Consider the following 273,210-nt stretch of genomic DNA (forward strand, 5'->3'; position numbering starts at 1 on the left):
CACTTTCCCACCTCCGGGTCCAATTCTGTGTGCCAAGTCCATGATAGTCTTCGGGGGGTGGGGGTTGAAGGGGGACATTGCGATTTCATGCTTCCCTCTATAAACGGGATGACTCATCGCCAGAATGCATTTATCAATCGCTTGTGTAAAGCACTAATTATGTGGGAAAGGAAGTAATAAATGTCATAGTCTGTTTAAGGCTTTACAACCTTTTTCCCCCTTTTTTTTTATTCTCAAGCATTAGGTATTCCTAAATAACATTAGCATTTTACATTCTCGTTGATTTGTTCTGTAGATCATTTGGAAAGATACTCACGGTTGTGAAGGAGTTGTACAAATAGTAAAGAGCCCAGGAAATGATGACAATATAATATATGTTAAGCCAGAAGGAGAGAACAGCAGCGGCCACACCGACACCTGAAACAACACACAAAGCTTTGAATGAAACATTTATATGAGACATTTTTGGATGACCACTCTATTATTTGTTTTCATTATTTGGAGTCTTTATTTTTTTTGTAGAGTAATAATACATTTTTATTACCGTTCTGGACACTCAGCATGAATAAGAAATCAACCTCATTTTTTGTTATTGGTAATTGGGTTGTACGCTTGCTCTTCAAACACATTTGGTTAAAAAAACACACAAGTATCAAATCACTATCAAGTATCACTTAATTTGTGAATAAATAGCTTTTTATTAAATTTAATGTTTACCTTTGAACATGGGAGCCAGCTTCCACACTCCGAGCCCCCCAATAGACGTGTACTGACCCAGAGCCGTCTCCAGAAAGAAGAGGGGCATGCCAGCAAATATCAAGGTCAAAAAGTAGGGAATCAAGAAGGCTCCTGAATGAGAGGTAAAATAAAAAAAGCGGGGGGAGGGTTCAGTGACGGGAACTATAAATTATCAACATTCAACAGCATATATTCCAGATGTAAAAAAAAAAGAAAAAAGAAAAGGGGGTGAATTCAGCACAGGACGCCTGTGCGTAATTACGCACGGCTACACAATTGGATTTAAGAGAAATGGAATCCTGGTTCCTTTGGAAGGAAAACAACTCCTGATTACCTCCGCCATTCTTTCCACACAAATAAGGAAATCTCCACACATTCCCGAGTCCGATTGCGTATCCCACACACGAGAGCAAGAAGTCAAATTTCCCGCCCCACGTCTCTCGCTCGGGTATGTCCTTTTTGCTCTTCTGCACCTTTACCACCAACGTTTTGGGTTTGTCGTTGGCCGTGCTCGTCGGAGCCTCGCTCACGGTCTCCGTGAGGACGTGGCCGTCCGACGCTTTGGTCCCGTTCGTGGCCATGCTCGCGTCGAGGACGAAGGAAGGAGGAGGAGGAAGGGCACCACTTCAGCAGCACCGGTTCGGGTCACGCAGCGTCTCCGTCCCCCCCCGGTTCACTGCCGGAGGAATGCGCAAAATGTGCATTAAACTCACAATAATTATGTTCCACTTCCACGTGGATTCAAATGCGTTACTTTGCGTAAATGGAGGAAAAGAAGGGAAAAAAAGCGTCCAATTAATCCAATAAACTTCTCACGGTGTAACAGTTATCGCTTGCGTGCAGAGAAATGTGCAAGCTGCTCTCTAAAAAGCAATTAAGAAGCCTGACGCCACTTAGGTGGCAAAAAGACAACACAAACATAAAAAAGAAAATCAATGAATGAAAAAAATGATTAGAGAATACACAGTTATACCGTGATTTGGGAGTATTTTATTGAAATGCAGCTTTTATTTACATTTTTTACCCTTCGCCGCAAAATAAACGCACGAGCGAGTGAGTGCGCGCAATTACGCACGAGAGTCTTTGAAGCACACGCATTTACATCTAATGTGTTTTGAAATATCCATGTTCGACAATTATTTCCTTCAAAATATGGGGTAAAATGAATACAAGCAAATTTAGGTATGTTGACTATTTAAAATAAATCTAGCACAGAAAATCGTGAAGAAGTAGAAGAAGAAGAAAAAAAACCGTCAGATACTTACAGTTTCCTATTTAATCTTTATGGTGAAAAATAAATCCCAAAAAGTAATTCCTTGCACTTTTTTCCTGCGTCTTGACGGAAAATGTTCGCATCCGATCCGCTCGCTGGCGAGTAAATGATCCCGAGGGTGCAGGATGGACGGATGGCTGGAAGAAGAAGAATGAGGGATAGATGGAGGGATGGAAGGACGGCGAAAGGGGGTGTGCGCTGCTGTCCTTAAAGGAGTGGTGCTGAACGAGAGGCAGCCAGCAGACGAGAAGACGCGAGGAGAAGGAGCCGTCTGACTGGGAGCGAGCAGGGGCGTAGCGATGCGCAGCGCGGCCTCATCCACATATTGGTCGAGGGGCCCCCTCCTCCTCCACTCACATTCACACGCGCGCACACACAGCGACTAGTCCAACATGGCCAGTTTGAATGGATGGCAGCGGCTTCGGGAGAGGAGCATCTTCCTGTCCCAACGTTTTATATCCTTTCTCACCTCCTCTTTTTCCCCCAACTTCTCTCTCTCGCTCTCTCTCTCTTTCTCACTCCCAGACTCATCCAAAGGACAATTAATGCCTTTTATTCCATCCAACCTGATTATTCCTGTGTTTGTTTCAACAGTTGAATGTACAAAGTGTTGAAAGTGTACCCTGAACACCTCATAGTAAACCTCTATTTTTACCAGTTAAAAAAAAAAAAAGCTAATGAATCTTTGATAGTTATATGACTCTGCTCTGACATAACTGTAATAAAATGAAAAAAACAACAACATTTTTATGGATTAGTTATGGTAGCAGAACATTTCCAGATTCAGAAAGATGACTAAGACAACAGGACTTGGCCATTATTTTAAATAAACCTTTTTGTTTTTCATTTACGGTGCGTATCGGTAGAGAACAAGCTTAAGATCCTAAGCGTGAATGGCTTGATTAATGAACCATTTTCACCCTTTATCCCTTATCGGCATACATACATATACCGTATGTACAAATGTGGAGAAAAGTGATGGTACCCCTCTGTTAATGAATGAAAACCCCACAGTGGTCCCAGAAATAATTTGAATTTGAAAAAAGTAGCCTAATAATAAATAAGCTTTTAATGACAATCAACCAATAAAAGTCAGACATTGGTTTTGAATTGTGGGTTCAACTGAATTATTTTTAAAAACAAACTCTTGAAACACGCAGGCCTGGACAAAAATGATGATAAAAGAGAAAAGATTGAAAACAATTTGACCATAGGAACATGTTCAACCCAGGTGTGTCCTCTAATTAGCTAATTACAGGTGCCTTCAGTCAGATGGCCTATGTAAAGAGTGACATGGTGTATACGTCACGAAACATGGATCAGAAAAAGCAAAAGAGCGAGTTGTTTCAGTGGAGTAGAAAGAAAATTAGTTTTTTTCTGACCACTGTGGGCTTTTCCTTAATTAACTGGGAGGTGACAATAATTTTGTCCATGTGTGTCCGTGAATATACGTTCATACCGACACATAGAGTGAATAAACAAGTTATAAAATAAACTAAGCAAACACCTGAGTAGAAAAAAATATATATGGCGTTGTACTTGCCATGGCTTTAATCATGAAATGAGAAAACAAATTCCTCGTAATTACTTCTGTTGTTGTGGTACCCATTGTTCTATGCCGAAAAAATGTCTCTTCAAGTGTAAATATCGAATTATTACAAAGGTTATCATTTATATATGTAGAATTTCAATCGATGTTTTAAACTCACTGTTAACCCGTTTACCTACGTATTTTGTCCTAGTCTAGCTGCCGTACTTTATGTGCCGCATATCATGCAGGTGCCACAAATTGTCCAAAGAATGGAGCCATAGGAACCATTGACTGGAAGACCGAACCTGAGTTTTACTTTACTACTACTTCACTGAAGTTTTAATATAATTTTAAACAGCAAAATTGCCAAAACAACAACCCATGCCGCCATCCTCGCTGACGCAGGGGCATAAGTCGATGTTGTACACTTGTAGCCTGCACTTGTAGAAAAATACATAATCATCAGCATTTTGTATTTTGGCACAAGGCGAATACGCTTTATGACTCTGATGTCAAAAACAGAAAAACAATTATCTGAAAAGCCAAAAGTCACAACAACAAAAACTGCAGTGCTGTATGTGTGCATTTAATGGGTGTGGCCTATTCATTGGCATCAGTAGCTGGAGTCGAATTACCCATTATAGCTGGTTAGACTGTTTGTGGTCTGATGGAGCACCTTGCACGTTTGTGTTCATTTGTGTATTTGATTGCTTGCCCCATTCAAATGGCTTGAAGTGCATCAAAAACTGTGGCACTCCTTTTTTAATTTTCAATTTGCCCGAGACACGGCGTATATACAACCACCATAATAAACATATGACAGTTGTCCACATTTACATGCATGGACACACATTTCTCACATTTTTTCCGAGGATCATATCACTTGTGGCCCTTGTTTGACGGGTGAAAGTGACACGGGGGTCCCAGCTGTCAGCCTGTGTGTTTGCCTTTTACCAGACACTATTACCACCACCTCCTTCTGTAATTACAAGCTCTAGTGCACACAGGCTCACCGTCAGGTGGGGGCTACCAGCAGCACCCGCGCTGTACCCCAGTCGTGCAGCTCATTTTATTCAGAGACGCTGTATAAAACCCCCCGATAACCCCTGTGATCCAGAAAAAGCGTTAACTTCAGCTTCAACCATGTTTTTGTAGTTTATTAAGATGGATGAAATAAGTCAAACCAAAATAAATTTTTAAAAATCGTTAACGACATAAACTGAAATGAGTGCTTTAAAAAAAATAAAACTACATTTTATGTTTATAAAAATAACAAAACTAGCTATGTGTGCTTTGCTTTCATTTTGTCAATTCATTTTATACATGAGCTTTCGGGGTTAATTTTAAACAGTAAAATTACAGTATTTTAGTCTTAATGTACAGCCGTATAAGGAAGAAGGACTCTCAAACAGTTGTTTGGGGATTGTAGTTTACGTTACTTTATTACACAATACTTATGGTGACTCTTTTTTTTAAATCTTGCACTCGACAGATACTCCATACACTTGTAGGAAAAAACTAAAGCTAATACTAAAACTAATAAAATCGAAATTAAAATATGCATTTTCGAAAACAATAAAACCTTATCAAAAACAACAAACACACTCTAAAACTAATTAAAACCCAACTGAATTTCCAAAAACAAAAATCAAAATGAAACAAACACTTACGACAGAACAATGAAAAATAATATTATAACCTTGTTTTCAACCTTGCCGTCACATTATTTTACAGGGCTACAGCATTCAAGTCAAAATCAGTGCAATTTCTCTTATAGAGAAAGTTTTTTTTTTAGATAAATTGACAACTTGGCTTCCCTGATTATAAAATGTAAGATCTAATGCTTACATTTGTCTTTCATCTTGTATTTTCCCCCACACATAAACAGAGTGACAAACAAAAAGGTTACAAACATTTATAAAGAAATCTTTTTTGTCTTCTACATGCAGCAACAATAGGAGAAACATGTTCATGCAAATGACAGAAAGGACACTCGATAAAAATAGCAGGATAAAAATGAATTGGTTGCAATAGCACAGCAAAATCTTCCATTGTAGAAGAAGAAAAAGCAAGGGGATTTAGCCACACTTGCAAAAAATAGGCTAAATGTTCACGCTGGGACAGTGACATGAAAAAAACAAAATCATCACGTCTCATTGGTGCTTCAATCCCCTTGTCACTGTCCACAGTCGGCGTGGAAACTCCTCATTCAGGATGTTTCATGAGGGGGCTTTCATTTTGGAAGATGTGGTACGACATCAAAACGCAACATTTATCTCGCACACTCCGACTCCCTTTTTGGGGTCTGGGCACTTCTTATCATGGTGTTCCAGAAGCTAAAAAAAAAAAAAAAAAAAAAAAAATCTGGCATTTTGTGAGTTTAGGATGAACGCAGTTCTAAGCTCCCCCATTCCACCCCACCAAAAACAGAGGAGGGCATTTAATCCACTTTCGACCCTTAACAATTAACGATGTGCAATACTTAGATGTATAGTGCTGTACCGTCTAATTAGGTTAAATTTGATTACGCTGATTTTATATTGGGGATCAATGCACCTTTGCAATTCATACTTTTCAGATTATTATTTGTAAAAAAAAGAAAAGAAAAAGAAGGATAATCAAGCACTATAATAATCACTTTCTTTCCACCTTACAATTATGTGCCACTTTGTGTTGGTCCCCCCATTTTAGAACTAAAAATTTGTTTAAGTTAAAATATGTATGTTAAATATGTAAAATAGTTCATTTTAATAGGAAAATAATAGTCTTTATAAAGTGCTTTAAGTGGAACAAATAAGTACCTACCAGTAAATTTGGTGATGGGTAATAACCAGGCCCGGAGGTTGGGTTCAAAGGTGATCTCGAAAGCGTAACATGGGTCTGTCCCCATTCCCATGGGGGGCCGGAGGGGTCAGGTGCAGGGGTCAGGAGCTGGGTGGCGGCCGAAGGCTGTGACCTTGGCTACCGAAGCCAAGGAATGTCACCTCTTTGGTAGGGAAGGAGCCCGAGCTCATGTGCAAGGTCGAGAATTTGCGACTAGACATAGTTGGGCTCGCCTGGACACACAGCTTGGTCTCTGGTATCACATGAGATGTGCCGAGCAGGTGTGGGCATACTGCTTGTGTATTTGTAACACAACGAATACAAGCTCAGGACAACGCTGGACAGCTTCGTCAGTTTTGCAGATGGCGGCAGGGAGGAAGAATATTTTTTAAACGGTTTAAGGGATTTAGAATGGGAACGGGACTGTGTCAGTAATTTGTTTTATTTACACACTAATGAGAGAGCTTATTGAATGGATAAACGAGGCATTAAAATGCTAATTAATTTAGATTAACGTATTTTTGTATTCATCACCTCATCCTAAGCTTGAAAACATTGATTTCCACTCCGAAAAAAATTGGAGCAATCTTGGATTGGAACATTAAATGAATGTGCATGCTTCCTGCATGTTACATTGTGTGGAGGAGGCACAATTTTGTCATTTACTATTACGGACTATTTATTTTTTTAAGACACTACTGTCCTAGGTTTTCAATTCTCAGTACCAAATATGATTCTTGGCCCGATGAAGAAACATCAATGACTAGTGGAGCTGAATAGAAAATCAACTATGATACAGTAGTACATAATAATAATATAAATAAATAAATCATATCAAATGAAATGAAGTCATATTTATGTAAAATAAAATCAATGAAAATGATTCGCTTTCAAATTGAATGCCCAGATGATGCTTCCAAACTCAAACAGGTATGCAGGATTTGAAAACAAAAAAGTTGATGCCAAGCTAATAAAAGCTGACATCAAACCCTCCACAAACACAAAAGAATAATTAACCTCCATATGACTGTTGTAAAAGTTTACAGCTATCTTTTTTTCTTTTTATCGATGCAATGTTGTGTAACTTTCAGTGCTGCCATGAACAAGGAAATAACAACAGACTAACTCAGAATCTAACCCTGAACCCTAACACTAAACCATAACCCTAATTTGTAACCCTAATTATAACCCATGACCCTACTCTAAACATTGACCTTAACCTCTAAACATGAACCTCAACCTCTACACAGTAACCCTAACACAAACCCTAACTTTGAACTCTTAACCCTCAACTTAAACCCAAATTTGACCCACATCTCCCTTCCCTTCCCTAAAAACATCCCTCTCCTACTTTATTAAGCTATACTTACTTACCTTGATAGGAATCCGGCACTTATACTTACCCGTTGAAGACATGATAACTGCTTATACCTATTAAATTACCTTGCTCATGTAGCTATAAAAAGTATTACCCCCTTGCCCGCCCTAACACTAACCCCAACCAATCCCTTTCCTTATGCTTCCGTTTTCCTATTTGATTGTCCTGAAAAGAAAACAACATTTGTTTTTTGAAACATTTCTTAGGGAGGCTCTGGAGGAAGAGAAAGAGCACGAGAACGTGTGCCCAACTCATACCAGAACCTAACCTTAACCTTAGCCCTTACCCCAACCCCGAAACTTAAACCGTAATTCAAACGCAACCCACACCTAACTAAAACCTCCTAAAATAACCTTGCGTAATTAGTTTATTATAATAATAAAAACTGAAAACTGATTGCGTAATAATGTAAATGTTTGGCAATAAAACGCAATAGTATCACGTTATAAAGAAATCTTAAATATGATCGTAATGTCCCCTGGCGGGCTGCGGTCTAGTGACCGACATGTTGGAGGTGGCAGCTGAATGCTATCTTGGTTAAACAGTTGTTAACAATTCGAACGACCCATGATACTCCCAGCCAGTGAGTTGGTGTACAGAGGAAATTAAACAGCTAATGAGCTTTCAATAATGTTTTGGAGTGCATGGACGCTTTTGTTGGGGGGGGGTGGCTGATGGGATGTAAGGATGGAAGCTCTTACAAAGCACGAGGACGGACGGGGTCAGAGGATGATTTTTTGTTTTTAGAATAAGGATGGAGGGATAAGGTCGGAAGGGTACCCGGACAGAGGACGGACCGGCAAAAAAGGGTAAAGTGCCCAACCTTGCTAATTACATCAGCAAAACCACCTGGCATGCAGCTAACTGTAACTGAACATTTCATTGAATGAATGTAGAACCTTTAACCTTCCTATTTCTTTCCTATCACTCAATACTTTGAAACCCTTTTATGAACCCTGTAAGTAATTAACTGGATGGCAATGTAAAACACTGACAAATTTGACTCTATGGAAGTTGAGTGCAATAAACTCGCAGACAGATAAACAGAAGAATAAGGAAAACTCTCAACTCCAAATTCTAACTAACATTTCGTCACCCTATGCCTCAGCCAATGCATCAATTTTATTAAATTAATAATAATAAAGACAAAAAGAGAACCCTGCATTCTGAATGACTATTGATTGTCTACTATTAATTCTGGCAAAAAGTCTCACAGGGAGATTGACGCCTTCTGTCGTCCACTGATATGTTATGGGAAAATCAATAGGCGATGGCCTCTGGCTCATGCCACAATTTATGGCTGGAGGTATTTTTTCATGCCTCTACACTTCTTTTTTTTGTTATTAATGTTGCCCATTAATCTGTTATTTTGTGTGTCAGAGCAAGAAGCTCAAAGCATAGTGCCGGGCGGTTGGAATTCAAAGTGACCGATTGGCCTTTTTTGGGCTAGTTTTGTCTGACTCTTGCATTCACCCAATCTAAGGAGTCTATCGATGATGTGGAGATTTAGATTTAGGCATTCTTTCCACGCTACTGTGTTTCGCAACCACCAGTCAAACTAAGTGATGCGGACAGGCTGGGATCCCTCAAGTCAAGACTGATATTTGGACTTAATGGATTCCGGAGAACCACCTGAACCCTCGTCACAGAGGAGGGATGGCGACAAAAAGAGAGAGAAGGAGAGACTAAGTATTACGCTGTCTTTTGCCACATTCTTACTCATGTGCAGCTGTAGAAAACATACTATTTGTTGTCCACTCAAAAGGTCACCGGTAAAAATAGGTTTAGCAGCCATCTCATACACTTTAAAAAAATGCGACATTTTGAACAGTAAACTGAGCAGCAAACTGAATCACTTCCACTCACCATTTAAATGCAAATCCCATGCTGTGATAAATGAAATATGCCCTGATGTGTTGCTAGGCAACAGAGTGGCGGGCTACTTGGTCGGTTTGAAGTCCTTTGACCATGTTAAAAGGAGCACATGAGGCCCAAAATTGCAGGACTGGCGATGAAGTCTTCAAGTGAGGAGAGGACGTTTTGCATCTGGGGTCCCGGACTGAAGATCGTAATGAAGGGGCAGCATGCTCACCAAGGGCAAATCTCCATTAAGGAGACTGGCATCAGATGGATGCAATCGGACACCGTGTTTGGACCCAGGGGTCAAGGAATGAGACTGAGAGGAGACTTAAGGCAGGTCCACTAAGAACAAAGAACTTGTGAAAGTGTGTACTTTTTGTAGTCTGGGAAAGTTTCATAAACATTTACAACAGTGTTGTGCAATACTGCAAAATGTAGGAATAATCCGATATCGACAAAATACGTGGCCAGCATTGCAGTACCGATATTAATAAATTTCACCAATTAGGGAGGAATTTGGCATTTATTAATATAGTGGTGCCTTGAGATACGAGTGAGTATTTTGGAGTTTATTTTTGGTGGGGTCATTTATTATCACTCCGACACCAAGGAAATCCAAGGCCAGTATCATTGACATGGATTTTGGGGAATAATGGAGGAGAATCATTGGTATTTGATATCGATCCAATATGAAGTAAGTACAGGGCTATTATCGGGCTATAATGATATCAAGACCAATATTGTTTTACAATTAAGGAGGAATAGGACATTTTTGATAGTAAAGCAATTTCTGAATTCACTTTTTGAATTTTCTTTGTTTTTGTGATTTCTCCCCCCCTTTTAATTATTAATTATTTAAGACCCAGGGCAGAAATCAAGCTAAGGTTTTAGAGGTAACTTGAACAAGTCGAACAAAAAACGAATACTAAACATTTTTTTGTTCAGAAACAAATGACCAGTAAGAAAACAATTGGTCAACAATCAAATATAATTTTTTTCCACGTGTTAAAATGTTTCCTAAGTTTTAGATCCACAAGTTTTTTGTGAGATGTCACCATGTAGAACCAATGCTAACAAAGAACATTACAATGTTATTAAAAAAACAAAAAAAACTATTTGCAGGTAATATATTGCATCTAGTTAGAGGATCATGTTGTGTAAATGACTATATATTCCTCCCTAGTGGAGTTTCATTTTAAAATCTGTATTAGAAATAGACAAATTGTCGAAAGCGAAGCGCTCTTACAAGCATACAGTAAATACAAGCGCCCACGCGCCTAATTAAGCGAATCACGAAGTCTGAAGAGTCAATCAGGTTAACACATAAATAGTGTCATTTGTTTACCTGGTTTATAGTGTGCGATGTACATGAGATCTAAAATGATTGTTCTAACTAATATGACCTCTGTGGTGATATGATAACATTCATCTTTATCTTTGTGATGTATCCGCCTTTTGCTGTTTTTATGGTGTATAATCGGTTGGGATAGGCTTTGTTTTGAAAATTTTTGAATCCAGTTATGATTCTTCAGGTTCCCAGTCTTTATTACCCAAACATAAAATACACTAATAATACAAATAATGAAGAATGAGAAAATAAAATTAGAATGTAAAATGCAGACAGCTTTAATACTTATTTTATTTCTGCTGGCTTAATCTATGATTCTATTCATCTTTGCTCCCGTTTTGACCTCTCTGGCTCACAAAGCCTTAATGAGCGAAGATGCAAAGAACTCTTCAGGTTTTCACAAGATTTATCCATTTAAAAAAAAGACAAAAGTTGCTGCGTGTTTGATTGCAGAACCCATAACTTCTATTTTGAATCTCAGTATTTGTTCTAGTGAAATAGCTAACCAATGGAGGTATGCCATGGGTAGGGTTGCCAACTCCCTGAAAAATAAATAAGGGACACCGCATCAGCAGAGACAGCCCACCTGACTGCCTTCAACCTTCCCTGAGTTATAAACGAGCATCTGAAAAAGTTTCTCTTTCTGACCACAATATTTTTGTTGAGTGTCAGTCAGGCTTCAGGTGGGGCTATAATAATACTAGCGGTACACTAGCTATGCTATTCACAGATGACATCATCCAGCTCCCAATGACCCTTGACAGGATAAGTGCTGTAGAAAATGGATGGACGGATGATAAAATTAAAACCGATAAAAAATACATGAAGAAAAGCCTTTTTTGACTTCAGGATCTCACTTTTTTTTTCTCTTTCTGGTCTCGCGTTGCAACTTCAAGTCTGGTGCAGGTTAGTTCGGCATAATTGGCTGTGTAATGAGGTAATCACACAGCTCCTGCACATCGCTAAGCCCCACTAGCACTTCATTTCCTGTAGGACCGCTCTAATAAGAAACCTAATGGATGATGTGTTGCTGAGGTCACTTTGAGTTTAAACAGGCGGATCCTGTTTGCCTGTCATGGATGGTGGGCACCTGCCACTTTGCATGTTTTTCTACGTCCTGAATTGCGGCTTCTTATGAGCCACCGGTGTATCCCCCAGGGGAAGAGACACAAACTCATCTTTTATGACACCCTTCTGACCTGTGCACCTCCTCCATCTTAGTACGGAGAATGGATGAGCCATTTTCGAAGGGTAGATAAAAGAGGTAGGAGATAAGAGAGGCACATTACAAAACAATATAACTTTATTTATACAGCATATTTCTCAACAGCTACCGCTGTAACAAAGCACTTTACATTACAATAACAAAATAGCAATAATATAACAAGTGAAAGCAATCAATTAAAACACAAATTACTACATACAGTAGACACCGGAAAACAGCAGAAAACTGTCAGTCTCATGTCGGATCAAAAGTCAAAGAATAGAAATGTGTCTTCAAACGGGTTTCAAAAGTGGACAGACAGGGGGCTTGCCTAACATGGAAGGTCATTCCAAAGAGGGGGACCGGCAACAGAGAAGGCTCGTAGAGGTAGAGGTAACCCGTACGTGTTCGTAATATATGGGCGTGAACTCCACTCACGGCTCAAGTAATTGCATCGGTCCTCAAAAGGCTGCACTATTAATGATATTTTAATTAGTGGGTGCATGTGTGCCAGCAATGGACAATGACAAAATACTGTAAAGCCTATCACGCTAGTCAGTTTACAGGCTGTAAGGTGAGGAGAGATATTATGATATTACGTATCAAGTATTCATTTACTTATTTATTATATTGCAAAGGATTAAATATTAAGCATATTTTAAGTATTCCTATTATATTGGCATTTATTCTACTGGTTGTAACAACATAAATGTCCAAAAAATTGCAGTGCATTTGTATATTTCTGCAAGTTGATTACATCGAACTGTAATTAAGTCTCTTTGGGGTAAAATGGTAAGCAGGGATGGGGGGGGACAAAAACTAAAAAGTCTGGGCTAACGTAGTTGTTGCAACTTGTGTTTGTGTGTGTGTGTGGGGGGGGGGGTGGTATGTGTGTGTGTGTGCAATCAGTTACATAACGCATAACACGTGTTTATGAGGAATGTTATTGAATATGTGCGCGCGGAGAAAGGAAGGAGAGCAGGTGTCAGCAATCTCCACACGTTCCCCTACTTATCTGCTTTTCACCCGGGCCGTTTCCATGGTAACTGATGAATTGATTGCCACATGGATGATTGGCGCCATACACCAGTCACTGGTCTCATAATGGACAACCACTCAAGAGAAATAATAGTACATTAAAAATGGAGCCAAGTCTTGTATGTAATAAATCACTTTGCATTCAAACTTCTTTTTGGACAGTTTCCTGCCGGCTACATGCTCAATTGTACCCAAAAAGTACAATGCTTTTCTATACAAAACCTATTCATATCTATGAACGTATTATGGCTATAAAGTACAAAAACAATAGAAAATATTGAATATTCTACTGTTGTTTTTGATCAATCAGTGAGACACATGCTGAGCAACACTTTTTGAAGGCAAAGAAATTGACTATCCTTAAATGACCGAGTCAGTGACTTGATCAAACCTCATAGGAGTTTATTGAAGACACAAGTGAAGGCAGAAATAAGCACAACCAAGCAGAAAGTGAATATTATTCATTCAAATCCAATAAATTGAATATGCAACGATAGCCACATCAGTCATGTTCTCAACCCAATAGCGCATGCTTTTCACTCACTCAAGACACAAGTGAAGGCATTTTATTCTCTATTCTTGGATTATTTCCCTCATGTCTGACTTTATTTTAAACGTTTGTATATAATATACTCCGATGACAGGTTGCGATAATAAGACCAAGGTTCGCCCTCAGTCCCGCATGACATCCATCTCCGTTGCAGCATTTTTTGGCTAATCTAACCACAAAAAAAAAAAAAAAACACATTTTCCTCATATCCGTGATGGTAAACACAAGACATTTGCTCGTTCCGAGGAGCAGATGTGTTGTGACATGGCTCTCAGGATTGTTTTCTTGTGATGCAGAGCGGCAATGACAAGTGAAAAAGGTTCTGGGCAGCTTCGAAAAAACACGTAGAGTAACACAAGGACCAATTTAACCTTGCTGTAGGTGAGATGATAAAGCTAGTTTGAAGCTTCACCGCCTAACACACAACATTGTGCAGCCACCATGTCAGAGTCTATTGTAACACATATCTTTTACATGCATTCATTTACATTACATTACATACACCTTCGAAAATAGACGATTACATGGACGGAAAAAAATGGGCTTCCAACTATGCATAGAATTCATTTTTCTTTTAGTTTCCCGTCTATCGTTTATCACCTACAAAATGGCCGTCCGTACCGGCCCATCACATAGGCAGAATGTACTTATATACAATATATATATATATGGCGTATTTTATCTCAAGTCTTCATTATTGAATTAGTTTATGATATAAAATGTAGATGTACAAACCCATTTGCAAATCATTGCATTCTCATTACACAGTGTTCCAACTTCATTGGAATGGAAGAGAAAAGACATGAAGGGCACACATACACTCACCATTTGTCCAACTTCAATAGTGACGCCCTCATTATCATTTCAGCTGTGAGGTCACAGCCTTGAATTCAGAAAAAGTTGCCTAATCTGGTGGACAAATTTATAAATTATAGATTCAAAGCCTGTAGTCACATTGAAATCTTAATACAAAGGAGTGGCTCACCTTATGTAATGGGTTTCGATTGGATCTTTTGTCACCAGGAACGAATTAGGTTTTTTTCTTGTCCAGTTTTGCCATTTTAGGCTTATTTAAAGGGAAGTCAACCCAGACATTTTTTTCAAGAATGTTTTGTTGAAACATGACATCACAGTTGCCCAGGTCTCAGGTAACGATTAATCACAGCTCACCTGTTTTCTGAGGCTGAGCCATGATTGGTTGTTACCTGAGCAACTTTGATGTCACTTTCAGTCGACAGCAAGTGACAAAATGGCCACGCTCTGAGATGGCTAAAAAGGGGTGGATTTTGCTGCTTAACTCATATTCCACAAACGCAATATTAATCAGAATGCCCTGTTTCAACTTGTGTGGGCCTACATAGAAAAAGTGAAAGAATTGAAAAATCTTGAAAAAAAATGTTTGGGTTGACTTCCGCTTCAAGCAGTGCAAACGATTGATCAGACTGGTCAGCACATTTTACTAACTTTTTTAATCATAGATGCAAGTAAATTTTTACTTGTAAGTTTTTTTTTTTTTTTTTGCACTAATTCCAAATACGCCCTCGTGTTTTCAGGTTCTCTGGGATTTTTTTTTTCTGAAACGCCAAAGCTCTTAATTACAAGACAAAATCTGCATTACGCAAGCCTTTATAGGTCAAACTTAAAAACAACAAATGAACATATCACAAAAATCTGATGTGCTAGAAAAAAAAGTAAAGACAGTTTTTAATTCAGCATCAAAAATCCGTTTAGGCACACAAACAGCCAGCTCTGATTAAAATTTGCTGTTGACCAGTGCGATCCTTTCACAAATTTGACCCACGATCATTCAAGACATCCAAATTGGTTGGAACTGAACGACACAAAAGGTCTGTAGGATCTCTTCAGGGTTAAGGACAAAGGGGAGAAATAATAGTTGGTAGATAAAAGGGATTTTGAGGACATTTGTCAGCCTCGGGAAAAAAATGATGACGATGGGGGGGGGGGGGGGGAAGGGAATTAGAAAAAAAAAAGATTTAGAGGAAGAGCTGAGTTGGCGTTGTCCAGTGACGACAAGACGCCTCATGGAGAGAGTCAGGGTCAAAGATAGATAGAGAAAACGGGTGGAAGGGTTGGAGGGCGGTGAGGAGCCTGTGGAGGACTAACGAGAGTCAGGCGCCGCTGCTGGCTCAACTATTGCATGTCATCATCAACGAAAGGTTAACATAAACGCTAGTGACAGCTCGGCCACGGGCCTCTGAGCGCCTCGGCCTCGCTCGTGACATAGGGACGAGATGGAGATGGAGACGGAGGCGGGGAGAAAGATGGAGTGACGGGGACAGAAGAAGAAGAAGAAAAAGAGAGGACGACCAAGTAAAAAGCATAACGTGACTGTCTGACTTTGGACATGGAGCTCTGAAGCGATGACGTGCTGCTGACTCACGAGTCCTGCAGACACGGCGCTTGTCACACGACCCATTTCAAAGGTTGACAAGAGGACACGCGTGTGCAAATGCGTGTAAGAGGACGACAACATGGACTAACCCCGCATGAGCGGGTGTCTCTGCAGCAACGTTAGGTACACCTGTAACAAGTCAACTTTATCTATACAGCCCTTCTCAAAGGGGAAAAACAAAAGAAACCTTGAGAAGGAATCACAGATGGAAGGGTCCGCTTTCCAAGATGACCAGGCTACATGGATGCTGAGTGCGCAACATGAATCACATTATATGATGAAGTAGTTTAAACAGCATTAGAGTCCATTTGATGAAATAAAACACAGCAGGTAGATGCCTCCGGGGAAGTGGTCCTTCCCAGGTCCTGTCGCAGCCGGTCGATGCAGAATCCTCACAGCAGCAGCCTCACTTAGCTCATCGCCGGCTAGCTCCCTTTTCAGGCACGAGATGGGGGGCGGACAGAAGAGAAGTGGCAGTGAAACAGACCAAAATTGAGATGCCTTGGGGCACAGAGTCTAAAAATATGTTAGGTTAGGACTTGAACATTTCTATAGACGTAGCCACTCTAATTTGCATGAGGAGCTTATTCTCGAGCAGTGTCCGTGGACGCCTAGTGGTCGGTGGTGTAATTGCATGGGGTCCGTATGAATAAAATCTTTTTGAAAAATCGTATGACATTCACAGAAATAGGATTATTTTACCTAAATGTCACTGAGACCTTTACCTATCTAAACAAAAGAGGGTAACAGGACTTTTTATCTCTCTTCATTTCACAAGTGCAATTCATCCTATTTTAATAAGAGTCCTCTCTCTCATTTGCATTGTTAAAAGTGACCGCATGACGCTGTTAACACAAACTGAATATGATCTGCATTCTTTTCAAATTGTAAGACCCCAAGCATTTCAGTGGGCATGCACCATTCATCAAATCAAATGATCAGCCCATCAGCAAGTTTTGCAGAAGCCTGTTAAACGATCCCGATCATTTGAATTTGGTGTGTTGGAGGAAGGAGACATGTAAAACACGCTGGACAGGGGTTCTCAATGACTGGACTTGGTTTAGTTTATAAACTTAGTTTACTTTAGTTTGTTGTTGTTGTTTTTTTCAAACCACAACATGAAATTGGTACATTTGCAGTGCCATCCAAGCACTGGTCATCAATCAACAGTTGGCAATTCATGAAAATGTTTGTTTGCAAGAGTAAGGCATTAAACATCTCAGATAACGTTGACGATAACGACAAGAAGTACTGTATATTTATGACTGCATAGCTTAACATATTAGCGATTTAGCCTCTGGTAATATCAACGATTCCATGAAAAGGCCACGATCAATACTGTCGACGCGTGGCGTTTGACGGCAGATCAACTTCACAAGGTGATTGGCGGTGGCTTGCTGCTGCTGTCATCTAAAATCATTTGTTCTGTTTCACTCTGTGCATTCATCTGAAAGTCATTTACAGAAAGATCACAAATCAATTTACACCTCCTATAGGGGCTTGTTATTGAGTGAAAGGAAAAGTGCGACTATCATTTTTTAAGCTGGGGCGGGAGGCTAAACCTGTTCTGTCGAAACCTGGGTGACGTGTGGTGTCTAGAAATGTACATATTAGAGATGTACTTATTATTTGAGAATGTATTAGCAAACCTCTAAAGTCAAAAGTCAGGCTGATAACATTGCTTGGGTAGTTGAGGAGCTTTTCAGCAGATGGTCCGGAAGTAGACCTCTCAAAGTCTGCTGGTGTCAGACATACGGTACCAGGATTGTTTATGTTCCATCGTAAAATAGTCACAGACAATCGTAAACAGTCAGGCAGAAGGTGTAAGATAATCAGAGTATTGGAATGTGCCCGTGTTTGGAATGTGTTTTTAATTTCCCATTTTCATTTATCACCTGCAAAAAACGGGCATCCGTCATAGGCGGCTAGACGGACCAGTCGGTCGGCTAGGCGGAATGGCCAGCTGTGACAGCAGTGTACCATTTTTAACAATGGGGCAAGAGTTTAGGGTTCGGTTTAATTCTTTAGAAAATAAATCTCTCTTGCAAAAGTGAAGAAAAAAATCACGCAGCTGCCTATTAGAATAGACTGAATTCCTGGTCCACTGAAAATCACCTAAGATGGATAGGACTTTACCAGTTGCATACTGGGGCTCCTTCTAAGGCACCATGTCAGCAGACGAATAGCTTGCGTTGGTCACCTGCTGATAGCAGCCTGATGGAAGATTCCAGGCAGGTGAAGCTCCTTGTCTAGTTGTCACCAGAGAAAACTTCTCAAGGTGATATAAAGAAAGATCCAAATCAGGATTGGCAGCAGAGGAAGTTTAAAGAAATCAGCTAGTAATCGCTAGCAACTAAGTCTAACCCTAACATGAGTTACAGCAGAAGTTCATCTCCACCTGTGCTCGTCAGCTGTGTTCTCAGTGTCTACCAGTCTGCTTTTTTCCAGCCGCTCATTTCTTGTCCAGGTGTACCTCGGTGTCTTGTCAGTTTGCATGGACTTAGTTCCCTGGCTTCTTTCTTTGTTGGTTTAATGTCATATAACCCTACCCTAGTCATGTTATGTTTCCTTTTGTGAGCTCATTTTATTCCGAGTTTCTTTGCTGCTTTGAACTTTTTTTTTTTACTTTAGGTTATTCAAGTGTTTTGATGTTTCTATGCACCTTGTTTACCTTTAACGTTCTTTTGAAATGCATTCTTTTTTTAAATTACTCCTGCTCTTGCCACTCTGCTTCCACGCACTTTGGTCCACCTTATGTGTCCAACACTCCACCACCCAAATCTGGTGTTTTGTGGCACAATTGTAAACATGTTTGGGGGCGGTGTCTATTAGTTGCAAATTTTCACTATTCGCATCGGCGCTTGACCCGCGAACAACAAGGTTTCTCTGTAATCTTGCAATGGTTCAATACCTTTAACCTTCATGTTTTTGCACTTGGCAGAGGTAAAAATGATCATTTTTATAATGTAGCTCACGAGACCAAATGCCTCGCCTGCAGCCTTATCTTTCAATCTGCTGGTTGCAATGGTCACAGCGCATCTGGCAGCTTCTAAAATAGCCTTGGACCATATTGCACTTGCAGGAGTGGAGAGCCACTTGATACTGTACGTACAAGAACAAAACAGATAAGAAGGCCTCGGGCTTTGAATTAGGACTGAATTAGCCTCCTCTCTTTTTTTCTCTCCTCCGCGTTATTTCCGCGCAGCCGCTCGTGGCATTGTAAGCCAAGTAAATCCACTCGTTATCGCAAAGCACATCATTTTATGTTAATAGCCTATCCGTGTTCACACGCCATTAGGCATCGGGAATCTGGCTTTAATGTGCTACATCGTCCACGGAAGCCAGCGATACATAAAACGTCTGAAAGAATGACATTTAAAATGACTAATAACCTTCATTATTCTGATTTTACTGTGATAGGTGAGTTGCGGTTACAATGGGATGGGACCAACGGCGCAGTCACGTGATTTGCCGTCGGATTAGGGTCGAGGAAATAGAAGAAGAGGAATTGGACAAAAAAGAGCGGTAGCAGACTGAATTAAGTGGGAGAGGGGGACAAGAAATAGAAACCGAAGTGGCGGTGCAGGAAATTGAAATGGAGAGCAGAAAATTAAAGTCGCGGATCTTCTGACGTTCTGCAGACCTGAGGCACCTTTGGCTTGATTCTTTTCAAACTTGTCCTAAGTCGCTCCCTTTGATGACGAACCGCGACCTTTATTTGACACATGCGTTTTGAAGCACATAAAATGAGTTTTGCTCTCAATTAAACCTGCTTTAAAATGGAAAATAAAAGTCTACACACCCATTTCCAAATACCGAGGTTTTGTGATTTTTAAAAATGAGACCAAGATAAATTGTTTCAACATTGTGACTTGCAAGACTTAATTTATTTAAAAAAAAAATGTTTTCAAGAGGAGAAGTAAAAAATAAAGTACGCTGGATCTCTGCAATGTGTGGGGGATAGTGACCATGAATTGTGAAAATCAGAGTATAATTGACAGCCATTATGCATCAGAAAGAAAAAGGTGGAAAAAAATAACCCAAAACATTTGTCAAAAAATGGGGATAAACCAGAAAAAAAACGGTGCTTGCGCCAACCCCACAAAAAAAAATTAAATACAGGAAGTCCTCCATTTATGTTACATTCCTACACTGGCAATGTCACCCAAATGTCCGCGTATGTCGGATTTCACCATTAAAGTTGAAATTTATGTCAAAATGCTTTGGATAAAAAACTAAAATACATTAAAATGTAAAAATAAGATGCTGTATTTACTGCTGAGAGGTGGATGGAGAAGAAGGAGGGCTGGGTGAAAAAGGCAAAGATACTGCTGGTGCACACAGACAGGATCGGAATACCCGGTTTCACGGGACACTCTGCGCACGTTTGACCGCAAGGAATCTTGGTCAGGCGTCGTGAAGTCGAAAAATCGTTGGTTGGGTATGTCATAAATCGAGGCCTTCCTGTATATTATTGAAAAATATTTTTTAAAAAAACATGAATGGGTGAATCCTCTGTTGCTAGACTGCAAGTATGCGGGGTCCACTGTGATGTGGTTGCAAAAGTTTTCACACCCTTCTTATTACAGGTGGGTGACTGTGTTCAGAATCAACCAATCACATTCAATCTCATGCTCCTGACAACTGGAGTACTTGTGGCCTCGCTCTAGTGGTGATGAAAGAATCAGTGATTTAAATGTAAATTATATTTACAATATTTAAATCATGCGATACAAATTAGAATGAAACTTGTAACTATGCATCCAAACTTTTTGCAGATACAGCTCATTTTTCATTTGTATTTAACTTTAAAGTACATACAAACATTCCAGTTTGTTTTAGAACATTTATTAAGCATAATTTTTATTTGAATGATGAAGTACGCTTATTTCTTTCCCTACATTTAAGCACAGTGTCCAAATTGCGCATAGTAGTTCACAGTAATAACACTTTAAAAACAAAACCCCTGCATCATTTTGATTAGGTTTGCGAACAACTGGTGTAAAGTATACTCCCAGTGAGATGCGTGTGCAGTCCATAGTGATTTCCTCATACGAATACAAAGATGCAACTTCAGCGCTTGCGCTGCATGCGTAATGACTTAATGGATGGTGAGCACATGATTGTGGGTGGCTCTCCACTGTCAGGATATTTGTTCTTTCTCCCTCTCGTGGAGACACCGTGGGTGGACACAACGCTTCTATCTGAAACCGGGCCTGCGTGCTTTTATTTATTTATTTTTTAATGTAGCAAATTTAAATAGCCTCATGGCAAATCTTCTTAGTGCCATCTTCTCTCAAGGAGGATCGTTGAATTTGCAAAAGAGCAGAGCGTCTTATCTGACATCCACGTGCAAGATAGTATTAGAGAGTAATTACAACTACTTTGCACATAGATTAGAGATTATTTCACTGGTTTGCTTGCCATCCATCCTTCCTCAATAGCGCTTGTCCACATTAGGCTCACGGGTAAGCCAGGGCCTATCCCAGGCAACTTTGGGCAAGGGGTACGCCAAAGACTTGTCGCCAGATAAATAAACATAAGCCGCCTTGTGTCACTTGCTGCTTCACCAAATCTCAATAGATGGACGATCTAATTAGCATGCTGCTAGGATCATTTCCCAGCAATATTGGTAGCTACGACATTCTTGAAATCACATTATTGGATTGATTTCCCTTCATTTCTACATAACCACCTCCATGTTGGGCGCATTAGAGTACATGCAACACACTACCTCAGGCAGGTTACCAAGAGAAACAACTCCATTTAATCTTTTTTTTTTTTTTTTTTTCTTCCTCCCCATGATTTGCCACTGGCTTATACATGGTGACCTTTCTAAGCGCTAGGTGAAATGTTGTGGGATGGAGTGGCAGCAGTAGCAGTGGCAGCGGTACCTCACACGGAGGCGCCCCCCGCCCCCCCACACACACATCATGAGACCCCGTCCCAACCCGCCCGCAGCCAAACTCATCAACATGCATGTTTCCAGGTCCCTATGGACACGTTGAAGGTCTAGATACACTTGTACGTTTGACACAGAGAGTGTGTTGCTTGGAAGTGGGGCGTCTGAAAGATGGATGTTTTAAGTGGTGTCCTATTTGTATGGTGAGTTTGCAGTGTTAAGTTTGCAGCAAGATTTAAATGTAGACTGACTTCACTGTGTATTAGTAAATGCCATAAAAGCTGCTGTGAGTTTGCCCGTGAGTGAAAGAGAATGACTTGTTAGTCATGCCTTCTGTCTCTGATTAGTTGCTTTTCCTCAGGCGCTGTGGTTTTATAAAAATCTGAATAAATGTACTGTATAAGATGGGGCTTTTCAGTGATTATTTTCCTCATTTCCTATTTCTAATTTAAATGACACAGTGTTTTTTTTTGAGGGGGGTGTCATGACAGCAGTGGTTTTCTGGGTGTGAGATAGCATCAGAAATTTAAAGCAAATAATACGCTGTATGGATGCCATATAATAATGGATTTTTTGGAAGACGACAGACTCTATGTGATGTGTTAAAAAAAAAATCTGACTTTCTTAGCTATTAAATATTGAGAAAAGACCAGAAATTGTCAGTTGAGTGTAATATTCTATAATTTAATGATTTTTTTAAATTAATGTCAATCAATGTTCTAATAAAATATCGCTGGGATAAATTTTTTTGCACTTTTTGTGCCGATACAAGTATCAATCGGTTGATGAAATATCACAATACTTTCAATACATTATGTTATGTTGTGTTTTGCACATTCTAAAACATACTTTTGGAACACTTACGGTCCTCAAAGTTGAGATGTGTTAATTTATTCCGCTCCTGTGTATCAGGAACAGTTAATGGAACAGTTTATGCCCTTTTCAATCGTGACACTTGATTAAATTTTTTAAGTTAAGTTTCCCGTCTATCGTTCATTGCCTACAAAATGGGCGTCCATAGGCGGACCGGTCCATCACATAGGCGGTATACCCAGCTCCGTATATACTGTATATGTTTTTTTAATGTCAAATTGTCAAACTATGCGGATAAGGAAGTGATTAATTAAATAATTACCTCTGAACATGAATCGGTTTCAATGTTTATATTAACCGCTATCAAATCTTACTTGATCATTTTGAAATATCCACATGAAATTCCAGCTCAGGATGAAAAAAGATAATCGTAGCTAGCAACAACTCATGATTTCACTCTATGAAGACGATGCAGCAGTTTGGCCAGTGTGTTGTAGCGCTCACTGGCTGTATCTCGGATTTAATACACTGCATCCCATTTATGATCCCTTTGGAGCGGCAGATAAGAATATTCAAAAGATGTCTGGCTCATCCATTTCCACACTTTAGAGGGAAACATTTCAACAGAAGTACCGGTAACAGTCACACACACACACATGCAAGCCTTCAGAGGTCATATTATATTGTTAACCTCAATTACCCCATGCTTTACAACAGGGGGTAGAGGTCAGTTTCATATTAGAATCGCTAGAGGTGTTTTGGACAGATAGCGTATCTAGCAGTCTGACTTCTAATTGCGCCTCCTCTTTTTTTTGTCGTGACACTTGTCATCACCTCCTGATCCAATGAGGCTGACAGGCCTGCTAACAATAGAATAAATGTCATGATTGTTTTGAGACAAGTGCTGACATGCATCTCAAAACGGATATCAACTTTTGTTTTGGTTAGTTGACTTTGAAGGGATCAGCTACATTGGTAAAAAAAACACCACCTCCAATCACAGAGACGACTCTGCAACTTCAACAGTGGTGTACCTCAAGCCTTAGTGCTGGGGCCCTTGTAAGTTTTAATTCTATTTGAGCTAGTGATGCTAACCAACCATGGAGTATGCTCAAATCCTCTCCCATCAGACACTCACCATACCACCAGACCCCTCCATTGGTTAAAAAAGAGTCAGTAATCTATGCCATCTTGGTTGATCTGCCAGGAGGGAGTCTCAGGGCTCTATTTTCATGCCGAGCGCATGGGTGGAGTTTCCTTTCATTTTGCATTTTTGTAGACGGGCCCAGTTAGTTTAGCTAGCGATATGAACACTGGTTTGGGACCAGTGAAAAAAAAAAGATTTTGGTGTCGGTACAGCAAAGTAACATAACTAGGGGTGGCATGGTTTTTGAAAACGGTTATTATTATTATCATTATTATTATCTTTTATGATTAATGTACAGCGTTTTGTTACAGCTGCAATTGTCGAGGTACACGGGAGTGTCACACTGTTGATTGACTGTTGATTGATTGATGATTGAGGATCTACCTCATTATATACGGCACACATGTTGTGCAAGGTGCAAAAAGGTTGCATTACTTGGAAAATTTATCAAGGGGCAGTAATTTAGTGGTAATCTTTGATCATTGACTTATATCCAATTTAAAAGAAAATGAGGAGGGGTGAACGGTGAACCTTGCTGCACTGCCATTGAGCCGCTCTCTCACACACATACACACACATACTATTCGAGCAGCGAGAAGTGTGATAATGGTGGTTGTGAGAGCGGAGGGGGAAAAAGACATTGACTTCTATTATCGTAGTAATCGATGAAAGAAGTGTGAGGAGAGGAGAGAAAGGAAGGTAATGGGGAAAAAGTCTATGGGAAGCAATACAATAAATAAGCCCTGGTGGAGGTAATGTCACATTTTTAAATGAGTCTTAATGGCTTAATGTGTACTATTATGGTGGCTTTTGTTTCTTATTGGACCTAAATCTGCAGACAGGACACTTTCACACATTTCGTTACAGCTTCAAATGGTGCTCTCTGACAGCGTCTAAAAAAATGCCTCCTTGTTTCCCCTCACGGGAAAGTAGGACAGAACGCAACATTGTGGTCTTAAAAAGGTGACATCATCACCACCACCGAAAAAGTCCCCACTACATGGCACTATATTGCTAATTTAAAACACTGAAGTAGAAGTAGTTTATGTGCGATACGAAATTTGAATTGCAGGTGAATTGCTTTGCAAGGTTGAAGATCGATTGGCCAATCAGAATTGTGTTTTACAAGAATACGTAACTATACAAGTATGTATAATTTCATATCTACCTGTGGCTAAATAGCAAAGTGTGGAGAGTCTCTGTTCCCCATAATTAATACATTATTGTTTTATTTATTTATTTATCATTACAAAATCACTTTGTGAGTCCAATAGTGTAGTTGTACATTCGACTTTGCATTCAGGTGCCATTCCCACTCAGTGTATGCGTGTGCGAATTACACTACGACAAGCGTTTGCACAAATAAAGGCTTCCTCTTAAATAAAAACATGTTTTACTCTATAGAGTTCAGTGCAACCCCATCGCTGCAACTATTTGATCAAATAGCGCCATACTGAAAGTGAAAAGAACAGGATCAAATGTGAGCCCTATAATACGTTTATACATTGTCTGCGTAATTAGTGATTATTAGTTATTACACCAAAGGTCTTTCGACCTCATTAGACTCTTTATCTATGGTTTAAATAAAGCGGCAGCGTAATAATTAACTGTATTCTCGGGTCTTTTTTGTTCGATGGCCCACCTAACCAGTGACCCATTCAAGCCAGCCAACAGCACTTGACAGGGAAATTAGTGACATTGTTGTTCGCTGGTCCCTCGATGGTTACTTGACCCACTAACACCAAGTGTGTGTGTGTGTGTGTGTCGGTGTGTATATGTGTGTGTGTGTGTGTGCTTATAGCTGGAGGGTGGTTGGGGGTGCATAATATGTGAATGTTCTGACTGGGGAGTGGAAGTAGGACTGTATGAAAATGAAACCAAACAAGGCCGAGATATAATGTTGTATACTGGGCACCATAATTAAGCAGCTGACATGATTTAAAAGCTGATCTATTCATGAAAGAATCACAACGATGCACCAATGTCGCCTTTGACCTTATAATGTGAGAATTCCAAAATACGTTTTTCATGGTTCAGTTCAAGTCAATTGTTGAATGAATACTAACTTGAAGTTCATGGACGCGTGCGAAAGTTGGAGATGTGCGTCTACAGAGCGACAGCACGGGTATTATGGCAATAATACATTTCTGTCAGTCCCCTACTGACAGAAATATAAATCTCTTCAGCAGAGCTGGGCAGTTCGTCCCTGGACTGGACCAGTCGGACCTTCTGGCCCGGCCGGATGCCCATTTTTGGGGTGGAGGGGTGGGGGGTGCCAAATTTTAAAAATGGCTGAACTAAGTATGGCCAGAAGTGGATTTTAGCCCGGCCCACTAATCGGCCGTCATGCATGTGATGTGCTCGCGAGGCGGCCAAATTTCATCTCAGCCTACTCGGTGAAAGGCTTCTTTTTAGGCTTCTTTCAAAACAACTTGTGTCCGGGAGTATATTCAAGATGCGCGCAGCACTCAAGTATGGCACATCATGCACTTTCCTATTCCGGAAATACGCCGTAGCAAAACTGCTGTGTAGTGGTTTTCTGGCATGCTTTTATTTTGAAGGCCGGAAAGTGTGAAGGAGGAGAAGTGTGGAAATAACTTATTAAATAATAATATACAATACGACAAAACCAACCCCAGGGCGCGCAATGGAAGTTACAATGGAAGGTACACGCAGCTGGGTAAGTACGTGAGTAAGTGGCGCGTTTGAAGCGTGTCCACAGCGGGTTTGAATAGTAAGTTAGCCAGCTAATTGTCTTTAAATAAACCTCTTCCGTTAGCATCCCTCCCGCGTAATGCAGGTTTTATTTTTTTTTGGGGGGGGGGGGGGGGTCGGAACGGGGCGGGGGCCGACAATGTTTATGTATATATCCGGGGGTTCGCGGCTGGAAGGGTACCCGGGTCAAGGGTGGAGGGTCGCGGCCGGACGGGCAAAAAAGGGTCAAGTGCCCAGCTCTGCTCTTCAGGGTGGGACTTTGCCACCCACAAGATGATTTGGTCCGACAGTTCCGACAAGCCCACACCAAGAATTTGCCACTCTTCTTTTCGTAGGTAGCAACGGCCAATTGTAGGATGTCTCTAAAACAGGGGTGTCAAACTCATTTTTGTCGCGGGCCTTATGATTCATAGTTATGGTGTCCCTCGGAGGGCGTTACGACTGTGAACCCATAGAAATGTATGATTGCCTTATATTATCACATATACACAACAAATTGATGGATAACTAGTTTTACAATCAGAAACCAGTAAATCGTTTGTTCAACTCATCAATTTTTTTTAAAGGAGGGATTGGTAACAAATGTTTGCAATATCTCATGTAGTGTTAAAAGTGAAGACAATTTGAAAGGAACATGTCAAGTCAACATGTGATTTGCCTTCACGGGCCACATAAAATGATGCCGTGGGTTGGATCTGGCCCCCAGGCCTTGAGTTTGACACCTTTCTTTTGATTCTTTTGAGATATTATCCTTAAGATTTTTTGTTTAATTTTTGTGTTTTTTTTTTATTTTTTATTTTTTTTATGATGAAAGTCAAGTCGAAATTGATTAATTGATAATGTTCTTAATATTTTTCAGCAGTGATCCAACCATTTTTTATTGAAGACATATTTCTACAGATTGGAACAGAAACAAATAAAAGCAAATGGAAAAAAAGAAAAAAAATTCAATTCAAATTTCAATTTCTATTTTTTTTGTGCACGTGTCCCTTTTCGTTAATGTATGTGTGCACTGCAAATGACACTCCACAAGTATCTTTTTTTTTCTTTTTCTTTCAAGGTCAGGATAAATCAACAGAAATTACACAGCTGCCAAAACCCATTACTGCACAATCATGCAAAACACGGCCCGCCCAACAGGCAAAGTAAACACACACACACACGCATTACACTCCCATCAAACAAAGTCAGTGGCATACACACTCAGTGGCTCACCATCCCACACAATATTTCTATGGTTATCATTTAACCTTGAATGTGTACAAACACAGTGAATAGGAGTTAACACAAATAATGCTACGTTTTCTAATATGTTCTAAAGAGTCCCCATATAGTTACGTATTCACACACACACAATGGTGACTTTGAACTCCCACAGCGGTCACTGTGCTATTTCACGCTGGTTGGCCCACGCAGGCTGCACACAGGTACACGCATAGAGCATGTCGCACAAATCAACAGCCATGTATCGTGGCGAGCGGCCATGTAATGGTGATAAGTCTTCCTGCATGAGTATTAATAGTTTTTCAGCAATAATAGTGTCCTGGAATCAACTCATTGTATCTGCCAATGACAATGATAACCTTAATTATTAATCCTCATTTGAAAGCCTAACCCTATCTTGAAATCTTAATTGTATATTATAAACCTGTCTTAAAATCTCATTTGAAACCTACTTCCAATTTTAAAACCATAATTTGAAACCGTACTTAGAAACTATAACTCGGGCTTGAAACCCTAATTTGAAACCTTAAAACCTTTCTTGAAGCTATAACTTGAGACCCTAAACTGGTATACTAATTTGAAACCATAAAATCGTTTCTTGAAGCTGTAATTTGAAAGCCTGAGCCTGCTTGAAATCATACTTTGAACCCAAATTTGACAACCTGATTTCAAACCATACTGTACACAGATCAACCACTTTACACAGACCTGAGATTGGATCGTCAAGTAGTTTGCATTTGATGCAAAATCTGTGATCCATTGTAATGTCCTAATTTTCCCAATGATCAAGTCATTGATCGGTTCCAGCAAACACAATGTCCTTCACTCCGTGTACGTTCTGTGCTGCCATTGTGATCAATCCAAAGTTTCTCACCATAAACATTCAGGCTTTTTTTAATTCCAATATTTTTGTTTGGGGGTGGTGTCATGTCCCCCTATTTTCCTTGTATAGAATGTTTATCAGTTTTTTGGAGAGAGACTTCAGGGTTTAAGTATTTTTTTTCCCCAATGCATTTCAAAGGATATCAATTATACACATTCTTAGCTATTCGTGGGCTGAACCGGTATAGCATGGTTAGACTGTACAGAAAATCAACAAGTTGTTTAAATAGATTGGGTAGATTAACCTTGTCCATCTTCTGACCGGATCGGTGATTGGTTGTCGTTTCATTTTTTTTTTCTTTTAACATGCTGATCGTTGATCAGTGATTGGCTCCGAGTCCTGATTGTGTAAAGCTGACTTGAAACCCTTGAAGCTGTAATGATTCTTTCAAGGTGAAAAGCATCATATGAGGTACACTATTTTTTGAAATACTTTCTCATTAGATCTTCTAAAACACACTTTCATATTTTCATCCAAATTGTCAACTATCCTGCTGCCAGTTGAGTCCTTTCGTGTCACTGGCTTCCTTTCCTTGCAGTCTGTGAACCCTCGCTTTTCACTCTTTTCTTTTTCAAATTTTTACCTGCAACCCAATCAATTTTAAAGCATGCTGAGGGTCAGGACAAAAGGAGAAAAAAAAAAGCTAATACGCCTCAAAATTTGAATTTAGAAAGAAAAAAAGCAATAATGAATGAATTTGAGCACACAGTCGATAGCGTAGCATATATTAAGACAACTACATAAACACACACATGCAAAGAGCAACCAAAATTCCATGCACTGAAAAGCGTTTGCAGAAACTTTGCAATTTGCTGCCCCCTGCTGAGAGACAAAGGAACATGCTGGCCTCGCACTGGCAGATGATCAAAGGAGAACAAAAAAAAATCGAATTCCTTCTGCTTCCATTCCCTATCTCCTCTTCCATAATAACCAATTGTGCGTGTGTAGTGTTAAGCGTGGAATGGTGATTGGATTCGGTGAGCTCGTGCCATTTGCTGTCCACACACGAGCCTACGAATTTTTGCCGTCATCTCTGCTTCCACTTTTTGGCTGTGCCGCATCGTGTGCTGCCTCTAGCTTGGATCCGTACCCGCAAGCTCCACAACTCAAAAGCGTGAGTCAACTAATCTGCCTCTTTCTGTCTTTTTTCTTCTCTTGTTTTTGCAGATTTGCTCGCTCATGTCTTTCCTCATCTGTCTCACTGCACCTGCATCCGGCCTGCAAATCCGCCATGATTGTGTGTGCCATACAAGTTCTATTATCCTCATTTGGAAACTAGAAATTTCACAGACCGGCGGTTCTCAAATATCTCTGGAAAAGAGCCTTCACACTTCATGTATGACCATCGTGTAGCATAGTAGGCCTAACTGTTCATCAATAGGTTTTATTTGTAAAAAGCACACTCTGAAAACAGTTGGGTTAAAGACAAAAATTTGGGGTCAAAAATGGGCTGATACAAAAATTGGACCCACTTTCTTGCATTGTTTTGTACAAAACATCCCATTTTTGGGGGTTGTTTTGAACAAAATTATGCATTTTTTTGGTTGTTTTTGCAGAAAGTAGTCAAATTGACCCAAGTTGTGGATGAGTCCATTTTTGACCCAAAATTGTGTTATTTTTAACCCAACTGTTTTTAGAGTGCAGAGATGGGCACTTTACCCTATTTTGCCGGTCCGTCCTCTGTCTGCGACCTGGACACCCTTACGCCATCGTCCTGTAGCAGCACTAAAACTGTCCCTCCACACACGAATTAATGTTTTTACAGTCAGCACGCCGCAAACCAGCAAACCAATCAGCAACCCGTAAGGCTGACCAATACGAGCGCGCCGAGAGCCTGGCTTCTCTCACATCCGCTTTGAGACCTTTGCCTCATTTACGTCAGCCTCACCGATATATAAGCAGAGCTTGGTATTCCGTCTATCCGTCACTGACAGACGCCCGTTTTGCCGACGGTCGACGAATGACGGGAAACCTTTTAAAATAGACGGATTAAGCATAGACGGAGACAATTTCATTTCGTCCGCTATGTGATATTGGCTTTGAGGGCTTAATTTTCTTATGTGAAATAAAATTAAAAGACCAATAATGCACTTCCTTCAGAATATTTATTCTTGAAAATGAGTAAGCAGACAGTTCATGTGTCCTGTGAACACCAAAATGTGTGTAGAACAGTCCAGAACACTTTTGTTTCATTATAGTTCTATGATGACAAAGAGCTTTTTGAGCTGCATATCAAAAGTACCTTTTAATTGACAGCGTGTTCATCCGGAGATGAAGAGCACAGGTTTCCTACAAAGTGAACAATCGTACACGGACCTGATCAGTGTTAAATGACGTGGCTAATACATGTGAGTGAGGAAGGAGGGGCGAGTGAAATAATGTGTGCTAAAGAGGAACGTCACAGCTTGGGCAGGAGGGGCCTCAACTGCGTTAAAAACAAACAACAACAACACTTCTATTCATTCCCCCTCATCACTTACTTTATTCCACACTAACCCTCACACGTTTCTGTTGCTTTCTTTGCCTCCTCCTGTAAAAACTGCAGCTGTTCATCCCTTTCCACAATTGCATTTTCATCAAGCAGTGAGGACGGGAAGGATTGGGGAATGAGCACGTGTGGGGCAGAAAGTAAGTGAGGATGAATGGCATTTAATGAGTGCTGATTGGGTGAAGCTGATATTGAGCAACAATGAGGCCAGCTCATTTGCCTGAATTAAATGGACGACATGGACAGAATAGGATTTCACCTGCGATAATGATGCATTCATTATTTAGACCAGAGATTCTCAACCCTTGGGCCAGAGATTTTCAAGTGTGCTGTGGCAAATTATCCAGTTTGACTCGCAAATTATTATATGTATTACAAATAATGTGTCTTTGTTCATCTATCTATGCCAGTGGCATATAGTGACAGGCAGAACAATTGAATTGCTCGGTGCGATTTTCTCACGTGAAGTATGTGCCTTGGCTCAAAAAAAGTTGTAAAAATAATGATTGAGACTAGGGACGGGCATTCGAATTAGTCTACTGCTTAAGAATAGTGTGGAATTACACGTTTATGCTACTTGGCAGCCACTGGCAGTGTACGCTCTCAATTCAAGCTCAAACTGTTTGCTGACTAAAAAGGGGGAGACATTTCCGCTCGACAAGGAGATCCGCTCGACGTGACAATGTGCATTGAAACATAGTTCAGATCTTTCAATGAGACGCTGGCCTGCTTCAGTTGTAACCTAGCTACACTAGCAAAATTAGCTTGGTATTGTCTTGTAACATTCCTCAAGAGCTGCAGGTATTTTATTTTATGTCAGGTTTACCTTGTACTGTATCTACTATTATGTTTTGTCTTTTTCAATTGGTTTGTGAAAATATAGTTTAAAAAAAAAAGAAGACATTTCTAGTTTACCACTTTAACAGGCCTTGATTTCCCTCTTTTTTCCATGCCACTATTTTGTATAAACATCACAAATGTGGAATGGGCCAGGTGGAACTAAGTCCAAAATCCGCCATTCGTCAGTAGTCCGTCATTAGTCTATCGTCCGCGGCGAGGCTTCAATGGCTGCGGCGTGCGCGTGGAGGAAAATAGTGAGTTGTTGTTGCTTGGGGGACAGATTTGAGTGAGGGACCAGGCTGTGAATAGGCTTCCAAAGCGCTGTGAGTCACTATTTCTGTTCAAATATCGTCCAGTAGGCTAGTGAAAGTTTAGTCGAAATCGTCGTCGGGCGCCCGTTTAAAATTAGAGGCGGATCGGCCTTTAGTGTATACTATTTTTTTACCCTCAGAAAAAAAGGCGAATGACAAAAGACGGAAAGGTACCCACACTGCAGATAGAGACAAATAACGGACGCTCAATTTGTAGTAAAATGCCCAGCTCTGGTTTCCACCTGTACAAATTACACCAAAATCGTACAACTTGACGGTATGCAAAGCAACTCGCCCTGTACTTTCCCCAACTAATAAACGCAAGCGAGACACACGTGGCGATGCAATATTTTGTGTTCGGTCTGAACTTAAAGAGAACAACCCAAACATATTTTTTTCAAGAATATGTTCTATGCAAGCCCACTAGTTGAAACGAGGCATTCTGATAAATATTGCGTTTCTGGAATAAGCGTTAATCCACCCGTTTTTAGCCATCTCTGGGGGGAGTCGACAGAAATGAAAAAATGGCTGCCCCCTGAGATGGCTAAAAACGGGTGGATTAACTCTTATTCCACAAACGCAATACTAATCAGAATGCCTTGTTTCAACTAGCGGGCCTGCTGGGAACATATTCTTGAAAAAAATATGTTTGGGTAAATTTCCCCCCTTTAAGCATTACACGTCACCCAGACACTGCCGTCGCCATAAATTTAATGATCCATGGGACAACTCGTTGCTGTGTAAAAGCTCCAGAAACATCGCTTCATTCCAACATGGCTATTTTTGTAAGGGGTCTGTGGTGAAAGAGGCTAAAGATGAGAAGTGTGTCGTTAAGAGCACAGACAGGCATGTTGATGTGATGTGTGACATGTCCTCCGCCTAAGGCGGCACAAGGAATGAGAGTGCAGGGGCGGAAGCCTATCTGTCCGTCAGTCACTCTGTGTGAAAGGCTCAGCATAATTACGGTGAAATGACACACATGCAGACGTAGAAGAGGGCAGAGAGCGAGCGAGAGAGAGAGAGAGAGCGAGAGAGAGAGAGAGAGAGAGAGAGAGAGAGAGAGAGAGAGAGAGAGAGAGAGAGAGAGAGAGAGAGAGGTGTTTTGTTCTTTTTTTTCTCCTTCTTAAGACTCGGCCTGCGGTCGCTCACAGCTATGTGAAGATTTTCAGAGGCTTAGACCTATTTTGATTTACCCATCAGTGTCACTGTGAAGCTGCCCCAGCAGAGACAGGGAAAATCACATAAGCCCCCGAGGACCCGATATAGCCCAACGCCACGATCAATATGCTCATCACTTCTTTCTGTTAAATCCAATAATGTGTTTTTTTTTTTTTTTGTCTTTCGCTATAGTTGCTATAGCAACAACGACACATTTAGTGTGGTCCATCAACCGTAAAAGTCTGTTAGTCTAATATCCAGTCAAAACATGAATATCTTATGTACATTATTAGCATATTTAAACTCAACTGTTTCTCGTAAAATAAATCTTTTCGCCACGTATTTATTTTATTGTGTCATATTTTATCAAGGTTAGCCACCAGAAGATGCAACTGATCCTGCTGAATCAAATGCAGTATGTGAGTGAGATGAAGTGGCACTTTACATCACATCTCATGAATAATCCATGCATTAATTTGCATATGTAAAACCATTTTACATATGTAATCATGTATGTTTTGTATATAAGTACAAGTTGTACAATGCCAACACAATAATGCATTTGTCTTTTTGAACATTGTTTTTTTTTTTTTTGGTTATTGTGCCTTATTTGAAATGTTTTGACTCGAAATTAGACAACATTAAAACAGGATGTTAGCATTTTACAGCGGAATGTCTTCATATGTCATGTTTTACTGCTTTCAGTCCCCTACAGTCTCTGCGTACTAAGACACGTGGGAGTATCCTCTATCGCACAACACAAGGACCCAAAGCTGCTATATTTGAGACATTTGGGCACCTCGTATCAAATACGAGGCACGAGATGTGTACAATGTAAGCCTTTTACAACACAACAGTATTGTTCTCAAGGCACAGACACTAATGTGGACAGCTATTGGCAATATATGTCATCAAAATAAACTTTTCACTATTAAATGGTTAGCAAAGAAAGCGTCTGCTTTAGTGACAAGGTTAAAAGAACCCCAAAAATATGTTATGAAAGTTTGTGCAAATCAAAAGCAGACTAAGTATCTGGTGATCCATTTCCTCATTTTTTCTTTTCTTCTTTTTTAGAAAATCAAAATGAACCTTTGAATTGTTTCATATTTCTGTAATGGCAGCTGATGTTTGCTGTCATTTTTTTTTAAGGGTTGGACTTAAATGAGGCCAGCAAGTCAGTTAGAAATGTGTTTCCTTTTCTGAGACGGTGGATATTTTCCCATCAGCCTTAAGCATGGCGTCGTTGGCGGCGTACGGACTGAGAGCGGCGAGCTTGCCTCGCATTTTCAGGTCCGGGCTGGGCGTCGTCAACTTCTTCATTCTCTGTAGAGAAAAAGAGAGGAGAAGCATTAAGAGGTGAGCTTCTGGTTCTAGTTGGCAATCTCTTGTCCAAGGTCATTCAGCGGTTGCGTGAGATTCAGGACCATATTTTGGTAGACTGGTGGAAAAATGGCCATAAAATCTAGTCTAGCGTTTGTTGTGCCTGTAGGGGAGTGCCGGCGCATGAAGCAGCCTCGCCACCGACGCATCTGCTAATGTAATGACAGAAAGTAGTCTGTGCTCAGCGTAAAAATGGGCGCGTCTCCATTTTCGCGCCGGGGAAATGGTCTACTTCAGCGTGTTTGTGAAATTGTACATTCGTAATTTAGGACAACGTGTTTTGTACATGTCGGAGCGTTCCCTCACATTGCCCGCCACGGCAAAGGGCCCCACACTGCGTGATCTGCGTCTAGGGAAGGGCGGCTGGCCTGGCACGACGATGCCTTCTCCGTGCGACTGTTGTATGAGGCTTTCACAGACAAACGGCAATTTTACACCAGCTTTCTATCGGTGTTATTTGCTTCACTCAAACCGCGTGTGGCTATTAACGCTGGTGTTATTGAATTACACGTAGTTTATCAATGAGGCTCATTTGGTTGGTTGGTTAGTTAATGTATTCAATCAGCTTCAATATAAGAAAAGAGAACAGTCAATACAGAGGTTTTTAAGAAAACAAGCCAATCGAAAAGGCGTAGAATAAATTGAAAGCTTATTTTCATTTTCATTTGCATAGAGGGAGGCAATTTATCTGCCAAATATATTCATATTTCCTCATTTGAGTACGAGCAAATAACACCTGCGCACCAACACGCGCTGGCATCGCAGTTAGTGAAGTATTTCACCATCTGCGCGTGCTTTGTGGATTAGATGTTATCCATTTGCTCCAATTTTAATGGTTAGCGCCGCGCAAAAGCCACGCAATCCTTTCGTGAATTTGGCCCTCAGTGTGCAGTAGCTAATATGTCAGTGCAGGTATGCGTTTTTTTTTTTTTTTTTACCTCTGAGAAGGTCCCGGGAGTCTTCCAGATCATCCAGATGATCCCCAGAGGGATGCACACCATGGAGGACATGGCCATGAACCAGCCGATGCCGTAGCCCCAGTCGGGATAGGTGTACACGTTGTTGTACTTGAGCGGTTTGTATTTGATCAAGAAGAACAGGAAAATACCCTGCAGTGCAAACAATAAGATACACTCTTTGTGGTGTCAAACGAATCTATTACTAATTAGCAGTGAGCAAAAGCATTTTAAAATTATCAGAAGTCGTTATGTAATAGCAAGATGAACTTTGGCCTAGTTTCCACTTTCAATTTGGGGTGATAGTAGCTTGACTGTCAGGCTGCTGTGCTGGTTGGTTCCTGAGTGGATGGTGCCCTTGAGCAAGGCACCGACCCAAATAGAACAACCCCCAATACATGGTGTCCTCAGTTAACGACTGAGTTCTGTTCCTAATATGGACGACGTAACTTGATTTTGTGCTTAAGTCGAAACCTCACCAATGTTAATATACCGCAGTAGTTAAGTCATAATTACTGTACAGTGATTTCTTGTATGAAAAACACCTCATGCCGAAAATATTAAATAAATGAATAACAGTAAGTACTAATTGTGCCTTCTTGTGCCATGTGACGACATATTCTTACGTATGAAAATTGCAACCGGGGATTGAGGTGTCAAACATGCCATACTCTGTCCTACAAACTCCTATCTTTTCCATTTCAGTAAAAAAAAAAAAAATAATAATAATAATAATAAGGCTCCCCTAACAATTTGGATTGATAGGTGAAGCAAAGGCTAAACTTGAAAAAGAAACATCTGCATCTGTCTTTCATTCTACATTGGCTTGCTCATCTGAATAAAAGTGTGTGTGTGCGTGTACGTGTGTGTTTGTATGGCGGACTCACAGCACAGATGCCGGGGGTCAAGATCATCCAGCACCATTTGATGAAGAAGACGGGCTTGTAGCCAATCATGTCTTCGATGTTTCGGTAGAATCTGTCGCTGCCTGAAAAAAGATCAATATTGGCCACTCTTCGGCTTCAAATGAACGACATGACTGATCTGTGATGGTACTGCGCGGTCCGCTGAGCAAGTGCTCAGACGCTTGTCAGCGTTATCCTCATCTCCAGCAGATGGCGGAATTGCCACTGGCCTGTTTTTCCTCACCTTTGCCTCAATTTGTGAATATTGAGCCGACAGGACTGGACACTGTTATTGGGATTACGTAACAAGTCTTGAGTCATCTCTTACCATACACCCATCCGATACAAATGGACTCAAAGATGGCCACAAAGAGCAAGCACATGCCGCTGGCGGCATATGAGTCAAACAGCTGGAAGACGTACATCCCGCCCTGGAAGGAGACAAGGCGGGTATCACATGGTGGCATGCAAATTTGAGGTATTTATGGGGTAATCTACTTTGGAAGGGGTCAGCAGGACTGAACATATTTGATTAGAACCTTTTAGATCCAGGAAGTATAAGAAGCAAAAGTTCCTGGAACTTTAAGGGGAACTGATCTTACATTAATCCCCAGATACGAGGCAAATACTGTATGTCCCTCAGGGGCTGTTTGCAGCAATCTGATTGGATGTTTTGTGCAACTGTGTATAATCTCGCCTTTCATCTTGCAGGAAAAATCCAATGTATCAGTACTGATAAGGAGGAGAAAAATAATAGCTCCGCCATATCAAAGGAGGTGGACTTTTGATGAATCTGAATCAGTTGAGAAATGGAGATTATTGTGGGAATGGTTTCTACATGGTCGTAAAGGAGACAAATAGTGGTGTATTTGGTTTCATTCCTGATGCCCTGAGGTTGCACAGAGCAAAGGCACAACATGTAGTAGAGCAGGCCTTCTAACTAACACGCCAGCTACTGTTATGTGAACCACCTTGTGATGAAGGCTGAAATATTTTCCTCAATATTGCGATTTTGATTTAATATACGATTATTTTTTCAAGGTCCCCTTCCAAATTTTTTTTTTTTTTTTTTTTTTTTTTTTTACAAACACAAGAAATAAATTAATCTAGGCCAGTGCCCTTAGTGTAAAAACGGGCGCATCTTCATTTTGGTGACGGGAAAGTCGAATCTATTACATGTTTGGGACCACAATGCGCCTCGCTTGGTGTTCCGGCGCATTAAGCTGCCGTGCCCCTGATGCACCTGATAATTTGGTCACAGAAAGTAGAAAACGGGCACATCTCAATCATTTGTGCTGGGGCAAGTCTAGTTTAGCGATACCGGTATCGCTAGTTGCCCATTCCTAATAAAAAAAATAAATCTTGCCATCCAACTGAAATGAAGCAGAGATGGGTTTTTTTTTGTTTTGTTTTTTAAATCGCAGCCTTGGCGAGATGAAAATTGCATTCTACTACATTGCAATGTTAATTTGAATTCAATTAAAATCGTGATCATGACAACTGTTGCCAGTTACTTGGAAGAAAGACTACATGAATAACTTTTGGCAATGAGCTTTATGGTGCTTCATCAAGGGAAGATATTAGCTGACAGCATCAACCTGCTCTGGTAACGTTCCATTACAAAAATGCTACATCATAAACATTTTATCGGAATTATTTTTGTGTGTCCCTCAGAGCTCCAGTCATACGCTGATTGATATTCTTCTCCGCCTCATACTAGAAGGTCTTATTTACAGTACCAGTGGAGAGTCACTTAGAAAAACTCCTCTGTACTTTTCCTCTAAAAAGACACTCGTGAATAAAATCTCTCATGAATCCCAGAGCAGGGTTACATCAGAGGTCTGACCTGTGTTCTCATAAACTGAAAATTTCAGCACTATGTCCGGTGTTTCTGTTCAATACTCAATAGCCTCGCGAGGGACCTTTCAAACGTACCACTCTGCAATTTGTATGGTATTTAATCAATGAGGGCTATTTTGTTAAAATTGGCAGATGTGTAAAAGTAGCTGTAAATATGGGGGGTTTTAACATCCTGGTGTCACTAGGGATGAGAAAGCTCCATGGCCAACTAAGAAAATGGTTGAAAATTGCAGCTGTAGAGGAGGAATAAAACGTTTGTCACAAGTATATAATTTCAGCATGGTGCATTTTGTTTTATGTTGTAACATTTAATGGCACTTATGGACCCTGCAGAGTACAGAACGGTTCAAGAGTGGGCGGATGGACTACAGCGCTTATAGAAGCACGGGAAGCTTTTAGTGGGTGATATAAGGAACGATTGTTGTTAAAAAGTACAGTACAGGAAAGACGATCTTAAAAGCATGGGTGAGGCAACGGATACTCCAGATATACAGTATACATTTACTTCATGTTACAGTGTAAATAACAAATAAAAATCTATTAGAACGCATTCAAATTGACCGTGAGGAACAGAAGATCATACTGTATGATATAATCACACAGTATGACAAAAATATTCTACCTGCGGACTTTCGTCTGGTGGTGATGATGATGGCAGTGATGATGGCAATGATGATGATGGATCGTGGAAGTGAAAACAATTGAATTCTATTGAGCAGTAGAAACGGGTTAACAGAAATAGAATATACTACATTGCTTTTCAATACAATGGTGCCTTAATATACACGTAAGCTGACTTTTGGGTTTTTCAAGATATGAGCCGTCATGCCAAGGATTTTTTTGCTTGCTTGCTTGCGGGCAAATATTTGAGATGTGAATATATCTTCAAACAATAATCGATGTCACTCCCTGTTTACAGTTAAACTAAATATAAATGCAAAGAGAATTACACATGTGTTTGTAATGACCAAACAACTTTCTTTTTATTCATTGCCAAAGACAGGCTAACGAATAGCATCTGTGACATTGTTATAAAACTTCAAGAAAAGGATATTTGAACACAAACTTTGCAGCAACACATGTAGTCAGACAATAGAACAATACTCACATAGATTATTTATCCTCTGCAAAAACGATGTATATCATTGCAGATTACTGAGTCACTTATAGAAGTTAGTGAAACTCTTCGTTTGTCTGTATAACTGCATTTTACTGCTACCCGGTGACCAAGTCACAATGCCCAAACTGTTTAATTCTTAACATTCTATTTGTTTGTGTTATTACAACATATTTTTTAAAGTACAATATTATAGAGTGTGACTTTCGGTATTATTAAACAATTTGGAAACATTTTGTTGTTTTTTGGGGGGAAGCTGGAACGTATTAATGGCCTATCTATTCATCTGAATGGGGAAACACGATTTGAGATGTGTGTGGTCATAGGACAACTTAAATTGTTATCGCAAGGCACCACTGTATCCATATTTGAGTGTAAAAGTCAAGTCTCACCTCTGTACACATGATGAGTCCTATGAGGAAAGAAGCTATAGACATGCCGAGAATCAGCAGTTCCCTGCGGTAACCTCTCCTGAACGTCTCTGGGTACATATCCACCACAGCCGTCACCAGACTTTCCACGCACACAAACTGGGAAATAACACACAAGTCTGTAAATGTCATCTATAAATCTATAAATGTCTTTACTACATTTCAGATGATCATGACTGCATTATTACAGAGTATTCAGTAGTTAAACATGGGAGGGGGACAAAAAGTCAATATTGAAATGTAGTGTATCGTTATCTTTCATGGTACAGATACGGCGACATCAAATTTGGGTTTTGTCGCTGATATGCACGCAGGTAAAAATGCTATATGTTACCAACTGTTGCTGTATTAGCATCATTTGAAACAGTACCAGAGTACAGGGCATGATGGAAAATCAATACGCATGTGTTCTTTCTTCACTCAGGTTGATGCGGAAATTGAAATAGCTCTCGCTGCAGAAATGTTTCAACCTCGACTTGATCTATTTTAACTCTTGCATTTGGTTAAAGCACACTTAGTACGCAACTAATCTTTAGCCCTGCATCACCCCCTAACATCTGGATTTTAGCCTGTTTTACTGCTGCTTCTCTTTTCTCCTACTCCCTCCTCTCCTCCCCTGAGAGAGGGCTCGTGGTGATGAGCAAAGTGAGGCTGTTGTTGAAATTGCACAGCAACATATCATGTTGACCAATTGGCATCCATTACAGCCTGTTCCTTTCATCAGTGACCTCTTCTCAAGTTTTCTTCCTTTTCACGCCCCAAATGGATTTTCTCTGAGTTTTTCCTTGCCCGATTAGGGGGTCTAGATCAGGGCATGTGTTTTTGTACAATCTTAGGCCCTTTGAAGCTCTTTGATGCCCTTTCATTGGATGATTAAGGGCTCGCTATACTGTGAATAAATGTCATTTCATTCATTTTCCAAACCGCTTATCCTATACAGGGTCGCGGGGAGTTGCTGGAGCCTATCCCAGCCGTCAACGGGCGAAGGCAGACTACACCCCGGACTGGTCGCCAGCCAGTCGCAGGGCACAACTGTGAATAAATAAGCTTAAATAAACTTACTTGTGCGATAGCAGTCACTCATGTTAGCATTCTATCTATTGCATTGGCATTACATAATCGCACCTTATCCATTGAGGCATGGATTAAATATTGTATGGCTACCCAAGTTGTTAGCATGCTCGCTATTAGCAGAGGTGGGCATCGTCTAACCGTCACTAAATTGCCGTCTGTGTTTCCGACAGACCCACGTGGTCCCAGTCCGCCCCTCATCGGTGACAGCCAATCGGTGTCGAGAACATCATTTTCACGTCACACGAAGGCGCCGCACAAGCAGGCGTGCCGCCAAATAAAGTAAAAATAGCAACTTCCTTTGTTGTTTTAATAATTACATATGCCCATATTATCCCATCCTGAATAAGGGATGACAAAAGAAGTGAAGTTCATCTCATCATGGCTAGGTGTGTATTGTGTTTGGTCGTGTTCACCTGACTGTCCAGTCCGAGAAAGATGAGCATCATGAAGAAGAGACAGGCCCACAGTGGAGACAGAGGCATCATGGTCACAGCTTTGGGGTACGCGATGAAGGCAAGACCAGGACCTGAAAACAGATTTTGATGTTACAATATTGGTTGACTCTTGCCGAGTCTAGTACTGTATTTTTATCTGGCCCACTTGATTATTTATGCTTAAAGAATAATAGCATTTTTCTGCCGTCACATCACGTTTCTATATTCTCCATCTACAGTACATGTGCATGCTGCATGCACATAGATGATTCCATGTTCACAGTTTAATGACTGTTGAGCTCACTTTTTTACTTTGTATCCATAAATGCAAAACAGTCACATTCATCACTCAGCTGGAGAAACTGTGATGCATTGCACTGCTGAGTTTGTTGCACCACAGCGGAGATAAATGGCCCAAAACATAAATGATGCTTCTCCATACGCTGTTTTCAAAGCAACACAAACTGGTTCAAAATAAGATGCAGCAGGAAGTCATGTTATCTTGAGGCGACCTACTCTCGGAAAAGCATTAAAAGTTGTCTCCTCGCTGTCCTCTGAGACAAGCATTTTAAATCTCTCACGCTGTCATTCTCACTAAATCATTCATAGCAACTTGAATAAATCATCAAGTTGTGGTCTGAGAGGCTGTGAGAGTGTGAAGTTTCATAATGTGCATTCGCATTATGATGGACGAGGCAACAAAAGATTCGTAGACTCAGCCTATGGGATTTTGATACGCTCACATCAGAAACAGGTTGCTGCCACTTGTGTTGCGCACTCACCAGATTCTGCCACGGCCTCGATGGGAACATTCTGTTCGTAGGCCATGAATCCCAGCACGGAGAAAATAGCAAAACCTGCTACAAAACTGGTGCCGCTGTTCAGACAGCACAGCATGATGCAGTCCCTGAGGAGCAAGTCCGGAAGAGATTACTCTCCCAAATGTCATGAAATCCAAATTAGGACAAAACGGAACTATTTTTTTTACCTGTAGCAGTTATTGTTGTAGGCGTTATAACTTCCAAGGGCAGTAAGGCAGCCTAAGCAGATGGCGTAGGAGAAGAAGATCTGCGTTCCTGCATCCACCCATACCTGTAAGTGATGCAGCTGAGATTACTTATAAGGAAAACTAGAATGGAAACTGATAGCCTATAGAGCTCACCACACTGCTAATTGTTTATTTAATTCTAATATGCTTATTTTCTGACAATGGAATTATTACATGTATAGTTTGCTTGCTACATACGATGGATGTACAAATTCGACACACCCTTTATAAAGCATTTGAAAAAAAAATCACCATTGTGACTCTTAACCTGCGCAACACAAACTACTTAAAGAAAATCTGTTTGAGAGGGAAAGTGAAAATAAACAAATGAGATAATGTGGTTGCACACGTGTGAACACCCTCTTGGCTGTATTTAAAATTAACCAATCACATTCAAACTCATGTTAAATGTGTGTCATCTCACACGTGTCCCCGTGTTAAGTGCCTCTGATTAACAACAAATCTATTTCAGATGTTCTAGTAGGCTTTTCTTGACATTTTTTTCTTGCTAGTTGAAGGTTTTGTGCTAACATTGACTGCTATTTCAAACGGTTTCCTTTCCACCGAGGGATGAACTGGCCATCTGGCATACGGGGCAGATGCCCGGTGGGCCGGCGTCATTTGGGGCCAATGAGGTGCTATTGAATTATTATTTTCCTCCATTTTACCCCTAGAGACCGTCCCAAAATTTAGAGGGCGCATCCCATTAATTACAATATAGGCAGCAAACTGAACCAATCAACATAATCATCCCAAACATATATTTTTTTTCTGTTTTCTTGCACCCTTAGTTTGTAGAATCACTTTCTCGCAATGGATCTCAGTTATGTAAAAAGAAACAGTGTGGAAACATAACATCACCTTCTTAAAAATAATGTCTTGAGTCATATTTTGATTAAAAAAAAAGGTAGGGTTTTTTTTTCCTTAAACATCTCCTCATGATGCTGGCACCCCTGCCTAAATCAAGTACATCCTTAGGTAAACAGGTCATTCAATTATACTCCTGAAATGAAATGATTAATATACTGTAATATGATTGTTTCAGTTTTTCAAGTTTTCAGAAAAAATTTAAAAAATGACTTCGGCCAATATTTTAGGAAGGGGTTGTCCCACTTAACGAGATGAGTTAGGAGCAAAATGGATATTAAGTACTGATAAGGTGCATTATGAAACCAGTCTAAAGTTGCAGCACAGAACCTCTGAACCCGCAGGCCTAGCATGGGGTGCTAGCAAATTCAAACCGAATGCAGCACGGCTCTTTGAAAACTCCCTCACATCACCATTCAACCACTAATCTCATTTCACCGACACAAAACAATTCACAAACGCACAATCTTCACTCCCTCCTGCGAGTAACCACGGTAACTTCCGTGACCCCACAAACACAGGCCTGTTCCTGTGGAAGAACAGCCTTTTCTTTCCTAATGTTCATTAATGTTCCCTTTAGTTCGCCCTGGGCCGATGACCGCACAGCATAGGGAAACCTTAACGGCCCGGTCCCCAAGAGAATCTCTTGTTGATGTTGTGCCTAATTTGGTCGGCTTGTGTTTGCTAGTGTTGAGTCTTGAAAACATTTCCACCATGTGAAAACTGAAGGACGGGTAGGCCAACTCTTACTATTACAAGTTACTATTATGCTATGCTCTTGTTATGAGAGAGTGTCTTCCTGGTGTCATGGGCTCTTATACACACCCTGAGTCATCCAGGGGTCACTATTGACATTTGCTGGTACGCATTCTGGACCTGCGTGTACGCAAATGGACTTAAATGAAGCACTGCCTCAGGCGGTCTGGATGGACGTCATTGAACCAAAGTGTTCCATTGCAGGACTTATTCTACAATTACATTCATTTCGCCGGTGGACACGTGGGTTAAGTGCCTGAATTTATTTATTTATTTTTTTAGATCTGGATAAAAGTGATTTTTTAAAATAATCTATGAAGTGTTAGGATTCAATGTTTAGTGCATTACACAATCCATGCAGAATAATACAATTGAGACAGCTCTATAATAAGTCACTCTCATTCAATGTAGCTAGAAACAATTGCTCCATGAAATGATATTTTTGAAGAAGTGACGGTTCATTTTCAAAAGTTCAAACCAGGGCAATTTGCAATTTTTATTGAAATGTAACAAAATGACGTCTGCTGTTCAAATTTCTTACTGTTAGATGTGTTCACGTTTTGACTGTATGACAGAGGGAACTATCTACTGTATGTACATACACTCAAATGAGTTTCAACAGATTTACCAAAAGTCAAGTGAAGTCCTAAATGTCTAATCTTGAAATACTAAATCTCCAAAATTTAAAGCATTTGATTCCATTCTCACAACAATGCGCAAAATCCTGTACAGTATCTGATATCTAATACTTTTGGTATAGTAAAATACAAATGGTGGAGTCTTGATATTCGCAACCATGTTGTGGCAACAATGACCTACATTATGTTTCAACATTTGATCGTTTCAACTCTTGCTGCTCTATTCATTTTGCTTTAAGATACAGGTCATCGCCAGATAATGGAAGCCATTGGCCTTTTTTGGAGTGGTAAAGTGTTTTTGTACTCACTTATTTTAAAACTTTAACTATGTGTGCTTAGAGCACAAGAAGACAATGTTTTCCCTACTTTAGTCATGCCAGTATTGTGACATAGAGTATGTTATATATCAGTGTTTTGAACACCCACTTATTTAACAACTATGCGTGACAAGTATTTAGTAAAGAAATCTCATTAAGTTCTTCCTAACGCAGGTAAACAAAAGCAAACAATTATCGATGCAGTTTTAGGGAGGTACACAACAGTAAGCTAGCTCAAGAAGTATGAGAGATGCTTGAGCGGGGTGAGGAAACATATTTCAGGTAGCAATGGGCGAAAGTGTGAGAAGTCAGGAGAAGGAGGAGTGATGCACAGCACTTGGAAGGTAAGGATATTGGAGCTGAGCTAACACAACCACAACCACAACACACACACATACACGCCTACGCACGCGTTACACACAGCCTGGAAGTGAACAGAGCCCTGATTGTCCTCCAAGGAAGCCAATTTAACATCAGAGTCAGAAGTAATGTCTTCCTCTCCTGAACAGCATTGCTGCTATATCACCCTCCTTAACTGTCTAAGTCCACCCCCCCCCCCGCCCACTACAAACACACACACACACACACACAATCTTCCTCAACTCTTACGTTTTACAACAGACAATGTTTCCACACTGCAGTTGAAAAGAATTTTAAAATGAGCGCTTACTTTTATCAAGTCACTTTATCAACATGGACTGACTGCAAAAAATGACAACAGAAAAGGATGTGTGTGCTTGTGTTGTAAATCGTCTTACACAAGGAAGACAGAGTAAAAATACGCAAATTCTACAGCAAACAATTGTGTTGTGCTGTCAAAATGTTTGGAATTAGCTCACAAGATTATTTCGTTTATCGACTCTGTCAGGCGGAATCCTTGCATTTCCAAAAACACTTATTTTCCAGGAATAAAAAAAATATATATCATGCATAGTTTACCAAACACTGCATCGTTTCAGTTGTTATTATATCTTGTGTTCCTATCATATACTGTTGCGAATTAACATCAAAGACACCGCAAAAAAATGCTGTCATTGATTCAAATGGTACGGACACATCACCGCCGCCAGCCGTGCATGTCAAAGGCTGCACTCACGCCGAACCTCCAACTAGACAAAACGCCTGTAATACTTTCCAAAAGCAAAAGGACTGTCGTTGCATCATCTTCCTCAACCTTTTTTTTTTTTCAAATCAAAGAACTTTAAGTGATGCAATAAATAAAAGGATCAGCTAACTAAGCAGCGTAATAGGTGGAAATGAATCTGCACGCACTTACCTTTGTTGCTGACCAGCTCCTTCTGCACCCAAGCATAACAGCTATCCATTTGAAACAAAACAGGTTTACTCAAATGTATCTAATCAAACTATTTTCACTGGTTATTTTCCACTAAACCAGACTTTCAATGTTCGGACGACATAATGCAGCACAGTTTTCTGGCACTTCTGAGACAGTTCAAGCGTATTTTCAATACTTTAAATTGCTTCATGATATGTAAAAACAGCAGACAATGTGACGACAGTCTAATAGTATCAATTTGTGAAAAAATATTAAATTGATCATATTTGAACATTCAGGTTGTTACACGACAGCGATCTTATGCTAGTTAGCATTATCCAAGCCTAGCAGAAAGATGAAATGTAGGTGACAAATGCTATTGGAAATAGAAGCTGTGTTATATAATTTTAGGACTTTTTTCTTGTATGTAGGTCAAAGGTATAAGTCAAACGTATAGGTCAAAGGTCAACATTATATCATATGCCCAAATCTTAGCTAGGCGGGGAAACGGGGACAAGATCATTTTTTGAGCAAATTTGTTAGTACAGAAACGCATGTCAAACTGGTAACTTTTGCATTAATTAGCAGCCAACAAGTAGCTTTCACTTTCAAAAAGGTTGAGGGCCCCTTGATCTATGGTATCTCGTATCTGTGATGTATTTGTAGTATCTATTTTTCAATCTATGGTATCCATAAATCTATGGTATCAATTGTATCCATGCTCTCCATCTAGCTTCCTCCCACACAAACTACATTTAATCATTTGCCTCCATTCATGTTATCATGACAGCCTATCTACTGTGGCTAATCCTGCATTACAGCTGGTTAGCTGCCTATTCCAGACAAGCTCAAAAAGATGACTGTGCGTGCCGGTTTTTAAAGTGTTATACGTAAATCTCAACCTTTTTTGATTCTGGACCATGTAAAACATTCAAATATTTGTCAGAGCAAGTTCCAAATCAAATTAGAAAAGGGTGAGGAAGATATCTCCAAGCCTACCTGGGGATCGGAGAGACGAGAGATGTCTGGGTAGAGGTAAAACTTGATGCCGTCATACGCTCCTGGCAGCGTTACTCCTCTGATCAGAAGAATCAGCAACATGAAGTAAGGAAATGTGGCTGTCACATACACAACCTGCAGGTACAAACACATGTGCAATATTGAATTTTTGCTTAGATTACAGAGCAAACACAACTAACAAGGAATCATCTGATGCAAACCAGTTGACTGTAACTGGTATTTACCCACCAAGACACATTTAGCACATCATTCTTTTAAGTAATAATAATAATGATCATAATAATACATTTTGCCTTAAATTCCTTAGACTTGTTTAAAAAAATTGCAAAATTTAATTGCGAAGGCCACAAAGTAGTTGATAATGTTGTAATCAACACCGCCTTTGCTGGTTGCAGGCAAATAATGCATTCCATTTTGCCTTAACTACTTCGACAAGATTAATCAATGGTCGATTTCTATAATGCATTTATAATGCAATTTCTATAGAGCGTGTTTGTGAGTTCAGCCCAACATCTCAAGAAAAAAGACTGCGGTGGGCAACATATATCGCCTGGCTTTCTGGAACCCAGTCAACGGTCACCAATTGAGGGCAGAACGGAACAGAACAGAGCCGGCCGGGCCAGGAGAGTGAAAAGAAAGCGAGGGCTCCCTTGGCTTAGTCTCTTAAACAGGAGGAGCCCGGACGAGTGATGCTGGCAGTGTGGGAAAATGTGCTTCAAAGAGACGCACAACAAGTGGACAAATACACAACTTCATTCACTACGTAGAAGTACACACACACGCACTCACTCGCACAAAGCTTAACATACGCTGTACACACATGGAATTGGTCCTTATGCCGCATTGGTTCTAAATATAGCAATCCACTAAATTCTAGGCTGAGCGTGTTATGCAAACATGATTTAAAAAGCAAGAAAAGTCATGTTTTATTATGCTAAAGATTTACGAAGGCTGTGCACTTTAAGCTGTGCTAATCCCAACATGTCCGACAGGAAAAGTGTGGGAAAACCTGTCTCCTGCCATGCGGCTGGCTTCTTTCAGATTGACAAATACGACGATTACACATCCTAAACCTCTCGTCCACTTTTCCTCCACTTTTGAGGCGACGAAAAGGGCAATATTGGCTCCCTGCGTGAACTTTTAAAGCACCGCACGCTGCATCCACCTCACCGCGGGTAAACATCGAAGCCAGCGCAAATTTACGGGTCAAACTTGCCCCTGCCTTGCCGTAAATCTTAACGGGAGGGCTGAAATGTGAGAATGGCTTGCAAACACAGTCACAAAGCAAACAGCTTAGCGGTGTCGCAGCTGAATGGGCCCGTTGGGTCTGTGGAGAAGAAAGTGAGGGAGCGAGAGACTGAGGATATACTCTGCATGCTCCTCATGAACGCTCCCCTTTCCTCCAGTGAATACAGGAATCAATCTTGGACCGGCTGCTAAAGCCCAGCCATGAAGGAGCATTCTCTCCTCTTCACTTCACAGACACACAAAAGACACTTTAGGGGGAAATCAGCATTGCCGCCTAGTTGTTTTGTTTCCCCTCTATCATGTAGGATGTGAACCCATTCATGTTCCCCTCCTCACACACCTCTTTTTTATTCTCTGTTTTGCCATTCTTGCAAGCCTTTTCCACATTGTACCTCCATCTCCCAACTTATTCTGGACCACTGGGCTTCTGGGAATTTTCCTAAAGGCTGCCGGGTGTGCTTACTACCCTGCTCAAGGCAGCTGTAGGGTCTCTTGGCCCGCATTGGAAATTAAATGTGGATCCAGCAGTGGTGCAGAGTAGTCAGTAAACAGTTGTTAAGAAGAAGAAATCAGTGTTGTCTCACCTTGCCAGTGGACTTGGGTCCCTTCCAGATGCAGAAGTAGCAGATAAACCAGGCCAGTGCCAGGCACATGGCCAGCTCCCAGCGCATCCCTCCCATGTGCTCGATACCATCAGATATCTTCAGGACTCTCCGTCTGTATGGGCCCAGACAAAGACTGATAACTGGCGGCTCATGAAAAAGTGGAATCCAATGAAGACAGTGTCCGCATGAGCGGTACTAGAAACATTACCGCAAGCTTTCTTAGTTCTATCTTTTTGCAGCAATTTACATATTTATTTTTGATTATTAGAGGCAGGACACAATAAGAATATTGTTTTGTAATATATCACATCATTTTTACCTATGATACGGTACACACGGATACAACTGCAGCAATGTCCGACGATTATTGCACAATTGCTATACAGTATAGCAAAGTTGACAGTCTTGGAAAAATACTGTGATACTACAGTGCGTTAAATTGAGATTCCCACCTATAGTGCTTATTAATTGCAAGATTCATGACGCAAGCTCTGCGGGTTCATAATACACTGAAACAGAAACTATTGGAACTATTATTGCACGCCATTGGTAAGGTGGGTGCATTCTGCCGCGATAGGCTCCATCTTAGACCCTGAAAAAAAAATCCATCATCCGTCACAATTATGTGCAATGACATTCTGTCGAGATTCAATTCACATTTTTTACTCAAAAAAGGAGTGATTATTTTGAAAGTGCCAAAGGTATTTTATGTGATACTTTGCAATGGATTCAGTTTTAGTTCATTGGGCAAAAAGGGGTGAGGGCTCTCATGTGTTACCAGTAATCGACTTTCTGCCAGAAACTCAAATTGGGACTGAGAACCATGGCATTGGAAAAAAAAACGTTCTACTGCAACAGGTGAGTTATTCTCCTGATACCCATTTTTCTGTATTAGCAGACTGAGTCAGTCTTTGGCCAATTTGAGTAAAGATAATCACATTTCACGTAGGGTTACACCATCATAAGAAAGTAAACTAGGCTAATGTCCAGTAAAGACTCTAGACAATTTCAAATCCTGAGCTGGCTGTACAGGGTGAAGTTGTATGGGTAGTCTGCAGAGCTGTGCATTCCGCCCATCCGACGGACCGGTCCGTCCATCCGCCTATGACGGACGCCCATTTTGTAGGCGATAAACAATAACCGGGATATTAAAAAAAAAATAGTGCATTTTTTCTGTCTATGTTATTGTCTATATCCGCGGGGAGGCTTCCATGGCGGCGTTGAGTTTTCGTTTCAAACCGGCAATGATTAATTGTATAACAACACAAGGAGAACTGCACAGATCCCTTGAGAAACATCACCAATAATGACATCGGAAGTGGTAATTTGGGTCAAATAACATCCAAAGGCGGAGCTTAAGAAAGATAAGCAGCCGACAACCAATACGAAAAACTAAACACCCATTACTTTAGTCGTCCTAGGAGATGACATCACCTCTGCCAACAAGAGCAGGCGTCACCAATATGAGGAAGCCTGCAAGGACCACATGAGTAGGCCGCACACCTGCTCTCAAGATGTACCAATGATGGAGCATTATGATTTCCTAGGCATGTTGTAGAAGTAATCATTTGAAAATGTAAACACTTGCGGAGGGTTACAGAAAGAAAGTGCTGCATATCGTTTCCTATCGTTTGTTACCTCGTTGTTGATAATTATGAAAAATCATTTTCGTGATCACCGTCTTTACACAAATGAATATCACAAATTCATTATTCATACTATTATGATTTCTATTATCTAAAAAGAAAGAAAGAAAATAAATAGCCTCTCAACATAGCCGCATTGACCTGACAACATGTTAATGTTGACTGAAGGCTTAATTCAATCAACACAGAAATGTCAGCGCTAGATCAAATGTTTGCGCTCCCAGCTAACCCAAACATTGTAGTAGAAAAAATTAAACCATCAGATTTACTTGGCACTTTGCAAGCCTACAAAATGGGAAGAAGTTTGTATTCCACAGCTACAGTGCATCTTCGAGGGCCTGCAGGTGTCACGGTCAAGGTGACCCAGTCGGCGAGTGTGCGGCGTTTGCGGCGGTGAACCGTCACGGTGCTTCCTGTTTGTCAAAGCATTTCCAGGCAACGGCATTGATGCAGGATGCGAGGCGGCAGAGCTAAACGCTCTTTGCCAAATCCTCGCCACCGAGTTCACCCCCGGAGATCCTGAAGCAGCCATTGATCATGGTGACATGTTCTTGGTGGCAGGCCACAGGCTAAGTCCAACACAGTTACCCTGTCCCCCTGGTCAGCCACAAGGGCTACCTTGGAACACTACGATCTATTTGGATTGCTTTTGAGTGCTCTAAGAAGTGGTTTTAGACATGTTTATTGTGCAGCACTTATCTTCAGATAGACTTGTATGCATTGTGCTAGCTAGCGATACCAAACGGCGGTTCTGAAGTATTTTGAAAGGTCTACATCCAGGCCATGTAATGAGAAACAGATTGTGTTCTACCTGTATGACATTATTGTTTAATTGGTCCGTATGTTTGGGTCCTTGCAGTAAAATCATTTAAAACAGTGTCAATGTATTCTTTTGGGGCGTTTAGTTAAGACATTTGTCAAAATAGTGCCACCCATAACCCTTTATAGGGCACTCATTGAAATACTATGAAATTTAAAAAAATGAATTTTAGAGTGTTATTGCTGGCCATAACCAGAGTTAGAATGAATCTAATAATAATGATAATAATTAATAATTCATATGAATAATTATTTCATTCATTCATAATTCAGACCACAGCCACGTGATCCGTGATGTGGTGTGATCTCTTCTGAATGGTTGAGTGAGGACCACATGGTTCTTGACTTCACTGAGGTACAAGAGGGTGACCATTTGAAAAGATGCGGAAATGACCAAAAATAGTCACTTGCCCTATAAAAGGTTATTGATGCCGTTCTCATGTCCCAATTTTCTCCAAGCACACTTTTTCCTTTTTATGTTTAATCTACACTAACTGTGCTTTAATGCATGCTTGCTTTACAGTGGAATGCGTAGGCAAAGACTAAACACTTTGGTGCTGTTTTTTCTAACAACAGTGCTTGTTTTCCCCCTTAGCGACTGCTTCTCATACCTTGCATTTGGTACAAAATAGAACATACATCATCATTACTTGAAAGTGAAATAATACATAATCGTCTTCAAAGGCTTTTTCTTTCAGGCTGTACCCTTATGAGTTATATGGTGTAAAAATTGGACCGTTATGGTGGAACCACAGGGACTGGCAAGGAAACTGGAAGTGCGGTCAGCATTGCCCACTGACAAAAGGCTGATCTGCTGCCACACTTGTGACTCCAGCTGAGAGACAGCTGGCCTAGTGGACCCTGCTGACAAATATGAAAAGAGCTGACTAATTATTTTGGGGAGGGAAGTCGAGGAGATCAGTGAAACCATCTTAGGCTGCTTGAGATTTTCAATCGATATGAAACATGAAGCTTTCTGGATTGAGATGTTCGCTAACAAAGAAATGGCTGCGGTGCGATCGGGTGGAAATGGATTCATTCATATTTGATACCCGGAGAGATGAGCGACAATGTGTAGAGAATAGTGAAAGCGACAGGAGATGGGTGGGGGGTGGGGTGAATCGGGGGGGGGGGGGGGGGGGTGAATGTGCTGTACTCACTCCCAGAACTCAATAACAGGAGAGGTTGCGTTGGGGTTAGTAATGTTGGTGGCATTTTCTCCATAGTAGTCGACACAGTTCTCTGTGGAGACACATTGACTTCATTGGCGTGTTGATGAGGTAAAACATAAACATGACCAAAGATGCTCCTCTCTCCCACCAGTATTCCAGTAGTGTCCACAGCCAGCCCACGGAAGCTCAGTGGTGAAGCAGTTAAAGAGGTAGAAGATGGCCCAGGCCAGTATGACTACATAGTAGACGTTTAGATGAGCTTCAATCACCTGGGTTGCATAGCCAATGCCTGAAAATGAAAAAATAAACTTGGTGAAATTACACCCGAGTGGCTACAAAAACCTTTGAAAGAACACGAGGGATTTCTTACCCTCAAACAGGGGGCAGACTTTTCTCCAGCATGTGATTCCTCCCTCACTGGTGAACTGACCAAGGGCGGTCTCCAGGAAAAACACGGGGATACCGCAGCATATGAAGAAGATGACGTACGGAACAAAGAAGGCACCTTGATGCACGCGAGGGAAAATTAAAAAGACAAACACCTTTTTAGGTTTCGCCATTTGACTGAGGAAGAAATAAATCGAGGGCTCACATATGATGATGCCACTTTGAGATTGCATCTGTGAGAAGTTCTTGTTTACGCTGGTCTTAGTAATACAGCCCATTGGGGAAATTATTGAATTCCAAGGTGATTGTTTGTTTTATTCCAGGATTTAAAAAAAAAAAATGCAGTTATGATCCCAAGATCCAAACGGAATGGGTCAATGGTATAAAATGGCCCCAGTGACAAACCACCGAATCCCTAAAGACTCGTTTTCCGTTGCGGATGAGTCACAAGTACAAATCCAATCATGACAAGCCATTGTAAAGACCCTGTAAAGACGCATACCAATATACCACTATCGCAACTATTCGCACAGATGTTACGATGTGCATTGTTGTCATGTACCACAACAACTGAGCCTTCAAAGTTGCTCCAACCTGTCACACTTTTCTCCATTCCTGCATTGAAACTGTTTGTATTCATCATGGGTTGGCAAAGTTGTTTACGTCCTCAATTCACCTACTGATGAGAATGAGAAGCATTCAGTGTCTTTCCGGGGGACTCTCAACATGGTCACAGGGTAAACCCAGAACCTTCGGGTTGGGGAGCTACCACTTTTCCAACCTAAGACACCCCATTGAATCCAAATGGAGTGGAAAATTCTCAGCCCAACTCACTCGGTCCAAAGAAGAACATATATTTGGCTGCTCACTATAATATACCTCCATGCAAACCTCTATTATGGCACCTCCTCCAGGCAAGGGTATGGAAGCAGGAGTTCAGAACAATCAAATAAGGTATTTTTAGATCCCATTGAATAAAGTATTTCAAAACATCCTTACCTCCTCCATTCTTGTAGCACAGGTAAGGAAACCTCCAGACGTTGCCAAGCCCGATGATTTCTCCGGCCACAGATAGGACAAACTCGATCTTGTTGTTCCACTGGCCTCTCTCGTAGTACTCCCTGTTGTCCAGGCTGGAGCTGGAGTCATCCGTGTCCCTGCCGTCCTCCGGTTTACCGTTAATAACCGGCCCGCTCTTCTCTGCTGTCATGTCGCTGCCGCTTTGCGCAGAATCTCCAGTGGGCAAAATGGGGGAAATTTCACTTCAAACGCAGCAGCACGGCCCTCCGCCCTGAATAAAACAGGAAGAGTGAGGAAGTGGAGCGTGATATTTCATTAACAATTCATTTCCATTTTGCTTATGAAGGAATAGAATAAAAAGGAGATTGCAAAACTGAAATGATCATTCTGAGTTGTAGACAGGTGTGGGGAAAAAAAGTTTACATTTACAAAGTTGAATTCAAAGTACTTACCAAGTAGACTCCCAATTGCAATGGTGGCAACGCTCCCTTGGGCTCTCAGTGATGACGCCTTGGCAAAACGTAGAGGAAAGAGGAGCGAAGAGCGATTTAGGTGGGGTGGCAAATTTCTCGTCTACAAAAGAGTGCCAGACGCGGTTTGTATGTGTTGCGCACCGGGCGGTGGACGGTGTGCGACTGCGCTCCTGCTATCCAAGCGCGCCTCTCTCAAGCGCCTCCACTTGGACCGGAGCCACATGGTGGGAGGGAGGTGAAGGCAAGGCACATGGTGAAACATGGAGGAACGCTGGCATGATGCAGGTGAAAGGATACTGAAGATCTGATTTGTTTTTTCTTTTTTTTTTTTTTTTTTTTAGTGTAACAGCAACTTGTGGAGCATCCAACCCAAACATTCTAACCTCCCTGAAGGTTTGGCACACGGAAATTTGGGGGGAAATATGCCTCAAAATGGCACAAAAAAATTCTTTGTTCGAAAACTCCGTTTCTGAAGCTTTTTACAGCATTTACAAAAAGTACTTGGCTCTCTAAGTACCACCATAACTATCAATCTTAAAATACCCTTGCGTAGTAGGCCCAAAAGTGCGTCGCAAAAATGAGGCAGATGATTTATTCCGAAAAAAGAGACGATGTTAGCCACTGTAACGTTATGCACAGTATGAACATGAACACTGCTCTTAAATGTAGGACAATTTAAGAAAACTGTACAGTACAAAAAATGATTTAATTATTAAATAAAAATTGTGCCTGAAAAAATGTTTGAAAACAAACATTTTGAGATGATTAAAAGCAAATGCATCGTACATACTGGAAAAGTTAAATACAACTGAATTGTACATTAAACAGATTTGATATGGTAGATTAAAAAAAAAATGATGAAGCCACCGTTACATTATGCTCTGTTCGATCACTTCACTTAATTCAGTGATATATATTTTTTTAAACACAGCACTAGAGGGAGCCAGAATATCACTAAAGGTGGCTCGTTTACACTTTGAGAATCATGAACTAAAGTGCTTTCTTTTACTTTTGTTTTTAATTGATGCCATCCTAGAAAAGTCCTTTTTATGGCAAAAGGAGTATGATCATGACAATAGAATAATGCCTCTCTGTATTGGCTGCTCAGTATAATTTGGCTATCACATCCGTTTTTGTTTTTTCGTAGCGGGAAAAAAACCTCACAAAATCCAATAGGATTAGAAATTGGAAACTGGGGAGGAATATGCCTCAGAGTTGCATAACTACAGTAATGGTGTTTGACTTTTTGTGGTTCCACAACAGGATGAAACCAGTGGTTGGAAAGGAGAAAAAAGTTAGTAAGATAACTGGAAAAATAACTTTTTTTGTGCAGCATAGCAATTTAAATGGCGCATGTGTTGCTGTCCTGGTTGCGCAGTACAAAACACGACAAAAATGAAATATAGAGTAAATCAAATAGTCAACTATTCCAGCCAAACAAACACAATGATACTAAAGATAAAAATACTTCCGAAATATTAACAGACTCTCAAAACAAATATGCGACCGATACCAGAGACTTTTTAAGAATTTTGGGTCCTGCGAAAGTGACATGAGCTTAGCATTAAGCTGCATTCATGAAAACCCCAGCAGCACAAAACAAGTTAAGACTTCTCTCTTTGTACCTGGCCTAGTTGGAGACAGTGACCTCCCGTTTGATTTTGTCAATTGATGTCAACAGTCTTGTTCGCTCCCTCTTTTTTCGGCTTTGCTCGCAGCATACAAAGTCGCAGCTCTTTGTCTCCCGCAGCAGTCACTGTGCGCTCCAGCATACCAATAGACTCCTTTGTTAAAAGAAAAGATATAAATAAAAAATTAAAACACAAGATTGTCTTTGACAGCAGCTCATGATAAATGATCATCAGCCTGTCATAAAGTCCCATCACACACGCAGCTCGAGGGACCACAATTTGCTCACCAGGGATTCAAACCATTCAAAAGCTTGTAGGTGTTTGTTCGTACACAAGTCGATTCGCTTGGTTTCCAGGCGTGAAGGAACTCCCCTAACTCTAAAAGCCTGACCCAGTCTCTAAGAATCCCTTCACGCAAGGGTCACTTGTCATTAGAAGCTGGGAGGAAGTGGCCTGCATAAAAAGTATGGCCACCCAAAGCGGATGGCAAACACCGTGTGTGCTTTTCAGCCAGAGTCAAGTCCTTTATTTATATTGTGAGATGTGCAACATTATCCAAGTGAGAATACTTCATTCAGGAGCTGGGGGAATTTGGACCACTGCGTTTGCAGATTGGAGGTGTACCTGGAAGGGAATATTAAACTGTCTGTACAGTGAGGGAAGCCCAGAAGGGACTGGCAAAAAAAAAAAAAATGTGAGTGACTGATACCCCCCCAAAAATGTTTAGGGGTCTTCAGTCTTCAGTCCTGTTCCTCAAGGTCCGCTGTCATGCCTGTTTTCCATCACTCCCTGCTGCAACACATCTGATCCAAATGATTAGGATCGTTACCCAGCTTCTGCAGACCTTGCTGATTATGCGATATTACATATATGTATGATTTTTTTTTTTTTTTTTTTGCTTGTTCTCCCCGTGCCTGCGAGAGTTTTCTCCGGGTACTCCGGTTTCCTCCCACATTCCAAAAACATGCATGGTAGCTTAATTGATCACTCTAAACTGCCCCTAGGTGTGATTGTGAGTGCGAAAGTTCGTTTGTCACCCTTTTGTTTTTTTTAATTAGTAAATTTCAGAGAAAGGACAGGGATAGCTGGCAGGAACACACTGAGATAATGACCCTGAAAATTTTCTTTTTTTTCTCTCATCATAGCACCATCTGCTGGATCTAGTGTGGAACCGCTTCACTTTGCTCCCTAACTAGTGCAAACATTTCTACTCCTTATCCAAGATGATTCTGTTTGTTAGCCCTTTTGAAAAATATGTACAGTTATGTATGTAGTTACTGATGCAATTTTCACATGGAGAAGTCACTGATATCTCATTTAGGGAAAGTGGTTCATTTGGAATCGAGCCAAAAATTCATTAATTCAACAAGTGTATATAAAATAAAAGCTCAATGAAGGACTGTAACTTTTTTACCCGACTTTAACTTTGGAGAATTGCAAACTTCCTGTTGAATTTAGTTGAGGTATTGTCAGTGTATGTAAGGTAGGGGCTGCACGGTGGGCGACTGGTTTGCACTTCCGCCTCACAGTGCAGAGGCTGTGGGTTTGAATCCGGCTCCGGCCTTCCTGTGTGGAGTTTGCATGTTCTCCCCGTCCCTGTGTGGGTTTTCTCCGGACAGTCCGGTTTCCTCCCACATTCCAAAAACATGCCCGGTAGGTTTATTGGACACTCTAAATTGCCCCTAACTGTGATTGCGAGTGCGGATGTTTGTTTCTGTGTGCCCTGCGATTGGCTGGCAACCAGTTCAAGGTGTCCCCCGCCTACTGCCCGAAGACAGCTGGGACAGGCTAAAGCACGCCCGCGACCCTTGTGAGGATAAGCGGACCAGGGGTCGGCAACCTTTAACACTCAAAGAGCCATATCGACCCGGTTTTCACAGAAAAAAAACACTTTTTGACATCTGAAATGAGGATGTTAGCAGCTAATGACTACATGACTTCCTGTTTGTGTGGAGGTATATTTACCATTTTACCTCATGTTTCTGCCTGAGAAATTGTATAAGTGCAGTTTAGCCTAATAACAAGTTTGATGTGTCAGCTGTTATAATTATTGTTGTCGTTATTATTAGGCCTATATGATTATTATTATTCTTGAATAAAGTAGCCTAATGATTTTAGAAGCACATGTTTTTTTTGTGGTATAAAATAGAGTATTGAGATTCATGGAAATTTACTAGTATTGACTACTGAAATGTTGGTATTGTGATAACCCTACTAAGACTGCATGTACTGTAGTGTTTGTTTTTTTTGTGGGTGTGTTCAAGGCACGGACGGAACATTAAAGATTACATGTTTACAAAGTTACATGCTTACAAATCATGAATTTTCTTGGTGAATTAAAAATCAAATCCATAGGCTTTATTATTATTATTAAGGATATATTGAGGAAGAGCATCATAATGATGAGGCGGCGCTGGATACTGACGAGAAGGCGGTCAGCAGTAGGTTTATTCTGATGACTTTGATACCACCAATGATGACTCTGAGGATGATGCCCAGTATGAGTTGCAGGATGAGTCTCTTTTGTTTGTTTGTTTTATTGTCTTGTTTTAAACTTTGCCGCTGGGTCGAAAACAAACAATTGAATAACTTTTGTTCTCGTATTTTTGCACTCACTTATTACCAGAGATGGGTATTCCGTCCCAGGGATGGAATGGTCCATCCCGGACGGACGCCCCTTTTTTGACGCTCACTTATAAGTTCTAAGCTATTGCTGTGGTCTGAAGTGCTCTCTGTCTTTATTACTGTCATCCAGTAATATCTATTTATCTATATCTTATCTATCTATCTATAGTTATCTATCTTTCAATTCATCCTCACACAGATATAAAATATTGATCTGTCTCAGCTGGTGAAATGACACATCATCATCTTCCACACCCACCATCAGTTCCCTGATTGTCGGCTGACGTCTGAGACTCCGAAGGCGGCAGTCAAAACTGAGCATTATTCTCTTTTGTATTAGATCTCATTAGATTGATTTGTTGTTGACAACGTACAATCATGATGAGAAACCTAAAGAGCTGTAGACTTTTTTCTTTTTTTTTTTGCAACACTGGGTGACAGATGACCCCTAGAGATGAGAGTATGTCACTGCAGCCCATCGCTGACTTGTTTTCGCCTTACATGACCCTTTGAAATAAAAACGTCATAAATTGGTGTATATACAGAGTCAATGCAATTTAAGTGACTCGAATGCATAACCAAGCTTTTGGCTTATGTGTAGTGTATTTACTTACACGCGAGAGGTGAGAGGCCTGCTTTAAGCTTGAATGCAGTATCTTGTTTGTTTTCCCACAGGAGCAAATGTATCTCCACTTATCCTGCATATACAGTAACGCAACACACAGGCACTAATACAGTATATCAAACGCACACATCCATACCTACCCCCAAAAAGAAGAACCCCCTCCTCTACAAAACACCACCAATGTTGGCCCATTGTAAAGGACTGTCAGTTACGGCCGCCTCTTTTTGGGCCAAAAGGAAAGCAGCAGGATTCAACTTGGGGGCCCAGCGGAGGGTTTTTCTTCCTGGAAAAGGGCCCTCGCTCATGGACTTGAATGCACTCAAGCGATAATCTTCCAAGCTGTGGGAGCCCACTCTTCATTCACACGCCGTACTGAGCCCCTCCCCAAGCAGGCGCAGCTATGCATGCTGATGCTAAACACGTGCTTAATGCCAACATGGCGAGTAGAATTTGTGGATTTGAGGCATTTTCACTACGTGTGTATGGTCTGGCAAATTTGTGCAAATTCAACGATGACATCATTATGATTAATGATTCTGGTAAGATGTGGATTTCACCCTCAAAATGTCTAAAATTAAAATATTTCGGTCACTTCAGCCTTCCTCGGAGCTGAATCTCCTTAAACCTACTCAAGTTTAGACTAGTGGGACTGAATAGACCATTTTCTTGTAAAGAACATTTTGGGGTTGACTTTTTCTTAATATGAAATCATTATGATAAACAATTGAGGAAAAACCTGTTTTTCACCCTGCCAAAAAAGTAAGAAATGTCCAATGTACAACAATATTGATAATTTAGGATAATACAATATGTATACTAAACTAGAAAACTATAACATGAAATTAAATAATCAGCATGTCAAAGCATGGCAAAAATGACTGATTTGAGATCGTCCGTGTTTGAAGATATGAAAAATAAACGCCTGTACATGATGATATAAACAAATCCAAAGCTATTTCAAGTATGTGAAGAAGCTGTCATTCCACACGGTTAAAATAAGAACAAATACTGTACACATAATCATCACAAACTATTTCTATACAGACTATAACAGGGTCTGTCGTGGTGGGCTACTGCCCTCCAGTGGAGTTGAAATGTAGGCTACATTGCCAGTTACGCAACCAACATAATGTCCTCAAGGCTCTGTCCTTTGTAGATGACCCTCCTACACCACTCTTTCAAGCCACTTTAGCACGCAGCGGCCATCAGAAACATTAAGTCCTCAGGAGGAATACTCTGTACCGTTTAGAATTTCTAAGTAATACTGTATTTAAAATGTTGTATCAGGCGGAGCATTACTCCACCAATACACTTGTTGACCCCCCCCCCCCCTCCTTTTACATATTGTTTCATTTTTCCTGGAAATGAACATTTTTCCTATTTTTCTAACCGACTAATGAACTCCGTTTGCCATTGCATCCATTTCAATAGAATAAAATAAAATGATAAACAAATAAAAAATAATAACAATAAAATAAGCATTTTGCAGGTCTGACCGCAAGGTTAAATTAAATTTTAAAAGGGAAAAATTCTTTATCTATATACAAGAAACAGGGTTTGAGGCTGCGGTACACTTAATTTGGCATGAACTTCACGGCCCCGACACTAGTGGACTGGTTTATGACCGCTGCAACCACAAATAAAATGAAAATATAAATTCAATTGAAATGAAAATTATAAAGGAAAAACGCAAATTCCAAAAGAAAAACTGATTTGCTGGTGTAGGTGGTAAGTCTGATGTTGCTTAACCATATATTTTTCAAATGATAAATTGAATTTAAAACAAAAATGAAAACTTAGGCTTTGGGACTGTAGCACCCCCTGTTGCCTTGGTATGAACCAGAGCTGGGCATTTAAAAAAATGGCGGTCTGTTTATCGCCATCCGACTGCAGCCTGGGTACCCTTCCGCCGTCCGTCTATCCGCCTTTTCGTCAAGCTGGACCAAAGAGTAATCGCCTATAAGTCGGTGGGTCTATCATTTTAAACAGGCTTCCGTTAGGGTTAGGCCAACTTCGGCCTTTTTGGATTACTGGACTGGTATAAGAATGGTAAATGGAGTGTACTAATATAGCACTTTTACCGACACTATACGGTGCCCAAAGTACTTTGACAAATCTTCACATTCACCCATTCACGCACACATTCATATGAGAGGCTGCTGCCATGCAAGGCACTGCCCGGACCACTGGGAGCAAATTAGGGTTCAGTATCTTGCTCAAGGACACTTCGACATGGTCAGACAAGGTTGAGTATCGATCTCAAGGGGCAACCACTCTATCAACTGAACCATGCTGCCCCACAAGAACACTGGAATCACAAATAAAATAGAGCGCCCCCTGTTGTCTTTGCATAAACTTTACAGCCTGGGAATTCATTTTTCATTACTAGACTGGTTTATTACCCCTGCAATCACAAATAAACATAAATATTTAAACTAATGCATAAAAGAAAAGTAATGAAAATAAAACAAAGAAAAACAATAATCAAAAACTACATCTGGATAAACCTTCTGGCTGCCATTTTTATCTCTTTTAATTGAAGGCATGTTAGATTTCAAATCCTCTTCAAGATAAAAACAACAACGCGCAGTCAAGGAGACTCCAAATATCAGTGGCATGAATTGCACATGTATGAAATTCTTTGACATGCTTCTCCTTTAAAATATTGGTAAATGTTACCTCCCATGGCCTTTAAAGGTAATTGTAATACTGGTTCATGGGTTGCTCACGTCCACATATGTAGAACAACATTAATACAAAAGCAATGAATCTTAGATACCGCAGAAGCGCATCGAATCAGACGAGGACATGTGACACGGGGCCAGGACACACCATGCTGGATCATGCTGCTCTGGGAGATTTATTTAGTGACTTTCCATTTTTTTTTTAATTAAATATTTTTTTCTTTTCCACTTGCGCTCTTGTCAAGGAGTGTGATGAGTGGGACAGTCAAGCAGCAAGAGTCACAGTTGATTATCATCATCATGAGCATCCTCCCCGTAGTATCAGAATCATTTGTCATCATCATCATAGAAGTTTTCCTCAAGCTAGAAAATTAGTTTACATCACATCGTTTAACTGATTTTGGAGAGCACAAACATTCCAGCAACACACTCTAGGATTAAGGGTGGGTAACAATCAGGGGGAAAAAAGCATGACTTTTTGCATAGTATTAAATGAACAAAGACATTGAGTTCTTTATTTACAATTATTGTATAGATTTAGAAAAAAAATAGTTTAAAAACAAGATGAACACTTAAATCACTTACCCAATAAATGGCTAAGCATGTATGCCAAAAGGTTAGTTAGCTTGTTGGCATGTCTCTTTTTCTTGGTTCTACAAACTGCATGCTGCTAAATACAGTACATCGAGGCAGGTGAGAGAGTATATTGCAAGAAGTTTCATTGATATCGTTATCATCAGCAGTGGTGTCAGGGTGGGTGAAAATAGCATGAAAATCGCACGTTTTGCGGTGCTTCTGATTGATTGAGTGTCATTACTTATGCACGATGGGAGACATATTCAATATATTGACAGTAGAACCTCCAAAGAATGTCTAAAATGTGACAATTTAAATTGGCGTGACTATCCACCTCTGGAAAAAAAAAATGGCCATCCCCAGACAGCCAACAACTAGTCCATGCACTTACTCCATAAGACTAAGAAATAGAAGTAAAGGGACCTTATGCACTTGAGAGGATTCAGAAGCGACGTGGATTTAGCAACATTTCTTCTTGACGGGAACGTTTATCACCTGGTTTGATTGTAAATTACCCAAAAATAAAATTACCGATCATGAACCAATGTAGCAGTTATGGCTAATGTCGGCTTGTTTACAGTGCTAATGCTATCTTAATATTGCCAGTGCTTCTATTTGGTTGAAGCTGGATGTGTTCTCGTGTTAAGAAAATTACGCTTGTGTGCACTAATAGGTGTCATGGAGACTCCTGGTGGGTATGGGGGCGTTTAGAGAAGTGAAGCTACATCCAAATCTTGCTAGAAGTTTAAGCACCACAACTCCCACTTTAAGATAATCCAAAGTTTAGTACTAAAATTCTAATATTAACTCCATTTAATAGAGTGCTTAGCATGTTTGGCTCACATTTTGAGGTTCTAGGTTTGAATATCGGATCAGGCAGACTTGCTCCCAAAAACACCTTTCCATTTCCACTCAGCCTTTACACGGGTGGGTAGTTTTACTGTATTTTTGTTTTATACTATAAATTTCCTTCTTTCATTGTTTCCCTTGAGTGGAAATGACTTTGGAGGTTCCACTGTTATTTGCATTGAGTGTTTATTTATTTTTTATTTTTTTACTGTGTCACTGTGTGTGCCTTGGTTGTTGTTATTTTGTTTTTGTTTTTTTTACCGACAAATAATAAATTAAATAAACAACAAGTATTTTGTGTCTTGGTCAACCTAATTATTTTCCAACAGGCCTGAGCTGACTGGTAAAGCTTGTGCACCCTCTCCACACGGGACCAGACAAGAGGACAGGCGAGAACGAGATGGGACAGCTTAGATCGAAGATTGTAATACTAGAGTGTATTTACTTAGTAGAAAAATGGTATTGGTTTGCATAATGAGCCTATAGAACACGCTGCGCTTGCCAGTGACTTGAGTTAGAAAGAGTACAGACGTGTTTAAAGTGGCCTTTTCCTTCAGAGTGCAATACGTTGTTTTTTTTTGTAATGTTCCCTCTGCTGATCGTGTGGATCGGTCAAAGCACAATAAATATTACAACTATAAGTGAGCACAGCTGAGATGCTAGCGTACTGTATATTCTGTGACGGCAGGAAGACAAACTTGGTTAAAACACACAAAAAGCACATCTAGATTTTACACCACATAAGTTGTCATTCATAACCAAATAGTGCAGAAAAAAAGTCTTTTTTTTTCTTTTTAAATTCCGGTATATATGTATATGTATATAGAAAAAGAGCCAAAGCAACATTCCATTTTTGTGTCATTGTTAGATGTTTAAAAATGGCCTTCAGTGCTGTGAGGCTTTTTGTGGAGGAAAATCAATTCAAATTAAACTGGATTAAAAAAAAAACCTCTATATCCCAGATTTTAAACATACAATAATTATAATATATATAAAAAAGATTTCTCGCTGTCCAAAAAAACCAAATGGTCTTGTAAGCAAGTTCCGCTTAGCATCATGAAACTTGGTGGCCATTACTAACATGAGTAGACCCACAAAAAAAGTCTCAAGAGCCCATGCCCGAATGAATACAGGAAGTCTGCCATCATCGTTTGAAGCAGACATTTGAAGGGCATTTTAGCCATGTCAGAGGATCTTTCAAAAGTCACCTACCTGGAAAAATTTGGTCCAACTGCTACTAAATTTGAACCAAGTCAAATAGAGAATTGGGTGATGCTAAATTTGGAGGCTTTTACGTATTCACCAAGGCGTGTGCGTGGAACACAGCACCGAAATTTGATGATGTAAAACGAAGCTCTTATCACTCAGCTCCACAAGATCAGTGTTGACAAAATCCAGCCCCAGAGCAAGCATAATTGTAGGCAAGTCAATCATGATTAGACCAACAAAAACGTTTCAAGAAGCCATGACCAATAAGACACAAGAAGTCTGTCGTTTTGGCTTGAAGTGACAATATTTAGGTCATGGGGTCCAGCAAGAAATTGTATCTGATCAAACCCAAATATGAACCAAAGAGGACTGAGTGATTTTGAGTTTTTAGCATGGTGCGTGGGTAGAACACAGTGCCAAAATCTGGTGATTCTCTATGAAATCTCAAGTTCTTCTAACTTAGGTTCAAAAGGGCAGGGTTGTCAATTTTTGTTAAAATCCCGAAAACCAGTTTAACTTTGCAGCGTGAAATTTGATAGACATGTATATCATGAGCACCTACAAAATAGTCTCAAGGCTGAAAAGGAAGAAAATCTGCCATTTTGGTTTGAAGCAACCATTTTATGGTCATTCCATTACGGCCATGATCATGGGTCCATCAAAATCAAACAGCTCCTAGAAATTTTGACTTACTGCTCCCAAATATACTTGAGAACTATCTGATACTAAATTTTGAGGTCCTTTAAGTTCTCATCGTAGCGTGTGGGTGGAACATGGCGCAGACATTTGATGACTCATCATAATATACAAAGTATTAATTGAGCTCCAAAAGCTCAATGTGATCAAAATTGAATACCGGTTTTACTGAGCAATGTGAAATTTGGTGGGTATATCCATCATGAGTAGACCCGCAAAAGAGTCTGAAGAGGCCTTGCTCGGAAAGAAGCAAAAGTCTGCCATTTTGGTTTGAAGGGGCCAGGGCTCTTTGGATATTCTTCAAAACAAACTACTTCTAAAGATTGTGTCCAATTGCTACCTACTTTAAACCTTGTATGCTAGACAAATGGGCAACAATAATGGTAAATAATTTTAGCTTTCGTTCACTGCGTGTGGGCAAGCGCGTTGAAAGTTGAAAATGCAAAACAGTAGTTTATTTAAAGACCAAACTGTTAGTTTAATGAGCCCGGGTTAAACCTTCTACTTTTTGACTAATAAATAAAATGAAAAGAACCAATCTTTTTTGTAGTTGGCCTACAGCGCTGTGTGGATGTTGGTCTCTCTGACAGTGGAAATGCATTGAAATTCACCTGGATTGGATGAATTTAACAAAAAAAAAAACAAAAAAAAAATCCAATATATCCCAACGACATTGTTTAAAATGATTCCCGTGAGATCAAGGTATTACTTCGCTAACGTGACCCAAACAGTTCATTTTTGATGGTCCTGTTATCAACCTTTAAACTGGAAAAAAACAAAACAAAACAAAAAATATATATATATTATATTTATATATTATATATATATATATATTATATATATAGTATATATATATATATATATATATATATATATATATATATATATATATATATATATATATATATATATATATATATATATATATATAAGAAGGAAGAAGCAGGAAGAAGCAGCAGTGAAAGAAAAGTTAGCGAATGATAGAATTGTTCCCCCTCTGTCCCCGTGGAGGCCTATCTTAAAAAAAACAAAGGCATCTCCATCCCAATAATCAAAGAATAATACTAAGATTCCACATTTACGACCATTATAGTTTGGTTTCTTTTTGTTTGTTAATCCTCTAAAAATATCTACAATATTTCACAAGATAGCAGGCAAATTCCAGTACATTTTTTTTCTATTTTTTTTCCCCCCTCTGTTTTTTTTTCCATTTAGTTTTAATCCTCAGCAATAATAATAACACACCATGTGAGCTCTGGCGTCCCTTCTAGAAACCAGGAAGTATATCTCTAAGTGGTCTGTAAACAAATTACATTCTCTTTTAAGACATAAATAAGTCAAAAGTACTTTCGAGCCATTCGAGAAAGGAACAAGGCAACATGCCGACAAACAAAGATAAAACTCTCTCTACTGTAAATATATTTATGTGTGTTCATATTTATAGAATATAATCCCGTAAATGCTCGTAAATCGCTGTTGTATTATTTTTGCGCTCCTCTTTTCTTTTTTGGGGCGGGCGGTTGGGAGGAGGTGCAAAGCTGCTGTGCAAGTTGAGCCCTGGCACCCGGTCACATGATCAAATGTCATGTGATCATGCCACGCAGAAGGAGAAGAGGAGCAAGCTGTCCTTACGTCCACCGCAAAAGAATCCAAACGGGAGGGCGGGAGTGAAACCCTTTTAAATAAAACTCGGGCAATGTACATTCATGCAGGAGCGACAATAATAATATAACAATAATATTAATCAGAATATAATTACGAGGAGAGGGGAGGTTCCAGTGTTTGTCTTCCTCCTTGTTGTCGTCAGTTTGCTCCTCCGTGCAAGCGAAACAACCACAAATGCAAGATGGCTGTGTCGCTTTTTCTTCATCTTTCTTTCTTTTTTTCCCCCGATTGTATGTCCGGTTACTTGAGGAGGTGAAGGTTCCGAAACCTGGAGGTTAGAGGCTGGTCTCCAAGCTGTGCAAAGGGCTGGCGGGGCTGGACGAAGCCGCCGATTTACTGGTGTCGATGGTGAGGTTGATGCCGCTGTCGATGGCGTTGTTGTTCTTGTTGGGCGACGACGGCTGGCTGGAGTACTTCCCCCTCCGGCGAGCCGAGTCGTCGTCCGTGTCGTCGATGAGCGGGATGTTGGGCGTGGAGTCCTCTATCCTAAACTCGGGCTGCGTCATGAAGTTGTGGATGGAGGTGCGGGAGTCGGGCTTCTCCAGGCCTTCGTAGAGAGAGCTGCGGAATGCGTTCACGACGCGGATCTGCCGGTGGGAGAAAAGCACACGTGGGGATTAGGAGGAGGAGGCACGTGGAAGGAGGGAGCCTCCCATGGATGAGGTTGGACATCCTGGCTCTTTAGGTTAACACGTAGCCGCCTTATTGGTGTTGGGTAAAACATCGTTAGTGATGTTAGGCTAAAGCCCCTTTGGCATTGAATCCACCAAAGCGGTACTTTCATGGATCGAACACATGTTGTGGATTCTGCTCTTATGCTCCATGTTAGAGAACAGCAAGTTATGCAAAAAGTTCAACAGTTGGACATTGGCAATGGCAAGTTGGCATGTGTGTACGTACATATATACAGAGCTGGGCATTCTGTCTATGTGATGGACCGGTCCGTCTCTGACGGACGCCCATTTTGCTGATGGTCAACGAATGACGGGACAGATTAAGCATTGACGGAAACCCATTTATTGAATTCGTCATCCGTCATCAAGCCATCATTAGTCTATTTTTCGCGGCGAGGCTTCAATGGCTGTGGCGAGCGTGGGGAGGAAAACAGTGACTTGTTTTTGCTTGGGGGACAGATTGGAGTGAGGGACCAGGTTGGGAAGTGGCTTCCAAAATGCAGTGAGTCACTCTTTCTCTTCAAACCTCGTACGGGGGGAGGGTGTTCCTCGTCACCCGTTGTAGTGTGTCTTCAATGACCTCTCCGCTTGTCCGATTGGGAACGCACACTGTTTATCGAGAGAGCTGCCCTGTGCCAGCGCTTCTTTCTGCTAGTGCCCGAGTTGTGCGCGTGCAGCGTGGGATCGATTCCCGCTCAGTGATGGTGTCTGTTTGTGTGCCCTGCTAATAGGGTTGCGTCAGGAAGGGCATCCGGCGTAAAATGCTTTGCCAAATCAATGATGCGAATCGAGCGTGCGCTTCGGGGAAAAGCCGAAAGGATAACAACAACAACATAGCTATATAGACATACATACACAATATATATATATATAGATATATATACTGTATATACATACTGTATATTAAAGAGAAACTTTCTGGCATCTTTAAAGCTACCTTTTTAAAAGTGGTAAAATCACCAAAACCCCTTTGTTTTCCCAAGACCAATATGGCGGCTCATACTTTATGACATCACGTCAACTTCCTCCATTGGAGCTTGTTAATAAGGAGGCTGGGTGAGAGGAGGAGGTCTTTTCTGTGTTTTCACAACATTACTATACAGTTCACTCAGGTTGGGGGCGTGCACTAAAGGAAAACTGTGAGGACCGTAACAATCACAAAAAAGGAAAGAAAAAAAAAAAACAAAGCGACACAAATGCCTGTTATAAGTATACGCTTTTAGTCCAATGTGCTGTATACCTAGAAACAAGCCACGTTAATCAACGCAATGCTTACAGAAAACATAACCAAACAAAAACACATGAAAATAAATCAAGAAATACATGGTCGTAGACCACCATGTTGTATCCCACCGGGCACCCTCCAGTTCTCAGCAAACAGGGATTTGGTTTCTTCTTATATCTACACAATCCAATCATGTATCGTAATACTGTTTTTACAAAGATAATGTTTATTTTTGATTGACACTGTATTCATTTATAATCTATCAGGCATTCTTACTATTGCATCAGACTGACAGGAGCTTCACATACAATTGACCCACAAAAAAGGTGAATAAAAAAAATTGTGCACACCCTCTTATAAGTGGGAATGTGGTTGTGTTCAATACTGACACACATTCAAACTCATGTTAAATGGAACGCACCTGCCACCATTTACAACGCCCCTGATTAACCCCAAATAAAGTTCAGCCATTCTTGTAGATTTTTCCTGACAAGTCATCATATTTTAGAACACAAGCCATAGTCCGCAGTCTTTTATAGCCACTGTGCATCTGATTCCACAGTCTGCGATCACAATATAGATATCATTTCCTCTTCCAACCAGTGAAGCTGCCCCACCAAAATACCGTTACATTAAATTATCTGACAGTGTCAATCAAAACTGAGCATTATTCCCTTACATGTACAGTAATATATCATGTAATTTGCCTTCAGTTATGCTTTCTAGCGCCGCCTGTATAGTACACAAATGTCCTCCGATGTTAAAATGAAACAGTCAAATCTCTGTGGCAGCAGCGGAGGGGTGATCATGAATCCATAGTCTGACACGGTGGGATACAATTCAGGAGAATATCACATGCAAGTTGGAGGAAATCTGGTGGACAAGGTCAGTAAGGAGGAAGGAGGTTAGATCTCAGCCATCCAATCAGGCGCTCTAAAATCAAACAAACAAAAAAAGGACCAGAGCCAACTCTTGTGGCTCAGCATCCACACACTCTGCGTGGGACACACACGTATAGAGCACAGGGTGGTCCCAAACAAGAGGAGGGCGGGGATGGTTTGCGCACATACACAAGCAGTGCAGGAGGAGACGACTCACAACAACACAAAACAGCACACGCGTGTGTTGTGAGACAATGAGCAAACATCGTCACGTACTGTATGACGACAACAGGAAGTCAACACAACCGACATGCAACAAGACAAGTATAAAAGTTGACGCAAAACACATGGATGGGAAGAATAGTTTATATATACATATGTATTTTTTATTATCAGGTCTGACGGCCTCAATGCCATGCATGGATTGGTAAACATTCAAGTAAGAGCATAAGATATTTAATCATTCTATTGCGGTAGTGGAGGTAGTATGACGGAAAGGTTTAATGTGCTATGATATAAAATGATTCAAATGATTTATTTTTGTTTTCCTCTTGAGACACCCCAACACATCCAATTACACAAGCAACAATTTATCACACGGCAACTAATACTCTGTTAGACCCAAGGATATTGAATAGTTTGCACAAAAACATGCAAGGAATTAATATTTGTTGTCACAAAATGTCCAACATGAAATATGTAAATTCAGATTAGCTTTGTAAGATTTTTCAGTTCAGTTTTGAAATACTGCATAGTAATAAAGACAGTACAGCAATACATTAATAACTCAACTCAATGGACAACCTTTTTTTTTTAAATGTCGGACGATTTCTTTGCATGTGAAAGTAAGCTTTTATTATTTTGCACATTTTAGAATGTGTTTTTCATTTAACATGTATGAAATGTGTGCACATGTAGGTCCTAAATTGTAGGACATATAGTAAAAGTAATATGAAAATATTTTTTTTTTTTCTTTTAAACTAGGAGTCAGTTTATACATTAAAAATGTGTATAGTGTGTATTTTATGATAATGCAAGTAGTAAATTATTATATTCAAAAGGATGGAATACAATGATCCAGAATATTGAAAAATGCACATCAGATTAACATTTTAAATAATTACACATTTAACAGTGATTTTAGATTTTAAAAATACCTGTCACAATTTACAACATTTTTACAATTTAAAAATATTTATTAAGGTAATGAATTGATTGAATAGTGAAAGCTATAACATATGATACACATAAAAAAGCAATTTAGAATAATGCCTATCAATCAAGTTTTGGATTTTACCTAATAAATAGCGCACACCTTATTAAGAATATGAGATCATGTGACAGGATGTCTGACACGTAACTGATGGAGTGTTCCAAAACAGTGTGAGCTTGTATTCGCCAATTGTCACTGTGGCTGCAGACGATGTACCTTATGTGTCCGTAACCATGCCGACATGACACTCAATTACACGACAACATGAAGCAACAGGACGGGGATGAATACATTTTATGGTCGCTTCACATTTACTGTAAAATTGAAAAATAAGAATAAGAGAAAATCAAAACAGTGTGTGCGTGTGTGTCTGTGTATGAGAAAGGAAGGCATTTTAGTTAGTAGAGTATCATCTTTATACACTGTATAATTGATTTGGACCCCAGTAAACCATCTCCAAGTGACGATCAATCAGAATAGCGCTAATGCTTTTAGCATGTAAGCGTTAGCATATTGATCAATATAGCTATTTACAAAAGTCAGGATTTTTGTCACCATATACAACGAAACAGAGCACTCGGTTGTTTTGAACGTACTGCTAGTAACATTGGAAGAATCATCACAACGCTAACATTTTTAGCATGTTAGCAACATGTTAGCAAGTTCTTTGCCACCTATTGAGACTGAATTAAGACCAAGATCCTTAAATGAAGCAAACCACTGCGGCTCATATTTGAATGTTTACCATCGGTGGAATTAGTTCGAGTTAGCATCTGTCAAGGCACAAACGGGTCAGATGCTGGTGGTGAGGGTTAGTGGTCGAGTGGTGGTGGGGGTTTGTCGGTTTTACGGGAATATGAGCAGAGGGAGACAAACTCACAACCTGAAATGTCACGCCGTGGGTATCACCCTTACTCCCGCGCTCCTAGCACTCTGAGGAAACAGACAACACATCGACCAATGAGAGGACAGTACACCCGAGCATGGGAGGAGATTTGACATCCAGCGTGAACAGCAACAAGACAGAAATTTGCAAACAAAAAAGTAGAAGAGAAGCAGGAAATTAAAAAGAATGATTCAGAGACTCCAACCCCACTAAAAAACTTTCTGATTGGTTTAATTAAAGGGTTAATACAGTGGAACCTCCAAAGTGGATGTCAGTTGACTGAAATTATTCATTGGAAACCATCTTATCTATTATACTAGTGTAAGGAGAACTGGATAATATGACTAAAAAAAAAAAAAAGTGAAAAACATTGAGTCATTGTTGGGCCTCATTCACCAACTGTGCGTGTGATTCATCAATATCTTCGTACTTGAATTTGTGCGTATTTTGCTAACAAATTTAGAACATCCTCGGACCACGAGAAAAGCTCTACAGTACAGAGACTACGCTGTTCAAATACAGGCAAGACATTTGACAGGCTCCGAGTTTCGAATGGACAATCACCTTCATCGGGCCGCGCTCTGCTTTCATCATCGAGAGACCGACATCCTGCCGAGCGGTCTCCAAAGCATTCCAAACGCCTCTTGTCAACAGCCATGGCCTCATCGGACTCTCCTTCTTCTCATTGGAACATCCCAAAAGCAAAATCTACCTTCCCTCGTCAGTGAGTGAGTCTGACTTGGGTTGATGCAGTAGCTCGCTATTTTGGGGTGTGTAAATTTAGCAGCGCGAATGACCTCATCAACCTCAGCTGCTCTCGTTTATTAGCTGAAAAGCAGAGTGATGGCATTCTGCTCTTCATCAGATAATTCATCGCACATTACCTGACATCAATTTAGGCTACGATATGTTCGCTGAGCTGAAGTCTCAGGCGATTTATAGACATCTAGCAACTATGTTTGTACGTGTTCAACTCTGGAGGCTCCACTGTGTTTTTCGCATAACGGGGCTGACGTCCCTGAACGCGAGCAGACAGACAAGCAGACTGACAGAGTTCTGACTCACGGCCAGTAGACGGAGCAGCAGCAGCAGCAGCGCTTGTAGGAGAGGAAAGGGCATTGGACAAGGACACGTGACTAGGACTAGAAATATTGGTTACATCCTGGTTCTGGCTGGTGGTGGAGGATTGGCGTCTTAGAGCTCCCGCCCCCTGAAAGGAGGTGCCGCTCTTGAAGGTGTTGACTACTTCGATCTGCGGGGAGGAGAAAGCGGGACAGGAGAGGACAAATGGCGGCTCGGAGTGAGCGCGGCGAGACCAGGAACAACAACAAAGCACAACATGTCCCGATTGTGGCGAGACCAGGCTGAAGGTCAGGGTGTTGCATCACTTCGGCAAAATGCTGTCTGGTTTTGAGATTATCTGCCTGATTTATTTATTCCTCTATTAGTATTGGTGGTTGTAATCCAAATATAACCATTTAAATTGTTACATTAATGCAATACAGTCATTAAAAAATATATATTGTTTTGATTTCTTTAAAGTATTTCATTTGATCAAAACCGCTCCAGTCACTCCAGTGTGTAGGAAGCGTGGGTTCAGTTCCCAAATAGTTGCGGTGTGTCACACCGTACTGTGATTTATTTTTTATTTTTATTTACTTTCATGTCAGTGTTAAAGTCTTCATACTGACCAAACTTCCTTCCTCACCAAACTATAATTATTTTTGCAAAAAGAAAAACAACAATTCACAATTAAATTAATCTGATATCTGTTTATGCATAAACATTTTGTAATTGTCTTCATGAAGCTCCTGTAGGACGTTGAGTTGCGTTACTATTGCGATGTGATAGCTTCACCCTGGACCATCAGTGACACACACAGTGAAATGAAACCCATGAGTACACAACAATCAGATTGTCTTGAATATCACAGTGATCGGGTCTGCAGAGCTCTGGGTCCAAGGACCATCTTCTTGGGGGTCCACCAGGCCCATCACTTCCATACCCCTGAGCCAGAGCCGCCTGTCTGTGAACTTAACTCATCTTGAGAGCAAACATTTTCCGTTACCGAGTAGGGTTACAAAGGTTTAGCGTAAAATACGTTTCATAGGGTGACGTCGTTAAAACTACGAGCGAGCGCCCCACCTGAGTCTGAATGCGGTTCAGTCCCCGGAACCAGAGGATCTGGCCTCTTCTCAGTTCCCTCTCCGCATGGTCAATCTCCTCATTCTCCTCGTTTACGTCCTCCTCCGGAAGTTCGTCCTTTTGGCTGAGCTGGCCGGCCCGCCGCAGGAAGCGCAGCTTGCTGTTGGGTATTGTGGCGATCACCTGAGACACGGAGAGAGGCCGATGTTTACATTGTGTGTATGTAAATAGATGTTAAATGCATAAACGTGTTGTGATTGATAAGCAAAAAGCCGTGTTAGCACCACACTAATAAAAAATATATATACCGGTATAATGGAGAAAAAAAAAAGTTAATTTTTGGTGGGAAAAAGTTCATATTATCAATCACTTTTTTGGATCATTTCAGGTCAGCTTTTTTAAATAACTTTTTTTGCAGGTGATGCTAATTTTTTAAGTATCCTTTCTGCCCAGAAAAGTTGTTATATAATGAGAATCAAGTCGTATTTTTTTTACGAGAATAAAATAGTAGTTTTTGCAGAACGAGCAATACTATAAATGATATGATATGATAAGTCGAAAGAATAAGTGGTTCGGATAATGGACAATTGTTTTACTGCAATTCTTTGTGATCAATACTGGTAGTTAATTTACGTGCCGTAATTAATTTATGTGTTAAAGAATAAAGTGTAATATAACAACAGAATAAGAAAAAAAAAGTCAAGATAAAAATGGTCATTTTTAGAGAAATAAGTACCAGTCGTCCTATCATGAGAATTCCATCAGAATCTTATAAATTGACTTTGTTAAGTCTAAACCCACATTAAAAGTAAAACAACATATATCAGTCTTATGAGAGTAGCTTTGCATTTTCCAAGAATTAAGTCACATTTTTGCATGACTAAACGTATTTTTCAGCTGATAGATCCAATGTGGGCTAAATACTGCTCTGATATGGATAGCGGCACTCAGAATTGATGCATAGAAATTGGGTGACGGATTTGTTCGTTACCTGCCCCCACACGAGCTCCCCCAAGCCGAGGAAAACGCACCACATCCACTTCTCCAGGTCAAGAGGTTGGCAGCTGAATGGCTTCCCTCCAAACTGTACAATTATTATCTAAACAGACACAAACAGATATAAAAATAAGGATACAAAAGAACACGTTTAGTATTAGTATACGCTAAATACAAATGAATTCATGTTGTCCAAAAACTTTACAGGCATAGTTTTAATTGACTATCAAACAAATGTGAAATGTGAAAATAACTCACCTGTACAGCAAATGTGCCAAAAACGATAGAGCAAAAGATGGGGTTCCTAAAGATGCCCTCAAAGACGTTCCGCTCGCCGTGTATCTTGCGGGCGTTGATCTCGTTAAAAAGCTGCATCATGACGAAGGTGTTGAAGATGATGGTGTAGTGCTCCGAGGGGGGCGCGTGGAGGGGGGCGTTGCGGCCGCTGTCAATGTCGAAGATCTGCTCACCTGTGGAGGAAAGTAAAGTGTGAAGTCATGTTACAATACGCAAACAAACGTGTTGGACCGCCTCATTTGATATACTATTGTCAGGATTGTTAAAACACTGTGGTATGTCAACTTTAGATGATGTATTTTTACTTTTATCTTTAAGGACTTGAAGGGTTTTGCTTTTACAATGAATCACTGAGCTGGTACAAGCACTGTTTCTGAAAACTACTTCACATCTGTGTTGCATAACATGACCCTCAAATTGCAATCATAGTATTGGACCAGCGGACTATTTTCTTTGCATCCTTTGCTTTTTGAACACACTAATATTGTTTTGAACTTAACACTAACGTTAAAATTAGTAACACCATCACTAACTTCGGGTGCATTTAACCCGATATAATATCCCGGATAAAATACAGTTTTCATTATTTTAAGTAAAAGTACAACACTGTATGCCAAATTGGAAATTGTCTTCTTTAATTTCCCTGTACAAAATATAACATGAAAAAATGTGTGGGTTAAAGTTGCCCGACGTTAGTGTTCTAGGGTTAATTGTACGCTGCAATGCAGCATTAAAGTGAAGTCAACACAAACATTTTCTTTACATGAATATGTTCTACGCAGGCGCACTAGTTGAAACATGGCATTCTGATAAATATTGTGTTTGCGGAATAAGAGTTAATCCACTCGTTTTTTGCCATCTCTTGGGGCGGTCATTTTGATCACCATCAATCACGGCTGACCTGTTTTCTGAAGCTGATTGGTCATTACCTGAGCCCTGAGTAGTTGTGATGTCATTTTCAGTCAACAGAGATGACAAAATGGCCGCCACCTGAGATGGCTAAAAAGGGGTGGATTTTGCTGCCTAACTCATTTCCACAAACACAATATTAATCAGAATGCTGTGTTTCAACTAGTCGGCATGCTGGGAACATATTCTTGAAAAAAATATATGTTTGGGTTGATTTCCTTCTCTAAGCAGTAGAATCCACCCATTTTTGTCCGTTGCACTCCACCAACTCCATTCTTCGGTCCCCACCCCTTACTACATACACAAAGACCGCAGTGTGAAAAGGGCTTTAGTCCATACCGATGAAGAGGAGTAGGAAGATGATGATGAGCTGATAGACGCCGTGTCCCAGAATGTTTTTGGTCATGGTGCTGGAGATGAGAGGCTTGTTGCGTCCGTACGGCTTCCTCCTGAGCAGGGCCTCCGTGGGGGGCTCGGTGGCCAGGGCCAGCGAGGCGAACGTGTCCATGATCAGGTTGACCCAAAGCATCTGCACGGCTTTCAGGGGGGAGTCCTGCGGAGCACAAGATGCACAAACAAACACCAAATGCCTTGTGATCATATCGTATAATTCTTTTATGGTTACTATTATGCTGCTTCAAAAAGTCTAGACTACTTGCTATCTGATCTTATGTAGAAGCCTGTGATGTGGATTGACATTATGGTAACAGATCATGACAAGTCATTCTCTTAAACATAAGTTTGAATGAAACTTGTGATAAACCATCCATTGTTTTCGGGCTTGTCTTAATTCGAGCAACGGGTGAACTGGAGCCTATCCTATCTGATTTAGAGCGAGAGGACCCCCAGATTGGTTGCCAGTCAATCACAGTCATATAGACTATAGTCCTATATTTTTCAGGATAAAAAGTATTTTTGGGGAAAAAACAACAACAAAAAAGTCATAGTATACATATTCAAACATAGTCCAATTTTTGTTGTAACCTTATGAAAATAATGTTAGACTTTTTGGAGGAAAACAAGTCAGAATCCTATGGCAAGTTTTATTTTGTGAGAATAAAACATTTTGCACATTTTTCAAGTCACAAAATGACAGGAATAAAGTTGAATTTTTTTAGGTAAAAAGTCACCTAATTTAAAAAAACACAAAAAAATCACGTTGTGGTAATTAGGCTAAATGTGACACATTTCGGTTACTGTTATGGTTAGAGAGGAGGAATGGAGTTCAACTTGTTTCCCTTGCATAGTTTATTTAGGATTAACACCCATAAATGGAGATGGGTTTGCGCTTCCCAAACATAAACTGGAAAACTGATCATTTTAAGAAAATCTTAATACGGCCTGTCACCTGCTTGGGTTTTCCCCAGATATTACAGCTTCCTCCCACACTCCAAAAACATGCATGTGAGATGTTCACAGAAGACTTTAAATTGTTAATCGGTGTGAATGTGAGTGTTTGTTTGCGCTGCTGGCGACCGGTACACATTGTACCCTGCTTCTCGCTCAAAGTCAAAGTAGATAGGCTCCAACTCACCTGTGATTCTAATAAGGACAAGTGCTCTGGAAAATAGATGCATAAATGAAGTGGTGGAAACCTGCACTGCAGCATACCGAGAAGTCTTACTCCGCTACATCATCATGCATGACACGTATCTCTTACATCATCTAGGTACCGTCCGTACCTGTGTGATACAGGCGCCCGTGAACGCCACGATGACGGCGACCACGTTGACTGTGAGCTGGAACTGGAGGAACTTGGAAATGCTGTCGTAGACGTTGCGGCCCCACATCACCGCCTTGACGATGCTGCTGAAGTTGTCGTCGGTCAGGATGATGTCGGACGCCTCCTTGGCCACGTCGGTGCCGGCGATGCCCTTGGGGAGGAGTGTGGAATAACGTTTTACCAAACATCTACGATAGCCGCCCCCCCCAAAAAAACAATAAAATATATAGTATTGTACTCTATAAAAACAGATAATGTTGTTATAACATAATTAAATAGAACGTAAATAATTACACAGTTTCTCCTTATTCTTCTGGTGTATTCAACTTGGCCACCAGGGGGCAGAAATATACAGTCATGCAGACACAAATGAAGACGAGTTTCACAACAACTGGAAGTGACTCAGTAAACTGCAGTAAGATTTTTATTTTTGCAGATGATAAAGAAAATATTCCTGAGAGTATTGTTATATTGTCTGTCTACATGCGTTACTGCACCATCTGTGTTCAAATATCCATTGCTCAAAGCCAACACCGCCACACAAATGCTATCTGTTAGCTGTTCTATGGTATTTCCTATTGTGTTAGTATTAAGCTAGCGGACTTTGAGGCAAAGCTATGTGTTTTTTTATGTAAAGCTTTTCTAGATATTCAAAGAGTGAAAGAAAATACTAACAACTAAAATATTAATATCATCTATACACAAAACAGTTTGATGCAGTTTTCAGTGTTCTCTCAAATAGAAATGGAAGAATGCAGTACTTGCATCCATTTTTCTGAATGCGGCCCTCTGAGGAAACCTTTGCACACCCTGATTTGTGGCGAATTCATATGTTCGGGAAAAAGTGGGTCACCCTTCTGGTATTGCTGGCTTAGTCTTTGCACAACTGAGTGATGCCTTATCATCCATAACGCTGTGCACAAGCTAAATAAGAGCAGAATCAGTACAAATCAGTACAGTGTCACTAAAACAAAACGGATTATGCCACCAACACAATAGTTGGGTAATCTGCTGCAGTGATAGTGTGTGTCCCCTTTCCTCCACTAGGGGGAGCTCATCATCTTTACAGCGGCAACCCAGCATACTGCAGAGGTGAAGAAGATACATCTGCAGATGTGAAGTGAGACCTCTCTCAAGGAGGTGAACAGTTTTGGTTACCATGGCGAAGCCGACATCAGCCTTCTTCAGGGCCGGCCCGTCATTGGTCCCGTCGCCTGTCACCGCCACCACCTGTCTCTGCTCCACCATGGTGCTGTCAATAATGCCTGTCACACACATAGCAACATGTTATTTGTGCATACACAGTAACCTACAAAAGGCAATTGGACAAAAAAAAAGTCTTCCCTCAAGATTTGAATGTGATTCACACTGGCGATTCATTTATTTGATCGCAGAACGTGTTTTACAGTCAATGCGGAGCAGCGAAAACTCATAAGAGTTAAGTGAAATTAATATTATAAATTGTGCTGTTTTTGGTAGTAATTTATGCGACAAGAAAATTGTACGATGGGCATAACTGCACAATGCTTATCTTTTTTGTGTGTTTTAAAATGAAAACAAAGCAGTGAAAATGCTCTTAATGTGAAATATTGCTGAGTAGAATTTCCTGCAAAAAGACTGCAAAATGCCAATATTGTGTTTTATAATCAATACCGACCAGTGAATTGGTTTGCAAACCAGATGTGAATATTTGTATTTTTCAAAAAGTAAATGTTGATTTAAAAAAAAAAAGTGTAATTCTTGGTGCCACTTTACTTGTATGTAGCAATTTATGTGCCAATGAAATGGCATGGCAGGCATGATCGCATCATTACAAATATTGAATTGGACTTTGTATTGATATGTATTCTACTTAATAGAATAAAAAAAGATCCACAAAATTGTAGCAATATAAATTAACTTGGAAACATTGTGTTTTTTAGTAGTTGTTTTTGTGCTGTAAAAAAAAAAAAAGCAATACAATTTGCCACTTTTGTGTTTTATAATAAAGAACAGCGGATTGATTTGGAAAATGAACGTGAATGGTTATATTTCTCAAGAGTAAAGTAAAAAATAAAGTTAAAAGGTCTACTTTGTTTATAGAAAAAAGTCCAAAACTAGTTATACAAAAGTTTTTTTCCAAGAAAAAAAATAGTTGCACTAAACCATACTGAAGTCAGATTTTTTTTTTTATGAGTAAAGTCACATATATATATTTTTTTTGATAGAAAGTTTTAGAATAAAGAATAAAGTTGCACGTTATAAATGAACTTGGCTCATAATCTGAAACAGTGCTGTTTTATGTGCCAATGAAACAGCATGGTGGGCATGACTGCACCATGCCAAATATTTTATCTGACGTTGTAGGTGTTTTATAATTAATGCAGAGCAATGAAAAGTTATGAGTATAAATGAACTTGGCTGTTTTTTGGTCATTATTTCTACGCCAATGATGAAAAGCAGGGTGGGAATAACTTTTTTTTTTAAAACTGTTTTAAAATCAATCTAGAGCAAAGTGAACAGGCTTTTTTTTTTGTGAGCATTTATAATTGTGCCAAGAAAACAGCATGGTGGACATGACGCTGCATCTGTCCCTTTTGCCTCATCCCCCCCGTGATTTCCGCCTAGCAACCAGTGATGCGACGAAGACAAATTCATATGTACCTTTAACCAGTGTGTGTTTGTCAGTTGGGGAGGACCTGGCCAGGACGCGCAGTTTAGGCCAAACCTTATCAATACGCTCCTGCTCCACCTGAACACAAACACATCGAGTGAGTGAGTGATGTCTTGTTTTCCCAGAGTCAACTCTTCTATTCTCTGACAGCAGCGTACCTCCCCTTTTTCATTGCGGATCCTCCTGTTGAACTCCTTCCCGTCGATGCAGAGGAAGTCCTCTCCGGGATGGATGATGCCGCACTTGATGGCAATGGCCCTTGCCGTGTTTATGTTGTCCCCGGTCACCATGCGCACGGTGATGCCCGCACGCTGGCACTTCTGAATGGCGTCCGGCACCTACAGAAGTGCACAAACAACTGAGATTTGCGCTTCTAAAGTGTGCGCAAGGTCACAATTTGTTTGGATTACGATCCCATTTATTGTGTTTTGAAAAGTAGTCATCATTGGCCAAAATCAACAGGGCCCTTGTCTTGATATTTGTCGTAGTAGGAGATAAAAACTTCGTATAAATCTTGGATAAAACTGTGACTTCCTGCATGCCAATTCAAGCAATTATACGGAGTTTAATCTGCCTCATTGTTTCATTCATACAACAGAATAATAGCTTTGTGTTGAGTTTAATTAATCGGCCCAAATTTCACACTAAACAAGCCAATTTATGAGTAAATTGCGACGAGATCATTACACTTGTGCTTTGCCACCATCTTGGGGGATCTTGGTGCCAAAGAACTATTTTGAAGTGAGGAGAGACGTTTAATTTAGACATGGCATCGTTACCTGAGCCCTGAGCACTTGTGATGTCATTTTCAGTCAACAGAAGTGACAAAATGGCCGCCCCCAGAGATGGCTAAAAACGGGTGGATTAACTCATATTCCACAAAGGCAATATTTATCAGAATGCCTTGAACAAATATGTTTGGGTTGACTTCCTCTTTAAATTGAAAAAATTAGCACCTTTTTCCAAATGTTTAGCAAACCAGTCCTTTGCCACCATCTTGTGACATCTCTAGGCAATTGTACCTTTTTGTGGGGTGTCAATTACAATACTCACAGATGTTCGCAGGTCTGATTCGAATGCTAGTGAGGGACTGCAACCCTACATTTCTTGTTTATTATACTTGGCCGATCCATGATTGGAACATTTTCTTGACATAACAAACCAGAACCATCCATCCATTATCCCAACCGCTGGTGCTCACGAGGGTCGCAAGAGTCCTAAATACAAGTACACTGTGCGCAGTGTGCAATGCTCGCAGTTCTTGCAATGAGCTCTCCGCTGCCCATGTGTGATCATGTGATGTCGAACAGCATGGTGGATCCGCTGGGAGATATTATGTATGGAGATTGATGCACGCGAGAAGCCAGCATGTCCTCTTCTCTGGCAAAGGTCAGTGTGGGCGAGCTGCGCTCTCCAAACCCACACATGCGCAAACACAGAGGCGGACCTATGCATACGTTTGACTCGCGAGTCACTTGGGTATGTTCCACATACTTTTTGAAAAAAAAAAAAAAAATTTAACATATGTGAGTCCGCACTGAAATCGCAGAAATCCACCAGCACAATTACATGGCTGAGCCAAAGCTTCTCGTAAACAAAAACACGAAGGGTTGAAGTCATTCAAAAGAAGAAAATTACACAAAGTGAACCAACAGCATAATATTATTTAGTTAGCATTTCATCCTACGGGGAAATTGTACATGCTCACATCCCTTTGCATCACTCGCATGACTTTAAAGCTTTAGACTTTGACTTCAAACTAGAAACTGCAATTCCAAATGGAGAGAAAAGCCACTACCAAATGAAATGAATTAACAATGACAGGCAATCTGATTTTAAAGCGTTTAACTGCAGCGTCATTATTTGAACTACAGCACACTCTTAATCACCATTATAAAAATGTAAACAGTGTAGCAATGAGTATTTTGCATTACTGATTTTCCCTTTCAAATACTGTAGACATAATTAATATAGCCATCGCAATCAAGTGCTGTAATGCACTTGTTGAATTAAAAGACTGTAGTTCCATGAATAGAAACCAGATGTCTTTACTTAATGGAGGAATATGAAACAATGCTATGTTACGGGTTCCGTCTCGTTTCATTTTAGTCCCCTGACACCATTTCGAGTTAAATATAAAAATCTATTTAATGAGCGAAACTGACATTGGGTAGACAGACAAACAGCTATTCGTACTCACATTCACACCTACGGACAATTTAGCCTCCATGAAGCTAAAATGTCTCTTTTTGGAACCCAAGTACAGGGGGACCATGCAAACTGCACACAAGAGGGCAGGAGCTGAAATTCAATCTTGACAGTGATGCAGACATACTAACTAGTAACCACTATTGCATCGTGCTGCCCTGCACACACCACCACAAAAAAGGAGCACTGTGCTCCATATTTTGACCAGAGAGTTCTTGCTGTTCCACATTTTCATCATCTGCCTAATTCACATCTCTGCTGTCTTTCTCATTGACTTGTCATCTTTATGTCCGCAGGTCACCAGAAAGAAGGAAAAAGCACAACATGGGTAGCAAACAGGGATTTCCTGAAAGAGCAATTACACTCTGCTCGGCCTCCATTGTCATAAACTCCTGAGGTTATTCTTCTTATATTTTCCGTTTAGTTTTGGTTCCAGCCCTACAGGCTAGCCGGTCATCAAAACGAGCTACCGACAATCGGTTTAATTGAAAAGGAAGACGAGCAGAGGTGGACGAAAGAGCCGAGGTTTGCGAGCGAGGCGGGGTGTTTGCCAACAGGATGAAAAGAAGAAGCTGAATAATGCAACATGGCTTTCCTGTAACTGCACGAGAGCCACCAAACGAGGTCAGATGCCCCACGCGCACGATCGCACGATCCCTTCAAGCGCAACTCTGCTCGGCATCTCTCTTAAGAGTCGTCCTCCATAAACACCACACTACCGCAGATTGATTTGACCTTGACACACGATCAAAATACACCCGTCTTCTGCACTGCTCGGCCTGTGCAGGGTCATGAAAGGGGCTGGAGCCTAACTCTGCTGACGCGGGCAAAAACAAACCTGGCCTGTTCGTCAGCCAATCACAACGCTTCGGTAGGATCAATGGCAGGGAATATTGACACAGTCACGACTTTGGCAACATTGTTTGTATTGTATACCGAGTGACAAGAAAAAGCCCTGCATGTTCTAAATGAAAAGGAGCCCTCTTATGTGCAAATACGATCAATTTTATATTTTTTCCACAAAGTGACACTATTGGTTTGTACTACACATTTTTAACCAATTTAAACTGTTGAGAATATCTTGAGAACAAAACTAAACTATCTTGCACTTGAGCTTTCTGAGAGTGCCTTTTCCCGCACTTGTTGTCTCAAGATTGAAAGTGTGGATGTTTGTTTTGAACAAAGTTAGTTATGTTCAATAATTTTGAGTTAGCCTGTTTTGTTAAATTGGATATCTGAAATGCTTTGTGCAAAAAGAAGCAATCTCTGCCTATTCCACTGCTTGGTCAGCTCATCGTTTCATCTGTTGCATCACACATGGCTTAGGACATTTGAAAAAGGGTTTGGCGAAGATGATGTAACCACATATTTCAAAGGCTTTTTGTTTGGTTGGTGGAGTCGATGTGAGCGCAGACTTTGATGTGATGTGTCCTATCAGTGTAATACATTTGCGATTTTTGTTTTTGTTTTTAGCAAAATAAGTTAGCGATCGAACATGATTATGGGGTGAGGTTATGTTCGTGTTAGAATCTTGAGATCTCGAAATAGTCATTCTTGGACATTTGTGGATCGGTGCCTGGTTGCGTCACACCACTCAGACATGCTGGAAAAATTAAAATCACCTTAGGAAGGTCCTTGGGAGACTCTCAATTGTCTAGTGCATCCATTTAAAAAAAGAGGCACAAGGGCAAGATTTCTCATCTTGATGTTTGTGGTGACCTCTTTCAGAGTGTTTTGTCACAGCTGACTTAAGAACATCCCATTCGTACACCCGGCTCATCTTTTTCTTCGGTATTCTGTATTCGGTTTAAGAAGCAAAACAACCCTTACGATAACAGCTTCAAAAGGTGATGCGAGTAAACGGTGTCAAAGGATGATGCGAGTGATAGGTAACCATAGTAACTGAAGTGCATGCGTACAGTAACTAGTATGAAAGATGGACAGAGAGACTTATTAAATGAGGAGAGGTACCAGATAAATTAATTACATTGATAGTACACATTTGGGATGATAGACAAAGACATCTTGAGTGGCTAGGACTTGACAGGCTGGCGCACGGTGTATATTCCAACCCATGAAAGTGTGGCATTCGCAACGCACTGATAAAACATGAAAATAAAACTTTTGTCTTTTTTTGTTGGTCGCTCAAAAAGCGCCAAGATTTATTGAGCTATTCCACCGTCTGTAAAGAAACCATGGATAAATCCAGGAAATGAAAAGTTTCTGAAGAAAAGAGAATGTTTACTGCTGTATGCTACGTGAACTGTATTAAAAATACGCCTCATGCCTCAGAGATGACAGGTTCCAATCATCTTCAGATCTGATGTGCTGATGCTGAAGTTTACGAGCAAAAGTCACACCAACAACATAAACTAACTATTCTAATTGACTATTGTTTTATAGATACATACACTAGATTTTACACTGTTAAGTGAAATAGCCCTTTTTAATTCAAGTTGACAGCGGAGCGCATACACTGCTCCGCACGTGATGAAATGATGTCAGAACACAAAGGGGAGACACTATTTTTGGTTGCTGTAGGTGGACAAATAACATGCAGAAATAAAAGTTTGTGTTCTCTGTAGCAGTTCATTGATTTCATAATTGCAACGCACTACAGTTGAATACATACATGTAAAAATACAACGACAACTAGAGGTGCAACAAGTAATCTATTCATTGACCACTAATCGATTATCAAATTAATCGATAATTCTTTATGAGAATCAATTAATGGTTTACCCTGTTTGGTTTACAATGGTGCAAACCCTTGGAAAATTCAGCCTCTCGACAGTGTATTCTAAAATATTTGTAGTCCTTCTTAAAAGCAGACTGATTATCTTGGCGTTCAATAAAAATAAATCAATTGCTCGCATCTACTTTTACTTCATCTTTTACTTTACTTTAAATCATTTTTTTAAGATGATTCATCCATTAATCGACAAAATAATTGACAGATTATTTTCATTATTAAAAGAATTGTTCGTTGAAGCCCTGAAATCAATATATACAGTGATTTCCTCACTTTAGATGTTAAAAGGTTTTTAGGACTTCCAGTGTTTTTTTTGTGGAAAATGGCCAAAACGGCTCTTGGAGTATTGAAGTTGCCAATCCCTGGCTATGTGTGAATATTAGCTTAGGGCACCCCAAACACAACATCCAGAACAGAACAACAACAAAATGATCCAGTATCTTGCCACATCCCAACCCTGTCCTACCTCTGGTCTGACGGGGTCTTCGATCCCGACGACGCAAATAGCCGTGAGGTCGTTGAGGATGTTGTTTTCGTCTTCCCAGTCGGGCTCGGGATCACTGGGGAAATCGCGGTACGCCACGCAGATGGTCCTCAGGCCGTCGCAGGCCATGGGCTCTATCACCTTCTTCACCATCTCGTCCTTGTCCCGTGGACGGAAAACCCTGGGCTCGCCCACCTCGCTCAGAATGTGATTGCATCTGTGGGATGGAATAAAAACCATCCATCAAAACCTATTAATGATGGTTAGACATGATACAATATACTGTACAGGTATAGGAAGTACAAGACATGAATTACAGTATTTTGGTAAACTAGTGGCTGTTCATGAACTCAGTTCATAGATGTCACTGTTCACAAATGGACGTTAAAGGGTTTTCAGCTGACCTCTGTTGCTAGCCATAACAGCAGCACCATATCACTAAACAGTCTCTCAAATGAATAAAAGTGTGGAGTCAATTGCATGACATGAACGAGTTGTCTGAACAGTGTTAAGACGATCCGACACGTTTATGAGCACTAAACTCTTGCCATGTTGTCGCCCATGTCACAAGTTGCATGTCTATGTTGATGTTTCTGGGAGCTACGCGTTTTCATAATACAGTAATGCCAATAGCCGTTTACAGTTTACAATCTTTATGTTGGCATGGTTACTAATTGACCGTTCTTATTTGAATTTAGCAGTGTTCTAATTGTTTCCCTTTTCTCATAATTTGGGTATTTGAATAATTTTTGTTCATGTGCAGTATATATAAAACTCATATTGGCCGGGCTCTACCAGAAAGAATCGTTTTAACAAAAAAAGGTGCAAAAATAAAGGCCTCGCCCTCTATTAGATGTCTTGGCCATCTGAATTTGCATGAATAAATGCCCCTGTGAAGTTTTCTAGATGACCTTACTTTAAGTGGAATATTAATTAATGAAAAGGGTGACTTTAACAGCAGTAAGCGTTCCAGTGGACTTGTGACCTCCCCACAAGTGCCCAAAAATGTGGAAAAATAAAGGCCTCCCCTCTAATAGATGTCTCGGCCATCTGAGTTTGCATAAATAGATGCCCTTGCAAAGTATTCAAGATGATCTTACTTTATGTGCATTATTAATTAATAGGGCTGGGAAAAAATATCATATCGCAAAATTCTCGTGATACTTTTCATGCCAATACCAGGTATCGATACGTTGATGAAGTATCAATACTTTTGATACCTTATTGTATGTTAAGTTTTGCACGTTCTTTAATATCCTTTTGGAACAGTTGAGGTCCTTAAAATTGAGCTTTGTGAATGGAATTTGATTTATTGCACTCCTGTGTATCAGGAACAGTTACTGGAACAGTTTTTATGCACTTTTCAATAGTGACGCTTGCTTTAATGTCAAATGGCACTTAAGTTAAAACTTTAAAACGTATCGTCCTAGCCCTATTTAATTTATGAAAATGCCGTCTTTAATGGCACTAAGCGTTCCTGTGGACTTGTGATCACCCCAAAAGTGTCCATTTGAAGCACGCCTCATCCCATCTGCAGTTGAGTAAATAATCTTACTTTTTGAGGACAATCTCAGACGCTCCCTTGCTGTACATGCGGAAGCTCCCGTCGGGCAGTTTGACGACGGTGCTCATGGACTTCCGCACCGAGTTGAAGGTGTACACTTTGTAGAGCTTCTCCTCTGGGATCTGGTTCCTGATTGGCTGGTAATCTCGCTTCAGGTCCAGCACCAATCCCAGCAGGCCGCACTCCGTCTTGTTGCCCACCTGTTTCGGCAGACCGCCTTCCTTATCCGGGGGCTGCGGAGATGCACAAGAGAGGTTTTGAGTGTTTGTGTTCTGAGATAAAATCAAATGCGGCCGCTCTTTTATTCCCCTAGCATCAAGATGCTCAAGAAGTAGAGCTTCTTTATTATCACACCAAAGCTACGCTGGTTTATGTGAAGATCATTTATTGTCACAAAGATCACATTAATCTCCTAGTGACTAAAAAGAATGGCTGACACCAAAAGAAATTCATAGGGAACACAGCCTGTCTTTTAATACATGTTTCCTTTCAGCCAACGCTGAAACACAAATCTCATTAATGTCAACATCGTATGCACTTTAGTGTCGTTTTAGAGCAAAGCCGCTTCACACATTTGCTCGTCTCAAGATCACATTAGGATAGCGAGCATTGCTGTCATTCGCACTTATTTATCATCAGCAAGGCCTGCTTTAACCCTCCTATTCTGTTTGTTTCATTGGCGCACCAAAAATGCTCAAGAGTCAGGGTGACCTGCTACATGTGCAACCATAAAAACAAAATAAATAAATTGTTTGTTTTTTTTAATACTGGAGAATGCCAAGAATAAAAATCAAGGCATTGCATTGTAATGAGGGTAATGAAAGTGTATAAATGAACATTTCTGACCCGCTTCTAGCCACATGTTTAGTAAACAGTATGGACACACAAAGTGAAAAGAAAACAGAAATGCCAGCCTACTTTTTTTTTTTTAGACCATTTTCAAAAAATCTATCGATCGTTTTAAACTTTAAAAAGAGCCAGTCTGCTCTACATCATAAAAGGAGAGTAAAAAAAAAACAAAAAACAGGCAGGCTACAGGCTGATATAAAAAACAAAAAAAAACAATCAGCAAGCTATGGTAGCTAGCTTGGCAAAACAAAGTGAAATTGAGGAAGTATCATTTCTAATTTGGTAAAAAGAAACAAACAGAGGAACACAAAAGACAGGAACCTAAGGCAGCTAAATCAGACAATGTGCTGCATATATTTGTAATTTCATTTGTAATTTATTTATTTAAAAGGGACAATGCATATTAATGAACATTTACATGTAAATATGCCAGAATTAGCCAATGGCAACTTGGCAGTCTCTGGCAGGTCAAAAGAAGTGGCATTACAATAACATCACCAATAAAGAGAAGGACAGAAAGAAATCAGCACATAGCACTGACGCATCAGTGACATACAAAACAATACCGAAAAATAAATTAATAATATTTATAACAAGAGGGCACATAGAAGCTTGAAGCTTAAAATTAGTGCTCACAAATTTGTTTACTTCTCAGACACTTTTTTAGATTGACTTTAAAAGTGCTTAAAGTGGTGCAGTCTCTTATTTGAATTGGAATCTCATTCCAGACCACAGTATCTTTAACTTATAAAACCTGATTATTAAATACAACTAGCATTGAATATAATATAACGACAAAATTCATGTGTTTTTAATCCATCTCAGGGGGCGGCCATTTTGTCACTTGCTGTTGACTGAAACTGACATCACAGTTGCTCAGGGTTCAGGTATCGACCAATCACGGCTCACCTGTTTTCTGAGTTTGGCCATGAGACATTCGCAAGCTGTTCACGGATGCTGGCCCAACTCGGCCACCAGTAATTTGTAGGGCACGAACGATTAACGGACCGGCCGTTTAAAGCAGATGCTCAATATTTATTACACAGAAATCTACACCAAAGGTTTATTTCCTTAAAAATGAATAAAGTAAGATGAATCAGTTGAAAAGTCACTCATGAACATGTCATTTAAATCCAAATAAAACTTAATTTCACAAGGTAGCTCACTGCATTGCCACTTGTGTGGAGGAAATGACCTGTATGTCCCGATTTTACATACAACCTAAAGTCACGGTTTGTTTACCCAAAAAAAAAAAAAAAAAAGTGGAACATAAATGTGACAGTTAAGTCAGTTAAGTATGATACACATCCAACAACTGGTAACACAAAAACACATCCTTAAAATTTCATTCATTCAATGCAATCTGGGAACCGTTATTGTAGGTATGTCATGGGGAGGCCTACTGCTGCGTTAACGCTCATATGGACAAAGTGCTGCCATGTTCCATGTTCGTTCCATGACATCACACAAAACATAAAAATCAAGTCAGCCTGTTCTATATTGGTAGCATACGTTTGGGTGTTGACAAAAAAATGAACTTCATGAAAATCGGTTGAGACATGAGCAAGTTATGACTCATTTTCAATGCACATGAATTGCCTTTTAGGGAACGTTGCCACTCCAGCGTTACTGACCTGGGCTGGGCTGCTACTCTGTATGCAAAGTATAATGCTAGTTGATGAGCATGTACTTTTGTAAGAAGCTAATAGCTCTCGGATCACTGATGTGATAGACTGTGGTTAACATTAACATTAGCTTTGTTCTAGCTTTGTTGCGCTATACACTTACATGGAATTAGGCGTGGGCGATATGACGATGTTAGATCGTGAAGCGGTTTAACGTGTTCACGATCTCATAAAGCCGAAAGATCGTTTGATCGTCTACATGGCACATTCTAAACAGTTTAGCTCTATGGCAGCGCAAAGCCGCTGGCGCTTATATCCGACCAACCAATCACAGCACGCACAGTGCACGGTACGTGACACTCCCTGTTTGTTTGTATAGCGGGAAGCTATGGCGGAAAGTCATCACGAGCGGAGTTGGTCCCGAAAAGAAACTCCACATCCACAGTGTCGATTTGGTTTGGCTTTTCCTCGGAGGAGAAAGCGCAAACCAGTTATTTGCAAAGTTTGCAGAGACTCGGTTCAGACGTCAGATGGCAACACAACAAACCTGTTTAATCACTTGCGGAGACAGAGACAGCACCCAAAAGACTACGCCGACAGCCAAAGCAAACGGAGATCAGACACATGGTAGCCAGAGGCAGCCGCTAGCTCCAAGCTAACACAACCCACGGTAACACTGTCATTTAACAAGGGCACTCCATATGTTAAAACAAGCAAGCAGTGTAAAGCAGTAACTGAAGCAGTGACTTATTACCTAGCTGAAGTCATGATTCCCATTAAAACAGTGGAAAACGAGGGCTTTAAAAGACTCTGCAAAGTACTAGATCTGCGTTACGAGCTGTGTTTTTATGTTTACATTATGTTCCCTTTTATGTTTGCATCCACTGCACATTTTGGTAAAAAATTGTCACTATTCAAATTATTATTATTGTTCACAAAGCTTAGCTGACTTAAAATGTCATTTTTTTCGAGTTTAATACACATTTTAAATATGTTTTATATGTTTAACACGAGGAAAATGGTCAGAAATGTGCAAATTAGTCTTAAAAAAACGATGTAAAAAAGAATCACCCACCCCTACATGGTATGAATTGAAGTGAGTTTGTAACCTGTTCCACAAAGCAGCCGCTGTGGATTGGGACAATTGTTCCATACATCCGTTCATTAGCCAAAGACAGACAGCGTCTCTCTGATGTCATTACTGACCATTTAGGAGAGAGCCTTCATTTGTTTTTGTTTTTTTAACCACACACTCGCTTATCCTGACACGCAGCTAAACATGAAACAGATTGGGACATAAGTGATTGGATAATTGAGAACATTTTATGTGATTTTTTTTCCCTCTCAGCTGGAGTTCTTTGGCTGGTGGCAGCTGCTGGGAGACAGCCATGTAAATATGGCCGCGGAGAAATAAATCAACATTTATTATTCTTCCTTCCCGGAAAGTCCAAATATTGTGTTGCTCTTTCTGGAGGCGGCTCGCTCTTTTCTCTATGCCGAGGTCCAGCTATCTTTGTGGATTTTATTCCAGCAGCTCACGTCATCTGAAGGCCAGTAATGAATTAGGGCTGAAATTAATTTTGATTAATTAGAGACAAATAATGCATAAAAAAAGCACTTAATGAACCCTGAATCTTTCGCGACGCTCAAATTCCAACGTTGTGCCGACTCTTTAAGGGGTGAGCGAGAGAGAGAGAGAGAGTCGCCTAATTCTGTGTAAAAGGCGGAAAAATGCTGAATTTTTGACTCAAATGCTGCAGGTCCCCATGAAAGAGGCTTTGTGAGATTGCGCTGAGGTTTAAACGCGACGGTACTTCCTCTCTGCCACCGAGAGTCCAACGTTGGCACGACCAGGCTGCCGTTGGCACATTTCGGGACCCGCACGGGCTGAGGACCAGCTGCCCTCTCCCTGGTCTTCGCGTGCCCCCGCGGGCAAGGACATATGCCAGAGGGAGAGCTGGCAACCTGACTTCCTGTTCCACACGGGCTCTTCTTTCTCCACGCCTCCTGTTCCCTTCACTTCTTTGCTTTCTCCGTTGTGATCTTCTAATTCACTCCCCCCGCCTCTCAATGACCTTCTTCTCTTCTTCGCTATCCTGTTCTCCTCCACCCCGTCCCTCTCTTGGATGATACGCTAGCGCTTCACATGAGTTGTGCAGGCCAACTGGGCTGAAGCCGGGAGGTGTGCTGGAGGGCACCGAGGCGCTCTCGCAGTCCATGATGAGGACACTTGTCACTTGAGTGCGTTCTGACAAACTACCTCCTCCGCTCCAACAGTATCATGTCACCATCTTGTCTGACTCTCCTTGCTCTAATTCCACATTCCCTATTTCATCATTTCGTTTTTCCACCATGTCCTTCCCATTTCGGGCACTACTTTATCAGGGAAAGGAACTGCAAATAGTAAATGGGTGCTATAAAAAAATGATATTGTGGCGGCGTGCTCTTGTATCAGGGTTATGACAGTTAACAAAAAAGATATATAAGAAATAATGAAAACTAAGTTGAAAAAAAACAACTCAAAAAAACTCAACTAAAATTCAAAAAGCGAGCATTTTAATGTGTGTGTGTATATATATATATATATACATATATATATATATATATATATATTGTTTTCAATACCGGATCGCAACCCGAGTATTGGTATCCGATCACACCGGGGCAAAAGTGTATCGTCTCAGCACCAATCGACCAATCACGGCTGACCTGTTTTCTGAAGCTGAATCGTGATTGGTCATTACCTGAGCCCTGAGCATTCGTGATGTCATTTTCAGTCGACAGAAGTGACAAAATGGCCGCCCCCTGAGATGGCTAAAAAGGAACTGGAACAGTTTTTTTCTGTGCAACGGGAGCTTTACATACTCCCTCGGTGGTTATTTACATTGCAATGATTTATTGGAAAATGAATTTGGACAGATAATAGACAGCAACGATACTCATTCAACATTGTATCCTTTAAGTGCCCTGTGTACGAACATGTCCCTCTACTGCAGTCAAAAATAACCTCCCGAGAGATACTTGTAAAAGATAAGTGGAATCAGATTGTGTGCGAAAAGAGCAAAAAGACAACTATATAAATATCACTTTCACTGTGAAGAGGCGGTTTGGTCCCTGCGGGCCAATCGTGAGAACATCTCTTGCCAGTCCACTAAAGAATATCTGGACCGGCCCAATTTCTGTTTACTTTTCCTTCAGGCTCGACTGATTATCGCCCTGGCGTGTGCATCTGCAGTATATCATAATCATGCACAATTAGAAATTCTATCACCAGTGACACTTCTTAGCATAGAACCGCGGTCAGTGGGAGCGTGGAATACACAGTGTCGTGCGTGATTGAGGGAAAGGCGGGGACGCCGTTAAACTCTCAAAAAAAGAGTCAATATGATGATGATGCACTGTCAACTGTGATGGCAAGGGCGGCTGCAATTCTCAAAAGGAGGGATGAGCAAACTAGGTTCATCACTAGATGAGGGTGTCTTTCATTTACAAGACACTCCAGATGACAAATGGAGCCCAAATGAACTTCCGCGCGCAGCCAAAATGAGCAATGCTTCATAATAGAAAGCACAGTGTGTTTTTTTTCCCCCCTGTTGTTCTGTAATGCCATTTATCAGCGTCAGTGGCATTTTTGCACAAAGCAGATGGTGCTTTGGTAGAGGAAAAAAAAAGCATGTTATATTTTATAATGAATACAGAGCAGTAACATAATTGTCCATCCATCCATTTTCTGTACCACTAATCCTTACTTTAGGGTTGCGGGTGAGCTGGAACCTTACCCAGCTGACTTGGTGTGAGACCACCCTGAACTCACCAGCTAATCACAGGTCACCGATTCAATAAAACATGCAACACTAATGTTGTTCTGCACTGCAAGCCAGCAAGAAAGATGTCAGATGTGTGATTTTGTATGTTGGATGAGAAATATGAAATTACTGCACGGCACGTTTGATTTTGTTGTTTTTGGTGTATCTAAGCCACCGTAGTTTCCGACTTTCCTCTGCATTTCCGCTTCCTCCCACGAGCGCGTAGTCCGATAACAACAACAACAACATCCATGGCTACCGGCGATTCTGCTATTTGCTCAGGCAAGTGAGCGTGTCGTTAATAAATCGGGCAAAAATAGATCTGTAGTGTAGTGTGTGCCTCGCATGTACAATACAACCCGTGAGCAAGTAACTCGACGTCTGAGGGTCGTCCCTTTTTTTTTCTCCTCTACAACGGATCTCCGGTCCAGCCGGACTGTGCATCCGTACTCAAGCTTGACAGTGCATTGTATTATTGAGTGAGAGTTTTGCACTAATCATTGATTTATGTTGGAGTAAGACCATGGAGAAAGATGATAGGCTAGTCACTATCTGGTTGGCAAAATCACTGGCTGACAGACTGTTTGGTTCACAGACTTGACTGTCCACCTCCTCTCATGTGGATGATTTCGTTTCAGATGGTATATGCACTTTCTTCTTTCATTATTGGTTTAACGGATCTGAAATCTACTGGTTAAGTAAAATGCTGTTAATCCCAATGGATTGTTCAAAGAAAGAAAAATAAAAGATATTCAAAATATTTCATCCATCCATCCATTATCTGTACCGCTTCTCCTCACAAGGGTCGCGGGGCGTGCTGGAGCCTATCCCAGCTGTCTTTGGGCAGTAGGCGGGGGACACCCTGAACTGGTTGCCAGCCAATCGCAGGGCACACAGAGACAAACATCCGCACTCACAATCACACCTAGGGGCAATTTAGAGTATCCAATCAACTTACCATGCATGTTTTTGGAATGTGGGAGGAAACCGGAGTGCCCGGAGAAAACCCACGCAGGCACGGGGAGAACATGCAAACTCCACACAGGGAGGCCGGAGCCGGGATCGAACCCGCGACCTCTGAACTGTGAGGCGGACGTGCTAACCAGTCGACCACCGTGCCGCCTCAAAATATTTCATTTTTCATTATTTTTTATTTTACAAAGAAATCGTAATCGTAAAATCGGGTTAGAGAGAAAATAATCGGGATTTTCTTATTAGGCAAAATCGAACAGCCCTAAGCCAAAGTAATAACACAGCCACTGGTCACAAGATTGACTAGTGGTATTCACTTTTTTTTTTTTTTTGTCGGTGGATCACCTCTTCCGCTTGAAGCAACCCCCGTGTAGTTGCACGGCGAACAAAACCAAGCAAGGCACGGTCCACTACCCGATGTTTCGTGTGCGGTCTGAACCTAGCATAATCGCACTAAAATAAAAATACAGTACGATTAGAATAAACTATTTGACATAACCCGGAGCACCTTATGTATGAGCATAGCTTAAAATAGACCTGATCATTGATATCGCACCTAATAATACGGAAAATACGGTAGCTACATTATACAGCGGGCATGTACACTTCCAGTCCTCGAATGTCTCTGTCCTGCGTGTTTTATATGCCTCCCTTCTCCAACAAACCTGATTCAAATGTGTTGACTATGTGCAAAAACCTCCCTACGGGCTAATGCATCTGCACTTGAGGCATAATAGTGGCTGGATTATGAAGACATAGAAGCGGTAAGGGGACTTGATACGAGTATTAAAGACTGCGTTCTTTGCTTTTGTGTGATGGCCATCAAAGACTTTCCACAGCCATCTTAGCGTCCCACAGGATTGGACTCTTATATAAGAACACAGCGGCTAACATACTGCAGGGCTGGCGGTGCGCTGAGGGACTGGTGGGGGCGTCAAGAGCTAAATATTCCTCTGAAATGTCCCTTTTTACAGCTCTCTGGATGAACTTCTTCCTTAATTGCATGCTTCGCTTTTCATTTTCGTTCGAGCGCTCCTAAAGAATAAATGCATCCGTATGTATGCCTGTGTGCATGTCAATGCATGCTTGCATGGATGGATGAGCCCGCCTTCGCTTGTGAATGGTCAAAGTGGTGGAGAAGGGACTTTTTTTTTTTTTTTTTAGCGCATGTGCTCAAAGCGCTTTACGGTGTTGTTTTGTTCACGCGCACGCAGTGAAGGCTGAGGCCGCTGTGAAAGGTGAACACACCAGCAGCACTTCATAGACACAACGCAAAACATCTAATAAGTGTGGTTACGTAACTAAAAGGTAAATGATGTCACATGTTTCTGTCCAGATAAGGGTGAATGTCAGAAGGGCAGAATCAAGTCTTTTGGGTGTTGGGATTAAATTCACTGAAAAGCGATGCATATGAAAGTGTCGCAGTCGACAGCATTCATCTCATGCACAAAGTGGAAAATGACTGAGACTCAATCAGAATACAATACAACCCTCTGCAAAACTATTCGAATGGTGAAGCCAATTCCATTTTTTTTTTTTTCTAACTTCTACTTCCAGTTATTCACACCTTAGAAGAGAGCACCTTTTTATTTTTCACATTGTCAAAACTCAGTTAAAGTCGCCGGCTAAAGAGTTTCAGTGCTAAACAAACAAGCAAATGTGAAGCCAATTGCAGGGCACAAATACATGACCATTCACACGTTTTTTTTTTTTTTTTTTTCATTTGAATTAAAAATGGGATTTTCTTTCCTGATTAAACCTTGACTTTAATATCATTATATTACAATTGTATTGTTAACATTCGAATATGTTTTTCATTAACCCATTTCACATGAACTGGCTATCCTAAAATCACTTTTTTTTTTTTTTTAAGATAGACAACTTTTCAATTACTATGGCATCTACGGGTACACACGGTATGTATGCTTAATTGGATGGTGTTAGGAATATGAGGGGGTCCTCCTGTCAGGGAGTAGAACAAGAAGAAGAATTTGGGCTTTTAACTCCCCTTACCCCCCCCCAAAAAAGTACACGTAAAAGAGGCTTAGGTGAAAAGCCTGTCAAAAAATCGCAAAAGAACAATGTGACAAAATCCAAGTCCAGCAAAAAATAATATAGTGCGGAACATTTTGTACGATTTCTGACTAAACGACCGTGACACCTTGATAGCATAGTTTTTCCATCGCTACCGGTTCTGTAGACTGCTTTGAACAAATGCTTTCCGGTGGGAATCTTTTTGAAGGGACAGCAGGAGATAGAGAATAAGTGGCTGGACTGAGGATTTTATTTTTTGTTTTTAATGCTAACTGGTATTCGATTTCGCGTACGACTCTATTTCTGAAGTCCTCCCCGGTACCCATCCGCCGAGCGCACCGTCTGCTGCACTTGGACAGATTGGTTCCAACTGAAGTCTGCTGCACTCTGAATATCAGATTAGACCAAAATTACACAAACACTCTCAAGGTGACAAGTTTGAGCGAATGCCTCCTGCATGCAAAAAAGCAACCAATGACACTGACTGCCTTCCTGTCTACAAGGTGGCGGCGCAGCATGGCAGTCTCTGTTGCATCAGGTGAGGAAGAGGAAAGAAATACTGTGTGCAGTTCAATGCAGACAATCATCCGCTCAGGGCTTCTTAACGAAAGAAGCTATGTGTTATTTAAATGAGCTTGTCATGCCACGTGGATTAACACAGTAACGAAACAAATGAATATAATTACCGGTGAATAAGGACAATATGAACATCAATAAATTAACAGTGAATAAAATGATTTACTTACCAGTATCTTGGTGGTGTAGGCGCTGTTGATGGAGATGGAGTTGACGAGCAGGTCCAGAGATTTCGGAGGCAGGACCCCCGGCTCGGGGATCTCCTTGTAGTGCACGTCGCCGACGTAGCACTGCACGGCCGTCATGCGGTTGGTGGTGAGCGTGCCCGTCTTGTCCGAGCAGATGGCGGTGGCGTTGCCCATCGTCTCGCACGCGTCCAGATGACGCACGAGGTTGTTGTCCTTCATCATTTTCTGTTGGGCCAAACCCCCAAAAATGTCTCACTGAGGCCATCTAAAAGATGCAAGGGCGCGGTAGTGCCGGTCGGTCACCTTGACGGAGTAGGCCAGAGAGATGGTGACGGCCAGCGGCAGACCCTCGGGCACGGCGACCACCAGCACGGTCACGCCGATGATGAAGAACTTGACGAAGTACTGGATGTAGATGGGCGTGCACTCAGGCAGCCAAGGACGCTTCTGGACAACGAAGGCGTCGATGGCGAAGTACAACACCAGGATGATGACTGTGATGGCCGACATGAGCAACCCTGGGTAAATATACCACACGGTGTTAGACCCACACACTGAAGCTGTGATGCTAGCTTGAAATCCCAACTTGAAAATCATTGTTATGGTTGTGCTTTAATTGCCTTGTGTTCTCTCACTGACCACATTCCCTCTCCATCTCTCAGCCAGGGCAATGCAGGAAGGTGGGGCAGAACTGCTGGAGAGGCAGGGCTTGTAAAGCCACACCTGCAGGCAATCAACTGGCTTCTTAAAATGGCTCCAAATTCTCCACCTTTGTTAGATGATTTTGCCTACTTGTTCGCTGCGCACTCGTTTCTTCTCTCCAGCTGTTCTATACCCTCCTTTTTCCAGTTGATACTGTTGAAAGTTTTTGTGTGTTTTTGCCTTTTTTTTTGCCTTTTTGAAAGACATATTAAATCGGCTATATTAAACCTTTGACAAATATTCTGCACCTGGGTCCTCGCTCCTTGAACAGAATGCAACAATCCTACTTAGAAGCCTCCAAACCAAGCCTGAAATCTTCATTTTAAAAATGAACTGGAAACTCAAGCACAGGCTCGGAATCCTACTTTAAAATGCCAAACCAGGTTCGAATTAGGCTTTGCACCATCAGGATTTATGAGCCGATCCAAAAGTAAAAAAAAACAAAACAATCACTAATCTGATCAGAAGATCTATATAATCGATCTATCCAATCCATCAAACTATCAGTACTTGTTTATTTTTTGTGCAGTCGACTCCCGCTATTCACGGGGAATTGGGACCGGCCTGGCCTATGAGTAGCCAAAATTAACGCTCATTGAAATACATTGGGAAAAAATTGAATTAAACCCTAAAAAAATCACCAAAACGACGATAAACATTCAATACATGAAAAATGTATGTGTCAGGGGGTTATGCCTAAAATGCAAAATATCATCTGTGTAAAGTCAAGATGAAATATCCAAATTTAAAACACTAACCCTGGCACAAAACATTCATTTGAAACCCTAACCATTTCCTTCAATCCTAACCCAGGATTGAAGGAAGTAGGTGTAGGAGTAGCATCATCTGTACACAGCAATTTCAATGGAAAACAGGTTGTACAGCAGTACCCCCGATATATCGAGATACATCAATGATCCTCCCAGCAGCAAGAACAAGTAAGTACACAAGGACAGAGTAAATATTAAGCGTAATCATTCAAACCTAATTTTGCTTTGTCGCCAATTCAAAAGGTCAAGCAGTACACGTGCTTTAATCAGTCTTTGTATTTGGATTAAACTCAGTCGACAAATGTGCGCAATTCCCTCCGCTGGAAATCAATAGTCAATCAGTTTTTTTTCATAGAGAAAGCGGCTTGTTTGGGGGGAAAGACAGATTTTTGACATTGCACATTGTACACCTGCACAGTGTAGTGCAATGCAAGCACTGCGTCACAAAGTCTACCTTTACCATGATAATAATGATCAGCTTTGAGAGGTTTTAATTTCGCAATATATTATTGTGGATGTTATTTGCATTTTGAATCATTGTAAACAACATATCGTCGCTGTCATGTGAAAAAACACTTATCTCCATTTTTTTTCATTTTCTTATTTTTACATGACTCATGTTTCCGCGTTACGGACATCGCATTAAAGTGAAAATTAAAAAAGTTTTTCCGAAATTGGAGATAAGTGTTTTTCATAGGACATCGACGACATTAGAATACCTTCTCAGTAACATGCAGTGCATTGTATGGAACCTATTTAATAGTCAAGTAAGTGTAGCCAACATAAAGTACAGTAAAAACATCTCTTGGGTCATTATCCAAAGTTATTTTTGTAGTATTTTAGTAATTAACAGTACACAATTTGTGGTCATGGGGTGGCTTGTAAGGAAGATCAGTCAGTTCCTAGGAACTGTCAGCAATTGTATAGCATGTTTGTGGTCACAACAGCTCATCCTGTTTATCCGAACACCTTATGGACTGCTTTTACGTCCATTCGCTTTATGCCATTTCTGCTTGTTTGGCAGGATGTGAACATTAGACAAGTGATGGTGTTTGGCAGAATCAATTACAACTATGCGATGCCATATGTCCTGCTGGAAAGTCTTTTTTTTGTACCCGACGTTGAACCCCAAGTCACCTCGCAAAGCTTCAAATGGTGCTTAGCGGCGCGCCACACTGGGTGTCAGACAGAGTGCACGGCGACGTGATAGCAACATAAAGTAGACACACGCGAGACAATCACAAGCTCCCGCAGTGAACAAAGTCCGCACAGTCTGCGCTGAGAGCACCTGACGATCCAAGTGTATGCTAATCCATCCGCAGCGTTGCATTGTTCTGACACCACGTCCTCATTCCGTCACTCACGCCGACCGGCTGATGTAACGGCGTCGCTATGACAACAAGGACTTCTTTGAGGAATTTTCAGAAGAGCAAAAAGCTTCTTCATAAAAATAGCCCCTCAAAAATACTTTATTACGCAACTTTTAAATACTGAGCTAAAGAAAAAAAAACTTTACATGCATGTTACATGCCATTGCTGCAAAGAGGACACCCACAATGTGGGCATGTTGGTTGGGCTAAAAATGCCTGCCAATACACCGCACACACATTGGCGCACACACACACACACACACTCCTTCATACCCTAAATTTATGTGTGTAGGTCTGTAAGTACAAGAGTATTTTTAAAAACTCCATGAGAAAACATGTTAGCAGGAAATAGCAGAATTTAGGTAGACGCCATAACATGGGTGCTTATTACAACCCCACAACAGCAATGCTCAACAATAAGAGACATAACATAGCATATCTGTTTCTACAGCATGTTTGACGAAATACAGCACCAGATTTAGGGTGTTAGATTACTAGACTGCAGAAACGCTCATGGGTGAATTTGCAATTACCCACGGTCCCTAAAGTGGGCTTTTACATACGCACGTAGATCTTTTAGTAGGCGGAAGTGTCAGCCGCTGGCGCCAAAGCCCATTTGAGAATTTGTCAGCAAAAGAAAAACATACCGGGTCTTAACGTCACTAATAATTTATTGTTCAAAAATGTTTTTTTTCTTTGCTGTCGAACTCTGAAATGGCCGCCAGTTCCCGGAGTCACGGACATATATAAGATGGACTCACAATGTCGCCTACTCGTCAAAGTTAAGGGTGACATCAACGGCCATCTTGCATTGCCGTTCGCTAAGAGTGCCTAACTCAAATAAACTTTTTTTTTTCATGGCGTTTTCAGTTTATTTTCTGTCTCCATGGCAAAAATGCTACAGTGTGTGGCCCCTGTCACTTAAAAAAATGTATACTGAAAGAAAAAGTCTGTTGGATTTACATTAAAAATATGAACATTCATGTCAAATGGTAATGCCACTAAGTGTTTTCTTATTTATTTATTTTTTTTATGGCCACTCATTACACTGTCTTTGGATTTTTGGGCAGCATTAAGGCAGGGCAAGGCAGCTTTATTTACTGCAGTTATTCCCAACCTTTTTGGGCTAAGTCAAACGTTTTTAGTTCGAAAAATTTCACAGAACACCACCAAACAAAAATGTCACAAAAAGTGGATATACATGTCAATTGGATACTTTCGGCTATCAAAAAGAATATCACTCGTTTATTATGTCTGTCACCATAAGGCTAAGGCAGTTCTAAGAGTGTACCTTAATTCTTCATTGTCAGACTTTACCTGCTTTGCCAATCTGGACTGCCAGCTTGGTGAGCTTCCCTTGAAGCACAGACTTCTCCTTCTTGGGAATGGACACCTTCTTGCGCTCCTTCTCCTCCTCGCCACCCTCGGCACTCTTAAGAGGCTGCATCTCCATGGCAGCCGCGCCGTCCTGCTTCTTCACTGCAAAGAGCACAAAGCCACAGCGAGCGGCAGTGTAAGGAATGGTGAGTTCAGGGCACGGAATAAGGATGAAAAAGGAAGCCAGGCTTATACAAGGAGAAATCAAAAGAGGAGGTAATCAGTAAGCAGCTTCATTTGGGAAGAACATGTTCAATGCCACCATGTAGGCCAAGTTGGACAACTTAGAATAATATAGTCATAAAAAGGTCCAGGATTGGATTTGAAATTCCATACACATGCATCCAGTAACAGACCATACACAAGGGTTTTCATAGCAGTTTCTACTAGTGGTGCTTTGTCAACCACAACAAAGAAAGCCTAGAGAGACAACTATGACATGAGAGCCTATAGGGTCAATTACAATATGAGAGCCTCAAGTGTCAACTATTCCATGAGTGCCTAGAGCAGGGGTCACCAACATTTTTCAAAGTGAGAGCTACTTCTTGGGTACTGATTAATGCGAAGGGCTCCCAGTTTCCCACACTTCTGAAATAACATATTTGCTCATAATAGTAATGAAATGTTATCAATTATAGTTAATGATCTTCATCTAGTGTATGTGAAGACAATGATCATACTTCCTCGCAGTAATCAACAATGATTTAGCAAGGTAAATATCAATATCAGTCAAGTCAAAAGGATCAAGAGAACAATGGGCACAACAGCCATATTGACAAAAGTAATTGTCCCATTTCTGCAAATGTTTACATTTTCAAAATATCACCGAAGAAAATTAACTGAACCCCACATGAGCAAGAATTTGGGGACAGAGGTAAATAATAACTCCCTCTCCAGAAGAACCCTCAAACAGAATCCAGGTTCTGTGGCTCGACCGCCTGAGACTGGGGCCTACCCACGTGGTACTTGGGCCACCAAGTGCCCATAGGTACCACGGTGGTGGCCCCTGGCAAAGAGAGTCAACCACAACATGAGAGCCTAAATAGTCAACTACACAAGGCTCAAAAGAACTTTTTTTTTCTGTGAGGAGCAGGTTTGCTAATCAGTGACTTCATTTGAGGAGCAACTTTCTCATTTTCAGGAGTACTTTTTTTGCAGGTTACTTCCAGGGACCCAAAGCAAGGGTTTTTATTAAACAATAGCAATTTAAAAGTACATCTTAGTTGCCGCCGTGGAAGGGATGATTGTTTACCCAGGAGTGAGTCCGCAACACATTTAGCCACACTAGTAGCCAGCCTAAAACCGTTGCTAGCTAGCGGGGTGTGGCATAAGTAGCATCAAGCTTGCCTCAACCACCTACATCCCTCACATAGGTGATATAAGCGTGTTGCGGCAACGCTAACGTTCGCACATCCAGCACAGTGAAGCTTTTTGGAACAGTCTCTGCAGCTCCGTAACACTTAAAAATGTGTGATCTTCAGTTATGCTATTCAATGTCTTTTAATGAGGCGCAAAATGCGAAGTTTGACTTGCAGACTGTGATGCCAAAACACATTTTTCAAGCCTTGCTATGACATGAGATCCTCAACTGTTAACTATCAGAGTCAACCATCACATGAGTCCCTCAAACATCTACAAAACTACAAATATGTCATAAAGAGCCTCTTTCCTGTATCTAATGTGAATTTTCTGAGCCCCTTTACTCTGTTATGCTAAAACCCTTTGAGATTAATGAAGAATGGAAAAAATGCGTACTGTGCATCTTGAATGCTCTCAGGTATTGTGAACATTTTCAGGTGCCTGGATGACCTGATCAAGTTATAGAGACTGCTGTCGTCAGTCGTCACGGCAACATGTCAACAACAAGAACAGGACAACACAGCAGTGGTAGACACAGCGGTGGGGAAGGGAGCGGAGAGGAGGGGGTTTGTAGGCTAACCTATGAGACGCCAGGTTAACAAAGGCCAAACATGAGCTCTGATACGGCCCAACTCTTTAATTGCCTGGGAGAGTTCATTCCCCAGAATCTTTTTCTGCATTAGAAGTGCGCATTCCTCGTGGGGGCGAATTGAATATAACCTGCATTTGACCCCTAGCTTGCACTGCACACCGGAGAGTGGGGGCGAGGAAGGGGACGAGGGTTAGGAGGAGGAAAGGACGGAGGGAGGGATGTGGTCTGGTTACCTTTAATCTGGTTGCTCTCCATATTGCCGTCTTGCATTTTACCTATGATGGAGACATACGAGACAGTAACAACAAAGATAACCAAGACAGACAGGTCAACAAAGCATCATCACGTGGACAAAAAAACACACAGTGAGGGAACCCCCTCCCAGCAAAAACAGATAACACAAATACAGGGAGACAGGAAAATGACTTTTAATACAACATTTTTGCAACACAGAAAGTGATACTGTATGTGAGTGGGCTGGGTTGCACAATCAAAAATCTTTCCATAAAGCGTGGAAAATTCATGTTTGGTTGATCATTTCTTTAATATAACGACACTTATTTTTTACACGTTATATATTTTACATGTTGGAGGAAGGCCTGTCCATTTCTCTCTTTGTCATCCCACAGCAGTCTGTAACCGTCTGTTCATCTTGTCTTATTTTTCAAAATACATTTTAAGTTTATTTTTCTTTTCAGACAAATGTTGTGCAAATGTGCAAAAAAAAAACAACAACATTTGTCTGAGAAAAAAAAAAAAAGAAACTTTTAACCGACATATGGTGACTACTGGTTTAAGAGTGGAATGCCATCCCACAACAGCGACCAGCAGAAAATGCCAGGCTGTTTTTTCTGCATCTAGTTTTCCTCACCAACTGAAGCTCTTGAACTAAACATTTATTGAATCTGCTTGTGTGTCTACAGTCACCAACACAAGCATATTGGCAGACTTGCAACAACTGGTTCAAGAGTTGAAGACTATCCCACAGCAGTGTGAAGTGCCAGGCTTGCCCTCAACCTGAATGTGCTGATCGTTCTACGGTGACCGATTGCACAATCGTTGGCTGTCTTTCAAGAACTCCTGGTGAAGGACTTGCGATGACTATTGGTTGAAGGGTGGGATGCCATCCCACAGCAGTGTGTCACCAGTATGAGGTAGCAGGCTGTTCTAGCTGCATACGGCCCTTACTCAATCTACTGAGGCTCTAAATACTTGTGTGATCTGGTTGTTTTTTCTAAAGTGACCAACAAAAATGTTGGCTGACTTGTGACAACACTGGGTTGAAGAGTGGGAAAGGCCACCCCACAGCATTGTGTGACCAACATAAAATGCCTGGCTCTTGTTGCTACACATGTATTTTCCTCAAGCTATTGAAGCTCTTGAACTGAACATTCATTGGAGCAGCTTGTTAGAATGACCAACACAAGCCCATTGGCGGACTTGCAATGACTGGTTCAACAATGGAAGACCATCCCACAGCACTGTGTGACCAGCATGAGGTGTCAGGCTGTGTATGGTACTTACTTGCACTACTGAAACTTTTGCATTGAAAAAAATGTTGGAACAACTGGGGTGCTGTTTAGAGTGAAAAGTAAGGAAGGTCATCCCACAACATTGTGTGACTAGAAAGAGTGCCAGGCTGTTGCGGCTGTGTGTGGATTGTCCTCAAACTACTGATGGTCTTGAATGCGAACAATTCCAGGATCAACTTGTTCATGATAATCTAGATTGACCAACAAAGCCACATTCGCAGACTTGCACTGACTGGTTCAAGAGTGGAAGGCCATCCCACAGCAATGTGTGACCATCTTAATTATTAAGATGTCAGGTTCCATATGGTTTTTACTAACACTTGTTGGATGAACTTGGGATCTGCCGTACGTTCCAGAATGAACAAAATAATCCACGCTGTCTGCTTTATGGTGATACCGGGTTGAAGCGTGGTGAAGACCACCCCATGGCAGTGTGTAACCAGCATAATTTGCCAGGATGTTGTGGCTACATATGCTTCTTGCTCACGCTCCCTCCACAAAAAAACACAAATAGTTTATAATGGTAGGCCATCCCACAGCAGTGTGTGACCAGGGTTTCTAACGCTATAAAATTAGCCATCAAGGAGCATCAAACATGAACTTCCCAACGTTTTGGTGTATGTTGACTTTGAGTGTGCTGCATACATAACACAAATGAGCTATTGATAGTTCCTTGGTATATTACATCCAACAAATTGAACAGGCTGCAACTGAACAGGGAACTCTGCTTCCTCGAGAGCCATATACTGCCTGTTTTGGATCCCTCCCTACTACAACACACCTGACTCCAATGATCAGGATCATTTCAGACTCCTACCGAGCATGTTGATGAGCTGATCATTTGAATCTGGTGTGTTGTGGTAGGGAGAGATCCAAAACAGGCAGGATATGGCTCTCCAGGAAGCGGACTTCCTTACCCCGGTGTAGCATTTAACATCGAACACAACGATGGCTTCAACTGCACACAAATGAGACAGCGTGCACAAAGTATGTGAGCATGCAGGATCACAGACTCAAAGTGAAAGAGAATGAATATGTGAAGAGGGAGGGAAGAAGAGAGAGCCTGAAAGAAAAAAAGCCTCCCACACCATGAAGTTACGTAAGGAAGAAAAAAAATCGAAACTTAAGTTTGGGGACCTAGAATTTAATTTGCCGGTGGATTCTTGCTTGCTCAAGGAGAGAAGTTTAATTTAAAAATATGTCTTTCTCATATGTCTGCTTGTTGTCTGTAATATTAGCAGCTCAGCTATAGCACTGCATTGTGGATGCCATTTATCTACCCTGGGCTGTGATTACAGTGATTGAGCACTAATTGTATAAAAATTAAGACATAAATCTTTCCGCCAGTGATTTAAATATCACCAGAAGAGGAATCTTGGACCCGACCACATGGCTGCAAAGTCTCCATACAGCAGACACCAGAGTTGCGACGAGGATGACAAATTGCTGCATCCCGGGACGCTGCAAGGTCACCGTCACAGTACAAATAACCGCCCAGCTGTGTCGAGCACAGACTGCACGTTGGCGCCGGTATCCTTGGAGACGCCGTGGTGCCTCGGTGAGTTAATCTTTTATTTCATCCTGAACCAGCGAAAATGCGGAAGAGAATGATTTGCATTCAAGGAAGTAAAGATGATAGCTCTTTTGTATGATTTTGTTAGCCAGATCCTCATTTGTTGTTAAACAGGCAGTATGCTCAGGCTAAAAATATACTATCTTTTCAGAATCCTTTGTTAAATATGAAGTAAGGAGAATACAATAAGGTAAGAATACAACATATTTTCTGTATTTTTGCACTCTCTTCAAATATAATAAATATTCACATGTACAAAGAGCAAATACACCATGGTTGGGAACTCCAGTATTTTAGGCTTTAGCTGACCGATAGGGATTTTTATTAGCATAGCTAATGTGAAAAGATGCTTCATTGTGTGATTATTTTTCTGTTTTTAGACTATGATCACAACGAGAACACAACTTTTATGCCAATAGTAAAAAAAAACAATTAAAATAAGGCGAAAGTGCGAGGATTTTTTTTTTTTTTTACGTAATTACTTGCATTGACTGCTGCATTTTATGTCTGGTGAACCCTAAAGGGGGAATGTGGGGGTGTTCACAGATGAATACTGGTGTGTTGATGCAAATAGATTTTTTAGGGGCTCTGTACGTTATATTCCTTGAACAATACATTACAATACAATGCAATTTTATTTATACAGCGCATTTCATAACAGCTAGAGCTGTAACAAAGCACTTTACGAAACAATAAATAATAATCATTAAAAGGCCATAATACACAAGTGTTAATCAATAAATTAACATAAAATCCTATGTACAATTGACACCAGAAAAGAGCCAAAAATTTCAGGTCTGATCAAAAGCCAGAGAATAGAACTGTGTCTTCAACTAGGTTTTAAAAGTGGACAGAGGGGGCTTGCCTAACATCCAATGGGAGGTCATTCCAAAGGGAAGGACCAGTGGTCGAAAAGGCTCGATCCTCTCAAGTCACTTGCATGATATGTTTGCCATAGTTTTTACATCAGATGCCCTTCCTGGTGCAACTCATCCATTTATAACATTTGATCCCTGCGTCCAAAATTAGCAGTGTTACCCACTGAGCAATCCAGCCACCTCCAACACGTTTGAAGAAAGTTACATTCAATTTACTTTGACTTCATTACGCAATAAAAATGTGTCCAAATTGGCAAACAGCTTCGACCCTTCAGCCCAAATCCAATCTTCAACCCAATCTGCTGGGTCAAAATAATTAACTCAGGGGGCAGGTGAATGAAATAAATCACAATCATCAATGTTGACAGTAAGAGACAGTACAAGTCCAGACAGTGGGAAAAAAATGGTAGAACTTAAAGGCCAAGCAGAGAGTACGAGGCGGTGGATGCATGACATGGTGAGGAGGCAAAGATGACGACAGAAAGAGAATCAGAGATTTTGTCAACCTACCATTAATAAGGTTGGCACTGCCTGGGGCATTGAAGCCTGCTGCCCCATCCGTGGCAATAGTGGCGATGGGGTGGATGGGGGGATGCGAGCAGTCTAGCCAGTAACAATGGAAGCCCAACATAAATGGACACACACACACACAAGAACAAACACAAGACAGTGAACAGAAATAACATGGTTATAAGACATGTAACATTTTCAGCATCTTTATTTAGGCAGGACTAATGGTGCCGATTAAAGGCGTGGAGTATTTATCATTCATGTAATATAGAAAGTGATTAAGAAAAAAACAAGTAAAACATTGGACGGACACAAAACACACAATCTAACCTACACGAGCTCAACCTACTGCTTAACGGAGAAATTCAGTTTTAAGCTTGCACGGTGTTGTAAAAAGTGCAACAGATCTCACGGGCTTTTTATTTGTTGGGCAGCTGCCACGCAAACTTTAGAAAGTGAAAGTTCAATTCATTGCAATTGAGTGAATAGCGATGCCTTGAGGAAATGTTTCCATGTGAGCGACTTTACTGTTCACCAAAACAAGTTTATTTAGTCATTAGTTGTTGTCACTTCATCTTTTCCTTTATGATCTAATTAGGAAGTAATTGCACTGCAGCTTTCAGTGATTTCTGCAGGAGTGCTTGAAAAGTCTTTAAAAAATGTACTCAAAGCTTGAACACATATGCTCAAGTCAAGACTATAGAAAAGTTAAAGTTGGTCAGAATAGAATGGATGAACAGTCTCAGGGCGTATATCTATAGTCTGACTGTACGCATGGGAGGGGGGCGGGGAGTTTCTTACTTTTGGTATTTGGGTAGATGGGTGCAGGCAAAAAAGGACATTTGCGCCGTTGTGGGTGGGATTATAGCCGTCTTGTTTGCCATCCAATTGAAGCATCTCCCCTCATTCCCTTTAAATTCAGCGCAGGCGAGGCGCGTGATCGACATGGCGGAAGGACTCGCCGGAGTATGTGCAGGAGATTGATGCGCGCAAAGTACTTTTATAAGGAACTGCGATATCTCCACTTGCGGATGAGGTAAAGTCGGTCGCTGTGGAGAGGCGATTTGGAGACCGCCTTTTAACCCCGATCGTGCGTCCGTGTCTGACACAAACATACACACGCATCAAGAGGGAGCTTATAAAAGTATACTTAAGATGATAATAATAATGATTTGTTCAATTAATTGACTTCAACACGGATTCAAAGGGATCGACGGAAGCTGTTGTCATATTGAGGAATGAAATACAACGACATTCACCACACACGACCGCGGAGCTCAAAATCTGTCTGCCTTGATCAAATTCACCAACATCGCGGTACAAACACCTGCGCCGCAACTTAGACCTTTTTTTAGCTGGTCTAAATTATAGTCTACTTTGTGTCACTAAATTGTCAGGTGCACTGGAGGCGTGTCATATAAAACGTCCACCAGAAAGCCCAGCGAGGTGCAACGCGGTCTGCCAAATTCCTTAACACCGTAAACTAGACTCTGGCACGAAAATGAAGATGCGCCAGATTTTATGCCGGGCGCACATTCGCCTGTCTACGAAAATAGGGCCTTGAATCTTTGAGTTGGAAAAAACATGTTGCTAATTGAACAGACAGATTGGATCATTTTTATTATTAGATGCATGCAACTCATATGGAGGGAAAATTGTGGATTTTACAAACTGGGTTCCTGAATCACATTACAAACACCCGCCAGACGTAACAGTTATGGTGTTATTTTCTAGGTAATACCTAGCTGACTCACCAAGTAACCAATGAAATGACCAACTGACTGCCCAAATAAGTAAAGAACCAGCTGACTAACCAACTCACTGATTGAGATAAGACAAGAAAACCTATGTTCGTCCCACAATGGGAAATGTACAATTTGCACTTATCTAAGTGACTGACCAACCAACTGTGCCAAAATAACCACTTAAGTTACTTAACTAAACACTGACTGAATTTCTACTAGCTAAGTAACTAGTTAATTGACTGACTAACTTTAAACACTGACTGAATTTCTACTAGCTAAGTAACTAGTTAATTGACTGACTAACTAAACTATTTAAGTTACTAACTGATTGACTAACAAACAAAAGTGACTGATTGACCAACTGACTACCCAAGTGGAGAAGTGCCTAAGTAACTAAATTGACTCACAACTTACTAAAAAACTAAGTAATTAACTTTCTGACTAACTCACACACTAACTGACACTGACTGACTGAGTAATTAATTGAATGGTTGACTGACTACGGTAACTAAATGGCCGACTAACTTACTAAGTAGCTAACAAACTGACTAATTAACTTGATAAATTGAGCAAGTGACCAACAAATTAACTAAATCATTGACTGACTGACTGACTGGTAAGTAACTATCTGGCTGACTATCTGACTAACCAACTAAGTAACTAACTGACTAACTGATTGGCTATCTTACTAACAAACTGAAAACGTCACATAGTCACAGATTGACTGACTAAATAACTGACCGACTAACCAACTCGGTAACTAACTGACTAACTATGGATTCTAGCTCTATAGTTTCAGTGAATTTAAACATACTTTGCAGACTACACATAAAAAAAGGTTTCTCTTTTGAAGTGAGGACAAGTGTTGAGGAGGAGGTGACTTGCGGCTGATTATCAGCGTAGGGGTTAAAGGTCAAAGGGATTGAGAGTACCACCCTCAGGGTTGAGACAAAGAGGATAACTCTACCTGTGTTCTGGTGTCCGTCTTCCAATGCGCCTCCTTCAAGGCGAATGTGGAACAATGAGACAAAGAAAAGCACAAGAAATCTCCTGAGGTCCACCGCGCCTCAACACCCAACCACCGATCACCAAATCACACAATATACAGCATTTCAAGCATGGCCGTTAGCGATGTGATCAAGCATATGATTTCAGGGCTTGTGGACACAAATATTGTTTTGTTTTTTTTGCGGGGGGATATGATCTGATAGAAAACACGCATAAGTCATGTTTATTCATTCTTGAAAAAATAACTAAAAATAGTATGGACAGCTTGCCTTTCTTTTCTTTCTTCTCTTCTTCCTCCACACCAGCTCCGAGCAGGGTGAAGATGATTCCAGTCTGAGAGTTGACGCCCACCGCGGTCACCACCATGCGCCCCGAGCCCTCCATCACATGGGTCCCTGGAGGTAAGATGTTTTTTGTTTTTTTCCATGGCGTGTTTGCAAAGTTTTGTTTTTTGTTGTACTATGCTATAATTTATGAAAAATCTTACAGTATATGGGGAACCATATTTATTCAGCTATCAATGAAAGACCCAAATGGATGCCACACTATAAGTAGTACATCGGTCACTGAACAGGCAATCAGCAAAGAAATGTAAAAAATAATAAAAAGAGAAAAGGTCAATTAAACATGATGAAAAGAAATGTCCATTCTCATGACACGTTTCCTTCTTTATCTTAACTGGTATCTGGTACCCTTCTGTGGTACAAATACAAAAACAAAACATACCATCAAAAAACAAACACAAACGAAAGACTGGTCCAATAGTAATATTCATGTTATTTAAACCCCTAATAGTAATACAATGAACAATAATAAATTTCAGGCGCTAGGCTTATTGTCTGATTACATTGTTCTTACATTTGTCTATAGAGCTATAGATGAAATATAATTGACAGTAACGGAAACCCCTCAAACATTGTCACAGCACTTGCACACGCATGCCACACATGCACGCTCAGACAGCGCAAGCCTGATTAACCTTTGGGAGAATGTGGGTGAATTTGAGGCTAATTAATGAAGGCGGCAAAACGGCACACAGCTAATTATCCAAGGATGAAAAAAAAATGCTTGAGAGAGATTAATACACTTTTTTTCCATTTAATCAGATATATTGTGCGACTCCTACAGCTACAGAGTGTGATTTATCCGACACAGCAAACCCTTAAAATGCCTGAAGATAAGTTTATCACACACAAAGGGGAAGTGGATCAGCCTTGAACAGAGCTGGGCATTTCGCCTATCTGACGGACCGGTCCGCCTATCCGCCTATGTCGGACGCCCATGTTGTAGGCAATAAACGATAGATGGGAAACTTAAAAAAATAGAACAGGGCTGTGTCGAGGCACTAGATCCACTGTATTTATGAGTTTATGGCATACCGGACAGCAACATGGGGTCTTTGTCTGCGGCCTTCTTCACGTGATCAGACTCTCCGGTCAGCGACGACTCGTCGATCTTCAGGTCGTTGCCTTGGATCAACACTCCGTCGGCAGGGAGCAAATCACCTGAGAACAAAAAGACAAGAGCTCGGCATAAAACTGACACGCTTGCATTGAAACGGTTGATCTCATGGCTTTCACAGGTAAAATAAATACAGTTATGGCTTTTTTTGCTACATGTATCTACATACTTATACCATATTTATCATTCACGTACATTGCTGTGCTGCTGTCTGACATTGTAAATCGATGTGCTTGCATCCTGAAAATGTCCATTTTGCTGCTGTAAATGCAGAATTCTCTAAAGACTAAAGGCTTATCTTTTCTATTCCGTTCTTGATAAAGTAATCAATTAATCAGGAACAGCTAGAAGCCATTTGGGGAGGACCCAAAAACTCATCAAATTAGAGTGCTGAGATTTTGTCAAAGCTCGAATTGAACATTTTTAATTTCAGGCGCTACCTTGTGGCAGCTTCCGCGGCAGCATGTAGCCTACTGTGCAAAGCGACAAAGCGAATGGGTTGATTGATGGTTCACTGCGTTGTACGTGTAAGTGTGAAAGGGCCTTAAGTGGTACAGTGAATCTGCAAAGTATCCCCAGCACTTCATCTTTTTCTAGATTTTGTTATGTGGCAACTATATTCTAGGAAGCACTTAGTGGGGGAAAAAAGCATGCAGTTAGCTACCTACCATATTTAATTTGTGCGATGTCGCCCACCAGTATGTCCGATACGGGCAGCTGGATGACTTGGCTTCCGCGGACCACCTGGAACTTCTGCTCCTGCTCGATGCGGCTCTGCAGCCCGCGAAACTGCTTCTCCTTGGACCAGTCGTTGAAGGCGGTCACCAGCACCACGCATACCACCGACAGGAGGATGGCGGCGCCCTCGATCCAGCCCGCCTCCGCCTCGCCCTCGTCCTCCACGCCGCCCTTCACCGAGCCGCAAGCTGTCCAAGTCAGACAGGTTTATATGAAAACTGTAAGATTTCATGTGTTGGATCAGGGGTGTCCAATACTTTTTGCAAAGAGAAAGTCCCCCGGGACGGACTTTGGACATGGCTGCGTTAGATAGACACCTTGCCTCTATTAACCATCCATTTAAACAAATAATCACCACACCTCAAATAGATGAACTACGATTAAAAGGGTTCATGTTTATTATGTGGCGTTGGCCTGTACTCTGCTGACTATTTGGGACTGAATTTAATGAAAATAGGGCCTAACCCAATCCCCCAAACCACTTTAACTGGATGTCAAGGATCATGATTTATTTGGTTTGGACTGTAACACACTTTTGGCTCACATTAGACACTGGACTCTGTGTAGTGGACATTGTACTGTATTTGTAAAGAGTTTAAATGCATGTAATATATATGCAAATATATATAATAACATATATTTTTTAGTATGAACTTTGTTGGTATAATTTAGCATGTATAAATAGCCATCAATGAATAAAGCAGTGCGTTGCTCCCCAGTAGCGCGATAACAGCAGCTTGAAGCGCTGTTGTAGCTGTCCATGGTGCTGAAGCCCCAACCGAGAAATCTGCACTCATCGTTCACTGGGATCTTTATGAGTTAATGAGTAAAATAGTGAAGTAGAAATAATGAAATATCAACTTAAAATATGAAATGAAATAAAACATTGCAAACAATAAACAAGATGTCAATTTAAAAATAAATAAAAAATAAAATATTTAATTAAAAATAATGTTATTTAAAATGTCAAAAATAAAATCAATTTAAACATATCAAAATATATAATTACAAAGCTAAATATTAACTATTAATATCAATTAAAATATAAATTCATAACTACACCTCCTGCCTTGTGTGCATCTTCCTCCGCATATTCAATCTCCAAATGACATGCATCGACAAGTTAAAGGGGAGCCTTTTTTTAATGACTAAGTTATGAGTGTAAGCACAAGTCGGTCTCTTTTGCCGAGTGTGCACTCCTCACTCTGCTGCCTTAAGAAGCAACCACAGAAATAAAAGAAGTTAGCACCTCAATATATTCACGCATTCTTGGGTGTGTGAAGTGTTTAATAACCGATGAATTTGTCTGGACAATACAACTGTCTGGCATGCTACACACAAAATATAAATAAGACCATTTCTGTTCCCTCTGGTCAGTCTCTAAAGTTTTTACAGACCTCAAAATGATGACTGGTCCCTTTTGGTGAGGCGGGCCAAGTGCCATTACTCTCACAACGCTACGGGCGGTGGTGACTTATGGCACTGACTCAGCTCCTCGTTATGGGTCTTCATTTCCTGTTTCACGGCTCGCGGGGCTAATGTATGGACACTGGGCGCTCAAGGTTATTTCACGGCGTAACACTTCATTAACCTCCCGCTAACACGCCTGTGCACATGCAAGTACTGTATGTGCGATGAGTCATATGGCATGCTGCCCCGCTTCCAGTGTGAAACCTGACCAGGCAATGAAGAAGAAAATATTTCGGTGTGAATTTGTGTCAGATGTGACATAAATTAGACTTGATTTGAGCAGAATGGTGTTATCAGTGCTCGTTTTGTGTGTTTAAATTGAAATAAAAGAGCACTCAGCAGAGCGCAGACCTCTGCCATTGCCAAACAATCTTAAACAAGTCCGTCTGACTCGATCATATTTTTACAATCCAGTACTGAGCCTAACATTAAGTGAATTTGACCCAACTTGGTTTTTAATTACATCATTATACAAGAGCCTATTGACAAAATAACTACAGATCCGGAAAGCTGTCATCGTGACCTTTAATTTGAGGTATGACTCAATGTGGTTTGTTGTGACTCGGACCAACCGGGCGGGTCTGAAAAAATTGACTGAAATAGACGACAACTCATAGATGGGCTAAAGCATATAGGCGAAATCCCCAGCCCCGGTACCTGTGTGAATCAAATGTTCAAACGTGCATCATGTTGCAGCGGCATACAATTACAAAAGTGTTTTTCTTTTTCAAGCATTTTATGTTGTAGTTACAATTTATGTTTAACCTGTGAAATCATTTTTAAAGTCGTTTTTTTTATTTTCCTATGTTTTACCACAGCTGTGTATATAATATTACTGCGACTTACATTACATTGAAAACTACAATTATCAAAAGAATTTTGATTTGAGGGCAGTTTTTTTGCGAACCTATAAAGTAAACCCCCCTTATCATGGGGCATACTTTCAAAACCCACCCTCAATGGAAAAATCAATGCTATGAAGAACCCATGTTCATTAAAAAAATAATAATCGTCTTTTTTACAGTTTACAGCTATCCTCCCACATGCTTTAAACACACTTTTTGCTGTCAATAAATGGCTGAAAAGTGCATCAGGGATTGTCACTCTCCTTACCCACATGCGAGGGCATTACAGAAGAGGCGGCTTGCACTTTTGTACTTGAACGGCGGGGATAAATAAGTGGACTCACACTCTCCGGTGCTCTCTCCGGGTGGGTGGTAGAAGGAAAGGCCAAGCGAGATGAGGGCGGCGACCTCCAGGATGATGAGAGTGACGTCCTGCAAGGCCTCCCATACCAGCTGCAGGAAAGTTTTTGGCTTCTTTGGAGGTATCAGGTTTTTCCCAAATTCTTCTTTCCTCTTGTCCAAGTCACCTTGGGCACCCGTGAGTCCTGAGACAGAGAAGAAATGCAAAGGCGATGGTAAGTAAGACGTCAGAATGATTGTGTGTGGGGAAAAAATTGTCATATTCATGGTATGAACACCTTAACGGGAAAAATAAAAAACAATCTACCTAAAAAGGACCCACTCCGGATCCAAAGCATACCACATTGTGCGCTATCTATTGGGCGATCTACTGCATCTATGGGAGGGAACCGCTCATGATTCAAAGCATTCTACATCATGTTTTATCCATCCAACTCAGCTCACGTTCAAAAGTGTACCACATCATGCCAAAACTACCAATAAAAATGATTGTACATGATGCACAAAAGCATACCATATCATGCGTTACCTATTTATCGGTCTTTCTATGCAAAGGATACACCCATGATCCAAAGCATACCGCATCGTGTGCTCTCTATTCATCTATAGATCAAAGAAAAGGAACACATTTCCAGCTGAAGCATGCCACATCATGTGTTGTCTATCATCAATCAATGTACTGCTTGCACAGGAACTGCACATGATCCAAAGCAGACCACATCATGTGCTTTCAATCTGCCTAGCAAAAAGAACTGCTCATGAACCAACACATACAACATCATACATCATCTATTTATATATCCATCCATGGAAAGGATGCACTCAGCTACCATCTATCAATTTACCACCAATTGAAAGGTAACAGAATTCAGAACTCCGAATACAAAGCGTACCACATTATCTACTGACCATGATCCAAAGCGTACCACATCGATTACGGTATCTGGAAATCTAACCATAGTTAAATTGATCGAAAGGAACTGTGGAAAAGAAGAGGTCAAGATCCAAAGCATACCACATCGCTGGCTAGCTACCTATGGAAGGAACATGCTTGTCATTGCAGCGCCATAGTGTGTTTGCACAGCAGCATTGTGCACCCTCACACAAGGGCAGACGTTAGCGCGTCATTATGTCACGCAGTTGTTGTGCGTCACCAGGGTCTCCCGGGAGAGCCCCTGGATGCTACCTGATAACGTGTCACGTGGGCACCGCATCTGCACAAAATAACCGGTGAACAAGAGGGGGTGGATGAACCATCAAATAAATACAGATATGCGGAGGAGGCAGGGAAGGCGTGCGGGCGCAAGGAAAGCAAAGCATTCTCGGCTCCTACGTAGGAGAATGCCCTTGTTACGAATAGATCAGTCTATAAATAGCTTCATTATCCATTCCCTTTTAATTGTCTCTGGGAGAGGACCTAGCATGCTCTATCGTTGAACTCACACAGCAGCAGCAGCAGCAGCCAGTCTTGCATCACACGTGTGTGCACGTGTGCAAGTTTTTCTGCATATCGGCGAGTCGTGACCACCAGCACGTGCTTGGCATGTGTGCGTGGGTGTGTGTGTGTGTTTGAGTGTGTGACCATTAATGACCTTTTGATGTCCTTTCAGCCGCGTCGTCAATACACACATTTCCCCACCGCATCAGAGGGTTTATTCTTCCACGGCAGAAAGATGTAAAATCAATAAATATGCAAATCTCTGTGTGGCCCACATTTCCACTGCATCAACCGCTGTTAGCCATCATTAGCATGGTTAGCGGTGATGCGGCATCAAAAAATAGAATGCGCAGCATGCATGTTAATGTTTGGGCTGTGGTCTAATGGGACCTCATGACTCTGCGCAACAACCGAGATTGAAATTTAACCTCAATGCTGATGGAGACACAATTTTTTTGTAATGTTATGTACTTGAAGGTAATGGGACCTTTTCAGGCGTGATTTCTTGTGCAACACTAGAAGAAATAAAATGAATCTAAAGGTTGATGGGTAGAAATTAGGATAAGATTTGACGACAATACTGTAGATCAAAATCTTGATGTCTGGTTTTTTTTTTAAATAGAATTTTGTACCAGATATCCATTAAAATTAGTACACAAGTAAGCATCTAGGTCTCTGACATAGGTTAGAAAAAAAAATATTAAAAAAATTACAGAACACCTAACGTTCATCTGTAATACTTTGGTAAAAATTACTTGCGCTATGCGTTATAATATCTTACACTATATTACACTATTATGTTACATTACACCATGTTTATCAACATTACACTTCGACCAACTGAAACATTCAAATTAAAACAATGCCCAGCCCTACCCGAGAGTAATCCACCTGCTTTTGCTTCAAACATACAATAAATACATCTCTGGGGATTAAAATGTCAATCGATTGATAGTTGGAGACCCAACCAGCCATATACGTACTATACATGTATACTGCACATACTACAGACATACATTGTGATTTCCAACTGTACTTAACAATATTTACAATTCCACATGTACCACTGGATATTTATTTATCGTGTTCAAACCATTCCTTACGCCTCCTGTGTGACTTTGAAGGCTGATACGCTGTGCACCAGGATTGTCCGACACAGAGTTGGAGCACATTGGAAATTATAGGATCACATTATTTTTGCCCCCTAAAATTCTTGATACGGTACTAGTAACGCAACTTGGTGCAATACTATTTGGTCGTTAGTCTTATTTATTTTTACTTTTGTCACTTACGGTCCGAGATAGTTGTTCCCTCCTGGAAAATCGTCTGTTACACGAGTATAGCGTTCCACGGAAGGTTTAGTTAGGTGGGATAAATACTGTCGGCCCATCTAATCGCTCATCGAGTGGACACCGAAGAGTGGACAGAAATAGTGGGTTTGTGCACGGGTGACTCAGAACTACCTATGATATGATTACGGGTGAGTTGTGTGTCATGTTGTGAAGCATGGGAACCAAAACAAACACGCGCACACATGCATTTTGTCATTAAAAACCACAAGAGTCCATGTTTGAAACATGACAAGAATGATCATAGCCGATCATTGACTGTAGCATTGCCAAAGTATGCATCTGATGTTTTAACCATCAAATCACTTTTCCACATTTACTTGCTGCACTCCACAGGATGCTAAGTAACAATGCACGCATTCTTAGCAGTACAGCCCATTTGAAGATAGATGATATGCATTAGAGTACAACCAATTTTTGTCAATTATGTAACAAGGCATGGAATGGAGCGTAAATGTTGAGTAAGCACTACGGTAGACATCAAAGCCAAGCAAAGACTTGCGTAGTTATGCAGTTAACAAAAATAGAAGAAAAAAAAAAAAAAGGTTTTAACCATTAAGACAGCCAAAGGAGGAAAAAAATGTCCCATTGAAAGCCAATGGAAATGGCATTTTGGATCCCACGTTTATCATAAGATCAACGAGTGCAATCATTCATGTTAAGAAAATATGTTTTCATATTTATCCAGCGGATGATTTTACTTATCCCCCCAAACAAAGCATGAAGCAAAATTTCACACCTCTTACTGTTTTCTGCCTCGCTACAGAAATGACACGGGCAAGTCTATCGATGTTGGACATTGCGCAACACTGTGACATAAGCAGTTAGCCAGCTGTTATTGAGTCATGAACATAGCCGTGCCACTTTCAGCCATTTACTGTCACACCTCGTAAGTAGCCGACAATTCAGGTGTAAATGTATTCATGCTTTATTTTTATGTTGTTAATAGTCAAGTTGAAGAAAGAAGAAAGAAACAAATATGACATTTAGAGTAGGTTTTTTTTGTAAAAGTCATGTTTTAGTCATATTAAAAATAAAAGTCAGAATAAAAGGTTACATTAGTTTTTTTTTAAATTAGATAATAAGAGATTTAAGGTTACACTTTCAATGAGAAAAAGTATAAATGTTAAAGTTAAGTTTATTGTTCCTTTTTTAATGAGATTAAAGTTATATCTAATTTTGAAAAGTTGTGATATCATGAGAAGATATGTTTCTATTTTTTTCAGCGAAACAATTTCTTAATATTATGAGATATTTTCATAGAGCTAGCGGTGGCACGCGCCATTCATTTACAATCTGGACATGGAGTGGGTGATCATCTGCTCTGCAGGAAGGTCTCAAAATCTGCAGAAGTCTCCAATAAAACCACAAAAATTTGCATGTTGCTTTTTTTTTTTTTTTAACATAGCCGCTCAAGGAGCCCAAAAAGTTGCTAAATGTAGCCACAAAGTTGCAAAGCTGGCATCACTGAGTAGCCCTCGCTAAGCTTAGCCCTTGGTTGTCATGGTAACAGAATGCATTTGCATGAGACAAAACCGTCCCCCCGAAAACTGAGTGATGTCAACCAGTGTGACAAGTGCTGTAATTTTCTATCATTTGTGTATTTTGACTGAAGGATGTCAGGCACCTTTTATTAAGACGTTTGGATTCAAATTGTGAAAAAAATGACATTGTCTCCTTTAGCCTATGTTTGTTTTTAGGAATAAAGAAATTTTTTTTTTTATGTACTGTATAATAAAGCATTATTAGAGCCGTTTAAAGGCAGATAGAGAGTAGAGCAGCTGTCTGTTCTCCCTCGAAACAGTTCATGGCTGCTAATTCGCTGATCTGTCAAACGTTGCCAGCTCTGATTCAAATCTACTGTGACAAACGGCGCCTACCTAACATCCTGTTTCCAAATACACTCGACGGGGACATGAAAACCAAGAAGAAGAAAAAAATAAACCTTGCCTCGTTCCCTCTCTCACTCTCGGCATGAGGATTTTTCTCTCACAGTCAGTAGGAACATGATGGCATATTTTAACAGGGGCTAAAAATAGATCTCTATGGAAACACTACGCGTCCCACACATGCGGAAATACCCGCAACTCTGAACCTTGAAGAACGTGTGACTTAAGTGCGTCTGTGGTCCATCTTTATCGGCATGTCCAGGAGCACGCATTCAGAAAGCAAGAAAAGACAATTTGGGGATATAAATATGCTGTGACCTTTAAATGTCCTTGAAGAGCAGCAAAGGGAATATAGTTTATATTCAAGTTAATTCTCATGATATGTATCGACTGCATTTGATTTTGCAAGTTCCCCCCATTCATCGCGTGTGAGTCGTCATGGCGACAGGCCACCGTGATGATCATCAACGTATTGATGGGAGAAAAGTGGAGTGAATCAATATGTCCGCGGCGCATTCTCCGTCGCTCTTTGAAAAGCGAGCTGGGAATAAAGAGTAGAAATGGCAGAGAGGCTTGAAGTGTGACTCAGAGGGAAAAAGTGTGAGAGAGCGCACCCGGCGACAGAGAGAGTAGGCTGACTCTATTGTGAATAAAAGCCATCAGCGAGCGAGCGAGCGGCTAAAAGGTGGCTAATTATCACACTGCAGTTACGAGATGGCGTGATGGAGAAATGTGTCACCGTGTCCTTGATAGTGACCTACATCAAAACGGCAAGTATGGTACTAGCCGAGATGTATTAGGAGCCGAGATGCATTAGGGAACAAAAATTGGATCAACAGCAGTGAAGCGCCATTCGGCTGTGTCTTGCCCAAGGACACTTCGACAGCAGACAGTCAGAGCCGAGAATCGAACTGCTGACCTTTCTTTCAGTCACTGGACGACCTGCTCCATCATCTGAGCCACAAAAATGAAATCATGAAATCAGATCAGTTTTTACTCATTATTTCCTGGAAATATGACAACGGTTGGTTCCTCTCCCAAGTATTTAGATATCTTTGCATTTGTTTGAGTGCATCTTTATCACAGCGTTCTAAATGTTCATCTATTATCATTTACACTTTAGTCAGCTATGAGACAGCAGCGGGATGAATGTGTCGGCTCCCCCTGTCAAAGAAGACACATGGGAAGCGCCACACTGTCCACTCCCAGCATGCAACATAAATAAATGAAAGAGATGACACAAGGAAGGAAGTGGAACACACCCAACAGAACAGCAGGTCCACCCATATGATTATGCACAAAGGAACGTCCCAATACACACACTCGCATGGATCGAAAGGATGGATGGGTGGATGGATGGCGGGTGTGTTGGTTGTGCGCAGCGTGGGGCCATGCAGCTCAAGTTGATGTGTCATGACTTGAGTAGCAGCACTTCACATGCAAGCTTACATGGAGCTGTGCACACACCATTGAGCAGTCAAATCTCACAAGACTACTCTAGCGCGCAGGCAAACAAATACCAAAAAAAATAAACAAACAGAAGAATGTCACTCCATAGAGCACACACCTCAGAACTGCACCATTTTTTATTCTGGCAATAAATATGACATTTTGTCAATTTGTTTTTCTTTTGTTTTAATTTTAGGGAAAAATAGCAAGAAAAGTTTTTTTCGCAAGACAAAAAGACTTGTTTTTTGTTTGTTTTTAAGAATAAAAGCTTCTAAATAGCTAAATAGCTTGCTAGCAAAACAGTTAGCTAACTGATTAGTTTTAATGGAACGGACGGACGGACAGACGGACCGGCAGACAGACAGACAGTAGATAGATAGATTAGATAGATGTTTTTTTGTTTGTTTGCCAATAGACTACTTCCTGGTTCCTGTTCAGAGACATGGTCACAGGTTGAGCTAATTGATGTACATGGCAGTGTTAATTTTGTTGGCTAAAATATGTAAATAATGTAGAGTTGCAGAATATCAGGCCAAGCGGTGAGCTACCAACAACTCTTTTAATGAATAACAGAAAGGTTACAGTTGGCTGTAACCACACCAAGACAGCAACAACAGTAACACGCTCACTAGTTTGCTCGCTAGCTCAACAGTTGGCTTTTCCCCCCTCCTTTCTCTCCCGGCCTCTCACGTCCACCTTCACGGTCACCCCAGACTACAGGAAACTACAGAATTCATGAACAATATGCAAGGTCACTACACTAATGTGAAACGGTCATGCGTGGGAAGAACGTGACGAAATTGAACTGAAGCAACATCAACAGAATGTATGTCCTGAGATGTTCTGTAAGGTAAATTTGCTGCCGTTGCTGACGTTGTTGTAGCATTAAACTGTGGAGAAAAATTACGTGCATACTACGCTGTGGTAAATTACAACAGTTTGACACCATTAACATTGGATCTGTTGACAATGCTAGCTTCCCAACCTCACTTTTTTTTTTTTTACATTTATTTAGTCAAAAACTTCTTTTTAAATTTGAAGACGAAGATATTGTCATTTCAACATTTTTCATTAAACAAAGTTTAATAATGACAGTTGTGTTAAATGTGTGTCTTGCTTGTTAAACTACAATTACAAATAGGTGTTGAAAAGTTGAAATGTATGCTGAAGGAAAACATTGGAAAACTAAAGTTGCCTTTATTTTCGTAGACTAAAATTGGACTAAAGCTAAAATACAATCAGATGACTAAAATTTTTAATTTAGTCAAAACACAATAACTAAAACTACATTCAAATATGTTGTCAAAATTAACACTGGTGCGTGCTAAGAAAACTCAGTCACTATTTGCCCTTCCATCGCATCAGATATGCTATACATGACTACAAGTTAGTACTGGCTAACTTAGACCTGGTTGGTCCAACCAATATTTTTGTAGCAGGCTTTTGCTGGTCGCCATGACAATGACCAATGTATGACCGTCTTGTTTACGAGCCAGTATCATCAACGTAATTTGGAAGTTGTAATCTTACAAAATAAAATCAGGCCACATTTTGTTTAATTAGCCCAAGAGAACGGTGCGGTGTTCAGAGCACTTTTAAGAAGCTTGGCAACAAGCAAGATCAAATGAAGAAAATAGAACGTGCGAGTGTGCGTGTGTGTGTCTGCGTGTCTTTGCGTGTGGGGGCAGCTGTACAAGTGGGTGAGTTTAGCTGTCAGGCACTGTGCTCTATGAGTCTGACTCATGCGAGTGATAACGGAGTGGAGTGAGAGAACACAGCTCACAGCTCCCTCTTTCACACTCACAAACCAACACACACACGCACGCAAACCCCCCCCCACACACACACACACATACTAATCCCACTTCGCAATGTATCTGGGCATCGCAGTTAGGAGCAATTTTGTAAAGCCGAAACAAAGTGTGTGAGCCACTGTGAGAAGAACAAATGAAGAAGTCATCTTACGTAAAATTAGACATCTTCTGACCCAAAGTACACACTCAAACACATGCATGCTCTTTTGTTTCCATGACAATGATTCTTGCAGTTTTTTTTTTCCCTTTTTGAAATGCGGCAAAATGTGATTGTGTAACATTGTGCATGGAAAACAATTATGAAACAACAACAAAAACACACTTGGAAGCCATACATACTGTAACGATTGACGGGGAGGTCGGAGGGGAGTAAATCAACAGGAAAACAATATACTGTACTCCTGTAAAAACAATGAAGGCGTAGGAATGTGGCTTTCATTTCAATTCATTGGACTTTTCATAAACGTTAAGTTCAAGTCTAAGTGTGGTATTGTGATGGATCTGCATGCACTGACTCATTGAACAAATAAGTCATGCTGTCCAAAGCATGGACCAAATGTTGTTTTTGACAGGCCTGAGCCAAATATGTGCTTTTTCTTAACATAATGTCTAGTGTGGTATTGCATTCAGCACAAAATTAATTGAGATAATTCGCTAGTCGGGTCTGTGTGCCGACTTCTCATGCCAGTGAACTGAAGTGTATTGATTTGTGTGTAATCCGACCATGATTGAGCCAAATGCAAATATTCATCACAACAAATTCAATTATCTACAATGGCACAATGTGTTGTGCCTATTGTGTGAAAAAACATGTATACAACACCACTTTTGGGCTTTTTTTGCAACGGTGAGCTATGCTTTGACTAATGTTAATTTCTAATTTATATATCGCTTCCATGTTGCTTGATAAAAGAATACGATCACCACTGACACAAACCAAAAGACAATTTATTTATTTATTTAAAAAATTTCCACAAATTGTGGCCTGGGCTCTAGAATAGCCAATGTTTTTAGTAGCCAATACTGCAGGGTATTTTGTTTACATGGATAAATATGCCACAAATATACACACCTTTAAGAAAAAAACAAATAAAAGATGACTGCAGTTAAATGTACGTGGTATTTTCTGACTTTGGGAGCGTAGTGGTATCTGTGAAGATGAAGTCTATATGGAGTATACGGCTCAAAAGCTGCTAAACATGACATAAAAAAGTTTAGGGATTTGAAAAAAAAGACATATTATTCATATATATCATATTACAATATTTGAAAATTAAGCATCTTTACATATTTTGGGGGAAACACCTTCATACAGTATACAGTATACAGCCATTCATGTAGTATTGGAATCAGTCAAAATCATAATAGACAACTTGCTGACTCAGACTCCCTGCAGTTGAGTAAATGAACAGCCAATGCATGCGCAAATACAATCAACCATTCATGTTCAATACTGCTTCCATCCCGTATGACTTAAGGTACGTCAAAGACTGGTCGTCAGCCATTCACAAGGTTGAGTAAAAGGTGGAGCCTTGGTTTCAGGAATTATCTCTTAAAGTTACACACAAAAAAAAAGAAAAAAAATGACTAAAACCAAACCATATGAAAACCAAAGCAACTTTTGTCTAAAGAAATAAAGTAAATCCAACTAATCTGTTCCAGACACCGGAAAATCTTAGGAAATCTACAAATAAAATCTAGAGGATGGCAGAATAGCTATATTTTAAAATACAGTTACTTTGTGCCAGTAAAAACGATACAGACTCCCTCGGGGCATGAAGTCCCATTCAACTACTGTACTTGTGAGTCAATGTTTCATCAAAAGAGTTGTGAAAAAATGTTATTAAGGTCGATTTCTTGCCCAGTGCTGCTTTAATTTTGGTGGACAAAATAATGACTTTAAAAGTAATACAGACAGAGGAAAAACCGAGGCAGGGCACGTCCAATTAGTGGACAAAATACCAGAACATGCCCAATATGTCCATAATACAATGAAGCTTGACGATATGTTGACAAGCCCCACCAAAATTGGCACCAAATATTGGTTAAAAAACATCGTTGAAGACCAAACCTTATGAAAACTGGGGCACACAAAAAAAAACAAAAACAAGGTCCTGATAGCTGGGGATAGGTTTAACAGAATGAAAAGGCAAATAGGTGATTTTGAGAATAGAGAACCACAAATATGCGTGGTATCACTATACTGTTGCTGCAGCAGTGTGGGCCTACAGTACATTTGATGTGTGACTTTTTGCATTGCCCTGTCAAACGCTCACACAACAAATAAGTAATAAAAGTGCAACAGCACGCAAATCAACAATCTTCGGAAGGAATGAAAAGTGAGAGTGCGCTTGACAAAGCAGGAGAAAGGGTGCGTGACCTTCTTGTATTTCCTATCTGGATGTCAGTCTCTGGTTTCAGCCCTAGGATCAGATACACTCGCAACACAATAGGGGGGACAGGCCTTCATGTCCAAAGTAGAAGAGAGAGTCATCTAATAGTCATGACAGGTAAGCGAAATGGACAACTCAATCGGCGATTAAAATTCGATCAACATGTTGTCATATTTAAAGAAGACATATTATGGAAATGTGACTTTTTGATTGATTGCATAGAAATAGTTTGGTCCCTGGAATGCCTGCCCACCCATCAAGTGTGAAATTAAACAACCAAGTAAATCTTTTACCTACCTATTTCTGAATGAGCCAATGAGTGAACCGTTTTGAATTCTACCTTATTGTGACATCACAATTCGGCTAATACACATTATAAACGCCCATGCTGATGACATGATCACCTAGGCTAGGCAAAGATCCAGAAACTATTTAAAAGGACTATACAGTACTGTCTGAAACACTATCATTTAGAGGCAGTATCATGCAGAACGACTCATATCACTTTGGGTAAGAAGCCCCATGTCATGTCAAAGCCAAAAGGTAAGCAGAGCTGCATTGAGTTGTGTTGGATGCAAAGATTCATATTAGCTAAAAGCATTAACTTCTGAAAACCAGCGGACGCTTGATTTTTCGGTGACGTTAACGCAGTGGTGGCAGTTGGAGTTGAGGGGCGGGGGGGAGGGGGGAGGGGGACGTGGTTGTGTTTGGCGATGTGTCCGTGTGCCACATACACTATACAAAGCCTAGTGTATGAAATTCTGCCTCTAATTGAAATGATTTTATTGTTTCTCCCCCTAGAAAGACACACACTGGGTGTCGTCATGGCAACCAAAATCAAACTAGTCATTGGTCCAGTAGAATATGGGGCAGTGTATACAGTTGCTAACTTGGATGAGACAACACCAATTTAGCAAAGAAATAGTGTGTGTCCACTGTGCAGTGCTCTACAATTCATGGTCTTCTTGTAGGACTTTTGATGAAAGCATGTCAGCCATTTTGCCAAAAACGAAAAAGAAAAAAGGGTTTTAAAATGGGGACTTTTTTTTTAAGTCATGTCTCATTTAAAGCATAGTAGAATGTTTTCTTTAACTTGGCTCACAAGCAGTTGAACCATAGGGACAACGGTAGTGTATTGAACTGTGTTTGAACTGTCACCTGACTGAGCCTGTGAAGTCCTTCCCAAAACAACAACAAATGATCCATCTGCTGCATGGATTCATCTCCATCAATACTCCTGAAATAAAACAGGTGCATTTACAAAGTATTCCACACAGTTTCCTATTTTTCTGGCAGAAGAGGAACCCTCTCTGGAGAGGTGTCAATTATTCATGGTTTTATGCTATTCGCGGCAGGGCTCGGTCCTTGTACCTCGCGATCAGCAGGGGTTCGATGCATTTGTGTTTTATGCTGAGTCAGCAAAGTTCGCTGCCATGCTCCGCCCACACAATTTGAGGAAAAGTCACAATTAGGCATTTTAGCGCATATGTCCATTGGAAGAAAGTGCTGACACTTTTGGTTGGACGTAATCCGTCTTTCCTTGACTTGTGCTTGTGACATGTCTAATGACAATAAAGTGGAATCTTATTTAAGAATCTATACATAGCTAAATGTGGTAGCAATCATGCAAAGTCTCTGGGTCAAGTTTGTTTGAAGAACCCCCACTAAAATCTAATTCAGAATGCCAACGTGCAATCAAAGGCTATTGGATTTTAGTAGAAAATATTGCAATTAAAGGTAAAGTCAACCCAAACATTTTTTTTTCAAGAATATCTTCCATGCAAGCCCACTAGTTGAAACAAGTCATTCTGATAAATATTGCGTTTGTGGAATAAGAGTTAATCCACCCGTTTTTAGCCATCTCTGGGGGCGGGCATTTTGTCACTTTTGCCAACTGAAAATGACATCACAACTGCTCAGGGCTCAGGTAACGTCCAATCACGGCTCAGCTTCAGAAAACAGGTGAGCCATTTATTTGAGCCATGAGCAATTGTGATGTCATTTTCAGTTGACAGAAGTGACAAAATGGCCGCCCTGTGAGATGGCTAAAAAGGGGAAGATTTTTCTCATATTCATATTGCACAAACGCAATATTAATCAGAATGCCGTGTTTCAACTCGTGGGCCTGCTGGGAGCATATTCTTGATAAAAATATGTTTGGGTTGATTTCCCGATTTAAGGATGGAAATTTGACTAAATTGCTTTTGGATGTCGCTAGCTGTTGTGTGCTTAAATGCTTTTAGGTGTTGTCTTTGCTTGTGTGAAGCACACCGACTCCCTTGTGTATGAAATGTGCTGTATAAATAAAGCTGCCTCGCCTTGCCCAAATTCTCAAAAGGGTGTAAAATGTGCAACAAATTATCTGAGTTTGTTTTTCATATTTGACTGTAATTGATTTGCAACCTGTCAAAAGTACTTCCCTACCTTGGGTAGGCTCAAGCTCACCCGCAAGGCTGATGAGAACAAACACAGAAATTCTGTTTGTCCAGGTTTGTACATCTTAAAAATATGTGTTGTGATGGAGGGTGTTAGACTCACACCGAGTGTTAGGCTAGGAGAGGGAGAGGCCAACCCTGGAAAAGTGCTGACAAGAACAGAAATGAGCCGGTTATAGCTGGGGAGGAACTGTGCGTTTGCAGCTAAAAGCATCACTACGCCTGTCAACTTGCTTGTCACACCACCGTCTTCCAAGTGGTGCTTCACACTCAGAACATTCTACAGGACATGAACTGAATTTAAATGTACAATGGAAGACCGGAGGAAGAAGCACTTGGATTGGAAGCTGAGGAGGATATCATATTTAATAATTCAAATCGATAGTTGCTTACGATTCAACTTAGACGATTCATCTTTTCATATGTCCAGCTCCATTATAGTGCCATCTGACGGCTTCGACATTGGCTAAGATACTAAAATAGGCGAAACTAAGAACGTTAAGATAAGCAGCATAAAATAAGGTCAAACAAGAAAGCTTGGATAAGTAAAATGAGCTAATTTTAGCTAATGTTTCTGTTCAGTCTGTATATCGTCGCTGTCCTTTGAAAAACACGTATCTCCAATTTTGGAAACTTTTTACATTTTCGCTTTAATGCGACATCTGTAACGCGGAAACATGATTCATGTCAAAATAAGAAAATGAAAAAAAAATGGAGATAAGTGTTTTTCACATGACAGTGACGACACTGTACCTTTGGACCAAATGCTTCAGAACACCTACCAACCTGCCTGTCTGCCTATCTATCTGGGCTATTGAGAGTTTGGTTGATGGTCAAAACGTCAGAACATTTTGTGGAAAAAATAGAAAAAAATATGCACATTTTAGACATGATTTTTGTGAATGTTGATTAAATTGTTCAATAATGTGTATATATGTAATTATTGAATTGCTTCTAATCATGTTTAAAACGTGTATCACAACTGCAACAATATATAGGCTACCATATGAACACGAGTAGCAGCTTATTAAAACATGACAATTTAAGGCTTTATTTTAATACATGAAGTTAATAAGGAACACATTTTAGGTATCATGACAACCCTAATCTGTACTACTGTTTAGGGTCTTGAAAGTTCACTACTAATTACCACAAAGTAAAGAAATATAACTGTAGACCTTCTTTACGAAAAGAAAGGTCAAATTCTGGGTGAAGTCATTACATGACAGACGATCATAATAAGAAGATTAAACCTTACAACACAATTATGATGAAATCCTATAACACAATAGACCGGTCAACATAATATGCAGAAGACATTAACGTGAATGTACAATGTTATATGTTGGCAATAAATGTAATAAAATTGCTCCAAGGGGAAGGCAGTGTTCCTCCAAAGGAACAAAAAAGTCTGTTTACTGGCATGCGTCCACTTAATTTAGTCAAGCATCTCTTCAGACAGCTAAACTACATTCTCCAGCCATGTCCACGATGTGTGTGTCACTTCCACTGACAAGCCACAATCTACTAAGAGAAATTCCACACCGAGTCATCGCCGACTTCAGAGAGTGACATCAAAGATTGCTTATGAGATTTTAAACATGTGAGAAGTGATCGCACTTCACGTTATGTCCCAGTGGAGAGGTTCACAAGCCATTAGCAGCTTTTGGAAGGTGGCGCGTTGGTAAGTAAACAGGTACAGTATCGCTGCTAGGCATGAGTGTGCAAGCGGGCACTCAACGCACACACACACCCACGCACGCAGCTTCCTACAACTGATTGTCAACAGTAATATAAATTATGATTAAAAAAATAAATTAAATACACCTATGATTGGGAAGAAAAAGCCTTTAACTGGTAATGGAATACCAGGGTAGGGGTGTGACATCGAAAGCAATAGTCGCTATCAGATGACTATTTCATGTCAAACCACCAACTTTTAACCCATTTCTGAGTAGCTCAACAAAGGGAAGAATTGTAAATGGAATGTACATTTTCACTGGGTTCTGTATAAAAAGCAGAGAGATAAATCGTCTATTACGGCAATTTTGCAGGATCTCAAGGGAATTTCCTCCATCTATTAATTTTTTTTATACCGTCTGTTTTAGTTAGCATCACAGGTGCGCTAGTGTCCCTGTAGACATTTGCCGAGAGAAGCAGCGTACACCCTAGATCAGTCAATAGCATGGAACAAAGCATTGAAGCACCGAACATACATGTTTTTGGAAATGTGGAAGGAATCCGAAGTACAAGTACAAGGAGAAAACTATAAAGTAGAATAGACTACAGAAAATATGATCCAAAAATCCCTTCAAATTAGAGTAAACAGTGTAACGTCATTATTTTTAAACATATCTCCTTGGCCCTTTTCGTTTCTTCTCCTGCTCTGGGAACGCCTTCTCTGATTGACTGATTAGCTTCAGTTAAAAAATATCCACCGATAAGCTCTTCCAAGGGCTTCTCCAAATTAGTTAAAAAGCAAATGGAACATTATTCGTGAGAAGAGCAGTGTGGGAAGTATAAAACTGTGGGTCATGTGCTTTATTAATATGTTTTTTTTTCCATGAGTATATTTGTATGTGTATATGTTAGTATATATATTTTTTTAGAAGGTTCCACAAAGATGGCGGCCATTTGTCACATTGCTACTAAATGTATTCAACCATGGCTCTCCTCTTTCATGGCTTTTTCTTTTTAAACACAGTCTTGATAACCTTGGTAAATTATTACCACACTGACTTACAACAATCAATTCTAACATTAACCAGCATGAAGTTATATTGTACCCATTTTTATAGCACAATGTAAAAAACAACCCTACTGAGGAAAAGGATGTATTTTTTTCTGTGTATGGCAGTACATCAACTGTGTGCCCTCTGATGAGTCACACCTGTGCTGGACTACCTTACGGTCTCGCTCCCTCATTCAGCAAAATGGCTGTGTATCATTTAAAATCGGTCCTCTGGGATCCATCGCTCTCCATTCTTGTCTGACTCCTATTTTATTACCACTCTTTCTACCCACACTGTAACCTTCTGCATGGTAACAGGAACAGGAGACACTGTCCTTGTTCCATTCAAGAGATCCCTTGTGGGACGGAGATTAAATAGACTTCATCAGACAGGAACAGATTTGTAGGGAGGGGGTGTGATTAGTATGATCATCAGGGAAGAAAGAAGGCGAGGTTTGGAAATTAATACCCACCACCCATCAGACGCTGGGGATTTGATTTGAAGAACTGGTGGGTGATCTGGCTCTCAAATAGCGGGCACACTAGTTGGTAAATAAAAGCAGCAATGTTTGTCTCTTTCTTGTCCCATGTGTGTATCTACAAGCAATTGCTTGCTGTATTCACAATCATATACTGTACGCCAATCACTTTCCAATAGTCCACCAATCGATGGCCACGCTCTGGCCCAGACATCCGTCCTACTACCAGATCATCTACTACATCGTGATCTATCCGAGATCTGAAAACATGCCAATCAAATTTCACTTCCCGCGCGTTAACGGTCTGGTACTCAATGCAAGACTCGACCTGAAATAAGAATGCTAGCTTGCATGGATATGCTACATTTGTCCAGTGTATGAATATGAAGCTACCCTTGTGGAAACATTTGTGAAATTTGGACCAGATCAAGACTGGTGATTAGTCCAAGATGTACCTCGTCTTTGTGCAAAAAAGTCAGCCGTGATAAGTCGCATCGTCCCTGTTCGATATTGGATATGCAGTAGGAAAATGGATGGAGAGAGCTGATCAATGCAATAATCCGTCACACTGACCTTCAAACCAACTGATCCAAATTTAGATCCTTCTGACTCTGAAGATGAAGATCTTGGGTCACATTTATACACTTTCAAAAACCATTTGGAAGCATTTTAGCCAGATTTGGTCACTAGCTTTGCCCTAACAGTTGACTTGGATTTTGCAAAAACATTTTAGCAATTGTAATAAAAACATGGTCGAGGAATGGAACATCAATCAGAGTTAGACCAAGAACTCAGAATCGTCCTTGTTTTCGTTTCATACCTTTCCGTGTCTTTGCTTTTTGTATTTAGTCTACATTTTCTGCCAGCTATGCTCAACTCCCCAAACATCATCATGGAATGAGAAATTGATGCAAATTGCCACATAACTGACTGGAAATCAATAGTGTCAGTGTGTGTGTAGGCGGAGGCATCATATGGCGATAAGCAACACGAGTGGGCTGTTTACACCACAGCCTTCTCCCAGGAGGAAAGGATGATGTAGCCGGCCACCAGTGACCACTGTCACTGCTGCCAGCGAAAGCAACGCAGGGCCATGTCCTTCTGGGGTTTGCTCTAAACACAATTGGCTCCTATCAAGCCTGTATCCCCCGCATTGCTGCACTGCATCATCACTGTATTCGTAGAAAAAAAAAAAATCAAGAAATTTGATTTAACCTTTAAAAAGGCGTGCTACTTTCCTAGCCTTGTTACCGAGCATGCAAAGGAAGGATGTGTAGAGGAGAGAAATGATAAAGGTTATAGATGTAGAGCAGGTATATTTAGGCTACGCTGTGCAGCGGCCCGCTGGGACAGGCGACCGACCAGCAAATGGAAATAGAAATGGGAGCAGAGGTGTGAAAAAGAGAGATAAAAATAAAAGGGAGCGGAGAAGTCAAGAAAAGGGGCAGGTGGAAGGTGTAATGAGGAGTTATCAAATTAAAGTGTGTAGATTAACATCCGAAACTGTATTACAAGGAGGGATGGGCATTTGGCTTCATGTTCCAGTTTGCATGGCCTAGCTTTGTTATTGGCAACTGAACTTTTTCAGATTGACCAAACATGCCAAATAAAACACCAGTCTTACTAATTCTTGTTAAGGAATGTGATTGAAGACAAGTAGTGTACTCCATTTTGTCGCCATTGGTTGAAGATGCACAGTAGATTATTATACAGGGCATTAGATCTGTTTGATTAAAGTTCCTTAATTGAGAGTAGAGAACAAGAACCATCAGTTCCAAAGGCTTACTAATTAATTTGGAGAAGCTTCAAGACGCACTTGACTATGCAATGCAGCCCTATTAGAAACAGCGAACAAATTCTTCACAAATAATCTTCAGATTTTTTGTTCATCACTGATTATCAGAAATTATTTAGAAACAGGAATGTCTTGTCATCCAGGGTGCCATCTAAAAGCATCTTTTGAACATTTTGTTGGTAGGTATATGATTTTGAATCCGGTTTGAAATGTTTTAAGCGCTGTTGCACCAGCTTTACACTTATTTTATGGCTATTTTGTGCTTGTGTTTTCGATCTCTACACAACTGTTATTTACTACTTCTACGATCAAAGCAACACATTGTAAATTGAAAACAATCAGAAGGATTCACATCGCACCTTCCGATAATATATTATTTGGACAATTAATAACAACAAAATCATGATACAGTGATTAGGCGATAATTGATATATTGGAAGAAAATCTGACAGGTTACATCACGGTGTATATAAAAGTAAAGGAGGAAAGAATTTAATGTTTTGATTGGTTATTTTGTCACGCTGTGTTAACAGAACACACAATACGCAAAAGTCGACTACACACAATGATATTTGGGACTAATTTAATCATGTTTTCCTTTTCTTCTGGTGAAAGTCATAAAAGGTCTGAATGTCCGGCGTTTTGAAAGATTATTTTGAGATATTATCCTATGGTGTGAACTGTCAATTTTTCCTTCGCATTCTGCTCAGAAAATGGTCAGGGCCAACAATCAATGCAAATCCTTATATGCGTGGTCAACATCGGGTTTGGCTTGGGCACGGACTCTGTTATTGAGACATGAAATGGGGCTAAAGCCAAATAGGAAGCTCGCTGAACCTCACGTCGTTGGCACACACAAACACTGTATAAGCGTTACTGCTTGTGTTGTGTGTTTGTTTCACGTGTCTCACATGTCATTCACCGCATTAGAAATGACAGTGCAATGCAGTTACCACATAAGCGAACAGTTAGCTTAGCTTCTTCTATTTCTACCACTCTTGAGACTGCCAGTGCAATGCAGTAACCAGATAAGCTAACAGTTAGCTTATCCCCTTCTATTTCTACCGCTCTCTTTTTATTTCTCATCTTTGAATTTTCTGGCAGTCGAGATGCAGTCTTGGCACTACAACAGAAACTGCTATGTATGTGGTATCCTGTGTTGGTCATCTCAAATACATCACACACTATAAGCGCAATTAGCACATAGGTGGGGTCTCTCATACTTTACAAATAGGTCGGCTGTTTGTGTAATTCACTTATCGGTTAGCGTACGAATTTCTACCTGACGATGTTTTACTATACCACGGCGTCATGTAAACTGCCCCAAATACTCAGCAGTATGACTCATTAGCTGATTTTTGTGGTCCAAGTTAAGACCATTTCCCCCTTCTAATATTTACATTTATCTTCAGTTACTGCCTGCTGTAGTCCTCACCTCCCGTCCTGTTCTTACTACATCAGAGATTTGTTCTGATAAACCAAGGTGTTGCAGCATTTCTAGAGCTGAATGTGTAATGTCAGCAACCGCAGTAAGCGTCCTCTCCCTTTCCAGGAGTAACGAAGAGTCGGCTCCGTAGCACGTGAAGCATCCTGTAGGAGCATCTGTGAAAGTGAGCTGTAAATTCACTGACATCCCATCTGGCCCCTGCATGACTTATTCACCTGCTGTCTGCCTGAGGGGAACACTAGCTTCTTCACCCCGCACTCACCTATACGGCAACGCATGCTGTGAGCAAAAACATCCTGCCTCCGCATCGGCACGTCAACTGCACACAATCAATACATTCTATGAATCTCAAATATAGAAAATTGGCCTCTTAGCTGAATCGGTTTTTTTTAAACATAATCTTATATAATTGATGAACAGATATTAAGTTTGAAAATGAGTGTCTTACAAAAGAGGAGGCTGTTCTATTACGGTTTTTGTCACTTGGGTCACTTGAAAAATACTTTTTTTAATTAAAGTAAATGTTATATACAAATATTAATATGCAAATAACAAACCCAAACCCTCAACTTGAAATTGTGTGAAAAACTACGACTACGATCATCAAACCTGCAAGACAACCACGCCTGCGGCGACAGGATTCTCGTTAAATGTGATTATCCTTAATTTGTATCACAATAGAGAGATTAATTTGATTGTAATTAAGATGTAAATTAACAATTAAGAGACTAACAATGAAATTATTTCCCCCCATGAGTGCTTGTTGTCGATTAAATATATAATTTCATCTGCTTGGTTGTACAGTGTTTGATCAAATACGAATGATTTCATACAACAGTAGGTTACAAAGAAAATTTTGCTGGAAACACAGTACAAATCATTATGTGTGTACAACAGTCTACAGAATAATACAAAGTAGTTTCTTCACTCATTGAGTTTGAACTCTTCACTTGTAGACTGTACAAGTGGCAACTGACTGGCACACCTCACTTCTCTCACCAAAGATTAGCCAGAATGAGCCCCTTGTTACCCGCGACACTTGAGGAGAAGCTGTATAGAAAATACTGTACATGGATGAAAACAAATATTCCTTACTATGCTTTAATCTGTAATCAGATTTATGAATAACAAGTTGCTCAAGAACTTACCGTAAGTGAAATTGGAATTTGTATTCGACGGGGCCTATACATAAACGCTGAATAATGGATTATACCGTAGCTATCCATGCACTGTGGATATCATGTGAACGGGCAAGTCCAGGCAGCAGGGGCGGTAATAGGTCGGCCGTACGCAAGGGCCTCTTCCCTACTGCCGGCCCTTGCACACACACGCACAGCTGCCTGCAAAGCAATACCCTCGCAGCTAATTAGCATGATCATATTTCTCACGTTACATGTTTTTCTCCGACGCAGCCACACAGAACGGACCGATACGGCGTAAACATGCATCACCTGGGATCACTAATGCAAATGACAGCGCTTTCCATGCGAAGCGACGGACTAATGCATTCCATCAATTAATGATTCTCACCAGGAGAACAGCGCAAGTATCCTGCTTGTTAGCATCTTCGCCACACACATGCATCCGATAAAGACGACTCTTAACACGGTATGGAAACAAGTCGTTATCTGAGTACAACGCGGCACAAAAGGAACAACGTGTTGCTGTAAATCCAATTACTCTCACAAGTCCACACTAAGGCATGTGGTTCATCCGAGAGGTTCTGAATAATTTAAAGCCTATTTACATATTGTATTGCTGTATTATTGATATTAATATACTGTACAGCATTTGGCATTGGGAGAATCCTAAATGAGGATTTTCTGTCAAAAGAGCCAGCAGAAAAATAGGGTACGTATACAGTAATCTTCCACTCTTCATAGGGGACTGAGAAAGAGCTCGGTCGAGAGAAATTGACTCACTCACCTAAAAATGTTTGGAATTGCCTATATTAATTGTTTTAAACTGTAAATATACAAGAAACTATGATCCCTAATTGGTTTCAATATGTTTGCAAACTCATCTTACAATATTTATTTGATAAATTATTGATTTCATTTTAAAAATGCAACGGAAGTCTGCATGTAGCCTACATGCATCGATAACTCTCCATCTTCCATGAACAACCCAGGCTAAATTTAGCTCCTCCCGGGCACATCAAACTTGTCTCTCAATCGAGCTGTATAACACATGCATACTTTGCAGCCATTTTGTGGCATCATTGGGCATTTCGGAAAGAGCACAAAAACACAAATGTGTGGCTTTTTGAGATGTTAACAGAAAAAAAAGGAATACACTACATGATTTTGTATGGTCAAAATAATTTTTACAGGGGGTTCTGGGTTCATAACTGTGTTCTGTTTTTGTGGCATCATCGTGACCCAAATGTGTAAGTCAGAGATCGATGTAGTCCATCACTGACCTATGCAAACCCAATTGGAAAATAATTACCGGTACACTAACAGAAACAAGTCAGTCCAGAAATATAGAAAAATCAAACGAAAAACAGTAACTACGGCGGTAACTGAGCATGGCTTCTTTCTTATGTCACAACGCAAATTAGTTCCTTACACGCACTTAAGAAAATTGCCTCTATTGTGGAATAGTGACAACACACACATATTAAAACTACCTTGCAAAAAGACACCTTGTTGTGGGTATGGAATCAAAAACGGACAATCATTTTGAGGATTCGCTATGAAAAATGGGGTGCCTGAATGAACTCAACTGCATCATCTTTCTATCTGTGCTTCAAGCAGTGGTACAAGACAACAACAGATCTGACAGATATGTAAAAAATATTAATAATTACAAAATTCCTCCTTTTATTTTAGGGTGTTTATGACTTGGGGCTTTGATTTGGTGTGGGTCCACAGGCAGTTAATTCTCCAGCAGTGTTTAGTACACTAATAAAATGGGCGCTCGTGAGAAATTATGTGTCACTTATGTTAATTTTATTGCACTTGGCAAATCAGTTTCATTTTCATATATCGCTCGCGACACTGCGGGCATCGCATTGCACCGCGACTCCTGTCTGAGTCATTCACCGCATTTGTTATGCAACTCCGTGTGTAATCTTGTTTATTAAGACGGGTCCTGCAACAACCAGGTGCCTTGAAGGCTGACTTTAGATGAAGGCAATGTTGAGAGGATTATTTTAAAAGTCTTTACATGTGCTTAAATTACCGCAGGAAAGCCAAGCCAGAGTGATAATTAATAGAGTAAATATTTGAAGAGGAAAGAGTCCTGAAAACATGAATTACTACAACACCACAGACACTGTGACATTCCACAAATGTGGCCGACACAAAAAGTTGTCATGACATTAAGGCAGGCATATTACCACCATGTCATTAATCAACTATTGGGACCAAGCCTAGCCGGAAATAGCAAGAACTCCCAAGTAATTGGTTTGCAGCAAAGCACTAAATACTGTATGTCTAGAAGAAAGTCCTCAACTCATTTTATGGCTTTGGCATGCGCACAAAAGCAGTCAGTAGGTGGATTTTTCACAGAATAGTTGCTGCGTCATTTTTGTACAAAATCCTACTAAATTAATTTTGGAAACAGTCTACTGATGTACAGTTTTGCCTTATATGAGTTTAATTGTTTCCGCGACCACAATCCTAAATTAAAACACTCGTATCTCAAATCTTCACTTTAGAAATGAATGGAAATGCAATTAATCCTTTCTCGCCTCGTACTTCATAAAAACATACAGTCATAACAATTAAACAAATGTAAAGGACTAAACCGATTTTGGCACATTTTTTTGCTACTATTCAATGGACATTGTGCTGCTCCTTCTGGTGTGTCCTGGGTGCCGCATCATACAGACATATGGACAGTTTCACAACGGACTCAGTAAACTGCAGTTCCTACAAGTTCCCAAGTTGTGAAAGTACCCTGAATACACCGTTGTGCTTGTGCCGAAAGTGTGTAACTAATGTTATTCTGCTCTCCCTGAGTGTGTTTTAAGCAGTTTGATGACACCTCAGTTAGAGTTTATTGTAAAACTAAACACACAAGAAAACGTATTACACACATTGCATATTTAAATACTGTACAAGACATATTTCATTTTCGAAACGTCGCTGCTTATGCTAATGCTAGCAGTGAATGTAAAATCCCTGTGACAGGCGCTAACAGAGCATTAGCATTGACTTCAGTGAGTGATATTCTTTAACATAACAAATATTGACACACAAACGCTGTAGGAACACATACAGACAAGTAATATAGCCGTATTAAAATGGAAATATTCTTCCTTAGTTGTGAAAAACAATTTATATTAGTAAAGCTCAATACCAACTTTCTTTTTTTACATTTTCTTTGTAATCCTATTAAACTTTAAGCGTGTACTCAATGCATGCACGACACAACAGTGCCCCTAATAGGCCAAGGTGTGCACAGCAGGAACAGCAGAAATTTACTTATTACTTATTTATTGTTTTATGTTGCTATTATTTTAGAGTATTATTTTACCTTGTTACTAATCTATTCTCCGGTTGTTCTTTCAAGTTATATTTAAAGTTGAGTGTTGGTAGTTCAATAAATAGTATGTTTTGAACTCAATGAATAATCGTGCTTACCAATTATGATTTCAATATCAATCAAAATAATTAGGATTATTATTTTTGCTATAATCGCCCAGCCCTAGCCTCTTGCATTAGTAAAAACTCCTATTATGTGATCGTGAATGATTATAGCATTCACTCCCATTGAGGGCTGTGCATATCCCACATGACACTGAAACAATCTTCTAAATAAGGATGCGTCCGACTGGCTGATGGGAGAATGACATGGAAGGCAGCGGGCGGGAGTGAGGGGTGAGCGTCCTATGCATACTAAACAGGTAACCTGGCTTAAGGGAGGCATTTCAAAAGGGACTCCCTCTGCTGTGAGGATGTTCCTACAACCACTTCCTCCAAGACTCCATCCCAGCAGGATGTGAGTCATGGATTCATCAGTAAAAGACATCCTGCAAGCACAAGCACAGGAGAGTGTGTGAGTGTGGTGGTGGGGGACTCACCTTCCGTGGGTGAGGTTTTCAGTCGTTTGCACAGTCCCTCAACGCCCCCGTAGTCCTCCTGGAGCTTGACCACCGCCTCGGTGCCGCGAAGCTCCATGAGCGAGCGCAGCTCCATGAGCGAGCAGCCGAAGCCCGCCGCGTGGTTGGCGCCCTCATTTCTTTGGTTCTTGGCGTAGAAATCGCTGTTCGACATGTCCCCCATGATGCCGGCCGGTCGGTTATTGCTAATAGGCTTGGGATCAGTCTCCAAAGTGGGATTCAAGTAGACAAAAAGATCAAATAAATGGGAATGCCACTTGTGGAGATTTTAAAAAGGGAGGGCAAAATCCAATTATTGGAGCATCTGTTTCAGCATCAGAGCAGAAAAAGAAGCGGGAAGAGGAGGATGGAGGGGGTGACGAAGAACAGACTTGGGGAGCATCCAGGTGAGCGTCGGACGGCCCCTGTGGTCAGGTCCTGAGAAGGTTGCGAAGCTTGGGGGATGCGGGGGCTCAGGCTCACCACGGCTGCAGTCCAGACCCGCTCCATGTGTGGCTTCCCATTGCTGCGAAACGGCTGCCGCCTCTACATGGTGGTCCTCCCCATCACTGCTGGAGAGAGAGATGGAGAGGAGGAGAAGGAGGCGGTTAGTTCCGAGAGGACAGAACGTCAAGGACAGCACGGGTGCGGGAGCGTCGCGCGGAGGTACAACCACAGCCCGCCACTGCGGTAACTCCGCCGCTTCTTTTTCGATCTAGCGGAGCTAACGGAGCTGCTAACCTCATTCTGAGGACAACCAGAGAGCGAGAGAGAGCAAGAGAGAGAGAGAGAGAGAGAGAGAGAGCGAGAGAGGGAGAGGGAGAGAGAGACCGGTGAAAGGACGAGGAGGAGAAAGGAGAGGATGCTCCTCTCAGATGCGGAGAAAGAGGAGGTGTGCGCGCGGGGGAGGGAGGCCGGTAGCCGCTCTGACGACAAAATGGAAGAGGCGGCATGCAGCATCGCACTGTCGCCGGGGAGGATGGGCTGATTTGAAAGTGGGGGGGGGGTGCTGTGGCGTCACCCCTCTCATTTCATCGGGCGGCATCTCTTCAAGACGACAAGAGAAGACACTTGGACCTCCTTTCTGACCATTGAGCAGTCAGTCACATATAGTTGTCAAAGCTGGTAGTAAATTTTGCTGCTGTTTATTTAATTGACAATTGCTTTTAACTATTGAGTCATTCTAGGTTTGGTGTTACGTGCAATTCTGCTGACTATTCTTGCTGCTGTTCATATTCAATGCTCTATCTAATACTATTATTTCTTTCTCAACTGCCTATATATGGACTAGTTATTGATACCTACCGGTATATAGTTTCTTTGCCACTTACAATGCTGCTGTTCGCATTCACGTATGCCTACACAATATGCTAGAGATGGGCGAGTACCGATACCGGTATCGGGTATTTTCAACGGCTGCCAATACTAGTCACCAATACAAGTCACTGAAGCCCTCTTGTGGCCGTTTTATCAGGGAGTAAATTGCATGCATGGCTGGCTGACAAGAAGGAAGTGAACGGCATCGATGTCATTTCGCAAATGCCCATTAAGGTGCAATTTCTGTAAGTATGTGCATGTTTATCAGGTTTATATGAATGCTTTGAGTGCATTATTAGTGCGTCGCTACCAAAATTAAATTTTTTTGCTAACTCAATTGCTGCATTGCTGATGGAGTGTTTTTCTCTTTTGAATTCTATCCATGTCCATCTTCTCATATGCCCATTAAGATGCAATTTATATAACTAAAGTGCGCTGCAAAAGCATTGGAACGGCAAGGTCAATTCCTGTGTTTCTGTACTGAAGACATTTTGTTTCAGATCAAAAGATGAATATGAGACAAAAGTTCAGAATACCTGGTTTTATTTCATGGAATTTACCTCTACATATATTAAACAACTCAGGACTGAGCACTTTTTTTTTCAAGCCAGAAGCCAAAGTATTGAAACACATGACTGATGGATGTTTATAGTTACTCAGGTGTTTTCCTTTTAGATTTATTGCCTAAATATTAGATACTGCTGTTTTTTGGCTTTGTGTTGCACCTGTGAAAAATGCATTTGCTGTCAAGAAAACTTGAAGCCCGAGAGCTGTCTATGGGATAAAAGCAAACCACTTTGAAGCTGAGAGAAGAGGGAAAATCAATCAGAGCTATTGAACAAACATTGGGCAAAGCCAATACAACAATTTGGAATGTCCTTAAAGCGGAAGTCAACCCAAACATGTTTTTTTCAAGAATATGTTCCAAGCAGGCCCACTAGTTGAAACATTCTGATTAATTTTGCGTTTGTGGAATACAAGTTAAGCAGCAAAATGCACTCGTTTTTAGCCATCTCTAGGGGTGGCCATTTTGCCTTCTGTCGACTGGAAATTACATTACAACTGCTCACAATGACCAATCACGGCTCAGATTCAGAGGACAGTTCAGCCGTGATTGGTCGTTGTGAGCAGTTGTGATGTCATTTTCAGTTTCTATAAGCAATATGTGTAGCATAGTATTGTTCTTTTTATACGTGTGTTATATGGGTAGACTATTTATTGATAAATGTTTTTTTGCAACATGCATTTCAACTGACTACTTTTGGTGCTGTGCATATCATGTTTCTGTCTATTTAGCGTCTGAATGTATTCATGTATCATTTGTCATTTACATCAGCATAATCTATTATTCATCAAAACATACTCTGCTCCTTCCATTCCGTTCGGCCTCATTGCCAGAAAAAGAATCCTCATAAGAAATGAACGATAATGCAAATAATCAGCTTGTACTAGCCTTGTTTGCTTGTAGTTTCTCCACTTAGTACTGCATCATCTTTTCCCCCCCACACTTTCCGACCGTACTCTCCAAGTAGACTGAATCCATGTCGGCTGTACTGTGTGCCTGCCAAGGCGGGCATCTGCGTCGGCCAGATCCTCAAATTGAAAGCAAACAAATGATCTCTCATGAAAGAGTGCGTGTGTATGCATATACGTGTATGGTTGTGTAGACACAATCAAGCGCCAAGCTGAGGAAACTACATTATACACCTACAAAGAAATGACATCATCGACGGTAGCAGATGGAGCACCTGCAAAAGAGCCACCATGTCCCTGCGTGGCCACCAACTCTACCTTGGGCATTGAACCCAGCTGCTCATCTTTGCAGATGACCAGGCAGGAAGGTTTAAAAAAACAAACAGAGAAAAGACCATGAAAGATTGAATTTCTCATTGGAATCGCAAAAGAAAACTGCTGATTTTGAAAAAGAATCCTTCCAATCTGAGCCAAGACGCCTATCATAATTAAGATCGAAGGTAGAAATCCATGTTTCTTCTCAGCGCTGTGTCAGAAGCAAGTTTCCCCTGCTGAAAAAAAAAAAAGTATAGACCAGCTTAGTTTTGTTGCGTTTCCGTGCTGACACAAGCTAAAGGAAAAGAGCAACAGCAAAAGCAAAGCAAAACAGCCAAGATTCGAACTGCCTGAACCCTCAATGAACTGAGTCACAGCTGCCGATACAGTAGCTAAGGTAAGACTCGGTACATGTTACTCTTCAACAGTCTGCCAGTCAACAAATTTGAATTAATCTTCATTACAAAAATGTACAAATAGCTCTTGATTTCCAAGCAAGAGCCCTACTGCTTTTGACTGAAACCAGACCCAAGAAGGCCAATGTGGCTGAAGTAGGGCGGAAATGATTAATCCAATAATTCCATTGCAAAAAATTCTCAACGCAAAATCATGCCTTGAAACCTTGCATGGATCATTTTTCCACACGGCCTAATGTTCATGCAGACTCACACACACCACTCTGTCGAACTATGCTGACGCAATAACAAGCCAGGAGGAAAGTCCGTTCAAGCCATACACATTCACAGTCACAGATACCACAGTGTAGAACGTGGGCATGGTGTTGCCAAGTGGACAAAATAATACCCGCACCACACATTTTTAAAATTAGTATTGATGTTTGATAATGCAAAAACTATTTTTATCTGATTACTCAATTAATTGATGGAATGTGGTAGAATATATGATTCTAAAAATCTTCGCGAGCTGCAGCCAGAGACGAAAGTCAAAAGCCCTAAAGTGCATGTTTGGCGATTCAGCCCTTCGCATTCGTTACTAAGCAGAATCCGTTGATTGTGGCCCACAAATTCAGCAGGCATTCTAGTCTACACTTAATGTTGTTTTATTGGCAAAACAATGGCAGACAACACCGGTGCCCCACTCATCAAAGAAAGGACAGGGAGAGTTGACAAGAACAGGATGTCAGTCAGATACTGACTGACAATGGAAAAGCTTTGGATGATAGGATAATGACACAAGATCTTGACACATTTCAGTGCATAACTACATAACAGTACATAACTTTAATATATTTTATCTAAAAACTACAGCGCCCTCTTGTGAGGCTCCTTTGTCCTTCCATAAATTTTTCCCCACTGTCTCCCACTGCGTCCGTGTCTCATCTAATCTCCTTTCACTCACTTTTGGCTCACATGACCTGACAGTGACTAATGACTAACACGAGCCCACGCTGCAGGACAAAATGCCGACTGTGCGAATACCGTAATTAAAAGCTTTTTTTTTTTTTTTTTTTTTTTTTTTTTTTTTTAACCAAAGTAAAAGTGCATCTAATTGGACTTTATGAACGTGGACGCCATATGGGATGACAGCTTTAATTTGAGCAGATGCCTTAACCACCTGATCATACAACTACAACATATGCGCATGACGGGTAGATGGCAATAGCATTCACTTCGAGTACAAGTGCTAAGCATGAAAACACACTCTTACATTGAACTGACGCTCTTTCTAAAGATGTCTTTGAGCACAGTGCTGAGATTTGAGCTGTGCCCACTGCAGAAGCAGCAGCAGCAGCAGCAGCAACAGCAGGAGCACTCGCACATAGCACCCCCTGCCTCTGAGGAAAAGTACTGCAAGAGAATCCCCTGGGGAAGAGTGACTCACAGGCCACCACTACATTAGGGAAGGTCACCAAATTTTATTATGGCCCTCTTAATAATTGTAACAAGGTCTACCACAAAACCATCAGGAACAATGAGGAAATATAAATAATATGTCATGATTGATTTCAAAGATTTGTTCAGGGACAGAATACGTATAAACAGTTTAAATGGTGATTAATTCAATTATTGGTTTACTCACTACTGAAATAAAAAAACGTATCTTGCAATTCATTGCAAAAACATTGACATTTTTACTCAATACTTAAAAAAAAACCTTCAATTAAAGCATTTAAATATATTGACTTAATTACTCCCCATATAAAAACAAAATAAAGATCCTTAGCTGTTGTGTACTTATATATATTTTTTATCTTTAATATTATGAGTACCATAGCATGCCTACTTGGCTCTGTGCTGTGTTGTTTTCATTGTGGAGACCTGTTGAACAGTGAATTTCCCTTGAGGATAGATAATGTATCTGTCTATCAATAAATCCTTTTCTAAGAGGGTTTAAATTAGAACTTAATTGAATACAAATATTGACTGGTTAACTCACTATTGAAATGAAATCATTAATACATTTTTGAATTCACTATATAAAAATATTGACTTGTTTTCTCACTTAAACAAATCGGTGTTATTTATTGAGCTTACTTAAGGCCTTGGTGTTACTTTAAATATGCGTGTCAGGTAAATGAGTTGAATCTACTGTATTACATCTTTTACTTTAGGTATTATACTAAAATGCGCGGTTGAGTTTGATGGTTTGGATTTTTTTTCGTGAGGAACTACTACACGGTAGTGGAAAGGGTCATTTTGTATGCTTATTATTCAGTGTGCGATTTTCTTATTCAGTTTAATCTGGTTCATATATGGATGTAGGTTCAGATTCAAACTGCATGTACAACTTACTGTAACTTTACAGGCGTCACCATCCGAGAGTGCAGACACGGAAGAGAAAAATACATAAAATAAAATTACCGTATATAGTATTTTTCACTCTGCCCCCCATTAATTTAAGTAGGAATAATCTCTGCAATTGTCTTGCTTATCTAATCATGGCCACATCTCTAATGTAGCAAATTGACATCTTAATGGTCTACACCAGGGGCCTACAGTCTTTTATCTTCTGTGTGCTACTTTTACACAGTAAAAGTGCTGGAGTAGCACTCATGTTTAGTAACGTTTTGCTAATTTCCATTGCACAAGTAAATATGCTTGTTTTGCACGTAATAAAAATCCAAACCTTTATTCTAGTTTACTATATAGTTGGGATGGGACGATCCACTTTTGTCCCGATCCGATACAGATCCCGATACTTGGGTGGCAATCTGATACGTATTGTGATACTTAAATATTATAAAATTATATATTTAAAAAAACTGAGGCATGTGTTTCGAAAGTTTTAATTTAAGTGCCATTTGACATTTATTCAAGTTTCACGATTGAAAAAGGCAAAAACTGTTCCAGTAACTGTTCCTGACACACAGGAGTGCAATAAATAAAACTCCATTCACATAGCACAACTTTCAGGACCGCAAATGTTTCAAAAGTATGTTATAGAATGCGCAAAACATAAGAAAACATAAGATATTGAAAGTACAGTATCGTGATACTTCATCAACGGATTGATACTTGTATTGACATAAAAAGGATCGCGACACTTCGCGATACGATATTTTTTCCCAGCCCTACTATATAGTAACCTATGGTTTTATATTATATAGGACTCATGCTGTGTAAAACAAAAACACCCATATAAACATGTTTTACTTCAAAAAAAGAGAAGATAAAAACTCAAATAATATTCACCAACAGGCATAAGCATGCTAGATTGGCCACATCAAACATAGAATGTCCCAAATCATGCAAACGTCAAACTGTCGCTTTTTCGCCGCATCAGCAAACAGCGCACACACTATGTGTGCCACAATGTTCGCACCAAGCTGGAGATGGGCAATAGCGGACACAATCTCTTTCTCATTTTTATGGTCCAGAAATGATGATTGATGATGGCAATACAGGACGAAAGAGCCCGTAAAAGACAAAGAATGTCCAAAGTTTGGGATCATTTCACACTTAACAATGAAAACCCAGTCAAACAAGAAGAAGAAGACCAAGGTGGGAAAAAAAGGCACTGATGACAAGGTTTGACTGAAAAATAGGACAACGGGCATCAGGCCTAGAAAGAAGGATTAGAAATAGAAAGGGTTGTTAGTCTATCTTTGAATTCAGCTGTCTACAGGGAGATAAGGTGGAATGGAAATGGTTGGCTAGTAGAGCAGGTCTATCGCACCGCTAATAGAACAATAGAAAAGGATCAGAAGAGTCACTGCTAGCCATTTAAAAAGCATTTATTGGGTTCTATTCAACATTTTGCAATGACAAACAAAAAGGGAAAGAAGCGCATTTCAAACATGTTCCCTTTTTGACAGACTCTTTAAGAGGCAAGTGGTGACTATCCAATGATACTGCCTAAAATAACTGTAACTTAAAAAGAGGACTGTAGGGGAAGCCATATTGTATAAAAGAGCAGAAAACGCCGTTAGATATCTGCGGTGTTGCTTTAAAAATTGCATTGTAGACCACCTAATAATTGCACAAGCAGTTTCTGAAATGCTGGCCAATCACAATATAGGCCAAACTTAAAGCAGACTGAAACTGAAGGAACGTCTGATAGCTGATCTAAAGTGGGCCAGTGGGTAGGAGTCACCAGAAGGAACAGAAAAAGACCTTCACACAACTTTTCCCATTAATATGGAACATTATGTCTTTTATGAGTAGGGGAAATGCACTTTAAGAGCTCTGTGGCGCTGCTATGATAATTGACATTGGATTGAAATGCTGGCCAATCACAGCACAGGCGTAATAGACGTAAGAGGGAAAGCGCAATGCTCCAAATACAAGAGACTGTGTACATTTAGGACACCTTGCATGTGTCAGATGAACGTTACAATCGTCCACTTCATCATGCTTGTCTTACCCAAGTCGTTACGCTAACATTTTTCATACTTTTCCAATTAGCCTCCGAGTAAACTGCCGCTAATGTGCTCCCACCCGGAGTCCAATCAATAACATGACATTTTAAGCCGCGAGACGAGCACCCGTGCAAACACTCAATGTGTAATGCAGGTTGTGGCTAATAGCTGTACGTAATGTCATAGCCACAAAAGTGCTCATTGACTTGGCGGAGGATTTTATAACTCTTACAATACAACATTATTCAAAACTAGGATATGCGTAAAAGGAAATAAAACGTGTAAAATGTACGCTTCAAGTGTCAAGTATGTGCCTACAATTGGAGTACACAAAATTGACAAAAATATCAGGACAACAGGCCAGGACACACACAGGAAGCATGGAAGAACATAAAGCAAATATGGAAGAACATATCCCTCCTGTTTGGTACAACACTCTTGTTCCAAAGGTTTTTTTTGGGGGGGGCATCCTTCTGTTGAGGTACCAACCACAGTGCTATGGTACAACTAAAGGAACATTAAGAGTCTTCGCCAAATTGTTCCTAACAAGTGAGATTTTTGCCATTATGTTTTAGGTAAGACAATAAACATAACTAAAGGCTTGTTTCCATCATACGGTTCGGTTCTGCTCACAATTTCCTTTAGTCAACAATTTGGTAAATGATACGGATCACAATTGAGATGGTACCTCAAGGAACAGGAAAAAAAATCAAAAATCAAATTCTGGAACAGTCCAGAAATAACTACTCAGTACCGTACCATTGGGCACCAACCACAGTGGGTATGGTACAAATAAAGGAACAGAAAATTGTAATTTATCTTGTGCTTCACAACACAACTAATATGAATGTATGCTCTACCATTTTTTTTTTGTATTTTCATGATCATCAGTTGTGAATGGGACCAAAATATCTGGTCTGATTGGTAAATAATTTTGGACAGACTTCTGCTTAGGTAACAACCATAGAGTGGTACCTAGAGGGACAGAAACAGGTCCTTTTCTTCGACGGTTTGGGGCATCATGTCTGGCAGACAATAAATGACTGATTTATACGATATCAATTTCGGCACCCTTCTGTTGGGATGCCAATCAACATGGCACATTACATAAAGAAAGAGCCCTATTTCCACCATGTAGTACATTCTGGCACTGTTGACTACGGTTGTGGAAGGTACTAAAATAACTGGTCTGCACTGAATGCATTTGGGACGCCTTTTACATGGATGACCAACCTCAGTGGGTATGGTACTTAAAGGGGCAGCCCGTGTTTCATCATGCGGTGCAGATTGGTACGTTGTCCAGTTTTATTTTGCATTTACATGTTCAAAAGGTTTGTGAATGCTAACAAAATAAGTGGTTCCAGGTAAGGTACCATTTTTGAACACCCTTCTTCTTATTTGACTTTTATTTAACCAAGAATGTCCTATTGAGATTAAAAACAAATTCGACAAAACAGTTGGTTTAAGGAGGCTGTCTCAAGTTATCTCAGTCTGCATTTAAAGTAATTCAAGGAGATAAGTTCCTTTAGTTGCCAGTCCTTTTGGAACAGGTTCCATGTAGAAAGAGCAAAGACAAGCCCCTTTTCCAAATTCGGATGGGAAAATGGAACAGTTAGCAACAAAATCTGATTTGAACACAACCTGTAAGAATCAACACTTTTCTGTGAAACTACCATCAAATTACAAATGTAAGAAGGCAGCAGTCCAAGAATGGCCTTATAAATAAAAGTGTACCACTGAGCCAATCTTCTGGTGAGCAAAGAAGGCTATCCCACTGGAGAACACAATTCACAATGATGTGTCAAGGCTCTACATTTAGTAATAAACCTCAGAGAAGCATGAAACACAGAGTCAATCTTTCTCAGACATTGAGCTGGACCGTTCATATATAACAGGTCCACATAATCTAAAATGGATAAAAAAGAAAAAAGTTGCAGTGACAAGGCATTTTTTAACCTCAAAAGAAAATTAAACCTTATTTTGGAAGTTTAAAAAAAGATACAGTGGAAACTGTGGGGAGTACTTGTAAACCTGTCCTGGAGTGTGAAAAAAATCAACAGTTTTGTCAGCATTAAGGACTAGTTTTAGCTGCAGAAGTGTGTAGTGCACCATATCAAAAGCTCTGCAGAGATTTAATAGCATTAGCAGGGAATGAGCCAAAGCGGTAAATGATTGTGTCATACTAGCATCGGGCACATTTTGTCCCAAATCATGAATGTACATAATGAAATAGGAGAGGCCCAAATACGGAACCTTGTGGCACCCCCTTGTGGATGACCATATTTTCAGAGCACAAATTATTGGGCCCTGACACCCAAATAATTTGTAAGTAAATGAGGAAACTACATAAAGGCCAAAACTGATAAGCCTACATCAAATGCCTTAGAGAGCAACAAGTATATCACTGATCACTTTTGTAGCAGCAATGATAGTGCTGTGCTTTTTCCTAAAGCATGATTGCAGTTTTGAAAGAAGCCCATTTCAGTACAGAGTTTTTTGAAATTGAGATTTGAGAGGTTTAGACAACACGCACAAATTGGATATTGGACTGGAGTTAGTTCAAACTGTTGTATCTACTTTTAAGAGAGGGACAACAAAACTGACTTCCAAACTCAAAGAGGAAGTCAACCCAAACATATTTTTTTCAATAATATGTTCTATGCAGGCCCACTAGTTGAAACAAGGCATTCTAATAAATATTGCGTTTTCGGAATAAGAGTTAATCCACCCATTTTTAGCCATCTCTGGCGGCGGTCATTTTCTCACTTCTGTCGACTGAAAAAGACATCACAACTGCTTAGGGCTCAGGAAATGACCAATCACGGCTCAGCTTCAGAAAACAGGTGAGCCGTGATTGCTCGTTACCCGAGCCCTGAGCATTTGTGATGTCATTTTCCGTTGACAGAAGCGACAAAATGGCCGCCTCAAGAGATGGCTAAAAAGGGGTGGATTTTGCTGCTTAACTCATATTCGACAAACGCACTATTAATCAGAATGCCGTGTTTCAACTAGTGGGCCTGCATAGAACATATTCTTGAAAAAAAAAATGTTTGGGTTGACTTCCGCTTTAAGGAATTTCTTTGTTTCCAATCAATAGGTTAAAAAGTATTGTAAGAGGCTACGCAATAAAATCAGAAGCCATTTTTAAAAATAAGGCTCTGTCAAATCAGCCCACGACGACTTTCTGTGATTCGGTTCGGAGAGCTTCTTTTAAAGTCCTTACCACAGTGGCACGCTACAGAGGACAACCGAATTTTAAACGATAGTGGTACATTTTGGAACTATTCAGTACAGTTGAGAAGGGTACCAAAATATCTGGTCCCTACTGTTCATATACGGTACCAACAACAGTGGTAAGATACTAAAAATAAACAGCCCCATTTCCACCATGTTTTATATTTTGGTTCTGTTCAATAGGTTGTGAAAGGTTCCTGGCTCTATACGGGACCACTTTTGGACATCTTTCTGCTGGTGTGCCAACCACCGTGGCACCTGTTTGGTGCATCATAGAATAGTCCATAAATAACTCATTCATATAGGACCATGTTGTGGCACCCTTCTGTTTGGGTACTAACCACTGCAGTAATGAGATGTTTGAAAAAATAATCCAACAATATGAAAGAGTATGAAAATGGACAACGAATGAAAATGGACCACGAAGGCAGCTTTTTGATCAAATCATGAGCAGGAAAGGGACTTGATAGTGGCGACGCAGTAGTATGGTTAAAGTCATGCAGCCATCCCAGCTTTCCAATCACATCAACTCCACGGGTAGCCTGCTTGTCTTAACAATGATCTTCGGGCGCATCGACCGATCTGCCAAAGGGGCCGCCGCGGGCAGTCGAATCCACGGCGAGCAAGCCATTTATTGGACACGCTCGCCGGTCGCGCACCACCGCCGATACAGCCGCCCCTACTAATTCCAACGGATGGCAAAAAGCGGGAGTCAGCTGTGAAGATGGGCAGTGTGTATCCATAACAGGGATGGTAAACACATCATTCCATTACTAATTCTCATGTTTTGCATCTCAATCCACACAACACAAAAAACAACACAAAAAGCACTTACATGACATCAAGGTTTCAATCACCCGCAGTCCTACAATCCACCTGCGAGCGCGCCAACACATGCGGCTGCGGCGGTGTCAGCGGACTAATCACCGCAGCAATGTGCTGTATGTGAGTGTGAGCGTGTGTATGTGAATGTAGGTGTGTGACTGCGTGTGTGTGTGTGTGGGTGTGTGTGAGAGTGTGAGGAGACTGAGGCTGTGAGTAGCTCTCTCTCTCTCGCTCTCTCACTGTGCTGCCACTTCAGCTGGGGCCGTCTCACTGCACAGCCTGTACCATGTCGGCAGGCAGCGGGGGGGTCTGTGTGAGTTGGTGTGCATGTGTGTGTGCGCCAAGGTCTTTTCTTTTCCCACTTGTGAAATGTTTTTGCAAAAGGGGCAAAGAGAAAGAAGTCAGGGTAATAGTGTTGGCTGTAATGGGGGTAGAGTCCATTTCGGTCCCAACAGGTTCAAGCCACACAAATGCACCACCTACTTATGGGACTCATTGCATTATTTCCAGTTAAGGTCAAGTGTCAAAAAGTGAAAATGTCCTTTCAGTAATGAAAAGTCATATTTACATGGAGACGTGTTGTTCAGAATTTCAATTAAATATCAGGAAATGTAAAGATAAAGCATGCTGCATTGGACCCATCATTGGAACGAGACACGAGCAACAGAGGAGAAGAAGGATGTCTTGTGTTTGCCCTTCTGTAAGGAGACACATTTTATCCGAAAGCAGACCAATATTTCCAGAATTCACTGATACAGTAACGTCTGTGCTCATATTTTGAAAATACTCCAATGCTACACCACCTAATACCACTTTGCCAGCCTGATCTAACTTCCCGGCGGGTTGGAGGAAGCCACATAGGCTGTGCAACGATAAACACAGATGACAGCGATTTGTTAAATGGAAAGTCAAGTCAAAAATTCTCTTTACAATAACAGAGCTGCTAAATGTTATGGAATGTCCTTATTATGGCGCAAGCTCCTTATGGCCAGAGACCCAGAAAGCTGATTGTTCTACTTCAAATAAAATGCAGCATCCATCATTAGCACCAGCATAAACAAATGTGATGAAATGAACACTACAATGCTTAAAAAAAAAAGTGTGTCCAATCTCCCTGCTTTCCGCTGTTCGTATCAGGGAATGCTACGTGATGGCTATTCTGTGCTGCCCCAGCTCCCTGCGAACGACGGCTAGCTAGTTAATGTGGCCGTTTCAAATAATCAGATAATCAGAAAGGTCTACAGAAGCTGGATCATGATCCTGGTCATTTGAATCAGGTGCGTTGCAGCAGGGAGAGATGGAGAACCGGCCGAGGAACAGGATTTTAAATGGTTTTTAAAAGCTGTTCCACCCCTAGTTTGTGTGTGTATGTGTGAGTGGCAACTCACCCAGCGGCGAGCGAGGCGACTGACCGGGGATGGAAGGAATCAGTGCGACTGACTGATGATGACGTATGTAAACAAACACGCACGTGTGACCATTTATCGAGTCAGCAAAAAATAAAAGGTGTCCGTTTTATTCATCAAACTATGTTGATATAGTATCGCGACTGGCCTAAGCGCAGCTACAGGGTATGCTAACGTTAGCATGTTTGGTGTACTTCTGTCATAGCTGTATGTCCTCTTCTACAGCAGATCATGGTCTAATCTATGGCAGCATAATGATATGGCGAAAAATGAAGACCTCTATGATGATCTGGTGCTAATCCAAGTTGAGGGCGATTTACTTGATGCGGGTCTAGTCCAGCAGTACCGTAAGGTACAGCATTAAATTATGCCTTACCTCCGTTTTAGTAAGTTTCGCGAAGGTGCAACTCAAGAGGGGTAATTGCTCACTCAATCGAAGAGTACTTCGAGGGAGATTCGAGTGGAGTGTTAGTTTTACAGAACAGCTGTTAAGACTATTTAACTTGGACATGGTAGAAAAAGTGAGGACGACCTACAGAGTGAGAAAGGGAAGGAGAGCAGTGATGGGGATCAGACACAGGCTCTGAATATCAATGCAGCGCAGTCTGAAAGATTCCAGAGCTGCAGTGCACCAAAAAGCTGCTAGGAAGAGCAGGAGAGGACACGCAGCCGAATGCTGCAGGTACCACCAGGTGCGGGTGGTCGGGGCATCTGCAGTATGTTCGACAAGACATAACCCTTGCTTGCCACTTAATTAGCTACACCCGCAGCAAATACATTGCAAGAGCTGCATGAAAAATTCTGCCAAAAGAAGATATAACTGCCTCGAAAAATAGCAGTTTTCACCCATGTGTCCTTTTATTCTTGACTCCTATCAATAATGCAGCTCAGTTGGAGGCGCTCTGGCCAAGTTAGATCTGCTCACGTTTGGACCTACTGCACAGCTATAAGACCATGTCGATGTGTCCTTTCTTTTATTGCCTAAGTTGTCTGTTTCTTTTCCGGTCAATTCTAAGAAATTACATCAACCATGCATTTAAGGCTGCACTTGCTATAAAGCTGTAAGATCATGCTGATACATGTTTTGTTTACATGTTTTATTGGCTAAGTCATTTGTTTTTAACACCGTTCTCAACCAATTAGGCCAATATCAAGAGATTGCATTTCAAAGTTGGCTGCAAAACCAACATGCTGATTTTTAATTTTTTTATTCACCTTTATTTTTTTTCATTGATGAAACAATTTGTTTCTTTACCCCAGTCCTCACAGATTAAAACCACAGCGCTCAAAACTGAGATCAATTTGGGCCGTGCGCCTGAAAAAATAAAAAATAAAAGATTGCACCGGTTTGACAAATTTTCGATTGGTAGGGGAGGAAGTCTCGGCGACTCTGAAAGCCCCCACTTGGTTCAACTACAACACACATAGTGCTCTGAACCAATCAGAGAAAGTGAAGGGCGTGAGCACCCTCTGATTCGCCATGGTCCAGATACACGCGTGCATGCTTTTGAAGATGCGTGCGCTGCAGTCAGATAAGGCTAACGCCAAAATTCCCTCGTTGAGTGAGGACACTGACAGAGGAGCGGGGCGGGAGAAGCTACAAATGTTTAGGGGAAATGAGGCCATCGCTTCTCGCGACGTCTATGAAAGTTGATATCACGTGATTGACGCGAATATCAACATTATTCCTCTTCACAACTTTGCATATGCAAAGACTATCGTGACCAGCCCATCCAAAGATTAAGATGCTCTATCCTAATATCAGCAGCAAAAAAAAAAAAAAAAACCATCAGCGATATATTGTTTATTTAATGGGAAAATACATCATTCTAAAAACACAATTATTGAGATAGGCCTAGGCCATCAGCTGTAGAGTGGAAAAGAGCTGCTGATATAAGACAACAATTGACAACTTATGCAATGTTGAGCCCGATATGCTTAAAAGCCATTAGCAATACAGAGCACTTAATTAACCAATTTGAATTTGAATCTATAAAATTGCAGTGTTGAAAGTGATGCAGTCAAAAATTTGAGTGCACCTAACTTTGGTGCTGGTACACCAAAAAAAGAAAATTTGGGAGCACCAGTACAAAAAGGTAGTCTGGAGCCCGGGATTTATTTTTTTTAAATAAAGGTCTTGTCTGTTCAAAATTGTACATGTCACACGATTAAGCCCATATTCCATTGAGCAGAGAAGGTTTACAAACGCAGTGAATGTTGATTTTTTTTTTTTGTCATGGTTCGTTAATACTGCCCCATGACAGCTGGGATAGGCTCCAGCGCGCCCCGCGACCCTTGTGAGGATAAGCGGTATGGACAATGGATGGATGGATGGGTTCGTTCAATGTCACAAACGGTCAGAGAGGTGTTCGCCAACAGCCGCTCAGTGGCATATGGGCTTCATAAGACCATACGTATTTTATTGTATGATTTTTGTTGAGTGGTTTCTTTTGTTCCAGTTCTCACAAGCAGTGGACAACGTGTCTTAACACTACATCGCAATATTTTAAGACATTGTGCGTGCAAATGTTTAATAGATTGTGTTAAAAAGGACCTAAAGCTACCTGATCAACACTGAAAAAAATTTTTAAAAAAATCAACCCATGACTTAAATTATACTAGTTCTAATAATAACGTGGCAGTATTTAAAGCGGAAGTCAACCCAAAAATTTATTTTTCAAGAATATGTTCTATGCAGGCCCACTAGTTGAAACAAGGCATTCTGATTAATATTGCGTTTGTGGAATGGAGTTAACAAAATCCAACAGATGCTCAGGGCTCAGATAACGACCAATCATGGCTGAGGTTCAGAAAACAGGTGAGCTGTGATTGGTTGTTACCTGAGCAACTGTGATGTCATTTTCAGTCGACAGAAGTGACAAAATGGCCGCCCCCAGCGATGGCTAAAAACGGATGGATTAACTCTTATTCCACAGAGCAATATTTATCAGAATGTCTTGTTTCAACTAGTGGGCCTGCATAGAAGATATTCTTGACCAAAATATGCTTGGGTTATCTTCCCCTTTAAGACAATTTAACAGCAGATTTATGAATGAAGCGTAACTTTTTAGGATGATTAAAGCTCTTGTGGAAAATCTAATTAAAGACTTTCCACTGTCCAACACATGATATTGTTTTGTTGGGTTTTAAGAAGCTAAGTTTAAGACCTCTTTGAACCGTTTGGAAAGCCACTGCTATCAAATTAAGACCTCTCCTTCACTGAAAGGGAGTATCAATTTCAATATCACAACATTGTAAAAATCAATTAGTTAATTGTGACTTTTTATTCTAATTATTACATTTTAAAGGTCTGATTGTGCAGTTTAGACATAAAGGTGTCATATTTTATATAATGAAGGCCTTCACTGTGGAAAACGGAATTTAAAACTTGAAATCCTGTGATCAAGTGCTGTGTTTACCTTGTGGATAAATCTCAAACACTGATCACTACTAGCTACTGACCAATAACCATTAGCCTTATTAATTGCACAAGCCTCAAACCATTTCCTAAGTGCTGTAGTAAAATAAAACCACTTGTGTGTGCATGTGTGCGCGCGCGCGCATGTGTGACGTTAATGAGATGGCTCCCAGAGGTAGAACTTTCCCCTCACTCTCAGTATTAATTGATTCATATGTTCTTCACACTACGGGGGGGGAGGCAGGTCATGAAGAACTTCCTGACACAAGGACAGCCCAGCGGCATCAGCTAAACCGAAACACAAACATCGTAGACCACCGAACGCACAGAAGACGTTTGCAGTTTGCGTCAGTCACAGGAAAGGCAGTAAAATGCTGTGTACATTGACGCTAAGCACATACAGTAGAAATGCCTGCAGGGGGTACAATCACCTGCATTCAAAAAACTGAAAAATATATCATACCAGATTTTGTTAGATTCTCTGGTATTGTAATTCTATTCAAATGGTTAATTAATCAAGTAATCTGTCACATTAACTCAAACCATTACATGTTTTTTTTGTGTGTGAGGTCATTTCTGCTTCTGGTCACAACTGACATTTCTTGAAATCCATTTGCCTTAATATTGTGTGTGTAGGTGTGCGTGTGTGTGCGTGCGTGTACGTGGGTGGTGTTCAAATAAAGTAAAATAGTATTTTTAAAAAATGAACTAATTGAAAAAATAAATACCCAAAAGAATAAAATATGATAATATAAAACATGGGATTCAAAACGTAATACAAAAATTCAGCAACGTAACTAAAAATAATTAAAGGAAATACAATTAGATAAATAAAATATGAATTGAAATGATCAAGAAACACAATAAAATAAAGGATTTAAAAAAAATGTTTTCAATACTGTAAGTACAAATTGGTCAAACAAAATGTTTTTCGAGACATTTACATTTTTTTTTTAGAAATCCAATTTAAAAATAAAATTCAAAAAATAATTTTAAAATAAAAAATTTTAACTAATAAAAATCAAATACATGAAAACATAAAAAAATACAAGTACTTATAATACAATAATACAATACAATACAATACAATTTTATTTATATAGCGCATTTCATAACAGCTAGAGCTGTAACATGTATTAATAAATATAGATATAAATAATATATAAAAATGTAATGTAATATAATGCGACTAAATATTTTATAAATATTTATTTGTAGTATAATTTCACATTACTAAAAAAACGCAATTTGTAATATAATCCCACAGTAATAAAAAAAATAAAAAATAAAAACAACAAAATATGAAAAAAAATATTGTGAAATGAAATCAAATCTGAGCCCGCTTGTTTCACCATACCAGCAAAAGAATGGATTACCCTTATTTTTTCTTATTATTGCAATAAATGAAGCCTGTCTTCCCCCAAAATTTGTTATGAAATTGCACTGGATCAAATTGATAGGATGTGAGGACCCACTGATATAAGCTATATCCTTTGTGATTCGTTTTTCTTTTATGTTCTTCTCATCTCTCGTCAAATACTTAAGATAGCCCAGCAATTCTCAGAGAATGTAATGCCAACTAAATATCAACCACTTGCGTTAAAAAAAGAAGTCCTGTCCTTCAACAATGATATTTGCTCCGTCAGAGTCCTCAATGACTCATCATTTGTAAAAGACTACAATGGAAAGGGAAACTTAAGAGTCACTTAAAAGGCAATATTGGCTGAAGGAATTGTCAGTTTTTCCAGAGGAAAGGATCTATATTAAGCAAATAGAAAGAATACATTCACAAAGACAGGGTGTAGTTACTTAATGAGAGATGTAAAGCAAGCAGTGGTGTGCTCAAACAGAAGTTATAACACTGCAGCATCCAAAGCGCACAAAAAAAGCCCACTGCTTTAAATCACAAATAATAAAGCGACAGAACGCCAGTAAATTCCAACAAAACCAAAACTCAACTTGCAAGATTAGTGCAGCAGAGGCAAATCATCTTTTGGACTGGTTGAGTGGTTGTATAGAAATATACTGTGAAATATATTGAGCAATTAGACAAACAGCGCCAGCCTCGACGCAATTCCACCCTCACAGCCCTGCACAGACCAATCAGTGTAAATTACTAAATGGCAGGAATGAATAATGATGTACATTATTCCCCGAGGCATCTTAAAATTTGATTACTGCTATGTCAGCCCCTGTGGAACATGGCTGGCTAGCAAATATCATCTATAACCTCTTCCTATGACTTACGCCTGAAACTAAAAGGTAGGCAAAAAACAACCACAAAGAAAACCCTGAAATAAAAAAAACAAGGCTTAAAAAGTAATCCAATAAAAATAAAATACAATAAAATCCATCAATCGGTCATCTTCAACTTATTACTTGTTGTGGGGGCCAGTGAATGGTGGACCAGAATTTCACCGAATCGCAGTCTGGAAGTCGTTCTCCATACACCGTAGCCTTACCGAACTTTTGCCATGACTACGTTTTTGCCTTAGCAACCGCCGAAGCTGCATTCCGCTTGGCTTGCCGGTAACCGTCAGCTGTTTCTGCAATTCCAGAGGCCAAATAGCCTATTAGACTCCTTGCTCACCGGGAGTGTCCGCCAACAGGTTCTGAGATTACCGCTACGACAGGCACTGGACGACTCCAACAATGGAGGCGCAGGACATGATCCACTGGGACTCAATGTCGCCCAGCTCCACCCGAAGGTGGTCCAAATTCAGCTGTTGATGAGAGTTGAAAGGTCTTCTGACAGAGCACTCTGCCAAACGTTCCCAGCAGAGCCTCGTGATATGTTTCGGTGTGCCAGATTGGACAGGCAACTTCGCTCACCATCGAAGCCAACACACCGTCAGGTGGTGATGGGTTGACAGTTGAATACCGAACCGTGGGCTAAGGTGTCCTGATGCCAAGTCCACATACGGATATTATTGCCTTTCAACATTGTGTTTGTGAAGGACATTATGTGACAAGCATCTGATAATAAAGCACCTCTCAGGTTGAGGTGGAGGAGGTGTTCCTCCCAATGACACCGGTGCTGGTCAGGCCCTGTCACTGTCCCCCCCACCTGAAGGCGAAGGCAGGCTACCGTCTTGTCCACTGGGGTGAGCCCCAATGTAAAGGCACCAAGCCGGGTCAAGAAGTATACCGGGTACTCACACTTGCCTGGGGTCTCTCATTGTGGGTAAGTCCAGAGTGGGATAGAGTCCAACCCCTCTCAACAGGATTGGTACCGGCGTCCAAGGTGTGGGTCAAGGCAAATCCATATCTAGTCGAAACCTCTTGCCCTACCACACCAGTTCAGGCCCTTTCTCTGCCAGAGAGGTGATATTCCACATACTTAGGGCCAATTTCTGTAGAGGGGAATCGGACTGCCCCTTCGGCCGCTGCCCAGCTCACAATGCATCCTTGGTCCCTCCCACAGGTGGTGAGCCAGCTACTTTTTGGGTTGTGCCCTATAGTACAGGTCCGGCCACCAGGCGCTCGTCATTGAGCCCCTTGGCCAGGTTTGGCTCCAGAGGGGAGCCCCGGTGAATCACATCCGGGAAATGTGTTCCAAAAACTGTCTTCATGACAGGGTTTTAAGTTTACGTTAAAAATACAAAAACTAGTTCAAACAACATTTACAGGTGTGAAGAAGTTTTTCCTGATGGGAAATTTCTGTGACCATTTCAGGGTGCATCACAATTGCTATTATAGTTAACGAAAACTAAGGAAACAACTAAAACAAAAATTGAAAAAAAACCATATTAATTAACCCAATAAGATAACACAAAAACGCTTTCAGAAAATATGTAAACTAACTGAAATTATAGCTTATGTTTATACTAAATGAATCATAATTATAGTGAAATAATAATCCTTCGCTTTCCTCTTTGTCGGTTAATATCATACATGAGCTTTCGGGGTTCATTTTAACTGTATCTATATCAGTATTGCTGTACATGTGTACAGAAGAAGGAAGGTCAAACAGTTGTTTGAAAAGTGTAATTTACTTTATTACACACTACTTTGTGACCTTTTTTTTTTTTTAATTTCTGCTCGACCAACACTCCATATTAAAAAAACCTAAAACTAATCAAAACTAACTTAAAATGAAGCATTTGTGAAAAAAATAAAAAGTAACAAACTTGCTCGGAAAACTGATTAAAACTAAAAGACTTTTAAAAACCAAATGTCAAAACGAAATACAAACAAACTAATGAAAAATCCCAAACCATTTGTTGCATACGACGGCAAAGCCAATAACATTTTACGGTACACTTCGTCGTAACAGCTTCTTTTACCTGGCAGCTCATGGCCGATTGACATTTCTACCAATTTTAATGAGCAGTTTAATGACTTGGCGTTAACATTTATTTGGTTCCCACACTTGCGTCTCCACTCTAGCTTCACAGTAAAGAGTGAAGCGTTTTGGAGTGAACGGCAGTCAAAGTAGCACACCATCAGGCAGCACAACTGCCCCCCGAAAAATCAGCCGTACGTTCGCCCATAAAATGTCATCTCCATTACCCGTGGCGCAAACAACGTGACATTTATACACCAAGTCGCTGCCATGTTTTTGGCACTACCGCCGCGGGGCGAGAGGTATCAACTCGGTTCAAAGTCAGAAGTGTTGTCACAATCATAAGTCATGTAATGGTACATGGTAAAAAGCTTCATGCTGACATTTCACCAATACAGAAACCTGCCACCAAACCACTGAGTCACAAATGTGACTGTTGTCTTGTGAATTTAGTAGAATTTTACAGAAAAATTAAGATGCTATAGAAGTTATAGAAATCGATACCTCATAGTACCGTAAGTGATTAAAGACGGTGTTACAAATGATACATGTATTGGAAATAATGAAAGAGTGGTTTGGTTTATAATTCTAATAAAAATTAAAGCAGCAAGCTACAATTTTCATCTCAAATTTCATTATGCTCAACTGATGAAAGATTTTCCTGCTCTTGAAAAAGTTCCTGTTGCTATGCAACTGATCTGCCTGGCACAGGAAATGTTAGCTCACACAGGCTACATGGAGGGCTTCACGCACTCACGGGCACTCTAAGAAGTACAGAATGTAGGCTAATGCTCTACATGTACTTGTTTTAAGTGATTAGACTATTCAAAGTTCAACAACAAACTGAATAACCTGAACTCATATCCTTACAGCACTTTTTACAGTGTTGCACAAAAGTGGGATTCAGTTCAATGTGTTGCTGCTCCATCAAGACTTGACAATTAAATCTACTCAATTTGCATCCATTTTGTTCAATGTCAAAAGCTGTGATGTCAAAACTAAGCAGGAGACGGAGTAACACGGGTCCTAATCCTGACTGACACTTTTAGGGAAATAAGTCAGGAAGCCAGGTCGACTTAAGTAATAACATTTATCGCACTGTCATCATCCATTTTTATTCAAATAAGCCCCATTCAGGAGGTTGCCGGATTAAAGACAGCAGCATTTAACGCTCCAATTGGAAGGCCGTTGGTGGGTTACAATCAATTCTAACCTGACATTGCTTCACGTTTAGTCCTTCTCTTGTACGTTGCCACAGTTGACTCTCTAGGCAGCAATTGCGACTGTAAAAACTGTACATAAAAACCGGTTCACTTTAATGGGGGATTCAGACCGGCCAAACGCAGAATGGTTTGACCATAACCCGAAAATACATTCAATTAAAATTCATGAAAGTAAGGATGGTTTAAAAACAAAAACAAAAAAAGGATATAGCCACTGTCCTGTGAAAAACACCTACGTATTTTTTTTTTTTTTTCATTTTTCTTATTTTTACATGAATGGTGTTTCCATGTTACAGACATCGCATTAAGGTGGAATTTTTTAAAAAGTCCCAAATTGGACATACGTTTTTTTAATCACAGGACATACATACATATACACATTACACATATACACCAAACAAGCTGTGACACTGAAGCTAATTTGGGCTTCTTTCATAGATATGTTTCCTTGCACTAATACAGTGCTTTAATTAGGGCCCGACCTTTTAATTGTCCTCAAAAAGTTTATATTGGTCAGTCTCTCACACTATATGTGTCAGGTTTTTGTGGAGGAGGACTCAAACGCATACCTAGCCAAATGGTGTGCAATATAGAGTATTTGATTTAAAACAAAAGGCAAACAAGGTACTGGGATAATACCAAACCAACATAAATGTTGAGGTCCAAAAAAAACAATAAGGACCAAAAACAAACACTAGGACTAGAACTATGACTATGACTATGACTATGACTATGACTATGACTATGACTATGACTATGACTATGACTATGACTAGACAAACCAAAACGAACCAACAAGGACTGAAAGAAAGCGGAGAACTAAATACAGACAAGTTGACGATACGAGGAAAACCTGGATAAGACACAGAGGGTCGGAGGGAGCTGATTGGTTAGCACACAGGTGGACACAATCATGACGAGACAGACACAGAGCAAAACATGAAACTAACAAAACCAAAAACCAAAACAGACCAAACATGACAATATGTCAATTTTTCCTTGATATTACTCATTTGATACATTAGCAGGATCATGAAGAAAAACAAAAGAAAAAAAATGGATAATCTATAATAAAATAGACTAGTGCTGCCCCATTTGCTTCTTGTTTGCTCTATTCCTTTTGATGTGAACATTTGCATATGCCAACAAGCGGCTGAGAGAAAAAAAATAACTTGCTTGCTCACTAGCTCGCTACTGCAGAGCTTAAGCGCACGCGTCTCTTTCTCTCTCTCGCTCTCTTATATTCTCCTCTCTCATTCACGGTCACACCAAGGGCATTGGCTCCCTCAGAACAGCACAGCTCATCACTGGAGAAGAAGAGGAGGAGTAGGAGACGGAGAAGGAGGAGGAGGAGGAGGAGGATGAAGTAACGATTTCGCACGGCGATGATCACACATGAAAGGTAGACAGGAGGCCAGTGTAAAAGAAAAAAAGGCTCAGCGGGAACAAACGGCACACACACGAAGGCAAATAAGAAAAGGAAGGACAATTAGATGGGAGAGAGGCTTTAAAGAGGAGTAACGGAGATGTTAATGCGCCTGCTGGTGATGATAATAATAATGATGATGATGATGATGATGATGATGATGAAGAGGAGGAGGAGGAGGAGGAGGACGCACTGCAGCAAAGTGAGGGAGGTGACAAGGTGGGGTGAATATGTGTGAGTGGGCGGATCCAAGGAGAAGATAGCGAGAGGATGCAGATGAAGCCAAGACGCGGTGAGAATAGGCACATGGTAACTTATTATCTACAATTGGAGAAAGCTCCCGTCGACCCGAACGAGGGTCCTAAGAAGTGTCGGTGGGCTTGGCGAGATTCAAAGCCCTCATTAGGATCGCCTCAAGCGCTAAACGTACGTGCCAACGAGCCCACTGATGTGAAAGCTCCAGTGGAGAGTGTGGACTCGCAAATGTAGCTCTAGTTCAAGGAGAACACAAATAGAGACAGAAAGTAATGACAACATTAGAGCAACACTTTGATGGAACCCATTAGAAGGCTATTCGTTTAACGATGGATGGCTTTATTAGAATTGTTGACTTACCTGCCTCGCCCACTATCAACAGATATACATACCTACCTACCTACAGTGTGCGTTAATGAGAACTAAACTAACTAATGAGAACTAAAATTAACTTTTTTTTCTTTTGGCAAATGGCTGCAATAACACAGAAAGTGAACATTTTCAACTAGTCTGAACACTTTCCGTACACGCGCCATATGGTTGACTTCTCTGTATTGTTGTTCAGTCTGCCACCTGGTGGCAGCTGTGTGGCATAAGATTGATAAGTGAAAGCTTTTGCACATCAAATCAATTTGCTGCAGACGTCAAATGACGATAGGCACGATAGTAGAAAAGTGACACGAGATCTTGACAAATGACGATAGGGGAAAAGCGACACGATCTCTATCAACCCTCGTGATATATATCGTCATAACGCCGGGGTCTACTTATTACTAATAACTAAATACTTACCAACCCACCGATTTAACAACCCATGCTCCTACCTATAGTATTTACTTGCAGTATCTGCCATCTTCTAACGTACCTACCTAGCCACATACCAATCATATATCTGCCAACCTACCAATCGAGATATCGTCTATCTACCTTCCCTACATACACCATCTAGCCTACTTATCGGCCCAGCTACTGACCAACTCCACACCTATCATCCATTTATCTACCAATCAATATATCTACCTACTTACTGTACCTTCCTACCTGTCAAACACATACGACAGTTAGCTAACAATCAATACATCAACCTACCTACAGTACCCACAAAACAATTGTATTAAATACCAGAAATGACTGCACCTTGTGATTTGATTGTAGATACAGAAAATATTGAAGATACAGAAAATCATAAAAGACAGACTTGAAATCACATATTTTGTGACATTAATGGCTCTCCTAGAAAGATAAAGTAAGTTGAAATACATCAGGAACAGCACACAAGAAGTTAGACAACACCCTAGTGGTGATTATAATATGGGTTGGTTTCTTCAGCAACTCAATCCTATTGTAACCAAGACAGTGCTGTTCATAAATTAATCACTCAGTGCCAGGGTCCAGTGGCGTGACACTTTGGAGGCCGACCTCTCGAAAACCGGAGTGTTGGTCGTTTCACACCCCAACGAGCTAATACCCGCCAGTTCTCAACAAACGCTAGATTTATTTTTAACACTTACGCCATATGATGTATATGGCCCAAAGGCGTTTGAGTTATTGTTAGGCGCACTGACCTTTGACACATGAATCATGAGGAACGCGCCTTTAAGCAATACACGGTGTTAATTCTTAACATTGAGGGTGACATGATGTAAGAGCAGGATCTTATCATGAGCTCATTGACACACTTTTTCTCCCAGTTTAAAATGACATATTTTAATAAATTAGCTTTAGTCCAACCAAAAGCTAACAGCTACATGACGTTTAGCCAGCCGAAACGGTCATTAAACGACAATACTGAGCGCGTCAAAAATAACCACACCAAATTAATTTGCCAAGTCAAAAGGGCAAAACTTACAGAATCCTGCTCCTCTTTTTGCTTCCTTTGTTTCACTTTGAACTGACCGAGCACGTTGACTCAATGATATAGATGTGATCTAAACGTGTACTCTTTTGCCTACTGCTTACGGAGAATTTCGCTCAAAGACTGTTTCCAAAGGCTTATAAATACCTCGCAGCAACAGCTCCGCACAAATATTGGCACGACCCAATGCGCGGGATAGTTTAACAGTTCACGTATATACGTATTCCTATAAACTGGCGATACGTTCGTTTGCTTGTCAGCTTCAACCAATAGACATCAGTGAATGTGGAGTTAAAGCGGAAGTCAACCCAAACATATTTCGTTTTAAGAATATGTTCTATGCAAGTTCACTAGTTGAAACAAGGCATTCTGATAAATATTACGTTTGTGGATTAAGAGTTAATCCACCGGTTTTTAGCCATCTCTGGGGGTGGCCATTTTGTCACTTCTGTCAACTGAAAATGACATCACAACTGCTCAGGTATCGACCAATCACGGCTAACCTGTTTTCTGAAGCTGAGCAGTGATTGGTCATTATCTGAGCCCCGAGGGGGTGTGATGTCAATTTCAGTCAACAGAAGTGACAAAATGGCCGCCCCCTGAGATGGCTAAAAAGGGGTGGATTTTGCTGCTCAACTCATATTCTATAAACACAATATTAATCAGAATGCCGTGTTTCACCTAGTGGGCCTGCTGGGAACATATTTTTGAAAAAAAATATATACTTAAAACTAGTCAAACTTCATAGTTTCGAAAAGGTTGGGAGTACAACACTACCTCTTATACAATATTGCTATTTAGGTTTGTTTCATTAAACAATGCCAAATAAAAAACAACAATCATTTAATAGACTCTAATAGGGGAAAAAAAAAACGATACTTTACCCAAAAAAAAACTTTCATGTCAAATACATTTCTATTTGAGTATTCGATTCATCGCCGGTATAAACGATAGAATAATTTAATTTAAAAATATTTAATAGTCAATGGGGTGAGGGGGTGTACAAGAGCCACTGGGGCCAAACACCAACAATTTGGTTTTCTCTTCATTAAAATTTCAGAAGTTCAAGGCCATCCAAGCTTTCAGGTCGTCAAGACATAATAAAATAGATTTTAGGGAGAATACATTTGGCCTCTTTCATGAGAGCAATCAAAGGAAATCCCATGCTTCTCAGGATCCAACCTCGGGGGAGCAAATCCAAGGAGAAAAGCAGGGGCCCTAAAACTGAACCCTGTGAAACCCCAAGACAGCATATCAGAGTGGCAAACAGAACTACCAAGGATTATAAACATACTTCTGTCTGCCAGACAGGATCTTAACCAATCCAGACAACTACCGCTGATGCCCACAAGGTGCTGTAAGCAAGGTAGTAGAATATAGTGGGATATATAGTATAAAATGCTGCTGCTAAGATCCATAGGAGTCAGAGAAGACACACGTAATCCCCAGAGTCATTTGCCAGGAGGATGTCATTGAAAACTTGAAATAAAATTGACTCTGGCTGTTCTCATTTCAGAACAACCTCCTTTATAAGCAATAATATAAAATGAATGAATGCCTTCTTGGGTCTAGGTATCGGTGTCATGAAACAATAATTCAACTCTTCAGACGATTTTTAACACTAACTGTTGTACATGTGTCAAAATAAGTTTATTAATGTATAATAAAACGATAATGAGGAAACAGGACACTGTGACCTACTGTATTGGCATCCCTCATCTTCCTTCTATTTTTCTGTATGTGAACCTCACTGGAAAAGTTGTGTACATCCGTGCACTTGATTCACCTGCACTTGTTCAAATAGGATACTTTGGTGACAGTTTGGCCCCTTGGGCTTGTAGTCAATGTCAAGAATTAAGTGGCGCTTTGAATGTATAAGTTACTACACACCTCAGGCTAAGCACTAGGAGTTCACATTGAAGAACACGTAATTGTGACATTGAAACAAACACTATGGGTGACAGCCATCAGCAAATTATGATTGCAGATATGGTTGATTTTAGTATCATCAGAGTATTATTGTTTTCCAATGTGGTGAAAATTCAAATCAATCCATGGAGTTTAATGCCAATTTAAAGCAGTCATTCATAATGGACTACAATTCAAGCTTTAAAAAAAAAATTACTGGATGTTAGACAGGCTTCTAACAGGAAAAAAAAAAGTTTAATTCTGTGGTCTGTAGTAGCTGTGGACTAGCCAGGATAATTCCTTTCAATGCTAGCATCTGAGCTACCTTTGCTGTGCTGAGTTATATGCAGTGACTTTAAAATGTTTGACAAGCACTCAAATGACCGTATTTGTTTATGTGCTTCATGTTAATTGACATTAAAATGTTTGATTAACTTTTTTAAGATTTAAGATTTTAAGTAAAACACGACAAATTCGACAAAAAAGACGACAACAGTCCATTTGTCTCGATTCAAATTTAGCGGATTACTATTTTCTAGATGATTACACAAAGAAAAGAAAAAAAACGAACATTTGCAATTTTTTTTATTGCTGTTGTGACAATACAATAAAATTAGGCTAACAATATGTAATTTGATTTTAAAAGGCAAGCCTCAAAATCATTCTAATGTCATGCAGGGTTGTTATAGCAATATTTGGTCTGTATTAGTGGTGGACCAGCCAGGAAACTTCCTCTCATGCTTCATTAGTAGACATTTTTAATGACATTTTAAATCTATTTTTGTCCAGGAATGGCGCTACAACTGGGGCTAGAGGTGGCTTCTAAAATATATTTATAAATTATTTTCTCAGCACCCCAATGAATCTGTCAACATACAATCTACTACTATAATGTATTTCTTATAGTGTGACACTATCTGTGCCGTGTACCTAATGATGTGGCCAGTGTCCACCAGCCTATTCATACTGTGCCATTCTTCCACATCTTTTGTCATTAGCTAATTAACAAAGAATGAACCTAGTCAACTTGCATGCAAAGCACTATTTTGGGATCATTCTGCAAGCCAGGCAGTATAGAGAAAGTCCACCTGGAGCAGACGCCTGTCAGGAGCAGCATTCGTTTGGGCTCTTGGCTGTGCTCAGGCTAACGGGCCCACGGCGCGGTGCAGCGAGTGCATGGGGGTCGTTGATTGTATCTTTACTGGCCGCTGTGTGGACGCAGCATTAGCATGGTCAAGTTATTTGCTCTCAGGGGCAATTTCCACTGACTGAACAGCATTTTTCCATTCACTCCTTCAAACGAAATGAACAAATGAATTTTTGCCAGGGTTTGTGGGTGGAACAGTGTGCCCAAGTTATACGATTCACCATGAAAAACTAAGCTCTGTTTACTCAGCTTGCAAGCTCGGGGTCATTTTGACACATTTGTTATTATTATTACATATATTTGCAGCATAAAAAATAAACCTCAACAAAGCAGACTCAAATAGTGAGAGACCCTCTCCAATATTGGTTTGAAGCGGCCATTTAAAGTGGAAGTCAAGTCAAAAATGTTCTTCACAATATTATCTTATATGCACCCACGCTAGTCTAAACTCGCTATTCAGATTATCATTGGGTTTGTGGAATATGAACAAAGAAGAAAATTCCACCCATTTTTATCCATCTCACGGTATGTGTCGGTGGAATATGGCAGAAAAGTTTCATGATCCACCAAAATTATTATTGCGCAACAATATAGTATAAAATATTTGACCTAAAAATTCTGATTTGGAGAACAATTCCTACTACTACTTAATGCCGACTGTACTTTCCATTTCTATGGTGACGATTAATGTTCACGCACCTCGTAAACAGTGTATCAAGGAACTACAGAAAACGACATATTGCAACCAAGAATCGCTTTCTGAGTACCAAGCAAGTCAAAGAAAACACAATCTATCCAGCTTTTGTATCGTTATCTGACTGGTGAGATGGATGGCCCACCTAGAGCATGATGCAAAAAGAAATCCCACCAGTAGATGAAAAGTAGGGGTGAGCCAAATTAAGTAAGAGATGGATCAAGCTGATATTATGCCGAAGTAAAGGATGACTTACTGCACACGCCTACCACTGCGTTTATGAAAAGCCCACCACAACTCCACTCACCCACGTCTCTCTACAACAACTACCAACTATCTCAATAATTGGAATGAAGTTCCAAAAATATATTCAAAAACAATTAAAAAGGTGCTCACAACATGAACTAAAACGATTAAATTAAACCCTCCACAAGGTTTCCTGGAAATAGGTTAAGTAGGATTTGCTTATGCTGCATTCAAGACAGCTGAGAAAGTTGGAAATGTCAGATGAACATGTACAAACTAGACGGCATCGTGACTTCACTGCAGTTATTTCCTCAATTGGTGTGTGCGTAGTGTTTATTAACGTAGACATTTGACTTAATTTCCTTGATTGACAACAGGGGGGAATTTATATTTGAATTAATTTCTCTCTGAATAGTGAGACAAAGCAGTATAGAGGATGGATCGATTGATGGAGGTTCTAAACTTTCCATGCCAGTGTTGAGCTCATAGTGGAGATCTGCCTGGATGTAGTCAGTCTAATATTTTTACTCCAAGAATGAAATATTGTGACAATACTGAAAGACACAACTCCCTGAGGAACTCAAGTAGCGTTCAATTGAACAGAGGCCTCCCCCAAGGCCAAACAATACTAATTGAGTTCAGCACCAAAGTGAACTCCTCCAGAGACACCAACCTCCCCCAGATGCTTGGATTCTACATGCCTTATTCACTAACAAATGATCGAAAACCCTCACTCTTCACTGACGGATAATAACTCCTGAAGAACCCAACTTGAATTTCCGGTACAAAACTATGGAATGCGATGAGATTACAAATCTTTTAAAATAGAACAGGACCACATGGCGCCCAGTGAATGGAACTCTGCAGGTGCAGGCACAAGCTAGAGAGGTTATTAGACACCATATTTGACACTTTTCCAAGAGCCCAAATTAACCAAAAGATGAATAAGCTAAAACTAAGCAGCCACTACCGTGATATAATATATGATGGTAAGAGCTGGATATTACCTAACCGTCACAAAGTTCCCATCTGCATATTTAGCCAACCCACGTGGTCCCAGTCGGTCGATCCCACAGACGCAATGAGATGTGCCCCATATTGTTTTTATTTCCCCTATCACCACGTTGTGCATGTGTGTGTGTCTGTTATTTTTGTTTGATATTTTGTCTTTGTTTGGCAGCATGTCTGCTCGCACAGCGCCTGCGTGTGACGTGAAGATTGCGTTCTCGACACTGATTGGCTGTGGCCGAGGAGGGATGGACTGGGACCATGTGGGTCGTTTAAATATGCAGACGGGAATTCAATGGCGGTTAGGCGATGCCCAGCTCTGCTAATTAATGTTTGTCAGCCACGATTGACACTTTTCCAAAAGTTATATTACTAGCGACTGTAAATTAGCCAAAAGAAACAGTTAAGAAAAACTTAATGTAAATAGTCACAACCATGAGCTAAATTAATGGCTAAGTAGATATCATACTAGCCATGTTAGCATTAGCCTACACCTGAAAAAAATTGCAATCTATTGTTTGTCAGCCATGTTTGACACTTTTCCAAAAGCCCTTCTGTTAGTTATAGCTCAAAGATGAAATAAAGAAGAATCTCAAGCTACGTAGCCACCACCATTAGCAAATGTATTAGTTTGGCAGGTGTAGGCAGTCATGTTTGTGTTAGCCCGCAGCTACCATAGACAACATGCAGTCTTTTGACACTTTTCAAAAATCCCTTTTGCAAGCTAAATTAGCCTCAAGAAAAAGCTAAAGCAAAATAAGACCTCAACAAAACAACTTGGCATTAGCCATTTTAGCATTAGCCTGCAAATGGCACAACATCCAGAGGTTTTTAACACATTCAAAAAGCCTTTTTGCTGGCTAAATCAGACAAAGGTCACAGAAAAGAAGACACAGCTATCGCTATGAGCTAATGCCAACCCTGGAGAGGCATTTGAATGGAACACGAGTGACTTTTGTGTGTTTTCAACTTCTCTCTCGGGAGACTGAGAATTGCCACAGGGTCTTGTCTTTCCCACATGTTCCCACCGGCCACTCACTCTGTCGCTTCAAAAAATAAATATCCATCCATTTTCTATAGCGCATATCCCCTTCATGATTCTGAATGAACTGGAAACGATCCCAGCTGACTTTGGGGCTAAAGGTAGAAATTGGTCACCAGCCAAAGGCAGTGAAAACAAACAGATAAAAAAAATAAAACATCTGGCTTCCTTTTGACAAACTGGGATGAAAGAAGCAAATATGTACTCAAGTAAATTGTGTTTCTCTACCCAAATAGTTACAAGTTACAACTCATCGGTGTTAAATACTGCAGTGCTGATCCTAAAAAAAATCTTCCGTAAGATTAAAGTTTATACACTTATTGCAGTTTGAGAACGTTAACAGGGTCAAACTGCAGACGTTTCACTTGAATAAACACCATAAAAAGAAGAAACCACCCATGACAAAAGTGCCTACTTCATGCCATCACTGCACAATTACGCGGTACTCACAAGGGGAAACAGCGGGTCCTGCTCCAGGTGCCCTGTGGTATCCTTCAGGCTAGTGCCAGTCGGCTCACCTGCGTGACTCCGAAGGCAATGTGGAGCTTAAAGCTTGGGCTTTTCCCTCTTGTATGCACCACAGCGGCGGCATTATGAGAGGCTGAAAGAGAAGCAATACTTGGAGGAGGAGGAAGAGGTGGAGGAGGGAGGGAGAGAAACAATTATAGTGGACATTTACATATACTGCAAAAATCTAATCAATCCAAGCTAGACTTAGAATCTTATATCAAGCCAAAAAGTCTTTTTTGTTCTTGTTTTGAGAATAATATACTACGCAAGAGCAGAATTTGTAAGATTATTAGTCTTTTATTTCTTACTTAGCATTTAGATCCTAAAATTAGTTCATTTACATGCAAAATCAGAGAAATTACTGTCAAAGTCTCGGTTTGATGCTATATATAAGCGATTATAAGCCGCACCTATGTTGAAAAATGTGATAGTTACTGCATTTACAGAATGATTTTGACATGTACATGTATGTACCTGAACAGTCCTCTTTCCTAACAGTGCCTTTTAACATGGCAGCAACTTTGCTGATTAAAACAGAACAGAACCAAGAAAAATTAACAACTGACCAGTATTTATCTTCATTTCTCATGTTTGAAATTACGTCACTTTAATCATTTTCGCTAAAACCCATGAAGTTGTCTTCTTCTATGTTGAAAAATTTGATATTTATACATACATTATACACATGGCAAAAGCATCATAACATATGAATCATTATATACATTATTATTCTTAAGCATTTACAGAACGATTTTGAACTGTAAATGTACATGTATGTACCTGAACAGATTCTTTCCTAACTGTGCCTTTTAATATGGCAGCAATTGTGCTGATTAAAACGGAACAGAACCAAGAGAAAATAACTAGTACTTGTCTTTATTTCACTTCCCGCTGCCACCTCCAGCGTTTTACCATAGATTAATTGATGACAAGCTAGCGTGGAGCAGCACAGTCTCCTTCCTGACAGATGGCCTTCAACTTAAAACTTGCATCAAACGAACTTCTTCGTGTGGGTTCCACGATGACGGGGCGAGGATTTGAAAATAAAGAAAAATGCTAAAGAAAAAGCATATTCTTCTTAGTATTTCCTTTTTTTCTTAGTTTTGATTCTAATTCCGGTTAGAGCGCCCCTAGTGGTGGAAGAAAAATCAACATAATGGGTACTTTATAAGCCGCATGGTTCAAAACCTAGGGAAAAAGTAGCGGCTTATCGTCCAGAAAATACAGTAATGAATTAAGTCAATATAGTAATTATTGTGACAGCCCTACAAATAATCATATTGATGGCTAATAGCGAGTCTTCACAGAATCTGATATGAATGTTTGTGGAATGTGGGAGGAAGCCAGAGTAACCCCATCCAAAGACCAGGAGAATATGTAAATCAGGACCGCTCGACTGTGAGGCAAATGTACTAACCACTAGAATCGTCAACACACTGTGACATCAGAATGTATGGAATATGTAATTCTATTGCTCATCCTGTACAGAGGAGCAGCACTTTGATTTCCATCTCTACATTTATATTCAAACCTCCTTAACACCAACTGCCCTCATTCTCTTCCCTCACTACATCTATTAACCTCCTCTTAGGTCGTCCTCTCGCCTTCAGTGCCACTGTCTCTAAGCCATACATCATGCAGACTCTTCCATCAGATAAAAAACCTGACACTTTTCTTTACCCGTTTCAACTTGCTTGGATCCGTTTTTTCACCTCCTTACCACATTCAAAATTGCTTAGATTGTTGACCCTAAGCATTTTAAGTCCTCCACTCTATCTGTTCTTTCTGTAGCCTCACTATTCCCCCTTATTCAGCATATATATTTTGTCTTCCACTAATCTTCCTCCCTCTCCTTTCCATTGTATGAGTCCACCTTTCTAAATGTTCATCCACCAGCGAACATCATAGTCCATGGGGAGGACAGTCTAACCTTATCTGTCTGTCTATCCGTCACTATTGGAAAGATGAAGGGGCTTAGAGCTGATCCCTGCTGAAGGTACACCTCCACCTTAAATCCCTACATCCCACCACTGTTCTGCTTACCTCATACAATTCATGTATATTCTAATAGCATACATCTCTGCCACGCCAGACTTCCTCATGCAGTACTACACTTCCTCCCTGGGTAACTTGTTATTGGCTTTCTCAAGATCTACAAAGACGACACAATGCAGCTCCTTCTGACCTTCTCTGTCCATGTACAACCTTTTGGCAAATAAAGCATCTGTGGTACTCTTCCTAGACGTTAACCATAGTGTTCCGCAGAAATATACCCTTCTTTCCTGAGTCTAGCCTCCACAAGTCTGCCCAATTATTTCATTGTGTGGCTAATCAACTTTACACATCTATATTTCTCACAACTATGATGTCATCCTTGCTCTTAAAAATGGGCATACGTACAGTAGCCATTTTAGGCTTTAACCAGCCATAAGTCTTATGTCTACTTAACTACTGTTAAATGGAGGATTAGCAACTCAAAAAATAAAAAATAAAAAAATAAAACCTACTACCTACAACTACGAATGTAAACGTATGTTGTCATTTAACAATTATCACATCCTGAGAAATGCAAAAAAGTCAGTCATGATGGAATAATCTTGTAACACTGGGTTTGTTCAGTCGCGGCTTGCGCATGACATTTCAGAGCATGACAATTAAATTAAGGTGCCGTTATCTTAATTAACCCAGTGATTCTCAACCAGTGTGCCGTACGTGGCACATTGTACCATGAGAGATCATCAGGTGTACCGCAGAAAATTATATAATATATAGAAATGTTAGAAAAAATATATGTTGTTTTCCAATACTTTAGTTTATGTATGCTAAGCATGTATAGCAACAGGCAAAACAATTAAATGCTCTTCCACTTGAGGTAAAAGTAGCCTATACAATTTACCTGCATATCCACTTTTTGAGAATCGTTTTTCTAAGCGGTGTGCAGTGAATGTTTTTCGGACGTGAAATATGTACCTTTGTTCGATAAAGGTTGATAAACACTGGCTTAACCAACTAACTAGAGGGAAATATGCATTTGATGTTTGAAGTGTGAGGAACATTACCATGTAACGATGACGTCATCTGAAAACGGTGTGCAGTCGATAGACACGTGACATGACGGCGACACTGTGAAAACATTAAGAAATTGTACCAACATTTTGCAGGGAGATGACTAATGCCAAGCAGAATATGTCAATAAATGTAGACAATGTGTATAAGTGTAGTACATAGTACACTCGATAATTAACATGACAGACCTGTAAGCAGACAAAAACGGAGCGGAGAGAGTGGAACTGGGCGGTTCGGAATGGAAGCTATCCAAGACCGAAGTGCTTTGTAGTGAGCACTTATAAGTTGTAAGAATGGTTCTCGAGTGTGATAAAATTTAGTTTTCTTTCCTACATATTTTAGGCTTTAACCATCTTGCAACATTATCTATATAAGTGTGGTAAAAAAAAAAAATTAATAAAAAAAGAGTCACAAATCAAACGTCAACGACCCAAACTTCAACGCTTTTCAATAAGCAGTTTGTTTTCACCGGCTTGACTTGTGACGTCATTTTGACGTAAACCCGGAATTGTCAATTAGGGAATGAAAAAACGCTGTAATTAGTCATCAAGAGTGCTCAACCGAACTACCCCCAAAATTCATCCATCCATTATCCTCACAAGGGTCGCGGACGTACTGGAGCCTATCCCAGCTGTCTTCGGGCAGTAGGCGAGGGACGCCCTGAACTGGTTGCCAGCCAATCGCAGGGCACACAGAGACAAACGATTGATTGCACACAATTGGATTTCTGCAAAAAACAAAATCAACAAGATGATGCAAAATTAACTAATTACGACTGTGTGGAACATTTTATTTCAGCACAAATATTGAACATTGTGTAAATATCAGGTTGATCATTTGAAAACATTAACTATGGAAACAAACGGCATAAACTGTTTATTTTGGTGGTGCCATCCGCTCTTTTGGTCGATTGGATGATTGAAGTTTGACGAAACAAGGCATAATTAAAATGTAACAATTTCTTTGTCTAACTATCAGGAACCTCAGTAGAGTGATGAAGAACCATGTACGCAACCAAAAACACGTAGCACCTCTGCCTCATGATGGTCACTATCACCAGCCTGGTCACGCTGCTTTGGATGGCATCCCATTCTTGAACCAGCAGTTGGTTGTGTTGCAAACAGCACGTCTAAGATGATCCCTCAAGCGTTCAGCGTGGTGGTGGTCAGGCTCTTCCAGCCTCTCCACCCCCAAATTCTGGAAGTAGACTGTTAAAATCGATCTGTGGGGATGAGCATTGGAGGACACAGTTTGGTCCCGGACTTTGACAATTTCGGATTGCCAGTGGGTGTAGACACCAATCTCGACAGCCTTCCATGATGTCAATCTTGGTGTATGAGATTAATCCCCCACAAAATCACCAAAAGATGTTCCTCTTCTTTGGGTGCAGCAATCAGCGTAGTGTTGCATCTTGTCCACATTATGACCCTGGAAGGTAGCATTTTTGTGCATCACGTTCCTCCATGTATATGTGTTCCTGACTCCAGTGCCAAGATCAGAATTTCAAAACAAGAGTCAGTGGCAACAGCAAAATAAGATGTTTGGCCTTGGTATAGAAGACTTGGCAACATTGTTCATGGGCGCAACCCCCAATTGCTCTGCTGCTCATCCCATAAGGGGAAAATAGTTTTAGGATTTATTGCCCAGAAGCATTGTTATAATCTACCAAATGCAAATGCATTCTTTTTGTGCCATTTACCAAAATAAGAGCTGGCATTCCAGTTTCATTCCTTTTGCGCTTAGGATGGCGCGCGCGTACACTCACCAAAAACAGTGACACAGGAGGGAGCGTGGAGGTCTTCCCACGCCCTCCCACCCTTCTGGTTGGAATGAGACATCTCCCACAGGCCGGGCTCTAAATAGAATGCACCCCCAAAATGCTTCACACACACTTGTATAAATACAGACACACATGAACGGACACACGAAAAATCATCAAATCCAAACCTCACCCAACTAACTGCTATAAAGTTAGAACCCTAAAAGTCAGTTTTACAAAGACAATAAAGAAAAGTGCTTAAGTTAAGATTGTTCACGGAAACATTTGTGATTTCTAAACCTGTCCTGTTCTTTGTCCTCGTCAATCTGCTTCTCATGGGTTAGTTTTTCAGACGAATGAAGCGCTACTACTCATGCAACTTAAATAAAAAATGATCATTAGTACGTTAATGCTAATGGGTTAACAATAGTGAGCCACACACAAAAAGAAACTTGGGTGACCCTTCAGAAGGTACCTGCTGTGCCTCATACATGCCAGGAATTTTAAGCCTTAGAGGCAAGAACAACTCCAAACAATGCATACTTATTTACAGTAACACTAGAGCCCCCCCACCTTGAATGAATTGGGCAAATGGCACACAAGTAACATATTATGGATTCATTTTAGATCGGTTGAAATAATTTGACAAAGGCTCAAAAACTAACACTGATGTGCCCCATTCCAAATCGACCATCTAGCATTCTAAAAATGCTTTAAAGAGGCAATGTTACGGAAAATTGACTTTTTCATGTTTGTATGCAAATCGTTGGCTTGGTAGCCGCTTGCTTTGTTGCAACACCCTAGCTGTGCCCACAATCCTCATGATGGTCAAAAGGCTGGCATTTTGAATTGCGGGAAAGTGACAAATGGATAAATTACGTTAACTGGAATTTGTTACACTGGAAATGAATGCAATTGAGTTTGTGCTAATAGAAATGTGAGCTTGCAAACGACATTGAATTTTACATTAAATATACTTAATGTAAGCACTGCGTAGTATAATGAGTTACTATTTTATTTTTTGAAAAAGTTAAAAGGTTAAAACAGTGAAATTTAGTTTTACTTATTTTTTTTTTCACTTAAATTTGGGGAGTTGAATCAGTACTTGAACTTTAACCAGCTACCACATGTCAATAGTGACGGAACTTCGGGAACTTCCGTCACCGGAACTTCCGCCACTTCCGTCACCGGTGACGGAGGTTCCGCCACTTCCGCTACCTGCTTTGGCAGGTATTCAGCCAGAAAGCAAAATGTATCCATGTTTGTTTACTGCATTGTTTGGCTGTTATTGATGTGATTGTTTCTTTACAGTGAAACATTTATAACAGCTAAAGCATATACAGTACAGACAATAGCAGGAGCAGATTTTACACAACACAAGACATCAAACATCAAGTTTGAATGGGCACAGTTTGTTTGCATGCACGTTTGCAGGACAACTTGGGCGATCCGTTACACATGAATAATGAAGATTAAGAGCCTTGCTGTGGTCTCTGGCTTTTTGAGTGCAGAAAGCACTCGGTTCAAAGTGTTCATGCTCATCACTGCAGTTGCCACGATAAACACACTCATCCCTGTCGGCCTGTGTTTTTGAGAACGTGCCTTTCGTGAACTTTTAGTACACGCAGGTGTGCTTTCCAGCCAGTATAATGACTAATGACGCTCAAGTGTATCTGGTATTTTCACTGATGAGCTGATCATTTGAATCTGATATGTTGGAGGAGGGAAACATCCAAAACAGGGAAAACGGGAGCTCTCAAGGACCAGAATTTAGCACCCCTGGAATACAACACATCTATTGCAAAGATAGCCTGAAACTACGTGTGACTGGGAATTGCAGGGAAAGTCACGATACAATATTGTGATATTGTTCCAGTGGGATCAAGATACGGCAATTTTGCAATTACTGTGTGAAAACCACGACACATACTGATATCTAACCAGTCAAAAAGAGGCAATACCTGATTTTGGTTTATCATGTATCATGAGAAAATCTATAAATATCAATATAATATATTTCTAACTATTGTAAATCTACATAGATGACCTAAAGCACCCGTGTTGCGGGGTGGTAATGCCACACTAAGTCACGATACAATATTGTGATATTTAGCAAAATATAATACGGCACATAGTGAAGGAAAACATCTGTGATACATGATTGTCTAGTTTATCATAAACTACACAGACATCGAACTAAAACAGTAACACTGTGTGATGCTGCCGTATAATTAGACATTACAATGCGATAAACATCACAATATTGCTAGTTTCTTCCACCAATCTTGACATGAAGCATTAACGTCACATTTACCCGCTTTGTTTTAATCACTGCATTTAATATTGCATTGCATGGAAGTTGTTATTGTTACTCTGGGTGGGTGTTTTATTTTTCATTGTCCTACCTCATTACTGCCACTGAAAGCATCTTTAATCCCCTTTGTTGCCTTTAATGGCCGACCTTGCAATTAAAGAAGGTAAGGCAAAATAATGGGACAAAGTGTGTGAGTCAAGCAGATAAACAAAAGAGCAAATGAGGTTAACGCTGTGGGACCAAACGCACTTCCCTTGACGAGCCTGAAAAGAACAGACCCCCCAAAAAGCTCATTTTCCATCACCATTGATTTATTTCATTTGACAGCATTTTTCCATAGGTCGGCCTGAAAGCTCAGCCGCCCGAAAATTTCATTTCAACTTTCCAAACGAAGACTCACAAAGCAATGAAAGTTTTATCTGTTCAATTCTAAATGGCGTGTGGCCACAATAAGGCAAATTGGTTTGCCCAATTAATTGCTACAGCCATAATGACTCTGGACCCCTTACACTTACCTCAAATGTGTTTCGAAGAGAAACACCTTGCAAGTTTTTAGTGTTGAATGGGAAAGAAAACTACAAGCGCATAATTGACTGTTTTCCATAAGGGATCTGTGCTCCTTTCATTTTGGTGTGCTTCAGGGCCTTCCAAAGTTGCATGACCCCAAGTGGAGTTACGCATATGATCGTAAAGGAGATTTAAAAAATAACATAAAATAAAAATTGCAATTGTCGGAAGCTGCACTGTAACAGTGATGACAAGTCTTGAGGTGCCTTTTGTTCTCAGGGTTCTACGATTCCGCCGTGGTGGGAAGAACTCGCACAAACAGAGTTTTGGTGTCCAGAGATTTTACTGCAGAATCAGCCGGCAGCTCTGAAAGAGACAAGATGATGATTAGTGGCATGCTTAATTGTATTCATTGTATCTGTGGCCTATTTTCCACTGCACAGTACCAGCCTGCCTTAGCACAGTCGGGTTTACCATTTGAAAACATTACCGTACTAAAAAAAAAAAAACCTGCATTGAACACAACAAGCACAACAACATCAGCTTACCCAAAAGAAAAAAGAAATGAGTCAACAAAGTATTGAATGAAGGAATAAAAAACAATAAATGGAAAAAAATAATTAAAGCATTTTAAGTTTAAAAAAAAAAGGCTAAATTAATTCATCAAATATTACAGGACTCTTGAGAATGTAAATGCTAAGGCTAGATTAAAGAACGGCGTGAACTGTACATTGCCCAGCCTTGGTACTTGTCAGCATGTTAGCCACGGTCAGGAGACATTTGATTAGAAAAGCAGATTTGAGGGCCAAGGCAGCAAAAAAGACTGTGGCATACGTGTATACTACCACAGCAGCCAAATTAAATCTTAAATTAGCATGTGTATTTATTTTTTGTCATTCCAAGCCCCAAAAGTCCCTTTTATCCCCAAAAGTTACAATGACCTGGCTGCAAGCAACTGCAGTACTTATTTATTTACTGATATTTATTTGTCATTTCTAAGCGTCTATCCTCAAATGTTACAAATGAAGCGACAATTATGAATCTAATCGAATGCGGGCATGGCCCTTGATCTTACCCTGGCTGAGGTCCTGGTCCAGGTAGAGTCTGAGCCGCCTGCCGCGGAGGCCGAACACCTTGGCGGCCTCCGACACCAGGCTGGAGTAGTCGAGCCCGTTCTGGCCCACTGGGTTGACCAGCAGCAGGGTGCCCACTTGTCCCGTTTTACACTCTGCAGGAGGCGAGCAGAGAGCAGACAGGTACATACATTTGACTAATTATTCTACAAAGGAGTGCAGCCTGAGTGTAAACAAAAATACAAAGCAATGACCATTAAGGCTGTTAGGTTGCACTCAATTGCAAATTCAAGGTTGAACGCACCAGGACTCCTACCAACCTCGATTTCATACAGCACTACCTCAAATTACAAGCACTAAATAAAGGCAGCGAGCTTCAAAACATACAGAAGTTTTGACAGATGACCATTTTCTTAAAAAAAAAAAAAAAGGATCAAGAATCACTAGCATTACTTAAAGTGGAAGTCAACCCAAACATATTTTTTTCAAGAATACGTTCCCAGCAGGCCCACTAGTTGAAACACGGCATTCTGATTAATTTTGCATTTGTGGAATATAAATTAAAGCCGAAGTCAACACAAACATTTTTTTTTCAAGAATACGTTTTATGCAAGCCCACTAGTTGGAACAGTGCATTCTGATAAATATGTGTTGATAAGATCGTTTTTAGCCACTCTGGGGGCAGCCATTTTGTCTTCTGTCAACTGAAAATGACATCACAACTGCTCACAACGACCAATCACGGCTCAGATTCAGAGAACCGGTCAGCCGTGATTGGTCGATGTGAGCTGTTGTGATGTTATTTTCAGTCGTCAGAAGACAAAATGGCCACCCCCAGAGATAGCTAAAAACAAGTGCATTTTGCTACTTAACTTATATTCCACAAACGCAAAATTAATCAGAATACTGTGTTTCAACTAGTGGGCCTGTTGGGAACATATTCTTGAAAAAATGATGCTTGGGTCGACTTCCGCTTTAAGCAGCAAATGCACTCGTTTTTAGCCATCTCTGGGGGCGGCCATTTTGTCTTCTGTCTTCTGAAAATGACATCACAACTGCTCACAACGACCAATCACGGCTGACCGCTTTTCAGAATCTGAGCCGTGATTGGTCGTTGTGAGCAGTTGTGATGTCATTTTCAGTCGACAGAAGACAAAATGGCCGCCCCTAGAGATGGCCAAAAACCAGTGGATTGACACTTATACCACAAACGCAATATTTATCGGAATGCCCTGTTTGAATTAGTGGGCTTGCATAGAACATATTCTTAAAAAACAATGTTTGCGTTGACTACCTCTTTAATTCTAACACACAATGCAAAACGACAGACAGGCTAATGAAACTAGCAACAATCCTGTGTTATAACCCTTTAAGCAACGGGTATTTGAACACAAATGGTGTTTATGTAGACAGACAATAGAACCAAACACACAGGCATATATTCTTTATCCTCAGTGTAAAACATATTACTGCAGCTTACTGAGCAGTTGTGATCGTCTTTGTTCTTTACATACATATGTATTGTACTGCCCCCTTGTGGCTTGACCATCAGAAGGAGCCACATAATAGGTGAATGAAATCATGATGCACAAACTGTTTTACTTTTTACATTCACTTTGTGTTATCATTGTATCTTTTTATTAAGTAAAACTCTTCGGAGTGTATGCAATCTTTTCATTAAAAAACTTGTCAAAAAATTGTTGGTGTTTTATTGGGAGCCGGAACAGGTTAATAGCTTTTCTATTAATTTCAATGGCGAAAGATGAATGTAAATAGAAATGTTTACTTATACAATTCTTCCGAGAGTTTTTGTATGCTCTGCTAATACTTGAACTTTTCTGCTGTGTGCATGTATGTGTTCTCACCGGCAGGCTGTGCGTTGCAGAGTATCAGGTTGACGTAAGGACACACAAGGGCGCTGCCAGAGGTAGCGGGCCCGGGGGAAGCCACGTCTGTTGTCACTGACAAGGTTTTACCACTCAGTGCCCGCAGGTCTGCTTTACTAGCCAATTCTGCAGTGGAGACGAGCACGCCATTAGACAAAAAGAGTGCACAGAGGAGCAATTTTTTCAAACGTTTGGACTCACTCTCACCTTTGCCGTCGTTAAAGAGTTTGAGCTTGACGTTGTTGATCCCGAAGATGCTGCCGCACACAATTTTCATCTTGTCCACGTCCAACCCGTTATCGCCTTTCGGATTCTCCAGCAACACCACCCCGTCTGCAAAAGACAGTCATAAAGGGGTAACGGCCATTGAATATTTCATATTCCAACTTGTAAATCTTACTAAGTGCTTCATACAAAACTCCAAGAACTGTTTCTTTGGCGTTTTCTGAAGAAGTTGTACAACCGCACATTTAATGCAGTATACATGCAGCAGCTGCTGTCACCCTTGTAAACATAAGCCACCTCATGACTACAAACATTTTGACAACAATTGTATACAGGTACTTTGAAAGTGCATGTACAAAAACAACCTTGGGTAATGGGCCACATGCTTCTTCAAGTCAATTTTCTATCGTGGTTTCACTTGTTTTTTCTTCAGTTATACATACCTTGTTCTTTGCCGTTGACTTTCACTCGGAGATTGACGTAAGCACACGCCGGACCATTTAAAGTAGCCTGTGGCATCGCCGATCCCTTTACAATCGTTAGCTCCAAGTCGGAGCCCTTTAGCTGCACCAAACATTGGGGATAGGCAGTATAAGTGAAGGAGGAACACAAATACTTCCAAAACACTTAATAACAATTAAATGTATTTGCTAATACAGGGGAACCTCCGAAGTCGACATCCACATTTTTTTCTCACAGTAAATAATGGCAAGCGGAATGATTCATTGCTAACGACATCATAAATTCTGTATTAAGTAACTTACCGGTAACTAAAAAAAAATATATATATATATATTTTTATATATATATAAAAAACAGAAAATATTAGAGAACCCCTGTAATAAAATTAAAATAACATTAAAAATACTCCATATAGCCCACACCTGACAGTCTCTTGATAGAGGAAACAGGAACGTTTTTAAGAACAATATTGTCAGTTTGTCGTTTTATGGTTACGGGGGGATTACAATGGTAGGACATGACATTATGATTTTTTACGAACGGCGTGAAACGTACTAGTTTGGGCAGTGGCGTAAAAATACCTTGTCAGACCCAGCAAGAAGGCGTACTCGGCTACCGTCATACTGTTTTTCTATTCGATTGCTTGCTATTTAGAGTATGCCCTAGAATCTGTTTTCATTCATATTTGCTGTAATTATGACTTTACTACTGGTTTAGTGTAGATTAGGCTATGGTCGTCACCAGAAAACCTTTACTATGTGTACTGGCAAAATTAGTAACATTTTAGTAACATTTTCATAATCACGACTGTCATATTAATATAAATAGAAATGCATCACTATAATGAAAGTAAAAGTAAAATAAACTTACTCCCCATGAAGACACCTGACATATATTTAAGTTAGCATCTGCTTGGTAAATATAATTTGGACTGGTCATCACTCAATCGCAGGGTATTTTGAAAAAAGATGAATAACATTTTTTTTTTTTTTTTTTAAACACTAAATTTGAGTGTTCAACTTTGGAGGTTCGACTTATTATATACAAATGTGTACCTGTGTCATCTCCTGGATGATGACACTGGCACACTTGGGGACCGGGTAAGGCAAGAGCGGCGCCTTGGTTGTCGCCAGGATGAAGTCCGTGTGAGCCTGGATCACGGAACCCAAGTACTCCCGGTCCGGCTGACAGCGGTAGTACACTGCGATCTCGTCCGACGGCACTAAATGGCCCTGAGAGAAAACATGAATATGAACACAAATAAGCTCCTCAAAGGATATTCACCTGCTTAATATTTTTGATTAGGGGAAGCAAAATGTTATGGAGGGTGAAGTTATATCCAAAAAGAACGTTAAATCTGTAGGGAACGGTTACCTAAAGGAAGGTAGAGAGGATGGGATTAGCATCAGAGGAGGATGACATGAAAAAGGGTGGAATTAGGAAGGAATGGCAGAAAAGGACTGGGAGAACAAATAAAGGCACACACACAAAATGGATGAAAGCGTTTCGTGCGGCATTTCAGCGCTTGCAGCCTCCGCTAACCTTGACACCTTCGAAAGCATTGATTTCGGTCTAATCGGGATCGCTGCGCGCTGCATGTGTGGACGGATGCAATTTCATGACTGCATCTCACGCACGCACACACTGCAATCGCAACATACAGCTCAAGGGCAGAGAAATAAAGTTAGCAAGTTGCAGTGAGCACTCAATCAATGGAGGAAGGTTTATAGGCTCTTGCTGCCAAGTGCCAAGTCAAGGTAGTGACCCTATGCTGATGGGGCTACCGCTCTGATTGTTTGTGTGTGGATTGATTAAAAACAGAGAACTCCAGTTAAGTGTGAATCCCGATAAAGAATGGGTTGACCTACTGCTACGAGCACACAAACAAAAACACCCACGCGCACACAAACAAGCAAAGGTACGAGCGAACGTTGGGTAAATTAATTCACATCCCCAGGGTGGAAAATTCCTCACAGATCTTGGGGGGGGGGGGGGCAGGGCTTTTTGAAATAAGAGTTGGAATGCGGCCTGGCCGGGTTCCAGCCAGCAGCGCTGCCGCTACTACTGCGCGCACGGATGGAAAAAACTTGTTTGTTTCTTGAGAAAACAAGAGGCTGCCGGCTAATCCGTCTTTACTCCCTGGTCGCACTTCAAAGCTCCAACGCTCGAATCTGAAAGGGGCCAGAACGTAATTAAGCCGCCATTAATCCCGCCTTATGATGAAGAAATGTCTGACTGGGACGCTGCAATGGAAAGATTTTGCAAATTAGCATGAGAGCATTAAAAAATGAAGTAAGAAAGTAAAGGAGGAGGGCCATCACAAGGGTAGTAACAAAAAATAAAAAGGTAAATGCTGAATGGAAATTGGCGGGCAAAAACAGAAAAATTGACTTCATCATCCAACCAAATTGGAGTTTAATTACAATTAACAAAATATCAAAATGATGCCTTCAAAACCATCATTTCCCCCCTACACACAACACAATCCATAGTCATTTCATTAGCTACATTTCTAATGAGTTTCGAATATTTGCTGACATGACCCAGAAAAATTGACTAATTTGTTTTTATGCAGACACAGGAGCCAGTTTGATACAAAGTAGCAACCTGAAATGCCAAATACCAAATTTTAACCAATTATACTAGCCAGACAGGTGAAACAAAATTGTGAGACTTTTGAATTTTTGCCATGGTTTGCGGGTGGAACAGTTTGCCCAAGTTATACGATTCACCATGGAAAACTAAGCTCTGTTTACTCAGCTTGCAAGATCGGGGTGGTCAATATTCAGCTCCCAAAACCGGACTCACGAATATGAAATTTGCTAGATACTGTATGCCTACCATGAGTAGATCCACAAAATAGTCTCAAGAAACCATGTCCCAAAATATACAGCCATTTTTCTATTTTGGGATGAAGCAGGCATTATTACAAGGTCATTTTGGTCATTTTGAGGGGGCTTCCCCATTCATAGTTCTTACAGGGACTGCAACTTGATGACCTTTTTGGGGGGGGGGGGGGGCTAACATACGCAAAAGCTCACCAAGTTTTGCTATCATGTAGAAAACTTTAATACATTAGCAGCCCTCCATTGAATCTTTGAGTCACTCTCTTCAGAAAATAATAGCACCCACCAACGGTGTCTCAAATTGACACGAAATCAGACACTGTGTTCATCATGACAGGACAGATGAAAATCTTTGAAATGTTCCCTTCTGGGATTTGGGCCATTTCATGTCTACTTTTATTATTTTGGTTGTTGTTTCGTGATGTTAGCAGAGTACACAGCATGGTGAAAGGGCTTTCTAGGATTTTAGTTACCTAAATTTGTTAGATGGGAACTGTGAACAATTAGAAAGAACCCCTCTCAGTATGTCCCAGGTTAACCTTTTGTTCAACGCAGAATGTGATATAGCTCAAGGTATAGAAAACATGATATTTTGCAAGGCTTCATAAAGTTGTGGATGTTTACTACATTTCAAGAACCAAATGTCAACATTGAAAGATTGTTGTGTGTCTTAATTTGTTAGCAGTGGTAGTCAGGATGCCCCGAATAAGACGTGCCCCCACCTTCTTGCGTAGTTTCTGAATGCGGTTGATGACCTCTCTGGCCACGCCCTCATCCACCATAGACTGGTCCGGGGAGACGTCCAATAGCACCAGCACCTACGGCACAGCCAAGAGCACAGATTCTTACAGATGATCCAGAAACAAGCAGACCGCATGCATCATGTTTTTCTCCAGCCGCGGTCTAAAATTAAACAAACTGCCGACTCCCAGTAGAGTTGATACAATGGCAGTTGCAATTCAAAGGCACACAATTGAAAACAATTATTTGTATTATGCACATCATATCAATGAACCTCTACATTAAGTCCATACAAAGCATCTAAAGTTAAAAAAAAAAAAAAAAAAAAAAATCTTAGAAAGGTTAATGGTGCACTGTGCAACATCCATCCATTATCGATACCGCTTATCCTCACAAGGGTCGCGGGGTATGCTGGAGCCTATCCCAGCTGTCTTCGGGCAGTAGGCGGGGGACACCCCGAATTGGTTGCCAGCCAATCGCAGGGCACACAGAGATAAACATCCGCACTCACAATCATACCTAGGGGCAATTTAGAGTGTCCAATCAACTTACCATGCATGTTTTTAGAATGTGGGAGGAAACTGGAGTTCCCGGAGAAGACCCACGCAGGCACGGGGAGAACATGCAAGCTCCACACAGGGAGGCCGGAGCCGGGATCGAACCCACGACCTCTGAACTGTGAGGCGGACGTGCTAACCAGTCGATCACCGTGCCGCCCCTGTCCAACACGATTCACCTTAATTATACTGTTATCAGTAATGAATGAGTGCTTTTTTTTCTATAGCCTAACTTTACCGGTGGTTCATTTATTGATACGCTTGGAAGACAATTAAGGAATTTAAACAGGATACCTCCGGATTTTCAGGAAGCCATAGTTAAGAATTTGACCCATTTTAAAGATCTCTTCTTAGTGTTGGTTCAAACAACACGACTGCCCGCTGGTTGCATCTGTGATTGGCGCATGTAAGTAACACACAGCCAAGAGCGTGGTAGGCAGATGGGAGACTGAGAGGCAGCGCGAGAGAACGAGAATGACGGCGAATTAAAAAGCCGGCTCTGCAAACTGGTATTAAGGTGCAGCCGTGCTCTGTGCGTACGCTCGGCGGAGCAATGATTAGTGATGGCCTGTGGGAAAGCCAGGCGAGCTGGTCTCCACTTAGCTGCATTGCACTCATGGAGAAGGCGGCCATCGTTTGTTCCGTACTCCACACAATCTCGAGTGTGTACAGTAGACGGTGCAACACGGCAAGTGTGGCGGTAACATGTCAAAATGTTCGCCATCTGTCTACCGTTGCCTTGTTAAGGCCGAGTGAAATGTGGCAGAGCATCACAAAGCAAATTTGACGACAATCGGGATGAGCATACTAAAGACGAATTGATTTGTCGGAACACATGACACCATTCTTCAATGCAACACAAGCATGGAAAGAAGAATTCGGAACATTTACAGAGTCTCCTCTTCCATCCATTTTCCATACTGCTGTTACCTCATTACCTTGTTTATATGTAAAGAATAACAATAAAGTAATTCCTTGATAATTTGAAGTTTTTCTCTGTGGTAGCATCTAACAAAAATCAGGACCAGGCCGATATGGATTTTTTTTTTAGGCCTATGCCAATTCCGATACCTCGCAGAAGAAGATTCCGATAACCCGTTAATCGGCCGATTAATTGAATAAATACTGAATAAATTGCTACTTTTTTGTTCCCTCAATGCTTGCAACAATAAAGACATGAATTACAGGCATAACATTTGTTATACAATACCTGGTTCTATAGTGTTTAACTTTATAATCAGCCGATGTTTTACTTATTATTTGGATGGAGGGAATTTTTGAATGTCATTACCTTTGTCTTGTGTTGTAACGTGTTAATGTGTTAACACAATTAGTAAAAATCTGAAAATTGGCAGAGCTTGGCTGATTTTAAAAGAGCTACCGGTAATATCGGCCGATTAAATCTACCGCCCAATTAATCAATCAATCAACCTGAGTAGTAGCTACATAAAATGCACCTCTGTCCCCATGTCCCCTTCCCACATTATTTGCGAGTTTTGTTAAGAACCACTGAGGATATTCCATCAAACAATATTACACCAAAGTGACTTGCAGCATGTAATTTGATTCCTTTATCCATTATTTTTTTACTTTACAAAGGAACCGAGTAAAAGAATGCCCAGTGATTCAATTATTAATAAAACCTTTAACTTTTTTTTTTTTAACTCACAAGTGATGATTAGATACATTTGAAATTGTGTTTGACCATCACTTTTTTTATTCTTCTAAACTGCTTATATTTGGCCACTTATTTGTCTTTATGCATCATTACTTTTCCAAGTGTCATCACAGTTTACTAGAGACACATAATAGTTTGCGCTGTTTGCATCCACCGATGCGAGTATTATACGCCAAGCGCTCACCTGTGAGTCCGAGTGGGCTTCGTACTGTGCAGCTGAGTCAGAGCTCTGATTGAACGTGTACATCAGCCTCAGATCCTCCTCGTGAAGCTCATGTCCATCCACCATGATGGAACCTGAAATGCCACCACAACGTGCAGCATATGTCAGCTGACTCACAGGACGTATACGTCACCCTCATCATTAGCCAACCAGATTTGTATTGTTTGTAAACTGTTGCAGAAGGAGTGGATCAAAGCGTATTTGATCTAGGTTCATTAAAGCAGTCAACAAAAGGCAATGATTTCCCCTTATGGGCTTGGGAGATTCTCATTCAATACCATCTTAATGTGCTCTAGCGCCAATTATGAACACTGCGATAGCAAAAAAGAAAAAGAGAAAAAAAAGCAACTGTTGTGTGATGTGATTTTGAGAAGCACAAAGCTCTCAGCTGGTTTGCATGCGATTACATTCTTTTCACTTGTGAAAATATCCAATGGCTTTTGAACAAATAACAGCAAGAAATAGCAATATTGTGACAGTGTGCTCCATTTTATACATACTGTATAAACAAGTACAATGGAACACAAATGACGAAAAAAAAAAAGAAAAAGCCCAACTTTTACAGTTCCGCCTTTTGATGCTCATTGAACAGGAGTGTCATTAGATTTGCTGACATCACAAATAATGACTGTTTGAACACTAACGTCTGTTTGACTTTCCGGGCATACTTTCCAAGAACATTATGGTTGACTTTGTATGTCCATTGTATTGCAAAATATCAGTTTCTAAGCCCAGTTTCACACGATTACAAATTGTATTCATGTGTGAAATGGAGGAGTATAGAAAATAAAACTGTTTTCATTTAGGATTTAAACTAGTAAATAAAAAAAGGTGCCATTTAATACATGATGTGCAATAACTCAGTATGAGGACAGAGTAAAGACTTGTATTTTGCAGACTTGGGTGGTGGTGGGGAGCGCTACACAATCTACTTTCCCTCCAGCGTGACAGTGGAAATCAATGAGATTAATCTTGGGACTTTTTTAGAAACTCGCCACCAGTTTCTGAGCAGCACACCAAAGGATCCTGCGAAGGTTTCGACAAAGGCTGTTGAGGATACCACAACTAAAAGACAGATAGCTCTCGACTGTTTTAACTTCTCTAAGTAGCTCTAATAGTGCAAAAATGGTTCCAGATAGAGTGTGTTCCATCACTCAGAAGGAAGACCTCTTCTACCCTTGGTTTATGTTCGCCTTCACATGTATGGATAAAATCCTGAAAAGGACACGCTTCCTGGCTGCATCCACACGAGCTGTCAAACAATGCGGCCAATCAGCTCTCCTCAGGTTTGAAGTTTGCCAGCGGCACCAATTAACCATCTCTATGTTCTCGCGAAAAACCGTGACCATGTCCTCCTCTTCACTCCTGGACGCCCCGAGGCAAGAGGAGCAGAGCAAGTCACTCCGTTTCTTGTCTAATCCTTCATCTCTACGCTTCGATTTGCTGCTTTTGCTCCCAATTCACCTCCTAGGTTAGCCCGTCAAAATGGCTGGATCAAAGTTAGAGAGAAGGAAGAAAAGCAGAAGCAGCCAGGTAATCCTTTTTCAGGCTTTGGATAAAGCTATGCGGCCATCGGGGTAGTCAGTTTAATCTTTCAAGGCAAAGGCACATACACGTGTAGTATTTTCGACAAATGTTAATGCTTGCAAAAATGTGTGTGTATTAAAATGCATTTAATAAGTTTCAATGGGTTTACATAGCATTTGAGAGGGGTAAAACGCCACGGTCTCTCTATATTGCAGATTTCACCTATTCCGAGTTCATCTGGAACTGTGACTTTTGGCTCTTTGAATGATTGTAGTAAATCAAGCCAGCTTTAGAGGGAAAATCTTTCTCTGAGGTGATTGTGAGGCAACGGGATGGTTCACTTTTGCTCATATAGCCTCCTCTGCGTCACTTTGAAATGGCTGATGTAACCTTCAAAGGCATACTCAACAATACTCCCGCCTGCTCCTGAGCGTAAGGGGAGTAAGTGGTTCCTTCTTTGGGAACGTTTCACTGCAAGTAAGACGCAAGTGAGCAACGATGCAATAACCAAGCGGCCATTTATCGACACACGCAAACGCCTCTTTAAAATATTCAGTGTCTTAAAATGGGCTTTTCCTCACTCAAACGCATTGTGATCAATTAACTGTCACTCTGAGCCACAATTTTCTTCATGTCTCCCCTCGTTCCGTCAGCCCAGCCTCTCCTCTCTGCAACCAGACTAGACTTCAAACGTCCAAGTGATTGGCAATGCTAAGTTCCCACAGTCCGGATGACCTCAGCAGCATCTTTCCCACGAGACCTCGTGGCTCTCCGCGCCTTCCTCTTCGCCTAATTGGAGGAACGAAATACCTTGTGCTGCTTTGATGCACACAGTGGCGAGTTTATTTAAGATAAGATAAGAATGCCTTTATTGTTGGTGGCACATGAGATCAGTAACATGCTTTATGTTGATTTGGACACGGCTTTTAAACTTTAGCATGAATTGTAAAGTGGAATGCATCTTTTTTTTAGGGTCAATGAGACCTAAAATATGATTTTATTGCCCTCAAAATGCACTTCATATACTGCTAGTCAGTCTATCTTCCTCTATGACGTACAAGCTGATGCAGCATTTTAGTTTAATTCACAAGAGCATGTTTTGATTGTTATCATGTTTGTATTATTAAACATGCCTTTTTGGCTATTAATGAGCTGTCTGAAATTTTGGTGACCCATGATGCTGTTCTGTTAAGAGTCTCATATCGCGGCTTAGCTACATTTGCTTCTGACCACATCTGTGTCTGTTTGCTGCATGTTGGCTGCTTCCAATTTCCATTTAGCACAGTGACTTAAAAGTGAATTACACTTCACAACTGTAAGGGCGAAAGGAAGGAAGGATTCAGAAGCACAAGGGTGGGTTCAAGTGGTCTCCTATGACAGCAAACGCGAAGTGACACGAGAAATGATGACATTATCATCACAGTCTATTTTACTTTACCATCTTAAGTGAATTTTATGGCCATACCGTTCTTTTGGAAGGCCTCCAGCTGTTCGCTGCGGAGCTCCTTGATGGCAGCGGTGATGGCTTTGAACGCCCCCTTCAGCCTCTTGCCCAGCACCATGTGGTCTGGCTCGGCCCGCAGACGGATGCCGTACTTGTCTTTGTCCGTGGAGATGGTCAGCTGGCGCACATTGAGCTCCTGGAAAAGAGATAAGTGGCGCCATGAGGAACTTCCTATCTCGGACTGTGCTGCTGTTCTGGTTAGCAACAGAGTTGTAAGATGCCACAGGGCACATCACAGTTGACGATTACCCGAGTATTTGATGGAATAAGTAAAAGGATTAGCGATTCTAAAAAGAATTGCTAGTGACAGCCATAGGCTCAACACAACTGAATTGGGCAATCGTGGAAAAAAAACATTCAGCAACTCATACACGCACTCCTAGCTAATGGCTCTCGCGAATACAACTAACGCGCTGCAACGGACAAACTGCAACCCTTGGTTAAGTGTTATTGTAAAACACAATATATGAATACTGTAGACGTATGTTTTGTTCACACCTCAGAAATGCAATTTTGTTGTGAAAACTCGAACACACGCAGCATTTGGATTTCGACAGCGTTCACCTGTGATTAAAATATCGAACTACAACAAAACTAGTGGCCGACAGCCGGCTACTCATGAAAACTATTTACTGAACCCTGCAACCTGTGTGACAGTTCAATGACAATCGGACGCGTCCCTCGGTGTGCAGCAAGCCTAAGAAGCTGAACTCTAGACTGAATAAATACGCATTATGTAACACAGCAATTTCAAACTTAACCGCTCTGGGAGTCGGGCTAAGAAACAAATCAAGAAGTCCACGCTGGAGAGTCATCCTGTCACAGATCGACTGTACCGTGAAATCAAGCAGTCACTGAGCTAACCCATCTTTATGTCCCCAATGAGTCTGGCAGCCTTTCTCGTTCAATTCCATACATTCTATTCTCCCTCATCTAAAGAGTGAGAGAAATACGTGACATATTCATACGTGATTAGGCAAAAATTGGTCACACTCCCTAGCGGGTACCGGGGCGCTCTTCTCAATTGTGCTGTAAAGAGGCTGAGACATACATTTCACAGAGATGACTTGCTGATATGCTACTTTTGAATGAATGATGAAGCTAAGGTTTGAGCAGGCTTGTCCTATGTGGATTTCATTTAATGCCGCTGCCAGTAGAGAGCTAAAAAGATGGGAGGTCATGCACCGCTGAGACGTGCGGTGCTTATTCTCATCCATTCTAAAGTACAGGCCATTTATTCAAGATTAACCCATTAAGGACTAAAGCGCCTGTCTGAACAGCTCCCCAAAACCTAAGGTCGCCTTTGGAATTACCCTTGAAAACCTGAAGTTCTCCCAGAAATTCAATACTTACAAAATGATTAATACCTCAGCCCCTGTAGCAGACAGAAACATAATTCCAAAAGAATTAAAGAGCTTAAGACATGTGGCCTTCACACAGGCAGAATTTATTATTTACTGTTTCAATCGAAGATGTAAAAATAATGTGTCAGTGCAAGAGAAGCACTATTTTAAAAAAAATAGAGTGATTACCATACTCTATTCTGTTACAAAGACGTCAATATCAATACAAACCATATCATATCACGTTCGACTGGTTCCACTGGTCGTGCGCGTCGTCTATGTAGCACTGCCGTTACTTATCAGAGCTCCGGGCGATCGACGGCGTCTGCCATTAGCCTAGCTACGGCTCGAAAAAATTCCACGACATCCTCCGCGGTCTCGCGACACCGTCACGTGTATATTCTGATGCATTAAATTGGCTAAGAGACGGAGAATTGCATTAAAAAAAGACAGTGACGTCTCCGCTCTGCCGGCTAGGTAGAAAGATAGAAAGGTAGAAAGACGCAACAGCGCTCGCGGCTCTAGTGGTAGACACGCGCTTATGCGTTCCCGTCCTTAATGGGTTATGTGCTCAGAGGTGAGAATGGCGATGCTCTCGCACAGCAGCAAAGAATCTGACAGAAGCAAGCAACCCTGGCCGTGTCCCTTTCCTCTTGTCGACATGACAAGAGAATGTGAGCCCAGCAAAACATGGTGCATATTGATTTTGGATGCTTTCACACAAGTCACAAATAATTTGATGAATTTCCCAGCTATCTTGCGAATATTTAAGACCTTACTAATATTTTTGCCCCATGCATCTATAACAAATAAGCTAATATATGTATGTATATATATGTATATATGTATGTATGTATATATGTATGTATGTATATATATGTATATATGTACATTTATATATATATATGTATATGTACATATGTGTATATATATATATATATATATATATATGTATATATATATACACACACACACACACACACACACACACATACATACTGTATATGGCCACAGGTGTGCCAAATATTTTGACAAAATGAATATTTTGGGTGTATCTTTTGGCATTAGGTGTTCCTAATATATTGGGAAATTTGGGAGATGGCTGACACGTACAACAGGCCATTCCATTACTCACTGAATACTGATATCACTTAAATGTACTTGTACCGTTTACATGATGTATGGATTGACTTACTTCCAGGATGTATTTCTGCAGCGACTGGATGTCTTTCAGAGCGTCTGGATCCTGATGAATGACGACCACCTCCTTCAGTGGATACTGACGCAGATGACAGTCATTGCGGTCAATCAAATGTTCATAGCACAGTTGTCATATACCAATACACGGAGTGTTGGCACTGCACGGGACAAAATGTATGATTTACCTTCACCGGCAGGGTCTTTCTGTCACGGATGACCCGCCCCAACTCGATCACCGACTGCATTTGAGAGACGGCGTTCTCGATGCGCTTGTCAATCAAATTCTTCCTGCGAAAAGGCAGCGCGGCCGAGTTTAGCACGTCCACGATTTGAGCAACTCAGCTTCACAGCTCTTTAGTCGATAAATGACCACTTGACTCAGACGATCACTTGATCTGTTCGTTTTAGAATTACGTCGTTTATGGCTACGTTTTATCAGTATGCTTGCGTTTCATCAGCGTATGTTTGACAGAAAGACGCCCTTGATAAAGGGTGATGTAAACATACAGTATATGGACACCTCTCAAGGTAAAGATGACCAAAGGCAACACAAAGTGCTAAAAATTGTCACTGCAATTAACAGCAAACAAGCAGTGGTACTGTATCTCAAACCTGAAAACGTACTAAAAATGAGACCGGTAGCATGGTTGCTTAAAAGTAATGCAAACCTATCTTCAAATTGATGAAAAGCACAAGTGCTATGAACGCCCATCGGATAAGACATCCATTAATATTAGCTGACTAACAGTCTCCCTCACTCTTCATCACCGATGACACTCAAGACGCCTTCATGATCTCAGACAGTCGGCGCTAATAAAACTCTCGCAACAATCCACAGAACTGTAGGTTTGATGCATTCGTTTGTTGTTTTCAAACCACTATGGTTTGAAATGCAACAGTGATTTATGCTCAGGATAAAGTGCTTGAGTTGACAAAAACTCATTCACTGCCATTAATGGATTTACATGTCTTTTCACAGTGCAGCCATTCAATCCCATGAATTTATTTCAATATTTTTCAAACGTTAGGGTAAGAGAGGGTCTGAAAATGTGTTAAAGGCTTATGATAATAACCAACTTCAGCATCTGAGTTCAACCCTTGTGAATATCGTCCGCTTACAATGCAGCTTGAACTTGTATTGCTATGATTAAAAATAACACTCATCGGTTCGTATGTAGTAGACTGATGATCACGCACGCACCATTCATTTGGAGTCTGGACCACAACCTGGTGGTTAGAAGTCAGTTCTGCCCAACCTCTGATACAACCTTGTAATAATAGCGGGTTGAATTCATTTCATCCACTCTGTGACTTTTGTACAGAACAGCGATTTAAAAAGGGTGGGAGAATGCTGGCTTTATATGGAGTGTCAAAGGGGTTAAAGCTATCCATTGTAGTTTTCTAAGGTTTAATTGAGAATTACACATTCAACAAATTTTAGTGTAATGAAGGGATTTGCCCCCACCTGACTTGGGGCAGCATGAGATAATGGATGCTGCCGGTGTCCTTCTCCTCCAGAGAGGCGAGGTCGACGAGGTTACGCAGGTTTTGGTACATCATCTCGGTGATGAAGGGTGTGAAGGGAGCCTGGGGGCAAAGGAGGAGAAAAGTAGAGCAACTGTAGTAAAAATGAGAGGAAGATTATTTGATGCTGTGCAACTGTGGTTCATTTACATTTCCCAATGCAGAGGTCCAAAAGTCAAAAGGAGCTTTAAACATTTCTTTTTGGGGAGAGAGGGAAAAAAAAAAAAAAGGCAAATCCAATACATTTCATTCCAGAGATTTTATGAGCAAAAGTTCAAACACAGTTGTGCCAGCAGTGCACTTCAAGCATGCTAATGAATTCATAAAGCTCATAAATGATCTGTATTGATCTAGGTTAGGCTATCTGGCTCTGATTGCTCACGTGTTATTATTATTCATAGCCTTGAAAAACATTGCACGCGCGCCTTTTCCATACTCGTACGATTAGTCTGTCACAATTTTCTTTTTTTTTTTTAAAAAACAACAAAAATATTTTTCTCATACTCTCATCCAGTCACGCTTTCACACAAGCTGTTCTGACTCACCATCAGCCTGCACATGGAGAAGAGAACACTGAAGAGGGTTTCCAGCGCCCACAGACAGTCCTCTGTACCACTCTCGCCCTACAAAGTTCACACACGTCAATACAATGCCTCCCCCCATGGAGCAGTGAATAGGAGAGAAGTGCCCAAACACACCACGGTCCAACTTAACCAATGCTGACAAATTGCGTAGAAAAAAATCTCCACAGATCATGGGAGGAAAAAAATTACATGGTGTTCTGTTGTATACTTATCAATAATCTTTGATGATTATTAATAAAACCGTAGATGTCTTTGATCATTAAGAAATAAAAATGTCCAATTCAGTCGCTTTAACCCTAAAAGTCTAGTTGTGATCGATTCAATGACGTAATGACCGAGATGAATGAAAATATCCAAAAACAGTTCAACAAGTGTTGTAATCGTGTTGCTTTATATCCGTTCTTCTCTTCTTGTTTATCTCCAGGTTTGCCAACTAGGTGTCATTGTCTTTAGTCAATAAATTATTTTTTTCTCTCTGTCTGTCACCTCTTAAACCGCGCAATGTGAGGCGGAATTACAAATAAATTAATAATTAAATTTGCCCAAAATGAAGAGGCCAACAGGAGGATATGTTCTTGACCACTTTGACTGCATGACCGCTATAATCAGCTGAACAGAACAGGTTGTGTCTTGTGACATTGTAAATTGTCATAATCATCAACATTTCTCAAAATAACAAAATGGCGGACTACTGTAAGAACACAATCACTTGAGCATCTTAAGCAAAAGAGTCAGACCTTTGACTTCACTGATCAAGTCATAAACTCACCTTCAGACGGCGCCTGTTGGTACGAACGTACCAGTTGGTGAGCATGTCCACAAACTTGACGAGGCGAGGCACCACAGTGTACAGGCGGTATGCTGCATGACAGACGACAGTTAGCACTTTCACACACAAGAGTACAAACCAGTACATTCAGTGCTTTGCAAAAGTATTAGCCCCCTTGAACTTTTTGACCCTTTACTACTAATCAGGCTTCAAGCAAGGATATAGAATTGGATTTTTTTGTGTGTATGTGAAGAATCAACACTAAGTGGGACACAATCGTGAAGTGTAACAAAAGTCATATGATATTAAATGTATTAATTTTTAACAAATTACTGAAAAGTTGGGCATGCGAAATGATCCACCCCCTTTTCGCTCAATGCAGCCAAATGACTCCAGAAATTCCCTGATGCTTTCTGAATGATCGACCTAAATGACTGATGATGATAAATAAGAGTCCACCAGTGTGTAATATCTAACTAGTCTCAGTGTAAATGCACCTGCTCTGTGATCTCAGTGGTCTGTTAAAAAATATCGGGGCGCAAACAGCATCATGAAGACCAAATTCTTTGGGCTAAATGTAAAACGTTATGTTTGGCATTACTCTATCCTCACTGTCAATCATGGCAGTGGCATCATCATGGTCTGGGGCTGTTCTTCTTCAGCAGGGATTGGGAAGGTGATTAGAGTTGATGGGAAGATGGATGTAGCCAAATACAGGACCATTTTGGAAAAAAAACCTGTTGGGAGTCTGCAAAAGACCTGAGACTGGTATGGAGGTTTACCTTCCAATAAGACAGTGATCCGGAACATAAACCTACAATGCTATAGTTCAAAACTAAACATATACAGGTGCTAGGATGGCCCAGTCAAACCCCAGATCTGAATCCAATTGTGAATTTGTGGAAAAATCTGAAAAATGCTGTTCACAAATGCTCTGCATGTAATCTACCTGAGCTGGAAGAATGGGCAAAAATGTCAGTTTCTCGATGTACAAAACCGCTAAGAGACATACCCAAAAGACTTGCAGCTGTAATCGGAGCCAAAGGTGATTCTACAAAGTATTAACTCAGCGGGGCAAATCATTTTCCATGTCCCACTTTTCAGTTTCTTATTTCTAAACAAACACATTTTTAAAAAGTTACAAATATCAGATGAATTTAGTTACACTTCACAGATTGCATCTCACTTACGGTAGTGTTGATTCTACAAATTCTATTCTACCAAATTTTATATCTTTGTTTGAGGCCTGAAATGTGGCAAAAGGTCAAAAAGTTCAAGGGGACTAACACTTTTGCAAGGAACAGTAAGTTGTCAGATAAAACGTAATCAAAGCAACTGTACACATAAGCGTCTGTGTGTTTCGACTCACCATCCATTTCAGCCTTGAAGAACTGGATGAGGGACTGCGTGAAGGACTGGATCCATTTGTCCATGATGTTGTCACTCTGCTTTGCGGTGTTCTCGTTATACAGGAACTCAATGCCGTCCTCCTAGGTGCAATCATGCACAAGCTTTGGCACACTCCAACACAACGGAAACCAAGCATCGGAAAGTATCACTCATATGTCACGAAAAATGTAATGTGATGTGATGTGATGTGATTGCCTTGCGTGTAAAAAGAACTGCTTATGGGCCAATACCTAATTGGACCATCAGGATAAAGAGTATGCAGATTAATAATGCATTTTTCTTCCTCAGAGGGTGGCTTTTTTAAACTACAATGTTAAATATGCGCCCAAATGCATCATTTCCAGATAAACAACACAACAGGGACTAATTACTGCACCTTTGTACAACCTTATTTCATTCTATTAATCAAAGGTAATTGCCGTTCTGAACCAATGAGCAATGAATTTATTGGGCTGAGGTTGTTACGCCGTTAAACATGTCTGTATTTTGAAAACCTGGGAGTGAAGGCGGTAAAGGATGACTTGCGGGAGTCTTTGGAGAGAAGTGACATTTTGTGATGTTCATTAAGCACCCATACCTTCTGTAACCTTTGCACATTCTGCACCAGGAAACGATAGGCATTGTACCACGGCAGGAAGACATCCTTCAATACATCCCGAACGCCATCCTCTTTGAAACGCAGGTTTTCCGCTCTCACCACAGGGGAGTTGATGAGGTACAATCTGCAGTGAGATACAGACAGTAAAAATCCTGGCTAGTATGAGTTGAGGCCGTTTGTATTGCACAAAAAAAAAAAAAAAAAAAAGGTAATTTTATGGCTTCTTCAATCAGCACATGGCTTTTGAGCAGACAACCACACACTTAATATAGCTTTTTAACACCATAAACTTGGATATGCTAATCACATGGCGTTTATCCCAACAGAGTGAAAGCAGTGATAAAATGGTACTTCATACAATGACTACACATAAAGGCACCTTATTGTTTCAATTACAGTATACCTTTTCAGTGTTGCAAGGTACAAATTAGGAGTTTGCTTCATGCATCCATGACTTTTAGGCCAAACTGTTTAAAGTTGAACACTCCAAGGGTAAATATGGAATACTAACCCTACAGGGCACGTATCCATTGAGCTGTCAAACATCAGAGCTGAATTTAAGGTATTACAGCTTGAGACTTGAAGCTCAAGGCGTCCCTACATCCACATGAATATTTACTGTGCAAATGCTTCCAGGGCATATGTATCAGCTTTCCATTCGGAAAAACAAGCGCACATTGGTCCAGCATTGACAGGCAAACTAAAATATACTGTACTGTAATGTAAAACACTGAAACACGACGTGATCAGAGTCAGCTGCTGCTGTGTAGTTACTTTTCAACAGATGATACAAATGGACTATTAATTGACGCATACATTTGCAACATACAAAGCGGTACATACTACTTAAGCATGTACAGTTTGCAGTTCACATCTCCACACAGTATACTAGTATTAATTAATCATATACAGATGCTGCATACACTTCTGCTCAACTCCTTCCCTGATGTTGTAAATACATGTTCCTGTGTGCTGCAACTGTCCACATAGCTGCTATAAAACTGGAATGATCCCATTGTGGGACTAATAAAGTCCTAGTCTATTTCATTGCGTTTTACAGAGAAACAAATTGTTATATTTCTCTCTTCTTGTGTATGTGAACATATGGTGCAACTGTGTGGTGCTTTATTCATTAGGCCATATGCCACGGTGCCTCAACTGCTCAGGGCAAAAGAGGAATGAGCATGTGACTATGCATGTACCGTTTGCGTGAGTCTGTGTATATACAGTATGCAGGACTGTGACAGTTTGGTATAACTCGTGATTCTTTCAAAAGCATGCCAGCTCATGACATAAGGTAGGTTAGCACACATAGCACATACATACACGCAACGCACTCTGCCACCGGCGCACAGCTATTCATGCTTCGGAAACGCACAATCACACTTGCTCACATTCAAGCGCAAGAGCTGACCTGAGGGCATCGGCGCCATAGCTCTGCACTATGAGGCTCGGATCCGGGTAGTTCTTCTTGCGCTTGCTCATCTTCTGTCCATCGCTGTGGGGGTAAGACAGGCAAAGGCATTAATATGCACACACATACACAAGCACGCACGCGTAAAACTGCATCGAAGTAACCGCACACTTGGTATTCAAATTAGCGGAGCCCTTCCAGGTCAGCAGGCCTGTGAGCACGGTGCCGCGTTTAGGGCCCAGGGCCGAGGAGGAGGAAGACGAGGAAGAGAAGAGGAGAGGAGAGGAGAGACCCAACTGGCAAGCACCTCTTAGGGGCTAGATGTCACAGCGCACATAGCGCCATGATCCAGGAGCAGGTGAACAGGCAGGTGAAGGACGGGGCACGTACGAGGTCATAAGAATGTTGGCAAGAAAATGGAGGCGGGAAGGGGCATCTCTCACAAGACTGAAGACTCACCTAGCAAGTACCAAGCCATTTACGATGACATTCTTGAAGGGCGGTTTGCCAAACAGGGCTGTGGAGAGCACCAGCAAAGTGTAGAACCTAAAGAGGGACAGAAAAAAAGCTTTAAATGGAGCATCATAAACTACTTTTCCACAACTTCACCATTTCTTTTAATACTCTAGAAACAAACAGATTTTGGGGGGGGGAATGAGCCACCGCTCACCATGTCACTGCTACTGTGGGATGTGACAACTCAGAGTAGAGTTTTGTGTGAATCCAGAGAGAAACATGGAGTTGAGTCGGATCCAGGACAAAAGCAAGCTTAGGCACGACGGGATGTAACTGAAAGGTTACTTATTAACTTCATGTCACTTTGCAGTTTTTGTAGACACATATGCTACAGTTCATAAAGTTTTTTCCTGCTGCAGTGACTATGTAAGTGACTGTGTAGCATTAGATGGTATATGTGATGTTGTCCGAAACTAATCCAAGCTGTGCAGCTCGACTTTGGTTTTGGACTTGATGTGTCCGTGTTCAGAAAGGAAAAATTCTGGTGTCAGCCAGGGGCATTGTTTAAATTAAACCGACAAAGAAATCACACGAGTGCGAAAAATCTGAACGGCTTGCTTAAAAGGACAATGTGTAGAATTGAGTGCTATCTAGTGGTCAATAGAAAGCAACGACCTAAATATTTTAGAAGATACGGTGTCAGCAAAGGAAACCCATGGTCTGCCTTATTTGCTACGATTATCCATCTATGACTGCTCTACCATGCGCCCCCAATGAGGGCGGGCGTTTGCCTCCACATCCATTGCACATCAGTCTCCATCTGCCATCCACATCTGCACTCCTTCCACTTACCACCCCCTGGTCTGGTCAATGCCCTCAGCGATGAAGTCCGCCGGGAACGTGTCCTCAAACTCCTTCCTGTTTTCGAAAGGGTAGTGAACCTGGGCGTAGGGCATGCTGCCACTCTCGAACCAGCAGTCAAACACCTCAGTGATCCTCCGCAGGACACCTTTGCCACAGCGCGAGGGGATGGTCAAATGGTCGATGCTAAGGAAGGGCGCGAGTGCAAACGGCGTGAAATGACAATTGAAGTTCACATTTTAGGCGGTTCAAAGACAGGACAGGGTACGGTATTTTTGATTGCGGCACGTAGTCCTGTGCCAATGTGGGCTTTCTGCTTGTCCACTCACCTCTCCCGATGCAGGTCAGTTACTTTGACTCCAGTCAGTTCCTCCAGTTCGGCAATGGAGCCAACACACACCACCTGATCAACAGACACAGTGAAATTTGAGTAAGGAAGCACACAAGCTCAAATTTGATTGATATAGTGAGAGCATTATTATTTTAACAGTGTTTTAACTGTGGTTAAGACCTGTAGTGCATCATGCCATGAGCAGTTGAATATCACTTCGCATTAGTTACATGACACGGTATAAACACAATCTGGAATTAATACTTTTATTTGTCCATTTAATTCAAAGAACTGTATATCCTCAAATCGTGCGGTAACCTGTATTTCAGAGGAGTCCTTTATTTGTCAAAATTGAGCATTCTCAGTGGATCCGCAGGTTTAAAGAAGACAAGAGTAATACTTTTAAAAGCATTGAAGTTAAATTAATAAATATGACCACTTATAGTGTTCGATATGGGCTTGCCATATCATAACACTGCAAAGAAATTTTGTGATATTTTATGTGTCCGTACTTTGCAAAGAAAGTATTACACATTCGTACGGTGATGCACACCAGTTATAAAAGATTTAATTTTGAATTGTCTTCAACTTAAAGTTTGGAATATAACGTCTGTGGCATTTTTAAAATCTTTAAATGGTGCATTTCAGTATCTGGATGATAGGAGGCTATATATATTCTGCAATAAAACATATTGTGAAAAAAGTCACGTTTGAAATAAAGTGGTGTTTCTTGTTTGTTTGTTTTAATGAAATAAGGTGGTCAAATTAACAGAATTTGAAAAACTAAATTATTTTGCATTGGTATTTTATCAGGGAAAAATCGAATTTGTAAAGACCGAATTATTGAAACAGCTCGTGTTGGTGTACTTAATGTTTAGGTTGGTGAGCAATGATAGGATGTGCAGTGGATTTCGAATTTGATCAGCCGTGAGTTGAAGCATGCTACGCACAGGTAAATTCACCGTAAAAGTCGTCCTGTGTTAACACACCTTCAGAACAACTTCAGAAAGTGCTCCCCACAGAGAGTCGGCCTATGGGCTCTGCTCTAGTTTTGGCAGCACAAGGTAGGTAACATGGCCCAGATAGACGCTAGTGCTAAGTCTGCTAAGCCCCATCTGACACAAAGACGGCATCATAAGACTGAAAGTATAATATTCACACTGGGAAAGGAAGTGACTAAAGAACTGAGGAACTAAAAGAACGGTTACTGGGCGATGGAAATCATACTGGCAACCACAAAGAAACAGTTTTTTGGTGAGCAAGTTTGCCATTGCTGGCATGGTAAGAGTGTGACAGGCACCAGGGAGTGCTCTGGAAACAGTCACAGTGCTATTTCCAGCAAGGAGGTCGCGAGCCGTCTCTCTTTCAGCCCAGGGACCAGCACACCCATTTAAACTAAAAAAACAGCCCAATTGTGAACGCTTTATTAATTAAGTTCACTTGACTTCACACCGTCAGTTGGATTTGACTGTGATCAGTGGCAGTCCTTGCTTGAATGAGAACCAAGTATCGATCTGAATGGATCTGGCGGCTCAGTAAAGTCCAATGTCGAAGGCACAAAATGTGGTAGCGTTTGGAGGTATGATGAGAAACCTGAATGCATTAGGTTTACTGTTTATAAAAATAAATTATGCATGACTTTAGTTTATGGAAGCACTCTGATATGGTGCCTTGGGGGAAGCGGATGCCATGTAATATGTAGTCATGCTACACATTGGAAACGGCGGTCACTCAATACCGATGGTAACCATAGTGCATATGACGCATGATAAACGGGAGCACGTAGCATTTTGGGCGTGGTCCTCACATGAACACTCGAGATTGTTGTTTGGTGCTCATTTTTTCCCTGACCCCCCCGACCCCATAGAGGAACTTTAATCCACTGGGGGTCCATTGAGAGAACGCAGAGAAGTGTCGTGACGCTAGACAACATGTACACCAGCTCATATTTTTGAAGAGGATATGGTAAGATTGTTTACTGTTACATACAGCTGTTCTTTACACAGAACAAATCACAGCAGCAGGTTCATTTAAGGTGAAAATATACATGGGTAATACTTGTGCATGTGTTTTTGTTCCGCAAACGAGAATGTTGAATATTCAGTTATATGAAGCACTTTGAGTGCACCTCTTAGGTTTGTTTAAATTGTTTTATTGCAGTGGTTCTCAACCTTTTTTCAATGTACCACCTGTGATATATTTTTTCAGCTAAGTACCCCCTTAACCAGCGCAAAGCATTATTAGATGAAAAAAAAAAGACTTAAAACAGAGTGTCTGATTTCTTAGATGTTGGAACTCAATTTGTAGAGGTCTCTCTAGAACTATCTTGAAATGAAAATATAAAACTAAAAAAAAGAAAGAAAAAGAAAATACTTGTGCTTCACTGATGATCTTTGTCATTCTTGGTGGCAGGGAGGCAACTGCTGTGATCAAGCCCTTTTTTTTTTTTATTCATTTATTTATTTTAATTGATGCTACTTTTTAAATAGATTTTAAAGTCTCACATTCGCAAGCGATATATCACTTTGTGTCGCATCGTTCGTCGTACACCAATATGTATCGTACTGGTCAAAAAAGGTATAGCTACATCCCTAATATCTTGTGTTCTCCTGACCTCCTCGTAGTCATCGCTGACCCACATGGGGATCGGCGTGCCCCAGTAACGGTTCCTGGAAATGGCCCAGTCGCGCGCATCCCTCAGCCAGTTGCCGAAGCGCTTCTCACGCACAAAATCGGGAACCCTGCAAGAGAAATACGTAATCATGAGTGTTGTGGTTGTTCTTTTTTTTTTTTTTAGACGCAAAACAGGATTATGATCGGAGTAGTACAATTTAAAACAGATTGTTCCAAAACATTTTGCCCACTGACGATGGTTTCATCTAGGGAGCCCAGGTAATAAGGTCATGCAAACACAGGCAATTATTTCAGCAGCAATCTATGCCACAACAAAATTGAGGCAATTCTGAAAAGAAAATGGCAGTCCAACCTACAGTAGGAATCATGATTACAGTGAAATTTTGAACATTTAGCGTCGCTGTACACTAAGCAAGAAGGATCAAAGTCGCAATGGTGCCCGTACATTAGGGGTCTCAAACTCTGGTCCTCGAGGGACGCTTTCCTGCATGTTTTTGAGGTTTCCTCCCGCAACACACCTGATTCAAATGATGGTGATCGTTATCAGGCCCCTGAACTTGTCGACGAGCTGATCATTTGAATTAAGTGGGTTGGAGGTAGGAAACTTCTAAAACATGCAGGAAAGCTGTCCTCAAGAACTGGAGTTTGACACCCCTGCCGTACATTATATGCAACCATGTTGTACAATTACTACAAGGGAACCGGGAGTAACATTTACAGGTAAAAATGTTTTTGGGGGCCTTTTTTTCCCAAATGGTAAATATTCATGGCACACACTTTTGGAATTGACAAAAAAATGAACCTCGGTTGAGAAATGAGCAAGTGCTACACTTCATACTAATACTGTCCCGCACTGTTGGGGTAATGCGCGATTGTATTTCTATGTTTTGAGATAATTACTGATTCCTTTGTTGACTACCTTTTCCATAAGGCAATTTTTGAACACTTCACGATGTGTATTTAAATGAGACTTTTAATCGACGAAAGGGGTAGAAATTTGACCTCCTGAACCATTATTCCCTTACATCTCAGAATCTGAGCGAGTTTAGGCTCATTTTGCTATGGCTGGTCCCAAATCAAGAAGTAGCACCCAAGAAAAAGAAAAAAAACAGTACTGGCACTAAAAAGGCATTTTTCTCTTACCACAGACATGCAGCTGTGTTACAAAGAGCCAAAGGAAGATGCAAAACACACAATGTTTGTTATTTGATGCTGGCTGAAATTAGATACACTGAGGTGCTGATATAACGGCGCAGACTCCCTTACATCCCCAGGAGTAGGCTGCTATTGCCCCATCAGTATAACAGAGTAAGCCTTTTACGCAGCCAACTATGAGCACCTTTTCCTCCCGACTCACTGTTCAGTATAAACGGCACTGACACGGAATTGGGTTAATTGGATTGAATCTTTCACCATGAGAGTTTGTATCAGAGCGGTAAAAGAAGCAAAAATGCCAGCAGGACACGAAGTCAACTGTCATGCTTCCCACTCGACACTCATTTTCACATGTCACGCAAGATGCTGACATCATCAGCCATCTTAATCTGATTGTGGGATGCAGTGCTGCTGTGTGGGGGTGCCCCCAAACTGTTAGAGGGCAAGTTAAGTCAAAAGTTTTCTTCGCAATACGATCAATGCGCCCCCATATTTTGTGGAATATGAATTAAGCGGCAAAAGACACAGAGCAGTGAGCATATTACTAACACTTGTGATAAAGATTTCCAATTTGAAACGGCATTCTGATTATCCGGATTATGAAGTGACATTTCCTCAAAATTCAGAAGCAAGAACTAAAATGCACTGAAATCAACAATATCAAGCTGCAAGCAGGATTCTTGTCACATGTATGACAACTACAAAAAGCAACATAGAGCTCACTTAGGGTGGATTGAAGATAAGCACAAAAGCCATTTTCAAATGCAGAAATAAAAGAATGCATTAATGAAGTGATGGACACGATGTTTCAAGGCAAAGAAAAAGAGGAAATGACAGCTACAATTTAGCAATTCCCCCACTCACTGATATTCTAATTTGTCTTAAAATCATATTTGTGTTGTTTTGAATATTACAGCCATAAAATGTTGTCACATGTCGTCTCACTGACTTCACTTTTTGTGGCCTTTTAGGATTTTTTCGTACCCCTGGTCTATATTGCAAAGCATAAAATGAGATGGGTCTCTTTTGCATACTTTCTCCCATTAGGTTACCGTATTTTCCGGACAATAAGCCGCAACTTTTTTCCTAGGTTTTGAGCCATGCGGCTTATTGTCGGTGCGGCTCTTCTGTGGATTTTTCTTCCACCGCTTGTGGCGCTCTAACCGGAATTACAGTACAATTCAATACAATACATTTGCCATTAAAATGGATGTGACTGCAGGTGGAGGAGTTCGACAGGCAAGGGCGCTATGCACTAGGTTATTGCATTAGGTGCTGTAATGCTTTGATTTTATGTTTTCCGAGAGGTCCCTGAGCGCACATGAATGCGATTGGCTGATGTTACGTCTGTTCTGTTGTTTCGATGTGAAATGCTATTGTTGATATATTACAGTTGGCAGCACGTCGGGTGTTAGATTGGCTGACTTTTAACATAAAACAAAACAGGTGCATATGTAGAATGTAGTAGAACAATAGATGGTGGAGTCTGGTGGACATTAGCTGACCAACTGGAGCGGCAGCCGGCAGTGAAATGACGATAAGTACTGTTTATTTTCTCTTGGTTCTGTTCCATTTTAATCAGCAACGTTGCTGCAGTGTTAAAAGGCACTGTTAGGAAAGAATCTGCTCAGGTACATACATGTACATTTACAGTTCATAATCGTTCTATAAATGCAGTAAATATAAAAGTTATATAACGGTGCGGATTACAGCCTGGAAAAGATGGTACTTATTATTACTGAGTGTTTTCTCTCTTCACTGTGCCATGCAGTGTTGCTCAGGAGTGCAAGCTGAGATGGTGGTGGTGGTTGTGGTAGGGGGAAGGAGGAGGATAAACCATCTTCCGCATACACCCACTAAGCAATGAGTTCATCAATTCCCATTTGTAGCAGGCATTTCTATTTAGGCCCCTAATATATCAATTTAATGATTTTTATCTGCTACTCACCGAGTCCCTGCACTCCTCTCCTCCCTTTTTATATTGCTACGTGTAGGATGTTAAGTGTGCAGTCTAGTCTTTGAAGGCTCAGAAGCTCTGGTCAGACAGGGGACTCAGAGGTTACAAAAGCAGAGATGATTTGAACAATTTAAATGCAGGTTTCTCGAGTAATTACTAAAATTACAGAACAACGTCCAGCATGGAAAACGGCAGCGACTGAGGAGGGAATTTGGAGGTTTGAGTAGCAGTTATTATATGATTCACATTTAAAAACATACTTAGTAAGGCAGCACAAACACAGCTCGGGCTGCTGGATTATGAAAAAAATATTAGTCACGATTATTTTGGTAATAATTGAAATCATGATTATTCAAACGATCATTGATTTATTGGGGGGTACAAACAAGAAAAAATATTAAGACAACTACATTTCTTTGAAACACTATGTAATAAAATTCCTCAAATCAGTTAAATGTCATTTTAACAGGTGTGTTGCAGCAGGGAGAGATGGAAAACCTGCAGGACAGATGCCCTCGAGGACCGGAGTTGGTGACCCCTGTCCTACACTGTCACACCTGCTGATGTTTACCTCAAAAGTCAACAAACAACAAAAAAGTCACTGGAAACCAGGCATTTCATTCCAAGCAGTAAGAGAGTGTGTAGTCATATACTGGAGTGAGGCAGGATGTCTGTAGAGTGTTTTTTTTGTGTGTTTTTTTGCACAGCTTTGGCTCAACATGAAGGAAATGGAGGAAGGTGGACTAAAGAGGACAAACAGATTGATCTGCTTCATCTATTTGCCATTACGTCCAGCCGTGGTAGGCAAAGTGTAGCCAAGCAACCTTCCACCGAAGAGAGGAGCCCTCCTCCGAGTACTCGTTAGGTCGGTCGCTGATTTACTCAGAAGAAGGTCCTAATAGATATTTAGCCCTCGCCTGCCCGCTGCGCCAATGCGAGAAAGCGAGACAAGCCGAACAAATGACTGTGGGGATATGATAACAAGCACTTTGCTTTCTGAAGAGCTTCTTTTTTTTTTCTTTAGTCTCTGATCAACGAACACGAACGTGATCTGAAAGCACACCGAACCCGAGGAGGATTTTCCTTTTTATGAGGATGCTGATGAGCAGGCAACGCTCCCTGACAGACAATCTTGGCGGAATTAAAAATCTTCACGGGAGCAGAAGTGGTGCGTCTAATCAAAAAGCCTCCTTTCAATTATTTAACGGGCGCTGAAGGAAAGTTTTAATTAGAAAGTTGCATAAGAGTGCATGTTTGAAAGCCTAACGCGTGTCATCTAAATCCATCATTATGGAAATTGTATTATCAACATACTGTATATGGTTGAAATTTAAAGTCATACATACTGTGTTTAACACGTTTTCAACACAACTCGGATTTGCCGCTATTTCAATTGCTACCCTTTCTTACACCAGTACCTCGTAAGCTTCAATGTATTTTTTATTTTCCTTGCTCTCCCTTTGCAAAAGTTACCCAAAACAATTTTTTAATATACTACATAAAAATATAAATAACGATTTGCTAGCTTTCAGAGCATATTAATATCACTTCATATAAAATGCACGTGGAGAAGGTTGGTTGCTGTGAAATTAAGTGTAGCACTATTACGCCACAGGAAATGAATTTATCCTTTACAGTAGTGTGCGTCAGTCTCGCCCTTTTTCTGTGTGTGTACATGTGTGTGTGTGTCTTCACCTTCCTAGTGGCTAGTCATTCATCTCAGTTTGACAGTCCCATTACCAGCTGCTCAGAAAAGAGCACTGGGCGCACCTGGGGTAATACCACTTGGTTGGTGAGCCTTCATGCAGACGTTTACTTCTACTCCACATCCCACAGTCGCGATTATCATCATTCACAATTAGTGTTTCATTTATTTTACTAATTGTATGTATAATACATAAGTAGTAGATGGGAATGTCGTTTTAGCCATCACTTCATTAAAAATTGCTTTACCACCACTTTCCTGACTTTGTGGATTATTTCTAGTCATTGTGCTTATCTCTGTTGGGCAAACAAATGGATATTATGGAAAACTGGAGTTATTAGGAGGAGGAGTGATCGCATGAACTATCAAACGTAGAGTACGCTGTGCAAGTGAGTCTGCCTATATATGCTTTTTTTTTTTTAAATAACTATGGCTGGATCTCTTTATTTCTATTGTACAAAGTGATGTTTATGAATAAATGGCAAGTGGAACTACCTGATTAATTTATAGGACAGCTAACATTGCCTGCCCAAATGTGGACTTAGTTTTTTTTACTCTGGATTTTTTCAAGTAGTTCTGCATTTGTATTGTACGCGGTGGAGACTGTCACAAATAACTGGCAAGAAAATATAACCTCATTATTACGTGTATGATAGCACGCTGCGTGCGCATGTGGTAGAGGGCAACGCACGGCGCTTTATGTTCATTTGTATTGTGCAGCTATAATGAAAATTTTGATGTTATCAATTATATGATAGGACATTGCACGCTGCGGACATTTTTAATCGTACATTATTTCTACTAGATCTATTTACATCTATGGTGGTGGCGATGATATATTACATGACAAATACATTGTGCGCATATGGGCCTAAGCACGCATATTCAGCAAACAGAGCCATTGCATTAACTGCATGACGCATACATTGTACACGCATGGGCCCATATGTAATCAAGCGTGCAGTGGATTTTTGGACTTTGTGTATTATTCACAGTAGTTGTATTTATTTCTATTAGGCGAGGTGCCAATTATGAATAACTTAGAAGTTATTGTATGACAAGTGTGTGTGCGTGTGCTTGACCAGTTTCGGGCTATGGTCCACATCTATCGGTTTGCCAGAGCAAACCGATCTGGCCTGGCCTAGGCCAAGTACGCCATTGAAATTACGTCTTACCAGTAACACTGTCCATTGTTGTCCAGAAGCTTCTGCACCATGTGCTCCACACGGACAAACCAACTGGGCACAGCTTTGTAGATCAGGGGGGTGTCTGACCTGCAGGTAAATTAGCACGTTAGAAGCAAATAACACCCACGGGGAATGGTAAATAGCCACATAAGGTTCGTTTTTTTATGCACTCATTTTTTCCCATTCAAACACAATACTTTAATCTGTTCCACAACTCAGATGGTGAGGGGTTAACGAATAAAGACCTGCATCTCTGTGAGCCTGCATCTACTCGTGGCTTGACATCGCTGAATATGACGGGCTTAATTAACCCAACCGCTGCACAGAGAGTAGTTAATGAATTGAAGTTCTGCTAATGTGGGACCTTGAAAGGTTATGACTGTGCTTGCACACTGACTTTGAATTGATTCTGAGCTGAGACCGCAAACCATTATTGACCCTGTGGTACATTAGGACAACGTTAACTGAGAAACTGTACTGCGAATTCACAGGAGGTCATTCGGTTTGCTGCCGCAAAATTAGGCAGTATTTATTTGTGTGACCTGTAATTCTCATTATCGGCGGTCAGTAGTCAGAGTATGCGAGCTGTCCATGTCTCACCTCCAGCAGAACGGGTAGCTATGTTTGAAAGAGCTGGAGTTGACAAGGCGACCCTTCTCCTTCAGCAACTTGATGATATTCTTGTCAGCATCCTACATCAACCAAAACAATACATATTTAAAAATAAACGCAATGATAAAAAAATGTGATGAACATTGGTTCAATATGTGAAACAGAAACAATGCAATTCCAATCTAAACGTTTGTTTGGTTCACCAAGCCAGCATTTTTTTTTTATTTTTTTTATTTTTTTTTTGCGACAGGATACAATAATCAGTAATTCTGAATTGAATAAAAATGCCATTGCAGCAAGTGGGCATCCATGAAGTTGGACAATTTATTGTTGATCAATACAGTATTAAGACCGTGGGGCGTTGGCCAAGGTTTGCTATACCAAGTAAGTATACCAAGTGGTTACAGTCCATATATTCTCACAGATTCCATATAGAGAAGCACCGATTTTAAACAATCCTTATTTTGTTTATTTATTTATTTATCTATCCTTTAGGATGAGAAGATGATCTATTTATGTATCTATCCTTTAGGATGAAAAGATGAGAATCTTTTCTCATTTGCAATGCTGACCTGGCAATGGACATCATGGAATGGAGGCATGTGGGAATGCGGCACCAAGTCAGACCTCTGATTGGCTAAACGTGCTTGAAGTATGTTTTGTGTATTTTTTTTTAATGCATTTATGAATTGACTTTTTTTTTATTTTACTCATAACTAGACTCATAACACACCTATTCCGGACTGCTTATTCACTTTCATGTTGCCCACATCATTTTCCATTTTAATTGATATTTTATATTCTGGTATTTTATTGTACTGATTTTAATTATGTTGAATGGTGGAGTGCCCTGAAATGTGCCTGAAAATAAAATGAAATGAATTATAATATACCATAAAACAAATATAAAATATAAAACTGACCACAAAGAAGGAAATGTGCTGAACATGCTCACATCACAATTCAATTGGTCACAGTGTACTTTCTACCAAGGGACACTTTGCGAGACTTGGCTCATATTTCCTTTGTCATAAAAAGCAAACTCTTGGCCTGCGTTAACATTTTTGACAACCAAGTTGACCCCTAATTCATTAAAATGTGAACACCAGCTTGCGATATGGTGAGTGAGGCACATTTTGCCAGCTACTGCGTGGACAACGGATTTTCGTTACATTGGTCGAAGTACTTTAAAAATGCAAGTACAAACAATGTATGTCTTTAATAACTTGAACTACCCCAACTGGCTCAATTTATACATCTATAATGAGATATTGAAGTAACAAGTAGATCAATTGGACCAGGGGAGACACAACAAAAGATCAATGCTATGCTTTGTGTGCGCTCACTTCAATCTTTATTAGTTTACACCTGCTCAACAGGGTTTTATCAAGAAACCAAACTTGGTTAAAGAGAAGCACCGACTGCAAAAATGTGACAGCTGTAGGAAGTGACTGACGTCATGACGAGAGGCAACATCATGAGGCCAACATGCCGGAAAAAGGACATGCGGTCTCAGGTAGGACGAAGGAGACATTACGGCTGTCAAAGATGACAAATGGGAGGAGGTGGGGTGGCGGCAGGAGTCGAGGAGAGGCAATCGAATGGAAGGGAGGCTATTTTCGGAAACGGTGTCACATATGACGCAATAAGGAGCTAGGAAACAAGGGAATTTGCTGGGAAAATGGGGCCATGGAGTAGGCAGGGAAAATGATGCAACTTGCTCAGGCTGGTCATGACACCATTTCCGTAACTGCCAACTGATAGTATATTTCACATGGATTTCAAATTCGTACTGAATTATGCATTTCAGATTGACATGTAGACTGCCAACATTGAATATTTAACATTTGAAAACTGACTGGGGGGGAGAGGAGGTTGCCATGTCCTATGTGTACTGTATTTAGTGCCTTTAGAAAATAAAACCCATCCGTGAGAGCATAAACGGAAAGCAACGTTTAAAACAGGGGTGGGCAACACACGGACAGCATTTTTAGCATCTCATCTCTTACAAAAGGTTCAAATTTGGTGTAGAGACAAATTCTCTTCAAGGGGAAACAGCCAAGCCCGCGATGAATGTCCAACTTCCTTTACGTTGTCAGGAATATATCCATGACACTATTTTTGTTCGACTCGTGATAGACATGCCTACTAAATTCCATGCTGTCAAATTTAACATGATTAGGAGGTTAAATTTTCACACACACATTTAGTCTTATTGATGGAGGAATTCATTAACATTGAAATGGCGCCTGATATTTTTGGGGGACACCCAGTTTCCCACCCGTTTTAGAATGTCTGACCAGCGGCGATGATCACTTCGATGCTCTCTGTTGGCTGACTTTCGACATAATTAGTCATCTTTGGTAGTTCCGAGTCTGAGCTCTTCCCCTTCCAGCAGATTCTTATAGGTGGCGATCTCCGTGTCCGGCTTGAGCTTGGTGTGCAGAAGCTCCTGGTAGTCTTGGAGATGCTTGCTCATCTCCAGTTTGGTCTGGGCGAGCTGGCTCTCCAACTGAGCGATGACATCCTTGTGGCTGCCTGCTTTATCCAAATGGGTCACCTCCATGTCCTCCAGTTGCTGTTCAAAGCCAGCATTGCGGGCCCTCGGGCCGTCAATCTGGCTCTAGAGATATGTCAGCTGGCCGTGCAAGGTTGCAATCTCGTCTTTCATGCTTTTCATCGTCCCTTCGTGCTTGCCGGCGTGCTCCTTGAGGGCGTCAAACTTACCCTTGTACCATTTCTCGGCCTCCTGGACGTTGCGATCCGCGACGGTCTCTACCTCCGCCCGCATGTTGCGAAGAGAGGCGGCGAGGTCGGGCCGTTCTTCATCCAACTCGACGGTCGCCTTGGATTCCTCGATCTGCTTCGACAGGTCAGACACCTCGTCGTCGTGCAGCTGGTTCAGGAACTTGATCTCGGCCACGAGCTGCTCGACGCGCTTCTCCGGTTCGGCCATGCGCCGATTGGCGTTGTCAATATCCTGACGAAACTCCCGTGATACTATTTCTGCCTCTTCTTTAAGGGCTAGCTCTTCGTCCAGCTTCAGTTTCCACACTCGTGCCTCCTCTTCAAGGTAGCCTCTTTCGATATCCGCTGCCCCTTTCTCATTGGTCAGGGCCTCAATCACATCCCGCATCTCTTTAAACTTTAGCTCCTATTCTTCTGCGATGCCGGTAGAGGTGCCCTTGTTGCAAGCCGGCAGCCTGGCCAGCTCTTCCTGAAGAGCAGCGTTCCTCTGCTCCAGGGCCTGCACCTTGCCAATGTAGCCCGCAAACTTGACATAGAGCTCCTCCATCTCTTCTTTTTCATTAGCGTGTGGCTGGCTGGCGCAGCTCTGTTCCGACCTCCACGGCAGCAACGCACAACCCGGAGGGCCCGCGGTCGTCCAAAGAGGATTGGGGGCCTTGGGAGGGAGATGGGCTTTGGACCCTTACTCTGCTGCCAGGGCTGCTTATTTGCAGACGATTCTGGGAGTAACATTTGCTCAACATGTTGTCAATCGTTCTCGGCTTCGCTCTTCTTCTGAGGCATTCCCAAATCCTCGCAGGGTTTTTATGCGGCAGTAAAGAATGTCTCAGACAGCCTCGAAACGCCATCCAAGATTTACCGTTTGAAAAGAGGATGACGACGAGGAGGGCTATGGTCGCTAACGATTGTTTATTGTTAGCGTCAATCAGTTCACTCCTTGCTCTTATCGCACAGGGACTTGAAATAGTTGATCAGATGATGTAGGTCTATTTCAACTTCCACTAGCAACAACGGGCATGTGTTAGGAAAATGGCGTTGAATGTATACAATGCGCTATGACAATAGGTTTCCCTGCTACACCGATGCAGGCATGTTAAAATTGTGTGTGGCTACTTTAAATGTACGCTTGTTCCTGTACGGATATCATTTACATGAACTGTGAAATTATCAGTCATTCATTAAAATAGATATTTGAAAAATAGAAAACATACTAAATCGATGAAGACACGCCACAACCGTGTCAGAATTTTAAGGTCAGGTATGATTTTGAAAACGTCAAGTAGTGTATCAAGCACTTGAGTGATATGCAAGTTGCCCCGCAAGGAAATAGTAATCCCCAATTTGGTCTAAATTACCTTCTTTGTTTTAATAGTTGTATTCGGAACGTTATAGTCAGCAAGCTCTGAAGTTTATAGGGGAGATTTGAACAAAGCCGTGTTTGTGTTGATTCACAGGTTGTCCATTGCGACTGCTTGGCTCATGCAATTCGTTTGCTTAAGTGTGACCACGAACATCTGAACCTCAATGCACACAAAATAAGCGGACTAAATAGGTGGTTTCTCATCAGCTTGCAAGTGAACTCTGGTGTGGTTAAGTCCACTTAAGTGTGAACACTATACAAATAAATGGTAAATGGGCTGTCACTTGTATAGCGCTTTTCTACCTTTGGTACTCAAAGTGCTTCACACTGTACCTCATCTACCTACTGATGACTGATGGTATCGGGAGCAACTGGGGGTTCAGTATGTTGCTCAAGGATACTTCGACATGGTCACAATGGCCGGGGATCGAACCCGACACGACCACTATCACTGATCCATGCCGCCCCCGATATTTATACAAATAAAAGACAAGGACCATGTTTGAAAATGACAACAGAAAGTATAACGAAATCACAGTATGTAAGCAGTCAAATCAGGTAGTGTGGAATAACGTGGGTTGTTTGGTCAAGTGTGAATGCTATAAAAAGATCCAGATCCCTGGTGCACAAAAAAAAAAAAAAAAATGTTTTTTGTTTTTTTTTCATTACCGGTGAATGTGTTTCTGTGCAGCTCATCTTAGTTGTTGGCTGTCTCCACATAATAAATAAATAATATTTTACTCATAGCTCAAAAAGACAACAATGAAAAATAAATGAAATACTTCAGAGCAAATAGAAAAAGATCATCAGTCCTTATCAAAAATGCATTTTCTAGACAAAGAGAGCAACGGTGAGCAGTGGCTAGAAAGAAAAAGTTGTCATCTGCTCAGCTCAAAGTGGAGAAAATAAATGCTGGAATTAAGCCAGGTGTCAATATTATTCCGGGTTTACTGTCAAAGAAATGTCCACCGAGCTAACAAGAGAGGTAAAGGGCTGACGCCTCACTCACTTTGACGTACTGTCCCGCAAAATCGGTGACCTCTGAAGTGAAGCAGCCGGAGGCGTCCACGGGGCAGATCGGCGCTTGGTCCCTCTGGATGATTCTGTATTCAGTGCACACCCTGTAATCGTCCTACGTGGAAAATTGGACACACATTCAACCATTGATGATGCTAATTCATCTCTTTCACATTGTTAGTCACTATAAAATATTGTAAAAGTCATTGAGTGTGTTGTAATAAATGTTAGATCACCTGCCTGGTTACATTACATCTCCATGAAATACATTCAACTCAAAATAAGTAATTACCCAGCCATTTTGGCGGGTTGCATAATGGCACCTTACGACTCCCTACTAAATAGCGTGTTTGCAAAGCTAAAAAAACAAAACGCTGCTGCTGCTGCTGCTATGTGACAGCTCAGCGCCAAGGAGCTGATTGCGCTCCAACTGTAAATGTATTCTGTATTCAAACAGCCTGTCAAGTGACACAAGATGGATGGCTAACGCCGTCCTTCGGCATCTCAGCGGCAGGACATTAGCGTGGGGGAAAAAAAAAATGGAAACGCGGCTTCTAAGGCAAAATAAATGCATTGATCTGCCATCTCTAAAATATGTGCATGGAAGCACGATTACAATACTTGACACTCAAGGTCCGAAAGATGAACGAGTGGGTGTGACGGCGACTCACCGCCAAACAAAGACTTTTTCTTTTTTTACCCAATAGCAGATAGCTGAGCAACATTGGCTTCTTTCCCCCAATATAAGTCTTAAACATTATACACAAATGAGATTCCCAAAAAGGATCAAACACTCTTCTTTCATCTGATTTGTCACTATGAAAACATAATCTACGGGTCAATTGCTCAAAGCCTGGATTGATAAAAAGACAATCAAAGATGTCAGGAGCACATTTGCGAATCGCAGCGGAACCTCCAAAAAGGAACACACTAAAGTTGAACAATTTGGAGGAATGCCAAATAAAAAGTGATCCCACCACATATGGGTGCCAATGTGGGAAATATGAGAAAGTGTTTACAGGCAGTATATCAGTGTTCTGGTGACTCAGTACAAGTATAGCTAATAAGAAAAGTACCGGTAGAAGGAACGCAGAATTAAAAGTGAACCACATTTCATTTTGAAGCGCGAACCTGCCTGTTTGGGACATTTTTTTGACAATACCCAAATCTGTGTCCAGAAAGAAGATAAATGATTACGATTATGAGTGTTAAAAATGTCACTTAAATGACTTTTATTTACAATAGAACAAATTATTTCAATCATGACTTTATTTGTATGGGATTGTGAATTCGTAACAGATTCGAATTGAATGGATTGTGTTCTCCGATACGGACAAAGACAAATCCGCAACAGTACTTACAGCTCCAAAGTACGGTGCCTGATGGACCACTCCGGTGCCCTCTTCCTCCTTGACATAGTTATCCGTCACCACCTGGAATGCTCCTTTCTCACTGCACTGAGATTAAAAGGTGCAGAAACAGACAAGAGATTTAAAGGACAAAAATATATCAATAATGCCAGTATGTGGTTGGGCAGGTCAAAAAAAAAAAAAAAAAAAAATGTATAAAAGAGTGTTTTCATTTTGTAGCCAATACATAAAAGTAGGAGACAGCCACAGAGTTTACCAACCTTGGCAAAGTAATTGAAAAGTGGCTTGTACTTTTTTCCACTCAGCGTTTTGCCTGGGAATCTGGAAAGGCAAGGAACACACTTCAAAGTCACACGTCAGGCAGAGCACAAGCAAAAGTTTTCAGAAAACAATACAGGAGAAGTTGGGAGAACTCAAGCCAATAAACCCATCCGTTATCCATCTTCTCTTGTGCTTGTCCTCATTATAGGGTGACTGGCGCCCATCCCAACTGGTTTCGGGTTGGGCAGGGCATGGCTTGGACTCAATCGCAGAGTACATATAGTATAGACAATGATTAATTCCACCCCCCCCCCCCCCGCTCCAAAAAAAAAGGAAAGAAAATTAAAACGTGATTTTCCTACATCTGATCTGATTTTAATTATGTACAACCGATTAACGCTACTCTGACAGCATGTGTTGGTGTGCTCAGAGATTCAAAGTGGGATCTCCTCCCATAAACTTCCCAGCAGCTCATGCTTGAACCATTTCCGTCTGTACTGCCTGACGCACTGACCCTCTGGCACTCCTTTTTTTTCGAGGCACTATGAATAGCCAAACAACACATATGAACAATGCTCTGAGTTTCCTAACATTTGAAAAAATGTGAAAAAAAAAATTAGATAAATTCCTGGGATTGAATGGCTGGACTGTGAAAAGACAAATAAATTAGTCAATGGCAGTGAATGAGTTAAGAAAATATTGACACAACAGATGAAATATCATATTAATTGCATATAAATACTGGACGGTCCTTTTAGGCTTACATTAACTCATTCACTGCCAAAAATGTTTTTATGTCTTTTCACAGCCCAGCCATTCAATCCCAGAAAATTATATATTTTTTTCAAACGTTAGGATAAAAGAGGGTCTGAACATATCTGGCAGTTAAAGAGTTAAAGTGTTGTGTCGGTTTTAAGACGGGTCATATTTACATGTATGGTTTTTTGCAACAGTGGAACAAAGTGTGATACAATGTAACAAAATGTTTGACTACATTAAAATTACTAGTTTCATTTGCAAATGAAATTCTGCAAGCTTTTGGCAGGATTTTACACAAATGCTTTTTGCAGTTGTGTTAGGGAGCTTAGAGGGACTTGTGTTTAATTATCTACCTCTAAAAGGGACGCATGACTCACTCTCTTGCATGTTTGAAAAGTGGCTCTTTGAGCACTCACTTGTCCAGGAGCGTGTACTCGCTCTCCAACTTAAACAGCGCACCCAACCGGGCCTCCATCATGATGTACGTCTTCTTGGTGGTGTTATCTGAAAGAGAAAAAGAAAAGAAAAAAAAAAAAAAAAGTAAAAGGTGACCTTCGGCGAAGCTGTTACCGTATAATAGGTTCATTTAGATTATTTAAATTCAGGCCTCTTGGCATTACTCAAGAAAATGATGGATAAGTGGTTCTGTAAGTCAGAGTTAAACCAAAATGCTCAAAATAATGCAAGTCCAAAAAACATCATATATGATGTCACCAGATCTTGTTTGACTTTAGCTCAGTAAGCAGGAAATGATTAAAGTTGAAGTCAAGCAATTTTTTTTTTTTTTTTTTTGGCAAGAGTATGTTCTGTGCTGGCCCACTAGTTGAAACAAGGCATTCTGATTAATATTGCGTTTGTGGAATAAGAGGTAATCCACCCGTTTTTAGCCATCTCAGGGAGCGGCCATTTTGTCACTTCTGTCGACTGAAAACGACATCACAACTGCTCAGGTCTCATGTAACGACCAATCATGGCTCAGCTTCAGAAAACAGGTGAGCCATGATTGGTCGTTACATGAGCCCTGAGCAACTGTGATGTCATTTGCAATTGACAGTAAGTGACAAAATGGCCGCTCCCTCAGATGGCTAAAAACGGGTGGATTACTCTTATTCCACAAACGCAATATTAATCAGAATGCCTTGTTTCAACTAGTGGGCCAGCATAGAACATATTCTTGAAAAAAATGGGTTGCCTTCCCCTTCAACTCTACAGCATTGTTTTGCGTTTTCTTTAGCTAGTTTGCTTTTTTGATGTCACCACACCTTGATGGCAAAGAGGAAATTCACATTCACCACAACTTTATTTATATTGTATAGCACTTTAACAATAATACAACCATAAATAACTAACAAAAATTTTCTTTTCTAATTAAAATATACAAGCGCCCTTTACAATGGCATTTAGGATAGAGGAGGGGCAGAGTTTTATTGCCTCTTAGTGCACATGTTGTTTCTAGATGAGAGGAGCAAGACTGAAATCTCCAATAACTGCGTGCATGACTTCACTCACATTTGCTACAAGCGGAGTTTGAACGTATACGAGCAACTAGGGCTGCGCGATTATGACAAAAATATGAATCACGATTATTTTGGTAATAATTGAAATCACGATTATTCAAACGATCATTTATTTTTGGGGTACAAAACAAGAACATGCTTAAAAATAAAAATGAAGACAAGTTTCTTTGAAACATTATAATTATGTAAGTTCCTTTAAGACCAAACAAAATTTATAAAAATGGGTTATTATAAAATTTTAAAAAGGTGGAAATTTATAGATTCAAGTAGGATTTCCTTGTGTAAACAAACAGTGCATATTAATAATCGTTTTTTTACAATTATGCTAATTTTGTAACCGTGGAGTGTAATAATCGTGATTGTAATTGAAAATTGAATTTCGATTAATTGCACAGCCCTACGAGCAACTGTATTTTTCTAACAGCCGATAGTTCATCTGTTGACGAGTCACATATAGCGAAAGATTGCATTAATTCTGCCACCCCATTTAGTCGTCACTCTCGCTTCACTTCATTTTAACATCAGCATTCGGCTTCACATTTTGGGGTGAAGTTCTTTGCGGTTGTAGCTTCTCGCAGTCGTAGCTTTGTAGACAAGTGGTGAAGTCACATGGTGGCGAATTTGCCAAGTGCCGAAATTCTGTGCTCATTCAAAACGGAGCTGTTGTAAACATGCAACCAATTGAAGCCGCAAAAGAACAAGCGCCAATACTCTCCACCGAAGAATGTCTTGGCCAAAAACGAACTGAAAACATTCAAAAAATGACTTGGGTGATTAAGCCATTAGGTTAATGGAACATTACTCTAACGGTGTTAATGGTGCTCCGATCGTGATCGGTTGATTTCTTTGACAAAGCATGCGATCGGCATATGTCGATTATTTCCTTTCATTGCTGATCACAAAAAAACGATCACCTGCAGCTCGTACTTTGCAGCCTGCAGCCAACTAGAGAGCAGCCTGATTGCAGTGTAGCTGCATCTGCCCCTTTCCAAAACAGATCAAATGTTCATTTTCTTCTGTCAATTTGAAATAATGTCCTGTTTTTGAATAATAAAGGGATGAAAATTTGGATGGTAAATTAACACCAAAAAAATAATAGGAATATTAATTGATCATTAAAATACTGTAATCGTTAGTGAGCAGCTCTAAAATTGAAAAATGTGCAGCTAATCCATGTGATCAGTATTGGACGATCACACTCATGGATAATCGGTCTCGGAATCGGTGGCATAAAACCATGATTGGAACACCCCTTCTTAAAACATTGCCTAAACAGTTAAAATACTAAATAACGGTTATTACTTAGTTTACTTCACATGGGAAAATGTGTTTTGAAATTGGAACACCTTGGAAGGAGGATTTGCAAGACAAAGAATACTTGGTCATCCGGCAAATAGTGTGACACTGAACGCTTAGCGGCCATTGCAAATCAATTCCTCCTCGTTAGTGGCTTCTAAGCTGTCTACATACGCGACATGTGACTGATGATTTTTCTCACGCTCTGCTTAATTTTTGAAAGCTGGGACAAATGGCCCTGACACGAGTGATTTATGTTTATTGATCCCTGTTTCATGTGTGATAAACAGCAACCGTGTTATGCTCCTCTCCGCATATCTGCCAAATCGAAGGGGGGGCTCTAACTGGGGGTGTCGAATCCTGCTTGGTAACAACGAGGCCACAGCCACAAAAAGTCAAGGTCGGGTAAGGACTCCATGGCCGTGCGGTGAGACTGCTCAACTGGCGACATGAGCTGGTGGAGGCGTTGCAGTCGGGGGAACCAGAATGGTCCCAAAACACCAAAATGAGGAATTAAAAGGTTTAGGGAAGAGAGATAGGAGCAGCGTGGGGAAAAGAAGACATTCCTACGCGTCATTGGCGTGACAGATGATTGCGAGGCTCGGACCTGCAGGGGCTGACAAAAGACCGAGAGAGGAGAGACACGGCGAACATAAGAGCGACGCCGGGTCAAAAACAGGTGGAGGGTGAAGGCAAACGGGCAGAAAATGTTGGATGGAGATGAAGCGAGGAGGATGAGGGATAAAAAGCGACTGAATTGATGCAAAGAAGAAGAAAAAAAAAATCATTGGTATTCCAAGGCGGTCTCCCATGCAGCACAGGCGGTGCAGTTACTGAGTCATTTGCTCAGTGCTTCAACAGTGCCCCCTGCTGTATCCCACTGGTTATGACAGCCTGATGGCACTCATCAGGCAGGTTCTACTTTACTGGCCACACTGACAGGAGCCAACGCAACAATGGTCATTAGAAGATCCTAATTTTATTGTAAAAAATTCTTAAAAAAAACACTCATGTGCATAATAATCAAGCCATGGCTGAAACAAGATTTTTACATATAATTCCATATTTGGTGTCAAGACCCTTACCTTGGACCTTAACATAAGACAATTCTGGGTTGACACACAGGGCCAGGTTGCTGGGCAGTGTCCACGGGGTGGTGGTCCACGCGATCAAAGACACATCGTCATCGTCGAGCAGCGGGAAATTGACGATGACCGATGGATCTTGGACGTCCTGAAATAAAACATGATGAAAAAGTTGACTTTTTTTCTGTCTGTCGTGACCTACTGTGTACTGTTTAAGATGTGAGGGTTGTGCCGACCTTGTAGTTCTGGTGGGATTCAAAGTTGGAGAGCGGTGTGTTGCACGCAGTGGAAAAAGGCATGACCTTGACACCACGATACACCAGACCCTTGTCGTACAGCTGCTTGAACACCCACCTGAAAGCAGAATTATTTCATACATTATACTTTTTTTTTTTTTTTAATTAATCAGCCAATTAATTGGTAGTCAGTATTTTTTTCCTGCCCCAAAATTTGCATCAGCATCTGAAAAAAAAATTGGCCTTTATTTATTCAATTTTATAGCGAGTTATTCGTTAATAGTAGTTAAAGTGATGGATTGCTAGGCAATATCTGAAGTTGCACATTCCTATTTTACTGTAAATGCAAATAATCAGAAAATTCTCCGCAGTTACTCAATACTTGAGTAGTGTTTTCACGTGTTTACGTAAATGATTTGGAGGACTACTTTTTACTTTTACTTGAATCATTTTATAGTAAAGTAACAGTATTCGTACTAAACTACAACTGTTGGCTACTTTACCAACCTCCGCTTTGAGTCATAAGCAATGTGTGGAAAATTGGTGTTCTTGCCAGCCAAACATACCAGACAGTCTCCATGAACCACGGGTAGAGAGTCTTGTAGTCGTTTTTGAAGTCGATCCATCGGCCCATTCGATTGACCGAGACCTGGCGGTGACCAACGACACAGCGTTCCCAAGTTCCACATTTGGCAGTTCCCAAAACACAACAAACTCTCTTACTTCTTCCACGCACTCACCTCCCACTCGTTGGAGTATCTCATGACGATTTTTCGACACTGCTTATTGTACTCGGCAATGCCCATCTTGGCTACATCGTCAGGGCCCGTGATTCCCAAGGTCTTATCGATCTCATACTCCTATAAAACACACAGCTGATAAGGCTTTGGGGAGGATGAGAGTTGAAAGCAACAATAGACAGCGTTTTTTACCACAGGCAGGCCGTGGCAATCCCAGCCGAAGCGCCGATCCACATGGAAGCCACTCTGGTGGGCAAAGCGGGTGACAATGTCTTTGATGGTGCCCGCGAGGATGTGACCGTAGTGGGGTAGGCCCGTGGCAAACGGTGGGCCGTCATAGAAAGTGTACCTGGTGGGGGGGGGGGGGGGGGGGGGGGGGGGGGGGGGATATTGGTATCGCAATTAAAGCGGAGGTCAACCCAAACATATTTCTTCTCGAGGGGCGGCCATTTTGTCTTCTGTCGACTGAAAATGACATCACAATGGCTCACAACGACCAATCACGGCTGACCTGTTTTCTGAATCTGAGCCGTGATTGGTCGTTGTGAGCAGTTGTGATGTCATTTTCAGTCGACAGAAGACAAAATGGCCACCCCCAGAGATGGCTAAAAACGAGTGGATTAATACTTATTCTACAAACGCAATATTTATCAGAATGCCCTGTTTCAATTAGTGGACTTGCATAGAACATATTCTTGAAAAAAAAATGTTTGCGTTGACTTCCACCTTATGTGAATGCAATTAAGTCATCTACAGTGGATGAGGTTTGGCCAAAATGTTCACATTTTTATTAGAGTTTAATGAGTGGACGTTTAAGTGCTATGATCGTCAGGTCATGCCAATGTTAGCGATTGTTCAGCGTCATGATAGATCATCTCCCGGCCAATCCACTTTTATACTGGCCAGGGTTCACCGTGCAGGCGTCTGAGAAATGACAATCAGACAAACAGCTGCGCGGAATGGTCTGCCGCCAGAGAAGCTGACGCCTTGGCGAGGTGGCCACTCATAACACCTCTTTCCTATACACGCTTGTAGGCTGCCCTCTGGCTGCTTGAAAAAGTGTGTGTGTGGGGGGGGGGGGGGGATGTCCGCAGGGACAGTACGGGGGTAGCTTTTTATTTTGTGACATAGAAAAGGGAGGACCCAGTCCTTGGATCGGCAGGGGCTGGTGCTTAGAGAGCAGGAAAGCTCCAAGGTGGGCGAATGGAGGAAAACACCATTTTGGTCGAGGGATTATTATTTTAACATGACTAAAAGCTCCAAAAAGTTGATTTAGCATGATATGGCCCCTTTAAAATGATTTTTTGACTTCTCTCAGGCTACCACATCAATCACACTAAGTTGTGATTGGCTAATCGAGGTTGCGCAGGAAGAACTTCGTCTTAAGCCACAGAAGGATACAACTTTTTGCAATTTTACAGCTATGTGTTATGCACAAAGCCAATGGTAACACAGCTCGATAAGAAAATTGTAGATCCATCTGCTTGTCCATGCCAAGGCCGTTTTTAACTAGATCATAAACAGAGGTCATTTTTCTATGAAAATGTTGTGTGCAGCCTGAATTGTTTGTAAACAGGGTCGTTCATAACCTGAGGTTATGTCACTGACATCACTTTTGCCATTCATGAGTATGGGGTTTCTCAGGTGCAGAGTTTTTATACATATAATATGCTTAAACCATGCGGTGTGAATCAGGCCTGAGGCTAATTCCACTCTTCTCAATAAAAGTGAAAACAGTCATCAACAACTTGTTAGACAAGAAGTGTCACGGCTTTATTTAAGACTGAGACGCTTCCATTCGCTCACCTGGGCCTGTTCTTGGATTGTTTGAGACACTCGTAAAAACAGTCCTTGTCTTTCCACAGCTGCAGGATCTTCTCCTCTTGCGAGGGAAAGTTGATGGATTCGGGCACCGGCTCCACCATGATGGTGTCTGCCCATCAACAAGACATCACGTCATGCACATTAAGCAAGTAAACTTTATTATGTAGCACTTTTCACAAGTGCTTCACAGTTAAGATACAATCATTCATACATATATAGAACACAGAATCACATTTTGTGTATCATTTAACACCAGAAAATACAAAATGTCTGAATACATGAAATCACAAATTTAAAACTCATTTTATAGTCTTACTGGAATGATTGCCTAAAACTAATGGGTTTTAACTTTCTTTTTTCCCCCCACTCGACATGAGAGCACATCAGTAAATCATTGAGTGGCAGCATCAGAGTTAGTTATTGTAGCCACTAAATTACAAAAAAAAGTGCTCTTTTGAACAGGAACCTGACTGTTTGATTTACTCTAATTCAACATGCCTTTGTGTTTATTTGTTGTTCTAGGAGTGCTAACAAGTCAACTAGCTGTCCACAATTTGTCAACACACCAGCCAACGTTGAAAAAAATGATGTACATTAAAATCTCATACGCACAGAAAAGCTTGCTTCAAGTTCACTTCTCAGTAATGACGCTTCTTTGAAGTTAGCTAGCGTGCTAAGTTAGCTGGTCAATGTTTAAGTTAGTTAGCTAGAAACATAAAGCGCCGGGGCGTTGGTGAGAGGAAAGCGTTCAAGTTACACACAAAGCTGCAGAATTTGCCACAAGCGTGGAGATAGCCGACCATTTATTTGACGCTGTGTTGGTCTGAATGGTTTACTCACATGCTGTCCACCTCCGGCTGACAAGACACGAGAAATGATGCAAGTTGATGTCAGCGTAAGCGGAAGTGACGACACTGGCAGACTTGATGTAACGTTCAATGTATCAAAGGCTAGTCGGAATTTCTAGAGATTTTAATTTGATAACTAATGCCGCAGGCTGTATATCAATCTCAACATCCACTCAAGGCTGTTAACAAATCATTCATATTTTTCAGGGTCGTACTTCCATTTGCGGCGCTGTGGTTGTGTTTTTATGCATAAATTACGAGTAATGTGCCCAACTGCATTATACCTCGATACTCCGGAGTCCATTGAACGACCCCTCCGAGAAACAAACTTCAACTATACTGTGGAAAGGGTTAACATTCGTTCTAGTAAGTTGTCATTACAATTTCTCTTAGGTGTCCTTAAAAGTTATCATTCTTGTTTGAAATGTTACATGAGGTGCGGTTACACAGGGACAACGGCCATGTACTTCATAATGCAATACGAGTTTTTCAAGATGTAACAATAATAGTCCAGGTTGTTTATAGACCATATCCATCTACATTATAATGAAGTTATTAACATTAGACCAATAGTGTTTTCCATCCCTTACATTAACCCTCCTATTGACAGCCTTTTGACATAGAGTACAAAAGAGAAATCACACCAAGTAAGAGTGTTTGTTACAGCATTGCTTTATTGTGATGGTAGCACGATGGGTAACGAGCAGACAGATCATTTCTGAGGGGCGGCTGCTGCGGCCTTCCCCGCTGTCTTCAAGCCCTTTTTGTTGTGCTTCTTGGCAAAGCGCATGTTCCTCAGGAATTTGGGGTCCACCTGCAAACGAAGAAATAAAACTCTTGAGAAACAATAAACAAGACAATGATAAACAACAAACCATTGCAAATATGAAAGTGGGGGGGGGGGGGTTGTAACTTCATTTCATATAGCCAGTCTAATAGAGGGTGCGCAGCTCTTCACAAAAGACGATTCGATACAGTTTTTGAGATTCGGTTTGACTCAGTGCGATTATGAATCGATAGTGTACGGGTCAGTTCGAGAGCTTATGATGCAATTATATTTTTGTTTTCAATTACATACATTTGACTGAGTCAGTATTGTAAATGTGCCATTTCCTTCTAAAGATACATCCATCCAATAAAATGATTCTCTGCGTAGCTCACTATATTTTAAAGTGGAACGATTCAATGCACTCGCATCTTTAAAATCAAAAGACGATTTTCTGATTCAAAATTTTTTTGTTACACCCCTACAGTTTGATATACAACCCCCCCCCCCACCCCCAACCTAGCACCGGTGCCCGGCCCGGCCGCAGGCCACTTTGGACCGGGCCTCGGCGGGCTGCACAGATGAAAGAAAGAAAAAAAAAAAACATACAGTAACTTCCGGGTTTATTATTCAAGGCTGAAAAATGTTATTTTGAAAACTGACCGTATTATCTCCGTTACATTAATCTATAACTGACTCTTAACACATGTCAACTTGTCTCTGTCACGTAACGTAAAGATTAAATGCACAAGCTAGAAGATGAGTAAATGGAAATGGGCGAGTTTGTTGAAAACTGTCCCAAATTAATCATGCAAGTGGTGAGCCAAAAGTTCCAACATTAACACACTGGGTCCGAGCGGCCAATTAATTGATCTATTTCCGTGTAATTTTCAAGTTCCACATATGCTGCATGGCTATGTTTACATTCAATGAACCCATCAAACACCCCGATACACACACCCAACCGAACCCTTCACTCCACAAGCGCCATGAGCAGTCACAAAAACTCAACAATAACACACACAGCATACAGAACATTTAACATAACGTTTAGTTTGAATGTGTTTTATTTACTTCTGTATTTGAAATTACTTCACTGGAAACGTTTCTAAACAGGAAAATACAGTTTGCTTCTATGCACGATTCTAAGGGAGAAAAATGTTGAATACCGTGAAAAAGCAGAACAAACGGTTATTCATTATTAAATGGAATGCATTATTTTCTCTAGTGTGTTCACAATTGCTCCTTAACCAAGGAAAAAAATGTTTTAACCAAATACTGAATAAAGCCACCACTTCTGCTAAAATCGTGTGCATCCTCCGTTAAACCGATCATTGAATTGTACTCCTGGAATGAACTTATTAACAAACAAAGTCATCAGTATTTGGTTCAGTTTTTCATGTTTTCTGGGAAAAATATAATGAAAAAAGTGACATGGGCCATTATTTTTAGGAAGGTGACAGTATTTGACAGAATATTCATTAGAACATTCAATTACTATTGCATAGCTCTGGCCCTACTGAAAAGTAGCATGTGCTCTGTCTAGATACATTTATATCTATGACAGGCTTTGATTGGGACGGGACATCTCAAATCTGAGCTCAGATCGTAAGGCTTTGCTACCCAAACAAAACCAAACACAGAATGTGTCGCCCTTCTACATTGTAGTTTGTGATGTCACAGGAGAACTGCCAATATGTATATTTTATCCACATTTGGAAGAGGCGTAACTGCAGTATCCACATTTGGAAGAGGCGTAACTAAAATCTCGAGGTACCCGTTTCCATCATGGCACATGTCCTAAATGTGCCACTTTGAAACGAAGTTTAAATGTGTTGCTGCAAGGTTTCAGTGTAGACCCAGCGTAAGAAAAAAGCGAGCATCGTGCTCACTAGACTACCTAGTTGCAGTTTTGCCGATGTGGCAGAGTACATACCCCCTTCAAGGACTCATAGCGGTGGGATCTGGGCTTCTTGATGCCGTTTCTATGGGCTTTACGAGCTGCGGAGGGAGAGCAGGGCAGGTCATGTATATTACATAGAGAACAACTTAAGTTGTGGTGTGTGGGTGAAAAAAAACAGGAACTCTTTCATATAAGCTAGCCCGTTATCTGGGAGGGTTGACGTGACAGAATAAATACTTACACTGGTTATGTGTCGTGTGGTTCTTCGACTTTGCCATTGCGATTCTAGTTCACCTACCAAAATAAAAAGTAGAGAGTTAGACAATGCCAATAAGGCTATATTTACTGGCCACATCAGCGTTACTACGCTTTGCTACACGGCCCGACAGGAAGAAAACTAAAAAGCAGAAAAGTATTTCTTTTAACAAGTATCATCATACCAACATCAAGTTAGCAGCGAAACGTGCGGCTTTTGTTTTAAAACTCAATAGATTACGTGTGGCATATTGTCACCAGATCATTTTAACGCTTGCTAATGCTACGAGCACGAACACTACTTCACACTAACTTAACCTTTTTAAAAGGGATCGTATGAATAAAATAGTGCATCAAACGTGTGCTTTGTAACGTGCTCTATCAAACCCAGTCACTGTTTGTGTACAAACGCGGCAAACAAACGCAGATTGATGGAGATTTAACAAGTACATCTTCAGGAAAGAGGTTGGATACCTTCTGCACGAACAGACGACAACCGGAAGAGAAAGAAGGTCGAATGCGGAAGTAAATAAATGAGCGTCGACTCGGCTTTAAATTATGATACTGCCTCCTATTGTTAGGTCACGGAAGTAAACGTTCACGACTGACCACTAGGTGTCCGCCTGTGCTCATGTAAAACACAGTCAAAACTCCACGCGAGGCTGAATTAACGTTTTTTAAGCAAATGTATTATATTAGTCAGATCACATAATACTTTGCAATTACGTCATAGCATGAGTAAAAAAAAAAAGTTTTAATTGCTGAATTTAAATATTTGTTTTGTGATTGTTTTTATTAATTTCAGATTTCCCATTTCATTTCACATACTTATGAATTTCATTTTCCATTTTATGTTAACTTGTAACAATCTTTTCTAATGTGGTACTCTGCCATATGTGGTGTAGAACTGCAAGGCATCCTACTGAGAGCCGCTTCTAACATTTTGATTTCTACCAAAGGGAGCACATTCAGAACACAAAGAGCTCTCAGCAGGATGCCGTTCACTTGTTTTTCACCACAAAACCCCCAAAATCAAAACTGAGCTTTGTCTAGTTTAGTAGGTGACATATAAGAAATATTCCAACAAGAAAATAGTTCATATATTTGAATCCATAATGAAATGGAAAGCCCCAAATAATGAAAATAATGGGGGGAAAGCAATTTAATATAAAAGGAAAACTGAAACTCCCCAAAATACATCTACAGGTGTAAGTTAGAAATTAAACTGAAACCCCAAATTTTAAAAGGAATAACACAACAAAATTTCATCATGCAATTAATTAGTTTTGTAATATCATTTAATCTGAAATACTGTAATTAGTATTTTGAGTTACGAGTGTGATCACCGAACAAATTACTTATCTCAAGTACACCCCCTTGTGGCAAAAGGACTCACTCCTGACGGAGCAGTACAATGAATTAATAATGGTGCACAAATGTTAGTTTTTAGATTTTTAATTTCTTACCTTGGTTTACGAACAACCTTGTTTACAAACGATTTGTTTTATTATATTTTTTTAGGGACTGAGCCAGCCTGCGAATAGCAAAAATCGGTGTATAATTGTTACCCATTATGAATACATTGGGGAAGTTTTTTTCTAACCCACAAAATTCTTGGTAAAAAGAGGGATAAACCTCAAATAATTTTTCACAAAAACCCAGGGTTGCTCTCCCCCAAAATATATCTATATTAAATAAAAATCTGCAGATCGGTAAATCTGGGTGTGCTGAACCGTGGGTACACGGGGGTCCACTGTACACCCCAAAAGGTGAAGAGTGCACACTGATTAGCAGGTGAAGCCACAGTTATTTCATCATCATAAACTGTTTTCACCTGTTTATATATTGCACGGAATTTAATTCTTAACCACACAGCAAACAAAATACGGTAAATATTGCAATGTTGTTGCTTAGTTTTAGTTTTAGTTTTGAAACTAGTTTTCAAAATCATTTAGCCAAAACAATTTTTCCTATGAAAAAAACATGACAACATTTTGGAGGGAGGCTGGAACAGATTAATGGCATTTCTACTCATTTCAGTGGTGAAAGAAGATTTGAGATACAAGTACCTCGTATCTCAAGGCACTAAAGCAGGGGTCACCAATCTTTTTGAAACTGAGAGCTACTCTTGGGTATTAATGCAAAGGGTTGCCAGTTTGATACACACTTCTGAAAGTAACACATTTCCTCAAATTACCTTTAGTAATGTTAGTACTATATATTTTGAATAATTAAAATATTTGTTAATATAAAGACGCTGATCATAAAAATGATTCCCCACAATAATTAGTCAGATAAATAAGTATTTACCTGTTGAAATGATTCCTAGAAAATCACAATGTCCCATCAATAGTGAGGTACATTTCGAACAGGCCCACTGCCGTTGGCTACCCATGTGGACCTTGGTGACCCCTGCACCACATTATTGTAATCTGAGGCATGTGCAAATGTGCTGATTATTGCGTATTCAAGTAAAACCCGAATGAGAATCCTTTCCTTTCCTTCTCAGCATCCTCGGCTGAGGTTGGGTGAATCCCAGCTCAAGCAGAAGAAATTGTGCAGCCGCATCCTATATTTAGCGCCCCCGCCGTTTTGATCATCTGAGCCTCGCCGCTCGCTCTCCATTCTGCAGCACCGCACCGCACAGCACTACACAGGCCTACATCCACGCTCGCCCCATCCATGCATTTGGCTCGCATGTATTACTCCTGAGTCCTGACTATGTCCTCCTCCTGAAACTGATTCTGTGAGTGCAGAAAAGGCCACAGAAACAAGCTCACTCGACAGCACAAGTAGACAAGTACGCGTATATGTGATTTTCACTGTATGGAGGTGGCATCTCGCCGCGAAATTCTGATTTGTTCCCTGCAATTGAACACGCTGTTCTCAATTAAATGATCTCGGCACACATACAGACAGCGTAATCCCAGGACGGACACTAATTCAATTACCGAATATGAAGGCCTCCTGATACGCCGCCTAGACTCCACTCGCTCTATTATTCAACATTTAGATTCAAACGAGTCATGCGCGTCTGCAGTTTGTGTTTATTACGCTCGGCCATTATTGCTTTCACTGTGCCGGTTTCTGAGGGAAAAAAGTTTGATTGATTGTGTGTGCATGATCGTCATTGATTGCCTGTAAGGGGCGTGTGTTTGGATTTGGTGATACAGAGAAGGAATAGAAGAAGACATTGCCGTAAAAATGTGGTTTTCTTGAAATTCGGCAACTATTTTCTTCCAAAATGATGACGTTCTCGTGAAAGGACACGTTTTACCTGGAATTTGTCAACTTTTTCTGGTGAAAATTGTGATTTTAACCTCGTAAAAAAGTTTGACAATCACACGGTAAAAATTAAAATGTTTTGCTTGTTGTCCCCTTTTCTTGCAAAATTATGAGTTTTCTGGTAAAATAATAATAACAATAATAGTAATAATAATTATATAAATGCCCCTAAAATTCTTGTAAAATTATTTTTTCTCATGTACTGAAATTACTTTATTCTTAAAGATTTCAAAAACTTTTAGTAAAAATTGAAACTTTTTTGAATATTTCTTATATTGCTCTTGAAATTACAATTTTACAAAATTCAGACTTTTTGTCATCAAATAAGTTCATAATGTAAAAATAGGATTTTTGTCTCAAAATAAATGATTGAGGTAAAATTATAACTTTGTTTTTCAAAGATTACAACTTTTTGTCATAAAAACATTTTCTTGTAATACTGGTATTTTTTCAGTGTGAACTGTAACACTTTGCTAGTGGAATTATTGTTTTTTTTTATTGTCAAATTATGGCGTTTCGCATTATAACAACATGTTTTCTCATAAACCCCTCCATGAAATTATTTTATTTTTTTCTTCTGAAAGAATTGTTTTTTTTTCTAGTAAAAAATATAACTGGTAATAATCTCGCAATACCGTAACATTTTCTATATCAAATGATGACATATTTTGTCTTCCAAAGTTTGACTTCTGCCCAAATATGTAATATTCCAACATTATCTGAATGTCACAACTGCTTGTGGTCATGTGGTAATATTAAAACTATTTTCTTCCAAAGTTATGACTTTATACTGTACTTGCAAAAACGTATTGTCATGCTGCGACTTTTTGAGTATAGGATGATCCTGAAATTACAACTTTATTCTCGTAAAATAACACATTTCTTGTCATTTGTAAGCTTTTTCATGAAATATGATATTTTTTCTCCGTAATGAAAAATATGATAATTCTTCACAACTTTTTTCTTCTTAAATTGTTGATTTTTCAAATCCACACATACAACTGTATTGTGTTCAGCACAAACGTAATGAATATGTTGCTGTGTTCACCCATTATAATCATTGTAGTTAATTGGTACATGTTTACTGTGCTAAAAACCGGCATGACGACAATCATCATTCTCCTGTGCTCATTATTCTTGTAACACAGTGCCTATTTAATGCGATGCTTCTTTTAAAGTACCACTATGCAGAAAACAAAACAGACTCAATTGCTCAAGTATTGGCGTGAATTCAACAGAAGAAAATGCTTTCAACACAGACACTTTGAGGAGATGGAAGCGGGAGGAGGTATTATTAGTGAGGAGAGAGCGCTCAGGTAACCCGAAGGCAACAGGAAATAAATTGCTTGAGTCCTCCATGTTTCTCCAATAATGAGAGCATGCTCTCTGCACACGCTGACACTGTGACAAGCCCCGTCCGGCTCTTTACTTCAAAAATAGCTGCAACCACTGCTGTGAAAGACCGCTCGGCAAGATCGCTTTATACTTTAATACTGAAACAAAGCACAATCTAGTGATTGTGATGGGCCAACCAGAAACCCTTTAATAGTGATGTGACTTATTTTCCAACATTGCATTTTTTAAAGAGGAAAATATGGTGCTATATGACAGAATATAACATTTTTTGTGACAAGATATTGTTTTTGTGGCAAAAAAGTGTTTTTTGCAACAAATGACCTTTTTCAAAGTGTGCCAAAGTAGTTCATTTTTTTGGTGATGAGTTTTTTCTGACAATTTTTGGGGAGGCAATGTTATGTTATCGGTACAAAATTTGGATGTTTGTTTTCGGGGTGGGTTTTTTTGTGACAAAATGTTTTGTGACAAACTGTGACAAAATATAGCATGTTATGACAAAATATATTGTGTGCCAAAATTATGTTATTGGAAAAAACTTTTGAATGTCTTGAGACAAACTAGCCTTTTTTTGACAAAATGTGACAAAACATTTTTGAGTCAAAATTATGTTATTGGAACAAAATTTAGAATGTTTTGTGAAAAAATTGTGTTTTTTTGACAAAAAAGTGTGAAGGGTTATTTGTGATAAATTATGACTTTTGTGACAACAAATCACAAGTGTGACAAAACACTTGATTTTTGGTGTTTTTGTTACAAAATATAGCATTCATTCATTTTTGTGTCAAAATTGTGTTATCGGAACAAAGCAAAATTGCCTTTTATGACAAAAACGTTTTTTTGTCAGAAATAATGAATTTCTGTGACAACATATCACGAGTGTGACAAAATTGTGCACTTTTTGGTGATTGTTTATAGTTTTTTTAATCAAAATATAGCATGCTGTGACAAAATATATTTTTGGTCAAAATTGTGTTATCGGAAAAAAAACTTTATAATGTGTTTTTTGTAGTATTTTGTGGAAAAAAATATAGCATTTTGTGTGTTTTTCTGTTTTTACAAAATAGTGTTATTTGGGAAAATATAGTGCTTTGTCACAAAATATAATAAAATATGTGAACCAAAATTTTTTTTATGACAAAACATGTTGATATGGTGAAAAATATAGCATTTTTGTGACAATGTTTTTTTAATACAATATAGAATTTTGTGATGAAATATAGTGCATTTAACATAAAATATAAACATATAGTGTTTTGTGACAAAATGTAACATGAGACAGTATTTTTTGTGTGTTTTTTTAAAGAAAATATAGCACTTTTTGTGACATAATGTTTTTGTTACATTTTTTTTTTTTGCCGCAAAATACAAAATATGTGACAATAGTATGTGTGAATTTTTTTTTTTTTTTCCATGCCAAAAACTAATGTTTTTATGACAAAACAGTAAAACAGTGTTGTGTGTAGCAAAAACAAAAACAAATTGTAACAAAATGAAAACTGTGTCCGGTAGAGGAGTGACTTGGAACACTGACGTTGAGTTATTAGAGCTGAATGTTTTATGACGAGTCATGAAATTTCACTGCCACTCCATGACGCAATGATGAAAACTGTAATAATGAATCACTAATCAACAGTCACTCATTAACGAGGTCGCAGGCGGGATCAATGAGCTGATTGGTTGACATGCAATGTAATTCAACCAGTGAACATTGGCAGTGTTGTGTGCAAATGTGTCAGGTCAAGAAGTAGCAGTGGGGGCAGATCAAGGCCGCTGGAGGTGTCAGGAGAGGTTGTGCTCTGTAACACGGGCAGGTTCAAGGGTAGCCCGAGTGTCTCTGATGCGAGCGGAAAGAAAGAGAAATGAATCACCCCTCCTCCCTCCCTCGTGTCCTTGCAATGCTGCCTCCATAGCTTCATACACTGTGGCATGTGGCCTTCATTCAAATCCTCTCATTCATTCCCTTGCGCCGACCAATCAGAGAGCTGCGTCCCTGCACAGGGGCCGCCCACTGCTCTTTGTGGTCCTCTATTTATCTTGCTGGTTCATTTTTTTTTTTTTTGCTGCAGGATGAATGGAATCAGAGCGGCAAAGCACACAAGCGGGAAGATGCAAAGATGAAAAAAATACATCAATGACGTTATATAAGTGAGCTGTAGGGGATGTCGAGAGCGATTTCTGGGATGTGTTTTGTGTTATGTGTGGTCATCATTTTAATATTTTCATCTCAACTCACAAATATTTTCTTCTGCCGAGGCGCATTCATAAACAGCAAATTGCTGTAATAATGCAAATTTTCTCAGAATTTTAGACAAGTAGCTTTTGCAATTTTTGAAGAGATCTGCAGTTCAACTTTGATAAAAAAATATATGCCATATAGGGCAGTTCTAATGATGAATAGGTCTTAGTAGAAATTACAAGTTGTTGATTATGTAATTTGGTTTAATTTAGTCATTTTTAAAATGACGTACTTATTCATTTTACATTGGTGTTTATGATTATATTGTATATAATTTACAACTTAAAAGTGTTTATTTTTTTGTGGAAAAAAAAAAGGTTTTTAGGGGAGGCAAATTTCTGGTAGTGCAAGTTGCATCTCAATTAGTCACTGTTGTGATTGTGAAATAATTTCTTCTGGCTTCCAACTGTGAAGACTTCACAGTTAGTGGTTAGGGATCCACCTGCTTTGGCATGTAGCTGAAAATTTATTACAAGTGTGGACAAATATTTTTTACCCTAGAGTGTGAAATATTTTTTTTTTAAGAAATAGAATAATTTATACTGCAGCTATCGACAAAACAACACTGTCAACACTACAAAGGGATCCCTAATTAGTTAAATCCTATTATAGTGATTCCCTGCCGTGCCGCGTCTAAACATTTATGACACAGTACACACTGTAATAAGTTTTCACAGGACACCCACGCACGGGCACACTCTGGCTTCAACTTGCCACTTTGCTGTGTATTTTTAAATCCCTGTTACACAATCAGTCTGACTATATTCTTTCCAGAAAAAGGCTGTTATTGTTACAAAAATAAAGCAGCACTTTTAGGAGATAATGTTTGTCAGATGAAAAGAAAAACAGTTGATTTCAGAATAAAGTCATACATACCTGAGAAATTAATCTAACCGTTTTGAGGAAAGGTTGATGGTACACCTTGTCTAAGAATGAGATTGTGAGAAAGTCATTTTACGGGCCCCCAAAAATACGAGACCATTCAGAGAAAATAGTTTTAAGGACTGTCGTAAACAAAACATGTGACTCACATTTACATATTACAAACAAAAAAGACGCAGTTGAAATTTTTGCCATAGAAGTCAGAACCTTACAACAAAAGTTAGGATATTACGAGAACAAAACCAACAAAAAAATACAAAAATAAAGTCGTATTTTACAAGAAATGGCATGATTTTACAAAGACGGGCTGCCATTTCACGAGATGGTTTTAATTTTACAATAAAAGTTGCAGTTGTATTCTTGAAAATAATGTTCTTCGGTTGATTTCCCCTTTAAGCACACTGAATAAGTCAGTAATACCAATAATAATAAAGTACACGTGCAGCCATAAAAACCAAACCTCTGCTAAATCCAAACCACAGGTTGTAGATTTCCACATGTATTTAGCGTAAATAGACATCCCGAAGCCGGAAATGGTTTGTTTGAACCATTGGACAGCAGTAGTGTTAGTGTGGCCTTTCTTTCCACTGTACCGTATCCCCTTGTGTGTGCTGTCAGGATGCATGTAATTATCATGCATGGACGTACAGTCAAGAGTGCCATTTACTGCCGGAAACCCCGCTGCTGCTTGCTGCTGCCTCTCTCTCTCTCTCCCTCTCTCTCTCTCTCTCTCCATACATGTTATTAATCACACATACTGCACGAGATGAGGTCGGCTGCCTGAAGAAGGTGTTGATGAAACACTGGGCAGAAGAGGGGAGCTGAGGCTCAGAATGACGCTTTGATGCCCAACCTGCCATGAAGAGAATTCCTGAGTTGTGTGACGGGTTGGGTGTATTGTTTCTCACCTTTGTGCTAGAAAAAAAACATGCAGGAAAATGGGTTGCAATAGAGCGTAGACACCAGCAGTCTGAAATTTGGGACTTGGATTCACTGAGCAAGCATGTGAAATTTGGAAAAGTAGTCAAATCTCTACACTCAACCTATTGTTCTCCGTCCACTCGTTTTCTCTGGAGCTTTCCTTCATTACGGTTGCGAGTGAGGTGAAGCACAGCTGCTTTTGTGTGGGAAAGACAAGCGACTACACCCTGAACTGGTCGCCATGTCCATTCACACTGTAGCGACGAACTAAAGTCAAAACATCTTTGTTGGAAAAGCTAATTTTCGGATTCGCAAAACTTGAAATAAGTTAAGTTTTAAGTTTAATTTGCCAACTTAAAATACTATCGAAGTGTGTTGCCTTGAAATTTTGGGTTCACTCAACTTTTATTTTATTTATTTATTTATTTATTTACTTTCTCATTTTACTATACAGTGTACTGTATTCACCTCCATTCGATAAAGACTTAATGTATGCACTGCAAACAGAAGTTTTGGTGAACTCAAAATTTCAAAGCAACAAACTTAAAAAAAAATGAATTGGGGAATTCACCATAATATTTTAGGTCTTACTGTTGTCAAAACAGTTTTTTTCCGCTTTTCCACAAAAAAGACATTAAAATTTACAGGACTAACTGTCGAATGTATTGTGCCCCAACTTAAGTATATAAGTAAAAAGAACTCAGCAAATTGTTTAAAAAAAAAAAAAATCATATAATTTTTTCAGTTGTTACAACTAAAAATATTTGGTTTGGAATTACAATTTTTGATATTGCATCCATTTTGAGACCATCAACAAAACACACTAGAAATGCACTTGAATATTAAACACTATACTGAACATTAAACATTATAATGGGGAGGACAGTGTATGAGTGATTTGCAAATCTGCCTTACAAATCTAAGGTTGAGGGTTTCAATCTCAGCTAAGGCCTTGCTTTTTTGTCCGGCTTTATCCCACATTCTAGAAAAAAAATGCTTGTTAGTTTTATCAAAACGTCTCAATTTTACACAGGTGACTATATATCTGAATGTGAGCATCATATGGAGGTAAATTTAGAGCTAAAGTAACTTGTACCTGTAGAAAACAGGTGTAGTTTGTTGTAACAAACTTGGCTTGTGGTTGGCTGGCAACCAGACCAGGGTGTACCCCTCCCCTCGCCCAAAGTCAGCTGTGATAAGCTCGAGCTCACCTGTGACCTCAATCAAGCATGACTGAAAATGAATGGATAAATACAATAAAATTATGTAAGGTGTCAACAGGAATCTTACAGACGCACGGTTCATTGAGAAAACATTTTTGCACAGATTCATTTCTGTGTAGATGGATGTGAACTCATCACAAACTCCTGAAGATTTTGATCTTTTTTCTACTTCTTTCCCCGCACGGCTGCTGCTGCTGCTGCTGCTGCCTCGTGTTCTCCTCTGCAGCGGCCATGTGATCGACGCGAGAGGAGGGGCGGGGCTCGGAGGCAATGGCGGGCCGGGGAGAGAAAGTGATGCACGGAACATAATTACGCACGCATTCATGTGCTGGCTAATGCATGTCGTTTTCTGTGTGAGGGTGAGCGACGCCATGCTGGATGGTGCCACACACACATGTACACACTGATGTATGTTGTGGACCGCGTCACGTGACACAAAGCGGGAATACGCTGCACGCTAGCGGGAGTGAAGGCCGACGATGTGTGATGTGCAGCATGTGGCTCCGTTAATGAATGAATAGCACACAGCTTAGTGTGTGTATGTGTGTGTTATAGTTGAATTAATACTCCCTCAGACCCTTTCTCACGGAGAACACTGCACTAGAGATATGGATGTGTGTGCGTGTGCGTGCGTGTGTGTTCAGAAGGGAAGCAGTCAGTGTTGGCTAATCTCCTCTCATTCAGCCTCTACTGCTTCATATACCATTCAAGTAAAAGCCACACAGGGCTGGGAGGGGCCAGGAAGCCAGTGAGAAAATCGTATATAGAGGGAGCCAAAGCCAAGGACCTTTACGATCTACATTTGTCTTATGAATGAAGATGCTTGCAACAACATGAAGAGTGTACAAAACTGATTTCTAAGCAAAAAGATGAAGCTCTATACTTGAAGCGGCGTGACATTCTGGTGATTTCTCTAACAGCGGTAGTTATCGAGAGGGGAGTGATGACATAATCATAACAGATACTGTTAGTTGCGCAGGAGTGACTGACCTTTTTGACTCTGTGAATATGCTGTTGTTGTTATGGTTATTTCTATTGCACACGGCGGTGGTTATTGTGAATATCTTCATTTTTCTGGCAAGAGTAGCTCTCACATTCGTTGTACAGTGGATATAAAAAGTCTACACACCGCTGTTCAAATGCCAGGTTTTTGAGGTATAAAAAAAATAGGCTAATATACTGTAAATCATTCCAAAAACGTTTTACATCATCCACATCACCTATAATCTGTATAATTTATTTATTTTTTTAATCTTTTTGAGAGGGGATGGGAAAAAAAATGAAATAATGCGGTTGCACAATTGCACACATCCTCTTATTAGTTCAGAATTAACCAATCACGTTCAAACTCATGTAAAATGGAGTCAGCAGCACACCTGCCACCATTTAATGTGTCTCGGATTCACCCCAAATAAATTTCCACTGCTCGAGTAGACTATTTGAATCTGAAGGTTTCTGCTATTGCGAACTGTTCATAATTCCCTCCACCTTGTCTAAGGTCCCAGAAGAAAAAGAGCCGCAAAGCATGATGTTACTTCCCCTCTCGACAACATTAAAATAAATTCTAATGAGTGGTAGAGGTTATAAGTCACAATATTGGCGTGATTTCTAGTCATTGTAATTATTTCTGTAGTGCAAGGTGGTGGTTATCATGAGTAACTGGTGATGTGTGACAACATTTTTTCACCAAAACAAGACAACAACCTGAAAAAAACATCAGGTAGCGCAAGCTAATTTAACATGTGGCATTGTGCAAGTTAGCATGCTATGTGCAACGGCAGTAATATTAGCATTTTAAAGATTTCAGCTTTACTTCTTTACGAATCAAAAAAAGCTTGAAAATGACAAATATTACACACAACTAATGAGCCTGTGCAAGCACAAAAACTGATTTCTCCCTGTAATATAAAAACATGGACCCTGCTTGTTTTTTGGGGGGGTTTTGTACCTTGTTAAAAACTGATGAGGTGTGTAATGCTTTTTGAACGTGAAACTCAATCTGTTGTTTTTGTGCCGAAGCGAGAGCTGGCCTGCACATCCCGCGAGAGAAGCTGAAGGCTGCCAAATGCTTCTACAAACGATCGATTCTCTTGTGCACTTTAAATGTAATCCAACTCCGAGCCCTTTTCTTCCCACTGCGGCATCCAGCAACGCTACCTCCGTTGCCCCTAACTGGAAATTATCGATCCGTGCGACTGCGATGTGTTCTCATGACTCTCTGAATGGGAGTTTTATTGTTTTAGCAGTGGCATCTGGTTTCCGATGAGGTACAAGGGAGAAGAAAGAGAGAGATGGACAAAAGATGCGAAACTAGAGAGAGAGTGAGAGAGAGTAATGAGTTCAATCGATACACTAAAGCATGACATCATCGTTGAGGGGTTCTGCCAGGAACCACAAGCAGACCCCGACCATGAATCATTAACTACATCCGCTAGTTCATTCCAGGTTGATGGTCTGGGGCCAAACTAATGAAGAGTGACTAGACCATTACCCCGAGCCATGTAGCGCTCTACGTTAACACTGGCGAAACCAAAAAGGTAATTTTACTCAGCATATCTCGCAATACATATCTCTGTCCTGGCTGCTCAGTACAATATGGCGTTATTAGGTTGAAAATAATACTAAATATAATAAATAAATAGTGGCTTCCTTCTTTTTAGCCCTGCGATTGGCTGCCAACCAATTCGGGGTGTCCCCCGCCGACTGCCCGAAGACAGCTGAGATAGGCTGAGATAGGCAACCCTTGTGAGGATAAGCGGTATCGATAATGGATGGATGGATGTATGTATATACTGTATATGTATATGTATGTATAGCAAATTCATCCTTTGCCTTTTCCAGACACTTTCAACATGATCAAGTTCCTGTTGTAAACCCACAAGCCCCACAGAAAACCTCGCAAACCTCCCCAAAAATGAAAGACAGACAGACAGACAGATAGATAGATAGATAGATAGATAGACAGATAGATAGATAGATAGATAGATAGATAGATAGATAGATAGATAGATAGATAGATAGATAGATAGATAGATAGATAGATAGATAGATAGATAGATAGATAGATAGATAGATAGATAGATAGATAGATAGATAGATAGATAGATAGATAGATAGATAGAAGAGTGAATAGGTTTACTGTGCTTTAGTTTCATTTAGCTAAGTCATAATGCATATTAAATGTTTCTTGAATTGTTGCCTGTACATCAGTTTTCTGATGGTGACAGTGTACATTGTTTCCTATGTGGAAAATTGATCTGAATGAAAAGAACGACATCACATTCCACGACTGTAGTTTATTCTATCCATCCCTTTTCGCACTTGTCCTCATGAGTGAGCTAGATTCTGTCCCAGTTGACTTTGGGCGAGAGGCGGTGAACACCCTGCACTGGTCCCCGGCCAATCACAGCTCCAGTTTATTCCTCATCAGGAAAAGTCTTTATGGAACAAACACTTGATGGAGCCTTGTTCACTTCAGGGGCTCAGCTCTGAATAGCGAGGCTGGCAGATGCCGCCACTCTTCATCTTTTACGCAGGGGATCAAAAGAATCCCATGGTGAAAACCCCTCCGCTATCTCTCCCTCTGGCTCCCAGAGGGTAGATGCCACTGCTTATCCGAAGAGGTTAATCCCAACATTGCTGCCAGACACAAACACACTCACATGCAAACCCAAGTGGTTATCGCCATGCCCCAGTTGCCATAGTGACCGCCGGGGTCGAATCTTATTGTGATGAATTGTGTAAATGTGCGCGTGTGTGTGTATGCGTGCAGCGGTGGTGGCAGGGTGGCAGGGGGCGGTGGGGACAGGAAATACTCAAGCTCGTCTGTCGGCACTCAATGCAGAAATAGGCCCAATGAACACCTACTCAGCCAGTCGAGAGGCTCATTTCGATGGAAGGCAGAGGTTGAGTCACCCGGACAAGTCAGACTCCACCATTATTCACCTTCTCCTCTCGAATTAGTCATGCAAAGAACTCGCTGACGCTGGCTAATTTTGTCCTAAACCGTGACACGATGTTAACACTGTAGTAAACTTCTCAATTTAAAGGGGACACAGTATGGAAAATTGACCTTTTAATTGCTTGTGTAGAAATAATTGGGTCTCTGGAGCGCACAACCAAGTAAATCGTCCGGACTTCGCAGAAGCACTGTAATGTCAAGACAAAATAGTAAGCAGAGCATTCGCTAACAGTATTTTAATTGTTGGCTTCCAATAACCAGTACAAATAGTACTTAAAGAGGAAGTCAACGCAAACATTTTTGTGTCAAGAATATGTTCTATGTAAGCCACTAGTTGAAACAGGGCATTCTGATAAATATTGCGTTTGTGGAATAAGTGTTAGTCCACTCGTTTTTAGCCATCTGTGGGGGCGGCCATTTTGTCTTCTGTCGACTGACAATGACATCACAGCTGCTCACAACGACCAATCGCGGCTCAGATTCAGAAAACAGGTCAGCTTTTTAACCACTGGTGTCTTTGCAGTGGTCTGAGGCAGTCTCAGAGTCACCAGAAGCCTCTAAAAAGAAATAGTTGCTACATTTGTTGCTCTTTGCTTTCAAAAGAAAACAGTCACCACAGAGGGGTCCAAAAAGTTGCAAAAAATTGCAAGTTAGCAATACTGAGTAGCTGCTCATTGCGTCACACTGCCAAAGCTCCACCTGCGGTTGTCATGGCAACACACCATACTCTGCATTTGCATGAGAGAGTACTGACCTCCTGAAACCGACTGATTTCTCTGTTAAAATAAATCTTTGACTTCTATTGCTGTCAGTGGCAGTGGTAATAAATGCTTCTCTAAGCGTTACTATGAACAGACATGATAAAAATCATACGCACCGTCCAGTTATATTTAAACTAGCTTTTTAGACAGTTATATGACATGGTTAAATCAAAAAAAAAAAAAAAAAGAAAAAAACCCTAATATACTACATAAAGCCCACTTTCTGTTTTATCTTCTTATCCACACAAATTTCACCATTTCATTGCAACCATTGCAAGCAATATGCGATTATGTGAGCTTTATGCAATGGGTACAATTGATGTGATGCTACCTGTACCCTAGCTTGTCATTCCAAGAATAGCAACGGTCATTGCTATGGCGACCCTGGCTCACCTACTTTGATGGCCTATATTACTAATGTCCTTATATATGTCAGGAAATTATATGGACCTACAGATCGCAAATTCTTCTTCCGCTGTTGAGTCGATTGTTCATCCATCATGACCTCAAATAGTTTGTTAACTAATCAATGGGTGGATCACCTCTTTTGCTTGATGACTCACAGACACTCCTTGTATTGCATACCGATAGATCTCATCCCTCATAGGTCAAAATGATTAGCAATGGCTACGATTACATGACTGTGAAAGAACACATGACTCAATGGACAAAACAAATGCTCATGTAGCCTAAATTTTGGTCTGATACAAGGGATTAGCGGCGCAATAACAGTGTGAAAACTGCACAAGAATGTTTGTCTGTTTTCTATCAATGAGCCTCACACTGGAGGACAACAAATCCTCGTCTGGTCGCTGTGAAACACGAGACGGCTGTCATTAGCTTGACAGGAAGCTCGGCGGTTAGTAAGTTGGATGCTAATGGCTGTGGCATCTATTTTCAGGTTGGGTGCCGCAACCCAATATGGCAGGCAGCTGCCAGAGAACACGGACGGAAGGGGAGAGTATGCTCTGGGTATCAGGTGTCTGCCATGTACAGGGGTGGCCCAAAAATTGTCTACATGCATTGATAACTTGCAAAAGCATTGATTGATTGATTGATTTTCTTAAAGGCTCTCTGTGTGACAAGAGTCCAACCCAGGGTGTACCGTCTTGTCATCAGATAGGGTAGGTATTACCTGTAGGTTTGGGGGTAGGGGTGTGGGTTTGGCCATTGTCGGATAATGGCCAATGTACCCTACCCACGTTTTAAACCTCCCCAGTTCCAAGATTACACGGATTCCGCATTTTGGAATTCCACTCCCTCACGTCTGACACTAGGGAGTGAAACTTGGACTCTTGGAAATCCACGATTTAAGGATTCCAATTTATGGAGCTATGGCCTAGGGCTGGTTGTTGCAGGGGTTTTCTCCGTCTGCCTCGTGTGTCCAATTTCAAGGTCCCATATGAAATATCCGACCTCGCCGGGGGACTGTAGGTCCAAAGTTGGTTCGATGTTTCCCCGTTATTTTGGGCCAAGTGATGTTTGGTGGAATTTTGTAACAAACCTCCCCCAGCAAGGTGCGTTGGGGATGGTGGGTAGGGTGGTTCGCCCCAGTCATTTCGCTACCTGATATGATGGGGTTGTGAATATGATTAGGTAAAGAAAATAATTCAGTACATTCTCATTCAAGGCCATGCCTCACCTCCTGACATCTGGATTTTGGGCCGGTTTTACTGCCGCTTCTCCTGTCCAGGACTAGCCTTGAGGTGTAAAATCTAGAGAACTCTGAGAAACATATTCTTTTTTAAAAAAACAAACAAAAAAAACTTCTTCCAATCCTCCTGTTTTGCAATTCCTTAACTAACTTGATTGCAGTTGCATTTTTGGATGGATTAGCTTTGTTCTAAGGTTTGTCTGGTTGCCATTTGCTAATTCCATAGGAGTTGGCATGTACAGGTATACATTGTTAGGAACATCCTTTCTGTATAGTTTCTCCATGTGTGTGTTTAAGAAGTTCAGGAAGCGGACATGGACATCCGAGTCGTCTGATACGAGGGGAATGTGTCGGCCCCAGATCATATGACAGGATCTGTCACTCGGGGGGCAAGGACGCTCCGAGACTTTCCCACAGAGACAGACCACTCTGTCTCAGATTATGTGTCAGATTTCACATTGAAAACCCATTGCCTTTGCTCTCTTTCTTTCATGTATTTTCTATCCTATCTGGACACCGATGGCGTTAGTGTTGAAACTGAGCTGGGCCTCCCTCAACATCCTGGCGGCGGGGGAGAGATGAGGAAGTGGTAAATGTTGTAATAGTAGACAAGTAGCATATCGCAATTTGGAGAGAAAAAAAAAACTGTATCTTGGGACTCATGAGCTTGCATAAGGACATGAGAAAGAACACGGCTGGGATGTGATGACACAGAGATTGTTAAATTGTGGGGGAAAGCAGAAGCGACGGGCAGCTAATGATGAACTTGTATTGTTTGGCTTCTGTTTAGGTCTAGCTGACAGAGCTTGTGATGAGGGTTTGGGGAAACAAAGACATATTTCCCAGGGCATTATATGTTTGTTTACACCAATAACCACAATGGTCTTGTGTTTAATATCTCATTATCACTGTTTTTTGTGAATGAAACTGACAGCGGGTCAACTGAGGTGAAAACAAATATTTGCTCCAATTCAACCCTTGGACCACATGATTTGAGGCAAATAAGACAGTTGTTTGCTAAAAATAAACCACTTTAGTCCAAAAGATAAGTTACTTCATACATGTGCTCCATGCCACTATGTAATGTTGGGCAGCATTACTAATTGAACTACATTTCTAATTAACGACTGGTAACATCGCTGATTTCAACATTAAATAGCTCTTCAGTATTGAATCTACGTTCATGATCACATACGGGGATAGTGTCCACAGAAGCTACATTTTCGCCAGGCAGTTCTGAACCTTAAATCTTCCATTTGACATCCCCTACCTATTCGCCTTAGATGGTGTAAATGGTCCAGAGATGTGTACATTTCACAAATCCCCATATATATATATATATATATATATATATATATATATATATATATATATATATATATATATATATATATACTGTATATGTCTGCGTGTGTTGTGGTTGCACAATCGCAGTTAAGCCAGTAAACCGAGCTGGGAACATTATTTGCCATTAAGCAGCACAGACACCAACTGGCCATGGGATTTGTCGATGTGTTGCTCATTAAGTGCACCAGCGCACGTACACACACACACGCACACGCGCACATGCACACGCAAACACGCACACGCACACACACACACACACACACGCGCACACAGTATCATGTATCTCCTGCAGACAACTGCTTGTTGACATTCCAGATTTTGCATCTGTGCTCTCCCCGCTGATAATGGGCAGTAATGAGGTGAGACGGACAGTGGCAAAGCATCCGGTGGTTGGGGTTGCAGAGTTTGAGGGGTGGGGGGGGGGGGGCTACTTGGGTGTAAGGGAGGAGCATGAAAAGAAAATGAGGCATGATATGAGTGCATGAATGCAATGAAACACGCTAATGAGATGTCAATGTGCTTAGAACATTGGTGATTATGGCAAGCTATGATCCCTGCTGATTTGGTGGCGCGTAATTAAGTCCTTGACATGCAGCTGACACTACGTTTGACTCCACATAAGTGGACTTGATTACGAAGTGAGTTTTTTCGTGTATGTGGTCGATAAAACTGAGTGAAATAACGCTGTCGTCATTGGAGGTAGTTGTGTTTGCCAATGTGTCCGCTGCATGCTCCACATACTATATGTGGTCTGTGTATCTATTTGAAATGTGAAATTTGGCTGCTTGGTCATTAAAATTGCTGCCTCAACTAATGAAAAGAAAACTCATGCTTTTATTTTCTTTATAGGGGTTAGAAATCAAGATTGGGGTTTTGGTTGTGTTAAGGTTTGGGGTTAATGTTGCTGTTACGGTTGGGTTTCGGGCTGAGGAAAATGTACTGGGTGAGTTATAAAGCGTAGGGCTATGGTTGGGTTTGGGGTTAGGGTTTAGGAGTTAGGGTTAAGGTTGGATTTAAGGCTAACATTAGGGTTATGGTTAGGGCTTGGGTAAGCTTTGAGGCTCATAGTTGCTTCTATATAATAGCGCGATGAAAGCCATACACAGCATTGGCCCTGCAGAGAGATGGGCACTTGACCCTCATTTGCCGGTCCGTTCTCCGTCCGCGACCTGGACACCGTTCTGTCATCGCCCCTCCATCCTTATTCATAAAAATAATCGTCCTCTGAACCCGTCCATCCTCGTCCTTTTAAAGTGCTTCCGTTCTTACATTTCGTCAGTCCGTCCCATAAAAAAAAAAAAATAAGAATACGTCCGAGCATGTTGCCGTGGGAAAGATGCTAACGGCAGAGGTCTCATAATTCATAAACATTATTTAAAGGTCATTAGCTGGCTAATTCCTATTCTCATCCACTGACCGGCTGGGAGTATCGTGAGTGGATTGAATTGTTTACAACTGTTTAAGTGTCGACCATGATAGCATTAGCTGCCAACACATCCACCGTTGGTCAACAGACAACGGAGCTCGCTAGGGGACATCACGAAAATATTTAAGATTGCGTTATAACACTGAGACGGATTTGCATGACAGTATCACCTCCTCAACACAGGCTCGAAAAAAGGGTGAAAAGTGTCGTATAATTCTTGATATTTTGACGGTATTTCCTTTATATGTTACTAAGACATCGGGGAATGGTTTTAACTTGTCAAAGACATATTATACAATGTCTCCGTTGATATAATAAACATAACATGACTCCTGTGGTATTTTAGGATGGAAGTGGGATTGGGAGATTTACTAATGTTGAAGATGATGCAGTGACATTTACAGAGTCAAAGGTTGTTCTCAAAAACCTGAGAAGGCAATCAGAGCGCTTGGTTAAAGACCAAAATCCAGGAATGAGAACCCTTTTTTAGACCCTGATCCCAGTCCAGTATGTGTAGGTTTTATGAGTGTGGGAACTGTGGAGGGATTCACTTACCTTGGCAGTCAGTCAGTGACTTTTATTCTTCTGGCTACTGTCTGGGGAGTAATGGAGTCGCTCAACAAGGATTTGGTGTCATGTGACTGTCATGCCGATTTATAACGCAACAACAATCAAAGATTGCAGATCACAGCTAAAACTCCTGAGTCAGTCCACATCCTTGAGTCAACCAGGAGGAGGACCCCTTGATAGATGAAACACTCTAGGAGTGGGGTTATGTCAGCGGTGGGGGAGCGTCTCCATGCTCGCCTGGGACTCTCGGAAATATCGCTGGGTGGATCTTGAGGAAATGGTCATTGGAAGGTAAAGGAATTTGATTAGCTGAAACATCAATTGAGAGTTAAGTAGAAACTCCAAACCTCCCAAGAGAAACCAAATACTTTCGAGGACTAATCCTTCAAGAGGCCTCCAACAGTAAAGCCCTGATTTTGAAATCTCATCAGAAACTCTTTGGTTCCTCAAAAATTGAAACAAGATGTTCCTCATCTCCAAAGAACTGTCACGTGATGCACATTCCTGGCCGTAACAGTAATAGTCAATAGACCACCAAAGGGCCGCGGTTGTTCAACATTTTTCTAGCATTAGTGAAAGAAGGAAACGTTATTTTAAGGTTAGGTCTCTTTGAGGTCAGAGCACAAGGGTTAACAGGAAGCCCACCATGGATGTGTATTAGACACGAAACAGAAAGTAAAGCCACAGACAACATCTTGTCCTTTGAACTCTTTAAGAGTACCAGGCGCTAACTATTTGGCAAGGCTCATGGTTTCTGATCCCTGCTCCTGCACAGGCTTGGATGTTGATGCCTGGTTATATCTCCAACAGCCATCTACATTTTGCATGCCTTTTTTTTTTTGGAGGGTGGGGGGCCATTTGAGCTGAGTGTGGGTGGCAGTTACGCAATGATACGCGTCTTTCTTTTCAGCCGAGCAGCTATTTTAAAAAGAAAAAAAAAAAGCACGATGAATAAACAGCCTCATGTGAAGGACTTGGCTCAGGGTCGCCCTTACTGTACCTCAAACACCGAAAACAGCAAAAAGGTATGATATATAAGTTATAACACACAGAGGCTGGAGGAAAGATGTAACATTAGGAAACCTGATAATCCTACTGCATGAGAATTCAGTGGAGACATAAGCGGGACACATCTGAAATGTAGATTGGAATCAGCGGAAGCAGCTGCATTAATATGCATCCTTATATTTGTACGTGTCAAGTCGGCTCTGAGGAGAATCTTGGTGCATTACGTAACGCAATTGCATCCCAGCGCATGCGTTGGCACAAAGAGTTGGCATGCTGGCTCACATTTAGGCCAGAGGAGGAAGCAGACTTTCCACAGCTTTGGGCAAGGAAGAAGAGGATTAAAGAGGTGTTTCTTAAATCATCCACAAAATCCTCTGGACCCAAACAACTGGAACCGGCCTTGATCAGTCTACAACCTGAAGATGGACGCTCGGAGCTATATTGCACTGAGGACAACACACGTGTGTCACATGTCTGAAGTTTCCTCAGTCTGCCTCTTTGCTATCACCCGTTACCCCTCTGTAGTACATTCGCCTTTTTTTCCGGGGGTAAAAAAATAGTACCCGTCGTTAAGTCCGACTAAACTTTCACTTTGCTTCGAATGGGCCACCGAGTGTCTTCAATGGGTGTCTGCAGCAGAAATAAAAAAAAAACGGAAAAGAAATGTAATTATATTTTAGATGTTCAAAGGGTTTATGTCTCCTCCCCTAATGACCCGAAAACTGCAATCAATCGTAACCAAATCTTATGATGACATCTGTTCTTATGCGCACATCAGCCTCTAAAAATATTAGAACAACCATCCCAATATCAGATTTTACAGCTAGAACATTTTCATCTCCATAGAGGTGCTCACTAGAGAGGCTTATGTCACTGAATGAGGAAAACACATAAAATACAAAATATTGCGGCGATTGTTGTAATATTTTTAGTTTGATGTGGGCAATAGAGATGTCTACATTTATTTTGGTGACGAGAGCAGTTTTCCGACATGTTAATCCACGTAATCTTTTTTTACGCCCATGTTGACATTTAGACTGTCCCATGTGCCAGTCTACCACAGTGTCCTCGGCTCTCATTATTTACAGATACCTACTTATTTTACAGACGTGATGCCACATTACAAAATGCCCCAAAAAAAAACAGTGAACAGATTCACTTTGAAAAATGTGTGTGATCCTAGCACGCGTGCAGGCCTGTGGATATTATTTTCCAGTAAAGCCAGTGAGAGGCTGTTGTAGATACAGTGAGCATCTCGGTGGGCGGGCATGACCCCCTATGGCTCACCCGTGGGGATGGGTCTGCTGCACATAAGCAGTGAATGAACGTGGAAAGACCAAACAGGACTGATCCTATGACTGCTGAGATTGTGTGGAAATCCTGTAACATGCTCTTTTCTTGAGACTAGTAAATCTCACTGAGAGCAGGTTGTTATTATTTACGGTTTTACTCTTTATCATAACTTTGGATGCTCACAGAGCCAAAGTCTAGGACTACAAAAGGAGTCCATTCAGAAGTTTATCAACAAAAAGCATCTTTCGCAAGTCTCTTGATTGTTTTGTTGACTTGTTGTTTAGGGGTGGGGGGGGGGGGGGTCGGTGGGGGGTGACTTTCCTACTACGCCAGATGCGGTGTGAAAACCTGCCGAAAACATCAGCGGCCCCTCGCCACTACATGAGGCAGAGCGATGGGGCGAGATGGAGATAAAAATACTTTTTTTCTCAGCCCAATCCGTGTGATGATATCCCCGGCCTTTGCCATGGCAACAGGAAGGAAGCAGAATAACCGCAGAGCTCAGCGGGACAAGCTCAACTGTGGCAGAAATAAAGAGTGTGAGCGATCGTAGCCTCCAGAACATACGGACGAAGAAGTATTAATGGTAATATACAGTATGTGTTTATTTTCTTATGTAGTATCTAAAATGTGTCATTTGGGAGCATTTATAGATGTCCTACTTTGACCCATACACTTTTGTGATCATTACGGGAGCACATAGCAAATGTCTCGGAACTTCTTCGGCATGACCCAGCAGATCAAACGGTTTGTTTAGAGCAGTTATGCGAGTGGGGCGATTGGGTGCATGCGAGGCGAGCAAGCAGTGAGGAGGAAAATCTATGTACATTTACGATAAGTTGAATCTGCTTTTAGGGTTAGAGTAGGGCTTTTTTTTTTTTTATTCACTCTAGCATAGCTTGTTCAAAAGCTTTAATTAGTATAATTTTATACTTATTGTGCATTCATTCATTCATTCATTATCCCTACCGCTTCTCCTCACAAGGGTCGCGGGCGTACTGGAGCCTCACCCATCTGTCTTCGGGCAGTGACTTATTGTGCATTTCTTTCTCAATTTGAAACAGTTTGCAGGTTTTTATAATATTTTTTAGACATTATTGTGTCAAAATATTCCAAGAATTGAAGAGTACTGAACTCTTTATAAACTTAGTCTCTTAGTGGATACCTTTAGTCGGTGGGGGGATGGGGGGAGCTGTACATCTTTCAACTAAGCCACTACTCACAGAGTTTGGCTTTTGTTACCATGCTAATCAGGGATGGCAAATATACAATACAAATATACTACTGCTAAGAATTTACACTGGCTCCCAGTCATCTATAAAATTGATTTTAAAATTCTGGTACTGGTCAATAATAAATGGAATGGTTTGGGCCCTGAATACATTAAGGAAATGTTAATTGAATATAAACATTGTGATGCGGGCTTTAGCTGTTGTGCTGCATGCAAATGGAATAAGTTGTCATCGGAAGTGAAGTTAGCCCCAAGTAGAAATGCTTTTAAATCCACATTAAAACCTATGCTCCCCGAGCTCCAACCCCCCCCCCCCCTCCCTGATCATTGGAATAAGGTCTTTCAAGCATTTGTAAAATCAATTTCATTCCACAGTCTTAAGTCATTTCAGAAAGCTACTTTTAATGTATTTACTTTGCTTTTAAATGTCTTGAAATCTTTTTTTTGCAAATGTGCTTAAATATGTCGATATGTTCTTCTGGTAATTTCTAAAGGTACTTTTATTCTATTTGCTCAGAAAATGTCTTCAGTTGTTCTGTTTGTTCATGCTTTTAGATGTTGTGCTTTTGACTATGTGAAGCAAAATGAGTTGGCCTGTGTACGAAATGTGCTATAGTATAGCATTATTTATATAGTAGCTATAGCGGCTATATAAATAAAGTTGCCTTGCCGATTTGCATAAAGGCAGCTCAGAGTGTAAAGACAAGACAGTCCTTAAAGACAGTGAAAGCACTGGTTGTATTTTCACTCAGGCAGGCAGAACTTCATCACCAAATTGGCGAATTACACTTACACAAAAGTGAAAAAGACTCACTGACAGATGCTTTTTTTGGGGGGGAAATAGTCAGATAGCAAAAGATTTACTTGGTTGTTTGATTTCACACATGATGGGAGGTCAGGCACTCCAGTGTCCAAAGTATTTCTATAGTGCACAAACAATAAAATGTAAATGTTTCGTAACATCTCCCATTTAAGAAATGTTTAATTGGTCTTACAAGTTCATTGTCCATGAATAAACATTTTTGTAACACTATAGAATTCTATATCTTTTTTTTATTCTTTCCTCATACTCTTCAGTGCGTGGTTCATTCGGCCGAGTTCAGTCGGTTTATTTGACCCCCTTGGATGACCCAACATCAACTTGCATAATCAGCCTCCACCAACTCTACGCTGACCCGAGATGCACCAAGCCCACATCGACCGACGGTGTGTTGATTTCACTCAGTGGTCATTAGGGAGGCTCGCTCGAGCGAGGAAACAATGCAGTGCAATGCAGCCGCGACGGCGCTGCTTTTATCTCAGACGTTACGCATGTAATCATTTTGTCCGACATATGGTTCAACTTTCTTGGTTTGCATGAGGAAATACTCAAGGAGCCAGGAAACAATTAGATTAACTCGCATTCCAGAAAAAAAAAAGGGAAGTCAGAATGGCTGTGGTACTAGGTAGGTACATGTCAGACGAGTGTTCTACCTGTATTTATTGATTTATATATTACATTTGTAAATCTGCAGTTGTTTTATTCATTCATCCAACCATTTTCTGTAGTGCTTGTCTTTATTCACGGCCAAGTTGGAGCCTATCAAGATGACCTTGGGCAAGAGGTGTGTTGCTCAAAGGACTCGTCGCAGGACAGATATAGAAAACCAACCATTCAAATTTAGATTCATATTTATGGACAAATTTAGAGTTTGCAGTGAAACTAACATGTTTTTGGAATTGGAAGTAGGGCCGGGTGCCCAGAGGAAAAAAAAAAAAAACACGCAAGCACAGGGAGAACATACACACACCTAAGAACTGTGCGGCAGACATGCTTTCTACTTGTCCACTGTGGTGCATTTGTACATTTATCCTTTTATATAAAATATTCATAAATACACCAAAAATTGATTAGGATTGTTCAAATTGTTTCTCTTCAAGTTTTTCAGGGCCTTCATTTTGTAAGTCTAGCGCAAAGCGCAGTCTAAGTGTGCGTGGGTGGAGTTTTATATCTTTTCGGTATTTTCGTAGACAGACGCAGGTAGTGCCGTTGTGGGAGTGAACACGGCTGATTTGTTTCCCAGCCAATGAAAGTGGCCACTTTAAATCCCTTTAAATTCGAAGCAGGAGAGGCGAACGCAGTCTGTGACATCGTGGAAGAAGAATTCGACTTGAGGGAGTCCATGCAGAAGATCGAAGTACGCAAAGTACGTTTATAAGGAACTGCAAGCAGACCTCCGTGGGTGGATGATGTAGTTACCGCTGTGAAGTGGTCACTAGGAGACCGTCTTACACATTGATCTTTCGTCTTAGACCTGGTTTCACCTGGTCTAAAGTCTAGCCTAGACTATATTTATTGCTTACCACATTTTCTTTCTAATTTGGATTAAATGTTACTTTTAATTCCTCCTCAATGTTGTTCTTAGTTTTTTGTTGGTACTTTCGATATTACATTTGCCGGTAAATATATGTATTTGTATGATCTATCGATCTATCTATCTATCCATCTATCCCCACCCAACATCATTGTTAATTTTTAACCTTTCAGCGGATGACTTTATTACCCGCTTGCACACCTCGCCCTCTCTCTGCTATCAAGTTATCAAGTTAGCGCAACAGTATGCCAAAGAACAATAAGAGGAGGAGAAAGAGGGGGGAAGAGGAGGTCACAAAGGAAGGAAGGAAGGAAGGAAGGAATGAAAGAGACAGTGTGCTATGGGCATGACACAAAGTAAGATTCATAGGAGGTTTGCCTTGAGAGGCCAGAGTCTCAAATCCATCACAGAGATTGTGTCCATATGCCTAAAAACAGACATGTTGGCCCCCCCCCCACCCTCCCGATGATAATGAAATCTCGCCTCTCTCGTTTAAAGTCGGATACACCTCACCAGCAACCATAATGAGGATAAGCACTATAGAAAATGGACGGTTGGATAAAAATCTCAGTTCAAAAACATGTACACACTACAGTATTATGTAAATGCCAAAGCAACAGGTGGTGCAGCGACTCCTAACTGTAAGGCCAATTATTAAATCACAACTTTCATTTCAGAATTTTACATATTTTTCTCATATTTAGAATTTTCTCATAGCTTTGTTGTTCGTACAAAACTATAGAAAGATAGATCCCTGTTAAAATGATTTTTTTTTTTTTTTTGTGGTATAAAAAAAATTAGACCATGATAGATGATTTCATAACGATAATTTTTTTCCACTATCAATGTGACCTACAACCTGTGCAACTCAATTGATTTTTTTTAAACGCTAACATACAAGTCTGTATTGTTTTTACTGGCACTAAGCAACTTTGAGGAGGATGGGAGCAACCCTGGCACACAAAAAAAAAATTACAAATGTCCTGAATTGCTTTATGACATACTCACTTCCTCCTTTCGCTATAAGGACACAAGCTGATTCGAACGTCTACGCGCTATTACTGGTGTCATGGCAGAGGCCCCAAAATAAACAAAGAAACAAAAGTATTGTTTAAACAAAATTAGATTCATTACCTCATCGCTATTCATCTTTCACACAGCCACTGGAAATAGAAATGTAATTCATTCCAACTTGCAAGCCAGCGAGAGCTCAGGATTTCACGACAAGTACGCGCTGGCGCGCATGGGAAACGTGGTTGGCTTTTGTCAAAACACTACTGCTTTTGTCCACATGGCGCCACCATAATCAACAAAAACTGACACAGTGTTGCTTTAAACAAAGTGGAGGGAATTATGAACAGTTCTAAAAAGCAGTTAGCATTAGCACAAATCCTTCAAGCGGTCCATGTGTTGGATAGTAGAAACAAAAATGTGAGAAGCCTACTAGAACCACGGGTTCACTGCACATTTGGCTTCATATGGGGTCAATCAGAGTTAAATGCTCGTAGGTGTGTGATGTTCCATTTTACATCAATTTGAATGAGCTTGGTTAATTCGGAACACAACCCCGAGGGTGTGCACACTTCTGCAACCACATCATTTCAGTTGTTTATTTATTTGGCAAAAACTTGCCATTCCAACAAGGGTGTGTAGACTTTTTATATCCACTGTATTTCAAGTCAAAGTGAAGTTTGAGATCATTTGAAAGGACTATTATGGAGAGCTCATGTGACACAGACCAAAGTGAGCAATGAACCAAACGAACAACAGATTTTCTTTCATTTTCACTTCTTTTGCCATTCCATTACTTTTGTTATAGGGTTTATTTGTCAAGCACAAGGAAGTGAAGCCCGCTGCTTCCGTTCCAGTTGTAAGCTCATCCAAAGTGTCTGTTCACATGTCCAATCAAGCAAGTACGACTTTGGCCCCCAAGATAGCGACCCGCAGCGAGATAAGAGGCCGCTGCGAGTGTCTGTTTGCTCACCGGGGCTCAAAGTCAAAGTCAAACAGTCACATGACACCTTTTACACCCACGCGCTTCCTGTGTGACACCGTAAAAAAAGTGGTACGAGTGACGCTCGCAGCCGTGGGCCAGTTTACGTATATGGAGAAGCCTTGTGTCATTATGTTCACACCTTTTATGAGCGCACTCATTTTGTCAGACGTGATGTCAGTCAGTCAAAGTTCACCCTGCCGTACATTTGGATAGTGTACTGTACACACTGACCACTTATCTCAGGAAGAAACTATATTGAATGAAGATTGCGCATGCTCGGCTGGGCTGTTTGCAAGTCTTTGCTTGAAGGCCTGCAAGTGCATTGTCTCTTATTAAGTACACTGCCCCAATATAACTTGATCCAGTATAAGAACCGTCAGATTGTTTTATACTTTCATTTTTTGCAATGTTATTGTCCTTTACCGTCATTTAAATGTATTTTAATTTAACTTGCATTTTCATTTATTTCATTTCAACAAACTTTAATTTGAATGTACAGTATCATTTTTTTCAGTTTAATGTCATTTTAAATGTATTTACTTGTTTTCAATTCCATTTCATATTAATGTCATTTATGTTAGTTCACTTTATTTAAATGTATGTTCATTTATCATGTGATACAGCTCAAATTATTTTTACACCAGCACTATATAAGTTGATCCAATACAAGTATGTACACCATCAGATTTACTTTCATCTTTTGTAATTTGACTGTAATTTACTTTGATTTGAATTGATTGTAGTTTATCTTCATTTTTATTTTTTTTTAATTTTACTTAAACATCAATGTATTTTTGCTTCAATTTACTAAAATTTGATGAACTTTTTATTTAGTTCATATTCATTTTAATTCATATTTATTTTCCACTTTTTTATTTGCTTTTATTTTGGTGTATTGCATTTTGATCTACTTTTGTAGATATTTTTGTTTAGTTTAACTCTGTTTTACCTTCATTTACTTTTAGTTCTAATTATATTTAATTTAAATGTGTTTTACTTTAGTTTACTTTCATTCTATGTATTTACTTTCATTTAAAGTATTTTACTTTATTTGCGTTTACTTTTCTTGATTTTGATTAACTTAGTAATTTATTTTATTTACTTTTATTTTAATGTATGCTATTTTAATTTACTCTCATTTATTTTAATCCGCTTCTATTTAATTTGATTTTACTTTACATTCATTTTCATTTGTTTCATTTTCATAACTTTGAAGTTAAACAAAGCTTTTCAACCACTGGCGAGACCTCAGTTCAGCTGGCATCAAAAGGTTAGTTCCGGGTGTACTTTTAGCTTTTTCTTTGCCTTACTTGTGACACATCTCAAAATATGGAAGGCCTTCAAAGATGACTTCATGTCCTCCGACCTCCATGTTCCTCAAAAAGACCAGTTCAACGAGCAAGAAACGTGGCTGTTGTGCTTTTACTTTAGACTTTTTTTTTTGGGTGATGATAACCATCAGAGTCAACAGAACATATTTTTACACTTGCATGCCAGTTAATAATGGGAAATGTTATTTTAAAGCACGGCCTGTACAGTTATTACCGGTTTTATGATGGCCGCAGTTTTAAATGTCACTTATGTGTTTCAGCTTTAAAGTGTGGAAAGGTCCTACACGTACACACACACGCACACACACGCATACACCTTCCTCTTTGCATTTCCTTTTTTTCTGACTGACTAAACACACATTTTCTTTCAGTGTCTTCTCAATAAGTGTCGCAATGCCCAATTGCAACACACACACGTACGTACACGTACACACACGTTCAAAGGAATACTAATGACACTGGTTGACTTTAAATTTTGTTTCCGCTTCGAAATATGAAGTGAATTAAAACTAACCAGTTATTTACTGTACAGGGCTATATTTTAAGTCAAATCTAGGATTATTATCTGCCGTACTACTAGAACAGGAAGTAAATAATTGGGCTTTCAAATTAAAACAAAGTAAAACAAGTCAACATTTGAAGATCACACCATTAGAATCTACATCAATTGCATATGGAACTGATGTTTATTTGATTGCAAAGTTAATCACCAAACATTTGCTACTTTGCAGTAAGTTCAAGTTCTATGGTTTTCATCACACATCCACAGCGAATTAGCTCCCAGAGATGTTGCGTCTTGCTTGTTCCCGTTCCGCGCGGGCATAATTAATTCCCAGTTTTCATTATCTCCCATTAAACAATGGAGACGTTACCTGTGTCACATGAGGTGTGATGGCAACAGGGGGGAAAACCCTGTCATCACGTTGCCAGGTAACCAGTGAGCGACCAGTCAGCCGTCATTATCATCCTCATCCTCCTCTTTGCTCTGCAAACAGGATGGAGGGGATCGTAGTCATTTCCTGTTAGACTCCCCATGAGCTGATCTTCTAAACGAGAGTTTGAAGCCACAATTAATGTAACAGCAGTGCAAATTACAACCACAAATATCCACATTGTTTAATAATAAAGTATCATTTTCTTTGCGAGGGCCAGAATGTTTTGGGTGAGTTGTGAAACGTTTGTATGAGCGCAAAAAGAGGAAATAAGATGACAAACAATGACTAAATAAAGGAGTCGAGGGTTGGACTGCTGACTCAACAACTTGGCAGCTTCTTCCTCATTTCCTGTTGTGAATATATAAGTCACCACTTTGAAAATAAAGAGCACATTTTTGATTGCTGTTTATCTAGGCCTTTATGTACAGTGTAGTTTTTCCACAGCACTTTGTAACTTGTTTTTAAAAGTCTTATCCAAATATGTCAAAATCAGAGCTGGGCACTTGACCCTTTTTTTGCAGGTCTGACCGCGACCCTCCACCCTTGACCTGGGTACCCTTCCAGCCGTGACAATCCGGCCATATTCTTAAACATTGTCGCCCCCCGCCCCGTTCCGCCCCCGACTCAGAAAAAAAAAAAAAAAAAAAAAAAAGCGGCGGTGATTGACGTCACTGCGGTCATTTTTGTGGTCAAATGAACCATTTACTTGTCATCTTTTCAAAATAAACATATTAAAAAAAACAACATTTTTTTGTACCGAAAATATACCGAACCGAAGTTTCCAAATAAACCGAACCGAACCGAAATGTGATTTAGCGTACCGTTACACCCCTAGTGGCGGTACGGCGGTCGACTGGTTAGCACGTCCTCCTCACAGTGCAGAGGTCGTGGGTTCGTTTCCCGCCCCGGCCTTCCTGTCGTTTGCATGTTTTCCCCGAGCCTGCGTGGGTTTTCTACGGCTACTACGGTAAATTGGACGCTCTAAATTGCCCCTACGTGTGATTGTGAGTGTGAATGTTTGTTTGTCTCTGTGTGCACTGCGATTGGCTGGCAACCAATCCAGCCCAAAGACAGCTGGAATAGGCTACAGCACGTCCGCGACTCTTGTGAGGAATAGCGGATCGGATAATGGATGGATGATTCACCAGTGGGGGAAATGGTTCCATTGTGACCCAAACCGCATAAAAACAAAACGAAAAACAATTGTGAAAAAAGAAAATTTGTCTTACTATCCGTGTTTTTTCAGTTAGCTAGTAGACTACTTGCTTGTTCATTGAATGTACCAAAGTTGATTCTAGAGCGAGGGAAAGCTTTTGTTGCAACTTAAACCTGTGAAAAATGAAACTTTCAAACTGTAAAGAATTGTGGTACATTGTATTTTTGTATAATTTTTATGTCAGTTTGTGAGCTAGCACACTACTTGAGGATGATAGGACGGTATCATTTTGGATTCTGTAGTGGGGATAAAATGTTTCCCTCACGACTCCAAAAAAAATCTCAAGTTCTTAAAAACTGTGTTGCATCAACAGTGTCCACTGTTGGCTAGAAGGCTACTTACTGGTTTATAGAGAATAATTTAATAAAGAAATGTATCACTGTTGATCCCGGAGTTTGGGAACTGTGACCTAATTCCTTTTATAGAAATTGAGATAACAAAAAAAGGTGCTCTAAATTAGTGTGAAAAATAAAAATTCAAAAGTGGAGAAAAATAATTGATGGTTCATACAGCTAGCAAGTTATGTTATGCTCATGGCGTGACGACATAAGATTGTGATATTTGAGATCGTGAAGAGTAAAGAGTAAATCAGCAATAAGGAGATAGCTTGGTGGAAAGAATGGAGGCCAACAACACACTAAAGAAAAAATATGTCAATATTTATTACAGTATAACAAGTGTGGTGTGATTTGAGTTTACTGTACAGTACAATACATTGGGCCAATGGTGTTTTCTTCAACGTGCCCTCCCTCCTTCCCTGCCCACTTGCATGTTGTGTTAAAAACAGCACAATACAAATCGACCATTCAATACAAAACGGCCATTCAATGCAACAAGATGCAAAGACACATTGTCCCCAAATAAAAATCCCTGAAAATTCCCTCATTGAGGTAACTTTTTTTTTTTTTTTTTTTTTTAAACCATTCACTTTTCGTTTTTACTTTATATAACTGAATAATCCCTCCCGTCCTGAGCACATTGACACCCAGATGTGGCTACAAGTTGTTAAGGACACAGAAACGTCCGTTCCCGTGATGTGGCAATGTGTATGTGTTTTTAAGAAAATAACACACAGGAAAAGCAGCTTGGAATCAACAGTTTTACAAAATGAAAGCTGCGTACTGAAACAGAGTCCAACACTGTTAAGTGTTTTTTTTTTCTTTTTTTTTTTGTGGGGTGGGGTAGGAGGGTGTGTTTCATTTTCCACTCTAGTGCTGGAGTAGAACAACATTTGCATATAAAGTCATTACATATTCAATATATATATATCGTGTACATATTAACATTAAAAGGCCACAGGAATAGCATAGAGCACATTAAAAGTGAACAAGATGGAGTTTGATGGCCACTGGATTAGACTTCCTTGATTGGGTAAAGGTTTAACAATCAATTTGTTTATCAATGTTTGTATAGTTCTGAACTGCTTCCACAGCAGTGGCGGTAATGTTACCATAGCGAAGGTTAGTCACGGACCGAATTCTTACCTTCAATAAAGAGGCCAAAGGAAATTAAATGGAATTATGCCCAACCCCAAGCGCAAAGTGTAATTTGGGAAATTTTATTTTTGACAAGACTTAAAAAAAAAAAAAAAAAAGGCCCGTTGCGGTATGCGGTGGCCATTAAGTAAATATGTCAATAAGACAGCCTATAATTCCATCAATCAATATAGTACAAAAGGACACATTTGAGGTCTTCTACCAAAAAAAAAAAAAAGAAAAAAGAAAAAAAGTCCTGGTGTATTGCAGAGTAAAAAGACAACCATGTGTGACCCGTGGCAGTTAAAAAGAAATACTGCATTGTGCTAACACAATTTGTAAAACGTAAAAATTGAGATACAAAGATTTTTCAACAGTCAGTGATAGAAAGAGTTCGTAAGGCCAGCTGAGACCAACCCTGCTCACAACCGACCGCGAAACACAACTCATTCGGTTTCCGATTGCAGACATTGAACCTCACGCAAGAAACTCACGACAAAGTTGCCGCCGTAGTCTTAGTTAACAGTTGGAGTGGATTCAAACAAGAATTTGGAATGATGAAATCAACAAACTTGTTCCAATTAAAAGATTTGTTTTTAAGTTAGCATCACTAGCGAGCATAAACTAGCTAATGCCACAAGAGAACATACATGGCCAAAGATTGAAATTGAAAAAGTTTTTTTTTTTCCAGCATTAACAGTACTCATTAGCTTTAGTAAGCATGACATGACCGAATGCGCTAACATCGCACAGAAAACACATTTCCTGATGCTAAGTCGGTTATAAAGTCTAGAATTTAACCAATTTAATAAATTGAAAGCATTTTTTCCCCCACCATTTACATTTAAATTAATGTATTAGCTTATTTGGGGTTAGCATCACGCAGTTAAAGTACCTAACAAGACACAATAAGCTAATTTCCTGATGCTAACTCGGTTGTAAAGTCTTAAGATTAACCACAAATATATTAGCTATCATATCTATTTATCGTAAGACGAAAAATTGACCAAATAGGATAAAAATGTTAAATAAAAAAAAAACGTTTTTTGCATGAGGTTCAACGTATGTCCGGACAAAAGCTACACGTTCTTTCGCTCCCACTCCTAAAAAAAAAAAAAAGGGGGGGGGGGGCGGTTCACGGGACGCACATCTTGACGGGACAGCGGGAGTTTACTTCAGTCTTAGCAAACCCATTTAGTAAACTAAGAAAGAAGTCCTCGTTGTTCCATTTTTTTTAAAGCAACATCCAACTAGTGGCTGAGTCATACAGTACCGCAGCATGCTCAGGTATACAAAACAATATAGATCTGTTTACTATTCACGATGTAATATATATATTTATATCCAATTAGGTTGAATACTTCTCTCATACAATATATACTCAAGGCTTAAGGGTGATTCAGATGAAACGTTCTTTGAAAATCAGTGGACCTGTTCCATGTCCAAGTTCAGATTGACACTACAAGATCCTCTTTTGCTTGGACCCCGCAAAATGGCCACATCAGAGCCGTGACACAAGCTTTTCACACTGAACCAACAGATAAAACGTTCCCGCTTTCAAACTGCATCCAGCAAAAGATGGCGTCAGAGTCTTGCCTGGTGTATAAAATACGTGTTGGACAAAACACTTAACACAACACGGCGGTGGGAGTGAGTGTCGGGTGTTCGTCGTCACTCCCCTGGCACGGCGTTATGGCGTTCCCAAACATAAAGGCACTGACCCAACTCTGTTATGACTCCAATACTATTTCCAAGGGAACTCATGTAACGGCTCTAATACGACCTCCAGAGCGCGGCACCCCCATTCTGTGTCGAACCAGACGTAAGACCTGGCTTTAACAGGCTGTGTAAAAAGGGGTTTATACATAGTCAAGAAAGGAGGCACTTCTTTGCCAAAGGTTGCCAAGATAAGCTAACTGCTGCCTTCCACCCTCTTTGATTCCAAAGTACAAAAAGTCGGCGCCGTGGGAAAAACCGGTTTGGCAAAGCCTCGCTTATGGCACGACAACACGAAGCAGGAAGTTGCGACACAAACAACCGGTACTTCTGGTTATACGGCGTTTGGGAAGGACATAGCTAAATGTGAACTAGAGTTGGTCAAAAGTCAAACAGAGGCCTAAGCTTTGGTCCTTTTAGCAGACCACCTCAGGACCGCCCTCTCCTACCCACCTTTGTTTCTCTTGTGGCTGCCTGTCAGTGCCAGCAAGCCATTGGCTACACAACTGTGCAAACTGCATCGGATCATCAAAGACGACTTCCCCGCTTTTCCCTTTCTTTAGTTTTACAATCTCACTGTTTTTGGACAAAGATACCATTATTATTATTATTATTATGCGTGGATATATATATATATTTATATCGATACATGGACTAAATTCGTGCGTAAAAGCACACAAAAATATACAAAAAAATGCATATAGACATTTCTTCCTGCTATAACATACAAACAGCACATACAGTACAAATGCTTGTGTGTGTGTGAGTGTGTAAATTCCTTGGTTTTTAAAAACTCTACATTCCGTAGAGAGATTTTCCGAAGACTCCACATGCTCCTGTTCTGAGGAGGAGGTCACCTCGCAAGTGCTGCGCATTTTCTGTCCCCCCCCCCCCCCAAAAAAAAATCTTTGTACGAAGAAGTCTCCTTGGCATGATGAAAGCTGTCCTTCGCTTTCTTAAAAACTTCCCGCTTCCGAGGCGTCGTCTGCGACCTCGACTTTGCCGTGCACCCAGCTTCCTGGAGCTAAAACATTCATTAAAGCGGCTGCTAGCGCCTCCAGCGCAGCCACGTGGTTACCGCGGTAACAGGATCGCCTCAACCCAAAAGATACAGGGTGGAACTCCTGCGCGGACTTCACGTGGACTCCAGTGTGTCCAGTTGGAACACGTTGTGGTTGGTGGGCGTGGTGAAGAACAGCTGCTCGTTGGTGGGCGACGCGGCGTGGTTGTCGCACGGGCTGTTCAGGCCCAGTGTCCGCTCAAAGTCCAGCAGCTGGCCCATGAAGTTGAAGTTGGGCGAAATGTTGGACTTCTTCCGCTTGACGAAATCGTAGGCGTCGTTGAGTGACAAGTTGAGCTTCTGCATCAGGTAGGCCACCGTCACCGTCACCGAGCGGCTGATGCCGGCCAGGCAGTGCACCAGGATGCCGCACTTTTTCGAGCGCGCCTCGTCTGAAGGGGAAAAATAATAAGATGGTTATCACAGGATGGGACAAAAGACATTTTATTCACTCATGTAAAAGGCTGTGATCCTTTTCATTGCTCTAAAAAAAAAAAATTGAAAATGTGAGTTTTCAGTGAATTGTTGAGGCAGTTCCATAGAAGAAAAAAAAAAATACAGCGTAACATTTGGTTTTCATATGTCCTAGTTTACGACGACTACACTAGTCAACAAATTTGTACAGTTTTTAATCAGACATGCAAGTAAATGTTTCTATATTTTTTTCTGATCAAGTTTTGACAATAATAATAATAATATATAATTGCTATCCTGTGAGAAACACACTGGAATTGTTTAAAATGTTCACATTAATGCGATGTCTTTAACGAGGAAACCCCATTCATATAAAAATAACAAAAATGACCAAAAAAAGCCAAAATAGTTTTTCACAGGACAGCGACGATATGTAAAGTCATATACTTAGTAATATTTATGAATTAAGCGTTAAGTTCAGCAACAGGTGGATTTTTTTTTTTCTTCCGGAAACGTCATAGCTTTAAATTAGAACGCATGGTTATATCTGTATCGCACAACTTTTGCATGTCAATCTTAAAAACAAAAAATGAAAATCTCAAAAACCTGATGCGTTTGAAAAAAAAAAAAAAGACACACAAAGCCTCACTATGATCAAAATGCGCGGGTGACCACTGCTATTTTTGACAAAGTTTTCCAGCTCATTCGTGTTCCAAATGAGGACAAGCAATAGAAAAAATGGATGGATAGATGATTTTAAAGGCATTTCCAAACTGCAACTTAGTAAAAAAAAAAAAACAACAACAGTATTTTCAGGGATATGGAGCTTCAAGTCAAAACATGAACAATACGTTGTTGTTACATTATTAATAAGCGACATCTGTCTGTCCCTCTGAGGCCTTGCGTCGCTCAGGCCATTAGAGGAGCTTCTCTTATTGCTGCCTCCAGATGCCTCCTGTGGACACCAAACTCAATTTGTGTGTGATGTCTGCTCACTTTAAGAAAAAAAAAAAAAAAAAAAAAAAAAAAGAGAACTGCAAATGGTCATGCAGCCAGCTAAAAGCATCCACAGCAGACTCTTAAGTCCAATAAGACGACGTCATCATTGACTTGCGCATCACTTCTTGGCCTCCTTTTGCAGCTGAAAGCTTTGACAAGAATGTGACGAGGGTGGCAACAGTGGTTATTAGCACCAGGCTCTGGAAGAAGTCTCAACGTCCTCACCCAACAGCATTCCCTCTTCTCACAATGCATAAATAAATACAGCACATTGAAAAACAGATGAGAGCACATCCAAGCAAAACAAAAAATAGCTTTTCGGTCACTCTCTCTGACTCAGCAAAGAGGGAATTCTCTCATCATTTTGGGATTCAAGATAAGAGGAATGACTGGGGCCAGCCAATGCAGAATAACTTTTTAACTAATTATTACTCCTAATTAATTATTTTAACTATTGATTGTGTGGTATTAACTGTTGATTAAAAAAAACATTTGTTGTCATAGATGTTAAAAGTGTATAACAGACAGGTTTGTGAAAGTTTGTCACCTGGCACTCACGTCTCCTACTTTGTTGTGATGGAAGCAATCATCACCGTCTGAAGCATTTCATACCTCACACCAGACACTTGTGCTGACATGATGTAATTATCTGATTGTGTGCGTGTGATAGTGCACACAGTTGCTGTAATATTCAGCTTTTTCTGGGCTCCGTGTAAAAAGGCATGCCATTTCTCATCACTGGCTACGTTTACATGTACATTAACACATTTATTCGGAATAAAAGCCTGAGCGGAATGAAAACGCTTCATGTACACACCCCAGTCGGAATATTCCGACCCGCTCAAGACCATTCCGATCAAGATTTTATTCCAAACGAGAGAGGTGGTTTATGTTGATTGATAGTCCGATCGGCGCGCATGAAAGCACTTATTTCGGAAACAAATTTCGGAACGAACCGTCTTTACCGCGCCTCTGCGACGTCAGTATGCGCATTCCTGTTATTCCCAGAAGCTAGTAAAGCGAGTGAAGGACGTGGCGGGCACAAGATTGAACCGGTCTGTATCTCCATTAGGAAGTGTTAACTTGACTTAACAACGCGAAAAATATGCGAAATAACGCTAACGTTTAAAGTAGAAATGGAGGGAACGATGTTTTGCTGACATGAAAGTCTCTACACCTTCTACTACTACTATTTACGGTATATTTGGTCAATCTGCGCACGTCAAAATATTTTTTTCCGATCGAAAGTGTGATGCATGAACACACAAGTCCTAATCGGATCAATATTTTTAGTGTCCAAAACAGTGCATCCGATCACAATTTTAATCCGAACTCTGATCGAATGAAAGAAATTGTGTCCATGTAAACGTAGCCATTGTCATGTTCATCGTTCATTGATTGAGAAGATAATCACAGAGTTCACAGTTGTATCAAAGAAATCCACACTCACCAATGAACGAAATGGCCTCTGGGAAGAACTGCGAGAGATTCTGGCTCCAGTGATCGGAGATGGGGATCTGTTTGTACTTGAAGTCCCCTTCATGTTCAAACATGTTGGGCAGGTTGGGTGTCACGTTGAGGATGTACTTGATGTTGTACTTGCTGAGCACGTCCAGGTTGGCCGAGTCCTTGGCGCAGCCCAGGTACAAATACGGCAGGATCTGGACGGGGAATGCCGGCTGGTTGCTGGGCAGCGGGCTGCCCTCAGACTCTGTGGCGCTGCCCGGCTCGCGGTCGGACTCGCCGTCCGAGCAGTCGGAGCTGATGCGGAGGCCTCCCAGGCCGAGGACGGAGGACGGCGGGGAGCTGCTGGGACACGAACAGTCCAAGTTGGTCTCGCAGTGTTCGGGGAACTCGGACTGGAACTTATTAAAACCACCTGCGGGGGAAGAAAAAAAAAAAAAAAAAAAACAGAACGAGGTGAGTGTTTAGAAAGGTCTGGCGATGTTTGATGGCAAGCACAGATGGATTTCTGCGACATGGGAAAGCATCCGCCATGTAAAGGATTAGCTTGCTGTTTTGCTTCTTCTTTAGCTTTTTTTTTTTTTTAAATGCTTCCTCAGAAGCATACCAGTAAGTCGGGCTGGAATATTATGGAAAAATACTAGTCATGATTATTTTTTATTGATACTGAAATCACAATTTATACACACGATTATTCATGATCTACAGTACAAACTACCAAAACTCAACTTTAAAATAAACGATTAAAGTAAAATAATGATATATTTTAATGACAAATTTCTCAAGGAAGAGCACTCCTGGAACTCAAAGCTAATTTTCTACCAGCCAGTCAATATGATTTCCCATTCGCTGCTAGCATTAGCACTAACAATGGTTTCAAAACAAAGTATGTGTTGTGTTTAAACATACAATGTGTATAATTCTTTTTGTTGTGCCTTTAGTTATCAGTAAATTAACTGGGGTGTCATTAAAGAGCTTAAAGCAAGCTCAGGGATGGCAGATAAACACATCGCGCTCGCTGCAAGCAACACTGGTGCATTCTGGGAGCTTTCACAACTTGCATACACTCATGGCACTGTTCAACGCGTTAATTGTTTTTCTTCGATTATATTTTTATGAGCTAGAGAATCTGAAATTAAAGTCACAATTAAATTTCGACTAATTGCCCCGCCCTACCAGTGTATCATAAACGATTATGTCAACTTGCACTTCCTGTGAGCGGGGGTGTACTTGTTAGCAACTAAAAAGCACTAATTAGAAAATGTTCCTTTTTTCCAAGCTAAAGTCTTTAAAATCCTTCCTACTGATTATTATCTACCAAGTGAATCATCCCAATGCTTTTGCTGTAACTGCCAATAACATTAAATAACATTTAATGTATTTTCCTTTACCATTCAGACCGAGTTAATATTCACTTATATTAGTGATAAAAAAGGCACCTGTGTCACTCTCCACTTCATCTCCTCAGCTGACCCTGATAGCAGAGCGACTGCAGCTGGCAAAAGTGTCTGGCTTTCGCTGTGGTCGGTTACACCCACCTTTGGTAGTTTGATAAAAACTGTTTTCCTCTCGCCTTTCACTTATATACACATATTAATTTCCTCACAGCGCATAAACATGTTTGGAACTTTGCTTTGTTAGGCTATTCCTGAAAAATCAAGTTTGCACATTAAGAAAATGGACTAGTCCATTGCATGAGAAGGGAGGGGAGCACTTGAAACGATTATGATAGACAGAGAATTTTGATGTACTGTATTTTCCAGCGTGTGAATTAGGACTAAAACCATAATAATTGTGTTGCATTAAAGAAACTTTATCAATTCCTGGAAATTCTGGTGCCTCGAGCAGTTGCATGTTTTTGTCAAATGGTACGTCTGCAGCTGCTTGCGACAGAGGAAAGCGTCTAATATGTAAAGGATTAACTTCACAAGTGGTTTTATTTTTTTATAGCACCACATAAGCGGACTAATGATGTCAAAGACGATGACGTGCGACGATAACTAGAGAACAGGAACTTGCACTTCCTGCGACACAAAATGTCTGCCACATTTTGATGTGTGTTTTGATGGATTTAGTTCACAAGCGCTTGGATGAAGGATGAAGTACGTTTGGTTGCACAGTGTATGGGTACTAGAAAAGTACCGCAATACATAGCTGTGCAAAGCGAAAACGGTACCCCGTGTTTTTAGTACCATTATTTCAACTCATTCACCTGCCGGAGATTTTCAGACTCTTTTTTTTTTACCCTGACGTTTGGAAAAAATATATAAATTCCTGGGATTGAATGGCTGGACTGTGAAAAGACAAGTACTGTAAATTCGTCAATGGAAGTGAATGAGTTAAGAGAGTAAGAGTGTGTCATCTGTCATTCCGAAGCTCCCGTGATGCTTTAGGTTTTTGCCATGGTATTGTTTCAGTATCCGTATCAAGATATTTTATGTAGGTATAGCGTCCAAGTCAAAATTTTGTTATGTCTTGCTTTTTCCTTTGTCTTTCTTTTGTGAGACTAGCAAAGAAGGATACTAGTGGTTACGTAGCTACCAAAGCTGTGAGACAAGAAAACAGCTGGACACGTACTCCATTGAGAGAAGCAGAGTGGTTGCTCGCTCGGCTCAGCGGACTTTTTGTGAATGGCACATGCAGCTTGTGGCTCCAGTGGCGCATGCACACACACGCACACACATTCATACATCTGCCAGTCGGCTCGTGTGGTGTTATTAATTACACAATGCACTTATCGTCAAATAAGCTGCCTTTCTTTGTTGGAGGCTATTTCACAAGAGCGTTGAGCTAACTTGTTTACACTGTTCATTCATGAAAAAAGAAGAAGCTCGTCTTTACTACAGAAGAACCACAACGCTGTGCTGCATTTAATTGAAAACATATTTAGGCCCACATTGATTTTTTTGTTAGGCTGTTATAATGCACAGTCTGCAATACATTTTACAGGCAATTATGTGTGGTGCTTTATTGCTTAAGCGATCCAATCAAGTGACAAATATGTAAAAGGGTAGACTACACATTTGGAGAGTGTGGATTTAATTCTATATTAATAAATGGCCATTGAAAAAGTCAATTATACAGGGTGCTCAGAAATGCAATGTGCCCTTATATTATTTATTAACATAAATAGACAATATAGGAGGTACAAAATATCCTATGCGTATCTTCATTAGCGTAGCAGGTGTACTCCAGTACACCTATCCTAGCAGAGAGGGGCGTGCGGTGTGGTTCACCCTGGACTGCTTGCGGGCCAATCGCAGGGCATGCGGTGAACAAACAACGCTCAAACTCACTTTCACACGCAAGGATAATTGAGAGTCCTCAATTAACCTAAGAAGCATATTTTTGGAATGTGTGAAGCAGACTGAGAACCCACATGCAAACTCCACATAGGAAGGCCAGATTCGAACCCTAACATCAGAACTGAGGCGGATGTACTAACCACTTGTACACTGTGCTACCCATGTTGAAACATATCAGTTAATAAAAACAAGTGCACAGACATACAAAAAGGAGAAGGGACTTATGTTTCCTATATTGAAATATCTGGTAATAAAAATTGTTTACAGTGAATTTCCAAACACCACAAAAAACGGTCCCTTGAATGTTATTTAGTGTTAAATAAAGTAAGTAGTAAGTGTAATGGACATACTTCACGAAAAATATCCCATTAAAAAACAACAAAATGAAATGTTAAGTCTTACATAGATCTAATGTATTTGCCATTGT

General features: G+C 40.5%; 7 protein-coding genes and 1 long non-coding RNA gene across 23 annotated transcripts in view; all 8 read right to left on the minus strand.

Annotated features, from left to right (window-relative positions):
- slc6a1b (solute carrier family 6 member 1b) overlaps positions 1-2,441 on the minus strand; it is a 15,460-nt gene extending 13,019 nt beyond the window's left edge. Inside the window, exons 1-4 of the mRNA XM_086040067.1 lie at positions 2,004-2,441; positions 1,073-1,414; positions 718-849; positions 317-417 (exon numbers count right to left, since the gene is read on the minus strand). Of these exons, the coding sequence (XP_085896193.1) occupies positions 317-417; positions 718-849; positions 1,073-1,319 (480 nt within the window). The 5' untranslated portion in view covers positions 1,320-1,414; positions 2,004-2,441. The remainder of the gene's footprint in view (positions 1-316; positions 418-717; positions 850-1,072; positions 1,415-2,003) is intronic.
- A 14,774-nt stretch (positions 2,442-17,215) lies between these two features.
- LOC147141945 (uncharacterized) lies at positions 17,216-19,813 on the minus strand. The gene is made up of 3 exons (XR_015088075.1): positions 18,555-19,813; positions 18,293-18,425; positions 17,216-17,603 (listed from the first exon to the last, which is right to left on the minus strand). It is a non-coding gene; the product is annotated as an uncharacterized LOC147141945 (long non-coding RNA).
- Positions 19,814-33,966: 14,153 nt separating this feature from the next.
- Positions 33,967-55,322, minus strand: slc6a11b (solute carrier family 6 member 11b). The gene is made up of 15 exons (XM_086040066.1): positions 55,066-55,322; positions 54,593-54,884; positions 53,577-53,711; positions 53,355-53,495; positions 53,195-53,276; positions 49,549-49,681; positions 47,696-47,830; positions 42,783-42,886; positions 42,577-42,701; positions 41,774-41,886; positions 40,248-40,385; positions 37,207-37,309; positions 36,861-36,961; positions 35,956-36,126; positions 33,967-34,960 (listed from the first exon to the last, which is right to left on the minus strand). The coding sequence occupies exons 2-15, from the start codon at positions 54,801-54,803 to the stop codon at positions 34,817-34,819; spliced, it is 1,836 nt and encodes a 611-aa protein (XP_085896192.1). The 5' UTR covers positions 54,804-54,884; positions 55,066-55,322; the 3' UTR covers positions 33,967-34,816.
- An 11,575-nt stretch (positions 55,323-66,897) lies between these two features.
- Positions 66,898-176,782, minus strand: atp2b2 (ATPase plasma membrane Ca2+ transporting 2). 15 transcript variants are annotated; one of them, XM_086040202.1, is made up of 25 exons: positions 176,526-176,782; positions 176,331-176,394; positions 173,212-173,362; positions 140,848-141,437; positions 116,581-116,781; positions 113,852-114,109; positions 113,102-113,227; positions 111,992-112,117; positions 111,682-111,714; positions 108,970-109,062; positions 104,710-104,751; positions 102,466-102,627; positions 98,610-98,824; positions 98,289-98,531; positions 88,248-88,489; positions 86,675-86,909; positions 81,407-81,586; positions 81,239-81,326; positions 79,754-79,860; positions 78,555-78,746; positions 77,212-77,425; positions 75,925-76,136; positions 75,662-75,769; positions 74,671-74,853; positions 66,898-68,233 (listed from the first exon to the last, which is right to left on the minus strand). In XM_086040202.1, exons 4-25 carry the CDS (start codon positions 141,047-141,049, stop codon positions 67,922-67,924), a joined length of 3,774 nt encoding a protein of 1,257 aa, XP_085896328.1. In that variant the 5' UTR covers positions 141,050-141,437; positions 173,212-173,362; positions 176,331-176,394; positions 176,526-176,782; the 3' UTR covers positions 66,898-67,921. The 15 variants fall into 15 exon arrangements, with proteins under 15 accessions (XP_085896328.1, XP_085896324.1, XP_085896323.1 ...); XM_086040198.1 differs by having other exon boundaries at positions 140,848-141,434; positions 173,212-173,379; XM_086040197.1 differs by having other exon boundaries at positions 173,212-173,379.
- Positions 176,783-180,700: 3,918 nt separating this feature from the next.
- On the minus strand, positions 180,701-228,509 carry iars1 (isoleucyl-tRNA synthetase 1). 2 transcript variants are annotated; one of them, XM_086041418.1, is made up of 34 exons: positions 228,433-228,509; positions 227,575-227,701; positions 225,961-226,117; positions 225,769-225,888; positions 225,595-225,677; positions 225,029-225,146; positions 224,793-224,940; positions 221,311-221,398; positions 220,135-220,195; positions 219,866-219,961; positions 218,497-218,619; positions 213,368-213,459; positions 212,756-212,854; positions 206,744-206,870; positions 204,128-204,201; positions 203,790-203,984; positions 202,941-203,027; positions 202,482-202,565; positions 201,047-201,191; positions 200,429-200,546; positions 199,060-199,151; positions 198,252-198,329; positions 197,648-197,769; positions 196,368-196,470; positions 196,178-196,261; positions 193,601-193,775; positions 190,570-190,682; positions 188,132-188,227; positions 185,619-185,795; positions 184,545-184,665; positions 184,084-184,209; positions 183,856-184,002; positions 181,993-182,145; positions 180,701-181,283 (listed from the first exon to the last, which is right to left on the minus strand). In XM_086041418.1, exons 2-34 carry the CDS (start codon positions 227,691-227,693, stop codon positions 181,201-181,203), a joined length of 3,804 nt encoding a protein of 1,267 aa, XP_085897544.1. In that variant the 5' UTR covers positions 227,694-227,701; positions 228,433-228,509; the 3' UTR covers positions 180,701-181,200. The 2 variants fall into 2 exon arrangements, with proteins under 2 accessions (XP_085897544.1, XP_085897543.1); XM_086041417.1 differs by having other exon boundaries at positions 200,429-200,549.
- On the minus strand, positions 215,730-216,870 carry vimr1 (vimentin-related 1). Its single transcript, XM_086041447.1, is given in 2 exon segments — positions 215,730-216,701; positions 216,703-216,870. Coding segments are annotated over 2 exon segments (1,140 nt in total).
- A 585-nt stretch (positions 228,510-229,094) lies between the features above and the next one.
- On the minus strand, positions 229,095-231,942 carry rpl29 (ribosomal protein L29). The gene is made up of 4 exons (XM_086040745.1): positions 231,839-231,942; positions 231,351-231,403; positions 231,143-231,207; positions 229,095-229,254 (listed from the first exon to the last, which is right to left on the minus strand). The coding sequence occupies exons 2-4, from the start codon at positions 231,385-231,387 to the stop codon at positions 229,153-229,155; spliced, it is 204 nt and encodes a 67-aa protein (XP_085896871.1). The 5' UTR covers positions 231,388-231,403; positions 231,839-231,942; the 3' UTR covers positions 229,095-229,152.
- Positions 231,943-262,988: 31,046 nt separating this feature from the next.
- The window catches only part of dusp7 (dual specificity phosphatase 7), an 11,547-nt gene continuing 1,325 nt past the window's right edge, over positions 262,989-273,210 (minus strand). The window contains exons 2-3 of the mRNA XM_086041358.1: positions 269,465-269,893; positions 262,989-266,993 (exon numbers count right to left, since the gene is read on the minus strand). Of these exons, the coding sequence (XP_085897484.1) occupies positions 266,677-266,993; positions 269,465-269,893 (746 nt within the window). The 3' untranslated portion in view covers positions 262,989-266,676. The remainder of the gene's footprint in view (positions 266,994-269,464; positions 269,894-273,210) is intronic.

Source organism: Filicampus tigris, chromosome 9 (assembly GCF_054856515.1).
Source record: "Filicampus tigris isolate MCC_2025a chromosome 9, RoL_Ftig_1.0, whole genome shotgun sequence".
Taxonomy (NCBI): Eukaryota; Metazoa; Chordata; class Actinopteri; order Syngnathiformes; family Syngnathidae; genus Filicampus; species Filicampus tigris.

What these genes read in the sequence shown, in the direction of transcription:
- iars1 (XM_086041417.1), bottom strand. Translation starts at nt 227,693, where the DNA reads ATGGTGGAGCCGGTGCCCGAATCCATCAACTTTCCCTCGCAAGAGGAG. An exon ending in TATGGCGCCGATGCCCTCAG is followed by an intron (nt 201,192 to 202,481) that starts GTCAGCTCTTGC and finishes ATCTCACTGCAG; the next exon opens with ATTGTACCTCATCAACTCCC. An exon ending in TTCAGAAACTACGCAAGAAG is followed by an intron (nt 185,796 to 188,131) that starts GTGGGGGCACGT and finishes GTTTTCTCTCAG; the next exon opens with GGCCATTTAGTGCCGTCGGA.
- atp2b2 (XM_086040212.1), bottom strand. Translation starts at nt 141,049, where the DNA reads ATGGGGGACATGTCGAACAGCGATTTCTACGCCAAGAACCAAAGAAAT. An exon ending in CGGAGAGAGCACCGGAGAGT is followed by an intron (nt 114,110 to 116,580) that starts GTGAGTCCACTT and finishes TGACTTGGACAG; the next exon opens with CTTGCGGCTCGGTGAAGGGC. An exon ending in AGTCCAGATTGGCAAAGCAG is followed by an intron (nt 98,825 to 102,465) that starts GTAAAGTCTGAC and finishes ATATTTACCCAG; the next exon opens with GGTTGCTCATGTCGGCCATC.
- rpl29 (XM_086040745.1), bottom strand. Translation starts at nt 231,387, where the DNA reads ATGGCAAAGTCGAAGAACCACACGACACATAACCAGT. An exon ending in CCACACGACACATAACCAGT is followed by an intron (nt 231,208 to 231,350) that starts GTAAGTATTTAT and finishes CTCCCTCCGCAG; the next exon opens with CTCGTAAAGCCCATAGAAAC. An exon ending in GCTATGAGTCCTTGAAGGGG is followed by an intron (nt 229,255 to 231,142) that starts GTATGTACTCTG and finishes CTTCGTTTGCAG; the next exon opens with GTGGACCCCAAATTCCTGAG.
- slc6a11b (XM_086040066.1), bottom strand. Translation starts at nt 54,803, where the DNA reads ATGACAGCAGAGAAGAGCGGGCCGGTTATTAACGGTAAACCGGAGGAC. An exon ending in GTGCTACAAGAATGGAGGAG is followed by an intron (nt 53,712 to 54,592) that starts GTAAGGATGTTT and finishes GCGTGCATCAAG; the next exon opens with GTGCCTTCTTTGTTCCGTAC. An exon ending in AGTCTGCCCCCTGTTTGAGG is followed by an intron (nt 53,496 to 53,576) that starts GTAAGAAATCCC and finishes TTTCATTTTCAG; the next exon opens with GCATTGGCTATGCAACCCAG.